Source organism: Biomphalaria glabrata, chromosome 11 (assembly GCF_947242115.1).
Source record: "Biomphalaria glabrata chromosome 11, xgBioGlab47.1, whole genome shotgun sequence".
NCBI lineage: Eukaryota > Metazoa > Mollusca > Gastropoda > Planorbidae > Biomphalaria > Biomphalaria glabrata.
This window is the reverse complement of record NC_074721.1, coordinates 34212318-34499260: the sequence shown is the minus strand read 5'-3', so window position 1 is coordinate 34499260 and position 286943 is coordinate 34212318. Positions and strand designations below refer to the sequence as shown.

The window sequence follows — 286943 nt, the reverse complement described above, 5'->3', positions numbered from 1 at the left end:
TGTGTCCTCACGCAGTAAGGGCGGGGCGATACGAGAGTTTTAAAAAATGGCAGTTAATTTTTTTTCTTTTTTTTTAAACGTGATGATGACTATTAAATTAAAAAAAAAATCGTAAATTAGTCAGAGGCGAATGTTGGGGAGTGCAAGGCCTAGTGCTTCTATAATTAGACCCCTCTCCCCTTTTTAAAAGCCAGCCCCTTCAATAAAACGTAAGTGTACTATTTGTGATCCTTTTTTTTTAAAGCTGAAATTTAATTTAGACCTAGATCTTCATAGGCCTATTTGTCTCTGGCGAAGCGCCAGAGAAAAGATGGTTTCGGAAAATTGTTAGTTTATGCCAAGGTATGGGGTCCAAGAGTGTCAGGGCGTGTCTGTTTCAAGTACTGAGGATGACAACCCAAGTAAGTGATTAATAAAGACACCAACGTGAATAGAATAATAACAAAATATAACATTCTAGATCTCCACCCTGCCCCCCCCCCACCGCTCCTACCTTGCCGACATGTGACCACTGCTGGGGAAACGTGCTAACTTAATCCGATTGGGGGGGGGGGGTGAGGGGGGCATGCATCCCACACAGATACGAAAACATTAGAAATATGTTGTTATTATGGCGACGGTTAATTTTTTTTAAAGGGCTCAATATGGAGTCTGTTATTTAATAACGTGCAAAAAAATACAATAATACTACAGGAGCACAGACAAGAGCTTAGGCAAACAACACACGAGACTGTCGTAACCAAGGGGTAGGAGGGCGTGCTATAAAAACAGTCAACGTATCGTCTGCGCAGAAGCCAAAACCCAAACCGTGCGGAGCATTCTGGCACAAACTCGTGGGGAGAAACTTACAGATCGATGCCCCACAGAGCTGCCCCGTCCACCCAGCGGCATCTCTGAAAATACCGACAACGTGCCCCACACACTTCTGGGAAGGAGAAAAAGGTAGTAATAGAGAGAGAGAAAGAGAAAGAGAGAGGACGGAAGAAGTGAGGGGGTGATGAGTGAAAAATGAAAAAAAAAAAAAGAACTTGTGGGGAGGGGGCGCAATGACGTGCTAGGGTCCTTATATGGTGAATTCACCCCGGAAGCGCCCCTTCCCCCAAAACAACCCCCCTGAACTTCCCCACTCCTCTTATCCACCCCTCCCCCGTCTGCAGCGTACACCCCGACGGCTCGACGTGTGTGCTCCGTACACTCCCCTTCGTTTCTCTCTCTCTCTTTTCCCTTCCCCTCCCCCACAACTCGCTCCCCCTCACCCCCCCCCCCATTCGCCACCACGCAGCCTATCCTAGTTTCAGCCGTGTATTCCCTGTGTGTGTGTTGTCTGCATTGAGCGAGGGGTCGGGGATGTGCGGCCTGACCCTAAAACAATCGTTTAGCTGGGGCGAAGTAAGGACAGGCCAAAAGGGAGCTACTTTGAATACGGGCAACGTATCTTGCTCTTACCACAACACGCCCGTATCCTAACACGTTTCATTCAACAACTACACACTCAGCCGTATCTGTGTTTGTTTATTTTTTTTTATAAGGTAAGACTTGAAGAGGATTTCACTAAAACATTGATAATAGATTTCATAATATTATTCTATTTAAAAATAAGGCACTACATACGACTAGTAATTAAAGTTTAATTAACATTTAAGTCATTTTACTCATTAACTGCACATGTCAGTGAGGGATGAAAGACATTAATAATTAATTAAACTTTAAACCTAGTCTGAATGGGTCTCAATGTTAAATATGCTTTTTTGTTGACATGCATTAAAATGTTAAAAATTGTTAACTTATTTTGCATTCTTGTTGAATAATAGTGCATGTAATCTGTAATAGTCTAGCAACAGTCTAGCCTAGATATATCACATGGGCATGGGTACTATAACTATACTATACCTCATTAGTTATTATGACTTCGGTCTTGTAGATTTAGCTCTGTACACTATCTTAAGTGACACAGTTCACATGTTAGACAATATATCAATTAAATAGATATATTTTCACTTTCATAAAATACACATTATATTGACTGTATATTGACTGTATATTGACTGTATATTAACTGTATATTGACTGTATATTAATAATAAGGCTTGTCTTCGACTCCGAAGATTGATGAGGAATAATGCAGTATTTCCAGTGGTTACTCAGCCCCAGCTGTGACCTACATATTTTGCCACGTTCACGGCAAGCATTACCATTGTCCGCTGGTTGTATATTAATATACTTATAGCTATGCAAGAGATATAGGTATCGTATGCCATTGGTGTGTTTGTGTGTGTGTGTTTGTGTAAAATGGGGGGTGGGTAAGAGAGGGTGGAAGAAGACTTAGTTTACGACCAGACTTGAATATTAGGAGGGAACTGCTTTTTTGTTGAAACACTAGCTGCGGGTCATATTAATTAGGTGCATTGACTTGTGTTATAGCCTCCACGACCTACTATCGTGCGTATGTATATTGGTTATAGGCCTCTCTGTAATTAATTAAGTTCACTACTGTCTTTCGATTCTTTAAACTGGGGGCTCTCACCTTTCTTAGGGTCACATTGGAGATGGCCAGATCTTTTAGAATCTTAATTAGTATCTCGTAATTTATATCTTTGTAATTTGTAGGCGTTCTCTTAAATAGGCTATTATGACCTAGGCCAACCCAGAAATGATCCCAGCATTCAATCGGCCTGTTTCTTGTTAGGCCTAAATTAGTTTTAGATACCATCGTAGTTGCAAATATGTGACACAAAATGTACATTTTAGAGTTATAATGAGATTCTAACAAATATGTTCGAACAATGCTTCTTCTTCCCTAGTGCCATTAGAGCAGGGACTGGCTATATGGGCATTTGGGCCAATGCACGGTGGGCCGGTACCCAAATGGGCCGGTAGGGCCATCGAAATAGCCAAATCAATGTCAGTACGGCGCAGACTCTACAATGTAATACTATTTTAAGCTAACATATTTTCCGAAATAATTAAATATTCTTGTAGTAGACTTCATCCTTTTAGGGCCTACATACTCAATGATTAGAAAGCAACATAAGGAAAGCAACATAAGGCCTATATTTCTTATAAAGATACAGAGGCCGCTGTATTCATGCATATCAATACATTATCAAATATAATTATAGTTCGTCCATCGTGGTTCGATGATGACCACTTTGTCATCCAGGGGGCTCAGGGCTTTGCACTGGGGTTTTATGCCTCCTCATGTGGCTGGTGAGACCTATGTGAGCCCGGAATGTTCTGCCGCACACAGGGCAGGTTATTCCAGCTGGAGCTAGTGTCGTTTGCCTTGCTTTTCTTCTCTGGCGTTTTTCTTCTGCCAGCGTTGTTCTTTTTTCCTCAGCAACCTGTGCGCCAGTTTTCACAGCGCGACGCCATGATGCTCTGTCATGTGCCTCAAAGCTTCTCTGAAGGTGTTCAGCATAGACATTATCAAACATAATGATTTTGAGGACAGGTAGACATAGAATTGGATGCCATCATATGATATAGAATTTGGGGTCCTGATTGTATAGAAATGCCCGGGCCGATTTTGACACCAGTCCGCCCTGAATTAGAGCATGGAACGGGTTGCCTGAATCAGCTAAGTAAACCAATGAATTAGTAAAGGTTAAGTCTCATTAAAATGCACGATTAGATTAACCCATGGATACGCGCAGGACGTGAGTATCTTCTCTGTTGAGAAGAACGTCTGCAATTTATAAGATAAGAATATAAGATATTTTGTGGTAGTCAGTGTCTTTGACTCTTGTTTACGATGTAGACTCACTGCAGAGAATGTACTTCATGACCAGTCAGTCAGCTCTACTATGGCATTTGAGTTTCATTACCAAAGCTTATATCGACTCAGGGCCGGATTTACGTATGTTGAGGCCCTGGGGCAGGATTTTTGTGGCCTCTAAAATTTTTCAAAAGCCTAAATAATGATCCACTTATGAATGAAAATACTTATGTCTAAAAGCAAGCTATATTTCAGATGAAAGAAGCAGAGTTCTTTTAAATTTTATCTCAATGTCCTTTTCAAAAATATTTAATATGCATATTTTAATGTTTTTATTTGTGGGGGTAAGGGTGAGGCCCTTGGAAGATGCACTGTCGTAAATCAGGGGGCTGTATTTACTTATTCCGAGCATGTACAAACGTAGGCCTACACTTCTTCATCAGATTTTTGCCAGTCGTAAAAATGTGAAAAAAAAATGTTAGGAAAAAACAAAACGAAACTTAAAGCTTCTGACGCGTCGAAATTCAGATATATTTGGTCTCGTTTGTAGACTGTAGTCCCGCCTGCCCTCCCTAAAATCCGACCCTATATCAACGCACTCTGGTACAAAGTTGGAACACGTTATGTCTCCCACACCCATTCTCGAATGAAGTTGAAACTTTACACAATTATTTATTGTACCTAACAATACACGAATCAATGAAACAAATTAGCCAATTTATCAATTAATGATTTGTTATTAATCATATTTATTTGATAGTGAAAAAGGGAAATAAATTCTACACTGTTGAGAAATATGGATGTCAATAAAGAGTTCTTCCCTCTTAAATATGCCTTCTTTTTAAAAAAGTAGTTTAAGTTTTGCTAACTGGGTTAGGGTTAAGGTCTGGACGCGATCTGAACGCTGAGACCCGTCCCTGCTATTAGTTTATAATAATCAGCAATGTAGACGTTAGCCACATATTTGATTGCATGTTTGTAATGCATTTCTATAAAATCATCTGGCCAGGCCGCACAATTTTAGGCACAAGCAATTCACAGGCACAAGTCGCGACGGGTGCTGCCTCATCGTGTGGTCTGCGCTTCGGGTTGGTATCACGATAGTTTCGGGTTCGAACCCCGTCCGTTGCCATCACATGCCGTGCTGTGAGAGTTTTGGGGTTAGGATTAAAAAAAAATATAGTCGTTTCTAAAGGCACGTCCAATACGTGTTAATTAAATCAGGACCGGATTTAGACCAGATAAGGCCCTAAAATATTTGAGATTAGGGGCCCAATGTAGCCTATTCCTTTTTCTTCTAAACAATTGGGGGGGGGGGACTGATCTATAGTTTATGTTGCCTATAGGTAAATTCATCTCATGGAAATGAGTTGAATGCCTGGGCATTAGCTCTGGTTGGAACGATGTCACTCAAACAGCAGTCCCCCCCCCTCCACGCAGCTGATGTATCCAAAGGAACGGCAAGTGCCGATACAGTTTGTGGGCAGTGGCGTCGCAGTTTCTACCAGGGTGTAGCACTGTGATGAAAACTGACAAACGTTCACCGTGTCCTGATATTTTCTCAACGACTTCTGCCGAAGCCTTTCCCTGATAGGGCAGCCAGCCATGGCTAAGGAGCCCCTCCTGCCCGAAGCTTACTGGTTTCACCTTCATCTATTCCCTAGTCTGTTGGACCGTTGGGGCACCCACCACACACGATTTGTAGACCGTCTTTCTAGATCCCTGTCTTTTGCCTTGGATAAAAAAAAAACCTCTTTCAATGGCAGGTCCGTCCATTCTTTTATGTTCTTTTCTCATCGCCTTTTCTCTTCTTCTTTTTCCTGGTACTGTTCCCTGAAGGAAAGTTTTTGCGATTCCCGAAGACCTTGTTATATCGCCATTGAGTTTTAGTTTGCGTTCTTAGCAGGTCATTGTGGGGTCCAGTCGCTTACTGGTTTAGGCGCCAGTTACTCGCCTTAGTGGCTTAGTCCCTACTTTCAGTGAAAGCAGTTCCGCCGGAGTCAATATCTAATCCACACGTGAATGCCACGAATTGGACTGGTTGTCAGAGGCTATTTGAGTCGCGTACATTAGGAATCATTTTATGTGTAGAGAGTGCATTACCACTTCCGGCAATGGCAACCTTGCGGAACCTAGAACTATATTTGACTTTACATTAGTCCTATGTTATATATTTTTTTTATGCCATAAAAGATTCAAACCATCCCAACAGTGACGTCACTCATCACTCGTACATTTTCACTTATAAATTCAAACTGATGTCTTGAACAAAAACTGCGTTACTTTTTTGAAAAGGCGTATGTGTGTTTGTGTGTGTGTTGCTGGCAGTAGAGAAACAATTAACTTTCATTTTGTCACAGAAACTGCATTTCTAAATGACCTACATCCTAATAATTTAGTGAAATGAAACAAAAGGGTAGGGGGGGGATTTTCCTTTCTTTGTCTTTTATTTTAAAAGTAGTCCAGATAACCACATTTAATTAAATCATAAATTTATCTTAATTAGATTTATATTTAACCTTTATATATTACAAAACTAATTTCTAGGTCTAGATCGATCTAAATTGTAGGCTTACATATGTTAGTGTGTTAGCCTGTTTTTTTTTTTTTTCTAACGAGTTAACTAGAAGTTGTAGGTCTAGTGTCGTCTGCCCATTAAAAAAAAAAGATCTACATGCCTGTACCAATTTCTCCCATTGTTGTTGGTTATTGTAGAAAATATAAACCCAGATCTCCGGTAAATGACAAGATATCTCTGCTTCCTGCTACTGGCTATTTATATCTGATATAGATTTTCTTTTTTAAAAATAAATCTAGCATAGGACAATATCAAGTATCAACAAATTTATTTATGAAAAACCTCCTTGACATAATAATAATAAAATAATTTGTCTTACAAGTATACATTCACACCAGACTCACTAATTAATTTACATGTAAAGTAGTTAAATTCTATTTAATGATCTGATTGCCAGGGGACAAAAGAGTTTTTGTGTCTGTTTGTCTTTGCGTAATATAGACTCCTTTTAAACATTTTTTTTTTACTATTCAGATAGATATTTAATCCCCCCCCCCCACACACACATTATCTGCTTGGTAAAAAGCCCCACCCCCTCACCAACCATTATTAGGAATACAACCAAACTTAATAACTTTGGTTATAAGAAATATTATATCTTCATAGAGACTTTAATTAGTGAGTATTGCTATTTCAATTTTACCTTTTAAAATATGGTATTGAGACTAGATCTATTTAATTTCTTCTGCAAACACATTTTTAAAAGTTTTAAATTGGGAGCTGTGAATCCCCCCCAAAAAAATGCGATGATGCTATTTGTTAATTATTTCATTAATTACAACCACATGGTCCGAGCCTAACTGAAGTGTGTTTGCCAGTTAGTTTATGTAGACTTGTATGCTATAACAATATCGGGCCTGTGTGCCTTGCTTATCCCGTTAGGCTAACCTTCACCCTAGACAAGTAGTTTCACCTCTCCGCCCCACCATCTCTAGGCATGCGCAAACTGGTTCACACTGGGAGGCGTATCCCGTCTACGGGGAGAGGTTAAAGGTTGCGCTGGCTAGTGGATTATTATTATTTTATTTTTTTTGGATTTTGGCACCCAGCCAGCACGGTTGCAACAAGGCTTTTTTTTTTTTTTTTTTCAATCTTCATTTAGTTCTAGATTCTAGGTCTAAAAATTAAAAATTATTTAGGCTGAATTACAAAATTTACAGGAATGGTTAAAAAAAAAATCGCACAAATAAGTTTAAATAACGTTGGAATTCTAAAAAGAAAGAACAACAGTGAACAGCTAGATCTAGACGCAGTGCACGAATTAGTGCAACTGTTATGTTTTGTTCTTTATATAGAGATCTACTTCAGCCACGCCCTAATTTTTTTCTTTTCTTTTCTGTTTATTTTTTTCCCAATGCAGGTGAAGCTAGAATCTAGAAATGTAGATTATAAACTTGTCGTAGATACTCATATGATTATCGAATATTTTTAAATTAATTCGGTATACGCTTTTGTTTTCAATATCTTACAACTGACCTAGATCTCGTCCATATCTAGGTTTTTAGTTTTAATATCTATAGGCCTATTCCTGTTTCCCTACTCAAATGTAGCTCGCCTCGACCCCCCCCCCCATTTTCCCCCCACCTGTATTCTATGTAGGGCCGGCATAGGACCTCCGATTGATGGGGGCATCGGCCGCCTCGCAGAGGACTTAAAAAAAAAAATAGAGAGTAGAACTAACGAGACTTGTGCCCAATGTTATTGAAGGAGTCACTAGGCTTTGAATAAATTGCGTTTTATTATTTTCTTGTCTTTATTATTTTTTTTCTATTTCATATGGGGCCTCCAATAGTCTAAGGCCGGCCCTATTCTCTGGTTATATTATCTTTCATCGCTCACACTTTTCTCCTCCATCCGCCCACCAAATCAATCGATTCTAACCTTGTTCACCAAACAGTTTCTATAGCCCCCCCCCCCCCAACCTAACACCTTCCCCCTTCCAATATTACCTCCTCCGAGAATGTCCCCTCCCCTTCATAGCCATAAAATATAGGGGGCTTACCGTTAGTTCTCTTTTCCCAGACGTAGACCTACCTAATCCTCCCCTCCATCGTATGTTTACTTTTTTTTTTCTTTTTTTTTCAAACGCATTCTGTGCTGTGTATGTTCTTTTACCGATTAAAAACACTGACGGATAGATCCATGCAACAAAGTTGAGCTAACTCTTTTATCCCAAAAGGCTTGGGCTGGAACCAAAGAAACATTGGAGGTTTTTTTTAAAGAAGAAAATTTTCATAAAGTTAGGCTTTTGAAAAGTGAGATCTAGATTTATATAGGCTAGATCTCTAACATATGTATGTATGTAGGCTATGTATGTATGTATATAAGTATGTATTATGTATCACGTTCGTATGTAAGTACGTATGCATGTATGTATATTGCCGAGGACAGACGAAGACGGCGTAAAGAACATCTAAATCGACCACCGGCGGATAATGGTTGGGTGTTGCAAAATATGTAGGTCGCAGCTGGGTCTGCATATATTTATAGGTCAGTTAAAATTTTTCATCTATCAGTACATATGGTATGTCAGTCAGTAAGTATGCTTGTGTACGCTGGTGTCTTGGTCCACAAATATTGTTTGTGAAAAATACCAAAAACGTATATAATAAGGCTGGTCTTCGAGTCTGAAGATTAGTGAGGAATACAGTATTTCCCGTGGCTGCGCAGCCCCAGCTGTGACCTACATATTTTGCCACCCCAGGGCAAGCATAACTAAAAAGTTACTAAAAACTTATACTTCCCTTGTAATATGAAACAGCATCAAGTTCCCATTACCCAGCTAGCTGTGATATTGGTCAACCATATATGGATATTGTATTTTTGATGTAGTCTAGATCTTCTTGAAAGATGATTTCTTCAGATTCTAGATCTAGATATCTATTTCTGAACCTTTCACGAAGCGTTATTATTGGGAAGTGAATATTATTGGATGTCACGTTTCAAAGCTGTCGCCGCAGAATGCATCTAGTCTATACGTAAAGGAAATTATTATACAAGCCTCTAGCATAAACTTTCCATTATATAAATTGGGGGGGGGGGGGTCTTTACAGGTAAAGATGTGCTGTCTCAATTTTCTCTAAAGATGCTGGCCAATATGAGTTCCAAAACCCTCCCATAGAAGACAAACCATACGGAGTTCTCCTGATCTGGAAACCACAGCTCGGTTCATCTCAGATATAGGATTACTGATCTGAACCATGATCTGACATCTGAAATAAGAACAAAGACGAAGAAGAAGAATTGGTCAATAGGTTCAACCTTTTGCCATCTTGATTGATAGCTTGGATCTAAAAGTCGTGGTTAATTTGCTGGACCTTAGTCATGTCAGTCAACAGATAGGACCTTAATCATATTGGTTGCAGCTCCTCTTGAGTTTTCTCTGGCTGTCATTTTCTCTAACAAGAAGCTCCAGTATCCAAATAACCAAAATAAGTAATTCCCTTATCACCACAGGGTTAGGGACTGTAGTAGTGTACTAACACTAATAATAATAGTGTACTAACACTAGTAGTAATACTGTAATAGTGTCCTAACACTAATAGTAATAGTGTAATAGTGTACTAACACTAATAGTGTAATAGTGTACTAACACTAATAGTAATACTGTAATAGTGTACTAACACTAATAATAATAGTGTACTAACACTAATAGTAAAACTGTAATAGTGTACTAACACTAATAGTAATACTGTAATAGTGTACTAACACTAATAGTAATACTGTAATAGTGTACTAACACTAATAGTGTAATAGTGTACTAACACTAACACTAATACTGTAATAGTGTACTAACTAAATTCATATCTATTTGTATTTTTAATTTGCCTTGACACTTTTTTTTTTCATTTTGTTAGGCACTGCAGATAAGCCATATTTTTACTGAGGAGATCCCACAGCTTCAGATGATGGCTACTGTACAGCCATCTAATAACTCTGAACTTCAGCTGTACAGAGTTCTACAAAGAGCCAACCTCTTGCAGTATTTTGAGACATTCATCACTCAAGGTAAAATTTTAGGTTTATTAAAAATTTTCAAACAATGTTTTTTAAGTAGGGTTATGAAACCATAAACCATATCCTCTTTGAATGCTCCATCTTAATCCACCTTAGGCAGAACCTACTACCACTACAGTCCAACATAACCAACACCTGTAATGCATAGTCTGCAAAAGAGCTTACAGTTCAGCAGCAAATAGCTGGCTAGAAGAAGAATTTGTATATATATGTATATTGCTAAAAAATTAACCAGAGGCATTTACCAGGATTTGAACCCGGGACCCCCAGTTCAGCAGCCAAGCAATTTACTACTCATCCACAGTGCCTCCTCATATTTCTAGTGCGAAGTAATATTTTTTTAAAGATAATACTTTGTGACTTTCAAAGAAGAGTCTGCATCACTGTCTGGAGAATGCGTAGATCTTCAAAAAATATTCTTCTTAAAAAAAAAATAATTCACAGATCTTGTGGCGCTCCAAGTAACATTATTAAATTTACAAACGCTATTGCTCATGAGGGAGCATGCCAAAAATAAAAAGTCATCTTATTATTTTTCAAATGATTTCAATTTGCTGTGGGGAAGAATCAACACCAATACTCCCTTTCTTTGAATAGATTTACTCTATCTTATGAAATACAGACGTTTCTTCAAAAAAGATGATTACATTCTATGCATGTTTCTAGCTCATCTAGTCATGCATGTTAATCGATGACTTAAATTCTGCCAAGTCAACTCTATGCATGATAAGAATTCAGTAATAAGCTAAGTGAGTTTAAATGACAAAATATGGTTAGGATTGTATCTGATTCTGTCTGATTGTTTGATAATATGGTATTGCAAATAAACAAAGAAGAAAAAGCCAGAATTATTACTTTTTAGATTGGTGTCTGTTGGACGGAGGACATGACCTCTGAAAGGAGAACATGTCCTCCTTTTGTCGGAAGTCTGGTAACTATTTTTATGCTCTTGTGTATTGTGAGACATGGGCACTAGTTGCGTTACTTCCAGCTACTTCCTCTCTGCATGACCACTAAAGAGAGAGAGAGAAAGAGCAATAAGCAAGCTTTAATGATATAAAAATTTAACATATAATAATAATACTATTACATTTAACTCTTTCTCTCCTAACTGACGATACCAACAGTGATTTGAACCTATTAAATTAAATTAATTTTTGGTTTTATAAACTTTAATTTGTGATATATATATATATAAAAAGCTTGCATTCTTCTACAATTATATGCCTAACATAACATTTTCTGATTACATACAAAAAGTTATTGAAGTTTAATCATAACAGGGTAGTGAAACACAAATTAGCAAAATTCGCAACATGGAAAATAATAACGGAGAGAAAGAGTTAATTTAATAATACAAGAGAATATGAAAAGGTCCAAAAATTTTAATTTCTAGAAATGTGAAGATGCTGCCAAAAGTACATTTAATATAGTGAATAAAATATAAAAAAATTCACATTTGAACTTAAAATCATCGCTCCTTTGAAAGTATGTGGCTGTTCATTTGAAATGTTTGGAGTTTAAACATCAAAATAAGAAGCGGTAGCATCAAAGAAACTACTGAAACTAATTCTGTATTAACTTTGCTATCTACACAATTTATTTCTGAGCACTTTGTGTGAGGTGCATGAAAAGAAAACAACTTCTAGTCTCAATGTGCCATAAATTAATAACTTTCGATTCTCCATTTAGTGTCATATAATAAAATAATAATAAAATAATCTCATGTTGGTCAGTAAATAAGCTGCTAATGATATATTTATAAAGAGAGGTCCTAAACCAAAGCAAACAAATTGCACTGTTTATTAAAATTCATTATTTTAAGAACTATTTAGTTTAAGATTTTGAAACAGTTTGAGATAAAAAAGTTGAAAATTAAAATAGATTTAGTTTTAATTTACCAAAACGCTAAACCGTAAGTTAATAGACGAAAAATGTAACACAGGATGTTGGCCTACACTGACACAATGATAAAACATTTATAACTGTTTAAGAATTAAAATCATTTAAATACAGAATCTGTTACCTGATTTAAACTGCAAGCCAAATAATTAATTTAAATCTCTAATTATCAAGAATGACTACATTAACATATATAATATGTTTTTGTTTTTTTTAATGGAATCAATGTAAAAGAAGGAATTTAGCAAATTAAAAACATAATAAAAAAGTATCTTTAACAATTATTTCATTTTTGAATGAAGAATGAACCTTTTTTTTAAATTTTGTTTTAACATACAGTATGTAACAGATGCTTAATATTAATATTTTAACTTTGTTGTCTGATTGAAGGAGGTGATGATGTTCAACAACTCTGTGAGGCTGGTGAAGATGAATTTTTGGAGATTATGGCCCTTGTTGGCATGGCAAGCAAACCTCTTCATGTGAGAAGGTTACAAAAAGCATTACAAGAATGGGTGGCAAATCCAGCAGCTTTTGAAGGTAGAGATTTTAACAAAAAGTATAAGCAACTATCTCAGGATACTCTTACTAGGTCTAATTAGACTAATTCAAACTATCTCAATTCTCAGGACACTCTTACTAGGTCTAATTAGACTAATTCAAACTATCCCAGGACACTATTACTAGGTCTAATTCAATACTAACTAAACATCCAAAGACTTTTATTCAAGTGTGAATAATTTATTGTCTCTGTTCTAACAGTAATGTTTTTGTTTTTTAAATCTAAATCTTAGATTGCAAAAAGTAATATTCTGACTATCACTTAAAGAAAAAAAAAAGGTTTATAAGTAAATATTTAAAAAAAAAAGGTTTATGTTTTAGAAGGCAAGATTATTATGTTCGCTGGTCAAATCCGACCCAGCTGCCACATGTTTAGTAATAATAATTTTTTAAATTCCAAACACTATAAAAAAAATTCAAGTCTTCAATAAGAGTTGAAACTTTGAAGAAATATTGTGATAAGGTATTGTTTCTTTTTTGCAATGAAACTATGTCATTCATAAATACCAAATCCCTAAACTTCACTTCTAGCAAAAAACAGGAATTGTCAATGTGAGATCCCGCTTGACTACAACAAACCTTTCTATAACAAAATTCAATAACTATGCATGAGTTATTAGTCTTACAGCTATGTCACTATCATTTCAGTTTTGAAGAAATATCCCACACATGTCATGAGCATGGGCAACGCCACCGCCCAGGCTTTGAGCTCTCCAAACTCAATGGACCATGCCAACAATCACCAGGATTATAAGATTACGTCACCACAGTCGTCTACCATCTCCACATCTACACCATGGACCTCTCATGGCAGCTCAAGAGCTCTGAGCCCAACCAATGGAAACAGTTTGGAGCGCCCGAGCCCACCTGATTCACCACAAGATATTGTCAAGGATGTGTTGGTTAGTAGCACTGATTTTTTAAAACAATTTTTGTTTGCAATATGTAAGCTTGATTTGCTATACATTTTGAAATAATTAAAAACACTAATGTTTGGATGTAATTGCAAACTATAATTACTCTATACTAGCAATACAAAAAAAATCAAGTAATGACTAATTCTTATTATTCTTTACAATATATAAAGATACTGAAATTTAAATTACTATCAGATTTCAGTTTATATTTATTTTATGATAAAGGCCTCATTATTATTTAGATAAAAGAATTTTTCTAAAATTTTTAATTCTGAATTTGCCTGCCATAAAATTCTAAAAATTATACATGAAAATACTAGATTTTATTAATCAAAGGGAGGTAATCAAAATTAATGTTTTTTTTTAAATTGAAAAGGATACATTTTTATTTTTGATTTGTATAAAACATGCATCTGATTGAAAAGAAACTATCACATTACTTTTACCACTGTATTGATTCTATTTGATTTCAGTATATGCCTGACGACCAGTTTCCTGGAATGCTGGGACTGACCCAACCAGCTCTTCTAGACCATCAGATTGCAGCCATAGCCACTGCTGCTACCTTGTTGGCTCAGAATTTGCCTCCCTTTGAACCAAAGTCAATGCCAAAGAAGCAGATCAGTAAAGAAATTAGTGTAAGTAATTGTTTTAACTTTTCTCTTTAGCTTGTCAGTGTCTTTAGTCACTTAGCTATTGCTGTAAGAACCTATTTATTTGATCTATAAAACCTACTGATGTTACATTACACAGCTTGATAGAATAAATTATGTATTGACCATCATTCTTGATTCCCTGATCTGCATCTTAATTTTTAGGAGTATTACAGTGCTGCACACAGTAAGTACTCTGCTCCTCTTGGTCAGACTCCAAAATTCTTTTTTTTTTCTCTTCATGGTTAACTTGACACATTCCTTGTTCCATAAGCAGGGACAAATTTGTAGAAATGGTCCTTCTTTGCTATTAGAGCATGGAATGGGCAGCCTGAGTCATCCAGGAAAACCAATGACTTGGCAGAATTTAAGTCATTGATTAAGATGCATGACTAGATTGACCTAGGAACATGCACAGGACATAATCATCTTTTTTGAAGTAATGCTTGTATTTCATAAGATGAGATAAGATTGACTAACAATAGATTCTTGTAATCCTTTGAAAAAGTCAATTTGGGAATTGGAGTGCTGTGCATTCTCATCATACTTTGGACACTGAGAAGGAATTCTCTTAGATGACACGTTTGGACATTTTTAACCCCTGTCCTGTCTGAAAATTCCTCATCTTGTAATTCTAGCTTTGACCGCTTCAAAGTATTGAGGTTTTCTTCTATTTCACTTGCCACAATATCATTATTTAAAGTATGACAAATACATTACAATATTGGACTTAAACTTTTGGCCTAAGCATCCAGATCTCATAGACATAGAGGATTAGTGATAAGTTTTAATCTAATCATAAAGCAATTGATTAGATATCAGCATTGTTTAGTTTACCCAGATAACAACCTTTTTCTCTTCACCTTCACCTATCCCTTAATCAGTTGAACGGCTGGGCACCACACAAGATCTGATGACTATCTTTCTCCATTACTCTCTCATTTACTTTGAAAAGAATTTTTTTCTATGACAGGCCTGTCCATTCTGTAATGTTGTCTTCCCATCATTTTCTCTGTCTTCCTCTTCGTTTTCCCTGGTACTGTTCCCTGAAGGAAGGTCTTTGTGAACCCTGAGGACCTTGTGATATGGCCATAGTGTTAAAGTTTGCATTTTGTCACAAGCTACCTAGTTTATAAAGAAATAATTAACAAACTACCCTAACAATAAAGTTAGGAAGCTAAGGAACATGACTGAAGTGGTATTTTTCTACCTTGCAGAAGGTTATAATTTTGAATTGTTTGTTTTTCATGAAACCAATCATCATGTTTAGTTTGTGCATTGATGGCAAGTATACAAAACCCCCACAACTCTTTCTTTTCTTTCCTTTCATTTCTCTTACATTTTCTTGACTTTTACTTTTTTTTTTATTAGTATGTGATGACAATGACAGCAGATGATCCAAACAGAATGGCTGCCCTTAGGAAATATGCTGCCATCTATGGAAGATTTGATTCTAAAAGGAAAAATGACAGACCAATGTCTCTACATGAGGTGATTGATACATATTGTTTAGACAAGGAGGCTCTAAATAATTAATTTGTACAAGTAATATAAATGCCATCAAAGCATTTCTATTGAAAATAGGTGCACTAGTATTTTTTATTTACATAAATGATTTACCAAATTGCATTAGTTCAGGAACAAAAGTCAGATAATTTGCAGACGATTTCATAATATATAGAACAATAAAAACAACACAAGATACAGAAATTTTACAAAGAGAATTAGATTAATTACAGAAATGGAAATCAAATAGGAGCATGTCTTTCCACCCAGAAAAATGACAGTTATTAAGAGTAAAAAAAAATTAAAACGAATAAATTCTACTTATCTGTAACACAGACTAAAAAAACAAAATACCTAGGTGTTAAAATAAAGGAAAAACTCATGGAATCCACATATTGATGAAACTTTCAAAAAAATCAAACAAGGCATTAGGATTTATTAAAAGAAATTTCTATAAATCAAATAAGAACATAAAGCTAAAATGTTATTTAACCTTGGTTATGCTATTAGAATATGCATCCTGTGTTTGGGACCCCTCAACTCATGAAAACATTAAGAAAACTGGAACAGATACAAAATAGAGCTGTGAGATTTATAACAAACGAATATTCACATTTGACTAGAGTAACACCTTTAGTAAAATCACTAAATGTAGAAAGCCTTCAGAAGAAAAGTAGCAATTATACATAAAACACTGAACCATAATCTTAAAAAAACAAACAAAATCTAATAACATACTCAGAAAGACACATTCCTTGTTCCATATGCTAGGACAAATTTGTACAAATGCTCCTTCTTCCCTAGTGCTATTAGAGCATTGAATGGATTGCCTGAGTCAGCCAGGAAAACCAGTGACTAAGCAGAATTTAAGTCATTGGTTAATATGCATGACTAGATGCATGACGCGTAGGACATAATCGTCTTCATTTTTGAAGTAGTGTCTGCATTTTATAAATAAAACCTATTCCTAAGATAAAAAATTATTATCACAGTAATGTAAAAAGTGTATTCTATTAAACAAAAAAAAGAAACCAAGAAAATATACCAAACAAATATATGTTGACAAAATCTGTTGATTAATATTAAACTAAGCACTAAAATAAATCAAAAAAATATTCAGATTGTTTCGGTAGCCTATGTATAATGCTAAAGCTAATGTTCGCTAAAAATGTTTTTATAATAAACCTGTGACCTTAATCCCATAGATAAAGACATTTAGATTAAAAGTTGAAGTGACCTCCATTACATCAAATACTAAACCCAGCTCACTTCATAGAACTAAACACAGGTTTCACTTTATTGTTGTTTACTTGTAAAGACTATGAAGCCCATTGGTTGCACAGTGTATTAACTGTTTTGTCACCAGATTTCTGTGAATGAGGCGGCTGCTCAGCTTTGTAGTCATTTCCCAGCATTACTGACAAGAAGAGAAGAGTTGTTTCCACTTGCCAGACAAGTTGTTAGAGATAGCGGCTACCAGTATTCAAAAGGTCATTCCAGGTATTATATAGAAACATTATTTTAAGAGGCATTTTTTTTTCTTCAAAATATTGGATGTTTCCTAAAACTATATCAGCTTTGATACAAATACCAGAAAAGATAGAGCTTGAAAACTTTTTTAAAAATTTAATGTTCATCTATTATTAAATACAATTTGTTTATTAAAAAAGTATAAAACACAATCAAGCCATAAAGGTAAACTTTTGAGAAGGTTATATAAATGTTGTTTTTCTAATCATTTTCACCTGTCCCTTAGTTTGTCAGACAATTGGGGCACCACACGTGATCTTTCTTCAGTCCTCTCACTTTCACTTTGACTAGAATCTCTTTCATCCATCCATTCTCCGATGTTGTCTTCCCATCCTTTTCTCTGTCTTCCTCTTCTTCTCTTCCCTGATACTGTTCTCTACAAGAAGGCCTTTGCAAGCCATATGGCCAATAGTTTAAGCATAGAAAATGAAAATGATGAATAAATTGAAGCCCAATATCATCTAAAAAGGTCATTTAGTTTTATTACATCATGAATCATGGGGGATTAACTGATTTATGTCTAAAAAAAATATTATGTTTAAACAAATTTTTGTATAATTTCTTAAAAAAATTAAAACCAGGCTATTTCTGTGACAGGATATTTGGTGATCTGAGGGTGGGGGGAAATTGTCTTTCTGGAATGAGTATGAACATGGCCGGTGAAGATGAAACCATTGACCCTAAAAGAGCAAACAGATCTGACCCTTGGTTTAAAAAAGAGAATGAAAAGTAAGAGTCCTGTCTGTTTGCTTTGTGATGTGTCATAATTTATCTTCACTTTCGGCACTTCCAATGATATAAACCTCATGCCCCCTTTGAATGTTGGCCTTTGCAAATTTACTCATACCCATTGGAATGCAAGTCCAGGGTTGTCAGATGTTGAGTAAAAAGAAATAAAATAAGAATTTTTTTTTTTGGAAAAAAAAAAAAGATAAATTATCAATAAGTTTCTTTTAACCCATTAGCTTCTATGGCAGTTCAGTTGTATGCCTAACATGGTCTGGAACATTGTGGTGCTCATAATCTTGTTTAGATTGAGAATGAGAGCATGGTGACTCTTTTTTTAGTGAATACTGGATGTATCATTTTTTTTTAAAGAATTTTTAGAATGAACAGGCCCAGAGCCCAAGTGTATAAGTCCCCACCTGGGAAAATTAGTATTTTTTAAAACTTTTTTATATTCCAAAGGTATTAAAAGTTTATATTTTTTTAAACTAGACAGCCATGTTTTTTAAAAGTTTTTTATTTATTTATTAGTGTAAGTTCTTAAATTTTGATATATATATATATATATATATATATATATATATATATATATTTTAAGATTTGTGAAATTTAGTGTTACCCCTCTTTGCTTAGGGTTTAAAAGAAGATTTTTCAGACCGGAAATAGGAGCTTTTGGGTTAGGGGAATACAAAAATACAATACTTTTGCCATCTTAATAAATATTTTAACTTGAACAGTGATTTGTGGCCTCTTTTAATAAAAGGATAGGAGTCACCTTAGATCTCATTCAAACGGAGGATGATGATGATAGATGAATAGAAAATTCATACATTTAAAAACCTATTTAACACTGATGGTCATATAAAAAAAATTAAATTTATATAATTTCTATGTGTTTAATATTTTTAAATATGTAATTTATTGATGTAACATTTTTTTTGATATAACTATTTTGTTAACACTGGACAATTTGTGTTGCTTGTATTTGGTTTGTCTCTTTCCTATTGTATTGTTAATAGTTGACAAGTTAACAGTTTGTTTGTGGAGTGGCTTAGTAAGCTAATACTTGATACAAACATAATCTGACAACTGAATTTTTTTTTCTTGTTCTTGTTTCAGAGCTGCTGAAGTCTTAGTCCAACCCAAAATAGAACAGTCTGAAGCTATCCCATCAACCTCTTCACTTCCCTTGCCATCACCACTGCAAGACGTCTGCAGCTCAGACTCATTTAATGACCTGCAGGTATATTAAAAAATAAAAGGGTAGTATTCCAGTTAAGCTAATTATTTCAACTCATCAAGAAATAATTAGAACATTAATCAATCTTCCAAAAATAATACATTGCATGAAATCTTTTGTCATGTTCTGTTGTGTAAATCAACTTTTGAGATTCTTGCACTATTTCATCATCCCACCCAAATTAAAATGGGTTTGACACCACTGTATATTAGAGGCCCTCAGTAGTTTAGATAACTTTAACTGGGCTGTACCTTATATATTTGAACCTTCATTGACTATTGGAATTGGTCATTGGCATTTAGTATTCAACTGTCTTACTTAGACTTTTGTTACAGATTCATCTTAAACTTATTCTTTGGGCTCATCTAACAAAACAGCTATTAAAGGTACTTCTAAATTTAATAGGTACATATAATGCGGCATGCGCAGTGGCTGAGCATTTAAGTGCTTGGCTTCTGAACCTGGGGTCTCGGGTTTGAATCTCAGTGAAGACTGGGATTTCGAATTTCGTGATTTGTAGGTTGCCCCTGACTCCACCCAACTTGAAGGACTTTATTAGGGAAAGACAGTTGGTCATTTTGTTGGCCACATGACACCCTCATTAACCATGGGCACAGAAACAGATGACTTAAACATCATCTGCCCTATAAATCGCAAGGTCTGAAAAGGGAACTTAACTTTTCTTACATGTAACGCTGTCCACTTTTTAAAATCGTTTCCTCTTTGTCTCCTTTCTTTTACCTTTTGTTTTCTCAAAAAATTTATAAAAGGTCATAAATTATAAAACACAACTTAAAAAAAAAATTGTACGAGGCCCAGCAAAAATGAAACATCAACAAATGTGCATATTGTTTCTCCTCTTTGATATTTAATAAAAAGTAAATCTTGAAATTCTACCAGCTACATTGGTGGCTTTTAATCAAAAGCAAAATTGGTTTAAAAAAAAAATAACCCACACAATTTAGGCTTCTTTATTCATTGTACTTCTTGTTTTATAGATGAATTAGACTATATTTTTAATTGTTTTTCTTGCTTTCTACATGAATTAGTCCATATTCATTGTTTTGGTTCTCTACATGCATTAGTCCATATTCATTGTTTTGGTTCTCTACATGAAGTAGTCCATATTCATTGTTTTGGTTCTCTACATGAAGTAGTCCATATTCATTGTTCTTGTTCTCTACATGAATTAGTCCATATTCATTGTTCTTGTATTCTACATGAATTAGTCCATATTCATTGTTCTTGTTCTCTACATGAATTAGTCCATATTCATTGTTCTTGTATTCTACATGAATTAGTCCATATTCATTGTTCTTGTATTCTACATGAATTAGTCCATATTCATTGTTCTTGTTCTCTACATGAATTAGTCCATATTCATTGTTCTTGTATTCTACATGAATTAGTCCATATTCATTGTTCTTGTATTCTACATGAATTAGTCCATATTCATTGTTCTTGTATTCTACATGAATTAGTCCATATTCATTGTTCTTGTTCTCTACATGCATTAGTGTTTCTTGTTGCAGAATGAGCTCACTCAGATTACACTAGACTTGTCAGAAATGGCTAAAGAACAAGATCGCATCCGCAGTGCTTTACGGGTCCTTTTAGAGGCCAATGATCATGATCAGATGAAATCCTTGACTTCTGAGATGGATGATATAAATGATCGCCAAACTGCTTTGATTAAGAAAAGGCAAAAGATCGTAAACTCCATAGGAAAGTAAGTCAATAAACTGAAATCTTGGTTTGTGTTGGATTCTAGACAGATAGGAACAATAGCTTAAGAAAAAAACGAGCTCAATATTGTCTTATGTGAACCAGTATTTTGTGATTTAAAAAAAAGTTTTTTCTTCTTCTTTGTTCTCATTTTTCATGTGGGAGAGTTCAGATCAGTAATCGTATATCTGAGATGAACTGCGCAGTGGTTTCCAGATCAGGCAGTTCTCTATATAATTTTGGGGCCAGAGTCTTGTTCGGGCCTCTTGATATAGTATGCAGCTTTGAAGGACATGATCAGAATTCTCTGATGATGCTCCACAAGGACAAATTTTGCTAGTCCCAACTTTTAGCCTCTGAACATTCTTCTTCTAGCCAGCTTTATTGCTGCTAAGCTGTGAACTCTTTTGCAGACTGTGTGCTGTTTTATTCAGTTGTTCAGCACTGCCGTACAGGGTGTTGGTTATGTTGGGCTGTAGTGGTAGTAGGCTCTGCCTAAGGTGGATTAGAAAGGGGCATTCAAAGAGAATATGGTTTACCGTTTCATAAGGGTGGGCACAGTGTCTTCAAAGGGGGAGTTGTGTGGGGTTTATTTTGTTCAGATGGTAATTTAATAGAGGTGTTTGTCCTGTTCTTAGTTGGAAAATTGTAGATTGTTCTTTGCGGGGGAGGAAGTTAATACTGTCCAGTTTGTTAGGCATAGTCATTTCTTTGTACATGGCTCTGCCTGTGTTTCCTGATGCCCATTGGTTGAGCCACTCCTCTTTGTGATTGTTGACTAACATTGACCTTAGGGTGAGGTAGCTTACAGGTCTATCTGGTTGTTCCATAGATGAACCTGCCTTTGATAGATTATCTGCCTTTTCATTTCCCATGATGCCAATGTGTCCAGGGATCCACTGTATCTTATCTTATCTTATATAATACAGACGTTACTTCAAAAAAGAAGATGATTACGTCCTACGCGTCATGCATTTAGTCATGCATATTAACCAATGACTTAAATTCTGCCAAGTCACTGGTTTTCCTGGCTAGCTCAGGCAACCCATTCCATACTCTAATAGCACTAGGGAAGAAGGAGCACTTGTACAAATTTGTCCTAGCATATTGGACGAGGAATGTGCCTTTATCTTTGTGTCTTTCAGAATATTTTATTAAATTTTGTTTTTGTATTTGAAGATTATGGTTCAGTGTTTTATGTATTATTGCTACTTTACTTTTGAGCCTTCTGTCCTGAAGGCTTTCTAAATTTAGTGATTTTACTAAAGGTGTTACTCTAGTCAAATGTGAATATTCGTTTGTTATGAATCGCACTGCTCTATTTTGTGTCTGTTCTAGTTTCTTAATGTTTTCTTGAGTTGAGGGGTCCCAAACAGAGGATGCATATTCTATTATTGGCCTAACCAAGGTTAAGTAACATTTTAGTTTTATGTTCTTATTTGATTTATAGAAATTTCTTTTAATAAATCCTAATGCTTTGTTTGATTTTTTTGTAGTTTCATCAATATGTGGATTCCATGACAGTTTTTCATTTATTATAACACCTAGGTATTTTGCGTTTTTAGTCTGTGTTACTGGTTTGCCATGAATAAGATAAGTGGAATTAATTTGTTTTAGTTTTTTTGTTACTCTTAACAACTGACATTTTTCTGGGTGGAAAGACATGCTCCAATTTGATTCCCATTTCTGTAATTCATCTAATTCTCTTTGTAAAATTTCTGTATCTTGTGTTGTTTTTATTGTTCTATGTATTATGCAATCGTCTGCAAATAATCTGACTTTTGTTCCTGAAGTAATGCAATTTGGTAAATCATTTATGTAAATTAAAAATAGTAGTGGACCCAAGACTGTTCCTTGAGGTACACCTGAGTTTACTGTTATCGGTGTTGATTTAGAGCCATTTATTATTACAGTTTGTTCTCTCCCTATCAGAAAGTCTTTAATCCACTGATGCAGTGGACCATTAATGCCGAAATATTTTAATTTTTTAAGCAAACTATGGTGGTGAACTTTGTCAAAAGCCTTAGAAAAATCTAGTAAGATAGCATCTATTTGTTCACTATTATCTAAACCTTTTGAAAAATCATCAATTAGTCCTATTAGTTGTGTTTCACATGATCTATATTTCCTAAAGCCATGTTGGTATGGTGTGAGGACATTATGTTTGTCTAAGTGGTTTATGATGTTGCTACATATTATGTGTTCTAGGATTAGTGTGATATTGATATTTAATTTTGATATCATCTGATGGATTATCACAATTAGTGTTGTCAACTCTCTTGGGCTGTTTGAGGTGCTGCTGTTAAGTGCTTGCAGAGTGGATTGGGAGTCTGTAAAGACAACAATATCTGATGGTGATTGCACTCCTTCATATAATTTGTTTTCCACTGTCTGTAGTGCTATGGTATTCTGCAACATATGTTGTCTCATTCTGTTGTGTCCAGTTAAGAGATGTTGACTTAAAAATAAATTAAAACAATTTCACTTCAAAGGGACCAGGTGATATTAAGTCATTAAACTATGTATATTTAGGAATGACCAATGTCACATCACCTGCTTTTAAATCCCTGTTCATAATCATTGCGTACTCTTGGACAACTCTGTTTCTTCTGCCTCTTGGGAAAGTGAGAAAAAATAGTTGAGTTAATTTGTCAAAATATGTATGCTTTTTAGACTAGTTGTTACAGTCAGTGTCCATGAGTTTTGTCTTGTATTACCTGTTATTATTAGTAATAACATTGCTCATAAGTCTAGTTTTATATCACCTGTATTCAGTTTGAAGCAAAGCTTGCTACAATTCCTCCTATTGGCTTGCAAACTCTTCATGGAAACTGGGTGGAACCTTGACACTGGATGGGTATTTCAAAAACAGCTCCAACTATTTTCCTATAACAGTTTCTGAATATTTTTGGGAAAAGAAACTATACTACTCAATTGGCCCCACAGTTAAAACTCTTTTTTGACCGTTATAATATTTCTAAAATGTAATCATATTAAATTTAAATTATCTTACGTTTTGAACACAACTCATCTGGAATTCCTGCACTGGACACAAATGTTTCTTTGTATTCAGTAAAGGATTTAATAAATAAATAAAATAATTAATTAAAAAATTATTGCTTTTATATAGCACTACTTTCATGCTTATAGCATGCTCAGAGCGCTATGGACCAATCTCAATTGTGGACCAGTGGGGAACGGGGGGTTATCTGGGAGAATGTTTGCCTTTAGGCTCTGAGTAAACACAACTCTGCTAGAGTCAGGTGTTGAACCTTGAGCCTCCAAGCCATGCCAAGTTCAAGGCTACTTAGCCTCTCGACCATGCTTTCCACTTGAAATAAGACTGTTTATAGAAGAGCTTTGATTGTGTACAGCTAATTGATAAAAGACTCCTGGCAATAATGAAGGATTACAAGAAATAAACAGTATACAAAAGAATAGACCATCATCATATTTATCAAGGAGGAATTGTTTTTGTTTTGTAAACTTTTTATTTTTACTTGTTTTCTGTAATGGGTTTAGGGTGCACAAAGTAAGAGTAAAAATAGTTACAAGGACATTGAGAAAGAAATCGTATACATTTTATGTTCTGCCATACCAAGGGTGGCTTCCCTTTTTCTGTTGATACACTACTATTTGTACTCAGATTGAAATAGCCTCATTTTTACAATAAGTTTCAAGCAAGATAGAAACATTTTATAGCATGAGTATTTCATGGTTGCTAGCACATTGATAAAACTAATCTATTTATTTTGTGTGGTAAGATGGAGGCTTTACTTGTTTCATTGCTCTGACAGAATTGTGTTGAGACCTATTGAGCCTAAAGTTACAATAATGCATTTATTTCAAAGTATTCCAGTTTTTCTTTTGTTTTGTATCCTGCAGGTATAGAAAAGGTGTAGCCAAGTACTCAGCAACTCTAAGTAAGTGATTGAGCTTTGAATTATGTTTATATGTATGATGGACTTTGTCCTTTTTTGTTCAAACTTTCTAAAGTAGTTTTTATTTTCATTTGAATAGAACTATGATTTAGTTTTCATTTGTGCATAGACTTGATTCTGGAATGTGTGGCTGAATGACAAATATCACCTATCTATCAAGGGGTTCAAGTTAATCCTAAGTTGTGCTTGCTGAGCACCTTACTGCATAATTGAATCCTTATCCCAGATTATTCCCCCCCCCCCCCCCCAGTCTACAACAGAGATTGGACCATGTCGCACTCTCTGCTATAGCGTATAAAATTTGCTATCTAAAAGCAATTTAAAAACAAATAATGTAAATCTGGCTCTCATGTAAGAAAATCTTCTGGTATTGAACAACTTCTTGATTGATGAAAAGACTCAATGCTTGTTAAGAGTTTTAATGAAAAATATCATACAAGTCTCAAGACATTTAATAATTGACATTTATATATAAGAATTTTGTTGAAAAAGTCATAAAAGTTTCAAGACAGTTAATAGTTAACATCATTTTATGAAAAAATAAAAAAGACATTTGGTGTTATAAAATAATTATTTAATGTAACCTTTTTTTTTAATCATTTTGGAAGAAACATTCCTATTACTATTCCTTTTTTTATCTGTTCTAATCTATTGAAACTATTTGAATTTTAATTCACTATTTTTCTTTCCGTTCAGCAGCTGGTTCCCCAATGGATATAACAAAACATCCATTTTCCTACGGAAGTGATCTGATGAAGGCAAACAAGTCCCTGAAAAGTGTGAACTACGTTGAGGATGGAGTTCTCACCAATCCTCTTAACACCTTATACATGGCTGCGATACAGAATCATAAGGATTCTCTGTTTGAGGAAGGTTTGCGAATTGCCACGCAGTACGGGATGTCGGACTTTGCCCAGGAACTCATCGGAATGAAATCCAAAGACAAAGGTGACAGCAGCAAAGACCTGTCAATCCCATCTCTGGCATATCACTCTTCTGATTCTTCATCGTATGCATCAGATAAAGAAACTGTCCTTGGGTCATCTCTTTATGAGCACTATATTAGTGGAAATAAAGAAGCAGCCAAGGCTAAGCCAAGTTCTAAAAGTCATTCCCCTATTGTCAAAAACGTGCCTTTATTCCATCCGGAGTATGTGGGCGCTATTGCCAGTGATCCAGTGTTACATAATGCTGTGCTTCCTGTGGCTGGGGAGAAAAATAACAATTCTGTTGATTCCACTGCATTGAATGTAGACAGTACATTTGCCCAAGGCAGCACGACGACCACAACAACCATCACAACAAAAACAGGACAGGTCATTGAGGTTGAAACACGCCGATCTAGTCGAAGGAAAAATGGAGAGCCAGACTATTATTTAATTAATGGCGGCGAGAAAAGATTTAGGTCTGGCCATGCAAAAAGAAGTAGCAGCACTTCAAGTGAGCGCAGCCGAAAGTTATCTTCCTCTTCCTCATCGTCAACACCAAACCCAGGAACACCCACAATGCAGTCTCCAGGCAAACAACTCAAATTAGAAAACCCTGCAAACGGGGAGGATATTCAGCGTCGAGAAGTCCTGGACCACCTTAAACCTAATTTAGATCCCGAGCCAACTTGTGATGATAATGATCAAAATGAGGCCTCTGCCAATTTGGATAAAAGAAAATAACTAATTTTAGATATTTAAATTTATTTCTATTTATTATTTATATAATTTACTTGGAATCAGCTCATGAATTTGATATATGAATTCCTTGGATGACTTAAAGTTGGCATCCTTGCACAATGTGATTTTTTAAAAACTCTTCTATATGAAAACAAGACTTGGCTAACTTGAATGTTTAATGTGACTTGTGTTATGAACTGGATCCGACACAACTAAGTCATAGGTGGCCTCCTAATATTTTATTCAAACACAAAATTGTTTATTGTTTCCTTTGTTTTTAGTACTACTTTTATTACCCTACCCATTGTTTGTAACATTAGTTGACTTAATGTTTATGACATAATTATTTCTTGATTCTGTTGCATTTCAAACATGTTTTTAGTTTTATTTGTTAAATGGCAGATATTGGGCAGCCATCATTCTCCAAAGTTCACTATGTGATACAGTCCTCCGAGAATAAATCCGGTCAACCCCACTTGCATGTTAACTAAGCTAAAAACTGAATGATTAGAGATGCTTGTATAAGAGTATCATCAACATCTTTGCCTGTGGTTCTGTCTGAGGCATAGGTCACCAAGCAGCTTCCTCTAGACCAGGGGTTCTCAACCTGTTGGTCGTGACCCCATTAGGGGTCGATTGACGATTTGCCAGGGGTCGCCTAAGACCATCGAAAATTTGGATTGTTTTTGTCTATTCTTCTATTGCTGTGTGGATGGGGGTCGCCGCAGAGTGGGGATTGTAAAAAGGGGTCACCGAGGTTAAAAGGTTGAGAACCGCTGCTCTAGAGATCTCAGTTCTGGGTCTGTCCCCATGTCTTTCTCATCTTCTTGGTGTGTGCTTCTTCATATTTCTGACCAGCTCTTCCTCCTTTCCTTGAAGTTCCTGGGGAAGGTTTGTCTTGTGATGTAGGTTTGCAAAGGGTGTGGCTTATCCAATGGACTGCTGCTTTGTCTTTTGCCAGTTTCTAGCACATCATAAGGATCTTCCTTAGACAGATGTTGATGAATACCAGAATTTTTTTTTCCATGTTGATGACATTAGTTCTCTAGGGCTCTGCTCTATAAAGTAGTACTTTAAAATATCCGTAATTTTTTTTTAGGAAACTGTGAAGTGGATTTTATTTTAATTTAAATCACTATTGTGTAAAACAAGAAATTGTGAGCTTGTTTCAGTTTTTCTGTTAAGCTAAAACAATGTGGCAATGAATGTAATATGTAAGTAATGGCACTGTGGCTTCCATTCTGTATAGGCTGGGTCAGCCTTCTAACAATGGAAGTGTCTGGTGACACATTATAGTATGACTTAATGGTAACACATTTTCAATGTCTTAGATTTGAGATCTTTTCTAGAATAAGTCACTATTTGTTTGAAAAGTAACATATTGCAAGTGGCCTTTTGACTGCAGGAAACTTTTTTATTATTTCCAACATTAAAACAGGGGAGATTTCATTTTTTGATAACATAATTCAAATTATAAAATTTAAGAGATTTTTGACATAATTTATTTGCATTTCATCAGCTACTAAATGCCACAAAGGATATTGAAATTAATGCCTCGATCAGTATGAGTTTAGAACCAATGTACTGAGCTCCATTAAGCCGAAATATGTAGAGCTAATTATGTAATATGTTGTCACTTTCTAGCTGATATTGACTATTTTTTTTCAAAGGCAGAGTCTTTGATCCATGTGACATTAGTGTAACAGCTTATAATGACTGGCCCGGCCTTGAATAATTTGAGGCCCTAAGCAAAGTGAATTTGGTAGCCCTAATTAAAATAAAAAATAAATAAAAAAAAATTAAAAAAAAAGAACTAAAATTATGCAATTGTGTACTCCAACAATAAACAATAAAATTGAGGACAAGTTTCGCTATTTATTCCAGTGCAAGCCCTAATCAGGCGGCTTCCCTCTTATTTTGCCTAAGGCTGGCCCTGATAATGATATTAGACAAGTTGTGACAGTCTATTGATATGATGCGACATTTTAATGGCATGCTATTTTGTAGTCATAATATGATATATTTATATATAAAGTACGCAATGTCTCTTTATAGTTACAAGTATGCTTATGACTTAGAATGGGAGTGTACTCTGTATCAAAGAAGCTCTTCACTTTTCTATATTGTATACTTCCTCCCTTTGTTGCTCTATTTTATTTATTATTGTAGCGTGATGAAATATTTATGTTCTGTTTAGTTTCTGATGAAAATTTTTTTTTAAATGTTATTGTTTGAAAATTTTGTTGATGTTTATGGATGAAGTCATTCATGCTTTGGTGATCCATTTAACTAATCCAAAAATGTCATAGTTATCTCAATATATAATAACATTGGTAGATTAGAATGTGAATATTTGCAATTATCTCCCTTTCATCAAATCTTTTTAGGTTCTAATTTTGGTTCCCTAAATTTAGATAAATAAAATCCAAAACAGAATGGTCGAAAATTTTTGTTTCAAATAATCCCCAGGATAAAAAAATCACATTGCTCATTATTTTAGAATAGGCTTTTACTATGGTATCTATAAATTAGATTCTCACTCAAAAAAATCATATAATCCTATAGTTAAAATCCTGTTAGGTGACAAAGCAATACAACAGCTGAAAATTCATTGAATCAGATCTCATTTTTGTTTTTAGCTGAGAACTAAACAAGCTTTAATTCTCTATTAAAAACAAAATCAACAATGACTACATACCATCAACAAACAATTATTGTTAAAACTTATGATGGAACATGCTTTGTTAGGTCTAGAAACCAACTTCAATGAACTTATTAGCTGATGTTATTGTTTGAGTTGTTACATCAATAAAATACCTTCAAAATTCATATTTCATAAGGCGAAATTTGATTCGAAAATAGATTTGGTACTTTATTGTCTTCCCAGTTTTCATGACTTAATATTAAAGTTCCCTTTTCAGACCTTGCAGTCTATAGGGCAGGGGATGTAAAGGTCATCTGTTTCTGTGACCCACGGTTATCAAGAGTGTCACCTGGACACCACAATGACCAGCCACCTTCACTTTTCCCCAACTAATGTCAGGTACCCATTAGAGCTGATTGTACATAGAGGCACCCTAAAGATCCTGGAATAAAAATCCCAGTCTGTACCAGGATTTGAACCCAGGACAAGCCAAGCACTTTACTACTCAGCCAACTATTATTCTTTTAAATCATTGTTTAAAATTTGTTTTAAAAATGTGACTCTCTTCTATCATTTATTTAACTTTTGATTTGAATAATTTGTATATTAGTTTTACAATCAAATAAATATTTCATATTGTTTTAACCAAGATTCAAGGCATTTTTGAATTTGTAGGAAAAAAAGTTTATTATTTATTGTGTTGCATTGTAAAGACATCAGACATGTCAGATTACCTGAAGAAAAAGAAAATAGCTATGGTTTCATCCATAGACCTGTTGGGCAATGTAGATCTTGCTAAAAACAAACAAACAAAAGAAGATACATTTCAACTTTCTTTTTTAATGGTTGACATTACGCAAGACATACACAATTGTTGACAAGATAAGCATCCTTTTCTGATATTGTTTTGTAATGTCCATCAATGGAATACCAAAATGAGAATAAAAGCAATCAATTATTCATTTCTGGGATTTCATATCTGATAGTAGACTGAGTGGTGGTTAAGCTGATACACCTAGCAATGAAAAATCATTTGTTTCGAAATTACTGCAAGATGCCAGCTATGATATAGCTCCTCCTTCGAGGTCGAAGATGAGCACATTTCTCATATTCTGTGAACTCGAAGAGGACTGTTAAGTCCAATCCTCGCTTTAAAAAGCCGGCCGCATACGTGGCATGGGTAGATTAGGTCAGTTGCAGAGAGACCTGCTTCTCTCAGCTTTATGTTTGGTTCAGCGCTTTCACCCTGGCCACTCTTCTTGCTTCAAATCTCGAGACTCCGAGACTCACAGTTTCATGCCATGAGGTGAGATCGAAAGCTAGTGCCTCCCAGCCGTGAATGTCGATATTGTATTGACCTCCCTAGGAGCGCTTTTCTGCACACAACTCCCCTTACAGAAGTCGTTTGGGAAGGCGATTCTCTGGCACGGGAACATGTAGTCCCGCTCATCGAAGTTGGGACCTTTTTACTGTCGCATTGATACTGTTCAGCTATGATAATGCTTTCACCTTAAGTGGGCAGAACAATAATATTGTATTTGGACATTATTTCAACCAGGGCAGACACTTGCGCAAAAAATAATTTTAAAATGCCATCACCAGTGTTAGGAAAGTTGCAGACTTCTGTGACTTGGTGCAAAAGGTATGCAGTTGTTTTTTTTTTTTTGCTCACAGCTTATCAAGATGGCCGCTTCAGCTAATAGGGGAAAGTACATTGTGTGCTACTACGTGGCAGTCAAGAAATGATGGTCTATTTTCATATGCATAGTTTATGAACCAAAACTACTTTTGAAAAGAACACCAAGCAGCCCCAATCAAAGGGGGAAGTACATTGTGTGCTACTAGGTGGCAGTCAAGAAATGATGGTCTATTTTCATATGCATAGTTTATGAACCAAAACTACTTTTGAAAAGAACACCAAGCAGCCCCAATCAAAGGGGGAAGTACATTGTGTGCTACTAGGTGGCAGTCAAGAAATGATGGTCTATTTTCATATGCATAGTTTATGAACCAAAACTACTTTTGAAAAGAACACCAAGCAGCCCCAATCAAGGGGTAAAGTCGAATTGTTCTACCTATGATCAAGTGTGAGCGCAAATCAAAATGAGTAAAACTTTGGAGGAAGCTTAACTCTTTCTCTCTTAATTTACGATACTATCGGTGATTTCACCTCATTAAATTAATGTTTAATTTTATAAACTTCATTTTGTGTCATATAAAATGAGCATACATTCTCCTATAATTCTATACCAAATACAACATTTTATGATAACAAACGATAAAGCTATTGAAGCTTAATCATAACAGGGGAGTGAAATAGTAATGAGCAAAATGAAGAATTCCTTCGAAACCTCGAAAAATAATTACGGAGAGAAAGAGTTAATGTCAAAAACAATCAACTGGAAAAAAATAATGAATTAAGACATTTGAGAAATGGCTTTAAAATCGTGAATAATTTAGGCTACAGAAGTAGCTCGATTAAAGAACGTTGATAGACTCCAGTGTCTTCAATACATTATTTGACTCGCTTTTTCACAAAGCTCATATCAGCTTACTCTGTCTGTTGGTCTGGTACAAAGTTTGAACTTGATATTTTCTCCAGTTTCCCATTCTCAGAACAAGTTGAAACATCGCTCAATTATTCATTCACCTGACAAGACATGAATCAATTAAAATATATTAGTTAATTAATAATAGGTGATTGGTCATTTTCTTTGTTATTAAATTAAGGGGAATAAATGCTACTTAATGAGATATGTGGATGTATATATGGATTTAATCCTCTTATTCCGTTTTGACACGTTTTTTCTCCCACTTCCCAATTGAAATTTAGCAGAATTATTCATAGTCGATGACAATACACGAATCAATCTTAAAACATAAAACATTTATTTAATCAATTAAAAGTATGTAAAGTTTCCCTTTCAGACCTTGTGGTCTATAGGGCAGATGATGTAAAGGTCATCTGTCTCTGTGGCCTACGGTTAACGAGGGTGTAATGTGGCTAGCACAACGACCAACCGCCTTTACTTTCCCCAACTAATGTCAGGTATCCTTTTGAGCTGGGATGACTCAGAGGCGCCCGAAGATCCCGAAATTAAAAATCCCAGTCTTCATCAGGATTCGAACCCCGGTCTCAGGTTCGGAAGTTCGGAAGCCAAGCGCTTTACCGCGCCTCCTAGTAATAATTAATTAATTTTGTTTATACAGAAGAAAAGGTGCTAACCCATGGCAATTTCAGATAAATTGCAGTAATTCGCGGTTCTTTCCTATAGATGAGTTTTTTTTTTTTTTTTTGTATTTTTTTTCTTCTATTGCTTGCTTTGTTTTATAAACCAAAGCAGGACGTTTTAAGTGGTGATATAAGCTGAACTAGATGTGAGTAAAGTACGAAGTTCGAGCAGTCCCGATTTGACAAGAGGTTCGAACAGTTCACTTTTTATTGCTATAACTTTTTTATTTGAATGTTTACCAAATTACTACTATGTTGCTACTCCGCATGCACCTTTTTTCTTCACTTCCGACACATACTATTTCCTTTTCCTTGTAAAGATTAAGTTCATGGTGAGGTCAAACTCAGGAGGTGTGGAATTATTCTTTTTTACTACCCGGTAGTGAAGGAAATGGGTAATGGGATTAGGGCTATTGTTAAGTCTGATTGCTCATAAGCTTAAAGAGACTATTTGAAGTTGTGGAGGGTGGGAAATGGTGCAATGGATGGTGTTCTTGCGCTGGAGTAAAAAGAAAATAATTTTATAGTGAAAATTAAATATTAAAACATGTTTTTAGATATATTTTCTTTGATCTGCTCGAACCTTCCAACAACCCGATCGAGCTTACTAACTGGAGAAAAATACGCTCGAGGAAAAGTACGCTTGGCGATATTTACCCTACACCTCTTTGACTTCGTATTTAATTTTAACTAAGCCTAGAGATACATTAAATCCAATCTATTTTTATAGAAAAAAGGACGAGGAGTTCATAGATACAATCAGTTTTTTTCTAGGTCTAATTTTTACGGAGATACACAAATTCAAACATAAAAATGTCTGCGAATTAGCTTAACGTGTTCGATAAACGTAAGTTACTGTGTAGTCCCCTTTACAGGTCATCGTCTCAGTCGTAGTGAACACAAACTTGAAAAATAGGACGAGACTATAGAAACAATAGATGATTATACAATCTTCCATGTTCATACACTCATCACTAGCAGAGTGGCTACCGTGTTGGCTTGAAAATCTTTAGAAGGCTTTAGCCTACGAGTTCCAATTCAACTCATTCAACCCCTTTTTTTATACTAATACATTTAAAAAGCTATCACCCAGATTCCCCGTTCTTTCTCTCTCCCCTTTATTTTATCAACTGGTCCAGGCAAGTGATAGAATCATTGCGTATTGAGAAAGCCGAAAGAATGAAATTGCGCTAAACAAAAACAACTGGTATAAATATTTCTTATCACACAGATTGATTGTTGTTAGTCTAGATCTATTACACATTTAATGACACAATTCAACAAAGTCTAGATCTATTACACATTTAATGACACAATTCAACAAAGTCTAGATCTATTACACATTTAATGACACAATTCAACAAAGTCTAGATCTATTACACATTTAATGACACAATTCAACAAAGTCTAGATCTATTACACATTTAATGACACAATTCAACAAAGTCTAGATCTATTACACATTTAATGACACAATTCAACAAAGTCTAGATCTATTACACATTTAATGACACAATTCAACAAAGTCTAGATCTATTACACATTTAATGACACAATTCAACAAAGTCTAGATCTATTACACATTTAATGACACAATTCAACAAAGTCTAGATCTATTACACATTTAATGACACAATTCAATAACAACAACCAGACTTAATATACGTTTTTTTCTTAATACAGTCTTAAAGAGAACGGCTAAAGTATTGCTCAGTACCCAGAAGTTCAGAATATTACACAGCAGTGCACACAGATGGTTTCACGAGAGAGAACCTACGTCAGAAACCTAGGTCAGAAAACTTCTGGGTATGGTGTGGTAGAATGATTTCCTGGCTCTACGGAAAACACCGAATTTCTGGTTCCGTGTTCTGGTATGAGTACTTACGTAGCTGAGATGGTTGCTATTCAAAGCGCAGTAGAGTATACATTAAGGAAAGAATAGAAGGAAAACCAACACGGCCCAGTCCTATCACGCTAATCATAGACTTATTATCATGTCTACAAGCCACAGACAACTCTTGCTGTAACGCTCCCAGAACCACTTGCAAAATTACTGGCGTGCGCGAACGCCTTCAAGAAAAACATAACATTCAGACGACATTACAGTACATACCAGGGCGGCAATGAAGGAAAAGTGAAGACTGTCTTATTAGACAAATTCGGCTCCGAACTGGACCCACCAGAAGAGCCACAGACATCTCAGCAAATGGATGAGAGTAAAATGGCGCCAAAATTGGGAAAAAGGAAACACAGGGAGGGAGGTGTGGAAGAATGTAAAGGGACCCACGAAATCGGACGAATGGTGGCAGTTAGACAGGGAAGAACAGGACACTGCCCAGACGGAGCTTTGCCAAGTTCAAGGCGAACACTGCCAGTAACAATTAACTATTTGATATACGGTTGCGCGAAACTACACCCCAAAAATGGACCTTTGAGTGAAAAAACTAGTACGCGTGGCGAGTTGGCTCTGTACGGAGACAGGGCAACTCTGCAAAGAACATCCGACTCCCTTGTTCTTGTAAGAGAATAGCGTTCTCAACACGGTGCCTCAGTGCGATGAAACTCACACGGTTAGAGTATAAAAGTATAAATCATACGCGTAGCCATGGGGTTAGGGGTGGGGAGGTTTACGGTATGCAGGCTACGACCATGGTATGAATTGACATATAAACTCGTACAACTGAATCCTAGATTTAGTAAACACAAATAGACTATTTCTTTTCAGATGTAACCGTGTTACTTTTCAATTCATATCAGCCAATAGTAGGCCATTTTATCTTATTGATTTCAGACGTTACTTCAAAACAGTGCAAGATAATTACCGAAACTAGATACCCATAATTTTAGCTGTCTAGATAGTCTGCTTTCCTAAAAACAGAGTGGCTGCCCTTTCATTTATACAAAATCATTTAACCTCCAATGTTTGGTAGAGCTCACTACATTATATTTCGAGGCCTTGTATCAATGTAAGAAAGAAACGTCATTTCCCAATTAGAAGAGAGAACGTCTCTAAATTTAAAAATTCTAACCTTTTTAAAATAATGGTGATTAGTTTTACTTCATTAACTTTCAAAATTAATTCATCATGAATTTATGCACTTAGTAGAACAATTTTGTCCTTGAAAAATAAACTGATTACCTTCGCCCACCCCCCGGTAGGCATACAGCAGCGAGAACTAAACAATTACAGACAAGAGTTTTTATCTTGATTTAAAAAACAAAGAACAGCTCTTGAGAACCACTGTCGTCTGCTACTAGCATGCACTTCAACACGTCGCCATTGATTTTTCGTTTCAATTTAAAATTGAGCAGACGAAACAATTTTTATTTCGTTTCGTGGTAAATTTACATTCGAACATTTTCAATGACACGACAGACACAATTATTTTGTTTCGTTTAATTTGATGGGCAGGGATGTGAATAATTGGAGCCAGGGTCAACTTTTGATGTTTTTTGTTTTTAAATGTGTCATAGATCTTGTGTTGGGCAGGATTTTCACTGGATTGAGACACAGAGAAAAGTTGTTCAAAGTATCTTTCAGGCGAATCAGTTTTTTTTCTTAATTCTTTATGATAAGTTAATGTGATAACACTAGATCAGTCATATCTTTATGATAACTTAATGTGATAACACTAGATCAGTCATATCTTTATGATAACTTAATGTGATAACACTAGATCAGTCATATCTTTATGATAACGTAATGTGATAACACTATATCAGTCATATCTTAATGATAACTTAATGTGATAACACTATATCAGTCACATCTTTATGATAACTTAATGTGAGAACACTATATCAGTCATATCTTTATGTTAACTTAATGTGAGAACACTATATCAGTCATATCTTTATGATAACTTAATGTGATAACACTATATCAGTCATATCTTTATGATAACTTAATGTGATAACACTATATCAGTCATATCTTTATGATAACTTAATGTGATAACACTATATCAGTCATATCTTTATGATAACTTAATGTGATAACACTATATCAGTCATATCTTTATGATAACTTAATGTGATAACACTATATCAGTCATATCTTTATGATAACTTAATGTGATAACACTATATCAGTCATATCTTTATGATAACTTAATGTGATAACACTATATCAGTCATCATTTTGTCCCGTCCCTTCAACCTGTTGTTTATTACTGTGTTGGAGGTTTTGGTTTGTTACTTAGGCGTAACTTTGTTACTTACGTTTGTTATTTTTTAATTTTTTTACTTTGTATTTTTGTAAATGTTTTTATTTAGTAAGTTTTTTTCTTTGTAAGTTTGTAATTGTGTAAGCTTCAATTTAAGTTTTTACTGCGAGTTTGTTATTTTGTAAGTCTGTTACTTTGTAAGTCTGTTACTATGTACGTGTGTTACTTTGTGTAAATTTTTTATATTGTAAGTTTCTTACTTTGTGAGTTTACTTTAAGTTTGTTACCATGTAGTGCAATCTTACTTTGTCAGCTATCAGTAGTGCACTTCTGAAATTGTCCTCTTTTTTCTGGAGTCCAAAACCAAATGGTCCACTGACTGTTGTATGCATGGCAGCGCCATTATTTAATTTATCGTACCTTTGTAGAAGGCCCAAAAAAGATCTGAACCATGGGACTTTAGAACTCAACCACAGGTCAAGAATAATTGGCTCTTCACCGAGCTTTTTGTCAAAGGATCCACCATCAACTAGATTATCAAGATTTTTTTGTGACAAGAATGAAGATAAATATATGAAAAGATTATAGTTTGATAGATAGATAGATAGATAGATAGATAGATAGAAAGATGCTTTCATACATTCATACATAGACAGACTGACGATAGATGGATATTTACATATGTAGACAGATAGATAGATACATACATTCATACATAGACAGACTGACGATAGATAGATATATAGATATGCAGACATATATGGGTAGACAGACAGATAGATATATAGATAGATAGACAGATAGATAGATAGATAGATAGATATGTAGATAGATATATAGATAGATAGCATTGTGAAATCACATTTTAAGCTCATTCGCTTGTAGCATAAGGACATTTAATTATTTAGTTGGCAATAGTGACCTTTCAACTTATCGTCCTTGACCCTGTTTTGTTTATTGCTTCCAATCTTTCTATTTTTATTTTCTTACGCTTTTTTCTTGAGCGTACATCACTTCTACATTTCTCCAAATCTCTTCTTTGTCTATGTTACTGAATGTGTTGCTTGAAGAATGTAAACTGGATCTTAAACATCGGAAAACTAAAAATAAAATAAATGAGATTACAGGGCTCAACTTTTGTTGTGAGAATTCCCAATTTCATGTATTATTTTTTTTTTAAACTGTTACCTGAAATAAAAAATAAATCCTCACATCTGGTGCATAGATCTAATGGATTTAAACCATAGATTTATATATATTCTATCTAGACTGAAAATCTGAAACAAATTTTTATCCGCGATTGATCGATTCACATACCTATATATATAGAGAGAGAGATTATTATGTACGTAGCTCTTTTTCAAGCTCTAAGGGAAGTCGCCGCAATCAATCTTTTCTGTCTTAGAAAAGTAATGATCTTTAGTTTTCAAAGTTTAGAAATAATGCAAAATCATTTCTCTGATTTTCTTTAGAACTATATATTCACGCAAGTATATGAAACAAAGCCATTTCCTGTTAGTTTCCAATGAAATACTGTTTCAAAAATCCTAGATGGAAATAATTCATGTCTGTTGATTTTAATCTTCTTATGTACATTTAAATAGATTGATCACTTAGATCTTTCTAGATTATGTATCTAAAAATTGCAAAATAATAATTATGAGACTCTTATTTTTGATGTTCAATTACTAGATCTAGATCTAAAAATTAAATTATATGTTACATAGGTTAGGGCTGAAAAACAACTTCACTTTCCGTAGCTACTCTACAAAACAACGCCTTGTTTCAACTTTAAAACAAATTTTTACATTTTTTGTAGTGTTAAAAGATCTCCATGTCCAGTCTAGATATAATATATATATATATATAAGTCTATGATTTATACTTTTTCCAGAAATAGCTTCACGAGCAACACCAAAGAGAGACCAAAAGCGCCAAATCCATTTTCGGATAGATGCTAAGCTTATTTATGAAATCTACTTACTCGGGATCTAGCTTTGGTAATTTAAAAAGTTTTTTTTGCACACAAGTTGATTTTAAAAATCGATTTAGGCCACATTAAATTTTTGTTTTCTTTATAAAAATTGAAGACATACACTTCATTTCCTCTCCTAGAAACATTTTTTTTTGGCCTTAAAAATATTTTTTTTGAAGATTTAAATTCGTATTTTTCCTCCTTGGAGTAGATCATCTTTAAAAAGGAGCATCCTAGCAGCCTTACAAAGCCTGGAGGCTAAGCACTTATTTCGGACTTCCTATTTTTTCTTCTCATTCCAAGAATGTCATGGCCATCTCTAATTAGTGTTTTATTTCAGGTTAGGCTTTTATGAATATTGTTCAATGTGCTTTTGCATTCATTCAGATTGAATGAAAAGAAGGGAGGTAACGTAGAAACAAAATAGAACATCATATAAATAGACATTAGAAGTATTGTATTAGCGTAAAAAGAAAACAAGAATAAAATAAATAAAAAAAAGGAGAGCAGTGAGTTTGCGACTGACCGTTTGGACATGGAACAAAATGCTTTTATTTTTTAATACAGTCTCTTAAATTTTATTTCCCCGATTTCGGGGTATATACATGCTGGTACGTTTTTTTAAAAACAATAATTTTAATATATACCCTTCAAATAATACTAATGAAAACATATATTACCAATTTTTAAATACTTTTAAAAATTAAAGGTCAAATATATATATATTACCACTGCATTCTCATAAGACTTCTGTAAATATTCACCAATTACCCTTTTATAATTAAAAAAAATTTGTATTTGTATTGTTATAATTCTAAATTTATGACTTATTATATCATGTTCTGTACTCTCTCTCTCTCTACACACCAAATACCATTTAATTTTAATTTTGTAAAAAAAAAAGAAAGAATGAAAAAACAAAGAAAGAAAAGAAGAGACAAAAATCCCAAGAAAAGAGGAATGAAGCCCAAATTCGATGATGAAAAGCAATAAATGCTGAGGATTAAAAAAAAAGGTCCAATGAAAGGTTCAAAGAATGTGTCATTGTACAGAAAAGTCTTTTTTTTTAGGAGACTAGCTTTCTGAGTCGTATCGTATCGTATGTATTTTTTTCTTCAATTGTATATTCCTTGAGTTGATGGAGATCCACTTTCCTAAATCACTCAGTGTCTGAGAAATTTAAGGATCAAAGAACTTTTTCTGTACTAAAACGTCATCAATCTTCACTGATAGGGGAGTAGATATTTGACTCAATCGATGTTACACCTCATCACAGATAGGTGACTAGATATTTGATTCGATCAATGGTACATCTCATCACAGATAAGTGACAAGATATTTGACTCAATCAATGTTACAGCTCATCACAGATAGATATTTGATTCAATCGATGTTACACCTCATCACAGATAGGTGACTAGATATTTGACTCAATCGATGTTACACCTCATCACTGATAGGTGACTAGATATTTGATTCGATCAATGTTACAGCTAATCACAGATAGGTGACTAGATATTTGATTCGATCAACGTTACACCTCATCACAGATACGTGACTAGATATTTGACTCAATCAATGTTACAGCTCATCACAGATAGGTGACTAGATATTTGACTCAATCAATGTTACAGCTCATCACAGATAGGTGACTAGATATTTGATTCAATCGATGTTACACCTCATCACAGATAGGTGACTAGATATTTGACTCAATCGATGTTACACCTCATCACTGATAGGTGACTAGATATTTGATTCGATCAATGTTACAGCTAATCACAGATAGGTGATTAGATATTTGATTCGATCAACGTTACACCTCATCACAGATACGTGACTAGATATTTGACTCAATCAATGTTACAGCTCATCACAGATAGGTGACTAGATATTTGACTCAATCAATGTTACAGCTCATCACAGATAGGTGATTAGATATTTGATTCGATCAACGTTACACCTCATCACAGATAGGTGACTAGATATTTGACTCAATCAATGTTACAGCTCATCACAGATAGGTGACTAGATATTTGATTCGATCAACGTTACACCTCATCACAGATATGTGACTAGATATTTGATTCGATCAATGTTACAGCTCATCACAGATAGGTGACTAGATATTTGATTCGATCAACGTTACACCTCATCACAGATAGGTGACTAGATATTTGACTCAATCAATGTTACAGCTCATCACAGATAGGTGACTAGATATTTGATTCGATCAACGTTACACCTCATCACAGATAGGTGACTAGATATTTGACTCAATCAATGTTACAGCTCATCACAGATAGGTGACTAGATATTTGATTCGATCAACGTTACACCTCATCACAGATAGGTGACTAGATATTTGATTCGATCAATGTTACAGCTCATCACAGATAGGTGATTAGATATTTGATTCGATCAACGTTACACCTCATCACAGATAGGTGACTAGATATTTGACTCAATCAATGTTACAGCTCATCACAGATAGGTGACTAGATATTTGATTCGATCAACGTTACACCTCATCACAGATAGGTGACTAGATATTTGACTCAATCAATGTTACAGCTCATCACAGATAGGTGACTAGATATTTGATTCGATCAACGTTACACCTCATCACAGATAGGTGACTAGATATTTGATTCGATCAATGTTACAGCTCATCACAGATAGGTGACTAGATATTTGATTCGATCAACGTAACACCTCATCACAGATAGGTGACTAGATATTTGACTCAATCAATGTTACAGCTCATCACAGATAGGTGACTAGATATTTTATTCGATCAACGTTACACCTCATCACAGATAGGTGACTAGATATTTGATTCGATCAATGTTACAGCTCATCACAGATAGGTGACTAGATATTTGATTCGATCAATGTTACAGCTCATCACAGATAGATATTTGATTCAATCGATGTTACACCTCATCACAGATAGGTGACTAGATATTTGACTCAATCGATGTTACACCTCATCACTGATAGGTGACTAGATATTTGATTCGATCAATGTTACAGCTAATCACAGATAGGTGACTAGATATTTGATTCGATCAACGTTACACCTCATCACAGATACGTGACTAGATATTTGACTCAATCAATGTTACAGCTCATCACAGATAGGTGACTAGATATTTGACTCAATCAATGTTACAGCTCATCACAGATAGGTGACTAGATATTTGATTCAATCGATGTTACACCTCATCACAGATAGGTGACTAGATATTTGACTCAATCGATGTTACACCTCATCACTGATAGGTGACTAGATATTTGATTCGATCAATGTTACAGCTAATCACAGATACGTGACTAGATATTTGACTCAATCAATGTTACAGCTCATCACAGATAGGTGACTAGATATTTGACTCAATCAATGTTACAGCTCATCACAGATAGGTGATTAGATATTTGATTCGATCAACGTTACACCTCATCACAGATAGGTGACTAGATATTTGACTCAATCAATGTTACAGCTCATCACAGATAGGTGACTAGATATTTGATTCGATCAACGTTACACCTCATCACAGATATGTGACTAGATATTTGATTCGATCAATGTTACAGCTCATCACAGATAGGTGACTAGATATTTGATTCGATCAACGTTACACCTCATCACAGATAGGTGACTAGATATTTGACTCAATCAATGTTACAGCTCATCACAGATAGGTGACTAGTTATTTGACTCAATCAATGTTACAGGTCATCACAGATAGATATACGAAATTGACATAAAAAACAACAACTTCAAAATGTTATGATTATACAAGTTTATTTGTAACATTTTTGTATATACATTATAAGAATTCAATAAATCGACATTAAGTGTAACGGTGTAACAAAATACTGACAAAAAGAAAACAGATGAAGAGAGTTAACAAAAGAATGTGTCCTGAACATCTAAAAACAAATATACACATCTACCAGAATGAAAGCATAGATCTAGGTGTCACAAGCCTACATAGATTCAACCAAAGCATTTATAGATCTATGCGTCACTTGCCTACATAAATTCAATAAAGCATCATTTATTGATCCATGTCACCGGCTTATATATATTATAATATATACATACATTGAATAAAGCGTCTTTATAGGTCTATATGATTGTAATATAGATAGATATAGATCTGTGTCACAGGTCTACATAGAGTATTTATTTATAATTGTATGACTGAACAAGGCTTATATGTTATCAATCGCCTGTCTCTGGCAATGCAGAATGAGAAGGTTTTTTTCACATATAGTTTCTATAAATGCATATTTTTCTACTAGATCTAGACCTAAATGAAGACAAATGTTGTTAAAGTTCGACAACACGCTGTCCTTGACCGTTGCCAGGATTCGCTATGCTCCATTTACATTGAAGGTGTAGGAAATAAAGACAAATCCTTCCGAAAGAATCCCAATATCAAGGACTTCGTTCGTCAACAACGGAGGACAATGGACAACCCAGTGACCGTCAAGTTTGGACAGTTTATGAACAACCTTAACGTGAATTGTTGTGTAAACCTGGAACTAACGTTTTTGTCGTATGTGTTGTGGGCAATGTACAACGTGTAAAAGCAGACTTTGACTATTTTCAAGAGCGTGCAGTCATCAGTTTGGTTTTCTTTGTCTATCACATCACGAATAATTTACATTTTCATTTCTTTTTAATCTCATCAAATGTAGTCAACGGCTTGTCTAATTATTTCAATTATTACAGAGTTTATATAATTTAACTCTGTCTGTCTCGTACACATTTTGTACACGTTATATGTCCAACAGCCATTCCCGGATTAAGCTTAAAGTTAACTACACAAATATTTGTTGTGCCTAATAAAACATGATTCAATTAAACAATTAGTGAGTTACTTTTCGTAATTAACTATTTTCTTTGGTATCCAAAAAGGGAAATAAATGCTACTTATTGAGAGCTCTGACTGTATATGTCTTTGTTATATTTTGTACACGTTTTTTTCTCCTCCCTCTTCCCATTCTCGGATCAAGTTGAAAATTTGCATATTTATGAACAGTCGACGACAAAACATAAATCAGTAAAAAAAAATAAATAATAATATAATTAAACAATTAATTTTGTGTTATATAGTATAATGGTAAAAAGGAGCTTATTCTTGCAGTAGTGAGATATATGGCAGTGATTTTGCGTTTTTTCCCCCTTAGATAAGCTTTGTTTTAAAAAAAAAAACTTTGTAAAAAAATATTTTGCTTGTTTTCTTGTAATAGATGAATAAAAACCAAGATTTTTTTAAAATTTCTGCTTTGCTTTAAACACAGTTACAAGATTACGTTGCATGATTGAATGACTTAATTATATATCGGAACTTGTTTCATTTATCTTTTATCACTGTGATCCTTCTTCCCTTTTGGCAAGGGTTGCACGAATCAGCTAGAAAAACTTTTGACTGAATAGAGTTAATCTCTAACCAAAATGCAGGGCAAGATTAACACATAGTTACGCGTACGACGTAATTGTATTCTTTTAATGAAGGAACTTGTTTGGAAACTAGATCACATAGCTCAGCGGTTCTAAACCTTTTAAGCTCGGTGACCTTATTTACAATTCCAAACTAAGTGGCGGCCCCGTGTTTTTTTTTGTGTGTGTTTTTTTTGTCGTAAGCTAAAGAAATTGTGCTTTTCATAATGTAATACAGATCGTAATCGTAAATATCTGACTAGAGTTGTCAATGTTTTATGTTAAATCACGAAACAATATGAAATTATTTTTGGTCTAAAATAGATTCTGATTTTAATTAAATATCAAATGGATAAATATTTAAAAAAATGCTTACCATTTATTTTATATTGCCCGTTAACCATAATCATAATGTATACTTAGGTCAATTTGAAAAGCAGAAATAAAGATAGTGCATTACACTATTATAACAGAGTTGTGACAGTCATTGCAAACAAGACAAGGCCGATGCGAAGATCGAGGCTTGTTTTTGTTTCAGCAGGCCAGGAATTTTCGGAGCAGTCTTTGAGAAATCACCGAATGTCACCTTCTTCATCAAGCCCACTTCTGTAGTTAGACTTGAAAAGTAACAGGCTGAAGAACCATGTTTCGAAAAAAAGTATATAATTGGAACTGGAAGAAAAAAAAGCAGTAATATAGACAACAGCGGGATATGACTGAAAAAACTTAAGATTTATGTAACTGACATTGAAGAGAAATCATTTTGCTTTGCTTCATGCATTAATTTACATTAATTTAAATTATAAATATTTATTCTGCAACAAGAAAAAGGTTTGAAATTATTGTTATTCATCTGTCTGAATTATTGATCCATGAATTACAATTAAAACCGAAGTAACTATCAATGAATAAACAATAAAAAGCTTTGCACTTTAAAATAGACAAAACATTAAAAATTTCTGATACACAACCCCTAAAAAATTTGTTGAGTTCGAACCCCATTGGGGTCGCGAGCCACACCGGATGACAATCCCTGACCTAGTATGATGACGAATGATATTTGTGTACTAATTTAAAAAAATATGGATCTACGGTCTAGAATTTGAACATTAATATACTAATGGACCTCATTCACCAATCATTAACGAAAAACATTTACTCACGTGATAATACTGATAAAGCAACGAAAAAAAACAACAACTGTCACGTGATAGTCACTGTGTATTAAAATTAGATCGTAATTTTTATAGAAGAAATAGAGAATCACGTGACTAAATGTTGTTTGCTTACGATTGGTGAATGAGGTCCATTCTCAAATTCTATTTTGTACTCTCTGTGATGCTACTACATTTGGTCAATAAAGCAGTAGCATTTATTATACCGCTACTACAAGAGCTCTTTATGTTTAAAAAAGATTTCACAATATATTTTTCTCATAATTTAATATTATATATGGTAAATTGTTGCTGTTATTCTGGCTTTTGCTATGCTAAATAAAGCTCAATTTTACCCAAATTAAATTTTCATATTCAAAATTAATATTTTATCAGGTCTTTTTAAGATTATCTTATCTTAAGATGTGTGCCGCCATAATTGTTTACATATAACATAGGCCGTACGCTGTAAATAATTTCTAGATGTTTCATGGTCAAACAGGAAACAGAAGAGTAGCCTTAAAGAAGAAAAAAAAAATGTAGTGAAGAGACATTGTAAAGAAATGCAGAACTAAAAGACAAACTTTGTCCATAACTTGAGATCCGTGTCCTGACATTATAATGTTAGGGTCAGGTGGATATTACAAAGTGAGATCACACTTAGGCTGCCGTTCTTTGTGATTTTAGTGTTATGTATTTTCTTCACTATTTCTCTACAGATCCCTAGCCTTTTTTTACAGTAACCCTTTTATGGTTCTTGTTAGCGCTCGCATTAAGACACACCGCCAAATCTGAACGGCAATAATTTTGTATTTATTTTAGTTAGTTTCTTTTATACGATATGACAATCCTTGAGAAGTTAAGGTCATTGCGTCCTAGTAATAAACTCTCGCAGGACGGCAGGGGGATGGAAGCGGATTGGGTTCGAACTCCTAAACTACGTGGTGATAGTGTGGTGTGGGAAGCGTGGACGAGAGGCTAAGTACTCTTGAACTTGGCTTGGCTTCCATGAAGGGGGTTCGAGCAGGATGGTGTTTAATGAGCGCCTAAAGGCAGCACGGAAAACCTTCTCCCAGATACCCTCCCCCCCCCCCCCAAACTGATTTACAAATGAGATTGGCCCATAGCGCTCTGAGCATGCTATAAGCATGAAAATAGTGCTATATAAAAGCTATAATTTATTTTTTTTTATTTAGACAGTCAGAAGTGCATAAAGAATAGTCAGTGATACGCCTATAGACAGATGTATTATGGATACTAATATGTTAAGGCCTTTTTGCGGTTTGGTATGCACAGGGTGTTATATAGAGAGTGTGTGCGTGTGTGTTTCCTAGGTTACACGAAGAGAGAGAGAGAGAGAGAGAGAGAGAGAGAGAGTCAGTTTTGTAGAATGATGCAAGATAATCGTCGGTGTCGTAAATACGCCAGACGACTCCAGGATGCCAGAGTATAAAAGATTTTAAAAAAATAGCAAGTCAGATTTTTGTTTAAAATATACGATCATTTCATCCCAAGTTGACTTTGTCTACAGGGGCGTAGCGAAGAATTTGTCATCATTTGGGGGTCCGGGGGAGCTTGAACTCTTAGGGGGCCCCTGCATTTTGCGTAATATTTAATATTTAATGAAAAAAAACACTCAAAGAAGTTATTCAAATTATTCCAAGTTTGACAAGTTAAAATATAAAACGTCTCAGCTGTTTAGTTGTCTACCAGCATTTTGGCGCTATAAGTCAATGACCGTTCTCGTTCACAACAAAAGGTCACGTGATAGTCAATTATGTTTTCTTTATTTCACCTTCACCTACCCTAGACCATTTGGGGAACCACATGTGATCTTTCGACCGTTTTTCTTTTTCATCTCACCCTTGATCAAATTTTATTTTCAACAATCTGTCAGCATACATTAGTGATTCCCAAACTACGACCCGCAGATCAAATCCGGCGCGCGAAGCTAAACCGGTCCCTGGAAACTCCCACCTACAGTGAAGCTGCGGTGTTTCCATTGGACTCAATGATTTTTTAAAGACGATTTTTTTCCCTCAACACAAGTGTTTGAAATTGTTACGCCCCCCCCCCCCTCATTTTCCCCAGTGCCGAGAGTGCTGATGCACCACAAGTGTACAGCCTCGTTCTCAATGTTTTATAAGATCAAGATTCCCCACAGCATACACATACACGCAAACACCTAAAACAGACTAATTCTTCCCACATCCAACACACAATCTTTCCACACCCCCCCCCCCCAGACAAATTCTTCCCACATCCCACACACAATCTTTCCACACATCCCCCCAGACAAATTCTTCCCACATCCCACACACAATCTTTCCACCCCCCCCCCCTTTCATCATCTTACTGACGACACGCCCACCCCCCCCCCCCCCATCAAGTGTTAGTCTTGCCGTTGACATGTCAGACAGCTGACATGTCTTCATTGACTCGCGGAAATAAAATAGAAGTTTTGTATTGCCACACGCTGTCTTTCCGAGATATGTCAAATGTCAATCTCCCCCCCCCCACTCCATCTATTACTTCTCTTATTTCCCCTCTCTTTCTCCACGCCTCTCCCAACCCACTTCTTGTCTCATTGATACCAAAATATTGATTTTTTTTTTCACCCTATGTCTGAACGTATTTTTTTTTTAGACTAGATCTCTTCGACTGATTGAAGTGACCTCTGACCCCACTATTAAGCCAACATGACTGAAATGTTAGGTAGTGTTTTTTTTATATTTTTTTTTTTATTTAAGATTTTTAGTAAAAAAAAATTTTTTTCTTTCTGCCCCTTACATCATTACATAAACAAACATTACACCAACTTTTTTTCAGCCTTTTTTTTGTGACGAACTCCCCTCCTCGGATGAAAACAATTAAGCTCCCCCCCCCCTCCAACATACTTTTTTTAGTTAGGGGATCTGGGAGGCGTTGCAAGTTCTACGCTGGTTCCTAAGCTTCATAAGTTCATTCTCCTGGAGTCTACAATGTACTTTTTTTCTTCCCAGTCAAAAAAGAGCGCTGTTCAATTTCAATAAAGAATCGGTAAGGGCGGATTGATGTATTGATGTGTTACAAACCGTTCGAGGCATGTCTAGCGCATTTGACTTTTTAATGAGTTCGATCTTAAGATCATCCTCGAGTTTAGGAAGACATTTAAAGCGGGTCTGTTTTGTTCACGCAAAAAACCCAGAACGATTATACTATTATAAAAAAAATTAAAGTTTCCCCTTTCAGACCCTTGTGATCTATAGGGCAGATGATGTAAAGTTCATCTGTTTCAGTAGCCCACTGTTAACTAGAGTGTCCTGTGGCCAGCACAGCGACCAACCGCCTTTACTTTTCCCCAAATAATTTCAGGTACCCATAAGAGCTGGGTGGACTCAGAAGCGCCCAAATTCCAGAAATTAAAAATCCCAGTCTTCACCATTATTCGAACCCGGGATCACGGTTCGAAAGCCAAGCGCTTAACCGCTCAGCCATCGCGCTTCCATTATACTATTTAACTCGGGAGAAATTCGACCAGACTTGAAAAAAAAAACAACAACATCGATTTAATCCCATTGTCTCAAGACGTATTGAAACCTCCTCTATAAAATATCGCTTCTAGTCGATCTTGTAGCAGACGCCTGTCGCGTAGACGGTACGGAGGGGTGAGAAGATAAATCGACTTCTCGTCATTGAATCAATTAAATGTTGAAACATTTGTGATAATAGTTGTTTTTTTTTTACTTGATAAATTTTCCAATATATGATGTATGACTACAATACAGATTTAAGAGAAATTTTATACCCCTTAAAAAAATAAAGGAAAAACCCACCGGCTTAGAGAAGCTTGTCATCGACGACATCACATCTAATATATATAATTGATCGTAAGGTATGTGTAGGCCCTATATATGTAGGTATGTATGTCCCGCATAGAAATAAAAACCCTTTGACCAATCTTGATAAAACTTGGCATAAGTGTTCTTTCGATAATGGCGGAGATCGCAGTGTATGTTTAATGTCCCTTCCACAACCGTGGGTTCCTAAAATAAAAACAAAAACCTAAATTAATCTTTATTTTTCGAACTTATTAGTGTAAACCCGTTTTTACAGTTATTTATATTTTGATATGAATATGTCGACTAAACGGGTAAACCCATTTTCTACTTTTATTTAAAACAAAAAGGGAACATTCGCCATGTTTGACAGATCTAGATCCAATCCACTAGATCAGTAATACTTAAAACCGCGGATCATATCCACTAGTCGTAAAAAAAACAACAAAAAAACAAAAAGGCCATCTAAATCATGTCTTAATTTTATACACGAATAACAAACACTGCCACAATTTTATCTTATAATAGTGGAACGTCATTGTCATTCTCTGACGCAGTCATCTAGTGTACTTGAAGCTATTGATTCATATTGTTATAGTTATTCATTTTCACCTTGTGAATACGAATTATCTATGAATCTATTTGCATCTTAGCGTATCGTTGAGACATACGACAGACTAGAGTTGTCTTTTAAAAACTTATTTTACACCTCTAACTAAGGATGTCGTCAATAATGCTGTTAAATTCTTGTCTGTGTAAATGTCGAAATCAGTTTATCAGAAATGTCTCAGACCTCAGAGAGGTCCAAAGTCTCTCCCTTTAAAATAGTGATACATACAATTTATGGTCCAGGACTGGACAGATTTATGGCACTTTTGTTATTGTTTTCCCACAATTTTTGTTTAAATTTGCTGATTGGCAAATATCAAAGTTGGCGCCTTGAAGATTTCTATCTGAACTAAAGTGGCACGCCGTCCGAGCTGTTCTCTTGGCATAGAAACAACACTTTGGTGTCACTAGCGTCTTCCATGTCTTTGCTGTGGTTAAACGTCTTATGATTTCCTATCTCATTCTCTACCACAGCAGAGCCAATCATTTTGTTGGTCTCTTTAGGTTTCAGGAATGAAGGCATGAACCTCGGATCTGGCTCCATGGGCCCCATGTACACGCCTGATAACATCCTCACGTCTGCTGACTTGTCGGACATCTCGTAAGAGTTATCCCGCTGTGGCTTATCCTTGTTCCAGAAATTCAACTTTGTTTGTTTACATCCGTTTGCAGTGGAGAGAGTTTTCGGAGAGTATTCTTCGTCGCTGATCTCCCCTGCTTCCAGATCCAGCTCCCGAATGCTGGATTTGCGTCGCTCGCCGCCACCTTTGTTGTTTTGGCGGAAGGAAGCGTTGTTTTTGGGCTTGATGATAGACGTCCCATCCCTGCTGATCTGGCGACAGGAGCCACCTCGCATCTTGACGTATCGCCGCCCGAAGAAGACTCTCATGAAGGTGTTTCTGAATATGGCACTGAGGGAACAGTACAGAATAAAGTTGACAGCAGAGTTCAGAAGTACGAGGCAGTCGGTGATCTCCCTTATGCCTTTTGTCATGTAGTCCTCCTCCACGTAGCCTTTCCCGAAAAAAGTGGACATGATGGCGTCCGGGGTCAGGCAGAGGATGAAGATGAGGACCATGGCGATGAGCATGAGGGTGATTCTGTTCCTAGAGCTCAGCTTCTTGCCCTTCACTCTCTCCCTCCTCAAGACGTTGATGATTTTGGCGTTGATGAAGACGAGGATGAAGACCGGAACGATGCCCCGGAGCAGGTTTTGAACCCAGGTGTACGGGATCATGAACTGCTTGTTCCTGCCCAGCTCGGTCACCATCACGTCCTGGCAGGTGATGTTGTTGTGGACGTCCACGATGGTCTCCAGGCGGTACCGGAAGACGGAGGGTATGGAAAGGAGGCTGATGATGACGAAGATGGAGGTGACCACGGTCCTGGCCTTGGGGATGGTGCAGAGAGTCTTGGAGCGGGACGGGTAGCAGACGGAGATGTAACGATCCACTGCCACTGCCACCGTCAGCCAGGCTGTGACACTGACAGCAACCTAGGAACAAAGAACAATATATTATATTAAGAATGAGATGGCTTAGGTTAAGTTGGTAGGACATAAATAAACTCTATAACATGCAGTTTGAAACGTTTTAAAGAAGAATGCAGTCTTATACCAAGAAACGTGAACATTTCCTACAGTCTAGTTTTTCCTTTGATAAAAATTGTTTGCTTGGTGGAATCAAAGACATAATACAGTCTGCTTGTTACAAGTTAATGTACTAACAAGAACAATATTTAAAAATACTTAAACACACACACACACACACACAACAAAAACAAAGCTTATAGTAAGCGTATTTGTATCAATGAATTAAATTTGTAATAGATCTTGACTAACAATAAAAAAGCATTTATAAAATTAAAATAAAGGGGGAACCACCCGAAATTGAACCCATGCCTCAAGCTCTATCAGGCTTCTCAAGCCGACGCCGCAACCACTCCACTAGCGTAGAGTATCTAAACATGGAAGATTGTAGAGTTATCTCTTGTTTCTATTTCATGTTTGTGTTCACTAAGCCTAAGATGGCAGCCTAATAATAAAGGGGACTAATTCAGCTTATACCGCCACTTCAGTCAAGTACTATTTCATTCCCTTATTTGAGATACCAAACAAAGTAATTTAATAGGAATAGCTATTTAACTAATTTGATATATTTTTTAAAATTCATTCTAGTGTTGTCAGGTACAAGAAATAATGGTGAGAAATTTCAGCTTGATCCGAGATTGGGTATCGAAGAGATAACGTGTACAAACGTTTGGTCAGACAGACAGACAGACAGAGTGACTTGATATAATCTTTGTAAAAATAGTTTAGATTGCCACTTTCAGACCTTGGGATCTATGGGAGCAGATACTATAAAGATCATTTATTTCTGTGGCCCACGGTTAACTTCCACAACACGTCATATACTCGAGTTGGGGCGTCCTAGAAATCTCGTTCGGCATTTTAAAATTCAGGCTACACCAGGATTTGAACTCGAGAGCCCTCAACCCGGAGGTTAAGCGCTTCACCGCTCAGCCACCATGCCCCATAACGTAGAAGAATAAAACTCTATAACAGTCTCGCCTGATTATCATTCATATTTTTTAACATGTTTTCATATCTAGATCGATTCGTGCACTAGAAAACAGAGATATGTATTTGAACTGAACGCTACCTCCAAGAATTTAAAAACTTATGCTTACCATCTCTCTATATAATTCTCTTCGTGGCCCGACCATGCGGGACACCACGACGAAAAAGTCATTTAAAAAAAGTTCCCCTTTCAGACCTTGTGGTCTATAGGGCAGATGATGTAAAGGTCATCTGTTTCTGTGGCCCACGGTTAACGAGGGTGTCATGTGGCCAGCAAAACGACCAACCGCCTTTACTTTTACCCATTAGAGCTGGGTGGACTCAGAGGCGCCCTAAGATTTCGAAATTAAAAATCCCAGTCCTCACCAGGATGAAAAAGTCATGGAAAGATAAGTCTTTTATATCTGCAAGTCGGACTAGAGTTACCCATCGTAACCTTCGCGGCGACAGAGAGCGAGGCTCAGAAAACAAAGAGGGGGAGGGGCGTATGCTACCCTGCGGGTCTGCTCGTTTGTTTTTGCATTAACGAAGTCCTTGAACCTTATGTTTAGGGCATTCAAACACACAGATCCGCACACAATCCGGAATACAAAACATGCAGTTTGACAACTAAATTTTGACCTGAAATAAGTCTAGTCAAGTCTAGATCTATGTCGTTATGCCAAAATTTACATATAACCTATGACTTAGTGCTATACGGCTCCACTAAATACCTTTTCGCAGTGCAAAGTAAAGCCACGGAGGATCGCTTAAATCGTATGCAGAAATATGTACACCATAATTTAATCTGTATACTTTTATTTATACAAATTTTGATAATATTGTTCTTTACTGGGAGTCCTTTTATAAGATTGATTTTAAAATATTAAAATCTAAAATAAGTCGTTGAACGCCTATGATTTATTTCGAACACGTTTTTCTTTGTAACTGTGGAGCCCGGAGAGACACTCCCGTCCACATATATATCGCAGCTAAAGTGGCTTTCATCTCGGTCATTCAAAGCCCTAACCTCAAAAACAGGAGAGGACACTCCAGCTTCGTCTTTGGTGTCTTTGATAGTTAAATGACGTAGAGCAGAGCGCCAGGGGTCACTTCCGTCGATGGAATGGATCCCAATGGACAGCTACCGCCCGCCTAAATCTGGGCAGTCCCCAGTCAATAAGGTGCTATCCCGTCATGCCCGCCTTCCTCGTTTGGGAACACGAGAATAGGACAAAATCTGAAAAGCAGGCACAAAGCCAATGTACCAGTCGACGTAAGATCCGTAAAAGTAATAGCAATCAATTAACACTTTAATGATTATCAATACAGAAAAGAGGTTAGAATCCTGGCTAGGAGCCCTAACTTTGTTGTAAGTATAAGTCTGAGGTGATATTTGTGATGAGCTGACCTAGTTCTATTAGATTGCATAGGCACCTATATTTGATAGTTTATGAACAATATACAATTCATCGAAGAAGTTATTCGCTTGGCCATGTTTTAAGCCTTACAATACCAGGGATCCGTTAGTTTGTTTATTATTGTAATAGAAATCGATACTGTAAAAACAATGGCAAGAAAGAGTCTATGCTTAATCGCATTAGTTATAATTTTTTTTTTAAATGTCTATATTGCATAATGAACTAACGACAAGTCATAATTGGTGTCAATGTCAAGGACTGATTGATGTGCGCAGACGATAGAGCCGCTTGAAAAATTAGTGCTCCTATAGATCAGTCATCAGGCGAAGACTATGGGAGATAGTCAGTTAGTAATCAGGCAAACCCCCCCCCCCCCCAACAAACTATTTAAAAAAACAACATAAAAAAAAACAAAAAAAAAAAAAAAACAACAGGTACTTTAAAATGTATGAACTAGGCATTATGCAAGTTAGCCACGAGAACAAAGAATTAAAACGACCTTCAGTGCTGAGTTTCACGGTTACTATTATTTCATAACAGTTATCTCCTCTTTGTTTACAGTTTGGAAAGACAAACGCATAGCCCTAGAAGCGCTCCCTGGTCATGGACACATTCCTACATGCTTGCGAAGCGTGGACTCTAAGGATCCTAGCAATGGAATTTAGATGCTAGAGAAAGATCCTATGTATCGCATACAAAGGCCACATCACCAACGAAGAGATTAGAGACAGGATTAGTTCAGTGATTGAACCCTGTCAAAAAAAAAAAGGAAACTAAACTCTTTGCCTTATCAGAAGATCCTCAGGGCAAAAACCTTCCTTCAAGGAACAGTACCAAGAAGAGAAAGCGATGGGAAGACAACATAAAAGAATCGACGAGTCTGTCATTGAGGGAGATTCTATGATTCTATCAAAGGACAGAGAGGAATGGAGAAAGACAGTCGAGAAATCTTGTGTGGTGCCCCAACGGACCAACAGACTAAGGCATAGGTGAAGGTGAAGATCATTGTTATCAAATAAATATCTCAAGAGTAGCGTTTATTACTGCTATAGTGTTCATTTGTTTTCAAAACTACGATGTTAGTTCCTGTGTCTTATAGTGTGAACTCTTGTTATAGTGTGAACCTCTTGTTATACTGCGAACCTCTTGTTATAATGTGAACCTCTTGTTATATTGTGAACCTCTTGTTATAGTGTGAACCTCTAGTACTGCTTTCATAATGATTTTTTTCTGTTCAGAAATTAGAATCTGCTGTGCTGAAATGCTTACATAAATTATCATATACGTTAAAAAAAAAACAGCGTATAAATCATTTTCTATATTCTGTACACCAGATACACCAAACGAGCTGAGACGTTCATAGTTATCCGCCATATATAAAAATACTCCGTGACAAGACAATGTGTATATCTAATGGCTAGTCAATGTGTAAGGGTAAAGGACCTAAAAACAGAAATGTCTCTATGAAGTATGATAGCCTAGGTAGACCATCTTATTGTCCCTTTGACATCTATTATATGTCCATTAGTGTCCGATCTTACACCATCGAAGTAGATGAGACATGACTATGGATGAGTTTGAAACATTAAAATTCAAATTTTGTGCCACTGAAAGTTATAACAGTGTATTCCTTGTAGTGCTCTTCTATAATTTCTTTACATTCACTAGTTATAACGGAATATTCCTGCCTTTGTAAAAAATACGTTATCACACCCAATCCGGTTGCTCGCTTATCGCCCCTCTTAAACTTGCCCAGTTTGGACCAACGGTCCATCACCGGACTCTATAAATGTCAGCATTTCCCCAACCTCTCCACACTTCCCCTATTTCCATAAGTTTATGTTGGGGGGTGACCAGACGCTGAATTAAAGGGAGTGAACTGAGCTACTTATTTGTTCAATAATGTCCGTCGTTGTTTGAACATTTTTGACATTTAGATGTGCATCTATCTTAGTGTCAAACAAATGGCTTTGCCTCGTCTTGCTTGAATCATAGGCTGACACTAAACTGTTTGGATTTCTATGCATAAAACGGAGCAGTCCAAAAATGATTTTATCCTAAATGGAACCGTCCGAAATGTGGTAACCTTTTCAGATCTTGCGATATATAGATAAGGATGTAAATGTCATATGTCTTTAAGGCCCACAGGTAACGAGGGTGTCACGTGGCCAGCACAATGATAAAGTGCCTTTACTTTCCTCAACTAATTTCAAGTACCCATCAGATTAGGGGTGGACTCCAGAGCGATCTAAAACTCTCGAAATTCGAAATTCCTGTTGGCATCGAGATTCGAACCCCAGATCCCTTACTTTTGGAAGTTCAGCGCTTCTTCACTCAGCCAGGATGCCCCATTCAAGTAGTCGCTTAGCATTTAAAAAATCATTTAATTCGTAGCTCCAAGTCAAACTTCCTCCCGTACTATTTAGTCAAAGTAAATTGTGACCTTTGAATCCCAAGAGCAAGGAGGTCAGTGACACGGGTCCGCAATGTCATTAAGGGCCAAGATCGCAAATCTTTTGCCAGCTGGGTCAACATGACCCTCGACAAACTTGAGATGATCATGTATGATCTCATCCCATTTATTATCACGTGACATGTTATCACATGACATGTTATCACGTGGCAGATATTATCTCAATACCTGTATTATCTCACAGCATCCGGCAAACACACTAAAAGAAATCGAGATCAATTTACTGTCACCAATATTTGGTTATGCTTCATCAACATACCCTGTAACCTTCCCCCCCCCCCTCTTTCTTCTCTGCCCCCTCTCTCTCTCTGTCTCTCCCCCCTCCTCTCTCTCCCCTTCTCACGAGATGGAGTAGAAGACGTAGCGAGTTAATTTCTATCTTTCACGAGTCCCGTCGTGTCTGAATTGTTTTCCAATGATTTCTAATCGTTTGTCTTTTAAGACGGGACGAATTGAGAAAAAAACAACATTCATTGGATTTTATAGAGTTCGTAATCTTTGTATTAACTTTGGTCACGTTAAGATAATTTCCTATTAGATTCGTTAATAACATGAATTACAAATAAAATGGAATATTTATCCACTTGAATTCAATCAATCAGTAGAAAAAAAAAAACTATCAATTAATAATGATGGTGATGCCTTCGGTTCCAAAGAATTTAGGATGAGCGCAATGAAAGGAATTACGCATACCAAGAGTTGCGATGACAAGGAGGCCAATATGAGGAAAGCGCAAACAGGGGCGTCCTCGCCACACTTTCATGGAGGACCTCAGAGCAGTGGACACCAGGTGGGAGGAGGCTTAGATATCGCTAGTGACAGATCTTTGTGGAGACAGCTTGCTGCCCAATGCGCCGAACGGTGCGGGAGGATCTAAGTCTAAGTAAGCCATGTTTCACTTGGCCACGCAAACCCAGTTGCGACCTTTGAGTGAAGTGTTTGAGGAGCCTTAGAAGCCTTCTATAGAGCCCCCCGGTCTCAGAGCCATACAAAAGTGTGGTGAGAACACTGATTTTTGGTAGGCAGGTGGAGTGATTTATACCGTCAAAAAAACCCACTAATTGCCAAAGCTAAATGATTATCTTGATATTGATGCGTCATTGAATACCGCTCTTCCCAGATATCTATCTATCTATCTATCTATCTATCTATCTATCTATCTATCTATCTATCTATCTATCTATCTATCTATCTATCTATCTATCTATCTATCTATCTATCTATCTATCTATCTATCTATCTATCTGTATGTCTGTCTGTCTGTCTATTTGTTCCAATGTGTTAAAAAAAAAGAAACACCCAACAAACGGATCTGAACTCAGAACATCTAAACACCGATCGATTAACATTAAGGCTCTCTCCTGTCATCCATTTCTCACTGGTCACGTTCAGACTGACCAGTTCTAGTCCATCTAATTCCTGGTCCAGTTTCCTGAGCTGTCCACGTTCAGTTCAATGTGTTTATTAGAATGTTAAAGATTTTACACTTACAATGTGATCATTTTTGTGTTTTCTTACATTCGTTTTTTACATTCTTTCTTTCTTACTTCCTGTCTGTCTCTCTCTTTCTTACTTTCTTCCTGTCTCTCTTTCTTACTTTCTTCCTGTATCACTTTCTTTCTTTCATACTTCCTGTCTTTCTTTCTTTCTTTCTTTCTTACTTCCTGTCTCTCTTATTTTCTTCCTGTCTCTCTTTCTTTCTTACTTCCTGTCTTTCTTTCTTTCTTTCTTACTTCCTGTCTTTCTTTCTTTCTTTCTTACTTCCTGTCTCTCTTATTTTCTTCCTGTCTCTCTTTCTTTCTTACTTCCTGTCTTTCTTTCTTTCTTTCTTTCTTACTTCCTGTCTCTCTTTCTTTCTTCATACTTCCTGTCTCTCTCTCTTTCTTTTTTCTTTCTTTACTACTTTCTTCCTGTCTCTCTTTTTTACTTTCTTCCTGTGTCTCTTTCTTTCTTTCTTTCTTTCTTTATTCCTGTCTCTCTTTCTTTCTTTCTTACTTCCTGTCTCTTTCTTTCTTTCTTTCTTCCTGTCTCTCTTTCTTTCTTTCATACTTCATGTCTCTCTTTCTTTCTTTCATACTTCCTGTCTCTCTTTCTTTCTTTCTTACTTCCTGTCTCTCTTTCTTTCTTTCATACTTCCTGTCTCTCTTTCTTTCTTTCTTACTTCCTGTCTCTCTTTCTTTCTTTCTTCCTGTCTTTCTTTCTTTCTTTCTTCCTGTCTCTCTTTCTTTCTTTCTTACTTCCTGTCTCTCTTTCTTTCTTTCTTACTTCCTGTCTCTCTTTCTTTCTTTCTTCCTGTCTCTCTTTCTTTCTTTCATACTTCCTGTCTCTCTTTCTTTCTTTCTTACTTCCTGTCTCTCTTTCTTTCTTTCTTACTTCCTGTCTCTCTTTCTTTCTTTCTTCCTGTCTCTCTCTCTTTCTTTCATACTTCCTGTCTCTCTCTCTTTCTTTTATACTTCATGTCTCTCTCTCTTTCTTTCATACTTCCTGTCTCTCTTTCTTTCTTTCTTTCTTACTTCCTGTCTCTCTTTCTTTCTTTCTTTCTTACTTCCTGTCTCTCTTTCTTTCTTTCTTTCTTACTTCCTGTCTCTCTTTCTTTCTTTCATACTTCCTGTCTCTCTCTCTTTCTTTCATACTTCCTGTCTCTCTCTCTTTCTTTCATACTTCCTGTCTCTCTTTCTTTCTTTCTTTCTTACTTTCTGTCTCTCTTTCTTTCTTTCTTTCTTACTTCCTGTCTCTCTTTCTTTCTTTTATACTTCATGTCTCTCTCTCTTTCTTTCATACTTCCTGTCTCTCTTTCTTTCTTTCTTACTTCCTGTCTCTCTTTCTTTCTTTCTTACTTCCTGTCTCTCTTTCTTTCTTTCTTTCTTCCTGTCTCTCTTTCTTTCTTTCTTACTTCATGTCTCTCTTTCTTTCTTTCTTCCTGTCTCTCTTTCTTTCTTTCATACTTCATGTCTCTCTCTCTTTCTTTCATACTTCCTGTCTCTCTCTCTGTTTCTTTCATACTTCCTATCTCTCTCTCTTTCTTTCATACTTCCTGTTTCTCTTTCTTTCTTTCTTACTTCCTGTCTCTCTCTCTGTTTCTTTCATACTTCCTATCTCTCTCTCTTTCTTTCTTACTTCCTGTCTCTCTTTCTTTCTTACTTCCTGTTTCTCTTTCTTTCTTTCTTTCTTACTTCCTGTCTCTCTTTCTTTCTTTCATACTTCCTGTCTCTCTCTGTTTCTTTCATACTTCCTGTCACTCTCTCTTTCATACTTCCTGTCTCTCTCTCTGTTTCTTTCATACTTCCTGTCTCTCTTTCTTTCTTTCTTACTTCCTGTCTCTCTCTCTGTTTCTTTCATACTTCCTATCTCTCTCTCTTTCTTTCTTACTTCCTGTCTCTCTTTCTTTTTTACTTCCTGTCTCTCTTTCTTTCTTTCTTCCTGTCTCTCTTTCTTTCTTTCATACTTCCTGTCTCTCTCTGTTTCTTTCATACTTCCTGTCACTCTCTCTTTCATACTTCCTGTCTCTCTCTCTTATTCTTTCATACTTCCTGTCTCTCTCTGTTTCTTTCATACTTCCTGTCTCTCTCTCTTTCTTTCATACTTCCTTTCTCTCTCTGTTTCTTTCATACTTCCTGTCTCTCTCTGTTTCTTTCATACTTCCTGTCTCTCTCTCTTTCTTTCATACTTCCTTTCTCTCTCTCTGTTTCTTTCATACTTCCTTTCTCTCTCTGTTTCTTTCATACTTTCTGTCTCTCTCTGTTTCTTTCATACTTCCTGTTACTCTCTCTCTCTTTCTTTCATACTTCCTGTCTCTCTCTGTTTCTTTCATACTTCCCGTCACTCTCTCTCTTTTTTTCATACTTCCTGTCTCTCTCTGTTTCTTTCATACTTCCTGTCTCTCTCTGTTTCTTTCATACTTCCTGTCTCTCTCCCTTTCTTTCTTTCTTTCTTTCTTTCTTCCTGTTTCTCTTTTTGTAGTTTCACTTTCCTTTTTTGTTTTTCTTTGTTTCTTTCTTTCTGACACATTCGACTGTTTTATGATTATCTCTCACACTTTCTTTGTTTCTTTCTTTCTCTCTGTTTCACTCACTCTGTTTCACTCTCTCTGTTTCTTTATTACTCTTTTTTCTTTATTTCTCTGTTTCACTTTCTCTATCTCTGTTTCTTTCTCTCTCTATTGATTTCTCTCTCTCTGTTTCTTTCTCTATCTCTCTCTTTTTAATTGGTCGTTAGATCATTCTCTGAAAAGACGCCAACTGTACAACAGCGCGTAACTCGTAGAGCTTTGAGTGTTCTGAAGTTAAAAAAAACAAAAATGTTGGATTCTAGAATCACATTGGCGAAGACGTATTGAAATACTTTATTTTAAAATGAAAGCTTTTTAAATCGATCTCACGAAAAAGTACTTAAGCTTCTTAAATCCCTTTAATAAACCTGTTCTGCCAGATACCCCACAAACGGGCGCCAGTTTTGGAAGACACAGAAAAGTCATACACACCTGGAAGACGTAATGGGCGTAGGGGTAGACATTGGCCATCATGCTTTCAGCGGCGCCCTGGTTGCTCATGGATATAATGAGCATGATGCAATACAGGAAGTCGTTCAGCAGCTTGAGTGAGTCAGATATGCCGAGAGCTGTGGAGGATATAACATTATATGTTTCGTCAGATATACCTAGACATTGTGAATACTATAAAGAGTTCCATAAACATTATATGTTTCGTCAGATATACCTAGACATCGTGAATACTATAAAGAGTTCCATAAACATTATATGTTTCGTCAGATATACCTAGACATTGTGAATACTATAAATGGAGAGTTCCATAAACATTATATGTTTCGTCAGATATACCTAGACATTGTGAATACTATAAAGGGTTCCATAAACAGATACTGGGAGATGAATAGAAAACATTTTTGTTTCTGTTACTACAGAGGAATAAATTAATGTAGATCAAAATAAACCATAAATTAATATAGAATTTTCATCTTTAGTTAAAACTCTTATGTTATTACGTCACATCCTTTCAAGTACTTTTTACAAAACAGCATTAATTGATGACGTCATATATCAGAGAACAGACCATACTTTAATGCTTACTAGACACATTTTAAACATTGAGGTATTAGAACGATATAGGACCATAGATCATCTAAAATCACTTCGACACAAACCACGGCAGAGGAAAAGGGGGCGTGGTCTACACTTTTCACTTGCGATGAACTTTAAAGATTAAAGAAAATAAACTGCTATGACGTCATGCAATCACGTGCTCTAGAAAGCACTAGTATGGAAAAAAAAAAATAGACCGGAAGTTTCTATTCGACATTGATCTCGGTTTTTGTAAACACTATTGAAGTTACGCAACCTAGCCGACGAGTCAGCGGAGAAAGTCGACTCATTTGGCAAATACAACCAGTTTGGCTTAACTAACACGATTTTTTAAATTCTATATTGTGATTTATTCTAAGGAATTTCTATTCTCGTTAATTTCTCCTTAATTTTTCGTTAATTTCTTCTTATACACACATTCTATATATTATAATAATAATAAGGCCAGTCTTCGAGTAAGAACATTAATGAGAAATGCGGTATTTAACGTGGCTGCGCAGCACCAGCTGTGACCTACATATTTTGCCACATCCAGGGTAAGCATAACCATTGTCTGCAGGTGGTCGATTTAGATTTTCTTTTCGCCGTCTGCGTCTGTCCTCGGAAGCGGATTTTCTTTTGGTCTCAAATGTGTATCCCGCGGCCTTTGTGAGTGACCTCCAGCTGTCTCGTTCTGAGGCACTCTCTTCTATGTCAGCTAAGGCAAGTTAACGTCTAAGCTGGTTTTTGAAGAGTTTCCGTGGGGCACCTCTGTTACGTCGACCACCTTTTAGTTCACAAAAAAAAAAAAGCCTTAGGCATACGTTCGTATCCCATACGGAATACGTACCCTGCCTAGCGTAACTGTCGACAATAAGAAGTCCCTCTATACTGTCCATACCGGCGTTCGCAAGAACATCGCTGTTTGTAGTGCGGTCTTGCCACCGTATGTCCATGATGTAAAATGTTTGTTTGTTTGTAAAATGTTTTACGTGTTTCGGATGTTCCTTCAGAGTTGAAGATAATTTACTTCCTAGTCCAAACCTCCCGCAGGACGACGGGGGATGGGAGCGGGCAGGGTTTGAACCCGGGACCATCGATAAATCTGAACGACAGTCCAGCGCGCAAACCGCACGACCAGGCAGCCATGTAGCGCAAGCATCTTTGGTGAAAGCGTTCAAGTAGTCTTTGTTGCTTCTCTGTATAATACCCATGTCTCAGATCGATATAGAAGGGTTGAGAGAACCACTGCTTGGTAGACATTTTTTTTTTATAGGCAGGCGGAGCGATCTATTCCGCCAAACATATATTATAGGAACAGAAGATTTACCTTGGTTAGGCCAATAATAGAATATCATCCTCTGTTTGGGACCCCTCAACTCAAGAAAACGTTAAGTAACTAGTACAGACACAAAATAGAGCAGTGAGATTCATAACAAATGAATATTTACATTTGATTAGAGTAATAACTTGTGTACAATCGTTACATTTAGAGACCCTTCAGGGTAGAAGACTAAAAAGTAAATCAGCAATTAGACACCAAACACTGATCTATATAATCTTCCAAACACTGATCTATATAATCTTCCAAACACTGATCTATATAATCTTCAAATACAAATGTACAAAAAAAAAATTAAAAAAAATCCTTCTTTTATAAAACAAAGCTTAGGTACAGAATGTAGAAGCTATTTCCATTTTTCGATATCAAAAAAGATAATTAGATACCAATAATTATTTGACTAATTGGTTACGTTTTAAAAATGTAAAATGGATAAAGAAGTCACTAAATGGCGAACTATTGAGTAGTTCTTGACGCCTCAAAGTTACACAGTAAGTAAATTATGTTACAAAAAAAAACAACACAAAAAACAACAGAATGTCAACAAAGAATGATCTACTTCTGCCAGTGCACTCAATTACTTTGTTTGATTCTCTGGAGATAATGAAAAAGTTCAGTGGTAGGTTATTGTAGTTCCAATCTAAAACCAAGGGCTGGTACTAAGGAAAACCAAACCAGTTTTTTTTTTTTAAAATAGAGTTAGTGAACTTGTTGACAAAGTGTTACCATTTTAATTGACTGTCACAAGCAAGGAAGACTTTATTTTAAAGATAGAGAATTTTAGGTTTTTGTGGATATCTATCTATCTATTTATCTATTTATCTATCTATCTATCTATCTATCTATCTATCTATCTATCTATCTATCTATCTTCTATCTATCTATCTATCTATCTATCTATCTATCTATCTATCTATCTATCTATCTATCTATCTATCTATCTATCTGTCTGTCTGTCTGTCTGTCTGTCTGTCTGTCTGTCTATCTATCTATCTATCTATCTATCTATCTATCTGTCTGTCTGTCTGTCTGTCTGTCTGTCTGTCTGTCTGTCTGTCTGTCTGTCTATCTATCTATCTATCTATCTATCTATCTATCTATCTATCTATCTATCTATCTGTCTGTCTGTCTGTCTGTCTGTCTGTCTGTCTGTCTGTCTATCTATCTATCTATCTATCTATCTATCTATCTGTCTGTCTATTCCCCCCACCAACATGTCTTTTCAAGATTACGCACCTACAGACGTAAGTGCGCTTTATGTGCCTAACATATTTGTATCGGCTGGTGCTGCCTACTTCTTGGACTTGTTTGTTTGTAGGATGACTAGCACTGTAGGACGTGTAGAGCAACCTTTTAGAAGCTCATGAAGAAATCACGGAACTCGCTGGTGGAGTTCACTACAGCACTCTCAACGACACCGTAGTTGGCTAAATGGGCGGGTGCGATCTAATCTTTCTTTTGTACTTTTAGAGGGGCGTCGTATTTTAATGTTGAGAAACACTGGTATAGACTATAGACGTTACATTTTAAGGTTGAGAAACACTGGTATAGACTATAGACGTTAATATTTAAAGTTGAGAAATACTGGTATAGACTATAGACGTTACATTTTAAGGTTGAGAAATACTGGTATAGACTATAGACGTTACATTTTAAGGTTGAGAAATACTGGTATAGACTATAGACGTTACATTTTAAGGTTGAGAAATACTGGTATAGACTATAGACGTTACATTTTAATGTTGAGAAACACTGGTATAGACTATAGACGTTACATTTTAAGGTTGAGAAACACTGGTATAGACTATAGACGTTACATTTTAAGGTTGAGAAATACTGGTATAGACTATAGACGTTACATTTTAAGGTTGAGAAATACTGGTATAGACTATAGACGTTAATATTTAAAGTTGAGAAATACTGGTATAGACTATAGACGTTACATTTTAAGGTTGAGAAATACTGGTATAGACTATAGACGTTACATTTTAAGGTTGAGAAATACTGGTATAGACTATAGACGTTACATTTTAATGTTGAGAAATACTGGTATAGATAATAGACTATAGACGTTACATTTTAAAGTTGAGAAACACTGGTTTAGATAATAGACTATAGACGTTACATTTTAATGTTGAGAAACACTGGCATAGACTATAGACGTTACATTTAATTACTTATGCTAAGCTATAACTTAAGTTTTTCTTTTGCCTGCGTATGGTGTAACCTGCTTATTACATCTAAACATGGAGAAGGAACTTAGTGTTTTACACTAGCAGAAACTAGTATACCCAACGTTTGAATTACTCTAAAACTGTAGACTAAACATTAGAAGCATCGTCTAGGAACACAAAACAAACATAAATCCCTTATATACAAGACTTTATTAAATAAATGAAATGGCAGTCATAGACGTCAGACATACATAGAAACGAGATGATTATTTGTTCCAATTGCTAGATTTTTTGGCAATATAAACGCGTAATAAAGTGTCAAGAGTAAACAGAAAATTGCCCTTGAGAGAGGATGCAGGAAGAGGACGAAGAGAGAGAGAGACAAAGTGAGCTTAGCTTTTACACCACGAGTGTGGTCGAGCTTGAAGCAGTGTGTGTGGATCACGGAATTTCAAGTTGCTCTGAGACTTTCTGTGGTCAGATGCTGTGCGCCAAGTAGAAAAATCTAGACTTCCCCTGGCAGGACCCAATAAAAGAACTGTGACAGGATTTTGTGGAGGCCTTAAGCCCCTTTTGAAATTGAAAGGAAAGTTTTCACTTAAGTAATGTTAGAGTCATGACATGTACATTGTTGGAAAAAGGAGCCACTGAATAGATCCACATGGAGAGCAAGCTCAAAGGAAGGGTCGTAGACTTCAGAAGCCATACACAACAGCAGTAGAAAGAAGCGTGAAAGTGCAGCAGCACCTGGTGATTACTGATGCTAAACCTGTGACCGCAGCTGTGTATCAAAGATTGGCCTCTTCAGTCAGTTGCAAAAGGGAAAAGATTGTTTTTCGAGACGTAAAATGCCACAAACAGAAAGAATACTTGCACATTTCAACTGTTTTCTTCTTTTAAGTGACCCTCGAAAAGGTTATTTTTATTTAATATGCATATTTTTTTTGTTTGATTTTTAGTTTGTGGAGTCTCTCTATTGAAGCAGGAGCCCGTTTGGGGCTGCACTTTCTGCAGTGTCGTAAATCCGACACTGAACATCAGTATTTCTATTTAAAGCAGCTCCACCGAAGGTCTGCAGAAAGACATCATGAAGTTAGTTCAATGTCTAAGGCGGATCATCAAAAATAAGGTGGCAAAATAATAAAAAAAAAACAATGAGGAAGTCTTGCGAAGAGCAGGGTGCCAGGAAATCCTCGCTGTTATCAGCAATAGACACATTGGCTGACTTACACTCCTACACAGAATACCACAGGACAGACTTCTTCCAGATATATTGTATGATGCAGTAATAGAGCAGTGGTTCTCAAACATTTCCTTAACGGAACACTTCGCATATTCTGGGTATTTAGAGGAACAATTTGCTTATTTTCTTAGAGAGGTGGTGTTGGCCTATTAGCTAATTATTCCTGAAGTTCGTGGAACACCATTTCAGACCTCGCGGAACACTAGGGTTCCGCGGAACACAGTTTGGCAAACACTGTAATCGAGGAAAGGAGAGCTTAAGGTCGTTGACTTCTAAGATTTAGTGATGGATGCAAGCGCGATATGAAACTCTTCAGAATCGACACTAACAATTGGGCAATACGGAGAGAGAAGCACAAAGATCCAAATGTAGGGCAAGCAGAAAGGAAGGGTTCTGGATCGCAGATGGTGTACATACCCAGAGGCGTAGTGAGCAAAACGTGCGTCCGGGGCAAGGTACTTTATTGTCGCCCTCTCCCCCATTTACCATGAACATATAAAGGCGCCTCTCTGTGTGTGGCACCCCCCTGAGGGTAGCAACCGGAACATCGTGCCCCCCTCACTACGCCTCTGTACACACCAGAAGTAGAAAAAAAAAAGTCTGAATTCGCTGCCTTGTCTAGAATTAGAAATACCTAACCTGTAATCGTGGCTGTGTATCGAGGATTGGTGTCTCTAGTTGGGGTGCACCGGACAGTAGCTCCAGCGCCCGCCGAAAATCAAAAAGTAGTATCCGGTGCACCCCTAGCTTTAGTCACATGAGAAGGTGCAAATGGAAACAGATTGTCTCCCAAAGGCGTAAAATACCACGGACTATAATCCATGATCCCGCACTTCCTGTAATTATTTAATTATAAGTATTCACTCATTGACATCTTATCTCGGCATTTAGGTGAAAAAAAGGTCATGTCCAGACGAATGTGTGAATTAAACTAGAAGGATGGCTGAGTTTGGTACTGAAATAATCCTAGCACGTAGCTTTAGGTGACAGTGACGAAGAACCTCGTCTGGAATTCTGTTCATGCTTCTTTTAAAAACGGTATGCTAGGAGATACCATGAACAGATCATTCTTATTCACTCCGACATCCAAAGAATGTTATACAGAATGTTTGGCTCATGTTGTATTCTTTGATTCCCGGAATAGAGGTAACAAAAAAACAATGCTACAACTAAACAATAATTCATTGATAGCTAAAATGATTAAATTACTTATATCACCAGAATAAAATTGCTGCTGATCCCATAAACATACCCTCGAATCAGGTTTTTTCCTTTTAGTGGGTATATCAATACAGTTTGTATAGTGCTTAATGAGGAACGTAAATACAGCGTAATGGTGGGTAGGCATCAAAGTCATCCTTACTTTAGAAAGTCTATTCTTCTCCTTTATAGCTGTTTGTAATTAAAGGAAAAACCTTACTTAATGTTGGGTTTAAACCGGAGACCTTCTGTTTAGAGGCCTAGTGTTTATTTTTTTGCCCCTCAATCCACTTTATGCCCAGACTTTCTTTTGTTTCTGTTGATTAACTTATAAATACAATTAGAAGCAGATAAACAACAAGGCCGATTTACACAACACACACACAGGCTTTATTCCACCATAGTAGGTAACGAACAGCAACACACACAGGCTTTATTCCACCATAGTAGGTAACGAACAGCAACACACACAGGCTTTATTCCACCATAGTAGGTAACGAACAGCAACACACACAGGCTTTATTCCACCATAGTAGGTAACGAACAGCAACACACACAGGCTTTATTCCACCATAGTAGGTAACAAACAGCAACACACACAGGCTTTATTCCACCATAGTAGGTAACGAACAGCAACACACACAGGCTTTATTCCACCATAGTAGGTAACAAACAGCAACACACACAGGCTTTATTCCACCATAGTAGGTAACGAACAGCAACCCACACTTCCTAATCCGCTAAGGGAACTAACTCTCACGCAACATTACATCATATATCAACAGTTTCTGTCCCTGCTGTGAGTACGTGGTCGTTGGGTTGTAGCTGAAAACATGAGCGCAACTCAATTGTTGTCGGCGTAGTGATATCTTTTACAAACTTGAACAAACTTTTACAAACTTGAACAAACTTTTACAAACTTGAACAAACTTTTACAAACTTGAACAAACTTTTACAAACTTGAACAAACTTTTACAAACTTGAACAAAATTTTACAAACTTGAACAAAATTTTAGAAACTTGAACAAACTTTTAGAAACTTGAACAAACGTCTTCTGAACAGATATTGATGTAGATGTATGCAAAACTTAAAACAATCTGGAAAGACAAAGGCATAGGCCTCGACAGATATTCTTATATGCTTGCGAATCTTGGACGCTGACAGCAGAGCAAGGATCCTAGCAATGAAATAGAGAGGCTACAGAAAGATCCTAGGTATCACTTACAAAGACCACATCAAAAAACAAAGAGATTAGAAGAAGGATTAATACAGCTATTTGACCCCACGATGACCTGCTAACCTGTAAAAAACACCCCGCAAACTTAAACTCTATGGGCATATCACAAGGTCCTAAGGGCTCGCAAATACTTTCCGCCCGGGAACAGTACCAAGAAAAAGAAGAGGCAGAGAAAGTGATTGGAAGACAACATATTGAATAAGCCTGTCATTAAAAGAAATTGCTACCCAATACAGAAAGGAATGGAGAAAGAAAGTCAACAGATCTTTTGTGGTGTCCCAAACGTCCAACAGACTAAGAAGTAGGTGATGTTGTATGTTAAAACACAAGTGAAATAGTCTCTTAAACAATTTAAACAAATGACAGCCCACTTTAAACTACACGTCTTCCATAGAGCCATTAAAACATGGAATGGGTTGCCTGAATCAGCCAGGAAAACAAACAACGTAGCAGAGCTTAAGTCATTAATTAACATGTTGGACTAGATTGACCCATGGATACGCGTAAGACGTAATCATCTAAAAGTATAAGTACACACAATTTATGAAGAGTTTGAGTTTTCAGACCGCCTAGAGCAATTTTCTAAATCCCTTTTTTTTCCTTATTCCATAAGAGAAACAGTTCGAATTATTTTTTTTTTACTGTTGATTGTCTGGACTAACTTGTACGTTTAAAAGTTTATACACACCAGTTGATTAAAGGATACAGACAGACAGTTCCAGGATCATCCCCGTTGGGAGACTTCCGAGAGCTTTTGCAGCTGACTTATCCTGACAGCCTCGTAGCTTTAGTTTACAGAGAGGTCACAAACAAGATAATTGTATTATCCTGACCGTACCAATACTATCTTTATAGGATTATCTGGTAAAAGGGGGCGGTAACCTTCTATTCTATATTCCACATTTCATATCACTCTTCCGCTATGCAACAAGCAACTAGTTATTATTATTGCTGCACTAAAGTAAATGGCTTAACTTTTGAAAGCTCTTTACCTGTATTTAATGTTTAAAGCCCATGATTTCATCTTTACCTTCCACTGTACTATAGTAGTATCTGTATTATATCACCATACAATTTATATTGAAGAAGTCGACCCCGTGGAATTCTGTGAACTTGACCAAGCCAGCTTTATATGTCTTCTGCTGATAACAGAGCGGAAGTCCTGGCAACCTGCTCATCGCAGCACTTCCTCATTGGTTATTTTATCTTGCCAACGTATTTTAAAGATCCGCCTTAGGCATCGGAGGTGGAAGACATTCAGCTTTTTTTTCTGCCTTGAGTAGGTTGACCATGTTTTAATACCGTAAAGCAAAGTGCTCACTTATTGTTTTCAAGTAAAGATTCTTGAAACATCAATAGCGTCTGCAATACGTTTAAACTGTCTCCAAGGAATAAATTTAGTCTTAAAGAAAAATTCTGCAAAAGCGTGGTCGAGAGGTAAAGTACGCTTGAACCTGGCTTGGCAACCTATGAAGGAAGCTCGAGGTTCAACACCCAACTCAAGCAGAGTTCTGTTTACTGAGCGCCTAAAGGCAGCACGGAAAACCTACTCCCAGATACCCCCTCCCCCCACTGGTCTACAAATGAGATTGGACCATAGCGCTCTGAGCATGCTATAAGCATGAAAGTAGCACTATATGAAGGCTATAATTATTATAATATGCTAAAACTGTCTTTGGGCTATGATTTTAGTCTTATCAAAAATGTCTGCAATATGCAAAAAAAAAAAAAAATATCGTGTAACTGCTGTAGCCAAAGTTCTATTCCAGCTCATTAGACAATTGTCGGAGCAATTCTGTAGAGCAATTAAGAGTGCTTCCATTTATATCTTGTCCATGTTCGCATGACCGAGCACATTGCTCACGGAAATATCGACAGCGCTGTTTAGGTTATTTTCTGCTCTCGCTCGAGAAGACATTTTTAAAACAAGGACGGTGGAGTATCCAGGCCCATTGTCTTCATTCAAGTAAGACAATAGTTGATAGTACAATAGCATTGGATGCTTTCATCTGGAGATAAAATTATTTTGGAATTAGATGAATGACATGTATAATTATATCCGTTGGCGTGTGTTTACAGGTGGTGATAATGTGTTCAAAATAGGCTAGAGAGATGTGTGTTATCAGGGCCAGATTTAGACTTGATTAGGCCCTAAGCTATTTAAGATATGGGGGCCTCTTGTAATCAACATAAGAATATTTTCCCTTTGGAACAGTGGCGTAGCTTGGACTTGGTCATCATTAGGGGGCTCTGGGCCACACTATAAGGACATGGCTTTTGACTCTACTGTCTTTTATGTCTTTATAAAATGTCTATAGTAAAAGTGGATTGTTTTAATAGACATATATTATGCTTGATACCCTGCACATTTTAAGAAATTAGATAAATGGGATCCTAGTGTGGGGTTCCTTTGGCCAGTTGTATTATGAATTTGAAATTGACTGGAGCCGATATAATTCAATATATTGAACCCAGTTTGACCTGGTTTTTAAAATGAACAAATGTGTTATTAAAAAATGGAAGTTCGAGATAGCTAGCAGAGACAAGACAGTTGTAGGCCTAAATTTGTTTTCTAAATATATCCATATATTATCTTGTCTGGGCTTAAAGTTGTTAAGCCATGATAATCTTGGAATTTCTCTGGAAGAAATCACAAATCAATAAATCAATAGGCTGAATAAACGCTGAAAGATGCTGTGATGTCTTAAAATACAGACATTTTTATTTAGTTTTCCAAAAAAAAACAATTTTTATTCTAGCAACTGTGTCAACAAAAACCTGAACAATGCCGAACAAATGTTTAGACACGAGTTTAATACATCGATAAGATAGATAGATAGATAGATAGATAATGAGATAGATAGATAGTTAGATAGATAGATACTGAGATAGATAGATAGAACTGAGATAGATAGATAGATAGATAGATAGATAGATAGATAGATGGTGATAAAATACGAAAGTATGTGTTCGAAGATTTTATAAAATTGCAGTACTTGATGTACCATGAATACCCAGCAGTGACCTAAATAAATTGCTATATCACGCAGTCTGTGCCTGTCTCAGTAAAAGTAATAATACAAGTTTCATATTTTCCCCTTCTTTTTTCGTTCCTTCTCTCCTCCATCTCTCCTTCCTCTTTTCTCCTCTATGTCTCCTTTCTCCTCTATCCTCTCTCTCTCTTCTTTTTTTTTTCTTCTAGGTCTCCAACCATCTATTTTTTAAGATTCTTGAAAAAAAAAAAACAAACTAGAGAGATTTCTATTGTGTCTTGAAAAAATGTTTAAGCTTATTTTATTTTTAGGATGCACTTATCTTATCTTCTTATCTTATATAATACAGACGTTACTTCAAAAAAGAAGATGATTACGTCCTACGCGTCATGCATTTAGTCATGCATATTAACCAATGACTGTGCTAAAGTGCTTGGGTTGGGTTCGGATCCTGGTGAAAACTAAGATTTCACCCAGCTCCAATAGGTTCCTGACATAAATTGGGGAAAAGTAAAGGCGGGTGGTCGTTACGCTAGACACATGACACCCTCGTTAACCTTGGGCCACAGAAACAGATGGCCTTTTCATCTGCCCTAGATCGCAGGAGCTCAACTTTTATTTATCATAAGATTTAAGCTGGTGATATTAAACTGTATGGGAGACGAACGTATGCCAAAGGCATTCTTTTTTGTGAGCTAAAAGGTGGTCGACGTAACAGAGGCGCCCCACGGAAACGCTTCAAAAACCAGCTTAGGCGTCAACTTTCCTTGGCTGACATAGAAGAGAGCACCTGGTTGCATGCTGCCTAAGAACGAGACAGCTGGAGGTCACTCACGAAGGCCGCGGGATACACATTTGAGACCAAAAGAAAATCTGCTGCCGAGGACAAACGCAGACGGCGAAAAGAAAATCTAAATCGACCACCTGCGGACAATGGTTATGCTTGCCATAGCAGTGGCAAAATATGTAGGTCACAGCTGGGACTGTGCAGCCATGGGAAATACTGCATTCCTCACTAATCTTCGGACTCGAAGACTAGCCTTATTATTAAACTGTTCAACTATATGAAGTGAATTCGTTTTCAATGAGTACCATTTGACTAATGTCCAGCTACGCTTGGATACTGTGTCACTAAACTTACGTACCAATGTCCTCTGTATAGACGTATAGACCATGAAATAGCGTCCCGGGGATTAGTTCTTATTTTTTCTTTAACGGTCCCTTTTTTTTCTTACCCGCCACCTATCATTTGACTATTCTGTGGACCAAACGTGATCAACTAATAGGCATTCAGATCATCTCGAAAATCGAACCAATATGTATACACAAGATAGTTGTGTTGTGAAATACTATAGACAATACTGCTCCTGACTCTTGGTGTCTGTCAGTCTGTCACACGTAGATCTAGATTGTTCTGCTCAAAGGTCAGGGAGTTTTAAAAAGAAAGAGAACACATAATACAAATATATTCTCTGCCGCAGGTAATCATTATAGATTATTTGCTATCCTGTCCCCCATTAATATATTGAATCTGGCCATTAAGGAGTCGTGGATTGCTCAAGGCGAGGATGCCGCACTATCAATCAAGGTCAGAGGAAGGTTAGAGTTATCGTTTGAGCGATGTATTTTCAAGCAATACAAAACTCGACAGAACATAACTTTTGTTTAGCTTTCTGTCCATTTGACGATTTTTATGGTCAATAAAGAGAAACGCTGAAAAAAAAGTGATATCAATAATACTTATCTTAATATTATGTCAGGATCTATTCACCAGTTAAAAAACGTACAATCTTAGGTTCAAATTTCAATGCATTCTATAGATTAAAAGTTGGCACCACAAACAGAATGGATTGTTTCAGACGTTGCAAGACTTTTATGGTTAGAGAGTTTACTGGTATGTTTGTATTGCAGTATTTAAGAACCAAATTGCAGACGACAAGACCTCGGGTCTCTTTTAATTGAACTTGGCAGAACATTGCTTCATCCAGCGTTTCCTTGACCTTTCCCTTTTGACTCCCCCCCTAGGTAACAAAATAAAGAATGTCCGTCCTCCCTCTCTTAGCCAACTAAAGCGTTTGGAAAAGCGGTGAAGAGAGAGAGAGGGAGAGAGGGAGAGAAGGAGAGAGGGAGGGCGAGAGGGAGAGAGAGGTAGGAAGAGAGGGAGAGAGAGAGGGAGAGAGAAAAAAGAGAAAGAGTGAGAGAGAAAGAGAGAGAGAGAAAAAGAAAGGGAAATAAAGAAAGAGACAGAAAGAAAGACTAAGAGAGAAAGAAAGAGAGAAAAAAGAGAAAGAGTGAGAGAGAAAGAAAAAGAAAGAGACATAAAGAAACAGAAAGAAAGAAACAGAAAGAAAGAGATAAAGAAAGAGAGACAAAGAGAGATAGAGAATAGAGAGAGTACACAAGCTTAATTTCTGTTTGATATCACGAGACAGTGAACATCTCTTAGATTGCATGACTCTAGTTTAATTGAAGAGTCACTGTGATAGTACAGCTGCGTGCGCATTTATCTTCGTATTAGTAGCTATCAACTAGAAAGAGCCATAACTCTATTTGAAAAGAAAGACCAGTAATTCAAAGGGCAATAATCATGAGAAATCCACGCATACTAAGGTAGACAACTCTTGACTTACCCAAAAGATAGATGTTGGTGGATGTGGCCATGTCCTTGTGGCTCAGCACTATCAGGGAGAGGGAGTTGCCAAGGACGCCGGTGATGCACAAGATGGGGTAGATGATCAGACCCGTCACGTACTGCGCCGTCTTGTAGAACTCTTCATACTCATCCGTCCCGTTGGAGCCACAGTTCCCGCTGCTGATCCCGACGTGGCTCGGGTAGTGGCTCACGTTGCCACCCGAGGCAACCGCAGCCGCGGTCAGGGTGCTGGACAGTGTCGTGTGGTCCAGGGGGACCGACTGGTCCGGGAAGCTGATCCTCACGTCTAGATTCATACTGAATCGTTAACAGTTCATTCATGGGTAAGCATAGAAACAAGACTCCAGAGATTATATTACGCAATCATTTTCATGTTTGGAGTCTCAACCCTTGCGATCAGAGCCAAATGTTGACAACTTTTACTCCTGGTTACAAAGTGAAAACTGCTGGACATAGCTTTCGAAGAACTAATCCATTTGTACACTTCTATAGCTAATTGGATTTTATAGTTCACAAGGGGCTGCCACTTTAGTACATTTCTGTAAAAAAAATGAAACAATAATAATTAACTTAATAATCTAATAAGGCTTTTAACACTACATTTTAAACACGGCAATCTTATCTTAAATTTCGGACGTTCGTTCAAACGAGAAGATAATTACGTCCAACGTGTATACGTGTTTTAACCTGGTTGTGCATGTCTATTAGACTTAAACTTTGCTAAGCCAATAGCTTTCCTGTCTGATTCAGGCAACCGGTTCCTTGCTCTAATAGTACCAGGGAACAAGAAGCACTTATACGAATTCATCCTGAAAATAATAAATGTGTCTCTATGTTTGTATCTTTCTGGGTATTTTATTTGGTTGTGTTTTCGCTCTCTGTTGACATTAAGATTATCGCAGATCCTGCTCGCGTAATACTTCAGCAATAAAATTCAGAAGATAAAGAATGTATTTATGGTTTTTAAATGGTTTATACTGGTTAGAAACTTTAGCATCTCTCTCTCTCTCTTTCTCTCTCTCTCTCCCTCACACACACACGCGCTACAAATATATGTTACCTGCAAAGTGCAAAATGTAGACATTCTATAGAATTTTTAGGCAAAGTACGAAACAATTCTTCATTTCCTAATTTGCCTAGGCATTCTATAGAATGACTATATATGCGTCAGGCAAAGTAGAAAATGTGTTATTTACACCACTGGTTTGAAGCAAGTCTGCCAGAAATGGAAACTGCCACTAGAAACAAGAGAGTAGCCATGCTAAAATACAAGAAGGAGCCCACCCCAAGCACCTTACAAGCGCTCAGAACTACTTGAAACGATGCCTAAAGAATAGCAAGAACGCTAACAAATACTGGCAGGACCTATGTGAAAACATATTGGAAATCACACACTTACGGTGGTGCAGGAATTCACATATTTGGGAACAACAATAGCCAGCAACCTAGATTTAGACATTGATTACCTACTACGGCAACAAAAATCCTGGTCTACAATGCCTGCGTTCTGAGCACACCTCTTTTTGGCAGTGAGAGCTGGGCAACTTACATGCGTCAAGAGCACAGATTAAATAGCTTCCATCTACGCTGCCTGCGACGCATACTGTGCATCTCCTGGAAGGATCTTGTCACCAACCAGGACGTTTTGACACGGGCCAATATACACAGCATCTATGCTCTCCTTCAACAGAGAAGACTACGCGGGCTCGGTCATGTCACTCGCATGCCAGATGAAAGAATCCCTAAAGACATCCTATACGCTGAGCTTGCAGAGGGAGTCAGACCCAAGGGCCGCCCAAGACTAACTTCAGAGATGTCTGCAAGCGAGACGTGAGAACCACGGGCATCAACCAAGGTATAGGAGGAGATAGCCCAAGACCGGGAGGAGATAGTCCAAGACCGGACAGCATGGAGACAGACTGTACGTGCTGGTACGAACTTCGCCAAAGAGAAAGAAAAAGAAAGCTGCCCTATCAGCTAGTCCTAGGACATATGAATATACATGCACGAAGCGTGGCAAACTCTGACGCTCCAGAATTGGCTTGACCAGTCACACTAGTTTCTGCCCCATCTCAAGACGTAACCAAAGCCAGTGACTCATCTGGGTCCATCTATTGTCTTCCGAGACAGAAGGAGCCATATATATATATATATAAATATACATCAGGATTACTTCTATAGGCCCATGTTTTCATACTTTTTGCTAAATGCAATTTCAATTTTTTAAATAATCAAACAATTCTTTAAATAAATGAATGGTATTTCATTTATAACAATATACATTAGTAAATATATGGTTTAGTTTCTTCTAACCAAATTAAAATGAGAAAGTTGCCGAAACATTGAACAGGTAAAACTGTCTACACACAACAGCACAAGACTACAAATAAGATGTACCAAGCAAGCAGACTTACACAAACATAATGAAACATACTTCGCACTTTAAAGGACAAAACTAGATCACTCACTGGTGAATATAAATATTATTTCGCAAAATTTATATTTTTAATACAATATTTATATCATCATATAAAACTTTGCCTGAAACAGTTGTAAGCATTCTTTAGAATGCCTGGACATTCCAGATATTGCCTAGGAAAAGTAGGAAATGACGAAATCATCTCATTTTTCCTGGAGGTTTCATTCTGTAGAATGCATAGGCATTAGTCATCTGTCCACTAATGAAATACACTGCTTTGCAAAACTACTTTGTTGCACTCAGAATATTTTGAACAATACCCGTAGATCCTGGCATCTGTTTAAAGAAGCTTCTCGCGCCTCTTACTAATCAAGAGTTAATTGAGCTCCACAACTCACGAAGATAGATTGAACAATATGGCAATTCTTGCCATTAGGCGTGAACGAAAGTGAACTTTGATAATATTCTGTATGACTTCGCTACACGCAAGGCTCGTAAAGTAAAGATAAACTTAGTTAAGAAAAAATAAAATGCAAAGAGGAATTTATTTTCGAAAACAAAATCTTAATTGTTCACTTATTATCCTTACCCAGACTGGGTCCCGTGCAATACGTTTCTTATCTTATATAATATAAACGTTAATTTAAAAAGAAGATGATTACGTCCTACACGTCATGCATTTAGTCATGCATATTAACCAATGACTTAAATTCTGCCAAGTCACTGGTTTTCCTGGCTAGCTCAGGCAACCCATTCCATGCTCTAATAGCACTAGGGAAGTAGGAGTATTTGTACAAATTTGTCCTAGCATATGGGATGATGAACATGTCATTATCTTTGTGTCTTTCTGAGTATTTTATTAAATTTTGTTTTTGTATTTGAAGATTATGGTTCCGTGTTTTATGTATAATTTCGCATAAATGTTAGGCCGGCCCTGTGTATATATATATATATACTTATTAATCAATTTATTTATTTATCTTTAGCTGTAAAGATGATACTTTTGCGTTTCTTTTCTCCTTAAAACAGTTTGAGAAAACAAAAATCCCAATCCATAAAAGTGCCAGAGTTTAGCTGTGCCTGGGGCATGGTCAAGGAGCTGGATAAGTGTCTTTTTTTTCCAGCAACACTTAATGTAATTATTCAACACATAACCCATACTTAATCAATGCCAAACTTGGACTTAATCAACCCTTTGAGTAATTAATACATTGTTCATTGTAACATTTTCTATTGTATACTTAAGCCAAGAGATCAATACCTAATCACACTAAATCAAAGCTTTCTACTTCATCTATTGAAATTTCAAACTTACTCTTTGCTTAATCCATAATAAATTAATGCTTCTATCATAAATCAATGATTAATGCATACTTAATTATTACTAAAAGCTTTTTAAAGATACTTCATAAAGAAATATTTCTACTTGTAAACTTGCACAAGTTATTGAAAGCAAAAAAAAACACACAAAAAAACAAAAACAAAAAACACAGTTTCCTACGTGCTCTAGAGATGATTATTTCTATAAAAATATGATGGATTCGGTAATACAATTGACGCTCGCAAGTAAAATGTATAGCCTAATGCAGTCCCTGTCAGACTGAAAGGTCCCAGATTTTCCTCTTTAATATATATAAGGGACAAAAACTCGAATTGAATCTAGAGATTGGTTTTTAAAAAAACGGCGAAGCTGGATAAGACTGGATAAGATCCATACCGACGCTACAGGGATAAGCTATCCATTCGTCTTCAGGAACAGGTCTGACAACACACCAGGTCATAAATGTCCGGAAGAATTTTGACAGATACGCCAGTCGGTTGGTACTTCGTCTCGTGAGTGGTCATGCGCACGCACCACGCTAGAAACCGGATGTGAGGCTCGTTAATAGTTCCGGCGTCAAAAGTGCAGAGAGAATGATGGGAGTTTTGTCATGGCCGCACTTTGTATTTGAATGGCCGAAGATGGACGGAGACATCAATAATTTTATGTTGAGATTTTCTTGATAGAATCAAGGCCATACTACAATTCAATAGATTCCATTCCGGAGTAGGAAATAAATTTTAGTGGTCACTACGGCTGTTAAATAAAAAAAAAAACTTTTTTTTTTTTTTCAGAAACATTTTTTTCACGAAGTCAATGATATTTTGAAAGAAGTAGGACAAGTACTATTTTATTATTTCAAAGAGAATTGATTAGTTGAATTACTAACAAACATTTTCTTCCATGGGAAAGTGACCAGATTTTTTCGCACAATATTATCTAGACTTTCCTTAACTGGACTAAAGATACACCTCTAGCAGCAAGTGGCTGACGAAATAGAAGGCGGGAGAACTCTTAACGAAAATCACGGAGTACACATTTGTGAAACTACTGCCGAGATCGGGCATCGGCTGGGAAAAGAGAACAGTTTTGTCTGCTCAGGATGTGGCAAAATATGTAGATCACAGCTAGGACTCATCAGTAGCTTAGCTAGGAATTTGCCATTATTTGGGGGCCTGGGGGCTTGACCTCTTTGAGGGTCCTTGCAATTGGCGTAAAATTAATATTTAATGTAAAAAAACAACAACACTCAAGTTGGGGCCTGGGGGAATTTTCAAAATTTCCCCATTTCCTCCCCCACCCTAACTACGCCTCTGACTCGTAGCTTCTTGAAATGCTACATTCCATCTTAATCGTGGCACTCGAAGCCAAGATCTAAATTCTACAGCTACTGTCTTATTCCAGGACTTGACCTCTGTAATCAAGTACAGCAGCTCATCAGCCTGATGGGGGACAAGGAGGAGCCCAAGGTGGTATCTTTATGCTCCATCCAATGCAGTTTTACATTGTTTTAGCATTTTTAGTTTCCTTAGAGAAAGTTTTCTTTAAAATGGTAGAAAATTACGGTACTTGGCTGATAATTGAAACCGATTTTTAATATAATCAAAGGTATGCGTTTATCATTAGGGCGCCTTTGGGCAAATTATAACCAAATAGTTTTAGGCTTTCTTTAGATGGCCGCAATTTGCAACATATACAATGTAAGGTTTCCTTTCAGGATTTGCAGTATATATGGGACACATGATGTCAGACTCATCTGTTTCTATAACCGAAGGTCAACGAGGAGGCCATGTGGCCAGAACAACGACACATAGTTCCTTAAAATAATTACTAACGTCCAAGGAAGGACACTTTTCAGGGGTAGATAATAAAATATTGATTTTTTTAAATTATAAAATGTAAAAGCATCCGTTGTATATCATGGGCATTGTGTTTTAATGTAAAATGTTGAATAAAATGGCCTCACAAATTAAAAATTTATATCTATATTCTTGTATTATTGCGAAACAAAAACGTTTTTACGATTGATTACGTGTTCATAACATAAATGTTGGCATCTATTGTGATTTTTTTTCAATTCATTGTTGGATGTAAAGATTTAGTTCCATGATGAACTATTTAATTACGAATATTATATTATAATTTAGAATGTTATACATGTCAATCAAATCAAGAGTACTTAGCAATGAGTATTGGACTTCTGTTGTTTTAAGATAATATGGCACTCGTCACAAAAACATAAATATATATATATATAAAGATATTACGCGAAATATAATCTTCGGGGATTTTAACATCAATATAAAATTTCTTTGAGTCTATAGAAGGAGAAAAGTACTGTAGAGTTCATCTGATAACGGTAACATCTGATCTGACAACGGTTATCATGGGTATAAGTTGGCCAGTACAACGATCTAAATCTACCTATTATATTTTCGAAAACAGATTTCATCTGGGTGGATCCTACTTAATACGTGTCACTGTGTCACTGAATTGGTTTCTGCTTTGATACACTTTGATATTATATCTTCGCCTGCTTCATTGCACGTAGCTCTATCAGTTCAGCGACTTTGACCCATAAAAATAAATCGTGGCACAAGAGACTATTTAGCTCTAATTCATTATCTACTCATTCATAAGTTACTTTAAATAGAATGTAGTTTTTCAAGATGAAAGATTTTGGCCAAGAGAAGAAATCTTCACTCATCGATGGACAAAAAGCTCTGTCTAGGGTTAACTCTTCAAAGCTCACAAGGGGGACAATTGAGTAATGACCTAGCTGAATAGAATTGTCTGATCTTGAAATACAAAAGATTAGTAACAAAATTGGTGATTCGTAACAAATTTGAAGATAAAAATGAAGAAATACAAATAGACAGAGACTGTTTTGCTGACTTTTTTTTATCGTTTACTAATGACTTGGCTCGCAAACAAGTGTAGCAGCAGAAGTGAATTTATCGAAGGTGACACAAAGGAGATTATAATCGATAATTTGATTCTGTTGATACACTTTTTGTGCTCGATTAGTAATGACATTCTTTGAAGTATTCTGCTGTGTAAATTTCACTTCAATTCGGAATACGTTAATAAAAAAAAGTTTAGATATTAATATAGTTTTATTTTAAGATTTTCTAAATTTTTCATTGTACTTTGATTACATACAGGGAGGACAAGCGGGGCTACTGCTCCGGGATCTCCACAAGAAAGAGGCCTCCACAAAAAAAGATTAAGAATATCCGAATTTCGACTGGTCAGAATTAAACTATTTTTTTCTTTCCATTTTTATTTGTTCGCATTTTAATTAACCCTCCACAAACTCAAATACATACAATTTTCCGAGCTAAAATGCGAATCAAATATGACATGCTATTAGTGGCAAGTATTATTAATCATTAGTGGTGCATAAGAAGGTCTTCATTAAAGCTTTCGAACAACTGTTGGGGGCTCTACATAAATCTTGCCCCGAGGCATCCTCATACTTAAAAGCGGCCCTGGTTACATACAGCATTCAAGAAGGTTCTACAAATGTGTATAATATGATTGTCCATTAGAAGTTCTCGGATTCAAACCACGTTCTATTGAGCTGATATATACAACAGAAAGAACTCTTTAATGCATGAAACAACAAACATACTCCCTCCGCCCGAAATTCAGTGAAAACTAATAAAGGGACTACGATGAAATTTCTTTCCATTTAACGAAATTCGACCCTGGCAGCGCCAGATAATGAATACTCGTTCGTTTCTAACATAATAATAATAATTATTATTATTATAAAAATAATAGTAATAATAATTATAATTATAGCTTTTCCGGTAACTGCTTGTCAAAAGAATGAGTTTTTTTTGTGTTATTTCAAATAGATCTAGGTTTCTCGGTGACAATTTTACTTGCTACCAAATCCATTCCCTTACAGTTAAAGGCACGACGCTTTTATTCCAATAAAGCCACACTAAGCTAATTTTAAGTTTATTGCGAAAGGATAAAGTTCACAGACTTTCTGAGCATGAAACTAAAATAGATTCCATCAAGAGAATCTTCTAATCTTTCAACTCAAAGGTTCTAAAGACGTAACGACAGAAGCTAAAATAATAATAAAAAAGGTCGCATTTAAACAACATTTTTTTTGGTTCTTATTGCTAACAGAGTTAAAGACGAACTTGTCGGAGAAAAAAACGTTTTCTGTGACCTCTTCTAGCAACAGACAACAGCAAGGCAAGGGCTCTGAAAGTTGAACCTATCATGTGCAAATAATTGCATGGCCCTTGGCTCATTAGCATCCAACAAATATTGCTGAAATACAACAGGGAGGAAATTGCCTCAAGGGATGTTATTCCAAAAGAAAAAAAAAACATTCCTAAAAGCATAGACTGCATTGAACATTTTCAAACTACACGATGTTTGTTTTTTAAACCATGGCATCTAATTACGTCAAAATCATTTATAACTTTCATTTTTCTTAGTTGAACTTCCATGTCCAGAGCGCATTAATTGCGTGATCTTTTTTTTCCTTCTAATTCAGATATTAATTTTTCTTTGATCTCTGAAATGGATTCGTGGGATTTTCGAGGAATGGATCGCTCTCCGGTGTTTTGCTTCGTTCGTAGCATGTTCAATGTGTCTGTGTGTGTGTGTGTGTGTGTGATGGGTTGGGGGATGAAGGTGGTATGTTTTGATAGCAACGGACATTGTTGACCATTCCCTGGTTTCCAGGAGCTCAGTAGTTGAAGTCCATTTCATGTCTGTGAGTTTAAGTAAATGGTACAGCAGAAACGCGATAGACACACAAGCTTAGAGTATTAGTTCGACCATTTGTTTTCATTTCATAATAAGCACACCAGATAGTGTACACATTGTGGGGTGGAGAGGGTATCCAATAAGGTGTGTGTGTATGTATATTGGACAAAGTTGACCATGTGGAAATGAATAGTGTGCGAAACAAAAATGCATTTTAAAATGACTTAATCTCCACCATTTTCTTCTCTTGTGACAATTTGTCACACTATATGTGGATGAAGAGGCGCTGTGATTGAGCAGCAAGGCGTTTGGCTTCTGAACAGGGGTCCCGGGTTCTAAACCTGGTGAAGACTGGGAATTATAATTTCGGGATCTTTGAGTCCACCCAGCTCTTATTCTGAGGCGTAACTAGGGTAGGGGGAGGGAGGGGAATAATTTGAAAATCCTCCCCGGGCCAAAAAATGAGTGTTTATACATTGAATATTAAATATTACGCAAAATGCAGCCCCCCCCCCAAAAAAAAAAAAAGAGGTTAAGCCCCCCCCCCCCCCCCTAAATGATTGCAAATTCCTAGATACGCCACTGCTTTTATGGGTACCTGACAAAAGCCGGTGAAAATCAAATGAGATTGGTCGTTGTTCTGGCCACACGACATCTTCGTTAACCGTGAGCCAAAAAAACAGAGGACTTCTACATCATTTGCCCTATAGATGGCAAGGTCTGAAAGAGGAAACGTTACGTACTCTATATGTGGACGACGTACATGAAGTCATGAAAATCTCAAAAAATGACTCAGAAATCGTTATCTCTTCAATTTCATATGAGCGATGCTGACTTTCCTTTGAATGACTTACACAACATTTGATTAGTGCTACATCCGGTTCATTGAAATTTACAGAAGCTGGCCAGCGCCTACCACGAGTTGGAAAACTCCTGTCGATGATCTAGTTCACTCAGAGTGTAACACGAACTTGGAGAATTGCTACTTTTCAACAAACAGTAATTTGTTTACATGATGGCATATCCATAGCATGGTTATAAAGTGAAATGACACAGTGAAATAGTATATGTTACAATGGAATATTTGGTGGCTAATACGTCTGATAGTTGTTTCAAAAGTTAAAGACTATAATGTAAGTCACTGGTTAATATACATGACTAAATGCATCACGATTAGGACGTAATCATCTTCTTTTTTGAAGTAACGTCTGTATTATATAAGATAAGAAGAAGATATAATGAAATAGCTACTGCACTGTTCAACTACTGCATTGCTGTCTCCAGCATAATGTATCCGAACACTTCGGGCTCAGCAGCCACATGCGGATGTACTTGTCATCCTATAACTAATGCCATATCATCATTTCAGTACACTGTTAATATCTATCACATTTTATTTTTTTCTGTGTACATCATAACTCTAGTTAATCATGCTTTATCTATTCATTTGTTAATTTCAGGGGGCGTAGCTAGGAATATTCCATCATTTGGGGGCCTGGCGAGCTTGAACTCTTTGGGGGCCCCTGCATTTTGTGTAATATTTAATGTAAAAAAAAAAAACCCACTCATTTGGGGGCCTCCTAAAGTGGGGGCCCGAGGGAATTTCAAATTCTCCCCCCTCCTTTCCCCACCCTAGCTACGCCACTGGTTACCTTGTACTTTCTTAGAATGTCAGGGGCCTGGGGAGTCGAGATCTGGGCTTAAAAACAACCCTGACGATTAAGTCCGGCTTTAAACTTGACCGACATAGCATTAAAATGTTGAACCATTAAGAACTCGACCGTTGTAAAGTATTTACATTCGCTGCAGAGTTGACCTAATGACCTACACCAGTGAGGCCACGTATGGTAGTGACTAACGATCCCGAGGGAAGGTCATACGATCATAAAATTCGTTTAGACTCAGACTTGATTGGTAACGTACTTAAGTCACCCCCTTTTTTAAAAAGTAAACCAAATGCACAAACACTCGCATACACACACACATGCTGACTGGTAGAATGTTCGTCTCAAGAACAGAAAGCCTTCAATAAATCGTTCTTGTTTTTCTTTCTTTTTCCTACAACTGTAATTTTTAAGCTTCTAAGTTGGGGGACAGTGCCTGCTGAATTCCACTTGGTGTTCTCTCGTAGCTGAAGTTAAGTTCACCAACAGATGTAAAAACCTGTGACGTGGTAACGAGAAATTGGTCTACACCAGTATTTCCCAAAGTGGGGTGGGTACGCGTACTCACAAGGCCACGGGGAGAGTTTGAAAGGGGTACGCATTAACTATACTTCTTCTTCAAATTGATGCAAATTAATGTTATTTATAATGTAACATTTATTTATATATTTTTTAATGAATATATTATTTTTCGTTTTATAATTTTCAATGATTATTCTATTTTATTGGGGGGGGGGGGGGGCGAGAGGGTACTCAGAGTTACGAGAATTATGTTGAAAGTTTAGGAAACACTGGTCGACACTGACCACAGGCTGCCATGCACAATGTCAGTAAAACACTGGTCTACGCTGACCACAGGCTGCCATGTACAATGTCAGTAAAACACTGGTCTACACTGACCACAGGCTGCCATGCACAATGTCAGTAAAACACTGGTCTACACTGACCACAGGCTGCCATATACAATGTCAGTAAAACACTGGTCTACACTGACCACAGGCTGCCATGTACAATGACAGTAAAACACTGGTCTACACTGACCACAGGCTGCCATGCACAATGTCAGTAAAACACTGGTCTACACTGACCACAGGCTGCCATGTACAATGCCAGTAAAACACTGGTCTACACTGACCACAGGCTGCCATGTACAATGTCAGTATTCGGGTCTACCATGACGACTGTCCTCGGTAACCTCATGTGTCCATTTCTATGTTTAGACTAAGCTAACAAGGATGTCTCTTACTCTCTAGGTATAATAATAGGAACAATAAAAACACAGACGAATAATAATAATAATAAACCACAGAATAATAAAAACACATACGCAGAATAATAAAAACTCATACATCAAATAATAAGCCGACATAGAGCGTGATAACATGGCACAGATTTTGTAGAGTTTTTAAGTTTCAGAAACAAAAATGTCTACTTTTAGCCTAATTCTCTAGGTTCTCTGTGAAATTACAGGCCTGGTCTAATCTCTCGTGGCTGTCAGAAGTGTGAAATCTTTCAAAGTAGCTGATTTAAAAGGCGGAAGTAGTTGAATTGTTGGCCATAAGACAACTTAGTTTATGAAAGACCTCGAACTGATGAACTTTGGCATTGTTAGTTTACGGACAATGTCAAGGCTGGCTGCCTGGCGGTGGCGGACGCTCTCGGTTTTGGTTGTTTGCTTTACATGTTTCGGATGTTCCTTCAGAGTTGAAGAAAATTTATTTCCTAATCCAAACCTCCCGCAGGATGAAGACGGATGGCAGCGGGCAGGGTTTGAACCCTGTACTATCAAGACGACCAGGCCCGATGGTCCGGGATTTGAGCAAAGTCAGTGTTTCCCAAACACTTCTCATGTTGGTAGAGTTTAGCTGAATCCTTTGCTTGTTTTTATTGGTGACTGTATTTTGCTTTAGGCGGATTTTAAACTAAAAACCATTTGGAGGGGTTTTAAACTTAAAAAAAAAATCGATTTTGAGGAGGGGGTTTAAACTCAAATCCCCCCAATGGCTTGGCTACGCTCAAAGAATTTTAGTGTGTAATTTGTTTTTTTTTTTATATTGAAGAGGTATTTTTCAGCTTCAAACCTCGCTGAAGGGGGGTTTAAACTCAAAACCTATTTGGCTACGCTCTTAGCATTTTGAGTGCGTTATTTGCTTTATTTTGTATTGAAGAATATTTTTTAGCTTCAAAGCCCGCTGAAGGGGGTTTTAATTCAAAACCCATTTGGATACTATCATAGAATTTTGAGTGTGTTATTTGCTTTTTTTATATTGAAGAGGGGGGGGGGTATCGTGAATTTTTGGAGAGGGTTTTAAAATCAAAATCTTCCTTAGCTGTGCTCTTGGAATTTAGGGATTGTCATTTCCATTTTTGTTTGTTTGTTTGGTTTTATAGAAGAGGTAGGGGGTTTTAAACTCAAAACCCATTGGCTGCACTGGAGCAAGTGAGGGTTTAATGTTAAAATCTGTTGAAGTATGTTAACACAGACTTAAGAGCATCGAAAGGATTTAAAAAAAAAATATTTACTGTAACAAAACCCCCTAAGCGTGCCTCAACCAGAAAAAAAAAATCACGTGACTAATATATGTTTGTAAAATGTTTTACATGTTTCGGATGTTCCTTCAGAGTTGAAGATAGTTTACTTCCTAGTCCAAACCTCCCGCAGGACGACGGGGGATGGGAGCGGGCAGGATTTGAACCCTCGACCATCAATAAATCCGAACGACAGTCCAGCGCGCAAACCTCACGACCAGGTAGCCATCCCGATCAGGCAGCTATATTTTTCACACCACTCTCATTGGTTTAAACTCAGTTCTCTTCCACGTGCGTCCTAGGTCACGTACTATTATTACGTCGAAATGGATTGGATAATGAACTGATAATTATCAGGAATATAAATTGACAATGTCAACATCCCGAAAGGCTATACTTTCGTTATCGAAGACGTCTCCGAGGAAATAAGGACAAATTAATTTAGATGTATGATTGCACAAATTATTACTTCATTAATTACATTAATAGGAGGCGTGGTTGATGAACGGTAAAGCGCTTGGCTTCTGGGGGTATGGGCTCAAATCCTACCGAAGACTCGGATTTTAATATCGGGATCTTCGGGCACCACTGAGTCCACCCAGCTCTAATAACACTATAATGGTTAGGTTTTTAATTGTAATTTTTAATTGTATCAAAAACAAACAAACGAAAAAAAAAAACAATGAAACCATGATTACTTTTTTTTGTTCTCATGTTTATTTAATTTGTGGTATCTTCAGCTAAAAAAAGAGAGAGAAAACTGAGACATGTCAACCTTTGCGTTTCGCACACTCCCCTATAATTTATTGAGAGGGAGAGTAACGTGTCAATATCATGGTCTCAGAAATCTGACCCTTTCATAATTTATTTTGTAAAGTTTCGAATGTCCCTTCATAATTCAATATTATTACATCCTAAACCTTGGGGGAGCGATGGCTGAGTGGTTGAGTGCTTGGCTTCCGAACCTGGTGGTTTTGGGTTCGAATCTTGAAGACTTGGGATTTTTAAGATTGGTATTCTTTGGGCGCCCCTGAATCCACCCAACTCTAATGGGTACCTGAGTTCAGTTGTGGAAAGTCAAGGCGGTTAATCGTTGTGCTGGTCACATGACACCTTGCTCGTTAACCGTAGGCCAGATGATCTTAACATCCTCTGCCTTATAGATGGCAAGGGAACTTTACTTTTTTATAATAACTTACATCCTAGCCCAAACCTCCCATAGGAACCCAGGACCACCGAGACCATAGTCCCGAGCGCGTACACCACGACCATCCGCTTTGACTTTCACGCTGACGTTTACGAGAGATAACGACGAGAAGGCGATGCGAAGAAAAATGGTGACGAAATAATGGAACCTAAAAAAACGTAATCAAATTTGACAGTGCTGAAAAGTAAAAAAAAATGATCACCTTTTTGATTTTTGTGAGTAAATGGTTTGCTTATAAAAATTCCTTATTCTGTATACCGTATACACCAAAACGCTTGCTATTTATGGATTAGCTGCCATTTATGAAAATCTATCGAGATCTTCAAATAAATAGACAGAATAAGCAATGTTACAGACTTTATATTAAATAATTATTACTGTAAACTAATGAATACAATCTAATTAGTGCAAAAAAAAAAGCGAAAGAGATTATATATTTGATTGGACAGGGCTGAAAAGTGCTAAAATTATCAGGTTTTTAAAAACAGTTCGCTTATCAAAACTTCTGCTTTCTGTTCACCGGATAGACCATAACGCTTGCTATTTATGTATTAGCTGCCATTTATGAAAATCTACAATAGCGTCGCGAACAAAGAGACTTTGAATCGGATATAGAAGTGCTCTTCTGACATCCCCCTTGGCCATGCTAATCGGATGCATCCGTTGACAGCTTATGGCAAATTCGGCCAGGTTATAGGGAGAACATAATATGAAAAAGAATGGAAAATCGGGGATCAGGAAAGCATTGAATGTCTATTTTATATAAGTAATTTGTGGATGTATGGATTTATGCTAATATTGATTCCAGGAGCATCGTGACCCAGACACTGAACTTTGAGCATGTTTTAAAATACGGACTGAAATAATAATTTATTTAAATAAGAGAATGGAGATGATAGAATTGCTTCCCCCTGTAATTATATTTAGAATCAATACAAAAAACATTGTCACACGAGCTGGGTAAAGCGGTGACAAATGAAGCAGGCGTATGAATACGTGGTATTGTATTCTTCCGCGTTAAAAACAAAGTGCCACTTCAACAGATGAATTATATAACTTTTTGAAAAGAGATGTCTATGCAATATGGCTGGTAATACGTATAAACAGAAATGTACAGAGAAATACAAAAAATACACCAGACACTGAAATAGGAGGCGCGGTGTCTGTGTTAAAGCGCTTCGATCCGTAATGAAGGATCCCGGGTTCGATTCCTGGTGAAGACTGGAATTGTTAATTTCAATGTCTTTAGGGTGTCTCTGTGTCCACGCAATTCTAATGACATTAGTTGGGGGACCGTAAAGGCCGTTGGTCGTTGTGCTGGCCACACGACACCCTCGTTTACCATTTGCCACAGAAAAAGATGACCTTTACATCATCTGCCCTATAGATTGCATGGTCTGAAAGGAGAACTTGACTTTTTTTCTGTAATTACTTTCGAAGACACAGTGCAAGGTACAATGTTATTTATAGGCGGCGCTTCGTGTTCGCATGAAAGTGGAACCATTATATTTTGGGTATTTTCACGATCATTGGAAATTTTGTATGTTTAAGAACCAGTTTTCATTGGCTAAGCATTAGAATACAGAGACAGTTTTCATTGGCTAAGCATTCAAATACAGAGACATGTTGAAGGAAGTGAAAGCGCTGTGGACAAATCTTGGGGCACTTTTAGGGTAGCGATATTAGAAATAAAAAATGTAAGAAAATAAATCAAAGGAAGATTGGGAGAAACTAAAAAAAAGTGTCGAGGACGCCATTTTATAATGTCACAGTTACCAACTATATGATGATAATTATTTTTACTAGAGACAAAAAAGCTGGAAATTTTACTTTTACGATGTCCAACTCGTTATAACAATGATCGTTCTGGAGATTATCGTTATAAGTTTAACAACCTGTATTGTTGACAACTTTATAAAATATGAATAAAAACGGAGGAGCTTCGAAAATGTAGATATTTTATTGGACAAAAAATGTATCTTATTAATTAAAAACAACCACCTAGCTTATCAACGCTTCTTTCATTCTGTACGCCGGATACACCCAAAACAAAAAGCGATCTATTTATAGTTTTTTTTGCCATTGTTGACATTCTTATTTGCAGACCGCAGTAAAACAACACTTCCTAGTTTTGGTTGTTGTTTACTTTTGAAAATGTCCAGTACATTTAAACTTGGTCAAGTTCAGGAAACAAACTAGAGTGTATTGACTTGAGGAGATATAAAACAGTATTAAGAAAGACAACTTCGCTTTGAGGCTTTCGGTCATATTTACAAAATCCCAGCTCTATCATTTTTTTTTTCATTCCGGGAACCTTGGCAGCGTATTTCTTCCGGCTACTCAATTTCCTCATCGGGGTTCCTCGATTCTTCATCCGAGGTGCCCTAAATGTTGGTGAGTCGGCCTCCCACCCCCAGCCCCCCACTAGTCAGAATCGATCCGTCATTGTCCTGGTCCTGTAGATCCGTGGGTCGATGTCCTCTTTTGTTTTTCCTCCTATACCTCCTTTGTTATCGTTTTCTGTTGGTCGTGAGATCTGCTCAGCGTAAAAATGTTCCGTTGTTTTTTGGTCTCTCTTTCTAAAGGACGAAGTGGCTGGTTTCTGTTGCTAGTGGATTGTAATTTTCTTGGGGACACGTGACTCCCATCATGGCTCATCCTTTTGGTCTCTCTCTCTCTTTCTCCTTCTCCCTCTTTCTTCTCTCTCTCTCTCTTGTTCTCTCTCGCTCTCTTTCTCTCTTTTCTCGCTCTTTGTCTCTTTTCTCTCTCTCAATTTCTCTTTCTCTATTTTCTCTCTTTTTCCCGTTTTCTCTATTTTTTTCTCTCTATGTCTATTTCTCTCTTTTCTCTTTTTTTGTCTCTCTTATTCTACCTCTCTTTCTCTCCTTTCTCTCTCATTCTACCTCTCTTTCTCTCCTTTCTCTCTCATTCTACCTCTTTTTCTTTATTTTCTCTCTCTTTCCCTTTCTTTCGCTCACTTTCTCTTTCTCTCTATTCTCCCTCTCTTTTCTCTCTCTTTCTTTATCCTTCTCTCTTTCTCTCATTTCTCTTTCTCTCATTTCTCTTTCTCTCTTTTTATTTTTTTCTCTCCCTTTATTGATTTCTCTTTTTTTTCTCTCTCTCTTTCCCGTGAACATCTTGCATAAATGACATCACAATGACTTAAATGACATCACATTGACATATATGACATCACATTGACTTAAGGGTAGATTTTTTTTTCATTTCACATTAGACTATTCTAAAATATAACTTATATTGCAGCAGACTGCACTTTCTATAAGAGATGTCCATACATGGCGGTAAATCCATAACTAGCAAGCTGTTTGGTGAATCTGGTGTACGTAATACTGAAATATTGATGGCGGAAGTGTTTTGATTAACGGTATAATAATATCGGTGGATTTTTCATCTTTTAATAATCAAAATTTTGTAAGCTTATTTGCCAATCCACAAATTCATTTTAAGTGTTTAGTTGGCAGCAGTAGGCCCTACTTGACATTGTTTATTTATTTATTTATTTTTTTAATTTTCTTCCAATTTTTCTATTTTCACCTTTTTAAAAACATTTTTCTTAAGTGTCTCTTATCTTGCCAACACATTTCTTCATATCCCTTCGCTTCTTTATCTCTCTTACTGAATTTGATTGCTTGAAGAAACGTAAATGGGATCAGAAAATTCGAAGTGTAAACCAAGAGCAGATAACTGCGAGTTAATTCAAAGTTTGAAATCCCGATTGGTAAGTAATGTAGTCTTGTGGCAAGCCCTTTCTTAGAGATGTATATTTAGCAATATAAAAATGTGAGGCAGAGGTACAGAAGGCGAGTAAGAACAATTAAAGAATGGTGAAGGGGTTCTAATAGGACTAAGAAAAGGTTCAAGAAATGTCGACACACGGATAGCATGAGAAAAAGTTTGAGATCACAGATGTACATTAGACAACATTATAGAGATATATGTGCTCTAGCCACAAGAGAAGCAACTTTCAAAGGTAGATTTGGCGTAAACAGTATCTATATTTAGTCACTCGCCTGGACAGTCACTATGGTATTGCTCGTAAACTCAAAATAGCCTGGCACAGTTATACAGTCATGTTGCTTACTCAAGTATCTCAACGGGCATCCTCACATTATATTTATATACCCTAAAATGTACTCTATATATCCTCGAACTTACAGTCTTGTGTGTTTGTGGTTGACTGTATGTGTGTGACTGTATGTGTGTGACTGTATGTGTGTGACTGTATGAGTGTGACTGTATATGTGTGACTGCGAATCTCACGATCGCGACAAACATGACGGTGAAAAATAAGCGCGGACTAAAAGTACAAGGCACTACTTCAACTGAAGCAGACGATCAGACTATCTAATCTCTTTCTCATGTATCGAGTTCAGATCGTAATCTCAGCCCCCCCCCCCCCTTTTTCCCTCTCTCCCGACAAACATTCCACTAGTCATAGACCATCACTTGTCTATATAAGAATCTAATTATGGAGAAGGAAAAAAAATAACTTGGTAATGCTCCTGTTGTTTAATAAACCGGAAACAGGTGTCAGGCGTTTGATATCGAGCTAACGATCTTTCATTTCTCAAGGCTAGGGGGATTAACGTTTATTTTTTTGGATGGTAAGGGAACTGATATCAGACAAATCAGTTGTTTTTAAGTTTAACACCATTGACGGGAAAGTCTATTTGATATATTTATTTCATTTAAAACAAGTAAATGTCAAAGAACATTGAAATTTATCAGAGTCTAGTACTGACATCCTATCACTAGCAGTCTCTGACATGTTCGTTGTAACTTATTAGATTTGGCAGAATTTCTCTGACACATTAGGTCTGAAAGCTTAACACTGACAAATTAGCTATGACAGATTAGAACTGCCAGATTAGCTTAGTCATCCTTTCACTGGCATACTAGTTCTGACAGATTAGCCCTATTAACTCACTGACATATTAATTCTCAAAGTATAGGACTGACATAGTTGCTCTAAAAGTATAGCACTGACATAGCTGCTCTCAAAGTATAGCACTGACATAGTTGCTCTAAAAGTATAGGACTGACATAGCTGCTCTAAAAGTATAGCACTGACATAGTTGCTCTAAAAGTATAGGACTGACATAGCTGCTCTAAAAGTATAGCACTGACATAGTTGTTCTAAAAGTATAGCACTGACATAGTTGCTCTAAAAGTATAGGACTGACATAGCTGCTCTAAAAGTATAGCACTGACATAGTTGCTCTAAAAGTATAGCACTGACATAGCTGCTCTAAAAGTATAGCACTGACATAGTTGCTCTAAAAGTATAGCACTGACATAGTTGCTCTAAAAGTATAGCACTGACATAGCTGCTCTAAAAGTAAAGCACTGACATAGTTGCTCTAAAAGTATAATACTGACATAGTTGCTCTAAAAGTATAGCACTGACATAGCTGCTCTAAAAGTATAGCACTGACATAGTTGCTCTAAAAGTAAAGCACTGACATAGTTGCTCTAAAAGTATAGCACTGACATAGTTGCTCTAAAAGTATAGCACTGAACTGTTAGCTCTGACGGCCTAGCCCTAGCACTGACATATGAACTCTGACAGTATAGCACTGTCTTATTAACTCTGACAGTATAGCACTGTCTTATTAACTCTGACAGTCTAGCACTGACATATTAGCTTTGACAGTTTAACACTGATATATTAGCTCTGACATATTAACTCTGACAGTCTAGCACTGACATATTAGCTTTGACAGTTTAACACTGATATATTAGCTCTGACATATTAACTCTGACAGTCTAGCACTGACATATTAGCTTTGACAGTTTAACACTGATATATTAGCTCTGACATATTAACTCTGACAGTCTAGCACTGACATATAAACTCTGACAGTATAGCACTGACATATAAACTCTGACAGTCTAGCACTGACATATTAGCTTTGACAGTTTAACACTGATATATTAGCTCTGACATATAAACTCTGACAGTCTAGCACTGACATATTAGCTTTGACAGTTTAACACTGATATATTAGCTATGGCAGCCTAAAAATAATAATACTAAGGCTTGTCTTCGAGTCCGAAGATTAAAGAGGAATGCAGTATTTCCCGTGGATACGCTTCCCCCAGCTGTGACCTACATATTTTGCCACATTATTTTCGCATAACCATTGTCCTCCGGTGGTCGATTAAAATTTTCTCGGCAGCGGATTGTCTTTTGGTCTCTAGCACAGACATAATGGCTCTGACAGTATACCACTGACCTATAAAACTCTGTCTAGATCTAAAGGCCTATCATTGGAATATTATAAAGTGTAGCAGATCTATCCTTTCTCTTAACCAGGATTCTTTCTCTGGGGGGGAAGTAGAGAGGAATGGAGAGGGGTAAAAAATATTCCATTGTTTTTTAAATCTAGCATTTCCTAGAAATTTAGAGGAAAACAAATGGCTTTATAAAGGAGGTAGCCTACTGTCTTTTTATAAATAGTAATGTTAATCTTTTTGTTTATTTTATAGTTTGTCTAAAAATAAATCCGCTGGTTCTTAGACAAAACAAAAGTCCAATTTTACAGAGTCGACTTAAAATTCTATTTCTGTTTTTTTGTTCTAAAAATGAATCCACTTTTGTTTTCTTTAAAAAAAAAAAAGAAAGAAAAGAAGACACAATTTTACAGAACCAACTTAACATAAAATCCTTTGTCATCAATAAACCATTTTCGTCTGGGTCTAGATCTAGTTCTAGATCTATTTAGGAAACAATTTAATTTCCGCCGCACTTAAGCAATTTGTATACAAGTCGTCTGGTTTTCAACTCGGTCTAGCAGACGTCAATGTGGTGTTCAAACCATTGTAACAAAAAAAAAAAAAATACCCGTAAACAAGTCAAACTAAAAGCATGTTGTTTTTTTGTTCTATATATTATTTAGTCACTTACTTGTGTTCTAAAATAGAACAGAGGTCACTCACGGATTAACTTTAAAGACATTTGTAGATCAATGTTTTTAATGGTCGAGTTTGGTCCTGGTTATACCATTGACAAAAGGCAGTGATTTTATCTAGAGATCGGGAATGAGATCATCTCTGAATTCTCTGTCATGAAATCATCCATCATCTAGACGATCATTAAATCATATCTGTTTAGTAAGGCACATACTGGCGAGATTGAAGGCCGAGCTAACGGGGGGTTCCGCCACATTCCTACAATGTACCACCACTTACAGTGAAAGAATCAGCACCACAGCCTGCTACTCTAGAGAGAAACGAATGGCGAATAGAATGGTTTAGAGGAGCCTTCAAGTGCAAAGCATGTCCTCTCAAACGTGCTGTGGAAACTCAATGGTGAAATCGATGGGGCCGCCTCTAAGTTTGTGTGAAAACACAAACTCTCTTCGTAAACTTGTTATTATATTGATTTTATGCTCAACAATTAGACTCATTTGTATATTGTTATTATTGGTAGCTTGGACAGCCTTTGTAGCACTTCTGCTTTGTGTCAGACCACAATAAAATTGTTAAACTGCCAGAATTGTGTATGTGTATTTGCTTCACTTGCTTTTATCTAGCGCAATTGTCAAGCTTATATTAGCGTGCTTAGTGCGCTATGGTCAAATCATAGAATCTCTTTTGTGGACCAGTGGAAAAGGGGGGATGAGTAGGTATCTTGGATAAGGTGCTGCCTTAAAGCATCCAAAAAAGAAAAGAAGAAAAAATAACAACAACAAAAAAAAACCCCAAAAAACACAAAAAAACCCCCCCAAAAAAACACATCATAAGTCTGCTTGTTAGATGGCCAAGACTTAGCCAAGCGGTTCTGGCCTCTTAGCCACTAACTTCAATTCAATATAATTATATATATGATAAACCTAATAAAATATTTTGTTCTTCTATCCATTACGGTCCTACACAATGCCAGGCAGGATAATTTATACAAAAAAAAAAGAAAAAAATTCTACGAAATAGATTATAGGGAAGTCAAATAGCTATACTTGAAGAGAAAAAAACCCAGAAAAGAAAAACCCAGCCACCCAAGTCTTTTCCTTAACCTCTTTCTTCACGGTCTAGCAAACTTAATCAATACCACAAAGTTAAACAGGAAACAACCCAGTTGGTAGTTCACCGTCTGCTTGTCAGGTTGTCCAACAGATCGCCCAGATTTTATCAATTGGAAGGAGAAAGGGAAAGGAGGTGGGTGGGGAGGGTGTGTGTGTGTGTGAGGTTGAATCTAACGCATTAGAATGTGTGAAAGTAAAGTCACCTTATGATTGTGGCGGGAATACAAATGTTGATTCTGGTCTTGCAACACCAGATGGAAATACAATTATCCGTCCGTACCCTGAATTCAAAGTGTCAGACTAAAAGAAGCTTAGGCCGAAGTGAACACAGGACTGCCATAAAACTAAAAGGGAAAGCATAGGGATCTCTTTCTCTCGTTCTCTCTCTCTCTCTCTTTCTCTCTCTCCCTCTCTTTTTTTTCTCTCCTTTCTTCTATATATTTCTCCTAGGCCCAGCAATGTCCCGGGCAAACAGTAATAAGTTCATAAATCACTCACGAATCACTCTCGAATCACTCCCAAGTCGCCGAAAAGAAAGCGGCTAGACATTTAATTTGGTCATTTCAAAACCTTAAAAAAAAATCTAGAAAAATGTCAGAACATTACAAGATGAGAATTTCTTTTTTTTTTTTTATGTAAGAGTATTTTTTATGTAATAAAGAAAGAATAATGTTTTTATTTGTATTTGTGCCAAGTATATATACACCAGAATCTAGAAGTATGTACCAGATGCTAGACGTTTAAAAAGGATTTGTTAAAAAATAACTCAATTTTTATATGTCTCTGCCCTTCCATTGCAGTTTTTCATCCGATTTTTTAAAACCAGCATAACTTACACACATCTGAGTCTGAGCTGACCCATGGTTGTAACCATAGAGGGCCGCCTCTGAGTTTGTGTGACAACTGAAACTTTCTTTGTAATCTTGTCTTAGGTTCTGCCTCTATATTTATTAAAGATTCAATTCATTGTGTAATTTCATTTGTGTGCGTGCTCTAAATTGTTTGTTAATGAAAGTTTTATTAGACGCTATCTATTCACGCTATTTAATAGGGCCTCAGTGTATACGTGTTTGAGAACCACTCATTCCCATTAAGGCAAACTGTGTCATCTGTTCAGCATTCTTCCTTCTACACTGTATTTACCAACCAGCAGTAGAGTGCTGATTGATTTAACGTCACACGCTAAAAGCCCATGATAACAGACTTGCATCTTTTAAACGGTCTCACGTGAAAGATCGGTGTTCAACAATACCGAAAGTGTTGGGAAGTGACTGGAGTCGATTCAGTTTGGCAACAAATGTCCACTTAGCAACCTTGGACATTTTTTTTTAGTTCTTAATATACAGATTGGAGTTAAAGATTATTTTGGAATAATTTAAAATACTATTCTCGTCCAGCATGTTACCGCGTGACTTGACCTCCAAGGTCTAATCTTTGTGTGTGTGTGTTTGGCTTTTATGGTCTTTCTGGGAGATAATTTTAACCCGTACCGCCTTTCAAAGGTTGCCTCATCCTGTGTTCTTCGCTCTAGGCTGTCTTCTTGTTGGTCCCTGGTTTGAACCCCCCCCCCCCCCGGTCCACAACAGTCCTGTGGAAGGTTTGGTCTTGGATTTAACAAAATATATGTTAATAATAATAATAATAATAATAATAATAAGGCTTGTCTTCGAGTGCGAAGATTAGTGATCAACTGAGGTCTCCAGCCTGCGCAGAATTATTTGAAAGTGATAATTGGCTTTATATAAAGTCTCCGCCGGAGGCTTGAACTTCAGCACCCTCGTTGTCAAGTAGTTCGACCACACATCCCGCTTTACTAATTTTACTAATATTCAGATAAGCTACACTGAAATAAAAACATTTTTTTTTCGACGCCCCCTCTCCTTGTTAGTTGGTCGTTGGTTTGTCGCTTACAAACAGCTAATTCAATTGAACCAATAAATGCTATTTTATATTTTGACTTAATAAACTTTAAAAGAAGTTTTTTTATGCGAACAACTAACTATAACCTAACTGTTATTACAATATTCACATATTTAACTTGAGACTGAGATGTAGTATTAATGAAATATACTGATATTTAAACGAATTCTAGGTCACCACAAAACAACATCTTTACTCTTTCATGTCTCAAGATTGTCTGCCGTTTCACATTTGCATTACTCCAATTTCATCATCCTCAATGCATAAACACCAATCAATCGCTTAACCTCTTCTTACCGCCGACAGGAAACACACATACAGACACTCTATGACACCCCTTTTTGTCAGGAAGATGCGTCCTCCTTACCCCTATTCGAGGTACTCGCCATCCCCACCCCCGGGGGAAGACCCAAAGTTTGAGAAACGCTGCATTTAAAATACTGACGATCAATAATGCATAACAGAATAATAGTAATAATATACCAATACGAAATACTTTACAATTTTTAAAAATAAAATACTAAAAAGAAATGTAAATAGTATTATATATATATTAAATATTAAGTAGTTCTAATATTAAATATTTACTAAACAGATTCCGTTTTAACTGATTTTACAACGAAAAGAAGATAATTAAAATTTATTTTAAACTAGAATACAAATGAACTTATTGTAGATTTATATCTACACCCTATAATCGACCAAAAATATTCTACTCTCAACTAACAGCCTTTTCAAATAAAAGTGACAATATTTTAATATTGACTTTCTACTTACTAGAGTCTAGATCTAATTACAGGGCGCCTATTGGACTCAAAACAAATATTGCAAACAGCCCGCTAAAATTCAAGGCTAGGAGGGAGTCGGCACGTATGGAAAAACCCATGGGAATCCCTCGCGCGCTACTTTTTTTTTCTTTTAAAAGTTTCCAAAATACCCCCCCCCCTTTTTTTTCCCCCCCAAGTTTTGAAAGGATTATGGAATCATTAGAATTTAAATAAAATATTTAAGTAATTTTTGTATTATTATTATTCAACCAAAAAAATATATATAAAGGGATGTACAAATTGCAAAATTAGTTCGTTTAGGATAAGGAGCATATATACGGTTCGGTTCGTACCGAGCAGTTTCAAAGTTCGAGTTCGGGTTAGGTTCGGTCACAAGTGAGGTTCAAGGTCGGTTCGTTTCCCATCTCTAGTTTAGACCATCTCTTTATTACTTACTTGAGGACCCAAACTTCAGGATAAAATTTTATTCGTACACATCAATCGAGTCCAAGCAAGCCCACCAATGGGAAATATCGATACTATTTGACAACTGTTTATAGTGGCATACCATATAACAGTCTCGTATTTGTAGCCCAAGTATTTGAACAAAGAACTCTGTCCGAATATGCCCAGAGTTTATAACAGATAGAATTAGAAGAAACGGACAAGAGAGAGTACTCTGTCAAAGTCTGGATTTGAACATAATTGGCTGGACGTTTGGGAGGCGACTAGTGGGACCAGATAAAAAACTGTCAAGTTACGACAGGAAAAAAAAATGAAGCAGTTTCCCTAATGATGGGGTTGACAAGATGATAAGGGCGCCTGTTCAATGAATCCAATCGAAATAGATCATTAAGTCTAACGCTGTATTGAACATCATCTTCCCTACCCTCACTAAAGCGAAAGAGAAATATTGGCTATGTAAGATATGTACATGAAGAAATGAACACACAATATAGTTTATAACGAAAAATCGAATTAAAAGCCTAAATATTAAAAATGCTTCATGTTTGTAAAATGTTTTACATGTTTCGGATGTTCCTTCAGAGTTGAAGATAGTTTACTTCCTAGTCCAAACCTCCCGCAGGACGACGGGGGATGGTAGCGGGCAGGGTTTGAACCCTCGACCTTCGATAAATCCGAACGACAGTCCAGCGCGCAAACCTCACGACCAGGCAGCCATACTTCATACACTATGTGCTGCTGGAAGCCGGTGAAGAAGAACTACTTACCATTCGACAGCTGCGGTAAGTCGGACACCTATCCCTTATGGGAGCGGGGGTGAATGACCACATACCAAACATCTTTTTTTTTTAATAAGCTAAAAGGAGGATGGTGTAAAAAAGGTGTCCTCTACAAGCACTATAAAGATAAACTCAGGCACATACTTGCCCTAGCTAGCACGCAGCTGGCAACAAACGTTTGAATCCCCCTCTCCCGAAAAAGCCCTTGCTGAGGATATGCGTAGATGACAGAGAAAACTGACTCCCGTCAGACTTTGTTAGCACCAGGTGTTTTAAATTATGTCCAACTTAATTGCATACTAAATAGATTTTTTTTTCTTTAAAAAAAAAGGAAACCTTTTTTGTGTAAATATAGTATTTAGTATGACAGAACTTACATAACTTAGCAATACAAATGTAATAAAAAAAATTTGACAAAAAATCTAAACTATTGGCATAAATATGTTAAAAATATGGTAAATTGTAATCTCTCCTCCTTAAGAGCCTCCCGTGTTTGTTACTATTAATAGTAAATAGTTGTAAAAATGGTATATTTTTATGAAAAAAACTGCTTGCATCAGTGATTTAAAAAAATAGATTTTTCGCTTTCAGAAAAGAAAAAAAAATAGCCGTTGCATCAGAACTTTGAATGGTCTAAAATTATATGGTGTCATATTTTCAATATCTTTTCTATTTTACAAGATCTAAACGGGACAGACGGACAGACATTCCACACAAAACTAATAGCGTCTTTTCCCCTTTCGGGGGCCGCTAAAAATATTTATAATCGCACATATTTATCATTTTTAGTGTAGATCTATTAAAAATTTAATGACATGTTTGATCCAAACTAATTAATACAACTATACCTTTTTTTCAAAAGTATTTTTTTTTAAATTTCGCTTGCTTAGTTGGTAACATTAAAGCTTAATTTAGCATCCATGAAATTATTTCGTTTGTCGTGAAAATATCCTATAAGGGTTAGTGCTAGGAGTACGAAATTTAGAAAGCGATAAATAAGGAAAGAAAGTGATCAATTACAAATAATTAAAATGAATACTCCCTTCGCTTTCGTCACAGCCCCTCACAGTTCTCTCCCCTCTATTTGGGTTTGTGAAATGTTTTATTTTAAATTAATTAAAAATTAGGATTCATTTCAACAAATCAAATTTTAAAAAATTAAATATAAGAATCTCGCTCAGACGCTTAAAAATAAAGTGCATTGGAGCTATTTCTATCTTAAAGTGCTTCACCATCAGGCCGTCGCAAATCAAACGTGAAAACCAATGATCTCTTTCAACATAATTTCATCAAACACACACATACACCAAGTCATACAGACCGGATTATATAAAAGCAAATTATAAAAAAAAAATACTCGAAAAAGACCCCCACCAAAGCTGATCTGAGGGGAAGAACTACACAACTGCCACATATCTAAATACTGCAATATTTATTTACCCTTTCTCTATAAAAATAATTAATTAATTAATTTGTTGATTTTCTAATGGATTCATGTTTTGTTAGGGACCATGAATGGGAAGTGGGAGAAATAACGTGTTCAAAATTTTTAACCAGACAGACAAAAAGACGGAGTGACTTGATACAAGCTTTGTATAAAAAAACATTTAACAAAGCGGGTTGGTAAACAGAAAATCCTTATTTACTGCCCTATGGATGAAAAACCTTTTTTATATTTTAGGTCAAGGCCTTTAGTTCTATCCACAAGGTTATATGTAGTGGCCTGTACTACAAGCTAATAACACAATTCATTTGTATATGAAATTTTGTTTCAAATATATTTATAAATACCAAGGTACCATTTGCATTCTATTTTCCGTGAAAGAAACAAGAAGTTTTCGGAAATTACAAATGTAAAAGCAACTTAAAAAAAAATAAAGAAAATAAAGAAACAAAAATAAATGATTGGAGTAAGTTTTTTTGTTATTCTTTGTCCTTGACCTACCTTTTTCGCCCCTGAGAGCCCCACATTTTGCCTCCTTTATTAAAAATATAGTGCAAAGGACGTATCGATTGGTAGCGTTTTATCCATCAATGAAGTCCACGCAGTTGGTGTGGTGGGATAGGTATCAATAAAGTCAAAGTCATCAGCGTAGAGGATATCTATCAATAAAGTCAAAGTCATCAGTGTAGAGGATATCTATCAATAAAGTCAAAGTCATCAGTGTAGAGGATATCTATCAATAAAGTCAAAGTCATCAGTGTAGAGGATATCTATCAATAAAGTCAAAGTCATCAGCGTTGAGGATATCTATCAATAAAGTCAAAGTCATCAGTGTAGAGGATATCTTTCAATAAAGTCAAAGTCATCAGTGTAGAGGATATCTTTCAATAAAGTCAAAGTCATCAGTGTAAAGGATATCTATCAATAAAGTCAATGTCATTTGTGTAAAGGTCTTCTATTAATACAGACAAAGCAATCTGTGTAGAGGACATCTATCAATAAAGCAATCTGTGTAGAGGACATCTATCAATAAAGCAATCTGTGTAGAGGACATCTATCAATAAAGCAATCTGTGTAGAGGACATCTATCAATAAAGCAATCTGTGTAGAGGACATCTATCAATAAAGCAATCTGTGTAGAGGACATCCATCAATAAAGCAATCTGTGTAGAGGACATATATCAATAAATTAATCTGTGTAGAGGACATCTATCAATAAAGCAATCTGTGTAGAGAATATCTATTAATAAAGTCAAAGTCATGTGTGTCGAGGGACATTCATTAAAACAATAAAGTATTTCACTTGTTGTAAGAATTACATTTTAAATGATATGCTCAACGAGGGAAAAAAAGGTCAAGTTTGTGTTTTATGTTGAAATGTAAAGTCCCGGGTTTGAAATCCTACACCCATTTGTGTCCAGCAGCCTCGTTTTCAATGTTACTAAATTCAATGGCAAGAGGGAGGGGCAAAGTCCAAACAAAGGAAATGAAATGAGTGGGAAAACTAAGTGTTGAAGTTTGGGAGACCACTAACGAATGAGATTGTTTACAGTGTGGATTGTCATTGTATTGTACGTGCCTTGTGTTTTAGCAGTAGGAAGTGGGGGAGATGAAAGGTAACGCCATTCTCATCAGGTTTGATTTGAATATTTTATATCAAAGTCGTAAATCTAGCGAGCACTCTTCTACTCACCTACCTCTTTCCTCGTCCCCAGTTCCCCTCTCTCTCCTCAATCCATTAATCTCACAGACTCTTCTTCGCTTTATTCCCCTCCCATGTTAAGCACATTTCACTATCTTTCTCCACACTCTTTCATCTCACTCCTCACATTCCATCCTCTTTCTCTTCACACAGCATCATTTGCTCCACTCTTCCTCATCCTCCTCAGACATCATCCACTTTAGCCACATCCTCCTCACACTTCGGAGACGTGGTGACTGAACAGTAGAGCGCTTGGCTTCCGAACCGGGGGTCCTGGGATCGAATCCTGGTGAAGACTGGGATTTTTAATTTTGGGATCATTGGGTGCCTTTTTTGTCCACCCAGCTCTAATGGGTACCTGACATTAGTTGGAGAAAGTAATGGCGGTTGTTCATTGTGCTGGCCACACTCCATCTGCTTTCTTCCCACACTCTTTCCTCATCCTCCTCAAACTTCACCCTCTTTGTATCCACACTCTTTCCATATCCTCCTCAAACTTCACCCTCTTTGTACCCACCCTCTTTCCTTATCCTCCTCAAAGGTCATCCTCTTTCTACCCACACTCTTTCCCTATCCTCCTTCATCCTTTTATCCTCTTTCTTCCTCTTCTTCTTTTTAACCCTTACCAATCAGCAACTAGTTCAAACCTAAAATTCTAAATGTAGGCAAGTTTGTGGACTACGTTATTACAGTCTAGTACCATGATGGTCATTCTGTCCCTGGACAGACTGGTCAATGAGGAGACAATGTGTACATAGTCGCCCTGCTTAGTGGACGAAGAGCAATTGTGTCCACAGTGAAGAGAAAGAGGACGCCCACACAAATCGGATTATTTATGCGGACTGGCAGTCCTCCCCCCTGACACCTTTTTTTAAAGGTGGTATTTTGTTCTAATTGTGCAAGTACTATTGAAGTTTCAGATTAATTCGGACCTTTCAAAAAAGATTGCGCAACTCAGATAATTTGCTGTTGTTACCACTAGGCAACTCACTGAGCTGAATGAAAGTTTTTTTTTTTTAAATATGTTATATAATAGATGGCTCAAGTTTGAATCTAGACTCGAGCAGAGGTGTGTTTGTTGAGCGCATAAAGGCAGCACGGAAACCCTTTCTGTTGACCTCTCACAGGTCATCATTTTTCTTCGGCCCACGGTTAACGAGGGTGTCATGTAGCTAGCACCAACCACCTTTACTTTTCCCAGGTACCTATTAGAGCTGGGTGGACTCAGAGGCGCCCAAAGATCCTTAAATTATAAATCCCGTTCTTCACCAGGATTTGAACCCGGAACCCCCGGTTCATACGCCAATCGCTTTACTGCTCCTTTACATCATCTGCCCTATAGATCTCAAGGTCTGAAAGGGGAACTTTACTTCTCTCACTGGTCCGCAAAAGAGATTGGACTTTAGGGTACTTAGCAATGAAAGATGAGACCTATAGGAAATTTTATTGTCGAGGAAAAATTGGACTTTAGGGTACTTAGAAAGATGAGACCTAAAGGAAATGTTATTGTCGAGGAAAAATTGGACTTTAGGGTACTTAGCAATGAAAGATAAGACCAAAAGGAAATTTTATTGTGGAGGACAAATTGGACTTTAGGGTACTTAGCAATGAAAGATAAGATCAAAAGGAAATTTTATTGTCGAGGAAAAATTGGACTTTAGGGTACTTAGCAATGAAAGATGAGACCTAAAGGAAATTTTATTGTCGAGGAAAAATTGGACTTTAGGGTACTTAGCATGAAAGATAAGATCAAAAGGAAATTTTATTGTCGAGGAAAAATTGGACTTTAGGGTACTTAGCAATGAAAGATGAGACCTAAAGGAAATTTTATTGTCGAAGACAAATTGGACTTTAGGGTACTTAGCAATGAAAGATGAGACCTAAAGGAAATTTTATTGTCGAAGACAAATTGGACTTTAGGGTACTTAGCAATGAAAGATGAGACCTAAAGGAAATTTTATTGTCGAAGACAAATTGGACTTTAGGGTACTTAGCAATGAAAGATGAGACCTAAAGGAAATTTTATTGTCGAAGACAAATTGGACTTTAGGGTACTTAGCAATGAAAGATGAGACCTAAAGGAAATTTTATTGTCGAAGACAAATTGGACTTTAGGGTACTTAGCAATGTAAGATAAGACCAAAAAGAAATGTTATTGTCGAAGACAAATTGGACTTTAGGTACTTAGCAATGTAAGATAAGACCAAAAAGAAATTTTATTGTCGAAGACAAATTGGACTTTAGGTACTTAGCAATGTAAGATAAGACCAAAAAGAAATGTTATTGTCGAAGACAAATTGGACTTTAGGGTACTTAGCAATGTAAGATAAGACCAAAAAGAAATTTTATTGTCGAAGACAAATTGGACTTTAGGTACTTAGCAATGTAAGATAAGACCAAAAAGAAATGTTATTGTCGAAGACAAATTGGACTTTAGGGTACTTAGCAATGTAAGATAAGACCAAAAAGAAATTTTATTGTCGAGGACTAATTAAACTTAGGGTACTTAGCAATGTAAGATAAAACCAAAAAGAAATTTTATTGTCGAAGACAAATTGGACTTTAGGTACTTAGCAATGTAAGATAAGACCAAAAAGAAATGTTATTGTCGAAGACAAATTGGACTTTAGGGTACTTAGCAATGTAAGATAAGACCAAAAAGAAATTTTATTGTCGAAGACAAATTGGACTTTAGGGTACTTAGCAATGTAAGATAAGACCAAAAAAGAAATTTTATTGTCGAAGACAAATTGGACTTTAGGGTACTTAGCAATGTAGGATAAGACCAAAAAGAAATTTTATTGTCGAGGACTAATTAAACTTAGGGTACTTAGCAATGTAAGATAAGACCAAAAAGAAATTTTATTGTCGAAGACAAATTGGACTTTAGGTACTTAGCAATGTAAGATAAGACCAAAAAGAAATTTTATTGTCGAGGACAGACGTAGATGGAGGCAAGAGAAATGACATCGACCATCAGCAGACAACGGCTTGGTCTACATCGGATGTGTCAAAATAAGTAGATCACAGCTAGAACTGCGCATCCATTTTAAATACTGGGCTCCTTCATCTTCTGTCTCTAAGGCAAGCCTTATTATCCAACAGATTGTCATTAAAAAGCCAGTAAAAATAAATATCAATTAAATTACATTTTTATCATTATTTATATTTACATTCATGGGAAGGTAATCAAGACATAAAAATTTAAAGAAACAGCATTTATTTCCCTTGGTGATCATCTGAATGTTCATTTTTTTTCTTCTTCTTCCCAACAGACGCGCCATTAAATGTCAACGATATTTCTGACCTTTGGAGGCAGCAATCAAGTGGCCATCCGATAGACTTCACACTAGACAGATTGATGTGTTCAAAGCCAAGATGTTACCCGCTTGTTACAGTCTATGTGAGAATGCTCTAGAAACCGTTCGTTGGTGTCGTAATAACCTTTTAGGTACCTTTGAGATGTTTTTTTTTTAAGTAAGTAAAATCCTTTAAAATGGCCTTTCAGTCCAGTTAGGTGATTTGAAATATTGTGATAAATCAGAACAAAAAAAACAACAACATAACAAGTACTTTAAAAAAATACAATACCTTCTATATACCACCTTATAGAGCGATTTTTTAAAAAACAACTAATGATTGTTAAATTTAACTCTATCTCTCCGTAATTATTTTCCGCGTTCTGGAGGAATTATTAATTTTCCCATGTGTACATGGGTTAAACTTTAATTATCGTTTTCTTTTAATCAGAAAATGTTATAACTGGTGTAGATAAATCATGTCACTTTATACATATATAACACAAATTAAAGTTTACAAACTCAAAAATAAGTTAATTTAATAGGGTCAAATCTACAATGGTATCGTTAATCAGGAGAGAAAGTATTAAAAAAGAAATCTATAATTTTTAACCCACCCAGTTCCCAATTTCCCCCGCGATAAAAAATTATTATGAAGCGACTGTATAAAGCAGTGGTCTTTAATTTCAACAAAGGGTAAAAGACAATCTGTTAGACAAGTGATGCCTAAACTAAGGCCCGCGGGCCATTTTCGTCACGTTAAGCCTTGCCATTTGTTCCATTGAATCACCAAGTGCATAATAAGGCTGCCTTCGCTCTGTTGCATGGGACAAGACGTGGCAGCGATGCGGCCTGAGATAAGTTTTAAATTTATATGGCCCCCATGCCGACAAAGGTGTGTACACCACTATAGTTTGAGAACAGTTGGTTAAATTATTTGTTCTATATTTAGATTTCTGTCGTCTGGCACAATATAGTTTGTTGATGACGTAGTCTACTTTTTCACCGAGTTTTGAAACAAGAGAATGAAAGGCGAGTGGACATTAAAGAACAAAAGACAGAACAGAAGACAGATGGGTGGCTCACTTTGTTCATCATGGGTCGAAGTTTATTGTTTTATTTTTTAAAGGGAAGTAAATTATTCAACAGAGTTATCTATTCCTGATTCTTTGAATTTAGAAAACAGTAAATTGCTTGGCCATTAAGTGATGTTTACAAAAGCGGGTTCATTACACGAGTTTTACGCCCCTTTCTCTTTAGGAGGTTCAGGAGACAGATACAGATGTACAGGAAGGCTTAGAAGATAATTTAAAAAAAAAAAAAGAATGTGAAAAACAAGAAAAACAATTACAAAATATTTTTTTAAAGAGTCAAAACCTGCAACGTTCAACTTACAGTACAATACAAATTAATTAGAACAAAAATATCGCTTACATTAAATGTCAAACTCGCTGTCAGCTTCTCTATAGAAACGATCCTACCCATTAGGCCAGAGGGCATTGTATAAAAAAAAAGCATCTATTTTATTGGTAGCTTCATTACATGTTTCTGATTTTTAACTGTTAAAATCTAGTCTAGGTCTATTTTTAGATCTAGAACATTAGACGTAGATCTATATTAGATTATTATAAGAGTATAAGGCATAATTGATCAAAGAGATTAATACATTACAATGTTCAGGACATTTTTTTAACTAACTCTAAATGTAAATACCTATTATTTAATAAGTCAGCCGAGGTGTACCGATATTATGCGATAATTTAGTAAATTTAAAGCTGTTTCAAGTTTATTGAAAAAGTATCTAATCCAGTGATGCCCAAAATTCGGTTAATGACAAGAGGGAGTGGCACACGCATCCGCCCCCCTCCCTTTTATTTCCAAACAAGAAATTTTAAATCAACTTGTATCCTCTCATACACTCTTTCCTAGATGGATTGGCACAATGGTCTTTAACACTTTAATGCAAGTTCTACCAGGAAAAGTGGACGGATCCTTACTTTACTTTGTGAAACATAACACTAGCCAACACATGCGTCTAATAAAGAAAACGTGTCTGTTTTGATTCAATCAAAACTTACCATTCAATGGACATACCTCGTACCGCTCAACTTACTTATATTTATTCACGGTACAAACAGCAATTATGAAATCATAGAGGCATTAGAGGAGGAGGGATGGGACCACCACGTGAAAACCTGTTCAAAGAGGCTCCAATAATCTTATGTGAACATTTGTGGGAGTGACCACAGATGGTGCCAGAAGTATGGTTGGATGTCACAGCGGACTGGCAGCAAGAGCCATTAGAACAGTTGTCGAGTCAAATGGAGATGGGAGTCTGCGGCATCTTTGCTTTTATTCACCAACAAAATCTTTGTTGCTAGGCTTTGAATCTGGACCATGTGATGAGCTACTAACAAAATGTTTTTTTTTGAGACATGACAGAGAAATCAAAGCAAGTGTCTCAACTGAACGACCTGTCTTGGTTGTGGGATGTAGCAAATTTAAACGACATCCCATTTGAAAGAACTCAACACCAAACTAGAAGCTGATTTCTCTTCGCATATCTATGCTGACATAAGCGCTTTCCAAATTGCAACTCTTCATTCAGTAGGCGCTAATAGCGCCCCTTGCCGCTTCCCAACCTGTACCACTCTACAACATCATAAGAGTTAAATATTTCTTGCCGAAACGAAAAAATGATCCAACATTTGAGGTAATTGAAGGTCATTTTCAGTGAAGGATTTATGGATTCTCATATTTTGAAGAAATATTTCTTTTCAAAAATCCATATTCGGCCGATGTGTCAAATGCCCCAACAAATCTTTAACTGGAACTGATTGACTTACAAAGCCAGACATTCCAACTTGATGCATTTCTAGCTATCCAGACGATTGATTTCAACTCCCCGCGAAAACATTTTTAAATCTCCATACACGCGGTGATTTGTGTGAAGAAACTATTTCAGTGTTGAAACAGGCAATCGTATGTCGTCATCGTTTCACGGACGAGAGTCAGTGGCTCAGTGCTCCAACTTGGTGGCTCACTTAGGCAGCCGGATAGTCAGAACTTTGTTTGCATTAACTTCAAGCATCCCATTTATAAATGTAAACCACGGATTTCTAATAAAAATAGTTTCAAGTTACTTTTTTTTTTATATATTTCGTTCATGTGGCCCGCGTCATAAGTGTTAGAAATTAGAATGGCCCGAAGATAAAAAATTAGGTTGGGAATTTAAGCTCTACTTAAATTATTTTACGTAAATCTATTACCGATTACATCTAGATCCTAGAGCTGGAAGTAAATTTAAATCTTAAGAGCTCTACAAATATCAATAAATAATCGCACGTATGCATTGCCCGTTTGCCGAATGAGTAACGACAGTGCGTTGACGGTGTCAAAATCACCGGTACGATACTCGGTTTTATTTATTTTAATATATTTTGAATTGTAAACGATAATATTGTTGTTTAAAAAAAATATTTTTTTTTCAAAATGTTTTTCTCGATTACTTTTATTTCAACTACTGTGCAAGTTCATAATAAACAATTTACAGAGCAAAAAAAAATCTTTAAATTGAAAAAAGGAAATAAATCTTACAACAACTAACTTTATTTTAAAGAATATCTCTTTATAGGAAGTCTTGGTAACTGAATAGTAAAACACAAGGCTTCTGAACCGCAGGTCCTGGGTTCGAATCTTGATGACAAATGGGATTTGGAATTTGGTGATCTTTAAGGTGCCTCTGAATCCACTGAGTTGTTAATTGGTACCTGACATTAGTTGGGGAAAAGTAAAGGCAATAGGTCGTTGTGCTAGCCACATGACACCCGCGTTAACCGTGGGCCACAGAAACAGATGACGTTTACATCATCTGCCCAATAGAATTTTTTAGAGATAGAGCCTAGGTCCAGATTTTCATAACACAGAACCCATTAGAAATTCTAGAAGTAGATACTCTCACAGATGTAAGGCAACATGATAACACTGGCCCATTCCTAGTTTCACCAAATATTATCCTGTAGGTAAAGGAAAACATATGATCATTCTGTCTGTCGCATTTAAAGTTCAATTTCAACACTCAACACTCAGATACATAGAGGAAAACGTTTGAACTTTACAACTAAGTCTTCAAAAGGACTGGGCGTGTTTTGCAGTGTATGCCTTGTTTCTGATGTAACCATGAGAAAAGGTGGGCGGATACTTTGGTTGTGTAGGCTGAATAGATTCTGATGAAACCACGAGGCGGTCTGTCGTAGTTCAAGTTGTTAGCCAGAGCTACGTCTGGTGGAACTATGGTCTCTGTCCACCACCCAGTACTCAAACCAAGCTTGTCTGGACCCTGGCCACTGGAAATATGGCGACAGAGTGAGGCAGCGCAAATCTCCCTCACTTTGATACATTTTTATCGCGCGAGCCACACCGTATGCAATGGTGTGAACGTTGAAGAGAGAAGACCAATGAAGAGAGCAGTGACACAAAGACGTGTATCTCGAGTGAGTTTACATGTAGTTTAAAGAACCGTTATTTCACTGGAAAGACAAAGGCTTAGCCCTCGGCACTAAAATCAGACTGATGCGCTGCCTGGTCATGGCCACATGCTTGTGAGTCTTGGACGCTGACTGCAGAGCTAGAGAGGAGGATCCTGGCAGTGGAATTGACATGCTACAAAACAAGAGATTAGAGACAGGGTTACAGCAGCGATTGGATCCCATGATGACCTGCTAACTATCGTAAAAAAAAAAACGCAAGCTAAAATTATATGGCCATATTAAAAGGTCTTCAGCGCTCGCAAAGACCTTCCTTCAGGGAACAGTACCAGGAAAAATAACAAGAGGCAGACTGAGAAAAAGGTTAGAGGAGAACATAAAAGAATGGACAGTTTCAAACTAAGGCAAAAGACAGAGAAATGGAGAAAGACGGTCGTCAAATCTTGCATGGTGCCCCAACGGTCCAACAGACTAAGGCATAGGTAAAGGTATGTCACTTTTGTTTCTGCACATATCTAGAATGAAGTTGAAAGCTGTGTATATTTATAAAGTAACATTCAGCTTGGTTAAATTAAGAATTTTTAAAACTTTATTTCAAGCTCTACATTAAATTTTAATCTCCTACACCAGTTTATTTGAACTAGTTTTCAAGAGCCTCAATCCAACGACCGAATATCAACAAGGGGTAACGCCGTCCCGTACTAATAATACCATTAACCAATCATGTTCCATTAAAAAGGTTTGGAAACCGTCGCATTTCACGGTAAACAAGAATCTCGAGCCCTCAATAGACAATTATGAAACTAAAGGTTGGGTGGAGAGGGGCTTAATGCCATAGAGCTATTGTCTTTCAATGTCACAAGTTGCTAATTACGCCAGTAAAGTTACACGACTGAAATATGCTATTACTGTCAGTGACATGACAGTTGTTTACTATCAGTGTCATGTCAGCTGTATGCTTTTTTATTCTAAGGTTGTCTTAGACATCCTAATGGACGGCAGTCGTTATTAAATGGGGAACGGCTGAAAACAACAATTTAGCCTACTGAAACCATATTTACACAAATATTTTTATTTCCAGAAAGATTATGCGTTGTTTGGCTGAGTGGCATAGACCTCTTGAACACTTAACAAGAAGGCTTGAGTTCCAATTCCAATCTTAACCAGGAATTTTTCATTGGGATGTAGCCACACAGCTTAAAAAAGTTACAAAAAGCGTTTACGTTAAAAAATATAAATAAATAAAAAATGTATACATAGTATACTATACTATATAATCCAAAAAACAACAACAATATTTCATTATAATTATTCTTACGTAAAATTGTCTTGTCGTCCCCAAATGCAAATTGCCATACACCATTAACGAAGATAACACAATATCAAGCGAAGGGAGACCACAACGTTATAAAACACCACAGCATACGATATACGTTGCTAGCATAATTGCTCACCATCACGAAAAGTCTCTGATTGTTGAAAATGATAATTAGCTATCTAAAGTATCTATCTAAGTACGTCTCTTTAAAAAATCTGGGCATTGATGCTATTGAGGTAGCTGATTTATGTAGAAATATTTAAAATTGATTTAAGGTGTTTATGCAGCGCATTGTTTCATTGTTTGACATGTTTCGGATGTTGAGATTGGAGGGAAATTTCATCCCAGATCAAACTTCCCGCAGGACGACGGCGGATGGCAGCGGACAGGGTTTGAATCCGGTAGACAGAAAAGAAGGACATATTTTAAAGCCAGAGGACTCAATAGTATTTTCAAAACTTCAGACTCTATATCAAGATTAGAACTAAATAGTAAAACCTACAAAATTGCTATGATTACTGCCATAAGAGAAATAATATTACAATTGTATATGAAGCTGGGAAATAAATGCATTCAAGAAATGACGGAGAGCCTAGACAGAGAGGCACCCAAAATTGGCCTCCGCATAAACTTGGATAAGACTAAAATTATGCGAGTGGGATATAAGGCAAAGGGTGTCCCCATCAGACTTGGCGAGTCAAAGCTTGAAGAGCTGGACAAGTTCACGTACCTTGGCAGCATCATAACAAATGATGGAGATGCTTACCATGATGTAGCATGTCGAATAGGAAAGGCAGGGAGCATTTTCCAAAGGCTGCAGCCTATTTGGACTAGCCAAGCCATTGGACTCGAGACAAAAATACACCTTCTCAACACAATCGTCATTCCAACTGCTACATATGCATGTGAGACGTGGAAGTCATCTGTCAAAATTGAGAAAAGACTAAATGTGGCTCAACAGAGATGGCTGAGACGGATTTTGGGAGTCAGTTACACAGACCGGATCTCAAACAAGGAAATCCTATGCCGAACTGGGAGTCGAACACTTAGTGAGGTTGTGACTGAGCGTCGCATGAGGTTTGCGGGACATGTTCTACGTCAAAATGAATTACGCACACCAAGAGTTGCGATAACCTGGAAGCCAAAACGAGGAAAGCGCAAACAGGGACGTCCTCGTATTACCTGGCGACACACCTTCATGGAGGACCTCAGAACAGTGGACACCAGATGGGAGGAGGCTCCAGACATTGCCAGTGACAGATCATTATGGAGACAGCTTGCCGCCCAATGCGCCGAACGGCGCGGGAGGACCTAAGTCTAAGTCTAAGTAATATGAAGCTCTACAGGAAAGAATCCTAGAGAATATTGGCGCATTCTTACGGAAAAAAATAAGATTGATAATAATTAATAGTGACGAGTTGTACAATTTTCTTAAACCTCATAATAAGCCATTAAACAGTCCTAGTAACTAGATCTATAGTCGTCTCAGTATATCAAGCCAGATAACCTATTATTATTATTATTATTTATGATGCAATGTACCAGTTACATCATTATTACTTTCCTTTTGTTTTCCTATTGATTATTTTGAGTATTGTACTTCAGTCATTTAAATACTGTTATTACTTGCAACGACTGACTTTGTAGCACTTGTGCATTGTGGCGAAAGAAATATAATTGTGAAATTGAAATCATCCTAATGACAGTACAGTACGCATACCACAAGACCAAGTAGCCGTAGGCCTACATATTACGGCCTATATATTTCAGACCTTGCGATCTATAGGGCAGATGATGTAAAGGTCATCTGTGTTTGTGGCCCACGGTTAACGAGGGTGTCGTTTGACGAGCACAACATTCCCCCTACTAATGTCAGGTAGCCATTAGAGATAGGTACCCTAAAAATCCCGGAATTAAAAATCCCAGACCACATCATTATTCGAGGGTCCCGGTTTCCAATCCCGGAGAAGACTAGTATTTTTAATTTCGAGATCTTTGGGCGCCTGAATCCATTCAGCTCTAATAAGCACCTGACACTAGTTGAGGAAAAGTCAAGGAGGTTGGTAGTTGTGCTGGCCATATGACAATCTCGTTAATAGTGAGCCACAGAAGCAGCTGACCTTTACATCATCAGCCCTATAGATCACAAGGTCTGAAAGGGGAACATATTTCACACTCTCCAATTTTTCTTTAACTTAAGGAAACTAAGTATTAAAGAATTACCAAGTGTCGACCAAGTGCAAACGCCCAAGAAGAGGATGTGAAAGAGTTGCTTGGAAAACGATTGAACCGAATGGAACCGACATCGATGTACTTGGCGGAGATGAAAGAGACACTCCACCAACCCCCCCCCCCCCCCCGGTCCCCATTTTCAACGTTAGTTCGTTGGTCACGTGAACTAGTTTTCCTATTGCCTTCTTCCAACTATGTATGTGGTAGTGCTACTTCAGGAGAGGTTAAAGATCATCCTTTAACAAGTTAACGCTGCTCCCTTCGTAACGTACCGTAATACTAGCAAGCTTCGGCAATGACTTGATCTTCTTTGTTACTGGAAGATCGTAGAGAAATTGAACAAGTCAAGAGGTAGATCTAAGTGATATTGGAGGAGGTCGACTTCTGCTTATCAGATGTGATTCTTTTGATCTTCATCTTATGAAGAGTTGATCTTATGAATATTTTCAGACAGAAAGCTCGACATAAGTCTGTAGCTTATTCCTAGCCATCTAGGAGAAAGACACTCCATAGGTCAAGGGGCACTTGAGGTTTTTTTGTTGACGACATCCCAGACTATCCCAGTACAGGTTTATGTAATGAAGGTCTAACGCAAGAACACTCGAGATATTTTAGTGTCAGGAAGCCATTGAGCGGTACATGATGTCATCAGATGGAGGTGAGAGTGACCAAGTATAAGAGCAGGTGTAGGCTGGAGTACAACAGCGCTTTGATATGTTATGAACCCTCCCTATCCGTCCGTTTCTAGCCCATTAAGACATAGAAGAGCATGTTTCTTTGAGACGCACTAGACCTGAGATTTTTCCCTTCACTCTTTCTTTTATCCTTTTTTTGTTCCTGCTTCTCTCTTTCTCTTCCTTTCATTATTTTTGCTTACCCGTTCTCACAATCTATCGTCTATCTCTCTATTCATCCGGTCTCCAGCACTCTCTATCTCTCAATCGCGCCATACTCTTCTGTTTGTTCTTTCTCTGCTTATGGTGGCCCATCTCTCACTCTTTTGTAATCGTCTCTTATCCCACTTTTCCATGAATGGTCCTCCTCTCTAGGCGACTGGGGAAACAAGAATTTATGCTGGTCTTTTTTATGTATTCAGTCGGAATCTATGAAAAACCTCATGCATATATCTTTGCATAGACTAAAAAAAAATCAAGGATAATATACTCAGAACCCCAAGACACAATATAGTAATGAAAGATCTACTTGCATCCAAAAAATAAATGCCGCCATATAAAGAACAAATGGAAAGAAATATACATTTTGTAAAAACACAAATACTTGGGAATCAAATCTTAAGACGCAAAACTTAAAAAAATAGAGGTTCAAAAGTACGAAAATCTATAGTACATTATTACAGTTTGAAATTGATTGTTCTTTTCAAGTAGTGATACTTTCCAATCACAACCTTCAATCCTCTACAATCCCTACTTAGAGATGAGCTTCTTTTTTTTTCTTCAAAGAAGACAAAAGGAAACGATAGCTTGCAGCAGTTCTTCCAGTCTAAAGATAAGCAGCTTAAAGAAGGGGGGGGGGGGGAAATCAATCATGGCTTTGAACTTTGCAATCCAAATATACCAAATATGTATATATTTCTTGCTGTGTGTTTGTTTGTCCGTCAGTCTCTCTTTGGTTGTCCATCAATACGTCAGATTTTAATCAGCCTTTGTAATCGTTCAAAGTGTTGTGGCTGAGTGAATAAGTACTTCGTTTCTGAACCTCGGATCGAATCTCGATGCAGACTGGAATTTTAAATTTCAAGATTTTTACAGCGCCTCTGAGTCCACCCGACTCTAATGAGTACCTGACATTAGTTAGGGAAAGTAAAGGCGGTTGGTCGTTGTCCTGGCCACATGACACAAAGCTCGTTAATCGTTGGCCAAAAAACAGATGACCTTAACATGATCTGCCCTATAGAAATCAAGGTCCGAAAAAGGTTTTAATTGTTGATCAGTTCGTCCATTTGTCTGTCAGTCTATAGATCACGGACCTAACATTTTTCTGAGAGTTTCAAAATAAATCTACAAAGATTACTTTTTCGCTAATTGGCCAAGTCATCTAGAGACACATCCAGCTACAGAGGACGCCCCAGTCTAATTAAGTCCCCCTTGACGTTCTCCTGGAAGTCTACAATGTCAAAGGCCTTCTGCCCCGCCCCCCCCCCTCTCTCTCTGGAAGACGTATCGAATCATTATCTTGTGGTGGACGCCATCACAGAGTCTATTGACACAAGCATTAGTCAACCCAACCCAACCTTTTTTTTTTTTTGTGTAAAGTTTCTGGCCGAGCAAATTGTCCCAGTGGAGAAAGTTATCTTTTTACTTATGTTGGAAACAAAATGTTAAACTTCAGCCATAAGGGACAGCACTCTGGGTGTGTGGTCTGAAGAGGATTAGATTGGTCAGCATTACCTCGCTTTAATGAGTTGACATAACAAGATGGGGTGGCCAAGCTCTAGAGCGTGAACTTAGCCAGTTCTAGTCAGATGGGTTGAAATTTTGTCTGAAAAGTTTTAATGGTATCCTACCTTTACCTAGCAAAAGTTAAGGTAGCCAGCTGAACTAGAACGAATTAGGACCAGGCAGTGGCGAGCTAGGAATTTGAGGGCCCTGAGATGTGTATTTTGACATTCGACATCATGACATGAGATAATGGCGTACTATTTAATGTAAAAAGAAATTTAGGACACTCACTTGGCTGCCCGAGAGAGGGGTGGGGTCAAATTTAGACCCCATTCCCCACACCCTAGCTACGCAACTGGGATCAGGCCTTTACTTAAAATATTTCGCTTCCTATTATCTTATTTTATCTTATCTTATCTTCTTTTCTTATCTTATCTTATAAACTGTAGACTCTCCTTGAACAACAAAAAAGGCTATTTTTTAATTCCTGTGAATCTCCACATAGTTATACAAGCAAGAGCCTGAAACTAGTACGTTTTTTCCTGACTGATTCAGGCAACCCACAGTACTCTAATGTTGCTTGGAAAGTAAGAGCACTTATACGAATATGGAATTGGGAATGGGCCTTAACCATTGAAACTTTCATTAGTATGTTATTTGAGTGTGTTTTTGTATTTGTGAATTATATGGGTCAGTGTTTTTTTTATTATTTTTATTTTATTTCATTGGTACTTAACTTTCTAGTCTTTGTTCCGGAGTGTCTCTAGATTTAGTGATTTTACAAATGATCTTCTGGAAAAACTACAAAATATGTGACACCAATACTTCCCCCCCTCCCAAACAAAATCGTTGGAAGTTAATTGGAAATAATTTCATACATCGACGAATATATAAAAAACGATGTACGCCGAAAAACAAAAAGGTATTAATCAGGAACTCCATATACACACTAACTATTGATCCATCTAAAGTGCAGTTCTTTATTCTTATTTGAGCATAGGATGAATGCGTGGACTAGAGTCAGCAGTGTTTCCCAAACTTTTTCCTTAAAGCAACACTTTCAATATTTTCAACATTAACTGGAACACTTTGCTTATATTTTAAGAGAGAATGATTCACGGCTGGTCTACTTGTTTATTATCCCAGTAGATTGTGGAACACCTATTCAGGCCTCGCGGAACACTAGGGCTCCGCGGAACACATTTTGGGAAACAGACTAGAGTTACAACAAATCTCTTCAGATCAGCATATTATTCTTGTCTTGCCGATCACCACAATACCAAAAAAAGAAACTAAAGATAAGCAATATAAGGGAGACGATCCACGTCGCAACCAAATCATCATACAGAGAGAACTCTGGTGTAAGCTTTTTGTCAGAATTCCGCTTAGAATTAGAGTTACTTACCAATTACCATGCGTAATTAAGTTGTTCTATAGCATCCATTGGCCGACTTGCAGGGTCCATTATCTTTACAACAGAGGTCCAGAATATCTTAACCCAGGGCCCGGCAACATTAATGGCCTGGTGGGCCATAAAATAGTGGACATCTGAAGGCAAGCCACCCAGAATGTTTTAAACGAGTTGGTGAACTATGTGACCAGTGCATGTAAATCCTTTAACATTTGACCTTTAGCACTGATACATATAATACAAATACCCGTATACAAAATGTCTGTGTACAGTAAAACTTGAAATATTATCTGTTAATGTTACACAATGTGGAATAACATTTTACAAAGCTTATATCAACTCATTCAGTCTCTGTCCGTCTGTCTGGTAAAAAGTGTGTACACGTTATTTCTCCCACACTCATTGTCAGATTGAGCTGAAACTTCAAATAATTATTCATTGACATAGACAAGACATAAATCAATAAAAAGTAGTCAATTACACAATTATTTTACAATTATATAATGAGTTTATTTATTAATTTTCTAAATCAAGCGAACATGCTGCTTTCGGGCTGAAAGACAAATACTTTGACTTTGGGGGGAGGGGGGAGCTATTGTAACGTATACACCTCCATCCCCCCCCCCCCACGCACCAGTTACATACTACACAGACATCAAGATAAACAGACCGCTGAGTTTCTAACAAATCCCGGTGATGCCAGAAGTGTGCCAGAGGGTGAAGGGGCAGGGCCCAACTGACCTCCAGGTGCTAGAGATAGGCTAAATATAGTAACAGATAGCCCACTTGTGGCACATTGCGTAGCTGAGAAGAAGTCAGATGTTTGCGGCCAGGGTAGATTCCTGAGACAGGTGTCTTGTCTTATTATGGTAATGAAGTGGGGGTGCACATTCTTTAAGGTTGCTTAGATGTGGCTAAGTTATCTAGTTCACATTAACCGTCTTTTTAGCGGCGATCGCTGCGGTCAAGCGAAACAAAAATGTACAACTCTATAACCATTGGAGGCGCAGTGCCTGAGCGGTAAAGCGTTTGGCTACCGAACCAGAGTTCCAATCCTGTTGAAGACTGGGACTTTAAAATTTCGAGATCTTTTGGGCGCCTCTGAGTCTACCCAGCTCTAATGTACCAGACATGAGTTGGGGAAAAGTAAAGGCGGTTGCTCGTTGTGCTGGCCACATGACACCGTCCTTAAACGTGGGTCACAGAAGCAGACTGACTGGGGATCTTTTTACTTTTACTTAAATTATTCTATCCTAAAGCGGCTTTGCATTCAATGAAAGTCTAAGTGCGGTTCAACAAAATATGCAAATAAAAAAAAGCGGTTGGTTCTTGGGCTGGCTACATGATACCCTCGTAAACAGTAGGCAGTACAAACAGATGCTCTTTATAGCATCAACCCTATTGATCGCAAGGTGTGAAAGGGTTAATTTACTTTACACTGCAACCTGTAAAACTCTCTTTAATTAGCATATGTGTAGTGTAACTGAGTTGATTTTCTGCTTGCGTCCAGCGTGTCAGAAGGTCATGCCCAGTGTGTGTGTTTCATGTCCAGTGTGTGTGTGTATAGTACTGCATCAGTGTTATGCGAGACGTGCTTGTTACATTCACTGTTCACTGTAGTCTAATGTTGTCGACTAAAGCCATGGTATTGGTATACTAGTATTTGTTGTTTCATTACAATAAGTAAACTCAAGTCTATTTAAACACGTCTTCAAGGCTCTCGCAATCCATTTTTTTACCGAGACCAATCCTCATAGAAGGTCTGAACACTGCAATGTAACAGATTTGTATGACGTGGCAGCAAGCTCTTGGTCTAAATTTCCCACAGGCTGTGACGTTGCAGGTCAGTGTTCAGGCCTTCTATGAAGATTGGTCTCGGTTTAACTGCAAGTTTAACATTTTTTTTTTACAAACCATTGGCTTTCATAATCCAATGTTATGTTTAAAAGGTAAACATTATTTCTTCACCAAATGTGTATGTAAAAGAAAGCCTTATTATGGAATACTTTAAGAAAAAAAAATAGTCTATTGTCAAACAGTGACTGCTCAGTTGACTTAGTTACAGCTACATCTATATCTATCAACAAAATAAAAGGCTTTCTACGACAAATGGGTCGCTGAATCGAGGTGCCGGCTTCACGGTTGTACGAGCCTAACTTCTTCACTCGGCAGAGATACTTGTAAACCTACTGGATCGGTTTCTACCTCAGCTGTCCGGGCATCGATCCTCCCTGACGTCCTCTGTCAGGATATAGTCATCAATATCTCGGCCACTTGAGTCGTCTCTACAACACTTTCCCCCACCCAAGTGAAAAAAAAAAAAAAAAGATCTCCGCCCTCGAGCCGTTGATAATGAGTGTACATATTGGAAGAAGACTGTAGCGGCTTAGCGGGGGTAGCGATGACAAGAATTGATAAGAATAAATCCTTGGCAGGAGGTGCGCGCGTGTGTGCGTGAGAGTCAGGTTTTTGTGTTGTCTGGAACAATTAGGGGCCAGGACCGCAAAGAGATACTGGTGATAAGTTTCGCAAGAGAGCAGCACAGAGCTAATGTTTGTGGAGTGACATGGTGATGCTTAGACATACAGGATTTCTGAGAGTTGAGTCTATCCTAGTGAAAACGTGTAGATAATAGGGGAATATGAGCAAAGAGAAAGGTTAGAGATTGAGAGAGAAAGAGAAAGAAAGAGACAGACAGATTGAGAAAGAGAGAGAGAGAGAGAGATATACAGAAAAAGAGGACATCGTAGAAAAGCTAATCAAAGAGGTATACAAATGTATAATTTTTGATTGATGGGAGAGAGAGGGGGTGAGAGAAAAAGAGATAGAGAAAGAGAGACAAAAAGAGAAAGAGTTGGAGAGAGAGAACAAAAAGACAGAAAGAGAAAGAAAGAAAGAAAGAAAGAGAAAGAGAGAGAAAGAAAGAGAGAAAAGAGAGAGAAAGAAAATGAATGAGAAAGAGAGTGAGAGACGGAAATAGAAATAAAGAGAAAGAAAAAGAGACATAGAGAGATAAAGAGATAGAGAAAGAGAAAAAGAGAAATAGAAACAGAGAAAAAAAGAGAATGAATGAGAGAGAAAAAGAGAGAAAAAGAGAAAGAGAGAGAAAGTAAGAAAGAGTGAGAAAGAAAGAGATGGACCAATACAAACATGTAAACAAAAATTCCTTCTATTCCTCTCTGGAAAGAGGCTGTGGAAGTCGCCTGGGACCGATCTCTTGAAGAGAGCTTGTTGCCCTCTGCGCCTTACGGTGCTGGAGGGCCTAGATCTAAGTCAAAGTAAGTCTATTCCTTTCTCAGCCTTTCGGCTCTTCTTACTTTAAAATTCCTCTTCATCATCAGATCTTGTGTGGCGCCCCAACTGTCCGACAGACTAGGAAACTGGGGAAGGTGAAAGCAAATGGTAAGTCTGTCAGCATAGAACTAAACATCGTCTGCAATATCTTGATAAAGCTTGGCCATAATATTACTCAGATCTTTGCGTAGGCCGCTGGATTTCTTAGACCTCCTGCCTTCATGGGAGAGAAGAAAGTTTGCTACAAAGCTTATATCAAGTCACTCTGTCTGTCAGTCTGTCTGTCTGTCTTCTGCACACGTTGTTTCTCCCACACACATTTTCGAATCAAGTTGAAGCTTTCCAGAATGATTTATTGTACCTAAAAAAAGCATGAATCAATTTAAAAACTAAATAAGTCAATTGATTATGATATATAATTGTTTTGGGGTAATTCTCAAGTTTTAAGCGATTTCGCTTAATATGTGGGGTTTCGTCCCCTTGGGTAATTAATTGTACACGTTATTTCTCCCACACCCATTCTCGGATCAAGCTGAAACGTTACACAATCATTTTTGTACCTAACAAAACAGGAACTAATTAAACAATTAAGCAATTACACAATCAATTTTACATCGAAAAAAAAGGATAATAAATACTACAATATTGAGAGATAGTTGTACATCTTGAGATCTTCTCCTTAGATAAGCTATTTTTTTTATTTAAGCATTTTGTATATTTGCTTGTTTAGTTCTATGGGCTTTGTTTTACCTTCCAGAATAAACACAGAATAAACACAGAATAAACACAGACATCGCGGTACATTTCTGCTTCTTTAATGTAGGAAGTAAACTGTGAAGTGTTGTTTTCTCGCATGTTCTCTGTAGAAATCAACAGCGAGGGCCGTAGAATATTTTGGAATCTCCCTCCACTATACAAAGGACGGTTCCACAAATGGAAAAAAAAAATGTTTATTTCGGTTGATTTTGTTTTATCTTAAAGGACAAACACTAGCAACACCTTCTAGAAGTTTATATTAAAACTAGAAGGTTTATAATCTAAACATTCTGGAGGCAATCTGATATACGAATATAGGTCATTGAGAAAGGTATGGGAAGAAAGTATCGTTCTATTATAATATATTTGCATGTGATTCCTTTTATTCTTCATAGTGCCCTTTTTTAATTTTTTTTTTTGCTGTATAATATTTGTTTAGAATAAATCTTAAAACTGCTCGGGATAAAATGAATAGGAAGTGAAAAACATCTTTATAGAGGAAGATGTACATTGGAATAGAGAAATAATAAACCGATGTCTAGACTATACTAAGTGGGTGTATTTGATTCGGACCAAAACGTCGTTTGATCAGACGTGAGATCGTCTTCAAGATTCAGAAAGAAACGAGTCCACTTTTCTCTGGAATATAGTTTTCAATTACGTCTGAGAACCTAGAGCTGCACAATTGAAGGACCTCATCAGAGTTTGATTTACCTATAGGCAACATAAGATAAAACTGGTAAGGCCTCCCCCCCCCTCCCGAAAAAAAAAAGGTTTACAGGGTTTTATTTTTAATCATTTTGAAGAAAGAGAGAGAGAGAGAGAGAGAAAGCCAAGGTAAAATTTCGTTATGTGGTTTACTAGGGAGCCATGTGTCTAATAAGCTTAGGGACTTATCAAGTCTAAGTCCAGCCCAGAACGTTACTGTGACCAAAAGTGTTAGTCCTTCGTTCTACGGTACTACTTAGGTTGGATTATTGTCCAAGTTTTGGGCAGTCAGTGTTGATGTCTAGGTTTGTTTGGGTTGTTTGTCAGGTAAAAGAAATAACTGTGCGAAATTTCAGCTTAATCCAAGATTGGGTGTGGGAGAAATAACGTAAACAAACTTTTAGACAGACAGACAGACAAAGTTGATATAAGCTTTACGGAAATATGTAAACGTTTCTGACCTGTTAAAATTCTGAGATTTAAAAACAATCTCTTATAGATGCCCCAGGGCAATAAAGCCCCACCTGCCCTCCCTTAAATCCGGCCCTGGTTCTCACCATTCTATTCTCATACATGTCTCTGTCTCCGTGTTCTCTTTCAACATCCTCTTTCCTCTTTTCATACCCGGTCACCTCATCTTAAGTCAACACAGTGCAGGTTTTACATTAGTCAATACAAACAGATGTGAGACAAATAAGTCAGGTCGCCACTGGGTTGGCTTGGAGATGTGAGACACTGAATTCATCCTTAATCTTCGGAAGCGAAGGCGTTGCCATTTACATAAAAACACAACACAACAAAGCAATCACTCTCTGGATTTTATTGATTTCTCAAAAAGTCAATTAATTAATACGTCTGTCTATCCATACTTCCGTTTGAGCTTATCTCGTCAACTGTCTGTCGGTATGTCTGTCTTTTATTTATATCGTCAACTGTCTGTCGTAATGTCTGTCGTATAATTCACCTATCGAGGACTAGCATACTTTTAACCCATTCAAGACAAACACCGAGTCCATTAGATTATTATTGTCTCTAGTGCGTCTCAACAGTGCGAGAAAAGAAGTTTCACAGACAGGTGATAGATTGAACATGAATACTCACTTAGCCCACCAACGACCATATGCTATTTACAGCGATGTCCCAAGCGACATCACTCTATTTTACGAGACGGATTTCAGATTATTGCAATCAACAAGATAGTTCCGGTTTTGTCTCCTTTTTTTAAAAAGTTTAATAATGTTTACTCATTGTTTACCTGCTTAGTTCAAAGTTAAAAATAAATAAATAGATCTGTTAGTTTAGTATACACAGTTGGATACAATTAGTAATCTATTTGTTTAAATTACTGGCTTTCCATCAGAAATGAAGATTGTTATTATAACACTCTCTATAATATTGGTTTAATTTAAAACATGTTTACGCGACGATAAACCTGACCTTGTGCAAAAGGAACCTGATAATTATAAATATTAAATTAGATAATTTTTCAGACGCACTATAATGGGCAAAACGTATATCGCTATGAAGACCCAGTCGTGACCTATAGATTTTGTCACATCTAACGCAGACGAAGTTGTTTTTTCGTTTGTTTCAGGAGGTCATTTTAAGTCTCTTCACCTTCTGGTTTTCTTGTGGGGGTCACAAATGGATGCCCAGTGGTATATTTAAGAGTTCGTACGCCAGTTGCTTCCTGTTGTTTTCCACTAGGCCAGAAACGGTAAGCTGGCACCTGTGCAGGTCCTTAGTCAATCTGCGTAGAGCGCCTCTGTTATTCAGAAAAACATTACCTTTTATGAAACCGTCATAAAGCCAAGATAAAGCCCCGCCCAGAGCATCATTTCAACATTTAAAGAATTATAGTATATACTTTTAAATGTAATGGCTCCAGTGTCTCAAGTGACGATGAATGCGTGCAGAGTATTCTCTAAAGAGCAAATTTCCTTGGGTCTTAAATAAAGGGATCATGGTGTGCATTCGAGTAATATTTACGCTCTTCGGTGCTCTCAAAGACCTTCCTTCAGAGAACAGTACCAGGAAAAAGAAGAGGCAGACAGAAATAAAGCGCTGGGAAGACAAAATAAAAGAATGGACGGACCTGTTATTGAAAGAGGCTCTATATAAAACTAAAGACCTGAGTGATAGAGAAATACGGTCGACAGATCTTGCTTGGTGCCCCAACGGTCCAACAGACTAAAGGATAGGTGAGTGTGAAGCCGAATCTTGCTGGTGCGCTACGAAGGAATGGTATACAATACGTCTATCAAAAACTCAGTTTTCTTAGCTTTTAAATGACAAATTTCCTTTTAAAAAAATAAGATAAACACGTCCCACGTGCGTCTCTGTGTTTATAAAGTCGTGCATGCTAATTACAGGCATAAAGTCGTTGGTTATCCCGGCTGATGCAGGCAACCCTTTCTACGCACCAATGACACTAGTGTGAATTAGTCCCTGCATTTGGAATAAGAAATGTGCCTTTACCTTTGTGTCTTTCTGGGTATTTTATTACGTTGTATGCTTGTATATATATGTAAGTTATGGTGCAATGGCTTATGTTTTATTGCTTCTAAACTTTTTAAGTTGTAGACTGCCCTAACGACTTTGGGATTACACTTCTGGCTTTGACTTCTGAAGTCTTAGCAGGTCAAGGCCGCGGAGGAAAGAAATCAAATCACATCTGCCCTGAAACATTGCCTTCCATCTGCTAGAAACGTCCGGTATTAGAGGCGCCAGGAATCTGTATCACACACACACAATCACACCAGAAGAAATATAAGCCACACAAACAGGCCAGATGCTGATTCTGTCAGAGACTGTTTGATGAAAAATATGTCATTTAAGACTTTTTAAAAACACAATGGAAGCCTGAGCCCATGTTATGGTGTGTGTGTGTGTGTGTGTGTGTGTGTGTATGTGTGTGTGTGTGTGTGTGATTGGAAACGATGACGGTTATGATGAAATAAGTGCCAAAATGTCATAATACAAACCTCGAGAAGGAGAGATGACCAGAGATACGAAAGAGAAAAGACCTCTTTTACAAAGCTTATATCAACTCACTTTGTCTGTCTGTCTTTCTGTCTGTCTGGCCAAAAGTGTGTACACGTTATTTCTCCGACACCCAATCTCGGATCAAGCTGAAATTTTGCACAATAATTTATTTTGCATGACAACAAACATTTTTTTAAAAATACCAATTACTTATTTAACTATTGGTAATAAATTACATTGTTTGGTATCTCAAACAAGGGAAAGAAAAAGTACTTGACTAAAGTGGTGGTACAAGCTGAATTAGTCCTCTTTAGAGATTGCCGTCCAAGGTTTATTACAAATTTTATTACATGACTTACTCGCACTTTTGAAGATATTAACATAAGCTTCGTTTTTTTTAGTATTTTTTTTATTTCTTGTTTAGTGAGTTAGGTTTTGTTTAAAAAAACATTTATACGATTACAACTAGATTTATTTTATTTCAACTCAAGTTCACTTTGTCTAGATTGTAGCAAAAGTTATATTTAATATTTAGTTGAAAAAAAAAAATAAATTAGCATAAGTTGGTTTAAGTTTTTACAATAAAAATATGATACTCCTGTAACGGTTTTTTTTGCACCAAACACCACAACCACAACAGGCGACCAACATCCCATTTACATCCTTGGGTATGACAACCTTTAAATAAATATCTGTCAAACGTTGCATCCACAACTGGCGACCAACATCCCATTTACATCTTTGGGTATGACAACCTTTAAATAAATATGTCAAACGCTGCATCCACAACTGGCGACCAACATCCAATTTACATCCTTGGGTATGACAACCTTTAAATAAATATGTCAAACGCTGCATCCACAACTGGCGACCAACATCCAATTTACATCCTTGGGTATGACAACCTTTAAATACATATCTGTCAAACGCTGCATCCACAACTGGCGAACAACATCCCATTTACATCCTTGGGTATGACAACCTTTAAATACATATCTGTCAAACGCTGCATCCACAACTGGCGAACAACATCCCATTTACATCCTTGGGTATGACAACCTTTAAATAAATATGTCAAACGCTGCATCCACAACTGGCGACCAACATCCAATTTACATCCTTGGGTATGACAACCTTTAAATACATATCTGTCAAAGGCTGCATCCACAACTGGCGAACAACATCCCATTTACATCCTTGGGTATGACAACCTTTAAATACATATCTGTCAAACGCTGCATCCACAACTGGCGACCAACATCCAATTTACATCCTTGGGTATGACAACCTTTAAATACATATCTGTCAAACGCTGCATCCACAACTGGCGAACAACATCCCATTTACATCCTTGGGTATGACAACCTTTAAATACATATCTGTCAAACGCTGCATCCACAACTGGCGACCAACATCCAATTTACATCCTTGGGTATGACAACCTTTAAATACATATCTGTCAAACGCTGCATCCACAACTGGCGAACAACATCCCATTTACATCCTTGGGTATGACAACCTTTAAATAAATATGTCAAACGCTGCATCCACAACTGGCGACCAACATCCCATTTACATCCTTGGGTATGACAACCTTTAAATAAATATGTCAAACGCTGCATCCACAACTGGCGACCAACATCCCATTTACATCCTTGGGTATGACAACCTTTGAATACATATCTGTCAAACGATGCATCCACAACTGGCGACCAACATCCCATTTACATCCTAGGGTATGACAACCTTTAAATACATATCTGTCAAACACTGCATCCACAACTGGCGACCAACATCCCATTTACATCCTTGGGTATGACAACCTTTAAATAAATATCTGTCAAACGCTGAGTGAAACAAGACACGGTAATTACTTACAGGACAAGAAAATGTGTGATGATTATTACATGAAAATCAATTATTGGAAGTGACAGACTCTCTTCAGTTCTGCACGACAAAGAAACAAAATTTACGCTGGAAACCAAGGGACGCTATCAGGAATTAGATGAACTCTCTCGGGGACCAAAAGTAAAAGTAGCTTACACCGGAAGATAAGATTAATTAACTCCCTGCCTTGAAGAGTGTGAACTGTAACTAGATCTAGAGCTCATATTGATTGGATAGTTTCTTTATGCCTTATTGCTGTCAGTTTAAAACAAAGGGAAACAACCAATAAAGAAAGATATTTATTATATGATTATTGAGTACTGTAGCTTAAAAAAAACAACTAAAAAAAAAATAATTGATTACACGATGATTGTTCTGTAGTGTTGATTACATGTTTATTGCTAAGTAATGATTGTATGTTGATTATTGAATAGTATTTATCACATATCGCTTAGCACTATTGATTATATGTTAATTATTGTTTTACTACTAAACTTATGTTGATAATTGAGTAGTGAGTACCATCAATCGTTATTAATAAATACATTTAATATTGATATCAAATTATTGAGTACTCAAGATGATATTTAGATATTTGTAATTAATTATAAGAATTTATTGTTGAAAAAATATTTTTTTTCAAAATTAGCTTTATCTTTTTACCACTATAGAAAAATAAATTATAAATATAGTTGAATCTACTATAAAGTAATAGTAGCTGAGAGCAGGGGCGGACTGGGTGTCAAAATCGGCACGGACATTTCTATAAGATCCGGCCCAGAACTTATGTGCCATATGAAGGGAATCTAATAGTTTATTATACATATCCCCATATCCCAGTGAGTTAGATTTTGTACAAGATATAATTTCCAAAGTATAGCAACAATTTTTTTAATCTCATATCAACTTTATATTGTCTATATTATAATTCACATTCTATTTACCTTTTATTCACGAAGAAGTTATACAAGTTATTTCAAGTGTATTTGTTAAGATATAGGACGCCTAGAGCGGTTCAGTTGTCTACCAGCAGTCTGGCACTGCAAGTCAACGACCGGTAACAACAATAGGCCTACATTCACATATAGATGTGCAGGATATTCACATACAAAGATTTGTTAAGATCCGCATCCAGGAACTACACGCTGTCACATGGCTCCTTTTTATCAACAGCTATCGACATGAAATCTTCCAAGTCTCTTTAGTCATGACACTTCTCAGCCTATTTTTAAAGATGCAGTCATTTCTTCACAAGCTGTTTGCGTACAAGTTTCAAGACAGAATAATAACAAGCAGCGGCGTCACTGGAGGGGTGCGCATTTAAGTAACCGTCCACCGGGCATTAGCCCTGTTGCCCATATAGCCAGTCCGCCCATGGCTGAGAATATGTACAATACAGTCATTACAGAAAGCTTCATTATTCCTAAAAAGATTCATGTTAGTATTCTGTGAGGGGTACTGCTGTAGACGCGCGACACCCCATAAGAAAAATGTATCAGTAGGAAACGATAAGGGGAGATTACAATGAATATTGTTTTCTTTTTAATCGACTTTGCAATCGTAGCACGGCCAGAGGCTGACTATTTATGTAGGATTACAGAAAGAATGATGAGTTTCACAACTTATTGGGCTACATTAGAATAATAATTCTACACTACAGTAACTCTTACTTCACGGAGAATACATTTCTCATAACTTTCTATTACTGTTTGAAAAACAAAAACAAAACATTTTTTCTTAATACATACATGAGAAATTGTATCATTATGTGTCTATAGTGTCGTCACTCACCATACTTTGGAACTGCATCCAGCTTGATCAGTTAGTCAATCCTGATTGTATGATATCCATTTTCATTAGAAACACTGGCTGCTTTAACTCTTAATTAGGTCCAAGTCTAAAAGATAAAAAAAGGGATAAATAAGCAATTAGACGAATTCTAAATAGAAGTTTCAGCTAAATCAGAAAAATAAATTTAACACAAATTCATAAAGAATAAAAAGCTTATGGAGAGAGTTTGTGTTTTACACAAACTCAGATATGTCCCCTATAGGTCGCCCTAGGGTCATTTGTATGGTAAGCTATGCAGATAAAAATGTAGCTTCAATATTTTCAGCACGAATATTATCAGTTATAAAGAAGTAAGTAATAAGAGCCAGACTCCTCCCTTCCTCCTTGCATCCTCCCTCCCTCCATACATCCACCTTCCCTTCATACACCCACCCTTCAAAGAAAGTAGACGTGACCGGGGAAATATGATTGTATTGTTAGGACGGCGGACAGCATGATACCACAGGTCGTTCATATTTATATGTATTCAATGAACTGTTCTTATCTTATCTTCTAAAATACAGACATTACTTGACAATAGAAGATATTTACGTCCCAGGCTTGTCCCTAAGTCAATATAGTCATGCATGTTAATCAATGACTTAAATTGAGACAAGTTAGTGGTTTTCCTGGATGACTCAGTTAAACCCATTCCATGCTCTAATAGCACCAGGGAAGAAGGAGTATTTATACAAAGTTGTCCTAGAATACGAAATGAGGAATGTGACTTTAAATGATAGTTAATTAGGAACATATGGTTCAGGATGACCCTGAACTGGATAATATTAGTGTTTTTAAACGATTATCTATTTGAGGTCTGGTTAAGGGCCATTCAGGATGTAAAAACTGAATTTCAACATTTTTTTTACTGTTTTTTTTCTTTTGGAGATAAACTTGACAGACAGATGGATGGACGGACAGACAGACAACACAATATTAAGAGCGGTTATTCGCTTACGGGAGTCGATAAAAGCACATTTAAACGAGAATAAGCCAAATTCCGACATCAACACACACACATACCCGACAGACATACCCGACAGACATACCCGACAGACATACCCGACAGACATACCCGACAGACATACCCGACAGACATACCCGACAGACATACCCGACAGACATACCCGACAGACATACCCGACAGACATCATTGATCACTTTATTTTTGTAGTTCATTCTTTCTCGTTTGTGAATGAAGTCACAGTAAATTATCGTTCCTGTTGCAAGGGTAGATAACAAAGCCTGGATCTAAATTAAACTAATGAAATTTCTGCCTCTGGTACATTCACGGCAGTTACTCCAATCAAATCACTTCTTCGCGCTAATTTTGAAATCAAGGGCATTTACTCCTAAAGAAAATCTAAGGAGCACCACGGAGTCATATCCCTTATTTAATTATTTGCTAAAGCTAAAAAAAAAAATTAAAGCCGATGTAATGTTATCTTAATCGACAGTATCATATTTTGTGTAGTCTAATGTTTATTAATGCAGCTATCCATTACGAGTAACTGGAAGTTGTGATAATTCTTTGAGAACTTCGTGGATTAAGTATCACAAATAGGTCTCTATTGCCATTGTCCGGTTTCAATCCAAAAATAAACTTGAGAACGATGTTATATGGTCTATTTTTAGCTCAGTTTACGACAATAATCACCAAGGAAACAACAGCCAAAGATTTGTATACAGCTAGTGTAGTAGAAGAAGGTGGATAGAATTTTGACTTTAGATAAGAAATGCCTCTCAATTACTTCTAATTATAGGTTTGATCTTACATGACAATGAGATTGAGTATTGTGGTGACACGGTTGCTGTGTGGTCAACCGTGACACACGGTCAAGTGTTGAGTATCGAGAGTTAGGGGACTTGGGGGAAGTGACTAGTGTGTAAACACGAGAGAGAGAAAGGTCAGCGAGTGAAGCAGGAGATCTGTACATAACGTTGCCGTGTATATATATGTATTTGTTAAAATGTTCCACAATTAAAAAGACACTTTAAACGTAAAAGGACTTGTTTCTTCACAACTGGCGACCACGACGAGATACGACGAGGCACAAGTAAGTGGAAATGTCGATGTACAAAATATTTAGAGAAGCGGGCAAGGAAAATGGCCTGCAAGGCGAAGAACTTGAAAAGTTCATTACACTAAAAATAACACAGGAGGAAGAAAGGGAAGAAAGGAAATTTAATAGGGAAGAAGCCAAAAAGAAAGAAGAAGATAGTAGAAAGAAGGAAATCTTACAACTAGAACTAAAACTTAAAGAAAAGAAAGACAAAGAACAGCAAAATGAAAAGGAGGAACACTTTGACAAATACAAACAATTAGACAGAATGTCTCCATTTGACGAGAGCCAGAATGAGTGCATTGACTCATATCTACTGAGATTTGAGGATATAGCAACATCATGCAACCTCCCACAGACAGAATGGGCAAGAAGCCTCATGGGGCGCTTAAAAGGTAGAGCCATCAACATCTGTCTTCAAATGAGAGATGAAGAAAGAAAAGAGTACGTGGCCGTGAAGGAGGCGTTGCTGAGACAGTTTGGCTCCACAAGTTACGAATACAGAAGGAGATTGAAAGAGTCGACACCTCTGGCGAACGACGATCCTCAAATATTCGTCACCAACATGTCGATATACTTCGATCGATGGGTAGACCTGTCAAAAGTGGATCACAAATATGAAACCCTCAGAGAACACATCATAATGGACGCTGTGATGGAAGCTTACAATAATAATGTGAAAACATACGTCACGGAGCGAGAGCCAAAGACCATCAGCAGCCTGATAGCACAACTAAGGCAGTATAAGGCCGCACACCCAATGGAAGTGTTAGCTAGAGAGAACCCAAATGCGACATCAGCTTTTATGGTGAACAACGCTGCAAGAATGAGGACTCCAAGCCCTCTATATAGAAGAGAGAACGCTGACAAGAGCCCATCATATACAGGAAGAAGAGAGAAAGATATCGACATAAGCCCAAAATATAGACCTCGAAGAGAGAAAGATGAAGAAATGAGTCCAACATATAGAGATCGAAGAGAGAACGCAGATAGGAGCCCAACATATACATATAAGAAAGACACAGCTAAGAGCCCAACATATACATATAGAAGAGGGAAAGATGAAGATAAGAGCCCAACATATACCTACAAGGAACGAGAATACCGACGTAACCAGCAAAAGGTTCGTTTCCAATGTCAAATTTGCGGTAGAACAAACCACATTACAGACACTTGCTTCTACAACCGACGCAATAGAGTTTGGAACAACAGACCCAGAGATAGAGCATTTGCTGCCAAACACGCTAATAAACTGCAGGTATACCCGGGCTTTGTGGGAGAACAAATGACCAACGTACTGTACGATACAGGTGCAACTGCAATTTTAGTCGCAAAAGAATACGTCAACCCACAAGAGTACACCGGAAGAAGACAAGACTGTGTTGGTTACACGGGTCAAGTAACTACACATCTGGTAGCACGTATCAACATACACACACCGTTCATCAGTGGTTGGCATGAGGCTTTAGTACTAGACAATAAGCCTGACAACATTGGTCTTATCATTGGCTGTATCAAAGGCTCTAAACCTTGCACAGTAGAAGAATTGAACAAGTGGAAAGAAAAATACACACAGAAATGTTCCATGGTTACTACAAGAGCTCAGAAGAAAGCAGAAGAAGTGCTAAATACAAACGATAACATACAATTCCCTTATAACAATGAAAATGAAAATACAGAAACAGAAAATAGCGATATGAGAAGACATAATCAAGTGAACAACCCGAATGAAATCTCCACAGAAAGTCAAGACCCACTACACATTAAAACAGAAAAATTTGTCAGTGAACAGAAAAATGACCCAGATCTAATAAAACTCATAGAAAGTGAAGCTCCACCAAGACGAGGGTTAATTAAGATAGACGAAGATGGTGCCTATGTGAGAGAAATTCATCTGAAAGCAGGCAAGACACAACAATTGCTAGTTCCAAAGAAGTATAGAGAAACAATTTTAAAGCTTGCACATGACACCCCGTTTGCCGGACATATGGGAGTAAAGAGAACATTGAATAGAATCTTGAATGAATTTTTTTGGCCTAGAATTACGCAAGAAGTCAAGGCCTACATAAAATCTTGCCATATTTGCCAAATACATGGAGCAAAGGGAACATATATGCAAGCTCCAATACAAACAACAGACTTAAGTGAAATGCCATTTGAAAAGATAGCCGTAGATATTATTGGACCAATGCCAGTAATATCCGGAAGAGGCCATCGCTACATATTGACTGTTGTAGACATGTGCACACGGTTTCCAGAAGCAATACCATTGAAAAGAATTTCTTCCGAAGATGTCGGAGACGCACTTACAGCAATATTTGCAAGAACAGGTTACCCTCGCATAATACTGAGTGATCAAGGCACCCAGTTTAAATCAAATGAATTCGCACAGTTTTGCAAAACTCTGAATATTAAACAACAATTTGCTGCCCGTTTTCACCCCCAAGCAAATGGGATGTGCGAACGCCTGAATTCAACGCTGAAAACAATGCTGAACAAAGTAGCACAGGACAACCCAACAGACTGGGACAAGCTGATCAACCCCATACTGTTCGCCTACAGAGAAGTAACACACACAACAACGGGCTTCTCACCATTCGAGATGCTCTATGGCTCAACTGTTAGGGGACCCATGTCACTATACAGAGACTTTCTAGTAAATAGGAACATAGAACATGACGTACACACAGGATACGATCTTGTCATCAAGACAAGACAAAATATAATCAAAGCATGCGAAACTGTCCAAAAGCAAACAAACAGAGAGAAACCAGAACAATTGAGAAAGTTAAATCAGGGGCGAAAGTTGAGAACACTACAAGTTGGTGATATTGTCATGGTTCTGCTGCCTGACAGAAATAACCAGCTATTTATAAAATGGCAGGGCCCATTCCAAGTCACAAAGGTGATTTCGAAGGTCGACTACAGCATAAACATCAGAGGCCGAGACAAAGTATTTCACATCAATATGCTGAAGCTGTACATGCCCAGACCATTTACTCTTTCAACAAACGCTAATCAAGACACGCAAGACAGTTGTAGAGTAATGGTGATAGAACCAATAGAGGAAGCAGATAATGTCTAGGGACGCTCGACTTAGGTTAATTCATTAATCAGATGATGAGAAAATTAACAAATAACTTGTATGATAACTTTAAAATTTGTCTTGTCAAAATTGAATGAACATTACACTTCTGAATTTTTTTTTATTTCATTCAGAGATGTGAAAGTTGTACTACAATTTAGTTTTTAAGTTTGTTGCATTGATTGTAGTCATAGATGTCCATGTAGGAACTGATATGAAAGAAACACAAAGTAAACAATTCCCTTAATTTGGAAGATGTTTTGATGTAACATAAAGTATGAACTAATTGTGCATTTTTCACCTGACAATGTTGGCATTCAAAAGATTATTGTTACAGAGAAAAAACTAAATGCGTGTATTTTTTTTTGTATATAAGATTGTATAATAAAACAGGAAAGCTTTCTGCGATAGTTCAATTGGAAATGTCCCTTGCAATAACATATTATTGAAAATTTATTTGTCGTCATAGGCATTATCAGTTCTCTCATAATTGAAGATGCCATTGTATTACATGTCATTGTTTTTTTTTTTCTTGTCGATGTTAAACATTATTAATGTACACCCAAACTATTCGGTTCATGAAATTTTGATACGATCAAAATTTTTCTCTGCCCTGGGAGGACTGTGGTGACACGGTTGCTGTGTGGTCAACCGTGACACACGGTCAAGTGTTGAGTATCGAGAGTTAGGGGACTTGGGGGAAGTGACTAGTGTGTAAACACGAGAGAGAGAAAGGTCAGCGAGTGAAGCAGGAGATCTGTACATAACGTTGCCGTGTATATATATGTATTTGTTAAAATGTTCCACAATTAAAAAGACACTTTAAACGTAAAAGGACTTGTTTCTTCACATGACAATGAGATTGAGTATATACATTAGGAGAGGAGAAAGAAAAGGGTTTTCTGTATGGCTATGTTCAATATATAGGTTCCGCAATTTATATAATTGAGAGTGGTAGTGGATATAAGCATTCCACTACCTACAAAATGCCTCCTGATGGCAATTCTGGCAAGCGTCTCAAATAGCCTGTGACAGCCAGTCCAACTCATGGCCTTCACGTGTGGCGGCGAAACTGTTTTAACAAATAAGAGAAGGGGCGAAGGCGAGTAACTGGCGCCTAAACCAGGAACCTCGCTAGCCTTGGCTAAATACCCACCTAGGAGAAGAAAACTCTGAATTCAAAAACTCTGTTGCCTTGCACCTATATCCCCAATCATGGGTAAGGCTTCGGGAGTCAACACTGAGGAAAAATCAGGAGCCGGCTATCCTTAAGCAGTTTACAGCACTCAGTGCTACACCCTAGGAGAGACTGTGACGCCGCTGTATCGAAACTTGCTGTTCCATTGTATACATTAACTGCGTGGAGAGGGGGAACTAATGCGTGGGCGACATCTTTCCTACTACAGCTAAGGGCTAAGGCATTCACCTGGTTAGTCTGTTTAAATTTCTCTAGTCAGTCCTGGAATATCCGTCAAAGTCAATTTTCACGTTCGTCTTGGAATAGCTTCTAGTCAGTCAAAGTCAATTTTCACGTTCGTCTTGGAATAGCTTCTGGTCAGTCAAAGTCAATTTTCACGTTCGTCTTGGAATAGCTTCTGGTCAGTCAAAGTCAATTTTCACGTTCGTCTTGGAATAGCTTCTGGTCAGTCAAAGTCAATTTTCACGTTCGTCTTGGAATAGCTTCTGGTCAGTCAAAGTCAATTTTCACGTTCGTCTTGGAATAGCTTCTGGTCAGTCAAAGTCAATTTTCACGTTTGTCTTTGAATAGCTTCTGGTCAGTGAGTGCTCAATGTAAGAAATCCCCACGATAAACAATTCGTTTTTTTTTTGGTAAATATGTGTGTGTGTGTGTGTGTGTGAGTAATGTAACAAACAAGCTCACGTAATTAATCCATATCAAATTAATATATTTGTTACAGAAAACGGTAAACACGATGTTTACATGCCAACTAATCTCTGTATACGACTTTCTGTTTTTTTTTTTCATTCATTATCGTAAGACTGGAAGAAAACAGCAGAGTTGGCGCCAAGAATCTCAGAATGATTAGGACACTTCCTAATAAGTTTGCTAGCGAGGTTGTAAAGGGAGATCAATCTCTTTGTATGATAATGTCCCCTTGTGTGTATCACTATGGTAATGTAAACATTTCCATGTCTCTGTCAACATTTTGGTATGTCGGCATTTGTAGAACACAACGTTGTTGGCGTTTGATTGACGGGAAGGGAGGTGGGGGGGGGGGTGGCTGGGAAGGGCAGCAACTAATACACCCCTCCTCTCCCACCCTCTTAAAGAGTAAGTTGCTTGATTGACGTTTGCTTTGAGAAACTGGAACAATTTTTAAATGGTAACGTTTTGTCAGACATAGAGCAGTGATTCCCAAACTTTTTCTTTAGCGGAACACTATGTCTTTACCCCTACCGCATACAGAAACACTCACAAAGAGGGAAATATAACAAGAAGAAGAGCGTTTTCATTTTGGTGGCCGGGATTATGCATTTATATCTTAATCGTTAATACAGTTCTACCTCAACACGTTTCGTATCCTATTTAATGTGAAACTATTTTATAAGTTAATAAGTTCAAATTGAACGGTTATATTTTAAAGTTCGTGATATTTAGAGTTACATTCAAATCAAAGACAAAAAACATATAATATTCCATATTTAAAAAAAAAATACATTCAAATTCTGCTCAGTCCGCTATGGTCCAATTTCTTTTGTGGACCTGTGATTGGAAAGAGGCGTGGGGGTGGGGGAGAAGATTTCCGTGCTGCCATTAAGCTCTCAGAGAACAACTCAGCTCCTGTGGGCGGTTGCATACAGTCTATACACACATGTAAAGTTTACTGCTGGAACGAGATGAACGTATTACTAATTACATAACTGGACTGGCATGTTTGGGTGTTATGGAGTGTGTGTGTGTGTGTGTGTTTCTATGGTGACGGTGGGAAGAGGTTTGGGAATGGTGCAAGATAAACGACATTGTCATCAGCGATCTTAGATAGGGGAGACGACTCCAGAACACCAGACTGAAAAGACGTGTTTTTGTAGTGAGTTAGATTTCTTTCAAAATACCATTTGATATTATCTACTCAAGTCTGATACATATAATGGATTTCATCTCAAGTTTAATTGGCTTATAATGTAATAAAAATTATTTATAGAATTGTTCCCAAAGAAGTTATTCAAGGTATTTCAAGTTTTACAAGTTAAATGATAATACGCCTACAGCAGTTTAGTTGTCTTCCAGAAGTCTGGTGCTACAAGTCAACGACAGTACATAGCATTGGGGTCCTAGATAACAGATCAGATTAATCGTGAAACACTTAAAACGTGTACAAGACTTTGGGTTTTTCACAGTTATAAATACATTTGGTCGCATTTCGAATAGCGTCAGATTGCAATTTTTGATTTTCTCATTTCCATATCGAGGCTGTAGACGTGTGTACGTGACGCGCACGTGATCAGCGAAATGGGGCGAAAGTTGTGGCATGATGATGTTACGGGAGACATCCATTGTTGAGATGCGATGTTTTATTTACTCTTGTTGTATTGAGACAACTCCTTGAGACAGATACTCGAGACACGTGCTTGAGACAGGATGCTGCTGATAGCCCACAATGACACCGTCAATTGGAACAAAGGCGATTTCTCACAGACGTAAACCTCAGGTGTTATTTCAGCTTTTCTATACACCGGACTTATTTGACTTCCACTAGAGCATAGGGGCCGTAACTCTGCTTTACCATCGGAATCTTGTTCTGGGTAGTTGCCCTCAGGTCCATGTCCATCCTCCCTTTTGATTGTTTTGTTTCTTTGTCTACCAATCTCCTCCATGGTCACCCGGCCTTTCTCTTTCCCTGTGGGTTCCACTCTAGAGCCTGTCTTGCAATGCTGTTCCTCGCATTGTATGCCCAAGCCAGCCCCACTTGCGTCGTTTGATTTCTTGTTCTATTAGTGTTCCCTGGACTCTTTCCCCACGGGCCGTGGTTTGAGATTTTGTTCGGCCATCTAACATCAATTCTATGACTCACGCATTTGTTGGTGAATGCCTGGAGCTTGTCTGTGTTATTTGTTGCCACTCTCCAAGTCTCTGCGCCATTTGAAAGAACTGCATTCACATTTGTGTTTTAGATGCAGTGTATGTGAATTTGTTTATTTTATAGTCAATCATAGAATAACTTATAGTAGGATGAAACCAAGCATATTTGACAAAAAAAATGGTTTAAGGAGTATTTTCTAATTGGTCAAGACGGACATCCATTGAGCCATTTTTCTTCAATGTTCAATTGTCTTTGTACGTTTGTAATGACCAATGACTTAGCAGAGTTACGTCTTTAGTCAGCATGCACGACTAGATTGACACATGGATACCCGTAGGACCTATTTATCTCTGTTAAAAGGAGCGTCTGTAATTTATAAGATAAGATAAAATAAGATAAGATTGTAGTATTGTTTGTCGTAAGATCATCCTTGTGTTCGGCAGGAGCATCTGTAATTTATAAGATAATATAGTGAGATTGATTGGCGTAAGATCATCTTTATCTTCGGCAAGATAGTGGAATGTGTGACTGAGTGACTAAAGCCGCTTGGCTTCCTACCAGAGCGCCCAAAGGAGGCTCTGAACTCTTCTCCCAGACATCCCCTCCCCTACTGGTCCAAAAAAAGGAAGTTCAGACCAAATCGAACTAAAGAGTTGCGCTAAATAAAAACAAAAAGAAAAAGTCTTGTTCCGTTTCTTCGTTACTAAAACAAATCGTTCTCACACCCTGACACAGGAGAGATTTGACCGTTCCTAAAGTCGTTAGAAAGTCAGGTGACTCCAGAGGCGTAGTGTCTTTTGTCATGAATGCCTATCTGCCCGGTAGTTAGTGTTGCCTGTCTGACTTCGACAGAATTACTCCGGAGATGTCAGGCTTTCTTGTGTGGATGTATTTCAATGCGACTAACCAACAGGACAGATGACACCCACGATTAACAAGTATAGAAACGAAGTTTAAAACCGTTGAACAATTCAGATGAAGGTTTAAATCAACAAAAGGCCACAGTCGGACACAACAGTTAACCCTCATATAGACACACCAGTTAACCCTCATATAGACACATCAGTTAACCCTCACATAGACACACCAGTTCATCCAAACATAGACACACTTTTTCATCTACATCATTGGAGTAGCTAGGGATTTGGTTGCCCGTGTGGGGGGGGGGGGCTTAGCCTCTTTAGGGACCCCTGCATTTGGACATTGAACATCATGACATGCATAATGCACTTAATAAATATAAAAGTCTAATGTGTGTAATACATGCAACATGCTCACTAACTTATATAACAATGTGAATAGCGAGATAACATGGCATTGGCCTAATATTTAATGTACAAAACAAAATTCTGACAATCATTGGCCCCCACCCCCTTTTTTCCCCCTCTAGCTATGCCACTGACCTACACAAAGTCAATTGGATGGTTGCAACAAAACACGAATGCAATTCAAAAGTACAAATGTTGTAAATATGACTTTTTTTTTTTTGGTTAGACTTTTGTGTACTCTTCACATTTTGCGGTGTTCATCGTGTACCAAAGCATGTATAACTTTCACTGTCCACAACTTCTCTCCCCCCCCCCACCCCACACTAAGAAGCACCACTAAGAAGTGATAGACGCTAATAGAAAAGCAATAAAGCTCATCTTAATGACCGCCATGATTCTATAGGCTCCATTAGTCAATGCTTAATACACCTCGCTACTACTTTAAAACGGAGTGCAGTCATTGAGGGACCTTACACAATCTACAAGTGTGTGTATGTGCGTGTGTGTGGGAGTATATTTTTGAACGTAGTTTAGTACTGAGTAGGCGTGTGTGAAGGCGTGTGTGAAGGCGTCAGCACGCTGGAAACGACCCACCAACATTACGATTAAAAAAAAAACAACCAAAAAAACATAAAACATTTCTGGGGGCAACACTGATAATAAAAGTTTATGTGAAGTTGGCAACAACTCAGTTCTCGTTCCAGGAGATTTGGAATGAATAACTCTTTTAATTTTTTCTTTAAACTTCACCTCCCCTGATTGCATAACTTTTATGACAAGTATTTTTTTTTAAATCCATATCTTTTTCTACATTTTAAATAAAATCGTCATGGGGAGAGACATTTTGAAAAACTTGCCCTGTATTGAAAACACGGGTTTTATGATCAACACAGAACATATTAATAGATATTAATAGATAGACCCAGTGGCGTAGCTAGGGGTGTTTGCCATCATTTGGGGACCAGTGGCGGCTTGACCTCTTTATGGGGTCCCTGCATTTTGACATTCGACATCATGACATGAGATAATGGCTTAAAATTTAATATTTTTATATTTAATATTATATTTTAATATTAAAAAAAAACAACAACAGAACACTCATTTGGGGGACACCCTCAAGTGGGGGCAGATGATTTACAATTCTTCCCCCGTCTCCCACCCCAGCTACGCCACTGGATAGACCCAAAGTAAATTTTAAAATATGGACATGGAAAATTGAATAATAATAATATAAAAAAAAAGCGAAATTTTAAAAAGGAACAGGAAAACAAAAGTAAAAAAAAAAAAATACAACAAAATATATAAATTCCTTAAAAAAGGGTTTGTGTAAGGGGAAAAACTCCACATTTACAATCTATATCAATACTGTAATATGCATTTCCCTTTTTCAATATCAAACAAAATGAATTATTACCACTATTTAATTAGCTACATGGTTATTATTTTTAATTGATTCATGTTATGATGTTTTGTCAGGAACAATGAATTAATTGTCCAAAGTTTGAACACGATTCGACAATGGGAAGTTGGAGAAAAAAACATGTAATAAATTTGTACCAGACAGACAGACAGACAGGCAGACAGACTGAGAGTTGGTGGTAGTATAAGCTAAAAAAAAAAAAGTAGCCAATCTTTTACAAAAAAACGGAATAGAAAAATTTGAAGTATTAAAAATCCCTAAACATTTCCTGCGCCGATTTGTGCATTGGGCGGCATGCTGTCTCCATGGAGATGGGCCATAAAGGATAACTTGAAAACAAAATGAAAGAAATATTTCCAAATGTTTTGCCATTGAAGCTGACACTCAGATCACGTGCGATTGTCTGCAGACACAAAACGAAACGTCAGAGCAAATATTTTCCGCCAGTATCATCCAATTATTCCTGCTAGATCCATACAGACAAAGCGGATAGCTAGGTAAATATTTTGCAGAATGATTCCTAGATATAAAGCGTGTGAGCAAATCTTTTGTGACTGCATTGCATAGACACGTGAGAAAATGAAATAACGAAATCAAGCAAAATACATTCTTTGTAAGGCATTAACAAAGTCAATAAATAGTAAACAAAAATTAATAATAACGCTTGTATCAAAAAGAAGAAAAACAAGGTTACACAGACAGTTTGTGTGGAAACACAAACTCAAAATCGGGCCCCCGACGTGGTCAACCCAGGTAGGTAAAAAGGCAGGTTTCAATATTTTCAGAAAGAATATCAGAATGAAATTCTATCAAAGGCAAATGACAATAGAAGAATGGAGAAAGAAGGTTGACAGATCTTGTGTGATGCCCCAACGGTCCAGCAGACCAAGGGATAGGTGAAAGTGAATGTGAAGTTGGATGTGAACCTGGCCTAACTAATGTCTTATAATAATTATCTAATTGATGTAATTGTTTTTGTAATGGGCCAATCTCTTATTCAAAGCTTTAAGGGAAAAAACAAAACAAACATTCCTTAAAAAAAAAATCCTTTAGTTCAGTGTGCGTAGGTCCATTCGCAGCTAACGCGATAATATGAAAAACTACTTATTAATTGTTGTTTTACATTATGTTCCACTTATATGCATACTAAATAAATTTTGTTCTCTTAAAATAGAAGTAAATGTAGTCGTTAGGATGACAGAACGTACTTTACTTCATAGTACATTTGTAAACAAACATTTTCTTGACAAAAAGTAACACTGTTTGCATAAATGTGTTAAAAATATGGTAAATAGTCACCTCCTTTACTAAAAAGCCTCCCTTGTTTGTTACTATTAATAGTGAATAGTTGTAAAAATGTTGTATTTTTGTGAAAAAACTGCTTGCATACTTGTTTTTAAAAATGAGATTTTTCTCTTTCAGAAAAGAAAAAAAGTAGCCGTTGCATCAAAACTTTGTATGGTCTAAAATATTATGATGTCGGATTTATCTATCTATCTATCTATCTATCTATCTATCTATCTATCTATCTATCTATCTATCTATCTATCTATCTATCTATCTATCTATCTATCTGTCTGTCTGTCTGTCTGTCTGTCTGTCTGTCTATCTATCTATCTATCTATCTATCTATCTATCTATCTATCTATCTATCTATCTATCTATCTATCTATCTATCTATCTATCTGTCTGTCTGTCTGTCTGTCTGTCTGTCTGTCTATCTATCTATCTATCTATCTATCTATCTATCTATCTATCTATCTATCTATCTATCTATCTATCTATACGGATAAACACACCGAAGGCCAATGATCATTACATAGAGTAAGAGAGAGACAGTGAGAGAGAGACAGAGACAGAAGGACAGACAGACAGACAGACAGACAGACTGTTAATAGGATTAGCGATAGATTGATTTTAAAAAAATTGCTAACTTTTATAAGGAAATTAGAAAAAAAAAAGTAATCAAGGATCAAGGCTAAATTCACGAGGAGTGACCAGCTTCAAAGCGGACCACTTTTATTGACGATTCCAATCTGGAAATATGCAAATCAACTGACCAGACTTACTCCCCTTGACCTCTCGGACTGAACACAGCCTGCTTTTAAAAGTTACCCGGACGGACTTCACAGATCAATATTTATTGGGGTATCGACACTTTCAAGACATTCAACACGCACACACGGGGGCGGGGGAGGGGGACGTTTATTTATGTTTCATCATAGCGCTGTGTCAATCTGCGAGATTAGCATTGCAAATGGCAAAGATGGTTCTGTTGCCAGAGTGTCGTTAGGTTATTAGGACGATGGAACAAGCAAAAAAGGAGGGGTGGGGGGTGAAAGAGACCAAAAAAAAAAGGAGAGAAATGGGTGGGGCTGGGGGGTCACTTGTTTAGTTCAGAGGTCACGTACACTTTGTTCAGACTTTTGGACAACTCCCGTCACGTCATCGTGCATCATCATAAGGCCGCACGTGAGCTGCAATGAGTTTTCTACTTACCAATGAAGACGGAGAACACGGGAGATAACTCAAAGTAAATGTTTAACCACACAATTGTAAACAATTTAAAAAAACGAAAACAAGAGAGTGAAGACCCCCTTGACTTATACTCCAATAACTCTCTAGAGGCATATAAATATATGCAGTTAAGGATGTGCAATATAGGAGGACCAGCGATTAGACAGACACACATCGAGAGAGAAAGACAGATATATAGATTGATAATTATATTCCACCCGTAAACACTGTAAAGATCACCCAGGCACCATTTCTCCCTCACAGGCATAATAGAACCCAGCTGGACAACGACTTTGTCTGCATCAGGTATGGAAAATTATGCAGGTCGCGACTGACAATGGAAAAGGGCTGACAGAAGAAGCTAACTAGTTCGAATAGAAGCCATTCTTAGTCTATTAGTTAGATCTGTGGATTGTGGTTCCGGCATAGCCCTGAGTGTAGAACGCTCAAGTTCTGAGCCCTCTATTTATCTCTTGCTACTGGTCCATCGTTTTGAAAATAAAATTCATATATAACAGAAGTAGTTTTAAAACAATTTCCTTTCAGATATAGGCTAAATTTCCAACATTTAATTAGCCGGAAGCATGCCTCATTTTCAAAACGACATATACAAGCGCCATGTGGCGCACAGATACAGCTTATAGATCAAAGGGTGGCGATAAGGAAACACAGAACAAATCATAGTTCTATCTCAAGAAACCTTTTACATCAAAACATTTCATGCTAGATATTCAATAACGGGGGAAAAAAAAAGGAAAACAGCTATTGACCCTAACAGCGAGTGTCCACTATCTCTTACAACACGAGAGTTTACCTGGCACATTCAACAGTAACCAGGCAACGACGACTTCCGGACGCTTTTATGCATAACTCTTCAGTGTTCATAACAGTTCTTTAGTTCTGTTAGCTCTAGTAGCTGATACGGGCTTGATACAAACTTCTATAGAACTGTGAGTCTTAACAAATCTATTGTCGTAATGTCGTAATGTTGTAATGGACGTGATAGTCGTAAACGTTTTCGAAGTATTATGAAGTATTATGAAGTATTATGATGAAGTATTATGAAGTATTATGATGAAGTATTATGAAGTATTATGATGAAGTATTATGAAGTATTATGATGAAGTATTATGAAGTATTATGATGAAGTATTATGATAAAGTATTATGAAGTATGAAATATTATGAAGTATTATGAAGTATTACGAAGTATTATGCAGTATTATGATGAAGTATTATGAAGTATTATGATAAAGTATTATGAAGTATGAAATATTATGAAGTATTATGAAGTATTATGCAGGCAACATAAAAAGAAATGAAGAGACTGCCACTGAATGAAACTCTATCCAGGGCAATGGACAGAGAGGAATGGAGAAAAATGACTTTCATATCAAGTTGATTTTGTTTATATTCTAATCAAACTTATACTTAGTTTTGTTCACAATCAAGTTATTTAAGTTGTTTAACATTTTACAAGTTAAAATTTAATAAGCTTACAGCAGTTTAGTTGTCTACCAGCAGTCTGGTGCTACAAGTCAACGACCCTCGATAACACTGCACTTATCAAAATTCTACCACAGCTGTGTAGGTAGATATAGAATCTGGTTCCATGAATTTTCTTACTTACAAAAACGTTTCTGTATTTATGTCTTTTTTCCCAGACAGTTCTACATACGTACTAGAAAATGTGAGGTAGGTCATGCTAAATATAGGTCAGTGTCAACCCACATTACATCAATTCAGTGTTCACTTAAAGTTTAACTTTAACTTTAATGTGAAACGATTATTTGCACTGCACTACTAATGATAAAAGCAGTGATTCTCAAGCGTTAATTCACGACCCGTTTTAAAATAGGAAATGTACATTCATAGCACCCAAAAAAACCCACAAGGTTTTATCAACCCTATAAATACATTAGAACTTGAGACTGAAAGGTTGTGTTATTGTAGTGAGTTAGATTTTGTTGAAAAGTATTACTAAAGTCTACTACATTTATTTGATTTTATATTAACTTGATTTTGTCTATATTACAAATAGAATATTATTTAGCTTTGTTCATATAAGGAAGTAGTTTAAGTTATTTAAAGCTTATAAGCAAAGATATATTAGTTACGATATATTGCGCTTACAACAAATTAGTTGTCTATCAGTAGTTAAGGGGCTACAAGTCAACCACCGGTAACAAATAGCCCCCATCTTTTAACTAGCACGCCGCACCCCGATAATGAGGCGCGAACCACAGTTTGAGAATCGCCGAGCTAATGTAACTTCCCGTAGAGCTCTTAGCAAAACAAACACTGTAATGGCACTCTTCACGTGCATTCAGGCCGGAGTCTAGACAAGCTCAGCTTATGCAGTAACGTCTGCATTTCAATCGGACCCAGGCTTAAATCATGATCAGAGGAAAGGAATCACATGAAAGGGGAAGGCGGGGTGGGGTAAGTAATTTGGTATTAGAGAGGAAACTGGGGGGTAGTCTACGTCACTACTAGCCAATCAGAACTCTGACCGATAAACCCCCCTGAGGACATTAGATCATATTCACTCGATGTCAATCTTCCATATTGATGAACGCCCTTATGTTATCAAATCCCTGCGCCCCTTTCTCTCCCCCCCCTTCCCGTGTGTGCTAGTATTAGCAGGTATCTGTGGCCCGAGTGTCAATATTTCATGCTCTCGTCACTCATATGTTTTCTACTGATAGCACTCGGGGACGCTCTCGGGCAATAAATGGTCACATTTTTACTGCGTCAATGACAGGTAGAATCGATCAGGCTGGACTGTGCCCGCGGGCCATGGGTCAAAGTCTCTCTAGTTTGCGTCAGATATTAAAAAAAAAATGTGTTTGTGGCTGCTCTTGCATCTGGTGCATGATGCAGACGTTGCCCAATTAAAACCGGCACCATTAATCAGGAGATCTAATTAGCAGTATTTGTTATTGATTGGTTTAGGAGAGTTAGCCAAAATTTTGTGGGTTAGAAGTATAATCAGAATACTTTCTGAAAAACAATCTTGATGATTGCCTTGTAAATCGATGCATCCAGTTTCCTGTCTTGCTTGTACGTGCATATAACCAACAATCTCACGTTCACCTAATTATATTACAAGAAGCAATTTGTGCATCGGTGACACTAAGCGTTATATAGGTCATGGCATAATTTACCATCTGCTAAAAGCACGTGTTTCCGCCAAAAAAAAAACAAACAACTGTCGATGAGATCGATAATTTGTAGGAGGACATCGATTCTGATTCTTTGAAAAGTTGGCAAGGAGATTGGGATGAAATATGCCCTTCACCTTAACTTAACCTTTAACCTGTTGGAACGTCGGGGCACCACACACACACACACATTTTCGTCCCCATTCCACTCTGCCTTTTGCCACGGATAGAAGCATTTTCAATGATTCCGTGCATTGTTTTATGCTGTACACCGCACTAAATGACTCCTTGTAGAGGTTCTGGATTAATGTTTTTATTTATGTTGTAGTGTTTCATTGCTGTACTTTTCATCTCCGCTCTGGTCTGTTACGGTAGGCGTGTCGTTCGTAACCCGGGCGATGGCAGAACCGGTATGAATTTATTTTACAGTCATGATCTCATTTGGTGTGACGAGGGCTAGAGACTTGCATGGCGGCGCCCATCCCTCTCCATGCTTGACCAGTGCGTACAAACCATATTATAACTACTATTAATTTAGTAATAATTTACTATTGCATATATGCAAACATAAGTTAATGCAGTGAAGCCCAACCCAATTCCACCTTTGAAGGGGGGGGGGTCACTTTAACTTCCGATACTCAGGTCGCTAGCCATATGACAGACAAGATATTAAAAAAAAGGAAATAGGAAATGCACCATTTTTATTAGAAGCTGGTGTATCTAGTTCTTACATTATTTAAGGAGTGTTTGAAGTGGATCAGAAATAAACGTCCAGAGAATGCTGACCATGTCCTCGTAAATTCCTCTCTTTACCAAGAGACCCGTACAAAACACCCCAATAGAAAGAAAACTCTATGGAGAGCTCCCTGTTCTGGAAACCACTGCGCAGTTCATCTCATGTATTGGTCTAGTCATCTGAACGCTCCAACATAACAATGAGAACGGAGAAGAAGAAAAGAAGAGGCTGTGTTCTTTACACTGATATACTCTACAGTAAGTGATGATACAGAACAGAAGGGGGAGGAGGGGGGTTGCTCCAAACAGACTAAGAAGTTACTATAGATACAAAGTAAGTTGACATCGCGATAGGTTTTATGAATGAACGTGCGCCTGACCTATATGAATCCATTCATGCATTACACATAAAAGCAGGTAGATCTTTTGGAAGAGGGGATCTCTTTTTTTCAATCCTCACTCAAGTGGAGTTGCATTGTGATAATGAGATGACATTGTATTCGCCATTTTTTTTTTAAATCTCTTAATATATTCAGACCAAAGGTAAAAACAAGAAAAGTAAATTGATTCCAGGCCAAGAAAGATGGGATAGAGATGGGGATAGAGATGGGATAGAGATGAGATAGAGATGGGATAGAGATGGGATAGAGATGGGGATAGAGATGGGGATAGAGATGGGATAGAGATGGGGATAGAGATGGGATAGAGATGAGATAGAGATGGGATAGAGATGGGGATAGAGATGGGATAGAGATGGGATAGAGATGAGATAGAGATGGGATAGAGATGGGGATAGAGATGGGATAGAGATGGGGATAGAGATGAGATAGAGATGGGGATAGAGATGGGGATAGAGATGGGATAGAGATGAGATAGAGATGGGATAGAGATGGGGATAGAGATGGGATAGAGATGGGGATAGAGATGGGATAGAGATGAGATAGAGATGGGATAGAGATGGGATAGAGATGGGATAGAGATGGGATAGAGATGGGGATAGAGATGGGGATAGAGATGGGATAGAGATGGGGATAGAGATGGGATAGAGATGGGGATAGAGATGGGATAGAGATGGGATAGAGATGGGGATAGAGATGGGGATAGAGATGGGATAGAGATGGGGATAGAGATGGGGATAGAGATGGGATAGAGATGGGGATAGAGATGGGATAGAGATGGGGATAGAGATGGGATAGAGATGGGGATAGAGATGGGATAGAGATGGGGATAGAGATGGGGATAAAGATGGGATAGAGATGGGGATATAGATGGGGATAGAGATGGGGATAGAGATGGGGATAGAGATGGGGATAGAGATGGGATAGAGATGGGGATAGAGATGGGATAGAGATGGGGATAGAGATGGGATAGAGATGGGGATAGAGATGGGATAGAGATGGGATAGAGATGGGGATAGAGATGGGATAGAGATGGGGATAGAGATGGGATAGAGATGGGATAGAGATGGGATAGAGATGGGATAGAGATGGGATAGAGATGGGGATAGAGATGGGATAGAGATGGGGATAGAGATGGGATAGAGAAGAATCTAAATTTTCGTATACTATAAATAGGGGCGAAAGTAATAACGTTCTTTTGTTAACCAAGCTTCGTTTCAACACTACGTAGATTTGTCAGTTAAACTGATGTCTAATCTGTCTTTATTGATAAAGTATTGTGTATGATTTTTTTTTAAAAATACTATTCAACATATGTAAACCGATTCAATTTTTCAAAGTGGCTCTGTCTTGACGAATTGTTACTTACCAGGCATAAAGTTAGATTACAACGGCAATATGACACCACGATGACCTGCTAACTACTGTCAAATAATGCACATTTTATTACCATACCACTAAGTCATCACTATAGACCTTCCTTCAGGGAACAGTACCAGGACAAAGAAGAACAGGCAGACAGAGAAAGCGATGTCATTGAAAGATTTTATCAAAGGCAAAAGACAGAGATGAATGGAGAAAAACGGTTAACAGATCTTGTGTGGTGCCCCAACGGTTCTACAGACTAAGCGACGTACGAAGATCTAGTATAACTGAATACCATTAAGTCCAAAGTGCCACGAGCAACATTTTAATTTTTTTCTCTTAAGAATTCTATACACTGAGAAGCACTTTTGGCGAAAAGGACTCGGAAAGAGACCAGGGAACATAAAAAAATAATAACCGAAAGAGAGGGGTTCAACTGATCTAAGGAAATGGCGCCCCCAGGGTGAAGAGCTAATGCAGTGATCCTCACTCTGTAAAATACAGCAAGTTTGCCACAGGAAGTGCTTTGAGTGACCGCCGAGTCTCTTGATTGGTAACTAGCCGTGACGTCTGCAGATTCTTTTTTTGCAGAAGTGCCCAAAGGAAACTACGAATGAAAGTACACTTTAGAGAAAGAGGGAAATGACGTTAGTAAAGAAAAAGTACAAAATCTAAAGTTTAGAAAGCTAATGGATTGCTAAAGATAACATCCCCTGATCACCATGTCACCACACAAAAAACCACGTGATTACCATAGGCTTGGTGAAAAGACACACCCACAGACAAAGCAGAACAAGACACAGAAACGACAAAATGTCTTGTTATGTTAAATGAGGTTGACACAATAACTCAGTAATATCTGAGACTGGTCTCATGTTCTCATGCTAAAGTACATTTTGGTCTCTTTCGATAAGCCGTCTTATTCGAATGAAACCAATCCAATCATTGCGCTTAGCTGTAGAAGTGTTTGGGTATTCCCCCCCCCCCCCCATGTTATGGAGTGTGCGTGTGTGTGTGTTTCTATGTTGACGGCGAGAAGAACCTAGCGATTGGTTGGTGGCTATCCAGTGCGAATGATGCACTGTCGTCAGCTGTCTTGGGTACGCCTGACGAGTGCACTATGCCAGAGAGTAAAGACATCTTATTGTTGTGAGTTGATTAAAATATAAGTTTAATTCATTGTATCACAAGTAAAAATGTTTCGATATTGTGATACAATTATATTTAGTTTCGTTCACTAAGTCGTTACTCCAAGTTATTCCAAGTTTTATAAGTCAAATTATTATAGGCCTACAGCGGTCTAGCTGTCTACCAGCAGTTTGGTGCTACAAGTCAACGGCCGTCAACAACAACACCCCCTGTGTACATATTCTCACAAGAATAAATTTAAAAAAATGTAAATTCACGATGTGTAAACATTCTTTATTTAAAGGGAGGGAGGGAGGGAGGGAGGCAAGTGAACGGAAACATTTCAAAAGAGGTGAGGGAGAGAGAAAGAAGAAAGAAAGGAGAGAGAGAGATGAATAGGAGAGAGAAGGGAGAGAAAAAAAAAGGAACTTCTTTAAACACAAAATTCTTTGCCTACTCATTTGCCTACTCATTTGCCTACTCATTTGCCTACTCATTTGTCTTCTATATGTCTGTTCATCCTCATCATAAAACTCTATTTGAGTGAGGACTTGAGAGGCTCAAATCCTCTCTTGCTAAAGCCCTGGACAGAAACCCTGCTGTAATGCGTAGTGCATGCATGTCACCATACAGGTCGAGAATTTTTGGTTTCCCAGACCTGTCGAGACTGAGATCAGTCTGGGGCAGTCAAACTGAATTTGAGGCACGGTTTCCTATTCTTTCCCGCAGCGGGGGCACCGTGAGTCAAACTTTGACCATAGGAGCGAAAAATATGAGTCAACAGGACAGTGGCCTGTCCTGCACTGTGCTATAATAGCTTGCTCGGGACTGGACAGCCTCCACCACGGGACAGTGCGGTCAGGGCGCCTCATGCGCTCCCAGACTCCATGGGCTTTTTGGGCTTTGTCCCAGCACTCAAACCACTTTTCCATTTCTATATTTTGAATTATAGCCAGTCTAAATGTCTGTTATTTGTCTACTATTCGACACTATGTACTCAGCCTTTATCTGAAAACGAGACAGACTTTGAACTGGAAGTCGAAAATTTGAATAATGAATAGAAAATAGAAAAGGTATTTTTCCTCGAATCTATTTCGAGTTTTCTAATTTTCAATTAATTATTATTTTTGTCCCTCTACCTTGATCCTATCTTTTTATTTATCTCTGATTTGTTTCGTTTCAAAGTCATGTTTTGTTGTGGTCTAGCTAACACAGTTTCCCGCCATTTGTTGACACTGGCCAGTGCCGTGCTGCGAACTACTTCACTTAATCCTTCCAATCAACTGGTCTGGATCTATGGGAGCCCGACCAAGTGGTTGACCGATTTTATTGGGGACTAATGAATAGTGGAGATGGTTGGATACAGTCTAGTCATCACGTGATCAATCAGGTCCTAATTGGGTTTTAGACTTTTGAAACGTTGAGTCTGTACTGAGGATTTCAAAATATCTATCTATCTATCTATCTATCTATCTTTCTATCTATCTATCTATCTATCTATCTATCTATCTATCTATCTATCTATCTATCTATCTATCTATCTATCTATCTATCTATCTATTTATTTATCTATCTATCTATCTATCTATCTATCTATCTATCTATCTATCTATCTATCTATCTATCTATCTATCTATCTATCTATCTATCTATCTATCTTCTATCTATCTCTCCTTCTATCTATTTGTGTATCTCTATCTATCTATTATCTATCTATCTATCTATCTGTCTGTCAGTCTATCTATTTCTCTTTCTATCTATCTATCTATTTTACTATCTCTATTTGTCTATCTATCTATCTATCTATCTATCTATCTATCTATCTATCTATCTATCTATCTATCTATCTATCTATCTATCTATCTATCTATCTATCTATCTATCCATCTCCATCTATCCATCTATCTATCTATCTATCTATCTATCTATCTATCTATCTATCTATCTATCTATCTATCTATCTATCTATCTATCTAACTATCTACCTATCTACCTATCTATCTATCTATCTATCTAGGGCAGACTTTGTCTTACTTTCTGTCTGTTATTTTGTATACCTTCCATTTAATGTTCAATCTGTCTGTCACCCAGTTATTAAGTTTGTCTATGCTTTTTTATTAGTTCTGATCCTTTTTGTATTTTTTTTCTCAATTTGCTTAGCAAAAAAACAAAGAACTGTATTTCTTCTTACCCCAATACACAAACATAAGTTGTAACCTCACTGTGCGTGTCTGTTAAGTGTGATCATCCTTCACGATGTGACAGTGAACAAACGAGACAACTCACAAACAAATCGCATAGTGTGAACAGGACTACGAATGAAACATGCACTGCAAGAGAGACAATCCAGTGACAGTGTTCAATAAACAAAGCGATTGAGTAACAACATATCGATATCAATCTTGTCTATCCACATACACACTTTTAACCCTAACCTCAGTGCTTCTCAAACTTTGGAAAGTAGCGCACCCTTCAGAAAAAAAAAAAAAAAGAAGATTCGTTCACGACCCTCTTAGCCAGATAGGTGTTCTGGGGGAGCGCTGTGTACTATGGATATATATCAGTGGAGTCCGCAAAGATTTTAAGAATGTAATGAAAAAGAAGAGAAACTTTGTTCCAGTTTTTATAAGCAAATATATTCACAATATATGTTCCCGTAGTATATCTACGACTCTCATCAAAGCTATTCCATTAAATCTTTTTTCTTATATATATTTAAATAGGTTCACAATGCTTTGCATACTAGAATAAAAATCATTCTGTAGATCAGCGTTTCCCAAACTTTTAACCTATTTGTACCCCTTCTAGAATGTACATAACGCCGTGTACCCTTTGACCCCGCCCAACACTAATGGATTATTTTAATAACAATCAATTTTTTCGTTTGTGGGCCTACATACACAAAATAATAATAAACGAAAAAAAAATGAAAGTTAAATTATAAATGATATTGATAAAGATGATATTGATAAAGATGATATTGATAAAGATGATATTGATAAAGATGATATTGATAAAGATGATATTGATTAAGATGATATTGCGTTAAATGACAAATCATCATAATTTCATTTCCTAGTTGCTAATTTTAATCTTGTCGACTAAATGTGTTAAAAATGCTAAAAAAGCATTTATCAACCGAACATAAGAAATGGGTATTTAAATAAAATCAGCAAAGTTAATCAAACGCGTACACCCCCCCCCTCCTATAAACTCTTCCCGTACTCCTGGGGGGTACACGTACCCCACTTTGGGAAACACATGCTGTAGATGGTATTGGACAGGCAGTAGTATCCCACCCAAGCCAGCTTAGAAGTCTGGGAAGCGCTGTCCTGGGCAAAGATTTTTTCTTAGTTTCGGAAATTCATTCTCCTGACATCAACAACTGCACTTTTTCTCGACAGTCGTGAGAAACTCGGCCTTCTGGCATGACAAAAGCAGCGAGAAGAATTGCGTTAGAGGAGACGTCACTTGCGTATATATATATACTTTTGTGTCTATACTCTATATCTATAGATCTGTATATACATATATATATTTAATGGTATATACACAAGAGAGAAAAAAACAACTTAGGAAATTACAATTACAAACCAAAACATGAATTTTTAAATGTTTTTTTTTTGTTTCTATATTTTTTTTTATGTCCGGCGGTTCTACATGTAACATGTCCATATCATGTTCCTTTAACCGACTATTGCTATTCGATCTTACATGATCTATTTTTGATGAGGCAGTTTCCCGAGGACTATTTTTTGTTGCGGAGCAGCGTTTAGTTTGTTGTGACTGCAACTCAATACATTGACATCAAGACGTCGGACGATATAGATAGGTGGGCGTGACGTTGGAGAGAGCGGAGGCTTTTCTGAAATAACGGTTTATCCATAGCACTATTTCTGGTCTATTCCTTCCATTTTATTTTGTTATTTGGTATTTGAGATCTGGGTTTTTTTTTTGTCTCTTCCCCATGGACTTTAGAGCAGAAGTGACGGGAAGTTGATAATAGTAGCGTCCTTGAAACAGAAGTGCTCCTAAAGGTAATACAGTTTGTAGCTGCTTCGGTCCGTGTTTGGTCTCTTCATTGATGCAGTGCTGCCTCAGTCGCAAAACAATATAATAAAACTTTGAATCTATTTGTGGGTAAGGGTGAAGATATTTGTCACTGCACTGTCTGTACCACAAAAGAAATACAGATAAAGATTCTTGAAGTGGAAGGAGCTAGATCTAGTAGATTCATGGAGAAAAAAACAACTCTGCGATCAGAAACATCACTTTGAGCTTTTCTGCTTGTGGAACGGATCGGGCGTGTACTTATTCTTAAATGATTACGAGAAACAATTTCCTAAGGTCCAAGTGTAAAAAGTCTTACATTCCGGGCTCACATAGGTTTCCCCAGCAACATGAGGAGACTTGGAGACATGAAATCCTGGTTACGCCCATGATTTCACATTAAGAAAAACATTTTTCTATAATTATTTTCATTAATTAAATAATTCATTACATAACACAATCACATTCATGTTTGCTTACATTCAACATTGACATAAGGCTTACATGTTCTTTAACAAAAAATGTATTTAATTATAGTTTTAATTAAAACTTATGCCTAGACATTAAGGATAGGGCCTACATTTTTTTATATAAAATTTTAATTATAAAAGAGAGACAAGCTTGAATTTTTTTTTTCCTCATTAACCTTGTCACGCGAGTGCACTTCGCTGGTGCACGCTAGCTGAGTTCGAAGGCATTTACATTTTACAGTTGGCATCACATGTGTCACCTGATCACCCAGCAGCAGTGTCGCTAACTATGTTGATTTCTTTGCACTGAGAAGGACACTTCCGTTTCTATAAGTAGACTCCGCGATTCCTGCTTGACCTTTTACTAGTTGGGAGATCCTGAGCAATTAGGACATTAATATCTAATCACGTGATTGGGTAGACGATTAAAAAAAAAATAACAAGCTAAACATAGACAGAAAATGTATACGAATTCTTACAAATAGATTTCACTTTTGCATAATTCAACATTGACATCTGGCTTAATTTCTCTCTCTCTCTCTCTCTCTCTCTCTACTCTCTCTCTCTCTCTCTCTCTCTCTCTCTCTCTCTCTATATATATATATATATATATATATATATATATATATATATATATATATGTATATAAAAGTTCCCCTTTCAGACCTAGTTGTCTATAGGGCAGATGATGTAAAGTTAATCTGATTCTGTGGCCTACGGTTAACGAGGGTGTCATGTGGCCAGCACAACGACCAACCGCCTTTACTTTTTCCCCAACTAATATTAGGTACCCTTTGGAGCTGGGTGGACTCAAAGGCGCCAAAACATCAAAAATTTAAAAAAATCCAAGTATTCACCAGGATTCGAACCCTGGCCCACGGTTCGGAAGCTAAGCGTTTTACCGCTATGCCACAGCGCTCTCCATTAATCTGATTTTTTAAATAGATAAAGTCGTTTGTTGTTTTGCCGTGCCTCAGAGACCATAAACAAGTAACATCATTTGTTATCTTACATATTTTCGTTATTTATTAAATTAATAACCAGAGCACAATGCGAAATGAGAAATTAAAGTAAACATTTGAGACTAAACAGGTGATTCCCTCTGTTTAACATTAACAAGATGCAGGAAAATTAAATTTAAAGATGTATATATTAAAAAAAAACAACTTTCAAATCAGTTTTGCCTATGTGGTCAGTTAGAATAAGTTATTTTTTTCCCCAATATATATATATATATATATAATCATTAGAGCCGTTTTCGAAATACCCATCAAGTTTCCAGTTTCCACCCTGTGTAACGTTTGGACCCATGAATACTTTGCTAGATAATAGAGGTTGCGATTTTAACTATCAATGTAATTTCAATCTTTTTTTGACATTTTATGCAAAAAGAAAATAACCATAATTTCCATTAAAAAAATATATTTAAAAAAATTAATTTATTACACAATCTTTGGTCGGAAATTCATTTTCCACACTTTTAATAAAAATACGTTTTTCAAGATGGCGGATGCTTTATCTGAGATCTAGATCTATAGCCTTGTTTCTATGAATTTAGTCGCTTTCTGCTTCTAGCCACTTTGATTGCTCCTGTGTTAATTGGTCAAGGGAGTTTATCGATAGAGTTGAATTTTCAAATTGCTGTGCTATTTTTTGCGTTTTTCTTCATATTTTTTGTTTGATATAGACCAGTGGTTCCCAAACTTTTTTGTCTCGTAGACCCCTTGCCATTTTTTCTGGCTTTCGGTAGACCCCCCTACTTAACTTGTATTGAATTTTTGCAAATACATCAAAACATTTTTTAAAACTAATTTCTAACTGTAGTGAGTTAAAGGGTGAAAAACTAATTTAAAGCTATGAACAATATTATAGAGATATTTTTTTATTGATAAAATTCTAATTTAAATCAATTAAAATAACAATTTATATTTATTACTGGAATCACCAAACACACTGGAATTTTTTTTTTTTTTGCACCTCTATTATCCGTTGCTAAGGATATTATGTTTCATGTAGGAATATTTTGTTCTATGAAGTAGTCCTCAAACATTAAATAGTAATCAATCAATTAATTAATTAGGCTTATGTATCATTTTAAAAGTTTTCGCAAAGAGCAGTTTCTTATGTATTTTTTTATCTTTCACGTCTGGCTCAAATATTGGGTGCGCAGAACTGTTTTCACTAACAAGAGAAGGTGTGAAGGTACCTAGTGAGAACCTAAACCAGTAAGCTTTCGGCAGGAAGGGCTCATTAGACTTGGCTTGCAGCCCACCTAGCAGAAGGAAAACTGAATTCAAACTGTGCTGCCTTGCAGCTATACCCGAACATGGGAAAGGTTTCGTGGGTCAACCCTCTTAAAAATAAGGAGCCGGCGACCTTTAGGCAGTTTGCAGCACACAGCGCTACACCCTGTCAGAGCCTACGACGCCTCTGATCCCAAACTGTATATATGTCGTTTGGAAAGATTTACAAAAGAAGCTTTTAATTTTATAACTCATGCCACAGACGTGACCTTGAACTGTACTGTTGCTTAAAGAAATTCGTTTAATAATATCAAATAGATTTATAGATTTGTGTAAAACAGTTATTGAATACAACGGCGGGTAAAATCAATGTTTTACCTATAGTGTTTTTCGTATTTTGCTATACATGTATTTAAAGAGATTTTGTAAGACGCTCACAAACTATTATCTTCTCTATATGATGTCGAAGAGAGATTTTGTGGGTCTATTCTGATCTGATACGAACGTTTTTCATATCTTTATCTATTTTGTCAGGTTGAAGGTATTGTCTCAAATGATCCTCCAGCATGATTGATTTCATATCGGTATAAAAATGCACTTAGGCAACCGCTAGTATGACAAGGAAGGAGTAATTACCAATTTTCAATAATCAACGCTGTACAGTCTACATTCTTTTTGTTAAACATTGGTTGCATGTAGAAATTGAAATTAGATACAACAATTTTTCGTTTGAATGGCAGGATAAATATTTAAAGGATCAACTCGGGTACAAATCATATATTAGTCTATGAAAGAATTACTTTAATTTGATGTTAAAATTAAAGTCACGACTTTAATTTAAATGATATCTATTATCGTAGACCCCCGTGGACATCTCATAGACCCCCAATTTCGTAGACCCCTTTCGTAGACCCCTTTGAAGTCTTCGTAGACCCCTGGGGGTCTATATAGACCACTTTGGGAATCACTGTTATTGACAGTCACGTTCCAATTGCGTCATACTTCCTTTTTTGTTTCATTTCCTGTTCCTTTGTTATGGTTGTTCATTTATCCAAAGAAAGTCTTTTCCGACGTTCTTGATTGAAAAGAAGGACTTAGAGAGTGGTCATGTCCACCCCAAGGGTACTCTCCTGTTGAAACTATCTGGCAATAACGCCATGAAATCTTCTATTGGGAGCCTTTTAGAGGCTCTCAAGTTGTCAGCTGCTGAGGTAACAGCCTTATATAGGTTTGAAAACCAATATACATTGTTTTGGTACCAACAATCTGGGAAAGTGAGAGGCAGACTTGTTGGTAAGTCTTTTGGGAATGAGACTTCCTTCAAAGTTGAGATCTCCCCAATAGAAGAGGAAAGGCTGAAAATGATCCTACATTGGGTGTCGCCTTCAATTGTGAAAAACAGAATTGTTGAAATCATGGAAACGTTTGCAGAGCAAGGATCCAAGGTGGAGGTGACAAAAATAGGTGCTTCTGACAAGTGTCTGTCATTTATCAAAGTGAAAAAAGGATGCACCCATCCCACACTACATCCAGCTACGGTATGAAGGGGACCCAAAAATTTATAAAGTTCTAGTCACCATACCAGGTCGTAGGCAACAATGCTTACATTGTGGACTGGACCAGTATTGGTCAAATCAGTGCCCCACACGAAAGGCCGCCCCGGCGCGAACTGGGCCTCCCAAGGAGAGACCCGGCCCTCTAAGCTATGCATAGGTGGTCAAGGAAGGTAATCTCAGATAGAAGGAAATTGACCAATGGTTGCAGAAGGTTAGGGTTTCACGATGGTAGATAAGGGTAAGAAAGGAGTCTTCAAAGGTTCACCAAAGAAGACCACAAAAGTGTTGGATGTCGCGGCTACATCGAATGTGGCGGATACAGCTACTTCATCGGATGTTGCTGATGTGGCCAGCACACCAGAGGTAGCTGTTGATGCGGAGGTTGGGACCCAGAGTGGCGAATGTTTCAAACGAAACAAGCGGTTCCGCTCTAGAGAACATGTGAGGTCCGCTCCTGGGTCTCCGACAAAATCGAAAAGGTAGAGATGCTTACCTGACTCCTCGTGTGAGGATCTTTTCGCGAGCCCGCGTATTATAAGAGAAGTTGTAAGCCCTCCTAACACGAGTCTTGAAGTTAGTGCATTGGACATTCCTGAGACTCCACCCACGCTGGTTATAGACGATTGGGGGGGGGGCACCCATAACCAATCACTAAAACTGGTTACATTTACTTCTACTCTCAATCATGACAGACAATTTTATCATTAAATATACGCAGTCTTAGGAACAAGCAAAAGTACATTGTTCACCTATCCAGAAAATACAAGTCAGACTTCATATTCATTCAAGAAACAAATATCGACACGCAGTTTAAATCACGCCAATACACATCAGACACAGGGCTGAAAGAAGGCTGGTTTAGCCTAGGTACAACCATGGTGCACAGGTCATACCCCGTCTCGACACGCTTAAACCTAATAATTTCTATATAAGTCGGGTGTCGCTTTTGGAAGAAACATTAGAATACACAGACCACATAAAAAAAAAAAAAAGAAAAGAATTTAAAAGAAAGTCAGCCCACTGTAAATTTAACAATTCTCTGTTGGAAATTCCCCTTTTCGTGGAGTTAGTTTCTACTAATCTAAATTCTTACTTACAAGATATACAAGATCCACATTTCGATTTAACACAGACATGGCCACTCCTAAAAAGTTCTATCAAGCAGCAATGCCAGTTAATATCTACATTAGCTCAGGAACGTAGGAAACAAGACTATGAACATCTCAAATACACATTATTACACACGGATGATGAAATGGTTAAAACAGAAACTCTTTTAAAACTAAAAGAATTAAACAAGTATATTTATAAAGGTGCTAACATTAGGTGTAAAAATGACTTCAGCAATGAAGGTCCTAGTAAACTATTCCTATCGTTAGAACAGAATGTACAATCAAATAAAATTATAAACAACATCATAGATAGTGAGTGGAATAAAGTAGGTAATTATGAAGATATTAAGAATATATTTACAAAACACTTTACAACTATATACAGTACATACTGATGCTCAAGATAATTTTCTAAAATTTTGCAAGCAGCTGGACACGACAGATGAAGATCATTTAGAGAGTGCATTTACACTAGACGAACTCAGGACTGCCCTGGACTCGACTAAGAACAATAAATCCCCCGGTCCGGATGGCTTAACCTTTGAATTCTACAAAACCTTCTTTCCCTTGCTAGGTTCTCTCTAACTGCGACTCTATAGCGACGCCATTAAAATGGGGCAATTTCCTCCAAATTTTAACGAAGCATACATCACACTTTTACCTAAGAAATCTGAAAATAACACTTCACCTGGCGACTATAAGCCCATTTCACCTCAACACAGACTATAAAATTGTCACAAAAATGATTTTCCTAAGGATTATTAGCTCATTAACCAACTTATCGGACATGACCAGTACTGTTGTATCCCTGACAGAAACATAGACAGCATGGCGCATTTTTTCGGGATTTTATCATGTACAGTAAGGATCAGTATCTGAGATGAACTGCGCAGTGGTTTCCAGATCAGTAATCCTTTATCTGCGCAGTGGTTTCCAGATCAAGCCAGGCAGTTCTCCGTATAGTTTTTGTTGTTTAGGAAGATCTTGGGGTCAGAATCTTGTTCGGGCCTCTTGATATAGTATGCAGCTTTGAAGGACATGGTCAGCTTTCTCTGGTGATGCTCCACAAGGGCAGGTTTCGCTCGTCCCGACTTTAAGTTTCCGGAACACATGTTGTCTTATTCTATTGTGTCCGGTTCTGAGTCGAAAAATTATGCTTTGGCCATGTCGAGATAGACTATAATAGGTATGTTTTAACAAGACACTCCTATTTGTAATGTTGTTACAATTGTCCATTCTATATAGTCTACATTAGACATTGTGGCACGCATCGCATATAATGAACTTGGCACAATGTCCAGCTAATAACAAAATAATTGTGAATATTTTATGACCAATTTTCTCAAATGTACTTAACAAATGTATACATGTATACCGTTTGAACATTTTCGCACACTTACTATGTGCCCCCCCCCCAAGCAAAAAAAACAACAAAACTATTATTTAGTAATAAATCCCATAAATTTAATTGTGCTATTGTGCAGTCAATGTTGTGCAGTCAATGTTGTGCAGTCAATGTTGTGCAGTCAGTGTTGTGCAGTGCAGCAGTATACATAAGTTGAACTAGCTGAATAAATATTTTGGAATTTTCAAAACGAAAAATAACAAAAAGAAAAACAAAAAAAAAAAACAGTTAAACAAAACTCTTTAAAACGATAAAATATGGCGGCGAGATAGGGCTCAGCCCCCCCCATAAACCCTAGCTGAGATTTTCCCCACTAAACTGAACAGCCTCAAGGACGCCCTATTTAACTTCAGTGTTGCCAAACCAAAAGGAGAAAAAGAGTTGAGTTACAAACGGATGAGCTGGCTAGGGCAGAGAAGAGACAAGTTAGCAGCTCTTCCTGTCCTATGTACACTGTATATGTACAACTGCTCGTTAGATTTCCCGCCTACACGACAATCACTTAATGGACATAAATCTCTAATTAATCTTTTAATTACATTAGGTTAGTGCATTTAGGTCTTGCAACTGGCAGTCCTATCTTTCATGTTTTTTTTTGTTTTATACTCGTAGCCTATATCGTCAGAGTGGACCATATTTGCTTAGGTTTCCACACGATTTATGGTGCTGCTTGGCAGGCGAAGTAACTCTTCACCAAAGTCAGTTCCCATAAACTAAGTATCTCTTTTTTCTCTCCCCTATCTGCCCTTTTTACCAGCTTAGCAGTTTTTTTTTTCTCCGGGTCGTTTGAAGTCCGGATGACTTCATCTTGAAACCAAATCTTTCACCCAGCACCAGAGGGTGGTGTTAGATCAGAGAAGTGGCGCCCCAGGGGATTTACATCACATAATTACTTATTTTAGTAAGTCGCTGTGAACTTGTAATTTCTATTTTAAATCTCTACTTTAGGGCCAAATTATTGTAATCTTTCTCTGTTGAGGATACATGTTGGCAAATTATGGAACGATGACTCATATTATTCCTTATATAAATATTGTCTTCCAGTCCGATAAATAGAGAGTATTTCACGTCAATACGCTGCCCTAACTGTAACCTACATATTTTGCCTCATCCAACGTAGACCAAATCGTTGTCTGTCACTCGTCGATCTTCTTTTTAGCTGTCTTCGTAAAAAAAAAATGTGGCACTTGTTTAAAGTTGAGTACCCATTTTTTTCTGGGTAGACGATGTAAATGTCATTTGTTTCTGTGGCCCAAGGGGTTTTATGTGGACAGCACAATGACCAACCATCTTTACTTTTATCCAGCTAATGTAAGATATCCATTAGAGTTGGGTGGACTCAAGAGACTCATTAAAAATCTCAGTCGTTGCGGGGATTCGAACACGACACTCCCACTGACGATTAATATGTAGCCAGGAAAACGACAAAGCTCTGTTACACTGCCAGCAAATTTAGGTGCCCTTAAAAATGTTAAAATTCCTTGAAATTGAAACGGTAAACTCGGTTTAGCAGACGATTGCTTGAAATGTCCAGGTTTTTGGACGTGTGCAAAAGATCGTGTGCAAAAAAAAAACAAAAAACAGAAAAAATATATAAATATAAAAGAGTCACTAATGTTGTGAGATAAATCATTCATTCTCATAGACTTAAATATACGGATGGAGATTTTTTTAGCCCTACAAAAAATGTTTTGACAATTGTTTAGAAAGTTAGATTTTTAGAAGTTAGAAAGTTAGAAATTTAGATCAACATGAATTATTTCGATCTAGGATTTTTGAAACATTATCTCAATGGAAACAAACAGGAAATGGCTTTGTTTCATATATTTGCGTGAATATCCGAGAAATGATTTTACATTATTTCTTAACTTTGAAAACTAAAGATCATTACTTTTCTAAGACAGAAAAGATTGATTGGGGCGACTTCCCTTAGAGCCTGAAAAAAGAGTTTACGTACATAAAAAATATATATATATATAGGTCTGTGAATCGATCAGTCGCGGATAAGAATTTATTTCCCGTTTCCAGTCTAGATATAAAATATAAGTCTATCAGTATCGCCAGGCGAGGACAACTCCCAGGCTACTGGGCGATGGGCATAATCCAATACTTTCGTTTACCGTCAATCTGCAAGTGTCGGCTCAGGAAGGAACAAACCGAAGCAGTTGGAAGGATGACATCCATAATTGAAACATTCTGTCCTTGACCTTGTTCTAAATGGGCAGCGTAGTACAGAGATAAGCGACACTTTAAGAAGAAATGGCTGCACAGCACCTTCTTTCCATTTAGATCTACTGGACATTACAATACTACAATACTACTAAATGATTAGCATAGAGCTCCTCCTGCCAAACATTTACAAATATTATTGTCCACATTGAGTGTTTAAGAATGAATGTTTTAGGAACCCGGATAAGCGCGCGCCATCTGGCTGACACTTGTTATCAAACGGATTCTCCAGTAGCGAATAGTTTCATCTTCACGTGACTTCAATCAACAAGGGAAACTCGTCCAGTTCCATGCCAATATTTGCTTACAATAATTACTTAGACTTAGAATCTTAGATCCTCCCGCGCCGTTCGGCCCATTGGGCGGCAGGCTATCTCCACAAAGATCTGCCACTGGCTATGTCTGAAGCCTCCTCCCACCTGGTGTCCACTGTTCTGAGGTCCTCCATGAAAGTGTAGCGCCAAGTTATACGAGGACGTCCTTGTTTGCGCTTTACTCGTATTGGCATCCATGTCATCGCAACTTTTGGTATACGTAATTCCGACAAAATGAATCACGCATATTCATTAATTAAACGTATTTATTTCATGTTTTTTTTAATTTTGAATCTAAAGACAAGGTTTCAATACTTTTTAAACGTGAGCTGCTCTTCTTTGATTAGTTCGGTTAATTGCAATAGTCAAGTTTGCACGGCAGACAGGGCCGCCGCGAAAGTTGTGGCCGCCTGCGTGCGAAATTTAGAAATGCCGCCCCCTTTTTTTTCTAAAAAAAAAAAAGGCCTTACGACTGGACCATGTACTATTTTTGTAGATTATCCCGTTTTTTTATCCTTTCCTATTCACGTCGTTGTCGTATCCCTCATGCCCTCTAAGATGTTTTAGTTCCAATTTTAACTTTGTATTTGTTTCTATTACGAAGTCCTAGAGTCCTTCTCCAGTTGTTCCAGTAATGCACACATTACACAGTAGGTAGCGGCGGCCCTGACGGCAGATATACGTTTGCACGGATTACATAATATTGAGTCAGAGGCGTAGTGAGCAAACCGTGCGCCCTGGGTAAGGTACTTCATTGGTTCCCCCCCCCCATTTACCATGAACATATATAGGCGCCTCTCTGTGTATGGCGCCCCTCTGAGGATAGCGCCCGGAGCATCGTGCCTCCCCCTTGCCCCCCCCCCTTCACTACGCCTCTGTATTGAGGTATACTGTTATTTATTTTTAGGTGTAATATAATAATGGCAAGGTCTTCGAATCCAAACGTTAAAGATGAGTGAAGTGTTTTGTATGATTATGTAAACCCAGTTGCGTACCTCTTGGCTAGGGGCTTGGCCACCAAGCAAGGGTGGTTAAGTTCGAATCTCGACCCTATTGTTGTTGGAAGCATGAAATATAATATAATTGAGTTTTTTTTTTAATTCGACTGTGTTTGTATGTACTTATTAGTTGTACAAATAGTCTCTGTGGCTGCTGGTGTCAGTCCAGTGTAACGTTGGGTACTTCTTCGATAGTTTTATTTGACAGGAATAATTTTGATTGATTTCATAATTACATGTCATTTACTTTAATAAGCCGAAATTATGATATAGTCTGTGAGTTAAAATAAAAAAAATTCAATATTAAGATTTTATGCTTCAGTGTTCTAATAATAATAATAATAATGATAAAAATCTTTATTACCCATGAGGAAATTTGTTTTACGATTGTGCATCACAGAAACACACGCACAAAAAAAAAGCAGTACATGATTAGAGCAAACATGTGTACAATAGCATCCAAGATATATGTTCATACTTCAGTTTCTCTTGAACATTACATGTACTTGTGAGATTTACAACAGCAAGTTACAGTTTGTTAATTGCCAGAGTTTTTGTGTTTATTTGTTTTTAGTGATCGGTTGCTTATATCTTCTTTATGATTGTCAAATGTTAAAATCATGAAGAGTGTTTTTTTTTTTCCAATACTTCTATTCAAGTCACAGGGCGGACGTTGCTCTCAAAAACGGCCCTAACGAATTTCCTAGAAATTTAACAGTTGCTGCATATCTTTGAGAAAAGAATTACTAGCTCGTTGGCCACATGGAGACAACTCTAGTTTGACCGTTATTACTTTTCAAAGAATAAAATAAATAAATGTAAATTTGGCTAGAGACTAAATCTAGGTCTAGATGCAACATTGGTTTTGAAAGGACTATCACGTTAACAGTTGCTGCATATCTTTGAGAAAAGAATTACTAGCTCGTTGGACACACGGGGAAAACTCTAGTTTGACCGTTATAATTTTTCAAAGAATAAAATAAATAAATGTAAATTTGGCTAGAGACTAAATCTAGGTCTAGATGCAACATTGGTTTTGCAAGGACTATCACGTTAACAGTTGCTGCATATCTTTGAGAAAAGAATTACTAGCTCGTTGGACACACGGGGAAAACTCTAGTTTGACCGTTATAATTTTTCAAAGAATAAAATAAATAAATGTAAATTTGGCTAGAAACTACATCTAGGTCTAGATGCAACATCGGTTTTGAAAGGACTATCACGTTATTGAAAGGACTCAAGACGTAGTCAACCAAAGTGTACCGAATTTATGCAATCACCGAGTAAATAGTTCCTTCAATTTTATTGAAAGAATATATAAGCTCTACGAATATTTTTTTACGTAACTCTAATATCTAGATTCTAGATCTAGCAGTAGATCTAGGTCAATGTTAGATCTTAAAGTTCTAAATCAGAAGTCTAGGTGTAGATTCTAGTGTTAGATCTAAATGTCCTTATAATTATAATATCAATAAATAATGGCTAAACAATGCATTGCCCGTTGGCCGATTTGATAGCGACGCACATTCTAGAGGCTGACAGTGTCAAAACCATGGGTTTGATACCTGATGTAAACTAAATATTTTTGTAATTATTCTTTTTATATTGTTTAATATTCAGTCATATAAAGGGGGTATTGTCTTTTTAAAGAATATTATTTGTTAATGTTTTTCTTGTTTATGCTTAACTCTTTCTCTCCGTAATTATTTACCACATTCTGGTGGAATCAACGATGGTATCGTCAGTTAGGAGAGAAAGAGTTGAAAATCTTACTTAAGAAATAGGTGTCCAAGTGCGGTTTGTTTTGTTGCCTATGATATAACTAGCAGCATTTAGAATTGTATAAAGTTAATTTGTTTTGTTCAGATTGCCGTTAAATATTTTAATCATCATCATCATCATCAAACTCCATTAGAGTGAGGGCTAGAGAGTCTCAAATCCTCTCTTGCAAATTATATATTTTTATATATGTATTTTAATACATATTTATATAAAAATTCCTCGAATCATTATTGCGTTTTTATTCAAATAAAGGGAATAAGATTGTTTGATAACAAACCAAATATTATCATAATAAAAAAAAAGGCGCGGAAAGTATGTAATAGATTTGATCTCATCGACATTCCATTTCATAAGATATTACTTTGAGAACTCTTGACAAGTAGAATATTTTATGACAGTCTTTTTATCAAGAATCTTCCTCGTTCGCTCTGGACAACGCCATTCCTCTTATAGCAGGGCGCCAGGCATATAAATAACTCCCCTTTTACCCTCGTTCGATCACCCCCCCCCCTTTTCAACTCGAACATGACATGAGAATCTGTGTGCTCCCTGTAGATTCGTCCTTGTTTAATCATAGCCAAGATGTAGGTAAAAATATTTACGCTAACCGAAAGGGGAAAAAAAAATTGCAATCACAACGTTCTTAAAATGGACGTTCTAGATGGATGGCTATCGATTTGTACGAGTGTGTGTGTTTTAGAGCGTGTATGTGAGTATGTGCGTGCAAGTGTGAGAGTGTATGTTTCATTGTGTATGTGTGGTTGTGGAATGTCGGGCTGAGAAATGGAGGAGACGTTTTGGGGGAAAAGGGGCAAAGAAACCGACACAAACGGAGTGAAAGAGAGAGAGAGAGAAAGAGAGAGAGAGAGGAACCTAATTCATCTTTTATATATAAAATGAGCGCTGGGGGTTCCTTGCAGATCTGAATTACTAGCAGCGCCATCATTCTACTGGGAGCTCCAGAGTACATGAACATTTATGGACGTGAAGAAAAGGAATGCTGAGAAGTTTTTGAGCAGCCGATGGAAATGTCAAGGTTAAAAAAAAAATTGGGAGAATATATCTTCAGGGAATTGGGGAAAGTGTTGGTTCAGATTTAGAAGTTGTAAATTCAGTTAGTTTGGAAAGTTGAAGGTTCAAGTCAAGACGATACAGATGTACATTTGAACGATGGGTCAATTAGTAGAGAGTCTCTCAATAAAAAAGGCATAGGCACACACAAAAACTAATCGTTTCTTTAATATATATATATATATATAAAAAGATCAGTTGGATTAGCGTAGGGGGCGCGACAGGGGCGTAGCTAGGGATTTTCCATCATTTGAGGGCTTGACCTCTTTAGGGGGGGGGCACTGCATTTCGTGTGATGTTTAAAAATTAATGGAAAAAAACAACACTCATTTGGGGACCCCCTCAGTGGCTGCCGGGGGATTTTCAAATTCTCCCCCTCCTCCCCCACGCCAGCTACGCCACTGGATTAGTGGCTCCGTTTACGATAGCTTTCTGGTCGTACTCTGGACTGTCGTTGTCTCGATGGTTCAGGGTTCATACCCTGCCCGCCGCCATCCCCCGTAATCCTGTGGGAGGATTAGACTTTGAAGTAGATTATCTTCAGGTCTGAAGGAACATACGAAACATGTCAAACATTTTTACAACGAACAAGACTACTGAAATGCAAGGGCGTTGGCAGTACAAAGAACTTCCAATCAAATCGAAGATCAAGATTTCAATTCTAAGGACGACCCGGGGGATATCCATAAGACCCTTGAATAAAGTTCTTTCAAGGTTTGAAGTGGCTAAACTTACCGATAAAACTCCAGGATTCCTCCCTGGAGACTTGACTGACCTAGTGGCTCTTCAGCCTAAATTCTTTCGGTAGGTTCCTCAGTGGTCTAGCCTCATTCTGGGTTTTGATCACACGTTGTTTTTTATTTTATTTTTTGGCGCTGTGTCGACCTCCTAATACTTCTTGCTTCTGTATGTAAATTAGCGAAGACAGCTTTTGGATGTACCTTCATAGGTCCTATTATAATAACGATACTGTCCTTGAGGATTATAATAAAGGCTTCCTTGTGGAACGGCGTACACATTTATTTATTTATTTTCGGACTAGAGCGTCGGGGGTGTTCAAATTATTTCATTATCTCTCGGACATCAACATATTTACCTTAAGACTTCGTGGATCTGAACCTTAATCTCATTGATGCTTGAGTATTTTGTAGCCACTGGGTGTGGTGGTTGAGTAATGAAGCGCTTGGCTTGATATCGGTTTCGACTTCCGGTGAAAACTGGGACTTAGATTTTTATTTTGGGACGCCCCTGAGTCCACCCAACTCTAATGGGTATGTGACATTAGTTGGAGAAAAGTTAAGGCGGTTGATCGTTGTGCTGGCCACATGACACTCTCGTTATTCATGGGCCACAGAAACAGATAACTTTTTACATCATCAGCCCTTAAGATCGCAAGGTCAGAAAGGTTTACTTGACTTTTTTTTTTTACAAAGCTTAGATCATCTCACTCTGTCTGTATGTTTGTCTGTCTGCCTGGTACAAAATTTTGTTCACGTTATTTCACCCTCTTCCCATTCTCTGAACAAATCGAAACTTTGTACTAGTATTTATTGTTTCTAACGAAATATGAATTGATTTTAGCTACAGACAACAACGTTAGAAGGATGTCCATACTGATGTTAGAAGGATGTCCATACTGATGTTAGAAGGATGTCCATACTGATGTTAGAAGGATGTCCATACTGATGTTTGAAGGATGTCCATACTGATGTTAGAAGGATGTCCACACTGATGTTAGAAGGATGTCCATACTGATGTTAGGAGGATGTCCATACTGATGTTAGAAGGATGTCCACACTGATGTTAGAAGGATGTCCACACTGATGTTAGAAGGATGTCCATACTGATGTTAGAAAGATGTCCATACTGATGTTAGAAGGATGTCCACACTGATGTTAGGAGGATGTCAACATTGATGTTAGAAGGATGTCCATACTGATGTTAGAAGGATGTCCATACTGATGTTAGAACGATGTCCACATTGATGTTAGAAGGACGTCAACATTGATGTTAGAAGGATGTCCATACCGATGTTAGAAGGATGCCCACAATGATGTAAGAAGGATGTCCTCACTGATGTTAGAAGGATGTCCACACTGATGTTAGAAGGATGTCCACATTGATGTTAGAAGGATGTCCACACTGATGTTAGAAGGAAGTCCATACTGATGTTAGAAGGATGTCCACACATATGTAAGACGGATGTCCACACTGATGTTAGAAGTATGTCCTCACTGATATTAGAAGGATGTCCACATTGATGTTAGAAGGATGTCCACATTGATGTTAGAAGGATGTCCACACTGATGTTAGAAGGATGTCCACACTGATGTTAGAAGGATGTCCACATTGATGTTAGAAGGATGTCCACACTGATTTTAGAAGGATGTCCACACTGATGTTAGAAGGATGTCCATACTGATGTTAGAAGGATGCCCACACTGATGTTAGAAGGATGTCCACAATGATGTTAGAAGGAAGCCCACAATGATGTTAGAAGGATGTCCACACATATGTAAGACGGATGTCCACACTGATGTTAGAAGTATGTCCACACTGATATTAGAAGGATGCCCACACTGATGTTAGAAGGATGTCCACAATGATGTTAGAAGGAAGCCCACAATGATGTTAGAAGGATGCCCACAATGATGCAGGATGTCCACATTGAAGCTAGAAGCATTCCCACACTGAAGTACCTAACTTATTTTTTAAGTTGTAGTTGGTTGGAATCCATGAACGCTTGCTAAGTTAGAGATTTATTTAATGTTTACATATAACGGCATCCTCAATAGGGTCAAGCTACGTCATCCTCATCATCAATCCTCACAACTAACTGACGAGACTGGCTGCATAGATTTGAGCTTCTTCCTGTTTATGACATTTTCCTAATGCATGTCTTGTGCTCACAACGAGGCTTTAAATCCCAAACTAAATCAAGAACATGAAAATAGAAAAGCACTCTTCCAGACAATTAGATAAACGAGAAGAACATTAATCCATTTGGGTTCCGCTTTAAAAACAAATACACAACACACACACACACACACACGATAATATGACGAAATTTTGTTGTAGAATGATCTCCTCGTCTGTAAACCACGATATACTATTAATGTAATTTTTTAAAGTCAAAAATTAGATTTCAAAGAAAGAATAATTAATCACCTGTGTTATTTTATTCTCACCGATTAAAGCAATTCTGCAATCTTCACTGGTCGCTCTTAACAGGAGAAATGGGGACACGTAATCGCCCAAACGTAACCGGGCACCCAGTGAACCGACACATTAGATAATGCAGTCCGCAAACAACAAACAGATTATCTCACTATTGACTCATGCAACTCTGAGGACGGGTCCACTGACTAGTACGTGCATTGATATCTAGAAACCCGAATGAATGGAAGAGGAATATTCCGTTGAAAGGGGAGAGTAATCCACACGTTTTGCCAATGCCTTTATCGAACTTTGTAATCGGCTGTTTAAAAAAAAAAAAAAAAAAAGCTCGGCTTTTAGTCTACGGTTGACTAGGGTCAATGAAGTGGTTTCTGAATTTGGGGCGGTGAAAATGAAGTTATAAAGTTACATAATGCTAGAATTAGTAAATGACTTACAATGTTCCGTATTTATGTTTCTTGTTGTGTGTCGTGAACTGATCTGTACTGGTGTGTCAAAATGTCATGGTGTCCAGATACAGACATGTTTTCCTGTGCAGCTTACTACAAGATGTAAGATTTGAAAAGACAAATAGGTGATATTCACAGTTACAGTAGTCAATCTCCCGCAAATAGAAAACGTGTCGGCCACAGCTTGTAGTAAACGACATCCCCTAAATTGTGCCGATGAGCCAAAACCCTAAAAACGCTTGTAGTCAAAGTTATTCATTAGAGCTACTAAAAAAAATTGCGAGCAGTATAAAATAGAAAAGCAAAGGAAAATTCAACGAAATAATTTAATTGGAAAACAAAGTAAAAGAAATATACAAACTTTTACAAACTCTGTCTGTCTGTCTGTCTGTCCGGAAAAAAACTTTTTACACTTTTTTTCTGCTACACCCATTCTCGGCTTATGTGTTGTACCTAACAAAACACGAATCAATCAAACAACTAACAGATTAAGTTATTAATTATTGGTTAATTATCTTTTTTTGGGGTATCGAAATGGCAAATAAATGCTACTTATTGAGAAACATGGCTGTATATATGGAATTATTTCCCTTTTTTTTTTACAATTGCACAACTATTTTCTTTCACTTTCCTTTGGCGGATTAAACTGAAATTTCAGATAATTATTTATAGTTAATGACAATCAATAATCCTAACTCTAACATTGCACATTTCTAACAGAAACCAATCTCATATTTATATATTTCCAATAAATGTGAAGTAATTTATGGAAACTACAGTGCATCAATTAGAATTAAGTAACTTTTGGATTGGATTTGTACAGCAATTTTCTTGATCACAAACGTCCACAATCCTCCATAATTATTCACTGTCAATGACAATACATGAATCAATAAATAACAAGGTTAGGGTTAGGAAACACAAACTCAAAATCGGCCCTCGAAGTGGTCCATCCAGGCAGGCAGGTAAAAAGGCAGGTTTCAATATTTTCAGAAAGAATATCAGAATGAAATTCTATCAAAGGCTAATGACAGAGAAGAATGGAGAATGAAGGTTGACCGATCTTGCGAGGTGCCCCAACGGTCGCGCAGACCAAGGGATAGGTGAAATTGAAGATGTTAGATGTGAATCTGGCCTAACTGATGTCATATAATGAATATCTAATTGATCTAATTGTTTTGTTAAGGGTCAATCTCTTATTCATAGCCTCAAGAAAACATTTCCCTTAAAAACAAAATCCTTTAGTTCAGTGTCTTTGATGCATCTAGTGTGTGCAGTTCACGCGACAACATGGAAAAACTACTCATTAATTGTTGTTCTAAAGTATGTTCCACTTATATGCATATTAATTAGATTTTTTTCTCTTTAAAAAAAAGTATTATTTTTGTGTAAATATAGTAGTTAGTATGACAGAACTTATATAACTTAGCAATACATTTGTAAAAAAAAAATATTTTTGACAAAAATCTAGAACTGTTTGCATAAATGTGTTATATATAAAATATGATATAAGATGGACTCCCTTACCAAATGGCCTCCATGTTTGTTACTGTTAATTGTGAATAGTTGTAAAAATGGTGTATTTTTATGATAAAACTGCTTGCATAGTTGATTAAAAAAAAATGTTCGCTTTCAGAAAAGAAAAAAGTAGCCCTTGTATCAGAACTTTGAAAGGTTTAAAATATCATAATGTCGGATTTTCAAAAACTTTTCTAGTTTACGAAATCTAAACGGGACGCCTTTCGGGGGCCGCTCAAAACACTATCAATCAATTAGCGATAATTAATTATATTTTTTACTTAGAAAAAGGGAGCTTATTCCTGCACTATTGAGATACATGCTAGTGATTATGCGTTTTTTTCCCTTTAAATGGATACTGTTTAAAAATAGAAATTGAAAACGATTATCGTCCGTTTAGCTGTTACTAAGCCAAAGGTATTTGTCAGGGTGAAGAGATTCTCTTGACGGGTTGCGATTGTCGAGTTGTCCAATTGAAAGGAACAACAAGATTAAACAGTCATTATTGTAACACACTATAACTTCCTTTCAATAATACATTTACAAAATTATGTAACATGAAGCATGGAACAGCCAGTAAAAGTACCCCTCGTATTGCCTTCCTTTGTAATTATTATATGCGCTCTAAACTTGACCTTTCTAGCGTCTCCAAAATAGAAACAAGAACTAGAACTCTATTATTAACTCCCTTGGCACTAATTTTAAAACTTTCAAAAATGTACTGTTGTTTCCCGAAAAGTAAACATTAGGTTTGTTGTAAATACAATAGAAATAACTTTAAATCGATCATTGTAACTACATAGTATTTATTGTTTCAATTTCAGTTTTTTTATGTTAGCATTTCAGTTTTGGCTTTTTAAAATATAAAATTACAGTAATTGCTTTGCAATTTACAATGCATGCACTTTTGTCTTATAGGCGTAATGAAACTTTGTTTTGTTTGCGAGTTCTTTTTTTTTCGTGTATTTTCTATTTTCTGTTTTCGTTCTGTCTAAATTTCGTTTTTCGTTACCACCTTCCATATCACCAGGACATCAACACTGCGCTTCTGTAAACTTAACACTGTCCAGATCAACCAAAACAAAGATGATGGATCAGTGAGGAGGATCCAGTCACAATGGGACAGGTTCTGGCATGACTTGGACATGGGCCGAGACACAAACAGGAAGTGAAATCTCGCCGGACTATAAGTGATTGCCAAATTGCGTGCAGAGCACTTCCGGAATGGAACGTTTTACTCTGAGGTATGATGGGAGAGCCCTAACTGGCTGGGCAGACGGTCAACAGAAGTATCGTTCTGATTTCATCTCGAGGGACTAAAAAGGACAAGTCATGAATTTTGATAGCAAGATAGGGGCTACCTTAGGGATAAGTGAGCTATACACTGACATATATAGCTGGTTGATAGAATGATTATAGAGGTGTATCCAGCACTTTATAGATGCGATTATCTATCTATCTATCTATCTATCTATCTATCTATCTATCTATCTATCTATCTATCTATCTATCTATCTATCTATCTATCTATCTATCTATCTATCTATCTATCTATCTATTTGTCTAAATCTGTCCTATATGTCTTTCTCTCTCTCTCTCTATCTATTATCTATCTATCTATTTGTCTATCTATCTATCTATCTATCTATCTATCTATCTATCTATCTATCTATCTATCTATCTATCTATCTATCTATCTATCTATCTATCTATCTATCTATCTATCTATCTATCTATCTATCCATCTATCCAAGCATGTCTGTATATCTGACTATCTATCCTATATGTCTTTCTCTCTCTCTCTCTCTCTCTCTCTCTCTATCTATCTATCTATCTATCTATCTATCTGTTTGTCTTTCTGTCTGTTTATCTATCCAAGCATGCATATTTGTCTGTCTGTCTGTCAATTCGTACATAGCTTTAGTCAAGATATTTAAAAATCGTGTACAATATTTACTTCGACTACTTTTCCCACACCACACACAGCCACACACACAGCCACACACAGCCACACACACAGCCACACACACACACACACCACACACAGCCACACACACACACCACACACACACACAGCCACACACACACACACACACACACACACAAACACGGTATTAAATATTTCACTGATACCAAATTATTGCAATATTTCATACACTTATATAACTGTCTTTATTTGGAGTGTGTGTATTGTGTCTGGTCAGCACTTCAATTAACCAACATCTCACCGGACACACAAGAAAAATGTCACGGCACTGGTATCACTTTCACAGGGCCGCTGCTGGCGTGTTAGGCAAGCCACGTCCGGATCACGTCAGATCACTTTACCGTCTGGCTCTGAACAATGAACAATATGTCATTACATCCGGACGTGGACATCTGCGCACTTGTCATTCAGTGTCATTTATTTTTCTTATATAATTTGTCTGCCTGTGCTACCCACCACAAAATCTTTCTATTGAACATTCAAAAACAATAGGAAAGAAATAAAAAGAAAGACACTTGCCCATATATTTTTAATAATGCAATATATCATTTATTTTTATAATAATCTGTAATTTTTTTTTTTTACCTTTTAATTTTAACGTATGCTAGAGATTGATTGGTATCACACTTTGGGGGGGGGGGGCAGAGTAAGACCACGGCTCTCAAGTAAAACCTGCATCCACCTGAGCCCAAATTGTGATGGTGATGGTATTCCATCACATGTTTATTTTCCGCCCAGGTTTTTCCCCCCCAAGCAATGGAGAGTTTACTCCATCTTTCAAACTGCAGCCTCCTCTTAGGTCACGTGAGATGTTTCATTGGGACAATAATGTCTCTACAGACGTTAACATGCCACACAGAGAGCGAGAGAGAGAGAGAAAGAGAAAGAAAGAGAGACAGAGACAGAGAAAGAGAAAGAGAGAGAGAGAGAGAGAGAGAAAGAGAAAGAGAGAGAAAGAGAGAAAGAGAGAAAGAGAGAAAGAGAGAAAGAGAGAAAGAGAGAAAGAGAGAAAGAGAAAGAGAAACAGAGAGAGACAGAGAGAGACAGAGTGAGACAGAGTGAGACAGAGACAGAGAGAGACAGAGACAGAGAGAGACCTGAGAGAGACAGAGACAGAGAGAGAGAGAGACAGAGAGAGACAAAGAGAGATAGAGAAAAAAAGACAGAGAGAGAGAAAGAAAGAGAGAGAGACAGAGAGAGACAAAGAGAGAGACAGAGAGAGAAAGAGAGGGACAGAGAGAGAAAGAGAGAGACAGAGAGAGACAGAGAGAGACCTGAGAGAGAGAAAAAGAGAGAGAGAGAGAAAGAGAGAAAGAGAGAAACAGTGAGAGAGAGATAGAAAGAGAAAGACAGAGAGACAAAGAGAGAGAGACAAAAAGAGAGAGAGACCTGAGAGAGACAGAAAGACAGAGAGAGACAGAAAGACAGAGAGAGACTGAGACAGAGACAAAGAGAGAGAGAGAGAGAAAAAGAGAGAGAGAGAGAAAGAGAGAAAGAGAGAGATAGACAGAGAGAGAGAAAGAAAGAGAGAGACAGAGAGAGAGAAAGAAAGAGAGAGACAGAGAGAGAAAGAAAGAGAGAGACAGAGAGAGACAGAGAGAGACAGAGATAGAGACAGAGAGAGACTGAGACAGAGAGAGAGAGACTGAGTGAGACAGAGAGAGACTGAGAAAGACAGAGAGAGACAGAGAGAGACTGAGACAGAGAGATAGAGAGAGAGAGAGAAAAAAGAGAGATAGAGAAAAAGAGAGAAAGAGAGAGTGACAGAGAGAGAGAGACGAAGAGAGAGACAGTGGGATACGGAGAGAGAGACAGAGAGAGACTTCTAACTTCTCAGTTATTGTTTTTCAAGATCCAGTTAACAGCTAAGCAATCAAGTCAATAGCATAGACAAAGAAGAGAGAAGGATGTGGAAAAAGAGGTGGCGATATAAGCTAACCCCCCAAAAAATACTTCAGAAAATTAATTAGAGTAAAGTTGGGACAAAGTTTGAAATAAATCACTTTTAAAACGTTTCAGTGTCGTCAACTATTTCTAACCCAATAAAACCTTACACTTTGTTCTAAAAGAGTAAACACCTGTGGCTGAAAAGTGGACAAAATAATTTCATATCCCTTGTAGAGTAAATAGTTCATCAATGGTTCACATAGGCTCTTATTCACCGGAAATACCAAAATTCACTAGCTATTTATAAGCTATCCGCCATAGATGTACACTTCCGGTGTGTATCTTTACTTTGTGAAATGTTTGCCGATGAGCTGACCTTTGGTACCAAGGTGGACGTGCTCATTTAATTAGGAAAGACTGCTTATAAGCACACACGTATTTTACAATGTATTATTCTTGTTTTGTTTTTTTTTAAAGAAGAAAAGTCTTTTTGTGTGAGTCGTAAACATGTTGTTTTATTCAGTAGCTCATAAATGTTTTACATCGTCAAAAAAAAAAAAAGAAGACATTATTTTTTTATTTTTTTTTTTAAAAGGAAACCTCAGAATTTGCGCTATTCAATTTTAGCTTTATCATCATGGGAATCCTTGGGCCTTAGGCTTCTTTTCTTTGCCTCTTTTTTTGGGCTTTATGTGCCTCTTTTATGTGCCATCTTGCCTCTTTTGTGGTCTTTTTTTTTTAATGTGTTTTTATTTGTAAGTTATCATAATTCACAGGTGTTAAATCATAAACAATTGAAAAGTGATTAACCTAAAAATATAATAATAGTAATAGAAATATTATTTAATATCAAAGACATACTACCTAACCAATGAACCCCCTAAAGACAGAAAAATGATACAAGTATCCTCAACTCCAGAACAATCAACACAATATTAGATATCCCTGACCCCCAACACCCTATTTCTGGAAAACCACCTGAGCATTGTACAGGTATATGAAAATCAAACTAGATAATTCTCTACCCTAAAGTCCATAATTTTTCTAAATGTCAATTCTAAATGATTAGGATCAAACACCTTATTATTATGTAGACATTTGAGCCAGCTAGCCCAAACAAGATTCCTGTATTCGGAAACAATAATCAAGTTAAAGTTATGTATCATTTTATTTTTTAGTTTTGGCAGCTTGTTTAAAATAATAGACAAGTTAACATTTACATAATTGCCACAGTTTGCTTCCAATAAGTCCCTTACAGTACTTCTAACTTGAAGGAATAATGGACATTCCAAATACATATGTTTCTCATTATTAGCATTTTCAAGATGGCATAATATACATTCACGTTCATTTGCTCGTCTTCTAACCATAGGGGTCATCCCAAAGATAAGTCTATAACTAATCTCTCTAGCTTTTGGTGGGATATGTTTACTGTGTAGGCTTATGAATGTGTCGTTGAATTCTGTCACCCCAAGAACTCTCCCCCACTTGATCCTATTCACTAGGCTTTCATGTAACAGCTTTTTAAGTGTTGTGTAAAATTCTTTGGTTTTGTTGTGTATTAAATGTTCATTACCAGGTAAAATTCTTGAAATAGATCTGTAAAATGGATGAGTGACTGTACCAAAATAGTGAGAAGTATCATTGTGTATTGGAAGAAGACTACTTAATCTTAAACCATAATAGTAAATTGTCAAGGGAAAGTTTGTTGGGTTTCTAACTACTTGACCAACAAATTTTAGCCTTAGCGACTGTATTTTTGTTTTAACATCTTGCAAGTTTATCCCTCCATCCTCTTTGTTTTGAATGAGTGTAGTGTGCTTAATGCTCCTAATAGTGTTTTTAAATATAAAGCTTCTAATTAACTTGTTTAGCTTGTTTATGAATTTAGGAGGTGGCTCTGTAATGTTAGCTAAATAGACTATCTTAGGAATGACCAAACTATTTATCAATACAGCTCTACCAAATATTGTAGAACCTGTGTGCTGGTAAATTTTAATCAAGTTTGAGGCTTTGACAAAAATATTCTCCCACTGGTCTTTACAATAGAACAAAGGATTACAGGTATAGACAATACCACAAATCTTGATTTTATCAACAATTCTGAAAGCGCAATTCTCTTTGAATTTCCATTTCCCTAGTCCCATTACAGAGGATTTATTTATATTTACTTTTGAACCACTAGCTTCTCCGAAAAGTGTAAATTTCTTTAGTATATTCTCAATATCTTGCTCTGAAGAAGGAAAAAAGGTTGTATCATCCGCATAGGCTTTGACTTTGATGGTTGAGAAGGAACGACCCGGTATATTTATCCCAATAATAGAGGGGTCAGATCTTACAGATTCCAAGAAGGGTTCCAAGCAAAGGATATACAAGAAGGGGGATAAGGGACAGCCCTGTCTGACAGACCTTTGTATGAGGATACTCCTACTGAGAGAATGATTAATTATCAATCTACTTGTTGCATTGGTATAGACAAGCTTTATATATCTGATTAACAGGGAACTTATTTTACATTTCTCAAGTACATTGAACAAGAAGCTATGGCTTACTCGGTCAAAGGCTTTTTCTTGGTCTACAGATAAAAGAGACACATTGAGGTTGTTATCCGTACTGTACATGATAAAATCCCGTAAAAAATGCGTCATGCCGTCTATGTTTCTGTCAGGGATACAACGGTACTGGTCATGTCCGATAAGTTGGTTTATGAGTGGTTTCATTCTTAGGAAAATCATTTTTGTGAGAAGTTTATAGTCCGTGTTCAGAAGAAAAATGGGCCTATAGTCGCTAGGTGAAGTGTTATTTTCAGATTTCTTAGGTAAAAGTGTGATATATGCTTCGTTAAAATTTGGAGGAAATTGTCCCAGTTTAATGGCGTCGCTATATAGTCGCAGTAAGAGAGGACCAAGCAGGGGGAAGAAGGTTTTATAGAGTTCAAAGGTTAAGCCATCTGGACCGGGTGATTTATTGTTCTTAGTCGAGTCCAGGGCAGTCCTGAGTTCGTCTAGCGTAAATGCACTCCCTAAAAGATCTTCATCTGTCTTGTCCAGCTGATTGCAAAATTTTAGAAAATTATCTTGAGCATCAGTATATACTGGCTCTTCACTGTATATAGTAGTGAAGTGTTTTGTAAAAATATTCTTAATATCTTCATAATTATCTACTTTATTCCCCTCACTATCTATGATGTTGTTTATTATTTTACTTGATTGTACATTCTGTTCAAACGATTCACTAGATCTAGATTACAGATAATGCATCCGCCATCTTGGATTTAATTTTGTTATTTAAAAAGACCCATAAGTACTAATCTGGATAATAAAAGAAGTTAATTTTTCATTGAACCCTATTAAATTTCAATAAACTCTATTAAACTTTAATAAAATATGCATATTATATGTTTTAAAACACGAAACAAGCTACAACATTATATATTTACATTCCTAGTGATCTATTTTTTTTTTTACCATACATACCGAATCTTATAGATTATACAAACCAAAAACCTGAGTGAGTTGAAGCGATTCAGGAAAACGGTTCAAACGATTTTCCTAGAAATTTGACAGTTGCTGTAAATCGTTGGGTAAAGAGTTCCTAGCTCGTTAGCCACACTGGGTAAACTCTGGTTTGACCGTTATAATGTGTAATTCCATTATTGAAGCAATACAAGAAATAAAATGAGAATTTATAGATTACCATAAGCTTCAAAAAGTAGAAATTGACTTTAAACTATTTTGTTATGTTACTTATTTAGTCATCAAAGATTAACATAGAATGCAAACCCAAATTATACCCACATCAAACCCAAATTATACCCACAAGTCAATAGAATCATTGGTTCCTTTACAGACAGCTGAAAGTGAAAATATGCAATAGAAGTTTCCATTAAATTAACACCTGAATTTGATGCCTTGAATTTGATGCCTTGAATTTAATGTCTTGAATTTGATGCCTTGAATTTGATGCCTTCAAATTGATGCCTTGAATTTAATGTCTTGAATTAGATGCCTTGAATTTGATGCCTTCAAATTGATGCCTTAAATTTGATGCCTTGAATTTGATGCCTTGAATTTAATGTCTTGAATTTGATGCCTTGAATTTGATGCCTTGAATTTGATGCCTTAAATTTGATGCCTTGAATTTGATGCCTTGAATTTAATGCCTTGAATTTGATGCCTTGAATTTGATGCCTTGAATTTGATGCCTTGAATTTAATGTCTTGAATTTGATGCCTTGAATTTGATGTCTTCAAATTGATGCCTGGAATTTGATGCCTGGAATTTGATGCCTTGAATTTGATACCTCAGAGCAGTGGTTCCCAAACTTTTTCCTGAAACTCTTCGCACAATCTGATTATTTAGCGGAACACTTTGCTTATTTTTCAGAGCGATTAATTCACGTGATGGCCTACTAGTTAACTATCCCAGTAGTTCGTGGAACACCTATTCAGGCCTTGCGGAACACAGTTCGGGAAACGCTGCCTCAGAGAGATCAAGAAGAAATCATTTAGGGACAAGCTGGAGATAGGCTGCTTCGGGTGGCCTCTAACCGAGAGAAGAGAACACATTTGGTTACAGGCTTCCCCGAAATATTCTAGTGTGCGTTCTTGACATAACCAAGACCAATCGTCATAGAAGGCCTAAACACTGACTTATGACGTTGAAACCTGTGGGCTCAATAGCTCGTGTCCACGTCTTGCAGACCTGTGACGCGGCAAAGTGTTATTGGTATTCATTGCTCACAAGTGTTTGCGACATTGCAGGTGAGTGTTCAGACTTTTATGACAATTGGTCTTGATCTTACTCATCTTGAGCCATATAGCGAAGAGCGTTATCTTCTTAAAGCCTTTTTAAATATCAATATGCTCAATTGCACATTCTCTGTTATTGATCTTAAATTTTTTTTATTTAAATTCTATGTTACAATAAAATACTAGACCAGGCGTAGTCACTCAACTTGCACTTGGTTCACATGATTAAGAGCTTTCCGCAGCCTTATCCGTTTATCTATGTCAGTGCTTGTGGCCACGCGCTTCTATCTGTGACGTCATCGCAACAGGATGCACAACTCTTGTCCTCTTTTTATATAATTTTTAAAATCTTTGCCGGCAAGCTGAAGATTCTCAAAAGACAACTCTCTTCCTCTCCCGCGCGTGACTTTCAAGGCGCGAAGAGAGTTACGTCCCTTTCGGTTAACTTGGTAAACATTTGTGAACGTTCTCTTGTTATCTAAGGCTGAAAAGTAAACTTACAGGTGTTTACATTATGTCCGGCTGTGTCGGAGCTGGCAACGAAAGACGACTACAATAGAATCTACAAATCTCTGCAGATATTTTCTTGTTGATAGCCTCGCCTTCTCTTCCTCCCTACCCCCACGTCAAAAAAACTTGCATCGTATACGAAACATTTCAAACGAGTCACGTGACTGAAGATGATTTAAAAAGAAATAACAACCCTGAGTAGCTTTTACGATTGTCTGTTATGATAATTGGCCCAGGCTTCCACAGGATCGGTGTCCGGCTCAGAATAGAATGACACTTCCTGTCTGCTATTCGGCCCCGGGCTAATCTAAGGTTAGGGAAAGATGTAGAGGAGATTTAAATCATTCTCTCTGTTTGATGCGAAGACATGAAGGAAGTTTCTCATCTTAGCAATACATTGACAACTGACGTGCCGTTACGGAATAGTTGAGATGAGACAGTATCGAACCTGGGCACCTACACCAGCTACCGGTACGTAATATTTTTTTTGGGCGACGCCTCTGAGCCTCAACGTGGCGCCCTGATGGAAACGGTCTTTACAGGTGACGACTAGGCCAATAGGGAGGCCAAAAAAAAAACCGCGTTGGTGTTTAATGTAAATGAAAGGATGTAAAACAGTAAAAAAAAAAGAAAAGACTCTCACAATTCACACAACTTTCCTCAAGAAATCGTTTTATGACTGACATCCACATAGTCAATGTGGTACAGAGAAAGCAAACTAAAGGATCTCCCAAGGGTGCTCGGTATCAGCCCTCGCCTTAAGTCAAAGTATCTTAAGATATTTCCTCCCCCTACACTCCAAAAAAAAATAATTTTGCATTTAGTCTTGGTTCATACGTGGCTTCAGGATAGAATTTGAACGCCATTTATTTTTATCTTAGACAAAACATTTGTTCATTCCAGCCAGTGGAGGGAAGAAGTAGCCTAGAGATTAAAGGGAGCGAATCTCGACTTGGACAATTGCAAATGTGTGGCGCAGCCTTAGCTCTAAAGTGTAGAATTAAACTCCGTTCTCGGGGAGACCTGAAAACCTACAGCTGTTGCTAAGGTACAGAGCAGTGTTTCATAAGCTTTTTCCTTAACGGAACACTTCGCACATTCTGAGTATTTAGCGGAACACTTTGATTATTTTTTTAGAGAGATTTATTCACATGGTGGCCTACTAGTTAATTATTCCAGTAGTTCGTGGAACACCTATTCACGCCTCGCGGAACACTGTTTGGGAAACACTGGTGTCTAGTCTTTAAACTGAACGTTTACTACAAGTTGATTGATATGCTACGTAACACACAGAGGCGTGGCTAAGGTCGGTGTCGCCTGGTGCGATTATCTAATGTTATAATCTCCCCATTCCGAAAAAGAAATAAATTAAAAAAACAACAAATTTCTCCATTAAAAGATAACGAAGGTGTTTTTTTTTTTCTCCCTGAAATACAATCAGAGTCGGCCTTCGGGGTGGGGAATTTGGCAACCAGCCAAGGCCTAAGGGAGCCTCGCGATAAAGATGATTTATTCTTAACTTCAGCCCACCATATAAATATTCGTGGCCCTGATACTATACTCGCCTAGGGCCCCGGGCACTTCTGAGGCCGCCTCTGAAAACAATGCAGATAGTTCCCTCCTTGATTGATATACACGGACAGCTATGTCACTAGCTTCCATTCATTAAAAAAAAATCTTTGTTTCTGACAATCGATTTATTTTGTTTCGTCCTCTAACGAGTTTCACCCGATTCGGTCTGAAACCCTCGCCTCCCTCCCAAGGACTGAGAAGAGACACTTTGATGAACTCTGGGCTAATCAATCATTGAATAAGTGGTGTTAAATGTGTTCAACAGCTATTTCGGTAGGCGAATGATTATGTTTTTAACATGCGGACATATTTTAATTCTAAAGCTTCTCTTGTTTAAAACAAACATATATATATAGAGTGCGTTAAACAAATATACACACACTTTGAACTGTCATAGACAATTTATTTCCCGTTCTACAATGCTAAATTTCTGGACATGGAAAGCTTAATGTCTAATTGGAAAAATAAATGTGATTAATGTTCAAACTGGTGGCCTTCAGCATCAATACATTGCAGAGTACGAGTCAACACAGATTCAGTACATCGTACCAAAGTGTCCACTGAGATTTCTGCCCCCCACCGCCTGAATCTCATTCCACAGTGTGTCCAGGTTACTTGGTTTACGTTTGTACACCTCATCTTTAACTGTGCCCCATAAGAAGAAATCCAGCGACGTGAGGTCTGGAGAGCGTGCAGGAAACACGATTGGTCCCCTGCGTCCTATCCACTGGCCTGGCATCTTGTTGGAAATAAAACTCATCATTACCGTATAATGCACAAATGGCAGGGAATATGAAGTCAGCAAGCTCACGTCTCCACTGTCTTCGAACCGCAGCTACATTCTCAAACTTCCAGTACCACGTAATTATCTGCTTCCGCTCTTCAAAACTCAAAGGCACGTCCGCCATGTTGCAGTTACTTCCTTGCCCCTGCTGCAACTTGTTGAATAAACTTAACATTACTTTCTCACACAAGTTTAACCTTGTAGAAGGGGAAATCAATTGTCTATGTCAGTTCAAAGTGTGTATACATTTTTTTGACGCACCCTATATATATATATAATTTGAAATTACCGAAATGAGTGTCTTTGTCTTAATGTATGCTTCATTCTCCTTTTTCATATCGGAGGGTTCAAGAAATCCTATATCTGAGAAGAACTGCGCTTTGGTTTCCAGATCAGGCAGTTCTCCATATAGTTTAACTTCTATAGAAGGGTTTTGGAGCTAGAGTCTCGTCCGGGCCTCTTGATAAAGTATGCAGCCTTGAAAGACATAGGAGGTGCAGTGGCTGAGCGCTAAAGCGCTTGGCTTCCGAACCAGGGGTATCGAGTTTGAATCCTGGTGAAGACTGAGATATTTACTTTCGGGACCTTTAGGGCACCTCTGAGTCCACCCAGCTCTAATGGGTACCTGAGATGGGGAAAAGTAAGGGTGGTTGGTCACATGACACTCTCATTAACAGAGGGCCACAGAAACAGATGAATTTTACATTATCTGCCTTATAAAACGCAAGGTCCAAAAGGGGAACTTTACTTTTTTTCTTTTTGAAGGACATGGTCAGAATTCTTTGGTGATGCTCTATAAGGGAACGCTTCGCTAGTCCCCTGGGTTCGAATCCTGGGGAAGACTGGGATTTTTAATGTCGGGATCTTGGACGCCTCTGAGTCCACCCAGCTCTAATGGCTACCTGACATTAGTTGGGGAAAAGTAAAGGCGGTTGGTCGTTATGCTGTTAACCGTAGGCCTCAGAAACAGACCAAGTTTTTAAAACTAATAGATTCAAACCAGAAACTAACAGATTCAAACTAGGCTACTATTACCATCTGCCCTATAGACCACAAGGTCTGAAAGGGGAACTATTTACACACCGAAAAACCTAAATATGTATTATTCTTCTGGAAGACATCACAAAATACACATTTAATGTCTATTTAGCGCGAAAATGTGCGACGACCACAGGCCAACTGCCCCAAAACGTCATACTTTCTTTAATAACGCAATGATAATTGTGGCCTAGTTTGAATCTATTTAGTTTTAAACACTTGAGCTCGTCTGCCCAAGGCTACATCAGCTGACAGGTCATTGTCTAAACCAAGCCTGGCTCTTAAAACAACTCGCTAGTACTGACGTAGTTCTGTCACGTGACTAAATGTGTATACACTCTCCAATGCAGTCTGAGCGGAGGAGATGTCGAGTAAACCTGGTAATAAAGGCAGGGGCGTAGAGTGCACGGGTGGCACCCTGAGTGGTTTATCTTAAGGTGTCCTTTCCAAATCGAGTTAGATTTGTGTAAAAAGTTTATTGTATTTCATATCAAATAGAAATTATCCAAATAGTATTTAAAGTTATATTTACAAAAAAAAGTTATTCGAGCTATTTCACCTTTATAAGTTTAATACGTCTACATTGGTTTAGTTGTCTACCAGTCTACCAGCAGTTTGGTGCTACAAGTCAACGACTGTCAACAATATCTTCATTACAGGAAATTACCAGAATCTTTTTTTTTTGTTTCTTTTTGTTTAGACGGCTATTTTTTTAATTATTTTTTTTTTGTAAATTATTTCACTATTTTAGCCGAGTTTCATAATAGCTTTTTAAAAGTGATATCCCAGCATGCTCCTACGCCTGCTTCCGTCACGCAGACTATGGCGTTTGCAACACGTGCATCCCAATGGTGACAGAATGATTCGGGCCTGATCACCAACATCATCATCTTCGTTCTTCTTTCACTCTAAGGCAGTGCTTCCCAAACTTTTGACCTATATGTACCCCTTTGATAATTTTTTTGTAATCCTGAGTAGCCCTCGCCCATTCCCAAACACACTTTTATTTATTAACAGAACCCAATAAATGGGTATTTTAAAAAAATCTGCATTGTTAATGAGGTTCAACGAGTACCATCTCAAAAGTCAGTGAACTCTATATCTTAATAAGCAATATCGCGTCTTTTTAAATCAGCAATTATGTAGGCCCTAAAAAAGATGAAGCCCACTAGTAGCACTGTCTACATTCTACATTTTATTTTCGGAAAATGTGTTAGATTAAAAGAGTATTACACTGTAATGCCTATGAAAGACTTGTTTAAACACAACGCTCGGAGGGCCTTTTATAAAAATAATAATAATAATAAAATAAGAATATTATAAAACCTTTAAAAACTTGATATGTGCCATAGTGACTTCGATCAGGCCATTTCGGTGGCCCTACCGGCCCACCGGGCATTTGCCCTAATGCCCATATAGCCAGTCCGCCCCTGCCCTTGGGGATACGCGTATCCCACTTTGGGAAACACTGCAGTAAGGCATATAGATTTAGATTACGACGTCTTTATAGCTACCTTACATTCTGTAGAGCGAACTTAGGGAAGTAGTGGAGAGATTAGACCAGAGCGCATTAACTCTTTCTCTCCTAAATAATGATACCACCGATGAGCTGAACCCATTAAATTAAATTTATTTTTGGTTTTATAAACTTGTAATTATATTATATAAAAAAGAGCACGCATTCTCCTATAATTCTATAACAACAATAACGTTTTCTGATAACAAACAAAAATGTTATTGAAGTTTTATCATAACAGGATAGAATGTACAAACACGACAAAAGAACTCTTTTGTCAGAACGTGGACACATGATTACGGAGATAAAGAGTTAAATAAGCCACAGAACAAGCAAAGTAGAACAAAAGATTTACACAAAGTTTACTTAAGGCAAAGAACTCCTGACTTACAGCTATATCTTTAAATGTAGAAGCTTTTTCCGTTATTAATTGTCATTGTTGGTATCAAACATATTAATTAATCACAAGTAATTTATTGACTATTTGGTTATTTTATTATGTTTTGATTCATGTCTTGTCTATGTCGATGAATAATTCTGCAAAGTTTCAACTTGATCCGAGAATTAACTGGACAATGTGTAAAAACATGGTATCAAACATATTACTTAATCACCAGTAATTTATTGACTAATTGGTAATTTTTTTGTTTTTGTTTTGATTCATGCATTGTCTATGTCGATGAATAATTCTGCAAAGTTTCAACTTGATCCGAGAATGGGTCTGGCAGAAATAACGTGCACAAAAGTTTTACCGAACAGACAGACAGACAGACAGAGTGAGCTTGTGTAATAAAAACAAAGTTAATCTATTTTAACAAATGTTTGGCTCCAGTTTGATCCAGTACAAAAACAAAAGCCCAAAAAATATTAGGAAATCAAGTTGCAATGTAAACAAGAAAACGATTAAATTTTGTTTGCATTGGAGTGTCGATTTAGCTCAAATGATTGGATTTACTTTCTAAATATTGATTTCATGGAATATACAAATTAAGAAAAAAAAGACTTTTATATTAAGCTCTGTTTGAAACCAATCTTGTGGTTGTTGGCTAAAGCCACTAGTTCATTAACTAAGATAGGACTCTCTCTTTAATGATTATTTTAAACGAACTCTCAAATCTCAAATCTGCTGTATTTTGCAATCATTTATAAAAACAACTTCAAATAATGTTAGAAAGGGAGATGAGAGTAAATCTTTATAAACATTTTTTTGACATTTTTTTTTACAGTAGAAATATTTATACATTTTTAAATTATATTTTATTCTTCATTTTATTATGTATCTATTAAATTAAAAACTTAAAAAATAAATATCAAACGCTTTGCTTAGTAAATCCATATGTTTTAACGAGATGGATTGATTAGTTTACTAGTATCACCACAAACAGCAAATACTAACGCTTTATAATGTTAAATATGGTCTGAACATCCCTTCCGTTGTATTTATTACAACGCTTTTATGAACTCATTCTGTCTGTCTGTCTGGTACAAATTATGTACACGTTGTTTCTCCCAATTAATTATTGTTTGATATAAAAAAGGAAACAAATCTTACACTATTGAGAGACATGTTTGTAATTGTGCATAAGCTTTGTGCGTGTTTTAATAAATATTTTTTAATATCTTGCTAGTCACATCGCTAGGTCCTCAGTGCTTGCAGAGGCCTTCCTTCAGGGAACAGTACCAGGAAGAAGAAGTAGAGGCAGACAAAAAAATCGACAGGAAAACAACGTCAAAGAATGGACAGGCCCGTCATTGAATGAAATTCTATCCATGCTAAAGGACAGAGAGAAATGGAGAAATGCGGTTAACAGATCTTGTGCGGTGCCCCAACGTTTCAACAGATTAAGAGAAAGGTGAAGGCGAGTTTAAACATAAAAATAAAATTAAGAAGGTGTAGTTAATTTCTTCTTATTGTCTTAAACTGCGATTAACTCTTTCCCTCCGTAATTATTTTTGCACATTTAGACGGAATTCTTCATTTTCCTCATTACTTTTTCACTACCATATTATGATTAAGCTTCAATGGCTTTGTTCTTTGTGATCAGAAAATGTTTTATTTGGTCTAGGATTAAAGGGGAATGCATGATCCTTCTATATAACGTAGAGAAAAGTTTTTAAAATTTAATATTAATTTAATTAGAGGTGGTCAAATCAACGATTGTATCGTCGATTTGGAGAGAAAGAGTTAATGTCAAAGTTGAGTGCAAACAATGGAAGTACGTTGAGTAGCAGCAACACAAGGCAGTCAAGCTTCTCATTATCTCCCCCCCCCCTTTTTTTTTTCTTTTCTCATGACGTAGTACAAAACAAAACATTAACAACATAATACCTTGGTGTGCTCGGGGGATACCCTGTGGACAATGTGTGGTAGAATGTCCTAAAAAACATAAACACGCGCACTAAAACACATTCGTATAAGAGAATGGTTAAAAAAAATGGTTTGATATTTACTAAACATCTAAAACCAGAAACATCATTAAACGGGTTAGGAAGTCTGGGTTAATTCTACCTAGAACTTGTGGCATGTCATCAGTGCTAGGGAGTCTTATGTCAAACACAAACGTTTATTCTATTACAGGAAATAGTTACGCTCTACATCAGTGATGCCAAAACCTAATTTGACTTACGGGCCATTTTAATTTCCGACACTCATGTCGCTGGCCACGTGACATAAAAAATACAAAAACGAAGTGAAATTCCCCTGAACCCAGGTGGTCTATTAAAAAAAAAACATAGATCTAGGACTTACATTAATTAATGAGCTATTTGAAGTAGGCTATATTTTTTACGCGTCCGAAAATGGCTTCAATTTTCTACTGCAATGTGAGCAACAGTGTAGCTAGCTTTACCACCGACTCATTTTTGTCTCTTGTTTGGTAAATATGTAAAGAAATCCAGAAATCTCTATGCGTAGTTTAACAATTTTTTATTCGCGGCTCAAAACAAGAATTTCGCCATATTTATTTCATTATGCCGCTTTGTGGCCCGATGACCGTATTTTGAGCATCAATGCTCTACATGTATTCGATACTTTCAGTACACGGATCACTATATTTACAATAATTGTGCATTTACCAAGGGCATGCAAGGGGCCCTTACAAGATAAGGGTTGAGGTGGGGCGACATATTTGCCTCCCTTCAAGTATAAATATAACAGCTGTATATTATTCTATCTCAATGTAAACAAAAGTTAACTTCCTAAAAGTGTTTGTTTATGTATTGTGAATATCACACAGTCACTCGGGCATTTTACTTACAAATTGATTTACTTTAAACGTAAAGGTGAAGGCAGCCTTGGGATCTAGAGGGCAGATGTGGCCAGCACAATGACCTGTCGCCTATATTTCCAGAAAGCTAATCAAGCACCCCCTTTGAGCTGGATGTAGACACAGGGGCGTCTTAAAAATCCCGAAGATAAAAATCTCAGTCATCACCGGGATTTGAGCTCAAAACTGCTCGGTTCGTTGACCAAGTGTTTTACCACTTTACACCCCCTGCTTTATGTTATACAAGTCAGAACTGGCCTTAGCAATGAGCGGGACCCTAAGTGTTATTTGGGGGCCGCGAGTGGTACGACGGGGTGTCGATAACAAAGGATTCTCTTGCACTAAGGCGCGGAGCCTGTGGCTGTTGCCCCACTCAAAAGCCCCCTAAGGCAGCCTCTGCAGAAGTACAAATACTACTTACACTTTATGCCTCTTTTAGTGAAAAAAACAACGTTTATATACGAGTGTAGATCTCTCGTGCCGGGTTGACGTGTAGATCTCACTCACCTGGTAATCGCGCCACCCCAAATGTAGATCTATTAACATTTCACCCAAAGATAAAGACGTTATCACATTTCTATTTTTAGCGAGGCGGAAGTCTGTCAAGGGACGGAACCATTTGTCTTAACTAGAATGTTTATAAATTGAGGATATCAGATGGGTCACTCATTAGTAATTTAAGTGAGAGAATTAGCGAGGGTTAGAGAAACGAAGCGAGAGAGAGAGAGAGAGACAGAGGGGGAGGGGTGAGACAGAAAGACAGACAGACAGAGAGAGAGAGAGAAAGAAGAAAGCTTAGAAACACATAAAGGGTGCCTGTCTGTCGATTTATCTATCTATACCCACCTAGTAAAATGTCAGTTATTAAGAGTAACAAAAACACTAAAACAAATAAATTCCACTTATCTTATTCATGGTAAACCAGTAACACAGACTAAAAACGCAAAATACTTAAATGAAAAAACTGTCATAGAATCCCCATTATGATAAAACTATTACAAAATCAAACAAAGCATTAGGGTTTATTCAAAGAAATTTCTACAAATCAAATAAGAACATAAAACTAAAATGTTATTTAACCTTGGGTAATTCCAATAATAGAATAGGCATCCTCTGTTTGGGACCCCTCAACTCAAGAAACATAGAGAAACTGGAACAGACACAAAGTAGAGCAGTGAGATTCATAACAAACACCTTTAGTAAAATCACAAAATTAAGCAACCCTCCAGGACAGAAGACTTAAAAGTAAAGTAGCAATTGCTGCAATTGCATGACTTAATTGCGCTAAGAAGAAGCGTATCATCTTCTTATTTGAAGTAACATCTGCATTTCATGTCTATAAAAAGAGATAGATACAGAGAGAGAGAGAGAGAAAGAGAGAAACAAAGAGACAGACAGACAGAAAGAGACATACAGTTTGTATGTATAAAAAGAAAATGAGAGAGAGAGAGAGAAAGAGAGAGACAGACAGACAGAAAGAGACATACAGTTTGTGTGTATAAAAAGAAAATGAGAGAGAGAGAGAGAGAGAGAGAGAGAGACCCAAGACGGAGAGCTAAAAAGAATCAATCGAATCAACAGCGTATAATTCTGAGTCATATTGTCTAGTCCCCAGATACCATTGTGTCGGTAATATTGACTGACTTCCCTTAGTCAACTGACTTCCCTAAGTCAACGGACTTCCCTAAGTCCACTCAGACAAGCCCTAATGGTTAGCACTAGTTCTATGCAGCACTGACCTGATCAGTCGCACCTACATCACCACACGATCTTTTCAGCGACCTTACCATAAGATCTGGTCCATTGGACCGTCATCATCATATGACCTAAAGCAACAAACTCACCCCAAGAAAGGGTCAGAAGCACCGACCTGTAGAAGATCTTCTAAATAACATCGGTACTTAAAAGCGCTGACATAATCTATAATTTATTCTTTTAATGAACCAAAAAAATTAACTTGCAATCAAGTTGTTTTTTAAGTAAGTTGTTTGTACAAAGCTTATATCGACACATTCTGTCTGTCTGTGTGTCTGTCTTGTAAAAACAGTTTGTAAACGTTATTTCTCCGACACCAAATCTCGGATCAAGCTGAAAGTTTGCGCAATTATTTCTTTTATCTGACAACACAAGAATAAATAAAAAATTAATCAATTAGTTAATTAACTATTAGTAATTAATTATTTTGTTTGGTATTGAACAAGAGAAAGAAATGGTACTTGACTGATGTAGTGGTATGAGTTGAATTAGTCCCCTTTACTTTTTAAAGAGAGAAATAGGTCGCCGCTTTAACGTTAGAAGCTTACAAAAGATAACTATAAAACCTTCAATTTTCCATAAGCGCTTCCTCGGTATAGTGGTTAGCTTGTAGAAGCTTGAGCCCTCGATTTCGAATTCAGGTCACTCAACTATTTTTTTTTATAAATGCATTTAAAAAGCAATCACGTAACATATACATCTTTTTCTCTCCCGTCCACAAGATAAGTGATAAGATCATAGTCCATTGAGAAAGCTAAATGCTTGAACTAGCAATAAGCAAAAACAATCGATACAAATATTTTTAATTGCACATATTTATTATTGTTAATCTAGATCTATTACAAATTTAATTACATGACTGACCCAAACTAATTAATACAACTACGCAAAACAAAATCCGTTTAATTAAAAAAAAAGTTTTTTTTTTTAATTTTTCTTTTTCTTTTACTAGCAAATCAAGTTTTTCACTTCAAACCAAGTTTTACAACCACAAGAAACTATTTGTGCCCAAAGGAGGACAAAAGTGAACACAAAGTCTTACAAAGGAGGACAAAAGTGAACACAAAGTCTTACAAAGGAGGACAAAAGTGAACACAAAGTCTTACAAAGGAGGACAAAAGTGAACACAAAGTCTTACAAAGGAGGACAAAAGTGAGCACAAAGTCTTACAAAGGAGGACAAAAGTGAACACAAAGTCTTACAAAGGAGGACAAAAGTGAACACAAAGTCTTACAAAGGAGGACAGAAGTGAACACAAAGTCTTACAAAGTAGGACAAAAGTGAAGACAAAGTCTTACAAAAGAGGACCAAAAAAAAGACAAAAATTCAATACGTAACCAGACTTATTAAAGATTTAAACCAACTCCATCGAAATGCATATGATATTTCACTTTGAAAGTAGGAAGTATAATTCTCATCAGGTCAATGGCAATGAGCGCTGATCAGCTAAATCGCTTTTTGATAGAAACACTAAGAGAGCTTGAGGTGCTAGGAGTAACAGGTTTCAAATTATGCACGAAAAATCACGTCAATAATGTATCATTAATCTTGTCTTACAACTTACTTGAAAAATGTATAACTTTGTTGATTGCAATGATATTGATAATCATAAATTTCCCAGTTCTCATTGATGGACATGAAAACATGCTCAATAGGTCAACAAATACATTCAGTATTATGTGTCTCGGAATTTGTGTGCTTCCTTAGAAACTAAAGACAGGTCTTTACGAATGAATCCCAATGTCAAGGTCTTCGTTTGTTTGGCATGTATGACACTTGTGTACGTACCTATGTCTAAAACAGAGAACACTAGACAACCCAATGATCATTAGTTTGAACTATTTCTGAACAATGTTCACTTTAATTGTATTGAAAAACATGAAACTTATACGGTTTTGTCTTATGTGTTTTTCTCAATGTATAATCTTCTACTGAATAAAAATAAAAAAAGAAAGATTGTCGTCAAGATAGTATAACATAAAAAAATCCTCCAAAGATCCAGAGATACAAATGATTTCATTGGATGATTTTCTCAGAATTGTCAAAAAGCTAGATAACTCTTCAGAAAGATCAAAAGTACTAGGTATGGCTATGCCTATGGCATGATAGTAATGTCAATTATATGCACATATTGGGATCGATATTTAAACAGTGGGCAATGATTTATTTGGTAGAAATGTGCTTTGATAACAAATTTATTTACACCAGAAACATTTCAAGTTGAACAAGATTCTCCGCTGCGAAGAAACGGAACAAATTCACATGTAAAATAAACCATAGTTGTTTTTGTATTTTAACCTTATTCACGAAACGAGGTTTGATTATATCTGATAATCTCCCTTGATTTTTTCTTCAAAGAGTATTTTTAGAAGTAGTGCTCTTTATTGCGGAGTAGTGAGACCTTTAGCTCCGGGATGAGAGACTTCACTAGACATGTTTAGTTTAACGCTAAACTTGAACTGCGGAGGAGGTGTTAGATTGATGAGTAGTTCGATGAAAGGAATGTGTTCATTGATTCGTGTTTCTCAGACTTAAAGGTTTTGTTTGTATTTTAATGTCGAGGACCTCCCAGGTCTTGTAGGAATGTTATTAATGTTACTGTTCGGTATAATACTGTTTGTAATCTTATATTTGTTATACTTTTGGCAATGTTACTGTTTTTGGATACTACTTTTAGCATTGTTGTGTATTCAATGTTACTCTTTCTGTTTGGGATAATACTGTTTGGAATGTTATGTATGCAATGTAACTGTTTGTAATGCTACTGTTCGGGATACTACTGTTTGTAATGACACTGTTTGTAATGTTGCAGTTTGTGATACTAATGTTTATAATGTTATTTATGCAATGTAACTGTCAGGGATACTAATGTTTGAATAGTTTCTTATGTTGTTCGCAATGTTAATGTTTATGGTGCTACTGTTTGTATTGTTACAGTATATTAGGTTATTGTTTGTAATATTAATGTTTGTAATGCTACCGTTTCTCTCTCATACATTCTCTCGCTAGTTTACTTTTTTTCCTGCTCTCTCATTCTTTTTGTCTCTCTCACTTTGTAACTCTCTCTCTCTCTCTCTCTCTCTCAATTCCCTACTTTCCCTTCCTCTCATTTTCTCACTCTTACTCTCTGTGATTTTCCTTCTCTCACAATCTCTCTCTCTCGCCCTCTCTCTCTCTTTCATACTCAATCATTCTAACTCTCTTTACTCCTTTTTCTCTCTCTTACCCTGACTTTTTCACTTTTACCCTCTCTCTCTCTCTCTCTCCTCCCTTTCTCTCCCTCTGTGTCTCTGTCCCTCCTCTATCCCTCTGTATCTCTCCCTCTCTCTCTGTGTCTCTCTCCCCCTTTCTCTCTGTATCTCTCTCACTCTCTCTCTCTCTCTGTCTCTCTCCCCCTTTCTCTCTGTATCTCTCTCACTTTCTCTCTCTCTGTCTCTCTCCCCCTTTCTCTCTGTATCTCTCCCTCTCTCGTTCTCTCTCTGTATCTCTCCCCCCTTCTCTCTGTATCTCTCCCTCTCTCGTTCTCTCTCTGTATCTTTCTCCCTCTCTCTCTCTCTCTGTCTCTTTCCCCCTTTCTATCTGTATCTCGCCCTCTCTCGTTCTCTCCCTGTATCTCTCTCTTACTCATACACACTCCTCCATTCTGTCATTTAAATGAACTTGATTAAATAGACCACGTGTGTGTTAGAATAAGTGTGTGTGGCTATACATAAAATATTTAAAGCCTAGCGTACACTAACCTATATACCTGTAAACAGATCACACACTAATGCTTAAGTCTAACTCTCGTGTACATGAGATTACTTAAACAAATTTCTGAAGCGAAAAACGATGGAGTCCAGATGTAAACATCTTCCTATAACGCCATCCTGTTTTCTTTTCTAATAGCTAATTAGTGAAACCGATGTAGGCCCCTTAACCCAACTATTTGCGCATTTCAATTATGTATTGTTTTGTTTCTACCACTATGTATTCATGTTATTTTGTTCTGGCCGTAACTTGTATTCTGTAATGACATTTTCTTAAACACTGACTAGAGGTGAAAAGTCAACACCGCCTGGGATTGGGAAATGTCGGACTATGGAGAGTCTGCTGTAATATGCAATCGAAATAAACAAGACAGTGAAAGCCGGACATTTTCGTACTTTAGACTAATGACTGCCGGACGAAGGACATGTCCGCCTTTTGCCTGGGGTCTGGTACCCTTCCCAAACAGATTTGTCCTTTCGACAAATCAGTTACAACAATATGTGGGAGCTCTTTGGTGGGCGACATCGTTCCGACATTAATAAATGCACAGGTTTTAGGGTTCTAATTTACTATGTGATAAGATTATCCTCTATAAAATCTTAGAACACGTTTATCCATTATAGTTTGAATGACAACACTAGGCTTAATACAGAGTTTAAGCTTTTAGGATCAGAAATTTGTCTAAGAAGGTAAAAAACAAACATCCAGTGGTCCACAATGGAAGCTTCTCCGTTATCTTCTGATTAAAACACATAAAATATATAAAGCAGAATTACAAGGTTTTGATACATTCCTTTATGCACAGCTATGAACACTCCATATGTTCCTCAGAGAGCCCTGCGCTCAGTGGGCTCAACGCTTCTAGGACTGCCACGTTTCTCCCTCAAAAGCTACGATCTGCGGGCTTTTTCAGTGCACGGACCAAAGGTTTGGAACTCACTCCCCATAGACCTCAGACAGACAACATGCTACACTAATTTCAAGAAGAACATTAAGAACTACCTGCTTATTTTTTTTTTTTTAAATTAGTTTGTCATTTTAGCTCTCGTGTTTATGTTTGTAATGTTATCACAGCGCCTTGAGCCTACATTTTATTTGTTAAAAATAAAATTATTAAAGCTACCCTTAAATTCAAAGCTTTTTATAAGCGCTTTGTTACGCAGACCTCCTCGAGATATGCCATTTGTTATTTTACATTCCGGGTGTTATGGAGCGTGTGTGTGTGTGTTTCCTAGGTGATACAGCAAGGGAGTATTTATTGTTGGTTTTAAACAGGAAGGACTTCTTTTCCTAGTGAGTTAAATTTTGTTGAAAATTCTATTTTTATATAATTACTAAAGGATTTGTTTCATTGAATTCGTCTTTATTGTATCAAAAGTTTTATTTAGTCTTGTTTTAAAAAAAATGTTCAAGTTATTTCAAGTTCTACAATTAAAAGTAAAATAATCCTGCATCGGTTTTTGTTGTACTAGCAATCCAATACTAGAAACCAGCGACTAACAACAAAACCTGAGACTAATGTCAACTCTGCTTGAGAGATTTCGCTGGTCAACGCAAAGAGAACAAGACAGGTGGTATTTTCTCATGGCTGGAGTTCCACGCGTATTTTCGTAATAATAGTTACTACGAAATGTCACTTCGTCTGTGAAATATGATAATAATAATTAAGTATATTGAAAGCCTTTCATTTTCTGGTTTATAAAAATGTCCTTTGTCCTTCTTTTTGTTCTCCTCTGGACGTGTAATTGTCTGGTAACAAAAAATGTTTGGGAGCCATCAACACTGGAAAATAAAACGAATCTAATGAAGGAACATCCGACGACATTGAGGACAAGCAAAGAAAATGGAGCCGTTTTTTATCACATGAATATTCACATTATAGTTTCTCTTTCGTAGTCGAGGATGAGCACATTTCTCATTTCCTATTATTGGGAAGCGTGGTCGAGAGGCTTGAACTTGGCTTGGCTTGGCTACCTAAGAAGAGAGCTGGGGGTTCGACATCCAACTCAAGCAAAGTTGTGTTTACTGAGCACCTAAAGGCAGCACGGAACACCTTCTCCCAGATACCTCCTCCACCCATTGGTCCACAAATGAGATTGGACCATAGCACTCTGAGCATGATATAAGCATGAAAGTAGCGCTATAATATAATATAATATAATATAATATAATATAATATATATATATATATAATATAATTTATAGTAGCTATAATTTAATTTTAATTTTTTTGAATTTTATGAACTCGAAGATGAGCAATTTCTCATGTCGTATGAACTCGAAGATGGCTCTTAAGTTCAATCTTCGCTTTAAAAAGCCGGTGACACTCAATGCAAGGATAAGTCGGGTCTACTGCAGATAAGCCTGTAACTTATCTCAGCCTTTGAGTTCCATCATGCAGGCTGCAGCTTTCCTTGCCTCGCTATTTGAGACTCCCGACACTCACGGCTTCACGACTTAAGAATCGACCGAGAGCTAGTGTGTCTCAGCCTTGAGTGTCAGTATGACATTAGTAAATGACTAAACTTGGAGACAGTTCAGGGCAGAAGACAAAAACGTTCGTAGCTATAATACATAAAACACCAAACAGTAATTTACAAATCAAAAACACAATCTAATAAAATACTCAGAAAAAGACAAAGAGAAAGGCAAATATCTCATTCCATACGCTAGGACACATTTCTTATTCCATACGCTTTGGACACATTTCTTATTCAATACGCTAGGACAAATTTTTATAAAGTGTCTTTTTACTTCCTTGTGCCATGAGCATGGAACGGGTTGACTGAATCAGCCAGGAAAACAAACCCGACTAGACTGACAGTTTGACACATGAATTCTCGAAGGTCATAATTATCTTCACTTTTGAAAAAAACGTCTTTAAGATAAATTTGAAAGTCAACTTCTACTTTTAAAAAAAAAATTGACGTCTTTAGTTGGAAACGTTAATACCAGTAAGTTCATAGATGTCGAAGTTGACAAAAAGAAAAACAATTACCTCCATTTGATGTACAACAATGTCATTAAACTTAAAAAACAAACAAACATTAAATGAAACAAAAACAAAACAATGCAATGGAAAAAAAAAGTTTACTGAGTTTGTATCTGAGTTTGAAATTAACATTAAAGTTTTAAATTAGACTCTTTATTATTTTAAATGGCTCACTCAAATCCTCTCGGAGGCAAGCACTGTACTTTTAAAGCTATGTTGACCGACTGGGAATACATCAGTTTTTGAAATGGTGACCAACTTAAGCCAATATAAGTTTCTGACATGGTGACCAACTGAGAACCATGTCATTCCCTCTGACATGGTGACCAACTGAGAACCATGTCATTTTCTGACATGGTGACCAACTTTGAAGGCCATATCAATTTCTAACATGGTGACCAACTGGGGCCATATCAGTTTTTGAAATGGTAACCATTTTTAAGCCATATCATTTTCTGACATGGTGACCAACTTAAGGCCATATCAATTTCTAACATGGTGACCAACTGGGGCCATATCATTTTCTGACATAGTGACCAATTGTGGGCCATATTAGCTTCTGACATGTTGACCAACTGTGGGCCATATTAGCTTCTGACATATTGACCAACTGTGGGCCATATTAGCTTCTGACATGTTGACCAACTGTGGGCCATATTAGCTTCTGACATGCATTCGATTATCACTGCATCCGAGTCGCTGCGGCTAAATCATGCTGTATGGGCAGAAGTTTCAAATGTCCATATAGCACCCATATACTAGCCGGATATAACCCGCGGGCCGTGGTTTGGACATCACTGCTATAAAATATTCTGACATTTACGGGAACGCCAACATTTATAGTTGGCAGTAATTAAAATGTCAAGAGTAGCAATAAACAATAAACATACTGAGTTGACAGCAAAGGTTTGTAATTATTTATCATTACAGCAGTTGCAACGGTGGGGAGAAAGGCTATGAGGGGGGGGGCGCTGGGGAAAGTCGGGGGCCAGACATGGAAGCTCGGGGCGTCTGGGTGCAAATTTCCAGAAGAAATATTTCAAACATCCACATAACCTTAACAACATTAATAATTCAAAGTAGTGCACATAATAAACACTAACATGGGCTATAACCCAGTTTGTGTAATTCCTTTTAATAATATAGTAGTGGTACACATAGGTTGTATAAAACACAGCTTCAATCAAGTATAAAACACAGTTTCAATCAAGTACAAAACACAGCTTCAATCAAGTACAAAACACAGCTTCAATCAAGTACAAAACACAGCTTCAATCAAGTATAAAACACAGTTTCAATCAAGTATAAAACACAGCTTCAATTAAGTATAAAACACAGTTTCAATAAAGTACAAAACACAGCTTCAATGAAGTACAAAACACAGCTTCAATGAAGTACAAAACACAGCTTCAATCAAGTATAAAACACAGTTTCAATCAAGTATAAAACACAGATTGACTAACCAAATACAAATTCGGACTAAGCCAAAAGGCAATGTTTCTGTTTGGCTGTCAATGTTTGTTTACATTATACCCCAGGCTTTCCCTCCCCATCATGTCAAGTTGGCATTACAATCGGTATGACTCTTCTGACAAGTCTGGAATGATTGTCGAGGTCAGCACACGAACTAAAACACAGTCCTGGCCATTCAGATAACTTGACAAACTAGTCTCCCCAAGTAGCAGTGCTAGAGTTTAGTAGATGGTCACTTCAGGCTCACACACAGTTTTGGTCAGATACTAATGGAGAAATGATTTGGACGTATGATGACAGTTTTAAACACACACACGCACACACATACAACCACATACACAATGTTTACCACTCGAGACTAAATAGTAGACAGGCCGTCAGAAATAAGAGCTCATACTTTTTTTGTTAAAGTTGAGAGCTACGATGGTTTTACGTGGCCAGACCAACGATTAAGACTTTTACTTAAGCAAGGTACAACGAAAACCGTGGTGTAAGGTTAGAATTTAACAGGTTTAACGCTAAACTTAAAGCTGTAACAGTAAGACCGAAATTTGAATGATTTTGAAAAAAGATTTTTTGCAATTAAAGAGATAGTAGATTAAAAGGAAGGGAACAGAAGATGAATAGAACATGAAATGCAATGGACTGCCCGTGTGTAACTAAAGACACACATGTTCAGAAATGTTATCGCCGACTGAAATGTCTCATTTCTATCCAAAGTCATTCGTTTTAAATAATTCTGGTTTTGTCGCAGCCTAGCCCAGTTCCGAGTCGGACACTGTCCAATAGGCGCGTACTTTGGACCATGGAAGGAGAACTACGTCACACGCTGCCGCCACTGCGTCGAGGACGTCGAGACAATAGAACACATTCTTTATGAATGCCGAGTTCTGCATGAGGGACGATTGGCACAAGAGAGAATACTGGTCCATGTGTGGCAAAAGGTACGGGGATAAGGCGATCTTACAACTCACTGTCCGCTTCCTCTTCCGTGCTCTAAGGGAGTCATTCTCAGCATGGTTCGTTACTAATGGGCTTTCTGATTCGGTCTTGTCGCATGCTCTTCGTACTGTTATGACGAGTTTAAACGAGTTGAAACCTCGTATCTTAACCAACTTATGACTTCAAGCAGAAGGTTGGAGCAAAAACGTAATATATTTCTAAAAACAAGAAAAACAAAAAAAAAAAAACAAGGTTTACAAAGAAAGTTTGTGTGGAAACACAAACTCAAAATCGGCCCCCGAAGTGGTCTACCCAGGCAGGTAAAAAGGCAGGTTTCAATTTTTTTTTCAGAAAGAATATCAGAATAAAAATCTATCAAAGACAAATGACAGAGAAGAATGTAGAAAGAAGGTTGACAGATCTTGTTGGTGCCCCAACGGTCCAATAAACGAAGGGATAGGTGAAAGTGAAGGTAAAATTAGATGTGAACCTGGCTTGATGTCTTATAATGATTATCTAATTGATCTAATTGTTTTGTAAGAGTTATTCAAAGCCTCGAGGAAAAAAAAACATTTAGGTAAAAAAAAATATCTCTCTTAACTAGGTTTTCTATTTTATCTGTGGTGCAGTGCAGTTCACGCGATAATGTGAAAAACTACTTATTAATTGTTGTTTTATATTATGTTCTACTTATATGCATATTAAATAATTTTTTTTTTCTCTTTAAAAAAAAGTAAAAATTTTTTTTGTTGTAAATTTAGTAGTTGGTTTGATAGAACTTATTTAACACAGCCATACAATTGTAAAAAATATATATTTTGTTTACGAAAATTCCAAAACTGTTTGCATAAATGTGGTAAAAATATGTTATAGTCATTCCCCTTACTAAATAGCCTCCCGCATTTGTTACCATTAATAGTGAATAGTTGTAAAAATGGTTTCTTTTTATGAAAAAAACTGCTTTCCGTAGTTGATTTTCAAAATTAAATTTTTCGCTTTTAGCAGCCGTTGCATCAAATGTTTTAATGGTCTTAAATATCATGATGTAATGTTGGATTTTCAACATCTTTTCTAGTTTCTGAGATCTAAACGGGACGGACGGAAAGACAGACCCCACAAAACTAATAGCGTCTTTTCCCATTTCTAAGACCGCTAAATATACCTTAAAAGGAAACAAAGCTTATATTGAAATTGTATCAATTAGTTTGGAACAGTCGTGTAATTCTCATGGCTAACTTACACATAACAAATCTTTTCGATTAGAACTATTTTTATTAACTAGTCGACCGGCGGCGTAGCATACGCCTCTATTTTGCAGGGCCAACCTTAGGCCACTGCAACCTATGCAACCGCAGTGGGCCCAGCACTTTTATAGGACCCGCGCTAATTTTACATGTATAAATTATTAAATCTACATACAAAATGCATTATTAGCCTTTATAAACAAACAGAAATGTTTTCTTTTAATTTTAGCAGCTAGTTGACCAGAAAAAACATCTTTAACTATTATTTATATTTGTTGTAAACATTTCCTGTACATTTTAAAAATATATTTGACTTAGTGATACTGAAAATACACCAGATTTGTCCATCTGTGTTAGCATATTGTAACATTGCCTCCCTTATATTTACGTAATTGTTTTAGAATTGGTGTATTTTTATGAACAAATCGCTTGCATAATTAATTTTATAAATTAAACGGTTTGCTTTTAGAAAACCAAAAGTAGCCGTTGCACCTAAACTTTTGAAGCCGCATTTAATGATGAAATAATATTTTTCATATCTCTTCTAGTTTTCGAGATCTGAGTGTGACAGACGGACAGACAGACAGACGGACAGACGGACAGACGGACATTTTGCACAAACCTAATAGCGGCTTTTTCCCCTTACGGGGGCCGCTAAAAAGAGTGATATTGCAACGGTCCTGCCCTGCTATTTTGTCACTACGTGTTCTCCCCCACCCTCTTGTTTTCTCGTGGACTATCCGCAGAGTGATCTTTCCTTTACTCCTTACTACTCGTTTAAACTGTTGAGGGAAGAAGAGAATTATATATATAGATTGTTTTTGTTTAGCTTTTAGCTTTTTCAGTGCGCTATGATCCAATATATAGTCTGGACCAGATGTGAAAAGGGGAGGGAAGAATTGGCTATTTTGGTGAATGTTTACATGATCGTTTTTTAAATGCATAAAACAAAGTTCACTCAGGGCTCGAGTCCTCAAAGGGACTAATTCAACATATACCACCACATCTGTCAAGTACGATTTTTTTTACCTTGTTAAAGGTACCAAACAATATAATTAATTACAAATAGTTAATTAACTAATCGGTTATTTTTTTTTATTAATACTTCTGTTGTCAGGTAAGAGAAATAATTGTGCACATTTTCAACGTTATCCGAGATTGGGTTTGGAAAAAAAAAACACTTTTTACCAGACAGATAGAGTGAGTTGATATGAGCTTTGTATGAAGTATTGCTCTATTCAGTCTCATGCAACAGTTCCCCTTAAAGTATTTATCACACAAGTAATTGAGAAAAAAAAGGTGAATCTTTATTATCTCTGAATGTGGGGCATGATGACCTAGTGACAAAGTGACTTCCGAGACGTGACGTCACACATTGCTATCCCTGTGGAGACTAGGCATTGTATTCTGAGTATTTGAAAGGTCGTCTTTGAGTAAACCTAACTGCATTTGGTACCTGAAGATTTGGGAAAGCAAGCAGTTGGTTGTTGTGCTAACCACATATAATTCATGTGAGCCGTCTACAGTTATCAACTTCCGTTTAAACACGGTTTAAAAAAAGGGATATTTTTCAGGCTTTTGAATACTGTTAGATAGAGTGTATTGTTTTGTTTATTGAAGTAGTCTCCGAGCACCTCCGAGTAGTATCAACACTACCTGTTAATAAAGGAACACTGAAGAGTAACATAAAACATGGCTTTATCAAACTAGAACGACACATGAACTGACGAAAGAGACTTGGACTGTAGCAAACTAAATCAATGTTGTGAACACATTCTCACGACGTTACACAAACATAAACAAATAGCAACTATTTCACCACATTCACCCCGCCTAGAATTAAAATAGCAAGTATAGTAATATAGTAGGCCAATAGCATAAATAAAAGAGAATGCCAGTGCCTGTAATACAATAGATCAATAATTAGTGTCGAAATTTCTCTTGTAAACAATAGTGAATGGTGATGCAAAGAAACCTAAAAACCAGTATCTGTTGTATGACTTATAAACAATTACTAGTTTCTGTTTTAAATATTACCAATAGTGTAGTAAGTAGACATGTACGTAAGTAAGTGAAAAGTAAACTCTAATATCAGTAGCAAGAGATAAACAATGCCAGTTTATGTAGAACATATGTAGTGCAATAAAGGAACAACTCTAGACTCTATAGTTCGGTCTGGTTCTTCTCTCTCTCAAGTTGTAACGGGGTTGACTATCCTGTTCTACAGTTTGGGAGTCACTAGTGAGTTCCTGAGCGTCAAGTGGGGTATTTTCAAGAGGAAGCGCTCGGAGGTCCTCAGAGCCTACCAGGGGTTCTTTCCTTTCTTGTATCACCGTAGGGGTGTTGACTGGTACTTCCGTGTTTTGAGTTTCAGGAGGATATTCATTATCCTCACCCTGAGGGAAGAACGAAGGTTCACTTGTTGTTGTGGATGGGGAGGGGGTGGGAGCCAAGCGTCTTAGAGAGACCGTCTCCTCTTTACCGCTGGGCAACCGTACGACAGCATATTGGGGGTTGCACATCAGCAATTCGACTTCCTCCGTGAGAGGATCATACTTTGAAGATCGGTTCTCTTTTCTCAGCAACACTCTACCTGGGCTAGATAGCCAAGTGGGGATAGATATTCCGAAGGAGGATTTTCGGTTGAACCGGAAAACTCTCTCATGTGGAGTTTCGTTTGTTGCCGTAGATAGTAATGATCTAATCGAGTATAGGGCCTGGTTCAAGACAAGCTCCCATCTCGAGATCGGGAGATCGAGGTCTTTCAGTGCTAAAGTAACAGCGTTCCATAGAGTTTTGTTTAGTCGTTCAATTTGTCCGTTGCCTGAGGGATTAAAGGCGGTTGTTCTACTTGTAGCTATTCCCCTCTCGTGCAGAAAGGATTGCACCTCCCTCGACATAAAGGACGTACCTCTGTCAGAATGGACGTACTCTGGCATCCCAACAAAGGAAAACAGCTGATTTAAACACTTTATGACAGTGGATGAGGACATATCGGGACATGGGTAGGCAAATGGGAAGCGTGAGTACTCATCCACCATTGTTAATAAGTATTTATTGTGAGTAGCAGATGGGAGTGGCCCCTTAAAATCAATGCTTACTCTCTGAAATGGTTGGGTAGCTTTGATGAGGGTGCCTGAAAACTGTTTGAAGAATCTAGGCTTCAGTTCAGCGCAAGTTTTACATTGGTTTACCACTTTGCGGACGTCCTCGCAGGAAAAAAGTAAGTTCTTGGTCCGAACGAAATGGAGGAGTCTCGTGACCCCTGGGTGACAGAGGTTGTTGTGTAACAGTTTGAGGTCTTCTCCAGTCATTGCTGACGCAAAGTGGTTCCTTGAAAAGGTATCCGCCGCAGCGTTTTGTTTCCCGGGTCGATATACGACGTCATATTGGAAACAACTAAGCTCCAGTCGCCATCTTTGAATCTTTTCGTTTTTGATCTTGCCCTTGTTCTGCTGGTCAAACATAAAAGACACTGAGCGTTGATCTGTAACCAATGTGAAGGGTCTACTGATAAGGTAATGTTGCCATTTTCTCAGGGCTTCTACGATAGCGTATGCTTCCTTTTCCACTGCTGAGTGTCTGCGTTCACTATTAGTGAGTGTTCTTGAAAAGAAGGCGACAGGACGGCCGTCTTGATTAAGAGTGGCGGCAATCGCAATGTCAGAGGCATCTGTTTCGACTGTTAGTGGTCGATTGTAGTCTATCGTCGACACAGCAGCGTTTTCAAGTTCGTGTTTTAGCTGTTTAAAAGCTTGTTGTACTTGTTCAGGGGGAGGAAAGGCTTTGTTGTTCACCAATAAATGGATCTTGTTGGAGAAATTTGGGATCCATTGAGAATAATAGGACAGTAGTCCAATCACCCGCTTTTGTGATTTCATGTCTTGTGGTGGAGGTAGGTTTCTCAATGCTTGAAATCTTTCGGGGTCTGGTCTTAATTGCCCTTGTGAGATTTCGTAGCCTAGGAGGCATACTTTATTAGTCGTAATAGCACTTTTATCATTGTTGAAGGTGATACCGTACTTTTTAGCGGCATTGAGAAATCTCTGTAGATTCTGGTCGTGGCTAATGGAGTCAAGTCCGCAGATGGTAACGTTATCCACGTAAGCGAACGTGTCCTGTAGCCCTGCCTCCTCAATTATTGTGTTGATCGTCCTTTGAAATGCGGCGACTCCGTGTGTCACTCCAAAAGGAATGCGGCAAAACTGATAAAGCTTTCCACCAGCCTCGAACGCCGTGTACTGCTTTTCATCATCCCTGATAGGTATCTGGTGGTAAGCGCTTTTGAGGTCAAATGTACTGTACATTGAGTATTTAGATATTTCCTGCACCAGTTCATCCACTTTTGGCACGGGATACGCGTCGAGGTAAATGAATCGATTGATGGTTTGGCTATAGTCGATAACCATTCTCTTTTTGTGCCTTTCATTCGTTGTTACAATTATCTGGGCTCGCCACGGGGACGTGGAAGGCTCAATAATTTTGTCAGATAGAAGTCTCTTGATTTCAGTTTGAATGAATTTGGAGTCAGGCATAGAATATTTTCTAGATTTAGTGGCTATGGGATGGCAGTTAGGAGCCAGATTAGCGAAGAGGCGAGGGGCTTCAACTCGTGCAGCTTTCAGCGTACAGACCTGGAGAGTGCTTCGTTTTCCTTCAAATGGGATCATCAGTTTTTCGTGCTGGCTGATGAAATCTAGCCCTAAGATTACATCAGATACTAGTCCATCTAGTAGTGAGAGCTTAACACTTTCATATTGTTCATCTTTGTACTTTATTTTAGCGAAAATATGGCCCTGCGTAGTGCGAGAAAGATGTGTAGAGGCCATGTAGATTCTGTTTCTGGACGTTTCTAATTTCCATTTGTACCTTTTAGCAATTGAAGAAGATATATAGCTTTCACTGCTACCCGTATCTACGAGAGCCTTCAATGGTACTCCGTTGACGAGTATTGAAATAGTAGATTTAGTAAGACCGGACGCTGGTGTCGATGCCCAGGAAGATCCAACGGTTGTAGTCCGAGACGTGTCATCATCTGCTTTCACTATGGCTGAGGTTGTAGATTTGAGTGTCTGTCTGGTCGATTTACAGACTTTCTGGAAATGGCCCCTCTTACCGCACAAGTTGCATGTAGCGTCACGGGCCGGACATCTAAAGTGTGGGCTGTTTCCACAAAAGAAACATCTTTTACTAGTCGCCGCACTCACCTCGTGTTCTACTTTTGTCATTGGAGAAAGGCTCTCCTCGTCGGCGCTAGCTCCACAGGGAGTTTCAGAGTGGATGTTATACGCCATGGCATGGTTATGGGCATATTCAAGTTGTCTTGCCTCTTCATAGGCGCACTGTAGAGTTAAAGTAGATTTCTCTAAGAGTCGCAGCCTTATGCTGTTTGAAGCCAGTCCAGTAATGAAGGCGTCTCTTACAAAGATATCTCTGTGTTCTTCAGCGGTGACAGCTTTGAAGTCACAGTCTTTGGCCATACTTTTAAGCTTAAGTAGGAAGGAGTCAACGGTTTGTCCGTTCTCTTGTCGACAAAGAGTTATCATGTGCCGTGCAAAAATTTCGCTTTTAGGCTTCACGTAGACATTTTGTAGAACTTTGATTGATTCTTCGAACGTTGTACACTCACTTATGTACTGAAATACGCTCGAAGAAACGTAGTTTTCTAGTAATTTCTTTTTGTCAATCTCGCAATGAGAGACTGAGGAGATGAAATTCTCAAATGTTCTCAGCCAGTGCAGCCACTTCTCGGCAGCCGATGGCGAGCTAGGCTCTATGTCTAGCTCTTTTGGCCTAAATAGACGTTCCATTTGTATTACTACTTTTACTTACAGACTGAGAATAGTGTTGAACGAAAATCCAAAAAAGATACGTGAGGCACATAGATCCATGGAATTGAAAATTTCTAGTTTAATAAATTGTAATAAGAAATAAAGGAACACTGAAGAGTAACCTAAAACAAGGCTTTATTAAACTAGAACGACACATGAACTGACGAAAGAGACTTAGACTGTAGCACACTAAATCAATGTTGTGAACACATTCTCACGACGTTACACAAACATAAACAAATAGCAACTATTTCACCACATACTTCCTATATGTATCACCACTACCTGTGTGCTACTAATTCCTATATGTATCAACACTACCTGTGTGCTACTAATTCCTATATGTATCAACACTACCTGTGTATTACTAATTCCTACATGTATCACCACTACCTGTGTGCTACTAATTCCTATATGTATCAACACTACCTGTGTACTACTAATTCCTATATGTATCAACACTACCTGTGTGCTACTAATTCCTATATGTATCAACACTACCTGTATACTACTAATTCCTATATGTATCAACACTACCTGTGTATTACTAATTCCTACATGTATCGCCACTACCTGTGTACTACTAATTCCTATATGTATCACCACTACCTGTGTATTACTAATTCCTATATGTATCAACACTACCTGTGTGCTACTAATTCCTATATGTATCACCACTACCTGTGTACTACTAATTCCTATATGTATCAACACTACCTGTGTACTACTAATTCCTATATGTATCACCACTACCTGTGTGCTACTAATTCCTATATGTATCACCACTACCTGAGTACTACTAATTCCTATATGTATCACCACTACCTGTGTGCTACTAATTCCTATATGTATCAACACAACCTGTGTGCTACTAATTCCTATATGTATCAACACTACCTGTGTGCTACTAATTCCTATATGTATCACCACTACCTGTGTGCTACTAATTCCTATGTGTATCACCACTACCTGTGTGCTACTAATTCCTATATGTATCAACACTACCTGTGTGCTACTAATTCCTATATGTATCACCACTACCTGTGTGCTACTAATTCCTATATGTATCAACACTACCTGTGTGCTACTAATTCCTATATGTATCAACACTAACTGTGTGCTACTAATTCCTATATGTATCAACACTACCTGTGTACTACTAATTCCTATATGTATCAACACTACCTGTGTGCTACTAATTCCTATATGTATCAACACTACCTGAGTACTACTAATTCCTATATGTATCAACACTACCTGTGTGCTACTAATTCCTATATGTATCAACACTACCTGCGTGCTACTAATTCCTATATGTATCAACACTACCTGTGTGCTACTAATTCCTATATGTATGAACACTACCTGTGTGCTACTTATTCCTATATGTATCACCAATACCTGTGTGCTACTAATTCCTATATGTATCACCACTACCTGTGTGCTACTAATTCCTATATGTATCACTACTACCTGTGTGCTACTAATTCCTATATGTATCAACACTACCTGTGTACTACTAATTCCTATATGTATCAACACTACCTGTGTACTACTAATTCCTATATGTATCACCACTACCTGTGTGCTACTAATTCCTATATGTATCAACACTACCTGAGTACTACTAATTCCTATATGTATCAACACTACCTGTGTGCTACTAATTCCTATATGTATCACCACTACCTGTGTGCTACTAATTCCTATATGTATCAACACTACCTGTGTGCTACTAATTCCTATATGTATCACCACTACCTGTGTGCTACTAATTCCTATATGTATCAACACTACCTGTGTGCTACTATTTCCTATATGTATCACCACTACCTGTGTGCTACTAATTCCTATATGTATCACCACTACCTGTGTGCTACTAATTCCTATATGTATCAACACTACCTGTGTGCTACTAATTCCTATATGTATCACCACTACCTGTGTGCTACTAATTCCTATATGTATCACCACTACCTGTGTGCTACTAATTCCTATATGTATCAACACTACCTGTGTGCTACTAATTCCTATATGTATCAACACTACCTGTGTGCTACTAATTCCTATATGTATGAACACTACCTGTGTGCTACTAATTCCTATATGTATCACCACTACCTGTGTGCTACTAATTCCTATATGTATCACCACTACCTGTGTGCTACTAATTCCTATATGTATCAACACTACCTGTGTACTACTAATTCCTATATGTATCAACACTACCTGAGTACTACTAATTCCTATATGTATCAACACTACCTGTGTACTACTAATTCCTATATGTATCACCACTACCTGTGTGCTACTAATTCCTATATGTATCAACACTACCTGAGTACTACTAATTCCTATATGTATCAACACTACCTGTGTACTACTAATTCCTATATGTATCACCACTACCTGTGTGCTACTAATTCCTATATGTATCAACACTACCTGTGTGCTACTAATTCCTATATGTATCACCACTACCTGTGTGCTACTAATTCCTATATGTATCAACACTACCTGTGTGCTACTAATTCCTATATGTATCACCACTACCTGTGTGCTACTAATTCCTATATGTATCACCCCTACCTGTGTGCTACTAATTCCTATATGTATCAACACTACCTGTGTGCTACTAATTCCTATATGTATCACCACTACCTGTGTGCTACTAATTCCTATATGTATCACCACTACCTGTGTGCTACTAATTCCTATATGTATCAACACTACCTGTGTGCTACTAATTCCTATATGTATCAATACTACCTGTGTGCTACTAATTCCTATATGTATCACCACTACCTGTGTGCTACTAATTCCTATATGTATCACCACTACCTGTGTGCTACTAATTCCTATATGTATCACCACTACCTGTGTGCTACTAATTCCTATATGTATCAACACTACCTGTGTGCTACTAATTCCTATATGTATCACCCCTACCTGTGTGCTACTAATTCCTATATGTATCAACACTACCTGAGTACTACTAATTCCTATATGTATCAACACTACCTGTGTGCTACTAATTCCTATATGTATCAACACTACCTGTGTGCTATTAATTCCTATATGTATCAACACTACCTGTGTGCTACTAATTCCTATATGTATCCACACTACTTGTATACTACTAATACCTATATGTATCAACACTACCTGTGTATTACTAATTCCTACATGTATCACCACTACCTGTGTACTACTAATTCCTATATGTGTCACCACTACCTGTGTGCTACTAATTCCTATATGTATCAACACTACCTGTGTGCTACTAATTCCTATATGTATCACCACTACCTGTGTGCTACTAATTCCTATATGTATCAACACTACCTGTGTGCTACTAATTCCTATATGTATCACCACTACCTGTGTGCTACTAATTCCTATATGTATCAACACTACCTGTGTACTACTAATTCCTATATGTATCAACACTACCTGTGTACTACTAATTCCTATATGTATCAACACTACCTGTGTGCTACTAATTCCTATATGTATCAACACTATCTGTGTGCTACTAATTCCTATATGTATCAAAACTACCTGTGTGCTACTAATTCCTATATGTATCAACACTACCTGTGTGCTACTTATTCCTATATGTATCAACACTACCTGAGTACTACTAATTCCTATATGTATCAACACTACCTGTGTGCTACTAATTCCTATATGTATCAACACTACCTGTGTGCTACTAATTCCTATATGTATCACCACTACCTGTGTGCTACTAATTCCTATATGTATCACCACTACCTGTGTGCTACTAATTCCTATATGTATCACCACTACCTGTGTGCTACTAATTCCTATATGTATCACCACTACCTGTGTGCTACTAATTCCTATATGTATCACCACTACCTGTGTGCTACTAATTCCTATATGTATCAACACTACCTGAGTACTACTAATTCCTATATGTATCAACACTACCTGTGTACTACTAATTCCTATATGTATCACCACTACCTGTGTGCTACTAATTCCTATATGTATCAACACTACCTGTGTGCTACTAATTCCTATATGTATCAACACTACCTGTGTGCTACTAATTCCTATATGTATCAACACTACCTGTGTGCTACTAATTCATATATGTATCACCACTACCTGTGTACAACTAATTCCTATATGTATCACCACTACCTGTGTACAACTAATTCCTATATGTATCACCACTACCTGTGTGCTACTAATTCCTATATGTATCACCACTACCTGTGTGCTACTAATTCCTATATGTATCAACACTACCTGTGTACTACTAATTCCTATATGTATCAACACTACCTGTGTGCTACTAATTCCTATATGTATCAACACTACCTGTGTACTACTAATTCCTATATGTATCACCACTACCTGTGTGCTACTAATTCCTATATGTATCAACACTACCTGTGTACTACTAATTCCTATATGTATCACCACTACCTGTGTGCTACTAATTCCTATATGTATCACCACTACCTGTGTGCTACTAATTCCTATATGTATCACCACTACCTGTGTGCTACTAATTCCTATATGTATTAACACTACCTGTGTACTACTAATTCCTATATGTATCAACACTACCTGTGTACTACTAATTCCTATATGTATCAACACTACCTGTGTGCTACTAATTCCTATATGTATCACCACTACCTGTGTGCTACTAATTCCTATATGTATCAACACTACCTGTGTGCTACTAATTCCTATATGTATCAACACTACCTGTGTGCTACTAATTCCTATATGTATCACCACTACCTGTGTGCTACTAATTCCTATATGTATCACCACTACCTGTGTGCTACTAATTCCTATATGTATCAACACTACCTGTGTGCTACTAATTCCTATATGTATCAACACTACCTGTGTGCTACTAATTCCTATATGTATCAACACTACCTGTGTGCTACTAATTCCTATATGTATCACCACTACCTGTGTGCTACTAATTCCTATATGTATCAACACTACCTGTGTGCTACTAATTCCTATATGTATCAACACTACCTGTGTGCTACTAATTCCTATATGCCAACAGAAGATCGAAGTTTTTGTTTTATCTTCTCTAGCGATCTTCTTATTAAATCTGTACATTTCTTTATGAGCAGGAGTAACAGGTGCGTGCTGTCAACTTAGCCTTTTTTTTTTCATGCAAGTATTGACCATCAACAGGAGACATTCTCCTCCGAGTTCAAAGGAAGATGTGTTTCCATACTTAAAAGTTGGCAATCTTGGTATTGATCTCAATACTGCTTAGCTAATTACTTACAAGCGATGTCCAGTGCTACTTTTAGAAGTGTTCGCACCTTAATGACAGAATGTTAATGACAAACTTGAGTGCTGGCAGGAAGTTATGGGCTGTAAATATTTGGGATACAATCTAACTTTCGGAATGTATGTTAATGTTACTCTATTGGATTCATTGCTGTACTTTATGCATATAGTAAATTTATATTCCTATTTTTTGGATATTCATCCATTCAAGAAAACATAAAGAAACTAGAACAGACGCCCGTAAGATGTATAATAAATGAATATCCACATTTGACTAGAGAAACATCATTAGTAAAATTCACAAAAAATTGAAGAAAAAAATAATACAATAAACATTAAATCGTTAACCTTAAAACAAAAACCAAAACCTAATATAATACTCAGAAAGACCCAAAAATAAAGGCCTGAAATGAAATATCCATATGCAAAGTTAATTACATAAAAGTACTCTTTCTTCCCTATTGTGATAAAACGGGTTGCCTGAATCAGCCAGGGAAAGCAATGACTTAGTAAAGTTGAAATTTTTAATTTAATCGCTTGATTAACACATACATATGCAGAGGACGTGGCTATATTTCCTTTTGAAGGAGCATTGCTATTTATAAGATAAGATAAAATAAGATTATTTTCAATATCAGCTTTCACCTAATTGTATTGAGTAGCAGAGATGCTCAAATTCTTCAAAAGGAACCCCAAAAAAAAAAAAAAATCACGTGATAGACAACATCATTCTTCTGTTGTAAATTTAAAGGTTTCATAACTTTTATTATGAGCTCCTGCCTTAGCGAAATGAAGCAAATAACAAGCGGAATAAATAAAATAAAAAAATAAAGATCGGGTTTGGGAGAAATAACTTATACAAACTTTTTACCACATCGATTATAGAGAGACGGAGCTTTATAAAAAATAATTAAAATATGTTAAGCTACACCAAATATCTATATAATGAAAAAGACAAAGTCAAGTCAGAGCATCAATACCAGAATATTCCTGATACAATAAAAACTCTATTCCGTTATCTCTTTCTATTTTATGTTTGTTTTTATTTCAACGCCATGTTTCTGTCTATTAATGAGAGAGCCTATAAAAAAAAAGGGTGAATTTAAATAAAAAGGAAGATTAATATAGTTTATATGTATATGCATAATAATTTAAAAGTATATTTATAGAAAACGATAATCCACATTTGAAGCTATTTCAAGACGATACTGAGTATCAATTTTAAAAGCGCTTGTTGTTTTCAACAGACAGACAGACAATGCAAACACAAAAAGAAAAAGGAAAGTCGGATTCTTTTATAACAAACATTTTCGACCAAATGCTTCAAATTAGCATATGCATAAATCCAACCAAGTTCATATAAATCTATTTGATACGAGACCATATTTTACAATATACATTTTCTTGATTCCAATAATCAATATATGTGTATCGTAAAACACAATTAGATGTATATATAAGAGCCAGCAACTAGAATGTATGATAACATCTGTGTGTGTGTGTGTGTAAATATTTCTTATAGTATGCCTTACACATGAAATGTAGCGATGTTGACAAGGTGTGTACTCACCCTAGTCTCGACCGAAAAAAAATCCTTTTTTTGAAAATGAAATTCAGCAACATAATGAAGTCTTATCGGATACGCTTTACAAAGATATAAAATTAAAAACTCCGACTGAAAAAGAAACAAATCTGAAACAAAATCAAACAAAATATCCTCTTAGACTGATCCACATCTATGTAGTAGCAATGTATAGTATTTACTTTTAACTAAAGTAATTGAAGATTTTTTCCCTTTTTTTTTTAATTTCATTTGTTAGTAAATCCGAAAAGAAAATTCACAAACTTTTTTTAGAAATACAAAAAAAAAAGTTTCAACTAACTTTTGGATCTAATCACGTGATAGTCCGGGGCATATTAGATACACTAATGGGTTAAAATGAGACTCCCGCCAAATGAACGCATCATGGACAAGTCACGTCTGCTCTACCCATAGTGAAAAAAAAAAAAAGCTACAAACATGCCGCCGTTTAATTGAATCCTCCTCAGCCGTCTGCTGCTGGCCAGGAGTTTTCCAGCACGCGCGCTGCGACTGAACAAAACAGGGGACTGGCGGTACTCTGAGCGGTCCGTGGCATGGGAAAAAATTGTTCAGACAGTCAAAAACTTTGAACATTTTTTGTTTATTGTTTGTCATCTAGTTGGCATTAAAATAATAGACATGTGACTAAACTCTCATGAGATTTTAAACATAATATTGGCTGAAAATTAATTCTGTCAAAACTCCTTTAAAGGCAGAAGAATATGAAATGTTTTTGTGTCAGTGTTGGTTGAACTTATTTTTTTTTGTTCATGACATTATATGCCTGGAGGTGTTGTATCCTATTAATATCTGCGAAAATAAGTCTAAATTAAAATCAATATTTGATTAGATCAAAATGACTAAGGAAACTGAGCCATCGAAGACATAAGAAGCTTTACAGAATGTTATCGCTAGAAATGTTTGTTTCATTGCTTTGCTGGGTTGAAATGTCCTTCTTCTGTCAAGATGCTGACATCATGGAAAGTCTAATTTGCGTCTAGCACGAGGCTTGAACCCAAGCTTATAGCAGTTGAAACAGTTTAAATGGAGTAGATCAAGCAGTAAAAGAAATTAAGTCTGATGTGCCAGACTTTTAGCAGTACTTACGTTAAAATACTTTATTAAAAACATGACAAAACCTCATTTATGCAACTTATTGATCCCCTTTTTAAAATGTATAAATGTCAGATTAAAAACAAATGAATTGTTTTGTTTTCTTACCGTACGAGCCTACACTACACAGAAATGAATCCTGGTTAAATAAATGTATAGATCTACTATACTTTAAAATATTCCAATAATATAGACATTGAGATATAGACTAAGAAGTCGATGCGCGAAATGTACCTGAACATTAATTTATTAAACTCAAAAAAAGCCTGCCGTTCCCGGAAGCAATAATCATTTCAAGAACGCGATAGTTCTTTCAATACCAATGTTAGATATAGGCTAGATTTATATCTCTATCCGAATTTCAATTTATTTGAGTTTCACTTCAAAATTGATAACGGCTAAACTTGAGTTTTCCCCATGTGGCCAAAGAGCGAGTAATTCTTTTCTCAGCGATATACATCTACATACATTTCTAGACAAATCGTTATAACCGTTTCTGAGATCAGCGTCCAGGTTCCGCCTAACAAGAAGTTATTACTTGAATAGAGGTATAGCATTTAGCAATAAAACACAAAATCTGATTCTCTTGGCTAAAACACTTTCCATACAATGTTGATTTGTTTTGTTTCAGGTTTGGGTGAAAGAAGTTCGTAGTGAGAAGGGACTGGTGGCTAAGTGGAATGAACCACTTGGCTACATAAATGTGAAGGGCTTGAGTTCGAATCTGGGATAAGTAAAAAGTAAAGTTCCCATTTCTGAGCTTGTGGTTTATAGGGGCGATGATGTAAAGGTCATCTTTTTTTGTGGCCTACGGTTAACGAGGGAGTCATGTGGCCTGCACAGCGATCAACTGCCTTTACTTTTTCCCAACTAACGTCAGCTACCCATTAGTTTCAAGATGTCCTGGTTGGAGACATGATCCCTCCAGAAGATGCACATTAAGCCATATGATATACATACAGAAAGAAAGTAAGACTTATTGATGCTTGCGCTCCTTCACGGACATAAGTTGGCAAGACAGCATTACAAACAGCGCCTTTGTTCTTCAGTGTTTGCCACGTTCTTTCATGGCTGCTCATCTTAGTCCTTCAGAACCCCGTCAGTGTTTTATCCTTGCTCGCCACATCTCTTCAGTAAAACCCATTGTCCTTCAATGTCCTTTTTTCACCACCTCGCCCCTGCACTTACTCTCTACTGTCCTTTACCACCACCACTTGCCTCTATCAAATTTTCATTCAACACTCGTCTCTAGAATCAAACTATTGCTCACACTTCACGAGTTGCAGATCTGCTGAGACCCACATCTTCTCTACACGTATCTATACTCATCCCATGACACAGCGCGTGCATATAGCCAGACATTCTTAGCGGCCCAGGGAAGGGATAACGTCATTTTTCATTAGTCTCATTTGCCAAGTGCCCAGCCTTGATATTCCGCCTCACCCCCCATCTTCATCCTAACTAGTAGCTTATCTGACTTATATATGTCAGTTATGCTCACATCTCTTGAAGAGTGTGTCATACATTTCTTATGTAGTGAACTAACTTACTGGCATGATAACAAACAAGTAAATATAAAAAATCCTTTAAAAAAAGCTTATCTAAGAGAAAGAAATCCACACTTACAACTATAAATTTCATAATGTAGAAATGATTTCCCTTATTTGATATAAAAAAAATAATTACCAATAATTAAATAACTAATTGTTTTGGGTTTTCATAATTTTATTCATGTTTTGTTAGGTGCAATAAATAATTAGTTACCGTGAACGCTTTTTAAATGCGTTTATATAAAAAAAGTTCAAAGACCTGGATTCCAAATAAAGGGTTCTAACCTTCTCAATCGTTCTCAACACAACACACTAACCACCTTGCCAGCGAATCACTTATTAAAATAGAAGGTGTTATAGTTATCTATTGTTAGCTTTAAACTTTAAAGCAGCGACATACAAAGTATAAAGGTGGCTACTTCAACCACCAGATCAGTCTAGTACAATTACTTTCCCTTTTTTCATACCAAACAAAATAATAAATTTAATTCCTCTTTCAGACCTTGTGGTCTATAGGGCAGATATTGTAAAGGTCATCTGTTTCTGTGGCCTACGGTTAACGAGGATGTCATGTGGCCAGCACAACTACCAACCGCCTTTGCCCATACTAATATCAGGTACTCATTACAGCTTGGTGGACTCAGAGGTGCCCAAAGATCCCGAAATAAAAAATCCTAGTTTTCTTCAGGATTCAAACCCGTGACCCTCAGTTCGGAAGTCAAGCGCTTTACCGCTCAGCCACTGCGACTCAAAAATAATAAATTATTAATAGTGATCCGAGATTGGGTCTGTGAGAAATAACGTTTACAAACAGTTTACCACACAGACAGAGTGAGTTAATATAAGCTTTATAAACAGGCATAAAACAGAACTAGGACTAACAACAAGGCTACATTTATTTCTCCTGTCTATAGATTCATATGAGCATGAGAACACTGAACTACATCGCAATGTCTGATGGAGAACGGTTTTTCATATGTTCTCAAACTGAGGATCGCGAAAGACAGCAAAATTTCTATAGAACCTTTTTTTTTTTGTTTGTTTTTCGGTACTTCCCCAAAAGACCGCAGTCTACATATAAAGCATTTAAAAAATATCTCGAATTTCGTATATTTAAATAATTTTTTTTCATTTTCCCTAAGTTTACTTATTGTTAATACACCCAACGTCATTAATCAGTAACACAGACTCAAAACGCAAAATACCTAGATGTTATAATAAATGAAAAACTGTCATGGAATCCCACTTCCGACACCATATAGAATTCGTATTACACAAATAAAAAACTACTGTTTAAAAGGGAAGACATATTAGGAACTCCATTTATTACGTAAACACAAGCGGTGTTGCACTTACGCGCTAGTGTGCAAATCTACATATAATACCAATATGTTACACATATTGATGAAACTATCAAAAAATCAATCAAAGGATTAGGTTTGTTAAAAGAAAATTGTATAAATCAAATACAAAACATAAAACTAAAATGTTATTTAACCTTGGTTGGGACCCCTCAACTCAAGAAAACATTAAGAAACTGGAACAGACTCAAAATAGAGCAGTGGGATTCATAACAAACAAATATTCATATTTGACTAGAGTAACACCTTTAGTAAAATCACTAAATTTAGAAAGCCTCAAGGACAGAAGGCTCAAAAGTAAAGTAGCAATCATACATAAAACTCTGAACCATAATCTTCAAATACAAAAACAAAATCTAATAAAACACTCAGAAAGACACAAATTATAAAGGCACATTCCTCATTCCATATGCTAGGACAAATTTGTACAAATACTCCTTCTTCCCTAGCGCTATTAGAGCATGGAATGGGTTGCCTGAGCTAGCCAGGAAAACCAGTGACTTGGCAGAATTTAGGTCATTGGTTAATATGCATGACTAAATGCATGACGCGTAGGACGTAATCATCTTCTTTTTTGAAGTAACGTCTGTATTATATAAGATAAGATTTCCACTTCCTTTTAGACCAAACCAATCCTAATAGCATGAATAAGATAGATCTATAGTCTTTGTTTTCGAGAGAGAGACACTGAGAGAGAGGGAGAGAGAGAGAGAGAGAGAGAGACTGAGAGAGAGGGAGGGAGAGAGAGACACTGAGAGAGAGACACAGAGAGAGGGAGAGAGAGAGGGAGAGAGAGATACACTGAGAGAGAGAGAGGGAGAGAGAGAGAGAGAGAGAGAGAGAGAGAGAGAGAGAGAGAGAGAGAGAGAGAGAAAGGGAGCAAATAATGGTACTTTGTAACACTGTTAAAAAAACAACCAAATCCGAATAGTGATAAAAAGATAAATCTAGATCTATTGTCGTTTCGATACATTCAGAAGGGGTGAGATAGACGATTACAATAAATACAATCAAATGGATATTTTTTTCTTTTTTTTAAGAGACTAAAATACCAAAATTAAAGTAGAAAGTGGAACGGGAATGAGGCATTCAATTAGGGCCGTCGGAAAATTCTTTTTTTTTCTCTAGGCATGAAAGTGATTGTATGAAGAAATGTGTGCGGTGCCTTATACCGTATTTAGTGCTTGCATTAAGATTATAGGTTGCAAAAATAAAAAAAGAAAAAAAAGTAAATATAACCAAAAAGAGGAAGGGGTGACGTCACTGTCGAAATATAATATAGATTGAATTGAGAAGCCGAAAAAAAAGTCAAATGAGTCCGTGTATGTGTCGGGGGCGCATTATGGAGTGGGTCTTTCCAAATCAAGTTTGTTTGTTTGTCAAAATGTTTTACATGTTTCGGATGTTCCTTCAGAGTTGAAGAGAGTTTACTTCCTAGTCCAAACCTCCCGCAGGACGACGAGGGATGGGAGCGGGCAGGGTTTGAACCCTCGACCGTCGATAAATTTGAACGACAGTCCAGCGCGCAAACCGCACGACCAGGCAGCCATCCAAGTCAAAAAGTCTATGTCGGAGAAATTACGGTGCACAGGTTAAAATAAAATAAAATGGGGGTTTCAGAGAGAGTAGAGAACTAGACAGACAGAAAAGGAAACAGTGAGCGGGCCGTAACATTGCATTGCACGAGATACACTAATTCATGGGTTAAAAAAGTATGTTAGATTGATCGTTAAAATTTGTCTCAATTTTTTACAATTCACGGAAAGAAAATGTTTCGGCCATAATTATCAATATGAAGCCTGGGAACAAACGGGCGTAACATTAAATTTTGTCAAAGATAATTTAGAAAAAAAAAAGCTGCGATTTTGTTTTAATGTATTTTCATTCTCTCTTTTTACTTAGGTACTATGTTTTCTTCTTCACCTTTACCTGTTCCTAAGTTTGTGTGACCCTTGGGGAACCACACATGATCTTCTCCTGACATGTAATATGATTGTAGATATCAGTACTGAAATTAGATCAGCTCTCTATAGCGTGTTTTCTGAACTAGCGTGTTATAAACTTTATACTGAGGACCTGTATCCAGGCTTTTAGTCTATTAGGTATTTATTTTACTTGCATGTTTTTCATAATCTATTGATAATTTCTGCTACTTATATTTTATCTACTATATATTGCAGGGGGGCTCAGTGGCTGAGTGGTTAAGCGCTTATTTTCCGAACATGTTGTCCTGAATTCAAAACTCATTGAAGACTTGAATTTTTGAATTTCGGGATTTTAGGGCGCCCCTGAGTCTACCCAGCTCTAATGGGTACCTGGTAATAGTTGGTGAAAAGTAAAGTCGATAGGTCGTTGTGCTGGCCACATGACACCCTCGTTAACTCGAGATTAGGTGTGGGAGAAAAAACGAGTGCAAAGTTTTGGCCAGAGACAAAGCGAGAGACATAAGCTGTCTAATTTAAACAAAACAATAACACTAAAAGACGCTTTACTACAGCAGAAGACTAAGGCAGAAGTAACAAACACTGCAGCAGGAATTATAGCTGGCTTCCCAGGTACAGAATATTTAAAACAATGACACACTTTTAAAAATCACACAAATCACCTGTCACGCAGACAGAATATACTGACCACGGTCAACAGTACAGGAAACAGCATTGTCTCTACCGTTTATAGTATTCTTCCATAACCCTATAACAAAAGCTGAAAGTACAAGTATACAGCTTTTAGCACTAGCCTATAAAAGTAAATATAAAAATACATGGGAGCGCCACTAACAATACAAAATATGTAACCTCGATACATTTCCAAGATATTTCCTGAGCTTGTTTAGAATGGCGCAGCTGAAACATGGCAATAACAAGACGGAACAAGGTAGGGTTTAAACCAGCAGGGTGAAAAATCTCTCCCCCCCCCCCCCAACTTTATTTCGACAGATTTACCCGAATTCCACTTACCAGATGTTCTAGCGAAAAAATAAGTTAAATATCCTGCTGATTTTGGAAGATAATTAGTAGTACATGTTTTTAACTTGGCATCTCTTTAAAAAAAAATATATAAATGGGACCATAACTAGTACAGGTGAAGGGCAACGACCGAATTTGTTTCTGGGCAAGAGATCAAAGGTCAATGTCGAAAAAAAACAACATTTCCCTTTTCTCCCCCCCCCCCTCCCCTCGTTCAAAGTCTCCTGCCAGAGTTTTTTCAATTTTAACCCAATCACCGTCTGGTCGTCCGACAGTGGACTTATTCATTCCTGTCAATATCACATGGATTCCTTTGAAAAGAATTTTGAAAATAAACACATACACACTTTGCGTGTGTGTGTGTGTGTGTGTGTGTTAAATTTGTAATATACTTACCAGTTAATTATAATACACACTTTCGGTCAGAGTGTTACTAGGTCATCTGTCGTCATCGAGAAGTACATAGTAGTCGAATTCATAAAGCGCTGGTTTGGAGTAGGCCTGTGTGTTTCACGTGTAATGTTCTTTGTATTTGCAACTATATTGTTATTGTTACAGTAGTTACGCTGAGGTGGTCAATTGTAGTCAAACTGAATTTCCATTTGATTGGATCAATAAAAATTATCTTATCTTATATTGACGAACTGTTGTAATGATCAGTTCATTAAGCAAAGGGATTGTGCAAGTCTGGATGTTATGGTTTCGGACTTAAAAGTTTTCAACGTATAAACGCAATAATTTGTTGGGTTTGTTTTAGCCTGTTAGGCACCTTCCCCGGTGCGTCTTATGTACAAACGTCTAACCGTAAGTAACACTGAAATAACCAAATCAAATTACCCAGGCGAAATGCCAACAATGCAAAGATACTCGACACTGATGAAAGAAGTCGACTAATGCTTTTCATACGCAAGGAACGGAACCTTCGTATGTCGTTCAGCTACATATCAACATCTGAAAACCTTCAGAGAAATAGAAACCTGCCTTTCACAAAGCCGCCAAAAGTAGTATGTCTTTTACTGTCGTTACTGCTCAAATTCTAGTCATGTTTTTTTAATTAGTCACTTTCTTGTCTTCATGCCAAAACTGTACACTTTTGATGAAAGAAACACATTTTCGCGCCAACTTTCTAATCGTGTGTTTACAAGCTTAAAAAAAAGGTACATGTATTCATAGCATGCCTGCAAGTGAAGAGCTATTGGTCTGAACTGCCCACAGGTTGTGACGTTGCAAGTCAGTTTTCAGGCCTTCTATAATGAAAAGCACAGTTCACAGCAGCTTTTTCAAAACCTGAAATAATATGGAAAAACAAAGGCTTATCCCTCGGCACCAAAATCAGACTGATGAGCTTCCTGGTCATGGCCACGTTTTTATATGCTTGTGTCTTGGACGCTAACTGCAGAGCTACAGAAGGATCCTAGGTATCACATTTAAAGACCGCATCACAAACCAAGAAATTAGAGACAGGGTTACTACAGCGATTGGACCCCATGATGACCTGCTAACTATCGTAAAAAAAAAAACGCAAGCTTAAAATCTATGACCATATTACAAGATCTTCGGGGCTCGGAAAGATCTTCCTTCAGGGAACAGAACCAGGCAAAAGATGATAACGATTGGTATTGTTTCCTCTCCAAACATTGTTAAATGTGTGTTTTTATAGGCCGAATTAGTTTTTTTCTCTATATCAGAGTCTCGTACAGTATCAGCTTCTCTCTCTCTCTCTCTCGCTCTTTCTCTCAATCGCACTTTGACTCTCTATCTTCTCTGCCAAATCTCTAATAATGCCTCTTTATTATCTTGCCTTTTTTCTGTCACTGCCTTCTATCTTCTCTGTCAACAGGAAGAAAAAAAATGAAGCTTAATCATTTCGGCACCATTCTACAAATCATCAAAGTTAGCGACTTGTTTTTACACTACAACTGATGGTAGTTGGCAGTTTCTTGGAATCCTTTCAGACAACCCAATCAGTTTGACATTTCACACTAGAGTTTCAGTGCTTATATACAAACAATGCAAATCTTTCTCTCTAGTTAGGTATAATAGACTGGATAAGATGGCAGTATCTCCTTAGTTCTATTTCAGATGCTAAGAACAACTAATTGTGTTTAGACTGTATAGGCCAACTGTGTTATTTGTACATTATTCTGTACTATTCGAATTTCCAAAGCAAGGATCGCACTTCATAGTCATATTTGATTTCATGGAGAGAGATTGTACTTGTATCTACGTCCACGTAGTAGAACCTCTCTCTCTCTCTCTTTCTCTCTTTCTCTCTCTCTCTCTCTATCTCTCTCTCTCTCTCTCTCTCTCTTTCTCTCTCTCTCTCTCTCTATCTCTCTCTCTCTCTCTCTCTCTCTCTGTACATATATATATATATATATATATATATATATATATATATATATATATATATATATATAGTATGTAATGTAAAAAACTAATTGGTTATAAATTAAAACAAACATCAATACCAACATCAACAGGAGCATCAAAAGCAATATCAACACATACATCGAAAATAAACAAGGATATTAAAATAAACATATCCAGAGGAACATCAACAGATACATCAACACAAACATCAATAGATACATCAACACAAACATCAATAGAGACATCAACACAAACATCAATAGAGACATCAACACAAACATCAATAGAGACATCAACACAAACATCAATAGAGACATCAACACAAACATCAATAGAGACATCAACACAAACATCAATAGAGACATCAACACAAACATCAATAGAGACATCAACACAAACATCAATAGATACATCAACACAAACATCAATAGATACATCAACACAAACATCAATAGAGACATCAACACAAACATCAATAGAGACATCAACACAAACATCAATAGAGACCTCAACACAAACATCAATAGAGACATCAACACAAACATCAATAGAGACATCAACACAAACATCAATAGAGACATCAACACAAACATCAATAGAGACATCAACACAAACATCAATAGAGACATCAACACAAACATCAATAGAGACATCAACACAAACATCAACACACAATCACACAAAAATCAAAAAAGACTTCACCACAAACAGCAACATAAACATCAAAAGAGGCATCAGCACAAACATAAACACACATCAAAACAAACATCAATACAAACATTAACACACACATCAACACAAGCATCAACACACACATCAACACAAGCATCAACACAAAGTTCGACACAAACATCAACAGAGGGATCAACACAAAAATCAACACAACGTTCAACACACATACACACACACATCAACAGAGACATCAACACAAACATCAACAAATGCATCATCACAAACATCAACACACATATCAACAGCGGCATCAACACAAACATCAACACAAATCGACAAAAGCATCAACACAACGTCAGGACAAACATAAAAATCACATCAACACAAGCATCGACACAAACACCAACACACATCAACACATATATCAACAGAGGCATCAACAGAAACATCAACGCAAATATCGACACAAACATCATCAGAGACATCAACACACACATCAACACTTATATCAACAAAGACATAAACACTAACATCGACGTACACATCAACAGACACATCAACAGAGACATGAACAGAAACAGTTGAAGCTATATCGACCATATCTTATTTTACAATTGTCTTATCTCTGCACTGTTCTAAGGCTTTTTTTTTTCTTTTCGTGTTTCTACTTGTTTGTACTTCTTGTTTCACTGAAGATAATATAAGATAAGATAATTGACCCAGATAAATGGAAATGTAATTTGATTACAGGACTACAGATAGACACTAAAACCTTTTATTTTATTGACGGGTTCACTAGAAGAAGATAAAAAAAAGAGTAAAGCCTTGATAGTGGACATTGGTCAGAGTAGGGTCTAGTAGTGGACAGGGCATTTTCGAGGAAAGAGAAGTCTGTCATTGACTCGGCGAATTTCAATCAATAAACAAATGTCCAAGGAAAGTGGAGCTGCCACTTAGGACAGCGTCCGAGAAACATGCAATTTAGATTTAGTCTTTACTGTTACTATGTTCCATTGGTGTCAGAAGTGTTAAGTTAGTTCTTTGGTATTATTCTTTCAGCAATCATACTCTATTTGGGATCTCTTATATTAATATATATATATCCTATACTTATCTCTCTTTCTCTGTCTATCTCTGTCTCTCTCTCTCTCTCTCTCTAAAAACGCTCAGAAAAATGTTCTTAGGTTAACAGATAACTTCAATTCGGTGGTTAAATACGTAGGCTATTTTTATTGGACTTCAGCTTGTTTGTATGCCTTTCCAAAAGCTGCAGCCTATTTGGATAAGCCAAGCCATTGGACAAAAATACACCTTCTCCACACAATCGTCATTCCAACAGCAACATATGCATGTGAGGACATGGAAGTCATCTGCAAAAAATTTAGAAAAGACTAAATGTGGCTCAACTAAGATGGCTAAGACGGATTTTAGAAGTCAGTTATAGCGATCGGGTCTCAATCAAGGAAATCCTATGCCAAACTGGGAGTCGACCCCTTAGTAAGGTTGTGACAGAGCGTCGCATAAGGTTTGCTTGACATGTTCTCGGACAACATGAACTAGGCATACCAAAAGTTGCGATAACATGGAGGCCAATACGAGGACAGCGTAAACAGGGACGTCCTCGTATAACTTGGCGCCACAATTTCATGAAGGATATCAGAGCAGTGGACACCAGGTTGGAGGAGGCTTCATAACAATGCCATTGACAAATCTTTGTGTAGACAGCTTGCCGCCAAATGCGCCGAAAGGCGCGGTAGGACCTAAGTCTAAGTAACTAAGTCTAAGATGTTTGTATCTTTCTATTACGATTAACACCAGGCCTGACTTAGTGATAAGCAAAGACTACTCAATGACTGGAGTGTTGTAACCGGTCGTTGCTTGTAGCACCAAACTACTGGTAGACAGCTAAACCGTTGTAGTAATAGATCTTAACTAATTAAACTTCAAATAAATTGAATAACTTCCTTTTGTGAACAAAACTAAATAGAACTCTATTTATAATATAAACAAAATCAACTTGTGATCAATGAAATAAATGTTATAAACTTAGATAATATTTTTTAACAAAAACATAACTCACTACAATAACACAACCTTTCAGTCTCACATTCTGGAGTCGTCTCCTCTAAGAACATGTGACGACAATGCCTCCTGTGTTGTATCATTCACAACCAATGGGGCTAACCTCCTCCCACCGTCACCATATAAACACACACACACACACACACACACACTCCAAAACATGCATGTAGATGGCGCCTCTAAATGTTTATTTTTCGACATATGATATGCCTTGCCCCAATCTAACGATATGCCTTGCCCCAATCTAATGATAAGCCTTGCCCCAATCTAACGATATGTCTTGCCCAAATTTAATGATATGCCTTGCCCCAATCTAACGATATGCTTTGCCCCAATCTAATGATATGCCTTGCTCCAATCTAACGATATGCCTTGCCTTAATCTAATGATATGCCTTGCTCCAATCTAACGATATGCCTTGCCCCAATCTAACGATATGCCTTGCCCCAATCTAACGATATGCCTTGCCCCAATCTAACGATAAGCCTTGCCCAAATCTAACGATATGCCTTGCCCCAATCTAACGATATGCCTTGCCCCAATCTAACGATATTCCTTGCCCCAATCTAACGATATGCCTTGCCCCAATCTAACGATATGCCTTGCCCCAATCTAACGATATGCCTTGCCCCAATCTAATGAGATGCCTTGCCCCAATCTAACGATATGCCTTGCCCCAATCTAACGATATGCCTTGCCCCAATCTAACGATATGCCTTGCCCCAATCTAACGATATGCCTTGCCCCAATCTAACGATATGCCTTGCCGAAATCTAACGATATGCCTTGCCCCAATCTAACGATATGCCTTGCCTTAATCTAATGATATGCCTCGCCCCAATCGAACGATATGCCTTGCCTTAATCTAATGATATGCCTTGCTCCAATCTAACGATATGCCTTGCCTTAATCTAATGATATGCCTTGCCCCAATCGAACGATATGCCTTGCCCCAATCGAACGATATGCCTTGCCCCAATCTAATGATATGCCTTGCCCAAATCTAACGATATGCCTTGCCTTAATCTAATGATATGCCTTACCCCAATCTAATGATATGCCTTGCCCCAATCTAACGATATGCCTTGCCCCAATCTAACGATATGCCTTGCCCCAATCTAACGATAAGCCTTGCCCAAATCTAACGATATGCCTTGCCCCAATCTAACGATATGCCTTGCCCCAATCTAACGATATGCCTTGCCCCAATCTAACGATATGCCTTGCCCCAATCTAACGATATGCCTTGCCCCAATCTAACGATATGCCTTGCCCCAATCTAATGAGATGCCTTGCCCCAATCTAACTATATACCTTGCCCCAATCTAACGATATGCCTTGCCCCAATCTAACGATATGCCTTGCCCCAATCTAACGATATGCCTTGCCGAAATCTAACGATATGCCTTGCCCCAATCTAACGATATGCCTTGCCCCAATCTAACGATATGCTTGCCCCAATCTAATGATATGCCTTGCCCCAATCTAACGATATGCCTTGCCCCAATCTAACGATATGCCTTGCCCCAATCTAACGATATGCCTTGCCCCAATCTAACGATATGCCTTGCCCCAATCGAACGATATGCCTTGCCCTAATCTAACGATATGCCTTGACCCAATCTAACGATATGCCTTGCCCCAATCTAACGATATGCCTTGCCCCAATCTAACGATATGCCTTGACCCAATCTAACGATATGCCTTGACCCAATCTAACGATATGCCTTGACCCAATCTAACGATATGCCTTGCCCCAATCTAACGATATGCCTTGCCTTAATCTAATGATATGCCTTGCCCCAATCGAACGATATGCCTTGCCCCAATCTAACGATATGCCTTGCCTTAATCTAATGATATGCCTTACCCCAATCTAATGATATGCCTTGCCCCAATCGAACGATATGCCTTGCCCCAATCGAACGATATGCCTTGCCCCAATCGAACGATATGCCTTGCCCCAATCTAATGATATGCCTTGCCCAAATCTAACGATATGCCTTGCCTTAATCTAATGATATGCCTTACCCCAATCTAATGATATGCCTTGCCCCAATCTAACGATATGCCTTGCCCCAATCTAACGATATGCCTTGCCCCAATTTAACGATATGCCTTGCCCCAATCTAACGATATGCCTTGCCCCAATCTAACGATATGCCTTGCCCCAATCTAACGATATGCCTTGCCCCAATCGAACGATATGCCTTGCCCCAATCGAACGATATGCCTTGCCCCAATCTAACGATATGCCTTGCCCCAATCTAACGATATGCCTTGACCCAATCTAACGATATGCCTTGACCCAATCTAACGATATGCCTTGACCCAATCTAACGATATGCCTTGCCCCAATCTAACGATATGCCCCTGGAAACTAAACTGTAATGAACGTTTAGAGATAAGCTTAATCACGATTTTCAAAAATGTATACAAAAATTCTTGGCATAAGCTCGGATTTTAGGGGTAAATAAAGTCTGCGAACAAACAGGGCCTTCATGGTACATGATAATGAAATAAAGTGATAAAAGAAGTCATTTAGATACAACATCAGCAATAACATCTTTGGTTCAGGTCTGATGAATATCTGCGAAAGGAACTTTTTTGCCTTAATATAAAAGATTAATTCTACTAACGCCTAAGAAACAACATGTCCGATTTCTTCAATTTTCTTTTTTATTCTTAGCTGGATTTCTCTTTTAGTACACACCCTACTTTACGTTGTCTTTTTTTAACCAATCGAAGAGACGTCAGCACTTCTCTAAAGTTGACAGTTGACTGAAATACAATTTGACAAAGAAAGCTAAAACAAGAAGAGAAGGCTGGTTATTTTGAGAGACTGGTTGCTAGGAGATTGACAATCTATTTTCTCAATCCAAAGTTTTCGTCTGTGTTCTTTTAAAACTAGTCTTTTGTACATAAAATCTAATGCTATGTCTACATTGATAAATGATTGCCTAATCTAATGCTATGTCTACATTGATAAATGATTGCCTAATCTAATGCTATGTCTACATTGATAACTGATTGCCTAATCTAATGCTATGTCTACATTGATAAATGATTGCCTAATCTAATGCTATGTCTACATTGATAAATGATTGCCTAATCTAATGCAATGTCTACATTGATAAATGATTGCCTAATCTAATGCTATGTCTACATTGATAAATGATTGCCTAATCTAATGCTATGTCTACATTGATAAATGATTGCCTAATCTAATGCTATGTCTACATTGATAAATGATTGCCTAATCTAATGCTATGTCTACATTGATAAATGATTGCCTAATCTAATGCTATGTCTACATTGATAAATGATTGCCTAATCTAATGCTATGTCTACATTGATAAATGATTGCCTAATCTTACGCTATGTCTACATTGATAAATGATTGCCTAATCTTACGCTATGTCTACATTGATAAATGATTGCCTAATCTTACGCTATGTCTACATCGATAAATGATTGCCTAATCTTACGCTTGTCTACATTGATAAATGATTACTTTGAAGATTGATGATTTGGTAAGAGATTGGATTGACTCTGCACCAAAGAAGTTTGCGCTTTTCAAATATTATTCTAATATTGGCGATGCCAAGGCAATAATACAGGCTGGTATTGGAGTCCAAAGATTAAGAAAATCTGCAAGGTTTCAGACCCAGCTAAGCCTTGTATGTAAAGCCACCAAAGTAAACGAAAAAAGAGGGGAAGGCTCTATTAAAGTATATTAAAACATTACCTATTGTCACAGTATGTTTGTTGTTGTTTATTGTGATGCCGGGGATTCTTATGTAGATATTAAATATCGTAAGAAATTCAAATAAAGAAGATCCCATGATTTAAAATTCAAAACTTTAATTCAGGAAATAGGAATCAGTCCCAATATACAAAATGTACAAATAAAACTGTATCAATGGGATATCTTCTTCATAGCTCGTTATCAAATAAATTCAAACAAATATAATAATTTTACAATTGAAAATATATGCCACTTGACTCTTTAAGTTCAATCTACAAACTGACGCATCTAGCTCAACAAAAAGAAAGCCCTGGGCTAAACCACGCCCCCCCAATGACGTCATAGAACTTCCGTTAGAACCTTCTGGAAAAAAAGGAGTATCTAGTTGCTACGTCTGCTACGAGATAACTATATATAAATGAATCCAACTCATAGGCTTATTTAATTTTTTGTAGTTTTTAAATCCGTTGTTATCTGTGAATGATTGTTGTGATCTGTGAATGATTGTTGTGATCTGTGAACGGTTGTTGTGATCTGTGAATGGTTGTTGTGATATGTGAATGATTACTGTTAACTGTAGAAGATTGTTGTGATCTCTGAATGATTGTTGTAATCTGTGAATGAATGCTGTTATCTGTGAATGATTGCTGTTATCTGTGAATGATTGATGTGATCTGTGAATAATTGTTGTAATCTATAAATGATTGCTGTTATCTGTGAATGATTGTTATAATCTGTGAATGATTGTTATAATCTGTGAATGATTGTTGTGATCTCTGAATGATTTATGTTATCTTTAATTAAAGTCTAAATGTTACAAGAAAACAAAACAGTTGTTTCGTAACTAAAGGTGGCGTCATATCGTGAATAACTACAGTAATAAAATAAACTAGTCTTTTGTGTGTCTTTTTTTTATGCGTCTTAAACGATGGTATGTGTCTCGAAAATACTTAGGTACAGAGACAATGTCTTCAATAACGGGCAGAAGGAAATCAAAAAGAGAGAGATTAAAGAGAAGGCAACCCTTTAAAGGAAATGACGCAATAAGAGAAATAAGTCCGCTTCAAGGATATATGTCTATAGAAAGATGCAGCTTTAGACTTTTTCCTACAAAAAAAATTTTCTCGGTTATCTACTCTTTGTTTTACCTGTTTAATTTTTTTTCTTCATTCTACAATTTAAAACAAGAAAGTATTTTAAAAAATGTTTAAAGAAAAAAACAGTATTCAGGTAGTTTGAAACAGTCATGAAATTAAATTTGTAATAGATCTAGACTCTCAATGATGGTTGCCTGGGCATGCAGTTGGCGCGCTGGACTGTCGTTGGATTTATTGATGGTCCCGGGTTCAAACCCTGCCCGCCCTCATCCCCCTTCATCCTGCGGAAGGTTTGGACTAGGAAGTAAACTTCAACTCTGAAGGAATATCCGAAACATGCAAAACATTAAAAAAAAAAAAACAGTTTTACAAACATGCCAATGATAAGCCCCTACCATTAATTTTTTTTTTACCAATATTATTAGTTTTCAACTTTTTATTTAACTTATTTTCATGCTTTTAGCTTCCTCAATGCGCTATGATTCTATCACTTTTCTAGACAATATAGGAAAGAGGTAGTAGAGAAAGTAGGGGGTATCTGGGTGAAGGTTACCGTGATACCTTTTTAAATGCATTTATAAAAGAAAAAGTAGAAAGGCTTGAAATCAAACTCGAGGGAACAAACCTCCTCAAGCCTATACTTTAACCACTGTGCCAGCGAAGCGCTTACGAAGATAGAAGGTTTTATAGTTATCTATTGCTTGCTTCAAGCTTTAAAGCCGCGACCTATTTCTATTTACAAAATCTATATAAGGGACTAGACTTATACCACCACTGTCAAGTAAATATTATTTCCCTTGTTTAATACGAAACTAAAAAATTAATCAAATATAGTTGACTAACTAATTGGTCAATTTTTTTTTATTGAATCTTGTTTCGCCAGGTAAAAAATAATTGTGCCAAATTTCAATTTTTTACCAAACAGACAGAGTGAAGTGATTTAAACTTCGTACACGATACAATGTTCCATCTGTCCTGGATTCGCCTTAAACCAGTCTACATTTTTGTGCTTTTGAGGCCCAAAGACGGTAATTGCTGAACTGTAGATTACATCTCTTAATTTCTCCCATCTGATAGAGATGTCTTCTTCATCACTTAACGAGGGGATTGAACTGTTCAGGAGCTCGCCAAAGAGTGCACTCTTCTCTGGGTCACCTACATGGTTGACCTTAATTCGCCTAGTTCTAGGTTAAGTGGAAGTATAAGCCTTCTTGAGATGTAGTTTGATCTTGCTTAGCACTAGTGAATGGTCTGAGTTACAGTCTGCGCTATGGTATGAGCGGGTGTGGATCCATCCTTCGAGTGATGCAGAGGTCAAGCTGGTGCCATCTTTTTGAGCGTGGGTGCTACCAAAAGACTTTGTGGCGTTCCTTGCCAAACGCAGTTTATGAGAGCAACAAAACTCGAGTAGCCTTTGGCCATTGTCGTTGATTTTGCCAACACCATGAGGTCCCAAGCATTTTGGCCACGCATCATTTTCATCACCAACACGGGCATTAAAGTCTCCATTTATACAGAGGTGCTCGGACTTTGGGATATTTTTAATTACGTCCTCCAGTGATTGAAAGAATCTGTCTTTGTCTTCTTCCGGTGCAGCAAGGGTTGGTGAGTAAGCACAGATTATATTAACTTTGCCTTGCGGTGATGCAAATTTCATGTGTGATAAGACAAAATTAAAACGTAAACTGCTCACCCGCACCTGCTAATACAGTCAAAAGAAAACCCTCAACATTAATGCGTTTAGCAAGCTGGAACATACGGACAATGTGTCCTGGCTTCAATACTGACCCTGAACTCGTCACCGACATGCGACAAACAGCTATCATCGACAAAGAACTCAGCAGACTAAACATTGATGTGGCCTGCCTGCAAGAAACAGGATTGGCAGACAGTGGATCTCAGAAAGCAATTATACATTCTACTTCAAGTAAAACCAGAACAAAGCCCCAGAATACATTGGGTCGATTCGCAATAAGAAATAGTCTCGTGCCCTGCATTGTGACGATCCCCATAGGGCATTGGCAATAACAGGAGTAGCACTAGTTACTTTACTAGTTTGAATATTAAAGTAGAATCTTTTTTTTTTTTTTTTTTTATAAGGAAACCTCAGAATTTGCGCTATTCAGTTTTAGCTTTATCATCATAGGAATCCTTGGGCTTTATGCCTCTTTTCTTTGCCTCTTTTTTGGGCTTTATATGCCTCTTTTATGGGCCATCTTGCCTCTTTTGTGGGCTTTTTTTTTTTTTTTTTTTATGTTTTTATTTGTAAGTTATCATAATTCACAAGTTTTAAATCATAAACAATTGAAAAGTGATTAACCTAAAAATATAATAACAGTAATAGAAATATTATTTAATATCAAAGACATACTACCTAACCAATGAACCCCCTAAAGACAGAAAAATGATACAAGTATACTCTACTCCAGAACAATCCACTGAATATCAGATATCCCTGACCCCAAAAACCCTATTTCTGAAAAACTACATGAGCATTATACAGGTATATGAAAATCAAACTAGATAATTCTCTACCCTAAAGTCCATTATTTTTCTAAATGTTAATTCCAAGTGATTAGGATCAAACACCTTATTATTATGTAGACATTTGAGCCAGGTAGCCCAAACAAGATTCCTGTATTCGGAAACAATAATCAAGTTAAAGTTATGTATCATTTTATTTTTTAGTTTTGGCAGCTTGTTTAAAATAATAGACAAGTTAACATTTACATAATTGCCACAGTTTGCTTCCAATAGGTCCATTACAGTACTTCTAACTTGAAGGAATAATGGACATTCCAAATACATGTGTTTTTCGTTATCAGCATTTTCAAGGTGGCATAATATCATGATTACAGTCTCTTTGTAGAAAACACACAGATTCAAAATTCAAGTAATATTTAGCATTTATTTAAAGCTTTAAATAAGGTCAGAAAAAATATGAAGAAATGTAATTATAACATTTATTCTTCGATTAACCATTAGAGGTGACCGCTAGTTCAAACGCAGACAGTCAAATGAGAAACATAATATAAAAACCACCTCCTTGTTTTCATGTGACCTTGAGTAGCTCTACCCCCCCCCTCCCACCCAGTAGTAACAAGGTCGCGGAGGCATACCACTTTACACTGGCCTTAAGATTGGATTTACCCGGAAAGAGGTTTCGTGATTGGGGATTCCCGGAAACATGTCTCGTGATTGGAGTTTCCCGGAAGTGCTTTCTGTAAAGAGGAGGAAGGCAATAAAGAGAAATGGAACTCTGTAAGGGCGCGTGAGCGAGATAGCATCAAGAGATAGGAGGTAATGATTTGGTAAAGTGACCTTGAGTCTCTCTCAGTCTCGTCTCACTAGGTGGGTTCATCGTTCCTGAAAAAGCACATACGACCTATGTGAACTAAACCTAAGCACTATTTCCGGTATTGAAAGCCAAGAAAATGCAAATTTTGAGGTATCTACTGTGCATTATCCTGCTATTAAAACTTTTATTTAAAAAAACCTTATGTGATATGCTTACTGCCTTAGATATTCCCGCGTCGTTCGGCGCATTGGGCGTTAAGCTGCATCCACAAAAATCGGTCACTGGCAATGTCTGAAGCCTCTTCCCACCTGCTCTAAGAACCTACATGAAAGTGTGGCGCCAAGTTGTACTAGAATGTCCCTGTGTTCGCTTTTCTCGTAATGGAGTCTTATCAGAAACGATGATATGATAATTCGCGGTATAACCGATTGGTCCGATTAATCGCAATAAACTCAACAGGCGCCGCTAGGAAAGTGAGGTGTGCGGACCGCACCAGGTGACACCAACCCTAGTGATGCCACTGCTCCACTCTTACCCCAGAAATTAATATCTATATTAGTAGGTCATTTAAAAAAACAAACAAACCTAATGAGCATTTAGAGCAGTCGAGGACAGCAGCCTTCTCACTCCATGCTAGCGTGTTTATTTATATACTGATACATTTGTTAACACAACCTAGAGATTTAAAAAAAAAATATTATCTGAAGGGAAAAACCGAAAAATCACTGTCACAGATCTCAATACTGAAATGTATGGCTCCCTTTTTCTATATAAAATATAATTAATGCATTACTACTAATCGATAAACTAATTGGTTACTTGTTAATGTTTCATGTATTGTGATGGACTATGAATAAATATGCGAAACGTCAACTTGATCCGAGAATGGGAACTGGGAGGATAAAATACCTACACAATCTGTACCAGACAAACACCTTGGGGGCATTGCGAGGGATAAACTCCTGGAGTTTATGAATCGAACCTGGGCAGAGTCCAGACTGCCCGGGGCCTGGAAGAGTGCTGTCATTGTACCAGTCCTTAAGAAGGGAAAAGACGCGACTAACGTGGAGTCCTACAGACCCATTTCACTAACCTCAACCCTTGGCAAAGTTGCTGAGCGAATGGTTAACGAGCGGCTAGTTTGGTGCTTTGAGAGTGCCGGTATCCTGGCGCCAGAACAGGCTGGCTTTAGGGCAGGCTTGAGCCCGATCGACCAGGTCACGACATTCGCACAGGAGGTGGCCGACGGGTTCCAGAGGTCCGAGAGCACATACGCGGTGTTCATAGACCTAAAACAGGCCTACGATCGTGTGTGGAAGCAAGGCCTCTATCTTAAGCTAAGAGCTATGGGTGTGCGGGGCAAGATATACAATTGGATACAATCCTTTCTGTCAGGGAGGAGCACACGTACAAAATACCAGCACTCCCTTAGCAAGCCAAAACAACAACTTAATGGCCTGCCTCAGGGCTCTGCCCTGTCCTGTACACTTTTCATAGCCTTTCTTAATGATTTGCCCAGCTCACTACGGTCCAAAAAACTGCTATATGCTGACGATATTGTCCTCTGGTCAACCGGGAAGAAAGCCGACCAAATTCAGGCGGCACTTCAAGCAGACCTCCATACCATCTCCTCGTATTGCGACAAATGGCAGATTCAGATAAACGTTGCCAAAACGACCTGGTCCCTGTTCAGCCTAGGAATCGACATCCTTAAGGCTCCATTCGAGCTTCAACTCGGTGGGCTGCGACTCCAGCGTGAAAATACGCCAAAATATCTAGGGGTGACCCTGGATAGAAAACTGTCAATGCTCCAGCACGTCCAGGAAGTTGAACGAAAAGCCTCGGAGAAGTTAGCGTTATTAAGAAAGCTGGCCAGCACAAAGTGGGGTGCCAAAGCTGACATGCTACGCACATTGTATCTAGGGGCAGTCAGATCACAAATCGAATACAGCTATACAGTTCAAGTATACGCTAGTAAAACTGCCCTCGAATCACTCGACCGGGTACAAGCACAGGCTCTACGATTCATTTGTGGCACCTTTAGGACAAGCCCAACAAACGCTGCTGAAATCTTTACAAACGTGGCACCCTTATATCTTAGGAGGGAGAGGGCAGTACTTACGGCCTACGAGTGCTATAAAAGGGGCGACTCTAGGCTACCCACCTCAATTTTAGTGCGACAGTGGAGAGAGAGGAACCGCATTAAAATGCGATCGTTCCTACATATAGCGGCCAATTTGTCAAATACAGCTGGACTCTCCACTGATAGAATTCCTATCAGAAGAATCAGTACGTGCCCTCCGTGGAGGAGATTGCCGGCCCCACAAATAAACCTGTCCCTGTTAGGGCAAGAGGGAGCCACCAAGAGGCGCTTAACACCTGCCATTCTCCAAAATTTGGCATCTATAACCATAAAATCCTACCCATCAGATGCCATATTCTGTTATACTGATGGGTCGGTAATGAGGGACCCCGATAGATCGGGGTATGGGGCCCTTATTGTCTACCCCGACCGGACTGAACCAGATAGGCTCTCTGGTCCATGCGGCTACGCTGCATGCTCCATGGATGCCGAACTTACAGGGATAACTAGGGCGTTCGAGGCCATTAGGGCCCGAATGCTCCAACGCGAGACTAGCGCCACTACGGTGGTGTTGGTCACTGACTCTCGCTCCAGTCTCCTAGTTATGGGTGGCGGCGGGGGAGGGTCGCCCGTAATAGAAGAGGCAATCGGCGCCGCAGATAACATCCGCCGAGCTATTGGAGCTGTCGTTTATATGCAGTGGGCGCCTTCACATTGCGGCGTGAGGGGCAATGAAACGGCAGACGCCCTCGCAAGGGAGGGTGCAATGGCAGCCACACACCCCGAAGCACCAAGCACGTACTTACAAGCAACGGCACAAATCCGAGCACTCATTCATGAGAAGTGGTTAAAGTCCTGGGAGGAATCCGACAGAGCACGTGGTGTCTGGCAGCGCATGCGTCACCCAGATCGCGACGATCCATGGTGGCGACTGAGGAGGTCAGAGCAGTCAATAGTTGCGCAGTGCAGGACGGAACATTGTCCTATTGGGGGATACTTTGCCCGGTTCCGCACTAACTTTGACTCCCGATGCCGTCACTGTGGAGAGAGCGTCGAAACAGTGTCGCATGTCTTGTACGAGTGTCCCCAGCTCCGCGAGCTAAGGGGGGACTTGCCTGTGCAGTCACTCGACTTGTATGGTAGCTATGAGGCACTACGCCGGACGGCTAAGTTTCTTGCCAGAGCACTACGGGAGGACTAGTCCTTCCTGCTCTGATTTTTCAATAGGAGTTCATCTCAGGTACCAGACAGACATACGGAGAAAGTAAATTTGTAAAACCAGTTGACCTATACCATCATTCCCATGGAAGAAACATTCTTACCAAAAAAAGTTACCAACATCTTTGCTTACCTTGACCTATTTAAAATACAAATATTACCAGTGTCCAAACTATAGATCACTGGTCACTGATCAAAAGTATCCAGTACAAACAGTGTAAGGACTCGAATTTTCCATCAGATTCCACGTGGGACTCTAGGCCATTTTTTTTTGTGGGATTGCATGAAAGCGGAAAGCAACACTGACGACATTAGAACTAACTTTAGGGAGTAAAGGGTTAACGCAATGTTGTACATGCTTGTACCCTAGATCACTTTACCACAGAGCCCTGTACAAAGTAATCAATAACGCCACAGTCACTCCGTATGAGTTTCAAAGCTGATTCTGTCCCCTTACTTGCAGTCAAAAGTAATAGAATTTACTATTGCATAAAGGAACGATTTTTTGGGGGGCTTTTATTCTATTATTCTACTGGCTCCTATGACCAAAATTAGTTTACTTTTAAAAGGCCCAGATGACAAGATAGGGAAGTCGTCCGCGTCGTCTGTGGCGAAATATGTAGGTCAAAAAAGAGTCATCATAGAAACGTGAATTCTATTGTAATGTCTGCCGAATTTCAGACTGGAATACAATGGTTTATAGACTTGTAGAAACTCTAGTGTAGAATAGAATGTTATGTTTGTACCATGGCGTAGTGGACCATAATATTTTGGAACATAATAAAGATCTTGTGGTGATACAAGTGCCTTTAAGTCTTTATTTACATAGAAGTTAATAACAATATATGTACATAAGCTTAACATTCAACACAAACGAATCCACTAGATGTTTTCTTTCTCATTGTTGCCAACACACACTCGTGACTAGCTCTCCTGTCAACTAACTGCTTAGATACGCACACTTGACGTATAGTAACTGTAAGTTGGTTTTAAATACACGGGGTTTGTTTTAAGGAGCCCCAGAAACAGAGAAAAGGGGCATTGTGGTCTAGTTGGTGAGTAAATGTGTCGTGTCTGCTCGATTTATATTCTTGTCAAGGAGAACTATTGTTTTTATGCAATAACTATTTGTGTACAGGAATTAATCTAGCTTTTTATTCTTTTGCTGTGGATTGTGTCACAACAGTCTGTTGAGTAGGGCTGCTGAGATGAAGACAAGTGGATATTAGCAGATAATCGTGATTATAGTGATTATAGTGATTATATTGATTATAGATTCAATTTGAAGAGCAGCAGCTGAAGTAAAAGTCCAGGCTTAGAAAACCAGTGATGCCCAACCTTGTTCATCCCGCGGTCCATTTAAAATCCACACTCTCTAGTCGCGGGCCATTTAATTTCACTTCCTCTTGTGGCAGGCCATTTAAAATCCACATTCTCTAGTCGCTGGCCATTTAATACCACTCCCTCTTGTGGCAGGCCATTTAAAATCCACATTCTCTAGTCGCTGGACATTTAATACCACTCCCTCTTGTGGCAGGCCATTTAAAATCCACATTCTCTAGTCGCTGGCCATTTAATACCACTCCCTTTTGTGGCAGGCCATTTAAAATCCACATTCTCTAGTCGCTGGCCATTTAATTCCACATTCTCTTGTGGCAGGCCATTTAAAATCCACATTCTCTAGTCGCTGGCCATTTAATTCCACACTCTCTTGTCCCGCGGTTATGCGTAATGCACGTAAGTCAGTATTCAAGTCAATGTCAAGAAGCTACCCCGCGGCCTGTTTTTTAACACAGAATTCACCGAGTCTGGGACCTTAAAAGAATTTGAAAGCTGTTTTAGTAGAAGGATAAATAGAAGTACTTTCATATATATTAACATTAAGTACTAGGCATGAGAGAAGAGTAAGACTTATACCATGGGATGATAAGAACTGTTCTGTTATAATAACATACGTGAGAACAAGGAAGAAACTGTCTTCGTTACTTATCAGAGAGGAGCTCGGCTTTAAATCAAATAGAGACTGGACATTAGAATGCAGTGATAAAACTGGAGTGGAGTGTTTGCAAGGTGTTTAAAAACATCGGGAAAACTTTTATCCATAGTTCTCATGCCACAGGACTACAATCAGTGACACACACACAAAAAATAGAAATAAATAAAGTGTCATTGAACCGATTGGTTTGGATCAGACATGTGATTACATTTGTAATAGATCAAGACTAGAAATAAAAAAGCATTTATAAAAAAAAAAGTGGGGAACGATCTGAATTCGAACTCAAGCTTCTCAAGCCAACACGGTAACCACTCTGCTAGTGGAGAGCTCATGAAAGGGAAGATTGTATAGTTATCTATTGTTTCTATAGTCTCGCCCTATTTTTCAGGTTTGTGTTCACTAAGACTCAGACGATGACCTATAAAGGGGACTAATTCAGCTTATACCACATCTGAGTCAAGTACAATTTCTTTCCCTTGTTCGAGATACCAAACGAAATAATTTGTTAACAATAGTTAATTAATTAACTAATTGGTTAATTTTTAAAAAATTGATTCTTGTTTTGTCAAGAAAATTAAATAATTGTGAACAATTTTAGATTTTAACAGACAGACTGACAGAGTGAGTTAACATAAGGTTTGTAATAAAAATTCTTTCTAACCATGGCTTTTAAAGAAGCATCGTTCTTTGGTGGGTGTTCTGGGAACACTTTTCTCCTTTTTTCTAAAAAAAAAAAAAAGGGAAATCACTCTAATGATGGTGGGGCCTCACGTCTCCTGTCCTTCACCGGTGACGTGATTGTGTCGAGATTTCAAAGCCACTTAAAGACACATCCTCTGCTTCTCGCATGACTGGACTCAAAGTTCTGATGTCTAGACTAAAGAAGAAAACCGCCTTTCACTCGTCTGTATTGATCACAAGACCTTTTTTAACCCCCCCCCCATCTTTTCCCTTCCAAGATTGAAAAACTGACTTCCGAATTTCAAACAAATTTAAACTAGCAAAAAAAAAAGAAACCTTAACAAAAATATTTAAGTGTTTAAATATCTTGAGGGGGGGGGGAGAGGGTGAGAGCAGGAGTAGGACAGAAGGGTTACAGGTAGCCAGGAAGAACTCATCATTTACCAAGGTGATGACGTCTAACACGTGACTGATTTAAAGTTGAGCAATTTTGTTTTTCTATGTTTATAAAAAAAGGGAGCAATGACACATTTTAGTGCTATCCAAACGCACACATAGAAAATGCGATTGGACCCCACGATGACCTGCTAACTACTGTCAAAAAACGCTAACTAAATATCCATGGCCGTATTATTTGGTCGTCAGCGCTCACAAAGACCTTCCTTGAGGGGACAGTACCAGGAAAAAAAAGGCAGACAGCGAAAACGATAAGAAGACAACATAAAGGAATGTATGGGCTTGATATTGAGGGAGATGCTGAGGCTAAAGACAGAGAGGATATGAGAAGGACGGTCAACAGATCCTATGTGGTGCCGCAACGGTCCAATAGACTAAAGACGATTACTACAAAGCTAGCTATAGCTAGTCTACATATAGAGCGAATATATCATCAAATTCAAAGATTATACATATAAAGTCAAGTCAAACGTATAACTTAAATAATTTCAATCTAGATGTATTATAAACATACAGCAGTGGCGTGGATAGGGTGAAGAGGGGGAGTTTAAATTTGAGAATCCCGCAGGCCCTCACTTAAGGGCCTCAAATGAGAGTCCAAAATTATCTTTTTGACAGTAACAATTACGTCATTATATCATGTCAGGAAGTCGAATGTCAAAAAGCAAGACCCCTAAAAAAGCCAAGTCCCCTGGGCTGCCTAATCCCTAGCCACGCCACTGCCGTACAGTTTTAGCTATTTATTACGCCCACTTTCTTGTGGACGACACAACTTGACACATTAGTTTCTGGTTTGAACTATTTGCATATCAGTTTTAAAATAATGACTACTTCATAAATATTGTTGGCGAATATCAAGACAAGACGCCTATATCAATAGCAGCGGAACTAGTCGAGTAGCAGCGGAACTAGTCGAGTAGCAGCGGAACTAGTCGAGTAGCAGCGGAACTAGTCGAGTAGCAGCGGAACTAGTCGAGTAGCAGCGGAACTAGTCGAGTAGCAGCGGAACTAGTCGAGTAGCAGCGGAACTAGTCGAGTAGCCCTGTGACATAACCATACGTAAAATTAGCTTTTTTTAAAATTCTAGGCAAACTAAAAATAGCTTTAGATTACCAAATAGAGGCACGATTTATATGCTTTTAAATTTTCAGATATTCTAGACCTAAACTTACAATTTAATGAGTTAAAGAAGACTAGAATCACGTTGCTTGTAAGACAAAGATTAAAGATTGTCTGGCCTATGAACAGACAAAAGACTCAGCGACACCAACGAAATATCGACAATAATGACTTTGAAATCGCCAAAACAACGTGTATGGTACACATTATCCAATGATAAACAATCTTAAAGGCGTCCATAGCAACAGCAGTTTGAGAAACGAGAAGCTGATAAGTATATTGGGTATCGTCTGAGACGAAGTCTGCTGGACTTAAACTATCTGCTAGAATTGCCCGGACGTATCGACTCATCGTAAGGTTCAGAACATTTCTGTATTTACGAGCTGTAGTACGAAAGAAAATATTTTTTCTAGGCCACCATCTCAAAGCAACACCTTCTTTTTTTTTTGCCCAAGTTTCTCTTAGAAAAAAACAACAAGTCTCCTCTACAGACAGTTCATTGTCAACTTGGAATGTATTGCTTTCATTACAATACTTGATTTAGACTGTTGTCGGGTGAAACGCACTCTAGTCTTGGTTTATTTATGTGCTTACATCGATATAGGAACAACCCAAATCTATCGAAAACATCAACAAGGTAAATTTAAGAACCAGTTTAGCGCATCCTGTAAAAGTCAGTGGAGCTGAAGGGCTGCAGACTTGTGTGTGGACAGTAACAGTGTACTGAAAGACTGTTGTGACTGCAGATGTAACGTGGAAGTTTATTTAACGACCGTAGGCCTATTTGCTTCTGTCTGTGAATCATGATAGTATGAAGTGTCAGTATTGTGATTCGAAGATTTGGAAGTTTTTCTAGTTACAATAATCTGCATATCTTTCCATAGAATGGTGGTTTTAAAAATAAATAATGGACATAAACATAACTACCGTTGTTTTCATTACTTTTAGCTACTGCTGTGGTCGTCTACGTATTTTGTGTAGTTCCAAGAGTTGCGATGACATGGGAGCCTATACGAGGAAAAAGCAAACAGTGACGTCCTCCTATATCTTGGCTCCACACATTTATGGAAGATCTCAGAGAAGTGTACAACAGGTGGGAATAGGCTTGAGACATTGCCAGTAACAGATCTTTGTGGAGACAGCTTTTCGCCCAGCGCGCCGAACTGCGAGGGATGATCAAAGTCTATGTCACGTACCCGTTTCAGACATTGCGATCTACGGGACAGATGATGTAGCTGTCATCTGTTTCTATGGCCGACGGTTCACCGTTAACAAGGGTCTTAAGGTTCGCTAACTAATTCAGGTAAATTAGAGTTGGCTGGACTCAGGAGCGTTCTAAAAATCCCGAAACTCAAAATCACATTCCTCACATAGATTTAAACCCGGGACCACTCGTTTATGAAGCCAAGCGCTTTAACACCCAGTCACTACCCCTCTGTTGTCCATCATAATTTTTTTTTTAAATTCGAGTAGGATTTCTGTGGAGAGAGACGGCGACAAGAACGCTAGGGGCAGTATCATTGGGCTCAGCTTTGGAAGAAATGAAAAGCCTAATAGAAAAAACAGGACTGGTTCCTCTAGTGCCAAATCAAAAGCCACATTTACCTGCATTATATATAGATATATATTGCTTTCAAGTTCCCCTTTCAGATATTCTGATCTATAGGCCAGACAATGTTAAGGTCATATGTTTCTTTGGACAACGGTTATCGAGCAAGGTGTCATGTGGCTAAAAATCTCAAACTTCAAATTACCAGTCTTACCCGAGATTCGAACCCAGGACCCCAGGTTCGGAAGCCAAGAGCCTAACCTCTCAGCCTCCGCGCCCATATATATGCTCAACATATCGAAATATTTAATGTGACATAAAACTATCGTAAAGCTTATTACTAAGGTGCGCCCATATATATGCTCTACATATCGAAATATTTAATGTGACATAAAACTATCGTAAAGCTTATTACTAAGGTGCGCCCATATATATGCTCTACATATCGAAATATTTAATGTGACATAAAACTAACGTAAAGCTTATTACTAAGGTGCGCCCATATATATGCTCTACATATCGAAATATTTAATGTGACATAAAACTATCGTAAAGCTTATTACTAAGGTGCGCCCATATATATGCTCTACATATCGAAATATTTAATGTGACATAAAACTAACGTAAAGCTTATTACTAAGGTGCGCCCATATATATGCTCAACATATCGAAATATTTAATGTGACATAAAACTAACGTAAAGCTTATTACTAAGGTGCGAGCTCTGTTAAATGACGTAACTCTACAATTGTCGGCACCGTTAATTATTAAATTCTAGATTTTTTAGACAATAGTAATAATAATAATAATAATAAAAATATAGTATGTCAAATAAACAAAGTAGACAATGTACACTACTAGATAAAATAATTATTTTTGTTTGGTATTTATTTGTTTGCTATTACAGTATGTATTAACTCTTTGTCACCTTAATTATTTTCCACGATCGGACATTCTGTGTCGTTTTTCACATGTGTACATTCTACCCTGTTAGGGTTAAACTTCAATACCATTTTTGTTGGTAATCAGAAAACGTTAGCTTTGGTATAGAATGATGGGAGAACTAGTCGACCGGCGACGTAGCATACGTCGCTATTTTGAAGGGCAGTGGGCCCCGCACTTTCATAGGACCCGAGCTAATGCTAGGTGTATAAATTATTAAATTAAACCATTTTAAAACTTATAACAGATTTCCCACGGCCTCATGATTTACCAGGAGTTCATGGAAATCTCCTGAAATTGCAAAATATACGAAATAGTCCTGGAAATATCCGGAAATTATTTAAAACGTTTGAAAACTCATACAAATCTCCAGAAATATATAGACAAAAATTGTCATTTTGGGGTGTCATTAAATATGGAAAACGCCAAATCCTACGCGCGATTAAAAAACGGCATTATCCCGTAATTGTGGAATCAGGTGAAAGAAGCTTTTCGCGCCTCAAAGTGATGAAGAGTTACTTGAGGTCAACAATTCTCGTAGATAGATTGAAATATTTGGTAATTCTTGCTATTGAGCGTGATCTATGTAGGAAACATAATTCTTATAATATACTGTATGGCTTCGCTACACTCAAGGCTAGTGCAGTAATTCTGTGCGTAGTAAAGAGTGAATAAAATGCAAAGACGAATATATTTTCTAATACAAACTTTTATCTTATCTTATATAATACAGACGTTACTACAAAAAAGAAAATGATTACGTCGTACGCGTCATGCATTTAGTCATGCATATTAACCAATGACTTAAATTCTGCCAAGTCACTGGTTTTCCTGGCTAGCTCAGGCAACCCATTCCATGCTCTAATAGCACTAGGGAAGAAGGAGTATTTGTACAAATTTGTCCTAGCATATGGGATGAGGAATGTGCCTTTATCTTTGTGTCTTTCAGAGAATTTTATTAAATTTTTATTTTGTATTTGAAGATTATGGTTCAGTGTTTTATGTATAATTGCAACTTTACTTTTGAGTCTTCTCTTCTGATGGCTTTCTAAATTTAGTGATTTTACTAAAGGTGTTACTCTGGAAGGAGTATTTGTACAAATTTGTCCTAGCATATGGGATGAGGAATGTGCCTTTATCTTTGTGTCTTTCAGAGAATTTTATTAAATTTTTATTTTGTATTTGAAGATTATGGTTCAGTGTTTTATGTATAATTGCAACTTTACTTTTGAGTCTTCTCTTCTGATGGCTTTCTAAATTTAGTGATTTTACTAAAGGTGTTACTCTGGAAGGAGTATTTGTACAAATTTGTCCTAGCATATGGGATGAGGAATGTGCCTTTATCTTTGTGTCTTTCAGAGAATTTTATTAAATTTTTATTTTGTATTTGAAGATTATGGTTCAGTGTTTTATGTATAATTGCAACTTTACTTTTGAGTCTTCTCTTCTGATGGCTTTCTAAATTTAGTGATTTTACTAAAGGTGTTACTCTGGTTAAATGTGGCTATTCGTTTGTTATGAATCTCACTGCTCTATTTTGAATTTTTTTCTGTTCCAGTTTCTTAATGTTTTCTTGAGTTGAGGGGTCCCAAGCGGAGGATGCATATTCTATTATTGGTTTAACCAAGGTTAAATAACATTTTAGTTTTATATTCTTATTTGATTTATAGAAATTTCTTTTAATAAACCCTAATGCTTTGTTTAATTTTGTAATAGTTTCATCAATATTTGGATTCCATGACAGTTTTTCATTTATTATAACACCTAGGTAATTTGCGTTTTTAGTCTGTGTTACTGGTTTGCCACGAATAAGATAAGTGGAATTAATTTGTTTTAGTTTTTTTTTTTGTTACTCTTAACAGCTGACATTTTTCAGGGTGAAAAGACATGCTCCATATTGATTCTCATTTCTGTAATTCATCTAATTCTCTTTGTAAAATATCTGTGTCTTGTGTATTTTTTATGGTTCTATATATTAAATATATAAATGTATATTAAATATATTAAATTTCACTTATTATCCGTATCTCTAGTCAAACGGGGCCCCGCCAAATCCGTTTCGCATTGGTTAAGTCCGGCCCTGCTTTTTAGTGACGGGTGAATACAGAGTAGATTACTTGTTCTCTTTCCATGACTTCTTGGTCACAAAGGTTACGTCCGGCTCTGCTGTTTAGTGACGGGTGAATACTACTTGTTCTCCCCCCCCCTCTTTTTTTTTTCGCCTCTACAATTACGTAGGGTAACCCTAGTCCGTCCGACAAAAAAAAAAGAGTGAGTCATTTTGGGGTGTCATTCAATCCTACGCGTGATAGGTAAAAACGGCATTATGCAATACCCGAAACTGTGTAATCTGGTGAAAGAAGTTTCTAGCGTCTCAAAATAATGAAGAAATAATTGAGGTCAACAATTCTCAAAGATAGATTGAAACATTTGGTAATTCTTACTATTATGCGTGATCTATGTAGGAAATAAACTTTTTATGATATACTGATTGACTTCGCTACACGCAAGGCTCGTAAAGTAGTTTTGTACGTAGTAAAGAATGAATAAAATGCATAGACGAATTTATTTTCTAATACAAACTCTTAAATTTCACTTATTATCCGTTTCCCTACCCAAACTTGGCCCCGCGAAATCCGTTTCGCATAGAGTCCCACAATGGTTAAATCCGGCCCTGCTATTTAGTGACAGGTGAATATACATAGTAGATTACTTGTTCTCTTTCCAGGACATCTTGGTCACAATGGTTAAGTCCGGCGCTGCTATTTAGTGTTTGTAAAATGTTTGTTTGTAAAATGTTTTACATGTTTCGGATGTTCCTAGTCCAAACCTCCCGCAGGCCGAAGGGGAATGGGAGAGGGCAGGGTTTGATAAATCCAAGCGACAGTTTAAGCCCTCAAGCCGCACGACCAGTGAGCGGTAAATACTCACTTGTTCTCCCCCTCCCCTTTCTTGTTTTTTCGTGGGGTAACTATCCGCAGAAATAAGAGAGTGATCTTTCTTTTACTTCTTGCTCGTCCAAACTCTTGAGCGAGAATTATATATATAGAAGATAGATGCATGCTGTTTTTATGTAACGCAAATTATAAAGCTAAATAAATTAATTTTCTGTCTTTTGTATTGTCAGTCATTTATATTGTCTGTCATATGTTTGTCTGTGTTTGTATTGTCTGTCTTTTGTATTGTCTGTCTTTTATATTGTTTGTCTTATCAACTGTCTGTTTTTTATTGTCTGTCAAATGCATTGTCTGGTCTTATGAATTTTCTGTCTTATATATTGTCAGTCTTGTGTGTTCTTTTCCTAGAAACATTGGGACCGAGTTTATTCACAAAATTGTATTGCTCTTACACAACTAGGGTTTATCAAAAGATAAGTGTAAACATGATCAACCCATACTCGCTAATATCTACTTTGCGGCAGACAGTGTACTCAGTAGATTGGTCAGTTTGAAAGTTGCGATTGTTTAAAGTTAAAAAAAAAAATTCTGTTTCAAATCAGTCTGGCCTCGCTTTCTCTATGAGGAGCATCAAATAATTTAGAAATAGATAAAACTATATTTCTGACTTTGCCACTTGGAAGTTGAACAATTAATTAGACCAGGGGTGGGCAACATTTTTGTATCGAGGGCCGCATTAAAAAAAGTTCGGGAATGGCGGGCCGCATATATATATATATATATATATATATATATATATATATATATATATATATATATATATATATATATATATATATATATATATATATATATATATATATAAGCTTGTTGTGTAGAATGTCTTTTAATTCATATGTACACTGTATTATATTCACGTTTCTTTCCTTTTTTTTTCACACTCCACGTTGAATTACAACAAGAGCTAGCAGTTTTGGAAACCAATCAATTTTACATTTTTTTTTAAATTGCTATTGTCTTTTTATATCACAATATCTTCACAAAAATACAGTTGTACTTATTGTGCAGTATTCTACTTCTTACACTCGTGCATAATGTTTCTTAACTGTGAAACTATCTTACTAGTTGTTACATCTGTGTGTGACTGCTGTCAAATTATAGTCAGTCAACATTGACAAGTGATTATACTTGTTTAGTTTCCACAAAAAAGATGCTTGCTCACTGAATGAGACAACATATGTTCCGGAAGTTAGATGTCGGGACGAGCGAAAACTTCCCTTCTGGAGCATAACCAGAGAATGCTGACCATGTTTTTAAATCAAGAGACCCGAACAAGACTGGAAACCACTTCGAAGTTCGTATCTTATTACTGATCTGAACCCTCCAACATGCAAAATGAGAACGAAGAAGAAGAACAGATATATGTGTACCAAAATAGTGTGAACAGCAGCAAGGCTTTTTTAAGTGTGGAAATACAGCTTCTGGCACCCATGGGTCTCCCGTGTTAGTACTGACTGGAACTTCTCTTTGCTTGGAGTTATGTCCTTTGGATCGGCTTCTGAACTAAATGGTGAGCTGATGGTATTGAAAACTGGTACTTGGCGTCTTAAAATTTGCTTTTATAAATTGCACAATAAGGGAATCTTTATAAGTGTTGTACTTTTAATCATTTCATTAATAATAGTTTCACCTTTCAGCAAAGGAAAATGACAAAAACTATTTTTTTTTTTTGCTTGCCTGTAGAAATGGTAAAGCCTTGTTTGAAAAGATTTAACATGTATTTACATTTCATATGCTAACAATCAATTGCAACAGCAATTATAAGTAAAATAGAACATGAAATTTGTCTTCCACTCTTCGTTAGAAATATTGGTAACAAGGTCACAGTCAATGTCCTTCAAGGAACAAATCACTTTCTTCCTTGAGATTTTATATTTTTCTCACTTGCCTTGACTATGCTAAGATAGCGGATATATTCGATTATTTATTCAAAATCAGACTACCCGAGAATAACACTCCTAGCCCTATTACTCTTTTATGTATTTTATTGACTTTAATTGCTCATTAGTGTAATTACACGCAGCTTTGTGCAAGCTTTCCTGTTTCGAGTTTATGGTTCTCAGTAAACGATTGCGCTCCATCAGTTGTTACACTTGCCATCTTGTTCCAAGCCTACCCAACATTCAGACATTGTGTCTTCAATTGTGTGTATCGATGTATAGCCAATAATCATTAGTCTTCGTTTACTTAAAATGAGACAGTTTCAATAATTTATATAAATGTTATTTATAATATTTGCATTTTTCTATCTTTATACTGTGGGCAAACCTGATTTCTGTAGGTGTCGGCGGGCCGCATAAAACACCTCGGCGGGCCGCATGTGGCCCGCGATCCATAATTTGTGCACCCCTGAATTAGACGACGCACTGAGACATAACAGAAATTTGAGATGCACTAAATTAATATTAATTCAACATGACAAAGTAAAACGGAGATGTTATAAGATAGAAGTCCTTGTAAAGACTTTTCAAAATTAAGTGATAATATAAATACATATCTGTCATTATATAAAAATTTCATTTTGTAGGCTATATAAAATTAAATTTCTGTAATTCTAAGATGGTAAGCAAAATGTTAATCTGTATTTTATCCATTACTACAATTCCTCATTTCTGGTTTGATTCACGATTTTCTTAGAGATTTGACAGTTTGTAGTCATTTTGTGGGCTAGTTATATAAAAGACATTATTGCCTCCATCCTGCGTAGGGTACTTTTAAAGTGAAAATTGGCTCACACAGACCAGTAGCACTCTTTACACTTAATGCGGTCCGCCCTGGCACAGAAGTCTGAGATGGCTGCTACCACACTAATGGCTGTAGGTTCCCATCTCCTAGACTGGCTGCCGGCCAGGGCTCAAACGTTTCTTTCTATTCAGTCAAGAGTGGAAGAAACAAACAGGCACTCAATAACATTTCCTTGAAATAAGCCTAAGGCAGAGGCGTAGTGATCAAAACTTTTGCCCGAGGCAAGGTGCCCCCCCCCCATTGTCCTAGAACATCACATAGAAATATATATGTATATATATATAACTCCTCCTTCGTGGTCGAAGATGAGCACATTTATCATTTCCTATGGACTCAATGATGGCTGTTAAGTCCATTCCTCGCTTTAAATAGCCGGCCGCATATGTGGCATGGGTGGGTTAGGTCAGTTGCAGATAGGCCTGCTTCTTCTCTCAACTTTTTGTTGGTTCGGCGCTCTTTTGCCCTGGCCACTCTCCTTGCTTCAAATCACGAGACTCCGAGACTCGCATCTTCACGCCATGAGGAGCGATCGAGAGCTAGTGCTTCCCAGCTGTGAATGTCGATATCGCATTCCTTCCGGTTTCGAGCTACTTATCAAGGAGAAAATTTAAAAAAAAAAAAAGCAATTAGGTCTGTACATTTTGACTTGGATAGTCCGTTGATGATTTGTTGAATTTGTTTTTATCAATTTTAAAACACTAATTGGATTTATAAACCCACCACTTTTAAAACGTTTGTACATATGTACAGTCACACTGATGGTTTGTGTAGCAAAGTGACATCCGTCTATGTATGTTTTAAAGACCAGCCTCCCATAAGAGATTTATCTCCAAGTAAGCAAACTCGGCACTTGTGTGGATTGTAGTCCAGCCCCTTAACCGAAATTCTTCTCCAAGTAAACAAACTTATATCCGGATACCCGTGTAGGGGTGTGGCTTGAGGCAGGGGCGGAATGGCTACATGGGCATTTGGGCAATGCCCGGTTGGCCGGTACCCATGAAAGCCAGTACATTTTGTAAGGATTTATTCTTCATAAAGCGAAACTTTGAAAGTCGTGACTTAAAAAAAACTTCTTTTACACTTTAAAGTCAAATACTTAATCTAAAGCGTTGTCGACATTGCTCTACATCTGTGAATAGTGCTTCTAATGGAAGTCCATTCCTTATACACACTAGACGATAAACAAGAAACTTAAGGCCTATATTTTTTTTATAGAGATAGACGTCAGTGTGAATCTATTCGGATGAATCTCTAAAGGGACAAATAACAACGTTCCAAGTTCTGTAGATGACATGTCCAGTCACATACGAATTCTTATTTGTTTTGTGGGGTTGTCACATGATCTCGAGTTGGCCTCGCTACGAAGTCCTTCACGAATCACAATTATTAAAGACTGCAGTGTTTGCAGTAACAGAAAAAACACCTGGCAGTGTTGGTAAGACAATTTTCTACAGTGAAACAATGTTTGTCAGTTACATCACACTGGATTGTAAGTGCTTCAAAAAGTAACATACACAAATAAATTAAAAAAAAATAAACATTCAGACATCATGTTTGCAACATTTTTCATTGTTAGAAATAAAATATTACATAATAAAACGTACAGGATTTCTGTATTATTTGAATTTTCCACTTTTTTGTAAAATACTAAGAATCAGCTAGAATTTAATTCAGACCTGGCTGCCAACTCCTCAAAAACATATTAAAGACTGGTAAGGGTTAAACAGTGATAAAAATGTGTTGATTGGCAGCAAAATGCAAAAGAATCGAAAAAGTAAAAGCAGAAAATAAGTCAGATAAAAATGCAACTATTGCTGGAATCCTATGCAAAAAATGTAGTAAAATTAGAAACGTTTTCTCGCAAGAACTAGAGATTCACTGACGTTTTGATAACAGCATTTATGAATGAACAGGCTCAACACAGTTAGAGAACAAAGATATAGACTTAGGTTGAAATACAAAGAGGCTTTGCTAAAATATGAAACAAACTTGATCGCGTTTGTTTTACTTAACGTAAGGATATTAAATTACCTTCAAACAACTGAACTTCATATATGATATGTGTGTAGTCAGCTCAAGATAATAATAATAATAATTATAGCTTTTATATAGCGCTACTTTCATGCTTATAGCATGCTCAGAGCGCTATGGTCCAATCCCATTTGTGGACCAGTTGTGGAGAAGGTTTTCCGAGCTGCCTTTAGGCGCTCAGTAAACACAACTCTGCTCGATTCGGGTGTCGAACCTCGAGCCCCCTCCATATGTGCATAATAAGATGCGGACAGTCCAACTAGGTTTTCAAGTTATTGAGAAAGCAGTCACTATATGACCTCGTCAGTAAAGTACAGTTCCTATTTCAGACCTTGCGATCTATTAAATTATGTATTAAATAATGAAGGCTGAGAGAGAGAAAGAGAGAGAGAGGCAGACCCCTTTGCATCGTTTTTTGTTGATCTGACTAAAGCTTTTGACATGGTCAGCAGAAGTGGCCTTTTCAAACTCCTGAGGAAAATAGGTTGCCCTCCCAAACTACTGTAGTCTATTGAGTGCTTTCATGAGGAAACGAAATGTTCTATCAAATTCAATGGAGACCAATCAGCACCTTTTGAGGTAAGCAGTGGTGTCAAGCAGGGATGTGTGCTCGCACCTACTCTGTCTGGCATATTCTTCTCCTGCCTACTACTTACAGCGACATGAAGGTGTATGTTTCCATACAAGATCCTCTGGAAAACTCTTTCATGTATCAAGGTTGCGGGCAAAAGCCAAAGTAAGGAAGAAGTCAGGGAACTCCTCTATGCCGATGATGCAGCTATTGTGGCTGATTCTGTTACTCAGCTTCAGTCCCTGGTTGACAAATTATCTGATATTGGCCAGAAGTTCGGCTTAAATATTACTCAAAACAAGACTAAAATACTAGTTCAGAACACACATATTGCACCTCACGTATCCATTAATGGCCTGCCACTAGAAATTGTTGACCAATTTTGTTATCTAGGAAAAATAAATTAACAACAGGATAGCCAAAGCAATGGGCCCCATGTCACGGTTGCAGAAAAGAACTAATAATACCAAAGTCTTGACATGTGTGATGAGCGCTCTGCTATACGGAAGTTGCCAAGGGAAAAGATCGTCTCTCGAGACGTAAAATGCCAAAAAATGGAGGATGAAGAGTTGCAGGCCCTATTTGAAAATTAAAGTCCATATGCCTGAGTAAATGGCGAGGAGTGAAAGTAAATCATACACAATTTGTTCGTTGATGAAAGATCTTCATGTACATGTATATGTTAATAGGAATTTATTTATATTGAGAGATTCCCCATCCCAAGTGTTTTACTTTATTCATTTAGTAATAGAGCTAATTAGATGGTTTCAAAATCATTCAATAAATTATGCATATAACAAAATTACTTTCGATACATTATGTAACCTTACACAATGATTTTGAAGAAAGGTATAATTGGATACCCATCATATGGCAAACAATTTGTGAGCGAATTGAGTAGAAATGCCTAAGCCGAATGTGACACCCAGTTCGCCACTGGTTTGGGGTTCAGCCCCTTACTTAAGCTATTTTGCCCTTTGATTTCATTTTGTAATCAAATGTATAGAAACATGTAAATCTAGTTAATAAAGGTTTAGATACCGCAACAAGTTATCCACTTTATTCATAGCATTATTTATAATACATATGTCTTTACAGAGACATTCCAAAATTAATAATTCAATAAATTTGTGAATTGCTGATTATAACTATCCACAATTTTAGGCTTTATAAGTAAAAGAAATGAATGTAACTTGTTGACGTTTTGTAATCAAAATTTATTTTTATGTCTTTTTTTTCCGATTCCTTCTACTGCTTTGACTCTCTTCATGGTAGGAACTAAGGGAAAAATTAAACATTTATTGTATGTCAAAATCGGCTCCAGCGATTTTTCCAGAAATTTGACAGTATATGTATTATCTTTGAAAAATAAATCACTTCAATGAAAACATTTGTTTGAACTTCGTATATATTTGTTTTAGAAATAAATAATCATTTAAATTTGGATAAGTCTTCGTAGCAATGACATGATTGCGATAATTATTTTTGGACGCATTACGTCACAAGACTCAATCGGGAATTCCCGCACTCGTTTCTAATGTTACTTTTTACTAAGAAGTTGAAGAAACAAATAGACGTATATGAACATTTTGTTCACTGCCTTGAGTAGAGTTCATGTTTTGGTTCAGTCTGGGGAAGACTCCTTGCAATACTGTAGCTGCCCAAGAAATATATAATGGCTCCATCCTTCTCTTAAAACAATGGATGCGCCCCTGATAAATCACTGGTTAAGTTTTTTGCTCCTTGATTCCGGGAAGAACCTGTTGTGACTAAAGAAGTCAATTCTTGAGCGGCGAAGTTTGAATGCACCTGATCTAGGGCTCGCTGATAAGGCAGCTTTGTTTCTCATTCTCCTGTCTAAGGTCGTTTCATTCCTTTTGCTCTCGGCGAGGTTTTGTACCAGCACGCACAGTCTGTCTCCATGGTGACCGATATTTGTGCTATTTCTTACTACATACTTTCATCGATCTCGCTTGCAGACATCTCTGTCTTGGGCGTCCGTTGGGATCCGACTCCCATCGCAAGTTCGGCATAGAGGAGGTCCTTTGGACTCTTCCATCTGACATTTTGATTTGTGCGAGCTGACGAACCAATGAATGAAAGAATCATAGAAACCACCATTAGCTTCATCAAGTAGAATTCTTTTTATAAGCTGGGTTTTTTTTTTCTAACTTTTTTCTTCCCGGTGTCAGTCTGGGCCCGGCCTCACGAACCCCTTCACGCCATGGTTGTTACACCTCTGTGTTTGACTACAGTTCTTCGATTCAAAGCAGTTTTGCATATACCGCTAATATGTTTTGTTTAAAATTTCGCCAAAGTGTGGCCGACGTCTCAACATCTTTCGTAAATGTTGCATGTAGATTTCTAGCGGAAATGTTATAAGATAAGTATTAAATAATAATTCAAATGGACTCTTACGTTGGTAGTTGCGATGACGCGAACTGAAAACTACAAAAAAGTTCATGAAAATTTTACCGTTTTATAGGGCCGGCCTTAGGTTATTGGAGGCTCTAGGCGAAATGAATTAGGTTTTCAAAAATGAAATCGAAAAATAAAAGGATAGAAATTTTTGTTAGCGTGCATATATATATATAAATCAACAAATAATAATAATAATAAGGCTTGTCTTCGAGTCCTAAGATTAATGAGGAATGCAGTATGCGACCTACATATTCTGCCACCTGTAGCGCAGGCATAACCAATGTCTGCCGGTAGTTGATTTAGATTTTTATTTCGCCGTCTACGTCTGCAGCGGATTTTCTTTTGGTCTCAAGTGTGTATCCCGCGGCCTTAGTAAGTGACCACCAGTTGTCTCTCTTCTATGTCAGTTAAAGCAGGTTGTCGCCTAAGCTGGTCTTGAACTCGTTTACCGTTTACGTGAGGCACCTCTGTTACGTCGAACTGCTTTTGGCCTACGTTCGTCTTCCATACGGGACACGTGCCCTGCCCATCGTAACTATCGGACCATAAGAAGTCCCTCTATAGCTCAATTCCCGTAGCGTTCGAGCTAGGCTAGTAGACTAGTCATAGAGTTCTTCGTTTGAGATTTTATCCAAGTTTCGGAATGTCTTTTTTTTAAAGTCTTGTTTGAGGCCCCAATCAATCGGAGGCCCTAGGTGGCTGCTAGTTTACCTATGCCTAAGGCAGTTCCTGCTTTCTAGGCTAGTCTTTTTAACAATTGTTTAGAGATCAATTTAGCATCTGACAAGTAGCTCTAGTAGAAATTTTTATTTTTGTATAAAAAGTTTATGTGTTAATTAACTGGTCTTCAATAGTTAACATCTTCCCCACATATCTAGACTGGAAATCGGAAACAAATTCTTATCATCGATTGATCAGCTCACAGACCTATATGTATTTAGATTATTATGTATTAATCACAGAACAATACATTTACGCAAATTCATGAAATAAAGCCATTTCCTGTTAGTTTTCCATTAAGATAGTAATTTGACTATCCTAGATCGAAATAATTAACGTCTATTGATTTTAGTCATCTTATGTACATCTAAATAGACTGATGACCTAGATCTTTTTGGATTATGTATCTAAAAATTGCAAAATAATAATTATGAGACGAGAGTGCTCTTTTTTTTCGATGTTCAATGACTAGATCTAGATCTATATCTTACATAGGCTACTTGACTTCTTAGAACTACTTTACAAAACAACGCCTTGTTTCAACTTTAAAAAACAAATTCACGACACTTTTTGTTATGTTGAAAGATCTCCACGTGTAGACATAATATATGTAAGTCTATGGTCTTCCCTTAGTTAAAAAGCTTTGCAGGGAATCGGCTCGTAAAACGCCATTATGCCAGTTATTGTGGAATGTAATAGGAGCCATATGTCTCTACAAAGATTTAGTAGGAAAATCTTAAGCCGACATATAATGTGATGCATAAAACACACACACACTCACTCACACACACACTCACACACGCGCACACGCAGACACACACACACACACTCACATACACGCACACACACACAAACACACACACATAAAGTCACTTACACACCGCCATAAAATATGGCATGTATGGCCAGAGTTGGCTACATCGTAGAATAAAAATAAATAATTAAATTTTTGTTTCGGTCAGATTGATTTGCTTTTTAACAATTTCCAAAACAAAACTAAACACAAACAAACAACAAACAAACCAAGAAGCAGGAGGACATATCCAAAGAAGGAAGAACAAATTGTTTTGGAGGCGGGGCGTAGGCGAAATCGAAGGAAATAATTAAAAAAAAAGTCACTGTTGAAAATAAAATGTACAGTGTACCACGTGAACTCAAAAATCAACCAAGAAAAAAAAAATCAAGAAAAACCAAGAGCCACGATTCATAAAAAAACCCAAGTCGGTTGTCCAATTTGTCAAATCCTCAAATAATTTGATTTCGTGGTAAGGGCAAGAAAGCTGAGTATAATACTTAACTCCTCTCTCTCTCTCTCGCTCTTTCTCTCTCTCTCTCTATTCCTCTCTCTCTCTCTCTCTCTCTCTCTCTTGGTGTAAACTAGAAATAGGTCACAAACATAACTTTTTTTTTTAAGCTCAGTAATTTGTTCAGAGGTTCTCAAACCTGTAGAATTTCAACACAAGAAACAACTACCCAAATATTTGCCTATTAAATTGGACATTCCATACAATATGTAGAACAAACATTGAGCCCTAGAGTGGCATATAGAGTAGTCTCTAGAATGATCTTTAAAGTGGTTATAAATTCGTCTAAAAAGCTGTCACCAGAGGGTCCATATTGTGGCCTTTAGAGTGGCATGTAGAGTAGCCGTAGTGTGAGCTATACAATGGTCTTTAGAGTGGACATATAATAGCCTACGAAGTGGTCTCTAGAGTGACCTCTGTTCTCGAAATGTTTCTAGGACGATCACGCTTATGGCTGTAAATGACAGGTTGAATGGTGTATGGTTGCAGAATGCGAATGTCGTGTAATATTGAGTTCTTGCTTCCTGAGGTACTCTTGACACGTGACAAGACAAATAGTATAAACTGACCTAAGTCCGTTTCAGCAGACAAACATGAAGTTTATTTACAACACAATAATAATGATACTGCACTCCTTGTTAGTGCTACAAGTCAAGAAATAATAAACAATCCTATCCGCATAACAGCGGTATCAAAAGTATCCAATATATGTTAGTTACAAATCACGTCCGCATCTCAGCGGGTAGCACTGTAGAAATATAGATCAACTAATACATGTCTCAAAAGACCACTGGCAACAACTGCCCACAAGTTACTTTCTAACTGAAAATTACTACAGACTTTTCTAAGTCGCTACTGTCCGTCCCGGACCAAAATATACTTGACCACTCGGTCCAAAGAATAACACTTGACTTCACTTGTCTGCTTGACTTGACTGACTGACCTCTAAGTCTAACTTAATTCATTCTACTTCCTGTTTTCTACATCAGGAATTCCACGTGTCTTTTAAACTCTTAACATGACGTGAACTTTAGATCATGCAATGTCAACTAAGACTGTGACAATGGCCACCGTCTTATTGACCAATCATTGATGCCATTTCGTATTTTAAAAAATACTGTTAATTAAAAGAATTCAAACTATGACATACAACAGTGTTTCCCAAATTGTGTTCCACGGAACCTTAGTGTTCCCCGAGCCCTGAATAGGTGTGTCCACGAACTATTAGAATTAACTAGTAGGCCACCACGCGAAGTAGTCTCTCTAAAAAATAAGCAAAGTGTTCCGCTAAATACTGGGAATGTGAGAAGTGTTCCGCTAAATACTGGGGATGTGAGAAGTGTTCCGCTAAATACTGGGAATGTGAGAAGTGTTCCGCTAAATACTGGGAATGTGAGAAGTGTTCCGCTAAATACTGGGAATGTGAGAAGTGTTCCGATAAATACTGGGAATGTGAGAAGTGTTCCGATAAATACTGGGAATGTGAGAAGTGTTCCGCTAAATACTGGGAATGTGAGAAGTGTTCCGCTAAATACTGGGAATGTGAGAAGTGTTCCGCTAAATACTCGTAATGTGCAAAGTGTTCCGCTAAATACTGGGAATGTGAGAAGTGTTCCGCTAAATACTGGGAATGTGAGAAGTGTTCCGCTAAATACTGGGAATGTGAGAAGTGTTCCGCTAAATACTCGTAATGTGCAAAGTGTTCCGCTAAATACTGGGAATGTGAGAAGTGTTCCGCTAAATACTGGGAATGTGAGAAGTGTTCCGATAAATACTGGGAATGTGAGAAGTGTTCCGCTAAATACTGGGAATGTGAGAAGTGTTCCGATAAATACTGGGAATGTGAGAAGTGTTCCGCTAAATACTGGGAATGTGAGAAGTGTTCCGCTAAATACTGGGAATGTGAGAAGTGTTCCGATAAATACTGGGAATGTGCGAAGTGTTCCGCTAAATACTGGGAATGTGAGAAGTGTTCCGATAAATACTCGTAATGTGCAAAGTGTTCCGCTAAATACTGGGAATGTGAGAAGTGTTCCGCTAAATACTCGTAATGTGCAAAGTGTTCCGCTAAATACTGGGAATGTGAGAAGTGTTCCGCTAAATACTGGGAATGTGAGAAGTGTTCCGATAAATACTGGGAATGTGAGAAGTGTTCCGCTAAATACTGGGAATGTGAGAAGTGTTCCGCTAAATACTGGGAATGTGAGAAGTGTTCCGATAAATACTCGTAATGTGCAAAGTGTTCCGCTAAATACTGGGAATGTGAGAAGTGTTCCGCTAAATACTCGTAATGTGCGAAGTGTTCCGCTAAATACTGGGAATGTGAGAAGTGTTCCGCTAAATACTGGGAATGTGCGAAGTGTTCCGCTAAATACTCGTAATGTGCGAAGTGTTCCGCTAAATACTGGGAATGTGAGAAGTGTTCCGATAAATACTGGGAATGTGAGAAGTGTTCCGCTAAATACTGGGAATGTGCGAAGTGTTCCGCTAAATACTGGGAATGTGAGAAGTGTTCCGCTAAATACTGGGAATGTGAGAAGTGTTCCGCTAAATACTGGGAATGTGAGAAGTGTTCAGCTAAATACTCGTAATGTGCGAAGTGTTCCGCTAAATACTGGGAATGTGAGAAGTGTTCCGCTAAATACTGGGAATGTGAGAAGTGTTCCGCTAAATACTGGGAATGTGAGAAGTGTTCCGCTAAATACTGGGAATGTGAGAAGTGTTCCGCTAAATACTGGGAATGTGAGAAGTGTTCCGCTAACTACTCGGAATGTGCGAAGTGTTCCGCTAAATACTCGGAATGTGCGAAGTGTTCCGCTAACTACTCGGAATGTGCGAAGTGTTCCGCTAAATACTCGGAATGTGCGATGTGTTCCGCTAACTACTCGGAATGTGCGAAGTTTTCCGCTAAATACTCGGAATGTGCGAAGTGTTCCGCTAAATACTCGGAATGTGCGAAGTGTTCCGCTAAATACTCGGAATGTGCGAAGTGTACCGTTAAAGAAAGCGTTTGGGAAGCACTAACCAACAGTTTCAAATAATACTGAGAACGTCTCTTATTCTACCCTACTTTCTCTTAGCCTTCTTTCTTTCCCTCCCTTGTCGCCCCTGTCACCATCCTCCTCTTTCATCCCCTCCTGCTCATAACAATCGTTCCTCCTTTTTCTCTCTCTTTTTTTCATTTCTATTTCTATGAAACATTAGATTAAAGGGAAACTACTCTTAACAAGGAACGACAACTGGTTTTATTTTATAATTCATAGAGATCCCTTAACTCTTGAAACAACGCGGAATATTTTAAAAGAATTTTTCGAAACATCAAAACCCACGTAAAAACTAAGAATGTATCTAGAGAAACAAGGACAAAATAGAGCAATTAGAACTGTAGATGTCGATGCATCATTAAAAAGTAAGGTGGGCTAATCAGGGCCGGTCGTAGGCCACTGCAACCTATGCCGTCGCAGTGGGCCCCGCGCTTTCATAGGCCCCGCGCTAATTCTAGATGTAATTATCCAATGGCAGAATCTATACGAAAAAGTCATAGAAATCTCCTGAATTATTAAAATCACCTGAAAACGCATAAAAAATCTCCTGAAAAAAAGCCAAAATTGTCAATTATGGGTGTCATTCATTGCGGACAACGCCAATCCTTCGCGCGGTAAAAGAAAAAAAAGGCATTGTCAGCTTTCATGTAATAAAATGTAATAGTCGGGGGAATTTTCACCTTAATTGGAAGTTACAATTCTTTATTTACTTTTATAGTTACTGGCATATAAATATTCCATAGGTTGCTAGGTTCGTAAAGTAAAATTAATTTGATCGCAATTTTGTTCTTAGAAAAGAATGAATACAATTCAAAGTCGAATTTTTTTTCTAATACAAAATCTTAATTTTCACTTATTATCCTTATTCCCACCCAGACTAGGCCCCGCGCAATCAGTTTCGCATAGGGCCCCGCAATTGTTAGGACCGGACCTGCATGTAAGAACAACCACCCACCTGTATAACTGAACAGCCATCCACCTGTATAACTGACCAACCATCCACCTGTATAACTGAACAACCACCCACCTGTATAACTGAACAACCACCCACCTGTATAACTGACCAACCATCCACCTGTTTTACTGACCAACCATCCACCTGTATAACTGAACAACCACCCACCTGTATAACTGAACAACCATCCACCTGTATAACTGACCAACCATCCACCTGTATAACTGACCAACCATCCACCTGTATAACTGAACAGCCATCCACCTGTATAACTGAACAGCCATCCACCTGTATAACTGACCAACCATCCACCTGTATAACTGACCAACCATCCACCTGTATAACTGACCAACCATCCACCTGTATAACTGACCAACCATCCACCTGTATAACTGACCAACCATCCAGTTGTGTATCTGAACATTCCAACGCCTGTTTATTTGAAAATCCCACCGGCCGGTTCAATGAATGAGGCGTGCTATCTTAGCATGGACCACTAACCTCTATAGCTACACATATTGTATTAGTGATAACTATGTCTTCAATTGTATATGCCTTCAATCTTATAGCAATTACCATGTCTTCAATTGTATAGACCTTACCATTCCTTCAATGGTATAGCGCTTACCATTTGATTTCTTCAACCAACATATCAGCATTTTTATCTGCTCTCAAACATTCAATCTATGAACAAAACAACATATATATTATCCATAGACCATCAATTAACTTGTATGCTAATATACCCAACCATAAATTTGCTTATTTCTGATTTTGTAATATAAATATTTCTATGAATTGTAAATCCAATGCCAGATCTGCATTTGTATCTGTTGTTGATTATATTAACTTAACAGATTGTATCTGATGCTAAGCTATCACGTGATCCATACTCTTCAGTTCAAGACAGCGTGTCGTCATCAACTACTTCCTCTGGTGATGGGTAGACAACTACATCATCAACTTTGGCAAAGTTACCTTCTCTTGGATTGACAATTATTTTAGACTATTTGTCTTCATTTAGTCCTGAAGCTACCAGTAGTTCTTTTAAAGATCACTACACAATACCAGACAGTCCTACTCCATCATCTATGTTGTAGCTCAGCTCAAAGACAAGGACTACTTTCAAAGCAACAGACGACAGTTCTACATTAGATGCATCCGTTAACTTGATACTAGATTCATCCGCCGCATCAGCTTTAAAATTAACCACATCACTGTCACCACCACTAGACCTATCAACAGCAAAGCTAATAAATCTAGCATCAACACTAGAACCATCAACGACCTATGCTGCCTCAGCTACTACTTCATCAACGGTAGCAATAGTGCAAGCTAGTTTATCAACACTTTCAACATCGTTTGTGTCATCTACAGAAGCAACGTCTTTTTCCATTTCTTTTGTAGACTTTTCAACCACTGCAGCACACACATCAACACTGCCATCACTATCAACATCATCAGATACCATACACACATCAGAACTAACAAATGTTACCCCGACCTCCGGAAGCATTTCCGCTAATTGTATGACAACTTCCGTTTTGCAGTATACGTCATCAGTCTATCAGACGATGGTATCCATGCCAACACCTTAACAAACTTCCGGTGTCAACGAAGCCTCAAGCACAATAAGTAAGTTATTTTTTTGTTATAATCATATCTTACAGTTTTGTATGAAAACCACTTTATAAAATAAAATAATTGTCCAGTGATGGTGATTTTTTTTAGCCTGAGTGCTATAATTTTCAGACATGCAAACCACGAGCAGCCGCCCCGAAAAAAATCCAATGGAACCGAACCCCTGTGGATTCAAAATACAGTTTGGTCATCAGTAAATAATATAATTAGGGGGGGGGCGCGGTGGCTGAGTGGTTAGGCTCTTGACTTCCGAACGTGGGGTCCTGATGAAGAGTGGGATTTTGAACTTCGTGATTTTTAAGGCGTCCCTACTTCTACCCAACTCTAATGGGGGCCTGACTTTAGTTATGGAAAGTAAAGGTTGTTGGTCGCTGTGCTTGGACACATGACACCCTGCTCGTTAACCGTTGGCCAAAGAAACAGAAGACCCTATCAAATGCCCTACAGAAAATAAAAATAAAATAATTTGTTTATTAAAGTTACATATCTTGTTTGTTTTTAAACCTGCATTGTACTTTACATAAAAGTCTATTGAAAATATATATTCAATTATCAAGCGTGTATACACGTCCAGAGAAAGACAAGCTCTATATGTCCACGCAGCCGAATTTGTGACTCATTTGCAAATTACTAATAAGTTACATTTAGCACCGTTGATAGTCAGAATTTTTTTAATGAATTCAAAGGTCATCAATCTAAATCTTTAGATTCAATCAATGTAAAAGCTATCTTAGTCTTATTCTTCTTGACAATTTGGAATTTCATTCATAAAGTACAATAACTCCGTGAAAGTTGTGTATTTGAGTACTTTCCATTTAATTGTTTAGTACTAATTTTACTATGCTGCCAGTGTATGATTGCTGTTTGTACCTTCTGGTTTTAGTAGCAGACGGCGCAGCTTCTGACCTCATGTGTCCAACCTAAAAGCGATGTTTATATTCATATAGATCATATACATAAGTCTCTGTGACTATCCTGATGCTAACAATTAATATTTTATTGGCCAACTGTCTCTAATGTTACTAATGACCCCAACAGTACTCCTCAATTACTTCCCTTTTTTAAAGGCACGCTCTACAATCTTCCAACTAAGAACAGGACACACACCACTATTAAATTACCATCTGAACAAAAAAAACTCCACACAACTCCCCCTTTGCAGACACTGCGCCCACTACTTTAAAACCGTAAACCATATCCTCTTTGAATGCCCCTCCCTAATCCACCTTAGGCAGACCCTACTTCCACTACAGCACAACATAACCAACACCCTGTACGGCAGACGGCTAATTCATTGCTATCCTAATATTTGTTTTACATATTTATAGAAAGCGCTTGTTGCGTTTTCAACCCATGACTCAATGCCAAATGTCATCCTTCAAGGTACAGTATAATGCAACACAAAGAAAGGGTTGTCGAAAGAAAAGATGGCTGGACAGCGTGGGAGAACTGACAAGACAATGTTATGATATTCTGTTCAGAGCAGCTAGCTGCTACCGGAAAGAGTATCTGCATTTGGTTACGCGAACAGTCACATGACCTTTACGACAAACAGTCCAGGGCCAGATGGAAGAGGATTAGAAATAACTTACCAAAGTAGACAGTCCAGAAATCATTTAATCCTACATCTACTGGTTTGATTGGTTTCAACCTGTACACCAGCTCGTTACGAATCACTAGACATTCTAATTATGCAATCCGACAAGTAATTTAATATTACCGGAGCAAAGTAGACCACAGGTTGCATGGTCCTATCACCACACCTGACAAATTCTCATCACTGGACATGATTGATCATTTATAATCTCTCTCTCTCTCTCTCTCTCTCTCACACACACACACACACACTCTCTCACACACAAACACACACACTCTCACACACACAAACACACACACACTTAACACATACATTTACAATGCCTACCTACACAAACATTTAACAGACCATCTCGTGCGCGTAAAAGCTATATCTTATAGCATACAGCTTACATGCTAGGATAATGACACTCACTCATTCACTCTGACCGCTCTTTAGCTATGGATTCTCACAAATTGACTGCCATTAGTTGCGCGCGTAGAAGTGAATGTTATTTGATAATGTCTATGTTCTTTGACACACACACAAAAAGTTGAAACGGCGTCAATCTTGTATTTGTTATACCAACTCACCGTGTTTGTCTGTCAGGTAAAAAGTTTGTACACGTTATTTCTTCCACACACAATCTCGGATCAAGCTGACATTTTACACAATTATTTATTTTACTAGACTAAACAAGAATCAATAAAAATAAATCTAACTCTCATAACATGTTGGTAATTAATTATTGTATTTGGTATCGCACAAATGAAAAAAATTGCATTTGGCTGATGTGGTATAATTTTGTAAAGATAAATAGGTCGCCGCTTCAAAGTTTAAAACTAACAATAGATAAGTAAAAAACCTTCTTATTTCATAAGCGATTCACAATGCCAGTGGCTAGAATGTTAGTTTGCGAAGGCTTGAGCCATCAAGTTCGAATTCAGGTCTTTCAATTTTTTTTGGGTTACATAAAGAATATAAAAAGCTTCACTGTATCTTCACACAAATTCCCATTTCTTTTGCCCCAACCCCTTTACCAACTGTTTCAGACAAGTGATAGGAGCATAGCGTATTGAGGGAGCTAAAATAACATGAAATAGCGTTAAAACAAAGAATTGGTACAAATATTTCTAATCACACAGGTTTAATATTGTTAGTCTAGATCTAACGCAAATTAAATGACATGACTGATCCAAACTAATTGATACAACTACGCTTAATATAAGCTTAGTTTTTTTTTTAAGTTTTTATTTTTTTCTTGTTTCAATTTTAAATTTGTCTGCTTGTCTTGTACAATCATGTGCACATACTTTCCGCCTAGTTCCTATTCTCAGGCCAAGTTGAAACTTTGTAGGCATACAATTATTTATTATCGACGCACGTTCTCTAGAGTTCAAGGAGCTCTGAAGTCTGTGAACATTCTGACTCGCCACGTGGGCGCAGAATGCGTCCTTCTTGATTGTCTCTTCTCAGCCAATGATGCCTTTAAATTTAAATTCTCTTTCAGTTCCAGTAAGAAGGGCATTTATAATTACATGTATTCCTCTCGTGCCAACGACCTTGAGTTACCTCCCTTTTCTAATTGTTGACGTATGGCTGGAGACAATATTGATTACGCGTTGTCCGGGTTCAAATCTCAAAGCGTACAATGTAATTATTGCATCCGATTACATAGAGAAAAGAGAAGCGGTTCAAAGATGTTTACACGACATTATGTCAACAAATATTTGAAGAGGGAATGTGGTCGGTTAGCCACGTATAATACATTCCTAGTATGTCTGTGTTTAAATGTCTGATTCAACGTGTGTGTCTGTGTTTAAATGTCTGATTCAACGTGTGTGTCTGTGTTTAAATGTCTGATTCAACGTGTGTGTCTGTGTTTAAATGTCTGATTCAACGTGTGTGTCAGTGTTTAAATGTCTGATTCAATGTGTGTGTCTGTGTTTAAATGTCTGATTCAACGTGTGTGTCTGTGTTTAAATGTCTGATTCAACGTGTGTGTCTGTGTTTAAATGTCTGATTCAACGTGTGTGTCTGTGTTTAAATGTATGATTCACTGTGTGTATCTGTGCGTGTTTACCTAATTGTAGACATGATAGACTTCCAAGCCGTGTGTAAAAACATTTCAAATGTTTTGTTTTATATAAGTATAAGTAAATTTTAAAAAAGTTCCCCTTTCAGACCTTGTGGTCTATAGAGCAGATGATGTAAAGGTCATCTGTTTTTGTGGCCTACGGTTAACGAGTCTGACATGTGGCCAGCACAACGACCATCAGCCTTTACTTTTCCACAACTAATGTCAGGTACCCATTAAAGCTGGGTGGAATCAGAGGCGTCCTAAAATCCCGAAATTCACAATGCAAAGCTCATTAGAGTTGGATGAAATCCCGAAATCTAAAATCAGAGATTCACCTAGATTCGAGTCAACAAACTCTCGGTTTGGAAGCCAAGCGCTTAACCACTCAGCCACCACGCCCCAATCTTTTTGTGGGCATTGTAAGAAGTGAGACTTCCTGGATTCTCTAAACAACTTCAATCCATTGCCCTATGTAATGACGCTACTATCTTTGGGTGAGAAATTTGAGTTTCCAGTTCAGAAACAGGTTTATGATAGCCTGGTCCTAGCTAATTGTAAGGCATTGATGACTGGCTACAAATAGAAATTAAAAAAAATCATAACGCGACTAAAAAAAATATTTATAAAATCACCTGATGGGGAAATTTATTTTTTTGCTTCCTAAAAAAATATCACGCTGTGATAATTAAATTATTCTCTGCATTATCTTTTTCATCATCCATTATCAAACGAAGTTACACTAGTAATTCATGAAATACATTTGTTCTAAAAATGAAAAGAGATTGTAATGTGTGCTGGTGTCAGGACTGAAAGGGAAGTATTTAATGAATTCTGCTCTTATATTACAATGTCTCATGTAGGTCCAAACTTGAACAATGACAAAGAAATTGAAATATGACTACAGAAAGCATATATATATGCTCGTAAAGTATTTCTGTACGTAGTAAAGAATGAATAAAATGCATACACGAATTTATTTTCCAATACAAACTCTAAAATTTCACTTATTGTCCGCTTCCCTAGCCAAACGTGGCCCCCCAAAATCCGTTTCGAATAGAGCCCCACAATGCTTTAAGTCCGGCCCTGCTATTTAGTGTTTGTAAAATGTTTGTTTGTAAAATGTTTTACATGTTTCGGATGCTCCTTCAGAGTTGAAGATAGTTTACTTTTTAGTCCAAGCCTCCCGCAAGACGAAGGGTGGTGGGAGCGGGCATGGTTTGACAGTCCAGCGACATGTGAGTACCCACGTGTTCTTCACCCACCCCCTCTTGTTTTCTCGTGGACTATCAGCAGAAATAAGAGAGTGATCTTTCCTTTGCTTCTTTTTGTTTAAACTGTTGAGGGAAGAAGAGAATTATATATATATATATATATATATATATATATATATATATATATATATATATATATATAGATAGATAGATAGATAGATAGATAGATAGATAGATATTATACGCCAATATCGGTTTGGTTGTACTTGCAGTTTAAAGCTACAATAAGGGCCGGCCTTAAGTAATAAGATGCCCTAGGCGAAGTGAATTGGCTGGCCCCAAATGAGCTAGAAAAAAAAAATAAGACCGAAAAATACGTAATGAACTAAAAAACCTTACTGTATCTATATCTAAATATGCAAATAAGTTAAATTCATTTAGCGTAAGTTCCATAACGTTCAATAAGCGTTTAGTAAGCTTCTTAAACATATCCACATACATATCATACATCGATTATTTCGCTCAATCCAATCGCCGATAACACGAATGTGCTTCATTGACGATTTATGATCACAAGACTAGAGGAAACGTCAAAGGTCTTCGACATGTTATCTAACAAGAAGATCTAAAAACAGGGGCGTAACTAGGGATTTGGGGGCCCGGGGGGATTGACCTCTTTGGGGGTCCCTTGCATTTTGACATTCGACATATGAGATGAGATATTGTACGCAAAAATATATAAGCCCAAAATCAAATTGGTTCAGTATATTAGTAAACTTAACAAGAAAATCATTAAGACTCTTTTAATGAATAATACCGTTGTTTATTAGTTAAATAATGCACAAGTGACAAATCTCGATTGATATCGCTTCACATGGTGCATTCTGTGCAGCAAAGACATCTATAACATCATCTACATCTTTATCTACGTAATTATTTTCCCCGTTCTGACGGAATTATGAATTTAATCCGATTGTTCTAATTAAAATGGCATAACTTTTTTATTTACAATCATAGAATAATGTGTTTGATATTGAATTAAAAGATAATGAATGTTCTTTTTAGATACTATAAAATCAAGTGTATAAATTGAAGTGTTATTTTTTATTTTTTTATGCTTTATGAAAAGTAAAAATGAAAATCTGAATACTCACCAATGGGCGACAAAACATTTTATCCAAGCCACATCAGAAGATCATTTCTATTCCAAACTGAATTCAATGCTACTGTTTTATAATCCTTATTCATATTTTCATGAACTAGAACTGGCACTAAAACAATCAAAAACTCATGGAGTACAAAACTGGAGCACATTATCCAAGGTCACCACCATAGAAAATTTATGAGAAAAAAAACAACAACTTGCAACATTAAGTTCCAGTAAGAAAATAATTACACTGCACATGATATATTTCAAATAAAAGTGATTCATTGCTATTTATATAATGTTTGCCTGAACAAAAAACAACTTCCATGTTTTAACCGTGGAAGTAAAATTGGTCCATATGGATGTGCGGGACGTAACGACGAGTCTAATCCCATCATTGTAGTCGTGGCCAGAAATTTATCAATTTCTTAGTTAGAAACTGGTTTCCATTTTGTCAAAAATGGATGCCCTGCGTGCCGAAGTGTTTATTTTTATTATGTAGACTGCATAACTGTGTTAACTGAATCAATAAGGTCTTTTACATGTTGATCCGAATACAGTTTAGATCTACAAGTATTAGTAGATCGACCCTCCAGATGGGGCCGGGCTCCATTTCCAAACATAAACAAACAAACAAAAAGACGACTTTCAAAACACTCTGTAATCTTAAAACCATGTTGAAGGAAGTAAACAGTGAACTCTTCTGCATGCGGAAATCACGTAGATTTAGAATATAAGCATTTAAAAATTATTAACCAAGAATAGGAACGAAACAAAGATGTTTAACTGCATTGACGACAATATCGTCGCTTAATCGGCTTTTATAAAAACGACCGACGCTATTATCGTCGCTTGGGAAAGAAAGAGCTACATCGATACTTTCTAGTATTTGTGACTTCAATGACTTTAAAGCCATGATAAGCCTTTCTTGCGTCATTGTGCTCCTGCGATAGTTTTTGATGAGCTTGAGCTTTGAGAATGATCTTTCTCACATGACGTAATGGCAGTGGCTTGAGTTAGCGGTATTCAAAGCAGGTAGGAAGGTTTGAGCACACGTAATTACCATATGAAGCCTGTTTGCTCAATATGTCTATTGGTGATTGTATTACTGGTTTGTTGATGAAAAGTGCTCGTGCATCTATGATATCATTGAAAAAGCGATTTTCCATTTATTTCATCATACAAACAGGAAAAGTAGCACAGTTTGTCATAAGCGTGTCTTCATCTAACAGGTGTCTTGGTTCAAGAAGAAACCCAAAGGTATCCATTTTCTTTCCAGCCTTTGGAATCTGCCCTTCATCTCCATATGAAATCTGTCCAGCACTTCTGTCGCAACACGTTTGAATTGCAGTTCTATTGACAGTCCTACATTAGAACTCAACTTCCCATCAAGTCTTTTCTTTCTTCTGGTTGTTTTGATTACAGGGAATCCATAGTATTCACTACCTACCCTAACCCTTTTTGATGGATTGGGTTTTTGTCAGTTTCTCATCATTTTGCAGAAAGCATGAAAGGGTACTGATTTCTGTAGCAGCTTCCCGTATATGCAGTCCAGACTTTTGTAGTTTCTTCTGAACAATATTAATTGGGCGCAGGAGTTTTGTCCAGAATTCCAGATAGGCAAAAAATTCTTAATTTTCCACTGCATGAAGAAGATTCTGTGCTAATATTACATGATATTACGTCATTGTTGGTTGTTTATGTTTTGTGCGAAAGCAAAAGTATTCAAAGCATACAAAAGTGGGAAAGATCCATATCTCGTTATGCTCGAGTATAGAAATACTCCGAAAAGCGGACTGCCGTATTCACCATCACAACTGCTGACGAGTAGAAGACTCAGGGACTCATTCCAACTGATCCCAAACTATGGAAACCATCGGTAGCTGAAAATGCAGAGACATTACTCAACGAACGACAGATGAAAAGCAAAGTGAAATATAATGCAAAAGCAAGACTACCTAAAGATTATTCTGTCGGAGAGTTCGTCTAGGTCAAACATGGCAGAAAGCAGTTGTCATAAAAAACATTCAGCACCCAGATCTTACATCATAAAGACAAACGGTGGAAAAACATACAGAAGAAATCAACGCTTTTTCAAATAAGAGTTTCGATGAAGACATCTCTGGGTACTATGATACCTATGGAGACAATGAACTGCAAACTGTTGGAACAAACGAAACAGACAGTTATAGTCCAACGTCTAGAGAACTTGTTGTGCCAGTCAAGACAACCGGAAGTGGACGAATTGTTAAAGTTCCTAGTAGATATCACTCTTAAGAACTTTAAAAGGAAGGATGGGATAATAACTTCAAAAGGAAGGATGTGCTAATATTATATGATATTACGCCATTGTTTGCTGTTTATGTTTTGTGCGAAAGCAAAAGGATTAGATGGAAATAAAAAGAGAGTTTCCATTGGATTGAGGAAAGATGAATAGACTAGTGTGAAGTTTAATTCTGAAATTATAGACGCCAAACCCGAATAATGGACTATTCTAGCACTATTAAGAATAACTTTTGGATCTGTTATACTCGATTCTGTAAATTTTGCTTCAAAGTTAATTAGTGCAGCCATAAAATACTCACCATTTAGATCTATTATTTGTAAAGGTAACAAGATACCTGGATTTCGCTGTATATCATGCAGTTTTATTCGTGGCAACAAAGTTTAAAATGAAAAATAAACTTAAAAAAAAAACCTTTGATCTCTGTGGTAAAAAAATATCTTTAAAATGTCAACAAAGTCAACGTACTGATAGACCTAGATCTAGGTTTAGTCTTTGTGATAAATTTAATCCATAAATGTTGAAAAAAAAGACACCCGTTGACACTATTTATCAATCAAATATATTAATTTATGTATTTACAAATAAATTTCGGACACCCATTTGGCCCCCCCCCCTCCCATGTGGGGGCCCGGGGGGATCTTAAAATTCTCCCCCCTCCCCCCCCCCCCCCTTAGGTACGCCATTTTCAAAACATTCGGAAACAAAATTATAGTGGAGACGTAGAGCTAACTATGCCCTAGAGTTCTGCTGTGTTTGACATTTTATCAATGCTTCGAAATTGTTTCTATAAATAATTTTGAGTCCTTTTGAAGGCCCCTGACAATCAGGCGGCTGCCTAATTTTTCACATGGCTAAGGCCGGCCCTGCTACAATCCAACGACGGAGTATTAACACTCAGTGCTTAGGGCCCTGAGATTTAGTAAATGCATTATAAGATCAAATCACATTATATGTTCCTCAGAAAGACTTTTTCTCTATAGACTCAATTCTTCCAGTTATATCGTTTTTCCCTCACTATTTATCTTTTGCGCACCCTTTCAGTGTGCTGGCATGGGGTTAGGATTAAACCACATGTTTAAATTTATTCAGAAAATAATTACCTGTTTTAAACTTATTTATATAAATTTTTAAATCTTGTTTTTTGAATCACTTTATTCCAAACAGGAGTGGGCTAAAGTTTACTTAGCTTGTCAACCAGCACTATATACACTAAACTTGACTAAACCAATAATTATTAATTACATTGTACTAAATAAAATTCTTGTCTTACATGACTGACAGACCAAGCCAATAATGTCTTTGGATGTATGATAGGATATTTCAAAAGTATAACATTAACCTAACAGAAATCTTGGTAGAAAATTAAAAAAAAACATGATTTAAAACAACAAAAATAGCTCTTGTCACTCCCTAATGGATTCATTCGCTGTGTCCATTAGCTCTGATGCAAATAGAATCCATACAAGGTGTCATGATTACAATTACACAGAGGCGTGTAATGGAATAAATGAAATCGAAGAACTCCCATTACACTAGATGATGTTGCAGTACACAGTGCCACCAAAGTATAACATTCTGATTTCATATCATTTCAGAAATAATGTAATGTATGCTTGTAATATTGTTTTCTACACTTTATAACAAAGCAATAGCCAGTAGGTCAACTACATTTAGACTTCATAAGTCACTGAGGAGCCGTACGTGGCGTTTTGGCGTTGCGTTTTTGTTTGTTTTGTTTTGTTTTTTTCGCTGCGCCAAAACGTCCTGATTCGCTTTGGGGGAGGGGGGTCCCTTATAAGTCCAGACATTATATGGCGTGCTTAATATTTCTTGTGGGCCCTAACCTAAAGCTCGTGTAGCCTATAAGTAAATCCGGGCCTGGAGGTGGCGAAACTTAACGGAGCGATGAAAACCCTAAAAATATATTTCAGATTCTAATTCAATATTTAACTATTTTGAACGAATCAAAGTTTGTAGTGGTTTCTGCATGTTTTGTTTTTTGTTTAACTATTTATGTATTTACTTAACAAGTAGAATAAGATACCTAGAAGTAAGGATAAATACTCAGCTAACAAAAAACTGGACGTAAGCATTGCAAAAGAGAACAAATGATGTCAAAGCTCTCTGAAACACAGGTTTAATTCAAACTAATATCCTATGGCCTTATTACAAGGTCCTCAGAGCTTGCAAAGTTTTTCCTTCAGGTGAAAGCACCAGGAAAAAGAAGAAGAGGCAGACAGAGCAAGCGTGAGGAGGACAACATCAAAGAATGGATGGGTAAAGAGGCTCTATCCAAGGCAACAGACAAAAAGAGGAATGGAGAAAGACGGTCAGCAGATCTTTTGTGGAGCTCCAACGGTCAAACAGTTCAAGGGATATGTGCGCATAGGTGCGCATCCCTTATCGTCTTGTGTGTCAAACAACATTTCAGGCGTGTGCGCGTGTGTGTGTGCGTGTGTGTGTGTGTGCGTGTGTGTGCGTGTGTGTGTGTGCGCGTGTGTGTGTGCGTGTGTGTGTGTGTGCGTGTGTGTGCGTGTGTGTGTGTGCGTGTGTGCATGTGCGTGTGTGCGTGTGTGTGTATGTGTGTGTGTGTGTGTGCGTGTGTGTGCGTGTGTGTGTGCGTGTGTGCGTGTGTGTGTGTGTGTGTCATCGCAAGCTAGAACACGTTGTAATCAACCCACCGTACATTCACTTTTGTTATTTTCTGCGGGCTGCAATGTCGAGGCCCAGATAGAACCATTCTGTAACAAAGAAAATGTTAGACGCACGGTCAGTACTGAATTCTGATCCAATAGAATCGCGTTCTCCAAGCACAGAGTCATACCAAACGTATGGACATGACGTAACGCCAACAATCACTTTTTTAAAACCCGCTGTCCCCCTATAAGCAATTGTAACAAGACTCAATACCCCCACCCCGGTAGAGTAAGTTAACAAGAAAATTCAAATTTTACAGCGTATCTCTAATGGAACATTAACAAATAGATTACCAATAATATGGCTTTATTGGACAAGATTACAAGTAGACAGTGGACGAGCACGACATTGCTTAACTACTAGGAACACACACACACAGACACTGGACATGACCATCTGACACGCTGGACACACGCCGAAAATAAAACAACTCAGTTACGCTACACTAGAAATGAAAGGAAATGTTTTGACCTCTTTTCGGCTCTTTGTTGACGTACTCAGCCTTTTTTTCTTCTCCATTCTGTACAATGTACATATACATCGGACGTCCGCCGGAAAATGAGGAATATTTCTACCATTTAAGTTGTTTAAAACCCGTGGTATAGCCCTTCCACGAAAGCCGGACCCACGAAATCAAGGGCCCACAATAGATATTATTTCATTTGAATATTTTTTTTTTTTTGTTTCGTAACAAATCTTCAGACAGACTTTCGTGACAAATCTTCAGACAGACTTTCGTGACAAATCTTCAAACAGACTTTCCTGACAAATCTTTAGACAGAATTTCGTAATAAATCCTCAGACAGACTTTCGTAACAAATCTTCAGACAGACTTTCGTGACAAATCTTCAGACAGACTTTCGTGACAAATCTTCAGACAGACTTTCGTGACAAATCTTCAGACAGACTTTCGTAACAAATCTTCAGACAGACTTTCGTAACAAATCTTCAGACAGACTTTCGTAACAAATCTTCAGACAGACTTTCGTGACAAATCTTCAGACAAACTTTCGTGACAAATCTTCAGATAGACTTTCGTAACAAATCTTCAGACAGACTTTCGAGACAAATCTTAAGACAGACTTTCGTAACAAATCTTCAGACAGACTTTCGTAACAAATCTTCAGACAGACTTTCGTGACAAATCTTCAGACAGACTTTCGTGACAAATCTTCAGACAGACTTTCGAGACAAATCTTCAGACAGACTTTCTTGACAAATCTTCAGACAGACTTTCGTGACAAATCTTCAGACAAACTTTCGTAACAAATCTTCAGACAGACTTTCGTGACAAATCTTCAGACAGACTTTCGTGACAAATCTTCAGACAGACTTTCGAGACAAATCTTCAGACAGACTTTCTTGACAAATCTTCAGACAGACTTTCTTGACAAATCTTCAGACAGACTTTCGTGACAAATCTTCAGACAGACTTTCGTAACAAATCTTCAGACAGACTTTCGTGACAAATCTTCAGACAGACTTTCGTGACAAATCTTCAGACAGACTTTCGTGACAAATCTTCAGACAGACTTTCGTAACAAATCTTCAGACAGACTTTCGTAACAAATCTTCAGACAGACTTTCGTGACAAATTATCTAAAAAATGTTTATCCCTCCCCCCCCCCCCAAGCAGTAAATGAATATCCAAACGTTTTCATTGTCACTTTGTTTGAACCAAAGAAACTGCTAAACGTCTGCTCGCGGTCCACTTCAGTGACCAGTATACAGGAGACATGTCATTGAACATGGGTTCAGACAATAACACGCTGAACTATCAAATGAAATATGATTTTCCTAAATAAAGAAATAAGCAAATGTCTTTCTCTGTCTCGTGTGTACATATTTATGTGTGGAGATTTATATTTAGCACTCTGATAAACCAAGATTAAAGGAAGAAGATCTTACTAAAGGCGCTCTCCAGGAAGCGCTTTGATGACCAGCTCGGACGTAATGGCATAGAGCAGAAGTCTGTTAAGACAGTTGGAGGCATTAAGGCTGCAAAGCGAGATCTTGAGAACAATGCACAGAGAATATCCCTTTGTAGCGCTTCCGCCCCTCTACTTGACACATCAAAAATAATTGATTCAAACGAACAAACGACTTTAGGAAAAGTGACTGAGTTTCATTAAAGTAAATCACTCAATGAATGAAGCACTCAAGGAATGAATAATTCATTGAATGAATCAATCAATAAATAAATCACTCGAAAACTTGCCCATTGAATGAATCACTTAATTGAATGAACCTCTCAATGAATGAATTACTCAATGAATGAATCACTTGATGACTCACTCAATGAATGAATCACTCAATGAATGAATCACTCAATGAATGAATCACTTGATGACTCACTCAATGAATGAATCACTCAATGAATGAATCACTCAATGAATGAATCATTCAACAAATAAATGAATCAATTGACTCGGTCAATGAATGAATCACTAAATGAATCAATAAAAATGAATGAATCACTCATTGAATGAATCCTTCAAGGAATTAATCATTCAATGAATCAATCACTCAATGAATGAATTATTCAATAAATCAATCACTCGATGAATGAATTACTTAATAAATGACTCACTCGATAAATAAATCCCTCAATGAATGAATCACTTAATGAATACATCACTCAATGAATGAATAACCCAATGAATGAATTACTTAAAAAATCAATCACTTGATGAATGAATTACTCAATAAATGAATCACTCATTTGTCCATGTCGTGGCATCAAGATAAACATTAATTTTTCTTTAAAAAAAAAATTCTTTTAAAGTAAAAGAATCAAATTAAAATTCATGCAAAGATGGAATGTCTCAAGAATGAAGAGACAAGTTCAATATTTACAGTGCAGTGTAGACCAACAGGTTGCAGGACACAATGAATCATGATCGGCATTGAATGTGTTTGAACTCAAGAGGATTGGCAAGAGAAGGCTTTTAAAAAACTTATATACTGGAAGGAACGACACAAATATTGCATATCTCTCAATATTTCAAGAATCATCACCCTTTTCTATATAAAAGAAAAATTAATTAATTACTTATTAATTAAACGATTGGTTAATATTTTGATTGATTCATGTATTGCTTTCGAGAATAAATAGTTGTACAAAGTTTCAACTTGATCCGAGAATGAAAAGTGAGAAAAACAAAGTATGTAAGATGTGTACCAGCTGACGGAGCTGATCTAAGCTTTGTCAAGAAAACAATAGTTTATCTAAATAAACACCCTTGAGTCTATTTTTTAGCAGAAAAATTGACAAATGACGTTACATTTGCTAATTTTTTTACTTTGTACCCTCTTTTTTTTTAAATTTAAATTTGATCAAGAGATGTGAATTGTACAATTTAACTCTTTTAATGCTAACAATTTGATCTAAATTGGTATAGTATATAGTGAAGAGAGTAGATAAAAGCATGTGAATAAGTTGACAGTTGACATATACACCTCTCAGCGAGCTACGCAGAGTCAAAAGATATTTGAACACCATAATGAAAACCATAATGTACAAGTCAGATTTCTTCTTGACTAAAGTATATTTTTAGAAAAAAAAACGTAGAGCTGTTGAACTTTGACCCTCAGCAGACATGAAACTAATCAAGTCTATCAATCTTAGGAAATATATACAGGGGAAAAAAAAAAGGCGAAATGTAGTCTGGAATGGACAGATCTTCCAAACTCAATACAGATCCAATTTGATCGCCATTTTCCTTACTATCGTTTGATAAGAGAGTCTCGCAAAGTCTCGCAGACGTGATTGAAATTACGAGAGTGATACAACGGCCTTAGCGTTATGCACAGAGAGCGTCAATGACAACATCAACGTACAGATTGACCTTTGACTTTCGAACTAGGAATAAAAGTTTTTCACGAGAAAGAGAAACGATCTCATCTTAGACGAGGACAGAAAAAGGTGTGGAAATGTACATGTTATTAATTTCTCTTGACTTGTAGTCTCTTGGATTGATGCACTGAACTAGCAGTAAACAGCTTGTTTATCAATGTTTTTGATTTATTTTAAAATTTTAGTTTGAATTCCAAAACTCTGCCTTAAAAGTCTAGCTGTTTCTACCATGCTATCATTTCCTCTGAGTGTCTATAAATCTTTGCAGAAGTAACATCAAATGGGTTTGAGTATAAATATAACTATTACAGAGTAAAAACATTCTGATCAACAGATTTAACTTGTGCTAATTTAAAACAAAAATTGGTTCAAATATATAAAGATCACACAAAAAATGATTAATTAATTAACTACTTTTTTAATTGATTTGTGAATTGTTACCGACTATAAATAATTATACAAAGTTTTTACTTGATCCAAGAAGTGGGAGACAGGGGCGGACTGGCTATATGGGCTTTCCTGGTAATGCCCAGTGGGTATTTTGAAGGTAGGACCGCCGACAGGCCGCATGAAAACCACTAAATTGTTTTAAGATTTATAATATTCTCTTTAAATGCAACACTTTGAGCGTTGTGAATTTTATAGAAAAATCGTTTGCACTATAAGTCTAAAACTAATCTAAAGCATTGCCGTAAATACCCTACATCCGTCTATAGTGCTTCTAGTAGACGTCTACTCCTTATACACACTAAACGATAAACAAGAAACTTAAGGCCTTTATTTCTTATAGAGATCGACGTTAGTGTGAATTTATTCGGTTGAACCTAAAAAGCCAACCAGGAAAACCAGTGACTTGGCAGAGCTTAAGTCATTGGTTAATATGCGTGACTGAATGCATGACGCGTAGGACGTAATCGTCTTCTTTTTTGAAGTAACGTCTGTATTATATAAAATAAGATAAGAGAAGAAAGCGTTTTATGTCCTATAGAAGGCATGCTTCAGAACGTCGCATGAGGTTTGCGGGACATGTTCTCCGACAAAATGAACTGCGCACACCAAGAGTTGCGTTGACATGGAGGCCAATACGAGGAAAGCGCAAACATGGACGTCCTCGTATAACTTGGCGCCGCACTTTCATTGGGGAACCTCCAAACAGTGGACACAGGCAAGAGAAGAGGCTTCAGACATTGTCAGTGGCAGATGTTGGTGAAGACAGCTTGCCGCCCAATGCGAGGAACGGCTTAGGAGGATCTAGTCTAGGTATAAGTAAGATGACATGTCCAGTCACATACGAATTCTGATTGGTTTGGTCGAGTTGTCGCAAGATCTCGAGTTGGGCCCGCTACGAAGTCCTTCATAAACCATAACTATTATCTTGAACAGTGTAGAAATGCGTTAATCGAAATCAAAATGCAAACGAATCTAAAAAAAGTGGCAGAAAATAAGTCAGCTGCTAGAATCCTGTGCAAAAAAATAAGTAAATAAATGTACTATAATTAAGAATGTTTTCTCGCAAGCACTACAGATTCACCAACGTTATGATGACAGCATTTATGAATGAACAGGCTCAACTCCATAAGACGACAAAGATATAGACTTAGGTCGAAATACAGAGAGGGTTTGCGAAAATATGAAATAATTTCACGCATTAGTTTCACTGAACGCAAGGATATTAACTTACCGTCAAGCAAGTGGACTTGATGAGCTTGATGTTCTGTTGTGTGTGTAGCCAGCTCTAAGATGCAGACTGTCAAACTAGGTTCCAAGTTATTGAGAAGGCAGCATTAGACGTGAGTAAAGTAAAAATTCCCCTTACATACCTGGCGATCTATAGGGCAGATGATGTTATGATCTTTCTTTGGCCAATGGTTAATGAACAGCACAACGACCAATCGCCTTTACTTAACCTAACTAAAGTCAGGTACCTGTTAGAGTTGAATGGCGCCCTAAAAATCCAGAAATTCAAAATAAAATGTACAAATTGCTTTTCGAACAGCCGTGTAGTTAATTTGCTTCGCTTTTAAATCTTTTTTTATTTCTATAGTTTTAAATTCTGCGTTAAAAGGTTGTTGAGGTATCCTAAAAAAAAAAAAGTTCACGTAGTAAAACTTGTGAAGAGAGTGTCTCCTGTGTGTGTGTGTGTGTGTGCACTCTGACTTCGTATAGTTTTCCTCTTTATATAGATAAAGTATTCAAAACAATATTGGTTTAAAATATAAATGTGCTGAGTTTTGAAATATAATTTTTATTACAATAAATACCAAAAAAAATGCTTTTCTTATACAATTTTTGCAATGATTAATTTAACAAACATTTTAGAAATATTATGTCAATCGGACTATTCATTGTAAAATAAAGATTAATTATTTAAAACACCTACAATGTTCTCTATGCAGTTGTACAATAAAAATAAAAAACCGAAAGGTCATTCCTTCAAAGGTGGATAACTGTTGGAAAGGATGCCAACCACTTTTAATGTATTCAAGTATTACTATATTTAGAATTTTTAAGGTCAAATAAAATGTTTTCCATTTCCTTTTCCTAATAATATTTTTAAAAATATAAAATGTTGTAATTCATATAAAGGTCAACATTTTAAAGCAATACTTACAAAATACTGAATTACAAAATTGTAGATTTATCTTTCAGAAAGAAGTTTAATTCAAAGTACATTTAAATAACCTTGAATTTCATTGACATTGATTGTCATGTGGCACTTGCGTAGAACATTGGCTTTTCATAACGAGGTTACAGAGTTCGATTCTCCGTTATTTTTTTTTAAAATACAGATACAGTTTTTTATATACTTGTTTTTAATTAATAAATAACTAAAAATTGCAATATACTGTGCTTACATATTGTATCTTTTTTTTTTTTTTTTTACAATTTTTATCATCATCTTTCCCTTACATGGTGTCACTGGGAAGTTACTGGGAACCAGTTACAAAATCTATTCACTCTTCCCAATTAGAAGCTATCCTTAGCAGAAACAAAAGCATAAAAATGTTCATATTTTGACATCGATCATTTAGCTTTTCTATGTAATTTATTTACGTTTGCACCTTTATTAGAGATGTCGCGTCAAACAATAAGACCGAGCCAGCTTTGAACGTCTTGAATTTGAATATCATGTACATGTTAATGTATGTGGTAGCAGACATTGTCTCTGTAATATGAGATTCACCATTTCAAGTGTTATACTTTATTCATTAAGTAATAGTGTTCATTGGATGGTTTCAAAATCATCTAATAAATGATGTATACAGCAAAAACCTTTCGATGCATTATTAAATTTTACATAATTCTTTTGAGGATAGATATAATTGGATGCCCATCATACGACATACAATTGCCTAACTAAGTGCATAACTAAGTGAAAAATCAATAAACATTCCGATAGAAGAACATTCAGAAAGCAAAGATAATCAAGAACAGCTACTAGGTGTATACTTATTAATGGAACCATATACAAATAGGATAACTCTTGTCAGATGTGCTAACTCTCCATGAGATCAGACTTTGACTTCTTTCATGTAGCCCAGGGGTTCTCAACCTGTGGGTCGCGACCGCCTTGGGGGTCGATTGACGATTTGCCCGGGGTCGCCTAAGACCATTGAAAATATGGATTGTTTTTTTCTATTCTTCTATTGCTGTATGGGTGTGTGCGGGGGGGTGTCGCGGCAGAGTGGGGGGTTGTAAAAAGGGGTCGCCGAGCTTAAAAGGTTGAGAACCGCTGATGTAGCCCATATGTTTAACACTTAGGATAAAAATTACATTTTTTTATATAAACTCAAACCGACCTGGCTGTACCTGTGATCGCAGCTGTGAATCAAGGATTGTCCTCTTTAGTCACACAAGAAGTAGCAAAGGAAAGAGAACATCTCAAACATAAAATAGCACAGGTATCAAGTCAAGCTGTCCGTTTGTCTGTCTGTATGTGGTGCACATTTTGTACACGTTTTTCCTATTCTTGCAAAATAATGCATTTAATTATAGAGTACAAAAAGAAAAAGAAAAGGGAAGGAGATGCCAAGATAAAGAAAAGTATAAAGGATGAGAGAGAGAGAGAGAGCGAGAGAGCAAGAGAGAGAGAGAGAGACAGTTAAAACTGTGCCATAAAGTCAGGGTTAATGATCAAAGGCATTCAGATTTGAAGTAACATTTGTCTGAGATTCAAACAGTACACATTAGTACCGAGTGTACATCATTCCAGATAAAATGGCGGCTTTACGATTTATTCTTATCGTTTGTAAAATGTTTGTAAAATGTTTGTAAAATGTTTGTAAAATGTTTGTAAAATGTTTGTAACATGTTTGTAAAATGTTGTATACGTTTAGGATGTTCCTTCAGAGTTGAAGATAATTTACTTCCTAGTTGAAACTTCCAGCAGGACGACGGGGGGAGGGTGGCGGGCAGGGTTTGAACCCAAGATCATCGAGACGACTAACTGTCCAACACACATACCGCAAGACCACGTTTTGGCGCTGGTGCCTAATATTTGTCATATTGATTCTGGACACATTTTAACAAACATTGTCAGATCTAGTGCAACTGATTCTCGGAGGCTTCCTAATGCAATCCGTTCACTTTACTGTTGAATATCGCCGCGAGCCCTAGTTTGGTTTGTTAGGTGCTTTCTCGCTGTGTTTTATGCAGCTATGTCAAACGGTAACACTCAAATAATAAATGAAACAAATCAAATGAAAACACAGGCTAACACTAAAAGCTAGTCGATGCTGATAGCGAAGTCGAACTAGAAGTTTAATACTAACGTAGAGAACCGTCGAATGTCGTGAAAACTAAATCTCTACCTCCATAAAACTGCCTCTCCTAAAGCCGTCCAAAGTAGTCTAGTTTACAGTTCACTATACTTCCGTAAATCCTAGCCTTGTTTTTAAGTCTGATATTTCCCTTTTTGTCATCACTAGGTGTGATCTGTTGGTTTTCAATGCAATGACAATAGTGTTCGCTAATGATTGCAACTCATTGGCATTCATCATCTTTCTAAATGAAGTGAGTGCAAGCTGAACATTTCTGAATGTTGTTTCTTGTATCGCTGAGGACTGCACAAAGTTATTGAATTTAGTAATGCTATCATTGGAAGTCGTTTCATGGAAGTCTTGGAAGTCGTTTTTTGTTTTGATCATATTTGTTCTAAGATATCACCGCCCTAAGATGAACTTTTCCCTAATCAAATCGCAAGCTATCAAAGACACACACATTGAAGAAACCTTTTGCAGAGTTCAACTCTGATGAGGACTCGATTAATTTATGAGTCAAAACGAATCCTGGCTCTCTATCCGTTTCTGCAGTAACCTTTTCGTTTTCAGAACAAAATATTTATCGTCTTTTTATCTTTTTTATAAGATGACTTTTTTTCTGTGTGTAGGTTTACGTAACTTTCAGTAAGCCAGTAGTTTCAGAGTCGTCATTTTGTTAAATAGATCTATTACCATGATCAAAGCTGTAACATCCACATTAATATTTTGACGCGGAGGTGGGAGAATGGTTGGTAATGGTATTGACTAGGGGGATCGAGGAATATTCTCGTTTGGTTTTCCCTCACTGGTGAGGTTAGCGTGGGTGGCTATGAAATGGTCCTTTTTTTTTAATGAGCCTACTGCGTTTTCTACGTCCGTTGATTTTAAAATAGAGAAATAAGCAATCAGTGATGAATTAATAAACATCTTTAACTCTTTCTCTCTGTAATTATTTTCCCACTTTTTTGAAGAGCTTCAATAGTTGTTGTTTATTATCAGAAACTGTTGTATTTGGTAAAGGGTTAAAGAGAAATGCATGCTCATTTTATAGAAATCAAAGTCAAGTTTAAAAAATTAAACATTAATTTAATTTAATGAGCTCAAAATCAACGATGGTATCGTCGATTAGGAGAGAAAGATTTAATAAACATTCATATGCCATAGATTCCTGTACTAATGTAAAAGAAAGATAGGCCCCGTACAAGTTTATATCCAATGTCTTTATGTCTTGAGCCTATAATAAACAAAATTTTAATGAATTGTTATTAAAGGTATTAAGATTATGTACAATACTAATAGTGTTTGTAAAGTAGACCTTTTGGTCTATTGGGCAGATGATGTAAAGGTCATTTATTTCTGTGGCTTACGATTAACGTGGGTGTAACGTGGCTAGCACAACGACCCAACCACCTTTACTTTTCCCCAACTAATGTCAGGTACCCATTAGAGCTGGGTGGACTCAGAGGTGCCCAAGGATCCTGAAATTGAAAATCCCACTCCTCATCAGGATTCGAACCCGGGACCCCCACGTTCGGAAGCCAAGCGCTTTACCGTTCAGCCACCGTGCCTCCTAGAATAGTGTTTAAAGTTTTAAAAAAAGTAAAGTTCCCCTTTTAGACATTGCGAGCTATAAGGCAGATTCTTTGACCAACGGTTAACGAGCAGGGTGTCATGTTTCAGGTACCTATTAGAGTTGGCTGGACTCTGGGGTGCCCTGAAAATCCCGAAATTAAAAAATCTCAGTTTTCACCGAGATTCCAATCCAGGACCCCAGGTTCGAAAGTCAAGCGCTTAATCGCTCAGCCACCGCCCCCCCCAATCAGAATAGCCTTAAGATCCATCATATTTGCATAGAAAGAAATGTTTTCTAATAAAGATATTGTAAAGTAAAAAATATTGTAAGTTAAGTTGTAAGTTGAGTTCTAAGTTTGATTGTAAGTCTAGGCGTTTCTTCAGAAATAAAGATTATAAGCCGGACACTTCCTGAAACACGGCAAGGGTCAACACGTTCAAGATTCTATATCGGTACCACATTGACAGCCCGAAGCACAAAGCACTCGGCTAGGCAGTCATCCATTAAGAAAACAGTACTACTTTATATGACATCCGAAACTAAGTGTCATGGTTTGAATCTAAATAAAAACTAGGATTTTTTAAGCTTGGGAATTTTTAGGACTCCCCTGAGCGGAGTACGCTGCCCTGCCTCAATGCAACACTCGGCTGGAAATGATAAACAAGAGGAAGCGATTAGGGTAAACAGGTAGTAAAACAAGACTAAAGTGGGAGAGTCCAAGAGAGCTGCCACGACCTTGTCTGAAATCCAGGTGCCGTTCCTCAAGAGACAGTTACATCAATGGCAAGTCCTGCACTGTTAGCATGATACTAAATAGGAACATGGCGGTGGTTCCTGGTGTGCTCGGCATTCGACCATGTATTCAAGTCCGTGCGTCCAGATTGACCTACCCATTAGTTATTGTGCTAAAAATGGACATTACCTTGGACATCTTATAGACAGCACTTTGTTCAATCATGCTTACATGCCCAGAGTTTACAAAGCTTCGGCTCAAATATTTTTGGCAGTTAAAAGAGTGTCACTGAGTCCATCAAACTCTAATGGGCACGTGACATTTGACAGGGAAAGTTAAGTTGGCTAGTTGTTGTGCTGGCCACATGACACCCTCGTTACTGTGTGACCTTATAAACAAATTAGCTTTACATCATTTACCTATAAGATTCCAAGTTCTAAAATGAGTAGGCCTACTTTTACTACTTTTTATAACATACATTTTATGACATGAAAAAAAAAAAACCCGGTAAAAGGGATACATTAGAACTTGGTAGGCATTACATTTGGGCAAATTACAGGGCAATTTAATGTCAAGGTCTTTGTTGTATCAAGCGTAATAACAGTAGACTTGTACAAGTGATTACATGAAGGTAGGAGGTGGGCATATAAATATTTAGGTTTGATTTCAAGGCGGACAGGGAGGTAGAAATACGGACTTAAAAATTAGATAAAAACGACAATTAATCACTTTCTTAGTCTTCTAATTGCCAAGTCCTTTGGGTGTCTACCGTAATAAATAATTAAATATACTTGAATTATGTAAATGTTAAAGTATTTTTTCTATATTAAGCAGTTGTTTACAGATTGGGCCTACACGCGGAAATACATGAAAAATGG

The 286943-nt window shown here is 37.2% G+C and overlaps 2 protein-coding genes across 8 annotated transcripts; one reads left to right on the top strand and one right to left on the bottom strand.

The window, feature by feature from the left end:
• Positions 1-1306: 1306 nt before the first annotated feature.
• On the top strand, positions 1307-29973 carry LOC106068311 (NGFI-A-binding protein 1-like). 4 transcript variants are annotated; one of them, XM_013227644.2, is made up of 12 exons: positions 1307-1529; positions 10151-10301; positions 12603-12752; positions 13422-13675; positions 14164-14328; positions 15715-15834; positions 17216-17349; positions 17977-18108; positions 19225-19348; positions 20878-21074; positions 24956-24993; positions 25711-29973. In XM_013227644.2, the coding sequence occupies exons 2-12, from the start codon at positions 10199-10201 to the stop codon at positions 26679-26681; spliced, it is 2388 nt and encodes a 795-aa protein (XP_013083098.2). In that variant the 5' UTR covers positions 1307-1529; positions 10151-10198; the 3' UTR covers positions 26682-29973. The 4 variants fall into 4 exon arrangements, with proteins under 4 accessions (XP_013083098.2, XP_013083096.2, XP_013083099.2 ...); XM_013227642.2 differs by having other exon boundaries at positions 25708-29973; XM_013227643.2 differs by lacking the exon at positions 1307-1529 and adding an exon at positions 8332-8502 and having other exon boundaries at positions 25708-29973.
• A 19618-nt stretch (positions 29974-49591) lies between these two features.
• LOC106052007 (probable G-protein coupled receptor 139) lies at positions 49592-265934 on the bottom strand. Of its 4 annotated transcripts, XM_056045788.1 has the most exons (6): positions 215754-215924; positions 215441-215562; positions 129672-129777; positions 74083-74644; positions 60666-60802; positions 49592-51229 (listed from the first exon to the last, which is right to left on the bottom strand). In XM_056045788.1, exons 4-6 carry the CDS (start codon positions 74399-74401, stop codon positions 50084-50086), a joined length of 1602 nt encoding a protein of 533 aa, XP_055901763.1. In that variant the 5' UTR covers positions 74402-74644; positions 129672-129777; positions 215441-215562; positions 215754-215924; the 3' UTR covers positions 49592-50083. The 4 variants fall into 4 exon arrangements, with proteins under 4 accessions (XP_055901763.1, XP_055901764.1, XP_055901762.1 ...); XM_056045789.1 differs by lacking the exons at positions 215441-215562; positions 215754-215924 and adding an exon at positions 265738-265934; XM_056045787.1 differs by having other exon boundaries at positions 215441-215924.
• Positions 265935-286943: the final 21009 nt, after the last annotated feature.

What these genes read in the sequence shown, in the direction of transcription:
- LOC106068311 (XM_013227642.2), top strand. Translation starts at nt 10,199, where the DNA reads ATGATGGCTACTGTACAGCCATCTAATAACTCTGAACTTCAGCTGTAC. An exon ending in AAATCCAGCAGCTTTTGAAG is followed by an intron (nt 12,753 to 13,421) that starts GTAGAGATTTTA and finishes CTATCATTTCAG; the next exon opens with TTTTGAAGAAATATCCCACA. An exon ending in CAAGTACTCAGCAACTCTAA is followed by an intron (nt 24,994 to 25,707) that starts GTAAGTGATTGA and finishes CTTTCCGTTCAG; the next exon opens with CAGCTGGTTCCCCAATGGAT.
- LOC106052007 (XM_056045789.1), bottom strand. Translation starts at nt 74,401, where the DNA reads ATGAATCTAGACGTGAGGATCAGCTTCCCGGACCAGTCGGTCCCCCTG. An exon ending in CACCAACATCTATCTTTTGG is followed by an intron (nt 60,803 to 74,082) that starts GTAAGTCAAGAG and finishes TATCCTCCACAG; the next exon opens with CTCTCGGCATATCTGACTCA. An exon ending in ACGCCCATTACGTCTTCCAG is followed by an intron (nt 51,230 to 60,665) that starts GTGTGTATGACT and finishes CTTTGTTCCTAG; the next exon opens with GTTGCTGTCAGTGTCACAGC.